Source organism: Oryctolagus cuniculus, chromosome 20 (genome assembly GCF_051225735.1).
Source record: "Oryctolagus cuniculus isolate XC-2025 breed Fujian yellow rabbit chromosome 20, ASM5122573v1, whole genome shotgun sequence".
Classification (NCBI taxonomy): Eukaryota; Metazoa; Chordata; class Mammalia; order Lagomorpha; family Leporidae; genus Oryctolagus; species Oryctolagus cuniculus.
The window spans coordinates 44,252,085-44,495,877 of NC_142886.1; the positions used below are offsets into that span (position 1 = coordinate 44,252,085).

General features: G+C 56.0%; 2 protein-coding genes and 2 long non-coding RNA genes across 19 annotated transcripts; 2 read left to right on the forward strand and 2 right to left on the reverse strand.

Moving 5' to 3' along the window:
- Positions 1 to 30,264: 30,264 nt before the first annotated feature.
- Positions 30,265 to 104,689, reverse strand: DICER1 (dicer 1, ribonuclease III). Of its 11 annotated transcripts, none has more exons than XM_089322470.1 (28): positions 104,322 to 104,460; positions 102,083 to 102,278; positions 79,593 to 79,712; positions 78,525 to 78,687; positions 77,596 to 77,726; positions 76,669 to 76,803; positions 76,096 to 76,256; positions 73,512 to 73,680; positions 71,312 to 71,784; positions 61,827 to 61,959; positions 59,661 to 59,903; positions 59,089 to 59,243; positions 58,288 to 58,420; positions 57,482 to 57,557; positions 56,073 to 56,212; positions 53,952 to 54,131; positions 53,200 to 53,413; positions 52,861 to 53,014; positions 51,788 to 51,970; positions 51,489 to 51,594; positions 50,671 to 50,846; positions 48,378 to 49,161; positions 44,238 to 44,393; positions 39,773 to 40,682; positions 37,061 to 37,329; positions 34,763 to 34,925; positions 34,599 to 34,674; positions 30,265 to 34,256 (listed from the first exon to the last, which is right to left on the reverse strand). In XM_089322470.1, exons 6-28 carry the CDS (start codon positions 76,792 to 76,794, stop codon positions 34,079 to 34,081), a joined length of 5,358 nt encoding a protein of 1,785 aa, XP_089178596.1. In that variant the 5' UTR covers positions 76,795 to 76,803; positions 77,596 to 77,726; positions 78,525 to 78,687; positions 79,593 to 79,712; positions 102,083 to 102,278; positions 104,322 to 104,460; the 3' UTR covers positions 30,265 to 34,078. The 11 variants fall into 11 exon arrangements, with proteins under 11 accessions (XP_089178596.1, XP_089178589.1, XP_089178595.1 ...); XM_089322463.1 differs by lacking the exon at positions 102,083 to 102,278 and adding an exon at positions 79,329 to 79,517 and having other exon boundaries at positions 79,693 to 79,712; positions 104,322 to 104,440; XM_089322469.1 differs by lacking the exon at positions 102,083 to 102,278 and having other exon boundaries at positions 104,322 to 104,652.
- Positions 104,690 to 104,810: 121 nt separating this feature from the next.
- Positions 104,811 to 106,772, forward strand: LOC103346054 (uncharacterized). The gene is made up of 3 exons (XR_011385030.2): positions 104,811 to 104,996; positions 105,402 to 105,598; positions 105,762 to 106,772. It is a non-coding gene; the product is annotated as an uncharacterized LOC103346054 (long non-coding RNA).
- An 11,491-nt stretch (positions 106,773 to 118,263) lies between these two features.
- On the reverse strand, positions 118,264 to 221,691 carry CLMN (calmin). 6 transcript variants are annotated; one of them, XM_070065583.2, is made up of 14 exons: positions 221,427 to 221,691; positions 158,991 to 159,052; positions 154,647 to 154,742; positions 152,207 to 152,290; positions 147,526 to 147,618; positions 145,324 to 145,514; positions 143,314 to 143,507; positions 142,470 to 142,552; positions 136,845 to 138,431; positions 133,751 to 133,947; positions 129,924 to 129,984; positions 129,210 to 129,280; positions 128,432 to 128,528; positions 118,264 to 126,941 (listed from the first exon to the last, which is right to left on the reverse strand). In XM_070065583.2, the coding sequence occupies exons 1-14, from the start codon at positions 221,506 to 221,508 to the stop codon at positions 126,777 to 126,779; spliced, it is 3,063 nt and encodes a 1,020-aa protein (XP_069921684.2). In that variant the 5' UTR covers positions 221,509 to 221,691; the 3' UTR covers positions 118,264 to 126,776. The 6 variants fall into 6 exon arrangements, 5 of the variants coding, with proteins under 5 accessions (XP_069921684.2, XP_089178601.1, XP_089178602.1 ...); XM_089322475.1 differs by lacking the exons at positions 128,432 to 128,528; positions 221,427 to 221,691 and adding exons at positions 168,143 to 168,310; positions 168,908 to 169,034 and having other exon boundaries at positions 118,264 to 126,945; XM_089322476.1 differs by lacking the exon at positions 128,432 to 128,528 and having other exon boundaries at positions 118,264 to 126,945; positions 129,916 to 129,984.
- An 18,375-nt stretch (positions 221,692 to 240,066) lies between these two features.
- Positions 240,067 to 241,536, forward strand: LOC149120161 (uncharacterized). The gene is made up of 2 exons (XR_016226654.1): positions 240,067 to 241,154; positions 241,332 to 241,536. It is a non-coding gene; the product is annotated as an uncharacterized LOC149120161 (long non-coding RNA).
- The last annotated feature ends 2,257 nt before the right edge of the window (positions 241,537 to 243,793 follow it).

Genomic DNA, 243,793 nt, shown 5'->3' on the forward strand with positions numbered 1-243,793 from the left:
TTTAACGGCCGCTCTCTTGGAGGGGGGAGGGGACCAACCCTCCACCACGCTAACCAGCCACGCGGAGGGGAGGTACATCCCAGTTTCACAGATGGGGAGGAGCGAGAAGAAGAGAACTTCAGTGAAGAAAGTATGGGAGCCCCCTGCCCCTGGAACCCACAAACTCATTATTTCCAGTCCCGTTCCCCGGGGGATGAGCTTTTGAAACCACCGGAGACCCACGTGGAGTGTGAACCACAAACCCTTGGCCTGAGAGGACTCTGAATCCCCGACAGCTTTCGCACCTGTGCCCTGCGCCCCCCTCCCCGACCCCCTGTGCTGCGCTGTCCCCTACAGCCACCCAGCACTGGCCGCATGCCCCTGGACAGGAAGACTCTTAAAGAAAGGAGGGGGAGGGGAGTCACGAGGCTGCGTGCAGCCCCCACACTGCGCAGGGCACGTGGCTGAGTGCAGAGGGGAAGTCACCTTTGCATCAGCCCCGAGTGGGACCGCACGCGTGTGGTCTCCCATTTGTCCTTGCAAAGGCTCCACTAGACGGCAACAACTGCACCCATTCTACTGATGAGAAAACAAAGGCTGGGCCAAGCTAAGTCACTTCACGCGGCGCAGCCAGAATCTGAGGCTCAGCCCCTCTCCCCAGGTCTGTCCCCACCCCTCTTGGGTTTCCTGTCCCATGGAGTCACATGAGCAGGTGTCACACAGCCCAGAGTCACATGAGCAGGTGTCAGACAACCATTGAGCCGGATGCACTCCAGCCCTGGGAACCAGCCCCGCCCCGGGACATGGCTCTCACGTGTCCCACCGGCTGGGTGGAAACCCCTCGGGTGCGCCCAATCTGTGCCCTGCCAGGCCACCACGGTCACAGGAGGCCACTAGGACTTCCCAACAAGCTCCTGGCTCCTGCCCTGCCCGACTGTGGTCCAGCCTGCACATGGCAGCCAGCTTGGTCCCTGCACAGCACAGGAAGTGCCAAACCTGCACGTAAAATGCTCCAGCGACTTCCCGTGTTCCTCCCCCCGGGACCTGCCTGATCGCACTGATCGGGGCCCCACACGGCTGCCTCCTGTCCCTTCTTCCAAGCAGGTGCTGCTGGCTGGCCTCGGAGCCCTCACACACACTGTTTCAGACCTGGAATACCGTCTCCCTCCCCCAGCCAGCGTCTCCCACCTTGTCCGTGTCCCCAAGGCTGCCACAATCAGTCCCAGTGCTCTCCTAAGCACTTTGGTAAATATCTGTGTCCCCTCCTAAGCCACCGGCTCTCAGATCCCTGGAATTAGGTCTGCTTAGTTCACTGCTACATTGTCCGTGCTATACACGGATGGCACCACATGGATGGGTGGAGCGAATGTGCAAACTAAGAACTGACCGACGGTGGCGTGGCTGTGCTGCCGACGCCAGGAGAAACGTGAAACAACTTGGGTGGGTCTCAAGGGCGCAACGCTGGGTGGAAACCCCAACCCCAGGGGCCACTGCTGTGTGATTCCATTTCTGGAGCGTTCTCGAAATGACCAAATTACAGACCGAGAGCAGATCAGTGGTTGTAGGGGTTGGGCACAGGGAGGGAGGCTGGGATTCGAAACAGGACCCATGAGGGAGTTCCTTTATCCCCACAGATGCACCGTGTCTTCCCCGTGGCGACAGTTTACGTGACTGTGTGCCTGGGATAAAATGTCACGGAACTGTACACAAAGACGGACACAAACCGCAGGCGCGTGTGTCAAAGCGGGCGAAACCGGAGCGCAGTCTGTGTCTGGTTAATTACAGTGTATCCAGCGAGCACTGCTCTGTTAGGGGGATGCTCCAGGCTTATGTAAGCTGCTGCTCTGGGCGGGGTAGGGGGCACAGCACCGCTCCGGGCTGTCCATGCCACTGCTTTGAGTCTGTAGTTATTTCAAATGAAGGAAGACGAGTCTGTGCCACCCCAGGCTCTGACTCCCAGTGCCCACTTTCCTTGGGTCCATCATAGTGACTTCTGCACCCTTCCCAGCCGGGGCACCTGCCCGCCCACGCCCCAGAGCCATGGACCAGCCTTGTGGCCACAGCCTCCGCTCCAGTGTGGCTGCCCACTGACACATTCATGTGTGGTACACACACCTGGCCCCTGGCTCTGCACCCCATCCCCAAGGAGAACCCGATGTGTGTCCGACAACATGAGGTGACACAAGAGAAAATCTTCACACCCCGAGCCTGGCACCCTGTGCTAGAATCTTGGCTGCCCTTGGAGAGGAGGTGGGGGTGGGGGGAAGCCATCCTGGCAGCCCCACCCCCCGCCTCTGGGGCTGAGGAATCTATAATTGAACTTTTGGGTCCCCAAGAGGCCACAGGCAGCAGCACACTGGTTCCAGTTAAGGCTGGAAGCTTTGGCAGCCATGGCTGTCTCCGAGCACAGAGAGACACGCCCGGCAGCTTGCGTGGGTTTGCGGCTCAGGGAGGAGAGGGCGCCCCTGGCTCGTGTCCACTCTGGAGTCTGGTGGGGAAAGCGAAATAAAGACTGCAGTCCCCGACCCGTGGCCACACAGCCCGCAGCCACTGCAATGAGGCTGCGTGGGCGCATTGTGGGCTTAACCCTTGGCTACACACTGTGTAGACGGTCTACACAAGCAAAGGGCCGGCAGAAAAACCAGGTCAGCCTGGTGAGGGGGCTGAGCCCTGCTGGACTGTCGGTGGGGGCCTGGTCTTAGCTCTGCCAGAGGGTCACTGCAGGACCCTGAGGAAGACCCTGTCTGCCCCAAGCCTCAGTTTCCCTGTCTCCAAGGTCCCTGACTTCCGAGGTCCTCGTCAGACCTCAGTGTGCGCCTGCGCCAGGGACACTTGCAGCAGTGATTGTCTGAGCTGTGGCTGTGCCGGATGCCACAGGGCGCTGAGCAGCCCCCCGCCTCTGCCCATGGAAAGCCACGAGCAACGCCCCTCCCTTCCCCACGGCCAGATAGCCCAACTGCATGGCAACATGGCCAAATGTCCCTTGCAGTAAAAATGTCCCTGCCCCGGGTTCGGGGACACCACATGAGCCAGCCACAACCCAGCTGGACACCTGTGAGAGCCGTCTAGAGCCCAGCCCATCGCTGCACCCTGGCTGCCCTGAGAACACCTGCCGTCCGGGCTGTGCCTCGCTGCTCCCTGCCCCTGCCCCCCCGTCCCGTTCACTAGAGGGTCCGGAGCTTCAAGGTCCCCGATCCTGCCCCCAGCCCTCACCTCTGCCCGTTCTCTCCTCAGTGCGTGGCCTCGGCTGACCCCTCGTGCGCTGTGAGTCAGCGAGGGAAGAGGCGGAACTCCTTAGGGGATGCACAGGGGTTCTGTGGGTGGCTCCGGGCCACCACAACAAGGCAGAGGACCATCCAACCCGCTGTAAGGAAAATCGAGTCAGGTTTTATAAAGAAATGGCAGAGGCCACAGAAAAGGAGCTTTCTTAGAGGCCGCCCCCTCCGCACAGGAGCCTCGGGGCAGGTGTTGCACTCCCGCGCCCAAGAGGTGAAGCCCAGAGTCCAGGCATCAAGAGATGCGGGCCCAGGACCAACCCAGGTCCGCCCTGCCCAAAGCCACACCCCCTCTCTGGCCCCGCCCCCGCATCGACAGAAAACCAGGCCCTCACCGGTGTCCCGCCCACGGGTCTGCATAGCCGAGCCCTGGCAGGGGGTCCGCAGCAGCAACCGGGTGCTGGACCTGTGGGCTGTGTCTCCGCGGCCGCCAGGAGCCAAGGCCTGGGCGCTGCCCGTGTTCCTGCCCGTCCAAGCTGTCCTCTCCCATCAGGACCCGGCCTCCGACGTACAAAACCCAGGCCCTGCCTCGGGCTGGTCTCAGGTTTCTGGAGCACAGTAAATCGGCGTGTTTTTATTTCTTCATCTGTAAACATCTCTCCATCTAATACGGTAACTGCTGTTTATACAGAGCTATAAAAACAGAGGTCAGAGCACAATAAGATTATAGTCTTACCCCGATACATGCAAGCCATAATAAAATAAAATCTTACAAACGATCCAGAGGCCGTTCAGGGCTTCTTGAGGAATTAATGTCTGTCGTATGTGCGGATTCTATTGGGGCATAGTATTTTCCACAGCTGTCAAGACCTGTTTAAAAGGCAATACCCTTCTGCTGGTATCTGACTTCGGCTGTGTAGACCGCGGGAGGGGCTGTGAATCCTGCCGTGTCTGACCCAGGGGTGTGTGCCCGCGTGGAGCTCACCACCAGCCGGCTGACCCGTCCTGGCAGCCCCGTGGCCCTGCTCCAGGCAGCGTAGGCTGGCGGTGACAAGAGCTTGGGCCCGGGAGGCCCGGGACATGGCCCAGGGGTCCCAGGATGGGCCATGTACCCCTAACATTGCAGGCGCAAGTCCTCACCCCCAGCCATTCAGGATATGGATGCCTCAGAGGCCAGGCCGAGAGGGTGGGCCCCGGGGTTCTAACAGCAGCGGTGGTGAGGACATTGGCGCACCCTGCGGGGGGAACCAGGGGAGGGCACAGGGAGCAAGCAGTGTCTCAGAGCCTAGGAGAGAGGCATCAGAAGGGGCCAGCCCTGGCGGCTGGGCTCTCAGATTGGCGTCCTCCAGAAGTAGAGGAGACAGGCGTCTGTCATGGATGCCGTCTCTCCCTCCAGGGATGGCGGCCCCAGCACCCAGGCGCGCAGGGGACATCGTGAGGTTTCTCGGCTCTATGCTTTGTGCTGGACACAGCAGGCATGCCAGGGGCTGTGACCACCTCTGCAGAGACACCCATTTGTCCTCGAAATCAGCACCATCTGCAGGAAGCTGCCTCCCGCAGGAGACACGGGCACAGGATGCCCTGGCTTGACCTTGAAGGTGAAACCACTGATCCGACTGTTCTCACTACCTCCAGTGACTGGCTCGTCCCGGGCCAGCTATGGCCAGCAAGGACTTGGAAACATCTCACACCCGCACAGACCTCTCCCTGCCCTCAAAGCACCCCAGCCCCACTCCCAACAGTCTTCCTGCGTGCCTGCCAGGCCCCGCCAACCCAGAATGGCCAGCTCCCAGCTCCCAGCCCCCTCCCGCCCTGCAGCCCCTCCCTGGAGTGCTTGTCATCACCTCAGAATTGTCGTATTCGATGGCCACACACCGCAGAGCCCCCTCAGCTCCTCTCTCTCTGGACACCCGCTCCTCTGGCCTATGTGTCCAGGGGCTGTCCGAGGGGCACCCGCGCTGATGGCAGCTGCCATCACTGCCACTGATGTAGAGCCCATCTCCTTCCAAGGCAGCCATGACAACTGGAGTGACAGTGACACGAAGCCCTGTGTGGAGGTGCCTGGAGCCCATTTACCCGTGTGACAGAACCCCTGCTCTCCCGAGAGCTTTCCATTTTCCATGGGTTTGTGGCCGTAGAACAAGGGTGACAGGATTTGTTCTTGTCTGCTCTGAGCTCCCAGCTACCGCCTCCGGCATCCATTGGGCTGCAGTATTTCCCTCAAGAGACCACATACCCTCGATGTCCCCCCCAAAGCCTGGGACTCCAGCAAACATCTGCTGACCAAGGCCGAGGCGCTAAAGGACAGCAGGGTCCCAGCCCGCAGCCGGGTCCCCACACCTGCTCAGCTCCGTTTTCCAGGGGCGATGCCAGGCCAGAAGGAGTCCCATGGGGTGGCCAGGAGGGGATGGAGCTTTAAAAAGATGGCAAGGTCAGGACTGGCGCCGTGGCTCACTTGGTTAATCCTCCACCTGCAGCGCTGGCATCCCATATGGATGGTGGTTCTAGTCCTGGTTGCTCCTCTTCCAGTCCAGCTCTCTGCTGTGGCCCAGGAGGGCAATGGAGGATAGCCCAAGTGCTTGGGCCCTGCACCTGCATGGGAGACCAGGAAGAAGCACCTGGCTCCTGGCTTCAGATTGGCGAAGCTCCAGCCGTGGAGGCCATTTAGGGGGTGAACCAATGGAAGGAAGACCTTTCGCTCTGTCTCTCACTGTCTGACTCTATCTGAAAAAAAAAAAAAAAAAAGAAAAAAAAAGACGGCAAGGTCATGACCTTCATGTCTGTGCATTGCAGGCGTTCGGCAAGAAATCCTGGTATTTTGGAGCTGGCATTCGGCACTGAAGTTAAGATACCACTCGGGGTGCCCACCTTCCATGGCAGAGTGCCTGGGTTCGAGTCCTAGCTTTGCTTCTGATTCCAGCTTCCTGCTAGAGCCATCGAGTGATGCCTCTGTTGGGCCCCTAACCACCACGTGGGAGACCAGGATGGAGCTCCTGGCTCCTGGCGTCAGCCTGGCCCAGACCCGGCTGTTGTGGGCACTTGAAAAGTGAGCCAACAGATGGATCCCCAGCCGACTATGTGTGTGTGTGTGTGTGTGTGTGTAGAGGTTCACTCTCATGAACTGGGTCACACGATTACAGAGGTGAGAGACCCCAAAATCTGCAGAAGAGGCCTGCAGTTGGGGACCCAGGAAGAGCTGAGACTCAAAACTTCCTGCTCCAAATTTTTGGTGCAAAAATTTGAAATTCATGCATTTTTTCATAGTATGCATTTTCTATGACATTTTTGACGGCTCTGGGGCAGCTCAGCCTTTTGTTCCGCTCAAGCCTTCAGTGGACCGGCGGTGGGTGGGGGGGCACTCGCAGTGGGGTGGGCCATTTGCTTTCATCAAAGCCCAGCTGTTTAAATATGCGTCTCCTACTAAGATCCCCTCCCACCAACATCCAGAATCACGTCTGACCACAAACAGGGCTGCAAGCGACTCGGAGCCACCTCTCGTGTCCAGGCTGCGCCCAGCCTTGAGGGGCAAGGGCCTGCATCCCTGGGGGAGGGGGCGTTGTCCCTGATCAGCAGACACCCGGGAAACACAGTGGGCAGCCACAGCATCAGCCGTGTGGCCCCGTCGGCGTCCCTGCCCCTGCAGCTCCATCTCCCTGAGCTCTGGGCTTCGTCCCCTTCCCTCCGCTCACCTTCCTGGCAGGCTGCCCTGCACCCAGGGAGTGCGTCTCACATGTTGTTGTTGTTGCTGTTACTGAGCTGTGCTTCCCCGGGGTGTGCGCCCCCAGCCCCCAGCCCCCAGCCCCCAGCCCCAGGGCCGCGCAGCAGACAGCAGCGTTTTGCCTGTGAAAACATTTTGGTGCAATGTTCTGACCCGCAAAAAATATTTTTACAGTGAAAATGCAGATCTAGCCCCGAGCTCTTCAGTCTCACTGGCTTGTTTGGCTCCTCGGGAAAATAAACAGAAGTAAACTTGTGGACAGCAAGGGATGGGATCCAATCAAACAAACGCGGCACTCGCCCCGCCCACCAGGGCAGCAGAGCCTCAGGCCCGGTCACATGGCCTGCAGAATTAATAGTGACTGCTCATCTCCCACCACCCCCCCAGGGAGGGCAGACGCGGAGCACAGCCAGGCCCCAGGGGCTTCCACCCCCTGCTCACTTCTCAGAGAGCCGGAGGGCACCTGCCCGAGATGCCACGGTTTTCACGTCACCCACTGAGCGCACCCGTGGTCCCTGGGAAGGCAGCCCCAGCCCTCACTTGTCCCAGGAGCAAGGCTTGGTTTGCAGAGGTCGCCTGGTGCACCCGGGTCCCCGCGCACTGGGGCCGGAGACTCAACCTCCTCCCCTCTCTCTGCTCTGGGGAAATCTTGTCCCCCAACTCCCATCTCCCAATCAATGTACTTCGTCCAGACAGGGCTGCAGAAGTAACAAACAAGGCAGGTCCCCTGCGGCAGCCTGGCGTCAAGCGGTAGCCACGGGCAGGCCAATAATGTCTGTGGTCCCCTGGGGTGCCCTGTACAACGCCAGGGCCACACAACAGAATACTACACAGAACGAAAAGAAACCAATCACCCAGGCCCACGCCAGCCTGGCTGCGTCTCGCACACACCGCTGGCGTGAAAGACGCCAGGCCTGCACACGCTGTCTGGGACGTTCAAGAGTGGAAGAAGCTGCTAGGGCAAGGGAGCTGCAGCGGCCACCCCTCGGGTGGCACAGGGGCTGGAAGGAGGAGCAAGGGAGCTCACCGGGGGCTGCAGGCACCTGCCCCGCTGGCCTGAGTGGGCATGACTGGAGTGTCTACAGAGGAAAAAGCCATCCAGCTGTGCCCCAAAGACTCACATCTGTTGACATGCAGGTGATGGGGAAAGGCCATGGAAAATGGGATTGAAAGAGGAGTTTAGGGGCTGGTGCTGTGGCATAGTGGGTAAAGCCGCCACCTGCAGTGCCAGCATCCGATACCGGCACCAGTTCAAGTCCCAGCTGCTCCACTGCTGATCCAGCTCCCTGCTAATGTGCCTAGGAAAGCAGTGGAGGATGGTCCAAGTCCTTGAGCCCCTGCACCCATGTGGGAGACCCAGAAAAGGCTCCAGGCTCCAGGCTCCTGGCTTCAGGTCGGCTCAGCTCGGGCCGTTGCAGCCATTTGGGGAGTGAACCAGCGGATGGAAAACTTTCTCTCTCTCTCTCTCTCAGCCTCTGCCTCTCTGTAACTCTGCCTTTCAAATAAATAAATACCTCTTTAAAACAAAAAGATTGTAAGAACCAAAAATCAGCATTTAAAAGAGAGAGAGAGAGAAGTTCATTCTGGAGCAAAAAGGTTGAAATCCATGCATATGGGGGGGCTTCAAAAATGCCATAGAAAATGCATACTATGAAAAATGCATGCATTTCAAATTTTTACACTAAAATAAAATGATGTCTTTTCATCCCACTTTCCACTAACTTTTCGAATTGCCCACACATAGGAAAACCAGGCCTCGTTGCAATTCACTGCACAGAAGCAAAACAATGACCCAAGGGCCCGAGTCTCCGAGCGCTGCAGCCCCTGGACGCTCTGACACTCCCTGCACTTACAGGCTGATGGACAGCTCGTGGGCGCCATGGTAACCTGCTTTCGTCCACTCAGCATCTCTAGGGCTCCATGGAGGGAGTTCAGAGCAGAAACAGGCCTGGTGGGGCAGGTGTTTCAGCAAAATCATTCTGGCACCGGTGAGGAAGGGGAGGTTGGAGGGGACTGGTCCGGGAGGGAGGCGAGCGGCTAACTCTGAGCGAACCTCCCCAGTTAGACAACGTAGAGTGGGGGCCGAGTGCTGCTCCTCCGCACGCGGAGGAGCCGCACCGGACCGGACGCTTGTTGTTCCCCTTTTTTACAAGTCCTTTCTATAGTAAAGTAAGAATAAGTAAACAGCAAACTCCCAAAGCAAGAATGAGTAGAGAGAAGTGAGAAAGAATGAAGCAACGAACTTCCCCGCGAACTCTCCAACGCACTCTCCAACCAACCCACACCACCATGCCGTCTCTCTCCTCCTATATAGTCCTCTCCACCAATCCGTGCTCTGCTACCCACACGCCGAGCGCGCCGCTCTCCTCCAATCAGGAGCGGCTCTTGCAGCTTGTCAAGTTGGTGAGAGGCAGCTGGGTAGAAGCTGTTTGCTCCTCTCCCAGCGCCACATTGTGGGAGAGCAGATGCATAGAATAAGTCTTAATTCCAGTAACTTAGTCTAGTCCGAGTTGCTCCCCACAGCCGAGTGCATCCACCGCTCACTGTCCCCCCAGAGTCCCGTGGGAAGCTGCCCTAGGCTGTGATTCGCCCCCGTGACGCTTGGTGAAGTCTACCCAGGGCAGAGGCACATGAGCCCCCTCACCTGAGTTCTCCCCAGCCAAAGGCCCCCAGGTGTGGGGACATGGATGGACCCAGCACGGAATCTTGGAGAAAAAGCTGGGCCTTGCTCAAGGCCATTGCTGCCAGGGGCTGGGGTGGTCGGTCCCCGTGCACAGGCAGGAAGCACAGTTCCCCTTGGGCACAAAACACCAACCCTGGGGCTTTCTTTTCTTTGCTTTCTTTTTTTTTTTTTCCTTTTTCTTTTTTTTTGACAGGCAGAGTGGACAGTAAGAGACAGACAGGGAGAAAGGTCTTCCTTTGCCGTTGGTTCACCCTCCAATGGCTGCTGCGGCTGGCGCACTGCGGCCGGCGCATTGGGATGATCCGAAGCCAGGAGCCAGGTGCTTCTCGCTGGACTGCAAGAGGGGCAACCGGGACAGAATCCGGCGCCCCAACCGGGACTAGAACCCGGTGTGCCGGCGCCGCAGGCGGAGGATTAGCCTAGTGAGCTGCAGCGCTGGCCCTTTGCTTTCTTTTTAAAAATTATTTATTTATTTGAAAGGCAGACTTACAGTGAGAGCTAGAGCTAGAGCTAGAGCTAGAGCGAGAGTGAGAGAGAGAGAGAGAGATCTTCCATCCTCTGGTTCACTCCCCAATGGCCACAGTGGTCACAGCTGGGCCAAGACGAAGCCAGGGCCTGGAACCCCATCCAGGTCTCCCACGTGGGTGCAGGGGCCCAAGCACTTAGGCCATCTTCTCTGCTTTCCCAGGTGCAGTAGCAGGGAGCCAGATGGGAAGCAGAGCAGCCAGGACACGAGCTGGTGCTCACAGGGGATGCTGGCCTCCCTGTCTCACGGGCAGGAAGCTGCCAGCCCTTCCCGGAGTCCCATCTGAGGCGCAGGTGCATGTTCTGGGCCCAGGGCGCTGACTGCCATTTCCATGTCCACCTGCTGCAGGGCGCTAGATTTGGGGACAGAAGGCCTCTGAGGCCAGCAAAGCCACCCCAAGGGGGCTCTCAGGCCCTGCTGCGAGTGAGGCTGAGCTGACGGCTCCGAGCAGCATACAGGTGGCCACGCCCAGGCGGCTCAGGGTGTGTGTGCAGGTCTGGAGCAGAGAGCCCTGGGGAGGGGTGCACGAGGGTGATGGCCACAGGCCCAAGGAGTGGACGGGTACACTTGGCTTGGGGGGGAAGGAGGGACTGCTGTAGCAGAGAACCCCCTCCACACGAATGGCCTAAAATGCAGTCATGGAGACGAAGGCCAAAGTCAAGGTGAGAGCAGGGCCGTGCTCTCCTTGAGGACTCGAGGGACAAAGCCCTCCTCCCTCTGTCTGTCCCCACACGGGCTTCTTGAGAGGACACAGCAGCTGGCCTCAGCACCCTCCTTTGTCCTGCACGACCTCTTCTCCCGTCTGCACCGACCCGACTTCCACATGAGGCCGCACTCCCACGGGCCTGGGGCTAGGGCTTCCGATAGATAGGGGGGAGCCCTAGCGAGGTGGCACCAGGAGCCCCCGCACGGCTGCGTCGGGCCCACAGCTCCGTCGAGCAGGGAGCCCCGTGCCTGTCCGCTGGGTCCATGCGCTGTAAACTGTTTGCAAGGCTTTAAATAAACACCACAGCCCTCTGAAGTCTGGGAGTCACCGCTCACCCCGGGGCTTTGGCAGTCGTCAGCAAACTCCACAGCCCCAGACCCTGAAAACAAACCCACGGGCAGAGCCACCCACAGAGGCCAGCCGGGCGGGCTTCCGCGGCGGCGGCGGCAGCGAGCCCGGGCACCGCGTCGGGGCCAGGCCAGCACAGGGGCGTGACCGTGGAGCCAGGGAGGGGCCTGCTCCTCTGGCAGCCCAGACACGGCCTGCAGAGCCCGGCCAGCCCTGTGTGGGGTCGTCCAGGGAAGACTTGGTCTCTCCACGTGGCCTGGCCTGGAACTCGCACTTCCCTTTCCTGTAATGCCAGCAGACAGACAGACAGCAGGGGCGGGCGCTGGGCGCACAGCCACAGTTGTCACCACAAGGGACGGGGACACTCCTGAAGGGGCGGAGCCCTGGAGCCACCCAGCACCCACCCTGTTCTGCACCACCCTCTCCTCCACCAGCCTGGGAGCCATGGCGTTGAAGCCCACCTCCCGACCCTGCAGCCACAGGCCCCTCTGGCCAGCGTGCAGGTGGGCAGAGGGAGGCGGGTGCTGTCTCTGGGAGCTGGGGGCTGAGCCTTGAAGCACGGAGGGCGTGGAGATATGAGCATGGCACCCAGAGCGCCTGCCAGCCTCAGGCTGCTCCTGCAATGCTGCGACCGTGGCATTCACCCCACGGTGCCCCCGTGTGGGAGTTCACATAAGGTATATTGACTTCTCCCCCTGCTAAGAATTGAACACAGCTGTTATTCTGAGAAAGACCTCTGGCACCCAGCTCCCCCAACAGAGCCAGGCCCCAGTTTGTGAAAGCCGGACATACCTTTCCTTGTTCGAGCCTCCTGTCCATCTCATGCATGGGGCATGTGTTATCCCCATTTCTCAGAGGAGAAAACTGAGGCCTAGGGAGTTAAACGACTTGCTCAGGCTGAAAAGGAGGTAGAGAGCACACGGGGCACCAAGCGGCTCCCCTGTGTCTCCTATTCAGACAAGCAGGAGGTGGGGCAGAGTCAGACTCACATTTAGAAACCGTTGGGATGACCATGCAGGGGCGGGGTCCGGGCAATGGAGGCAGAGCAGGAGAGCGGCAGGGGGTCTGTCCCACAAGGGGGTCACTGAGGCCTTGGGAGAACCCAGGCCAAGGGGCTGTGGCAGGGTGTTAGCTTCCTGAGCCTGCCGGGGCGGGAACACAATGGTTGCGCTCCAACGACTTCCTGGATCCCAGGGATGCCCGGATGCATGGCGTCTGCCCAGCGCCTGGCAGCTTGCAAAGTGCTTCTACGGGTGGGCCCACTGGACCCTGGTCAGAGGCAGGCAAGACCGGGTCCACCGCAGGCTGGAGCTCCGAGACCTCGGGGACGTCAGCCGTCCGGCGGAGAACTGAGCCCAGTGATTTCTCGGCTCTAATCCTGCTCAGCAGCTGGGCTCTTCTCTGGCTCCCCGCAGCTCTGTCTAGCGCTGGGGGCCAAACAGGGCAACTAATTGGTGTCCAGGGGTTAAGCACTTTCCCAGAGGCTGCTCCGCACCCCTCCCTCCGCCTCTCACACCCCTGAACACAAGGCGAGGAGCTTGCATGGGGCGTGAGAGCTGATTGGCTTTTGACAAATCCAGCCTGGCCTCTTCTTAGCACCTACTGGTCCCTGGGGGCTGGAAATCTGATATTCCACAGACCCTTGGTGGTGGTGGTGGGGGGGGCACTGAATTTGTGGAGTTAAATCCCCGGCCGGCAGAGGCCGGCTGGGTGGATGTGATTAACAGGCAAGGACTCCGCGAGGGGAGTCAGGTGCGCTGGCACTGGCAGGGCCCCGGCCGTTGAGCCACTTCCACCCCCGCGGGGGCGAGTCCTCACCCCCAGCCCAGGCCGGGCCGGAGGTTGCAGGCCGGGGCTCTGTAGACCCCCCACTGCCCTGTGCTTCCCCCGCTCCTCGGTGTCTACTGCCAACCTGCTCATTTCCTCCCAGCCCTGTTTTCTTTCTTTCCTACAAAATTTCCTCCATCCTTCCAAGCCTTTCTTTTTTTTTCCAAAGATTTATTTATTTATTTGAAAGTCAGAGTTGCAGAGAGAGAGACACACACAGAGAGAGAGAGAGGTCTTCCATCTGCTGGTTCACTCCCCAAATGGTCACCACGATGGGAGCTGGGCCAGGAGCCAGGAACTTCTACCTGGTCTCCCATGAGGGTGCAGGGGCCCAAACTCTTGGGCCATCTTCCACTGATTTCCTAGGCCATAGCAGAGAGCTGGACCAGAAGAGGAGCAGCTGGGACTTGAACTGGCACTCAAATGGGTTGCCGGCACTGCAGGCAGCTGCTTTACCCACTATGCCACAGTGCAGCTCCTCTAAGCCTTTCTTAACAGTCACAGAATCTCAGAGGGGGAAGCAAACTAAAGGGCTACCACCCTTTTTTTATAAATGAAGAAACTGAGGAGAGCTCACCCAAGGTCACACAGTAAGTTATGGTCATCACCACCATCTTCACCATCATAATTACCACCATCACCATCACCACCATCATCACCACCACCACCATCACCATCACCATCTTCACCACCACCATCTTCAGCATCCCCATCATCATCACCACCATCTTCACCATCACCACCATCATCACCACCACCATCACCACCATCACCACCATCACCACCATCATCACCACCACCATCTTCACCATCATCATCACCATCATCATCACCACCATCATCCCCACCACCACCATCACCATCGCCATCACTATCACCACCACCATCACCATCACCATCTTCACCACCACCATCTTCAGCATCCCCATCATCACCACCATCATCACCACCACCACCACCTCATCACCACCATCATCACCACCATCATAATCACCATCATCACCACCACCACCACCACCACCATCACCATCACCATCACCATCCCCACCACCACCATCTTCACCACCACCACCTCATCACCACCATCATCATCACCACCATCATCACCACCACTACCATCTTCACCACCAACATCTTCACCATCACCATCATCACTACCATCACCATCACCATAACCACCACCATCACCATCGCCATCACTATCACCACCACCATCACCATCACCACCATCTTCACCATCACCATCACCACCACCATCACCATCATCACCACCATCATCACCACCACCATCTTCACCATCATAATCACCATCATCAGCACCACCACCATCACCATCATCATCACCACCATCACCACCATCACCACCACCATCACCACCACCACCCCCATCACCACCATCACCACCATCATCAGCACCACCACCATCACCATCACCATCATCATCACCACCACCACCATCTTCACCATCACCATCATCACCACCATCACCATAACCACCACCATCACCACCGTCATCACCATCACTATCACCACCATCATCACCACCATCACCATCATCACCATCACCATCACCACCACCATCTTCACCATCACCACCACCATCACCATCACCACCACCATCACCATCACCACCATCATCACCACCATCACCATCACCACCATCACCATCACCACCACCACCACCACCATCATCATCACCATCCTCACCACCCTCATTGCCATCCCGATCACCACTGTCATACTCCACATCATCACCCTGGTCCCATTGTAGTCACCAGCGTCACCGTCATAACAACCATTTGCCTGTCTGTATACACTGTTTATGCAAATTAGTCCAAACTGGACTTAGGACACCCCCAGGTCTTGGGGCCCTGGATTCCTCCCACAGGGTCCTCCCTCCCCTCCCCCACAGGTCTCCCACTCTCCACTCCTCCCCTCCCCCCATCCAGGCCCACCTGCTATTCTGTCCTCCACTTCCTTCCCAGTTACTCCTCCTGTGATGTGCTGCTGCTCTCAAATCCCCTCTTGTCCTTACTTTTCCCTGTGCTCAGGGCACAAGCGAATCAAGGAACAAAACACGGAGTCAGGGCAGGAAGCAGGTGGCACACGGCCTAAGTGTACAGGTGCACAGGAGCCGGGCGTCGGGCACAACCCCTGCCTGCACCCCAGGCTCCCGCTTCAGAAAAAGGTCCGGGGGAGGCGGCAAGGCAGTGGCTGGCAGAGGTGCGGGCCCTGCCCAGCTCTCGCAGTCCACGTTCTCGCAGCCACTAACGGCCCGTCTGCACCTGTGCACCCCGCCGAGGGAGAGTGCTCAGCCCTGGCTTTCCCGACAGGCCCCGGCTTTGTCTGCACACCTCTCCCTGGCCCTCACCAGGCATCGCCAGCCTCGTGCTCGCTCGGGAGGCACCAGCCCTGATGTCCACGGGGACGGTCACATGCCAGTGCAGCCCTCCAGGCTGGTGCCTTGGTGGGTGAGCTCCTGACCCCGAACAGCCCAGCCCCTGCTCCACCTGTGCGCTCCCTGTGTGCCCTCCCCCCACTCTCCACGCTCCCAGCCCCCCGCAGTCTGAACCCCGGAAAGGCAGCTGCACGGGGCCAGCAAACACCTGTCCGTCCCCGCTTGTCTTTAGGAGGAGTCAGAAGCTCCCGGGACGCCAGGGTGAGTGACCCAGCCTGGCCCGAGTTACGCCTGGAGTGAACCTGACAGCCTGGCCTAGGCAGCCTTCCCCGCAGCCACGGAGCCCTGGGAGGAAAACGGCTGACAGTGATGCCATCGGGGCGGAGCCCCCGCTGCCGGCCACTCCCAGCCCAGCCTGGCGCTCTGGGCAGCGCCAGTGTTCACGGCTCCCGAGGAAGCCCCAAAATAAGCTGGGACAGGGACAGGGCCAAGAGCGGCGCCCCTTCCCCTCGGGTCGGGGGAGGGGGGCAGCGGAGCCCCTTCCCCTCTGGTCGGGGGAGTGGGCAGCATGCTTTTCTGCAAGGCACACTGCCTGCACGCTCCCCACGCGCCAGGCTCCCAGGCCAGCTCTGTGGGGAGAGGGAAGCCGAAGCCCAGAGCTGCGGGGTCGAAGGTCATCCAGACCTCTGTTGGACCCTAGATCCTGGATCGAGGTTCCAGTGGCACCAAGGATACCACCGAGACTCCAGCCCCACCCTGCCGGACTCCGAAATCTCCACGCCTTCTCCCCAGCCAGCCACTCATCTCGGCGCCACTGGGAACGGGCTCGGCCGTGTGCAGCTCATCCGAGGCCAGAGGGCCCGGAGGACAGAGGTGGAGCCCAGGCCTGTGTCCCCCGGAGCAAGGATGGAGCCAGGTGGGAGCCGCGGTGCCCAGCTGAGGACCCCAGCAAGGCAGGGGGCAGGGTGGAGGCCTGGAGGGAGGGGAGCTGGGCACGATTTGAGCAAAACTCCTGGCAGCTGCTGGGTACGGTGATGGGAGAGGCTGAATGGGCCGGAGGGAGGGGCAGGACCCGGGCAGGGGAGGGGCAGGGATGGCGAGAGGGCCACTGCGGAGAGACAAGGGGAAGCAGCCTGAACTTTCCAGAGAGGGGGAGCAGCCCGGGAAACCGTGGCCGCCCTCGGCGTGGGGCCCGCAGAAGGACTGGGTGGGCTTGGGATGAGCAGGCTGGAAACGCGGGCCCAGGAGGCACCCACACACCCGTCATCCACCCACTCCTTCCAGAATCTCCCCGAGCGGCCACTGGGCGTAGAGTCAAGCCATCTGAGACCCCTTCGTCCCACATCAGAGGAGAGCCTGGTGCACGCCCCCGCTCCACTCCCCATCCCCCTTCCTGCTCCTGCGCACGCTGGGACTTGAGTTCCACCACCCACACAGGAGACCCAGGTGGAGCTCCCTGCTCCAGGCTTCAGCCGGCCCAGCCTTGGCTGTTGTGGGCGTTTGGGGAGTGAACCAGCAGATACATGACCTCTCTGTCTCTCTGCCTTTCAAATAAAATGAAAATAAATAAGTTTTTTTAAATTCAAGAAATCCTCCCATTCCGGGCTCTGCAGCCAGGATTGCTTTTTTTCTTTTTCTTTTTCTTTTTTTTTTTTTTTTTTTTTTTATACAGATAGTTATACAATAAGAGAGAGAGACAGTGAGAAAGGTCTTCCTGCTGTTGGTTCACCCCCAAGATGGCCTCTACGGCCGGCGCGCTGTGCCGATCCGAAGCCAGGAGCCAGGTGCTTCCTCCTGGTCTCCCATGCGGGTGCAGGGCCCAAGCACTTGGGCCATCCTCCACTGCCCTCCCGGGCCACAGCAGAGAGCTGGACTGGAAGAGGAACAACCGGGACTAGAACCCGGCGCCCATATGGGATGCCGGTGCCACAGGCAGAGGATTAGCCAAGTGAGCCACAGAGCTAGCCCCCATTCTGTTTCTTAATCAGGATGGCTGTCTAACGGAGCTTGCGGGCTGTGCTGACCGCCGCAGGGAGACATCAGAGTGCACTCTCCTGCCTCTGAGAAGCGACCCCCACCCGCCCAGCTCACGGAGCTGCCAATCAAGAGTCTCTGGGGTCAGTGTCTCCAGCCTGCACTTTTGTTCATTCGACGACAAACTGTGACCTCCCTGGGCAATCCAGAAATGGACCTGACACAGAACCTGCCCGCCCCCCAGTCCCCACCCTGGGCTCCCAGGAATGTGAAGAATGGGACAGGCAACACGTGGTGGATGCCCCGTGGGCATGGCCAGTCCTGCCAAGAAGAGGAAACCAGGAGGACTTCCTAGAGGAGGTGCTACCTTGAGAGCTGCATGGGCACGGCTGAGAGCTGAAGCCACGGCAGCAGACGGAATTGCTCTTGGCAGGGTGAGGGGGCAGCTGCCCACGGTTCATAAATAACGGAGCCAGCCGATCCGACCCAAGATTGCCAACTGCACCGATCCCCCGGCAGCACCCCTCCTCGGCGGCATTCCCAGCACTATGGCATCCGGCGCTGGTACCCAGTCAGTGCCCAAGTCTGAGCTCTGCCTGGACCGCCCGCTCCCCCCGCGGAGCCCACCACTATCTCCCCTTGAGCTGTAGGGCCCCTGTGCATGGGCCCTGGCCTGCAAACTGCCCCCGGCTGGTGTCCCTAGTGAGGGCTGCATGGAGGAGGCGGTGTGATCTGGAGTCGGAATGCTCTGTCTGCAGCGAGGGCAGAGGGGGTGACCAGGACGGAGGAGGCGGCACGGGAGGACCGTGTGGGTGACGGTGAAGCCCCAAGAGTGGTGGCAGGGTGGGCTGTGGCGTTCTGGGTGCAGGATCAAGGGGGACTACTGCCCAGAGACAGCCCAAGGAGGCGCAGCCAGGCCCTGCTGGGCCCCAGCTCGGAGCCATCAGAGTCCCCTGGCCACCTGGCTGACTCCCTGCCCCTGCCCACTCCACCCAGCCGTCCCCGCACCAAGCAGCCTGCGGGCTGGGCCCGGCTCAGCTCTCCCCCCTCCTGGGCGCCAGGTCGGCGACCCTGTCAGCCATCAACTCCCCCCGCCCATTCATTCATTCACTGATCATTATCCTCCAACCCTTCCGACGCCCAGACAGGCCGTCCGTCCAATTCCGGCAAAACTAAACAGCGCGCTCCGGTCCTCCAGGGTGCGCCCCGAGCGTGCTGCGCTCTGCAAAATGTTTCTCCGGGCAGTGAAAAATTTCATCTTTTTTTTTTCCCCACCATCAAGACGTGTCAAACGTAATTTATGCCTGGACATAATTCATCACTAAAGATAAATATTGAAACCCAAGAGAGGGGGGAGACGGCTGCAGGATTTCCAGGGGCGGGGGCGGGTGGGTGGGAGAGGGGTCTCCCTCCTGATCCCACCGCTTGAAGGGGTGACAAAAACATAAACGAAACCAACGCAAAGTAGCTAAACTCCAGGTCTGGCCCTGGGCTGCTTCTAGCACTGCTGTGGAAATTCGCTTGCTTTTTCTTTTTCCTTTTTTTTTTTTTTACAGGCCTCTTTTGTGTCTGTCGAACAGTTCTTCTGTCTTGCAGAAACTCTCTGGCCGGAGAAGCCTTCAATTAAAGTCACCTGCTGCTCTTTGTCAACCGCGGAACTTGGCTGCTGTCAAAGAACGCAGAGCTCCTTAAGCCAATACAAGTCATTAAGGAGGAGGCGAATTAGAGATCGGACGTGGTGGACAGGAGCCATCCGTGATCAATTGATATCTTCCTCTGCCGGGGGGGGGGGGGGGGGCGGGGCCCCGGGGAGCCCCTCGCCATTGCCCGCCCCGTGCTGGGGCGGGGGGCAGGGGGGAGGCAGCCCTGGTTCCAATTAGGCCGGCCCTGGGCAGGTCTGAGGTTGCGCTGAAAGGCCATCAGTAGGCGAGCCCATTAATAACTCGCCGAAGCCCTGCGTATTGTAATTGTCAGGGTGCAATTTACAGTAACCCTCCAATGCGGGCGCTTAAATCGCGGCCGCTGATTGGAAATTCATACGCCCATTTGAAAGAGAAAAACACAAGATGCTTGGGTTAAAAGGCCAGAGCGTGCGAGTGTGTGTGCTGAGTGACAGACATTTTAGTACTAGCCTGGGACCATATTTTAAAAGGTCACTGAAAACTCTTGGCTTGGGCCCTTTGACAAACAATGAGCCTTCCATATATTTATTTGCCATCTCTTTGTTTTTACAGCAAGCAGAATAAATGAGTTAACTGACGTGGTGCGGGCCTGCACATTGTCAGCACAGGTTATAAGTCATTATTAAACTCCATCAAATCAAACCAACTCCGGTCAAGGCAATGAGACTAAAAGTTATTTGCATTCCTTCTGTCATAAAAAATCATATCCCCTTACTCAAGACTTTCGTTCCTTTATTAAATGCAGCCACGAGAGTATTCCAGGTCTGCTAATGTAAGCTCGGGAAACCTTCTCAGTGTAACTCAGGCTAACAGCTTAGACCCGGCCCACTAAAACGTCCCAGTTGAGCGTATCTGGGCACCCAATCAAGACATACATATTACTTTTAAATAAGATTAGCCTCTATATTTTGCTGCTTAAGTTAAAACTCTTCATGTCATTCTCTGCTTTTATATAAACTCCAGCATAATTCTGTTTTAGCAAAATACTTCAAGCAAATTAAAAACCTCAAGCCGAACGTGTCCCGAACAAAAACTTTCTTAATGGCATCGCAATGTGTTTGCTGACACTGAAACACTTTTAAATAAGATGGATTTCCCCTCGGCCGCCCTGCGTTTGTAATTACGCCCGTGCAGCGGGCGCCCGGCTCACAATGGCTGAAGCAGGGATCTGCGCTCCCAGCACTTGACCGAGAGCGCTCGGTGACCGCAGCATCTGTTTAAAAAATTGTCTTTCCCTGTCTCCACTCGGGTTCTGTATTAATTGTGGATTGGAGAGGGATCCGCAGGGAGCGGGGGGGGGGGGGCGCAGCTCGGAGCAGGCGGGGAGGGGACAGCCCACGTCCAGCCCACGTCCGCTGCGGGGCCCTCGCTGCCCATCACCGCCCTGCCGACCGGCCCTGAAGCACGCGTGGGAGGGACTGACCGGGCCACGCAGCCACGCCTAACCCCATGAAGACGCCCGGGCCGGGCCGGAGAGGGAAAAGCAGGCTCTAGGCAATTCACGACCGTCGGCTCAGCTCTGACCACAGAGCAAACACTGGGCCACGTGGTCTCCATTTTGACGTCCACATGGTGGGGTCGGGGGCATCTCCATGCAACGGCACAAGCCCAGCCTTGGGAATAACGCCTTATCTCATTCCTTTTATTCATATTTTTAAATGCATTTTATTTATTGGACAGTCAGAAAGACAGGAGAGAAACAGAGGTCTCCCAACTGCTGGGTCACTACCCAGATGTAGGCAACACCCAGAGCAGGGCTGGGCCAGGAACTCAATCCAGGTTTCCCTCGTGGGTGGCAGGAAACCCAGGACTTGGCCCGGACCCTGAAACCAGGAGCAGAACTGGGACTCAAACCCAGGCCCCTGATGACGGCGTTTGGGGGTCCCCAGAAGCAAAGCGGCTCACACACCTTGTTCTCTTTTTCTATTTTGAAGATTGACTGATTGATTTGAAAGTCAGAGTTACACAGAGAGAGAAGGAGAGGAGGGGAGAGAGAGAGAGAGAGAGAGAGAGAGAGGTCTTTCATCCACTGGTTCACTCCCCAGTTGGCCACAATGGCTGGAGCTGTGCCGATCCGAAGCCAGGAGCCAGGAGTCAGGAGCCAGGAGCCAGGCGCTTCTTCTGGGTCTCCCATACAGGTGCAGGGACCCAAGGACTTGGGCCATCTTCTACTGCTTTCCCAGGCCACAGCAGAGAGCTGGATGGGAAGTGGAGCAGCTGGGACTCGAACTGGTGGCCATATGGGATGCTGGCACTGCAGGCAGCGGGTTTACCCGTTAGGCCACAGTGCTGGCCCCTGCACCTTATTCTTTACCCAGGCCCTTCCTGCCAGCCTGGGGCACATAGCACTGGTGCCAGGGGCTTCCCAGCTCACTCCCAGATTCCCAGCACATGGTGTCCTTGAAGCTGCTGACACTGCTCACCGTCCCCCTTCTACGGCCAGCGGAAGTCACACTCACAGCGACGCAGCTCACATCCGTGGTGTGGCAGGCAGGTCCTGGTCGGCCCAAGATTCCTGCTGCACGGTCCGCACGCCTCGCACGATGCCCCACCCCCCGCACCGTGCGCCTGCGGGAGAGATCTGCAAATGTTATGGGCTGCCACAGCCGTGGCAATATTAGCCACAGGGCAAAGGTGAAGGAGTTTTCCAGGTGTAATTCAGGCCCCCAATCAGTCGACTTTGCGCCAGCGTGGGTGGGCCTGCCCTAAGCAGAGGGATGCTTTAAAAGCTACTCCTGGAGGGAGTAACTTGCGGCAGCAGGGACAAGCCAGCTGCCCCAGGTCCCCAGCTACAGGAATGTGGGAGAGCTCCCGTCCAGGGAGAGCTGAGCCGGGGACAGCGGCAGCGCAGCCTGGTCAGAGCCAGCCGCTCGCCCCACGGTCCGCGCTGGAGGATCACCGTGTGTTTTAAGCCATTCAATTTGTTCGGTTCGTCACACGGCAGCAGGAAATGAATGCACACGGCCAGTAATGAACTCGGGGTCCCCTGGCCGCTCTCCGAGTCGACCTGAACAGACAGCCGCACGGCCCCCGCATGGCCGCCGCACATGTACTCTGCCTGAATATATACAATCGGAACATTAAAAAAGCGCTTGACAGGCAGAGTGAGAGAGAGAAAGAGAGGGAGGGAGACAGAGCTGGATCTTCCATCCACTGACTCACTCCTCACACAGCCACAGTGGCTGGGGCTGGGCCAGGCCAAAGCCAGGAGCCTGGAACGCCATCCCGGTCTCCCATGTGGGTGCAGGGGCCCGAGCACGCGGGCGTCCTCCTGTGCCTCCTCAGGCGCATTGCAGGGAGCTGGATGGGAAGCCGAGCTCCAAGCTGAGGTGCCGGCGTCACAGGGGGCAGCCAGCGCGGCTCGCCGAGCCGAACACCTGCCCCCGAGGCCGACTTTCAGGCTTTTGTCATAGCATTTTCTTATCCTACGTACAGCCTCACGCACGCACACGCATGTAACGTGGACACATCTCTACTCAAACCTGCCTCTGCATTGGACTTCTTGCCTTAGCGAGAGCTTCCTTATTTTACAGACTACAGTGTTTTCTTTATCAAAGACCCCGTGCAGCAGCATCCTTGATGCCAAGATGAAATTTTCTTGTTAAGCCCATAAAAATGAGGACCTTATGAGGAAAGCCGCCCCTTTATAAACACCTGACTAAATATTTCATAAATGCAACACAGCAAATTCCTACGGTGGATTCAGTGGATTTACAACCATCAAACTATATTAAACTTACACTATCAAGATTTATCGCCTATTAAATGGAGTCTCGTTTTAGTAATATCTCGCATTTGATCCCTAAGGACCTCAAATACCTCCGACCCCTCCCCAGGGCGCCCCAGCGTATTTCATAACGAGGTCATCAAAACCCTCATTGTAGTGCTGCCGCTGCCACATGCGGGGATTAACTCACCTGTCAAGCCAGGGAGCCAGGGCTGGGACGGAAGGCAGAGGCTGCTTGCCAGAGTGCAGAAATGGTACCCAGAGCCAGACGGCGGAGAGAGCGCCCCCTGGGAACCACGGCCGCATAGCCGAGCGTCCTAACGGCTCTGGCCCAGGGTTTCTCTCACTCTCCTCCACCCGCTTCCTTCCTTTTCATTTTTACTTAGTTTCATTGTATTTGAAAGAGGGGGAGAGACAGATAGATGTTGCATCTGCCAGTTCTCTCCCCGAATGCCTGCAACAGCTGAGCCCAGAGCTCCACGCAGGACTTCACCCACTCCCTCGTGGGTGCCGCCGGCTGCCTCTCAGGGTGTGCGTTGGCCGGAAGCTGGACTGTCAGCGGGGCCGGTTTGAATGCAGCGCTGCGATCCCGGTGCGAGCATCCCGCTGTGCCAGTGACCGCCCCACACCCTGTGGTTTCCCAGCACCGGTGGTTTGGGCAGAGCCCACGGTGTTAACAGGAAGCTCAGGCTGACGCTAGGAGGCGAGGCTGGTCCCTCTGGCCACCTCAGCAGTGCACAGCCCAGCTGGGGACCTCCTCCTCCAGCAGTCGCCCCCCTGGGAAACGTCTTCAAAGGCAGATGCCCAGGTCTCAGCCCTGAGTTCCCAACTCCCTGTGACTTCGCTGATGTGAGTAAACCTCATTCGTGCTTGGAGGAACCCAGGCTCCAGGAGGGAAAAGGAAGTGCAGGTCGGGAAAACACAGGCTGTCCCTGAGCGTCTACGGGGATGTCACCAGCCCTGCAGATACCCTAACCCTGGGTAAAGCTGTGAGCTCACAGGGACGACTCACTGGCCCCACACTCCAGATGACTGCTCACAAATACCCAGGGATTTGTGACCGAGGCAATAACAGTACCGACCTTCTGGGAGCTCCCAGAGGCATCGTTTGAAGGATAATATAGGCTGTTGGAGAAACCAGATTGAATGGCCATGGCACTACCACGACAGTGAGGCCCTCCATAGGGAGCACTCCTACTCATCCCTCAAAACCCAGCTCAGTTTTCACCCCTTCTGAGATGTTCCCTTAATCCTCTGTCCGTCTCCGGTCCTTGTGGGCGGGGACAACGCCCTGAGATGCTTGGGTGCACGCAATCATCCTCACTGTAATAGGAGCCCTGAGTGAGGGAGGGGAGCATGATTTCCCGGGACGTCTTCAACATCTGGGCCCATGAAGCATCCACAGGGTGGGAATGGTATCTGTTCCCTTGAGGTGGGGAGGGGCGATGCTTGCTACAGGAAGCCTCCACGAACAGCATCGGTCTTTCCTATCTGCACGTGGCCACGCTGCCACAGCACCCAGCCCCCCAGAACCGCAGCAGTGGGTCTCCTTGGCCAAGGGTCGGCTCTCCATCCCGCTCCCACCCTCCTGGGCTGCCAACTTCCCAGCGAGTGACAGAGGGGTCTAGTGGACCGAATCCCACAGTCCCCACAGCGCCAGAAGGTTCCTGGCCCGCATGGATGCAGAACTGCTATTTGTGAATCAACGAAGTAACAGAGCATCAGCCAACGAGCAGCGGCACAGCCCTGGCCTCCAGGAATCTGCAGTCTAGAGCAGCCACGACGGAGACCTCAGCACTGTGCACTCACAGCTTAGGCCGTCCAGGCTCCCTGCAGCGGTCAAGGACCACCTGAGGCCCCTGACTTGGCAGGGGAGGGCAGTCCGGGGCGGCCCCAGGCGCCAGCTGGGGTTAAAATCAGACTATCCGGGGCGTGTCTGGGACTCAGCATTTCAGATGCCTAGAAATGCTCGGAGCGCTGGTCGCCAGCTCCTCCCCTTTGTCAACAAACGCGGCTTCTGTGAGCTTCCTTCTGGAAGTCGGGGTTTGCTATTTATAAACACAACCTCAGGCTGGAATTCTGGCTGGGAGGACTGATTCAGCCCTTTATTCCAAAATAGGCAGCAGGCACACCCAGCACCAAACACGGCCCCACGCGGGCCTGGAGGCTCACCAGAAGTTCCAGCACAAACACATTTGCCCATCGAAGCAACTCGGGTCCCGCGGTCCGTCCGCAGGTGAGCCCCCTGGCATGGGAAGCTCTCTCGGGGGCTACATCCATTTAACAGGCCCAAGTTCAAAGCTGCCTGCCTCCTCCATGGTCAGGTGACCCACCCTGGTCGGCTCCCTGCGCCCGGCTCGCCCCAGTCCCCAGAGGTCCCGCTAGGCAGCGGAAGGAAGACGAGGGGAAACGAGGATCTGCTGCTTCTAAAACCACCGGCTTTTGTTGCTGCAAAATAACTACCCGCTGATCGGCTGCGGCCTGTCCTAGCCCCAGAACCAGGGGAGCGCCTGCCCACAGCAGGTGCTTACTGGACATTTAAGTGGAGGATGAGCCGAGTTGCCTAGTAGGCAGAGCACAGAGGGGAAGGGTCGGCTACGAGGTCCGGTGTTTGTTCAAACCCCACCTCCAGGCGCACTGGACGCTGCCCTCTCTGCTCCGTTGGGCCCTCCCCTTCCTCCACCCCCCCCCCCCCCCCCCGCAGTACCACACCTCCTGGGAGTGCCGTATTGTTATTCCCACAATGTTTGTTTACTTATTTTCATTTTATTTCAAAGGCAAGGGTCAGAGACCAATAGCGAGAGATCTTCCATCTGCTGGTTCCCTCCCCGAATGCCAGCCTCCTATGAGCTGGGACCCCATCTGGGTCTCTCACCGGGCTGGCAGGGTCTCAAGCAGCTCCCAGGTAGCCGGGACTTGGATCCCGCACTTGGAGACAGGATGCGGGCGTCCTAAGCGGCACAGCCCCTGCCCCACACGCCTGCCCCTTAAACACTTCTGAAAACGCATTACAGGCGCTGCCACCCCCGCCACCCCTGCGGCCCTGGTCACCCGGCACTTGTGTGCCCAGGGGCCTGCGCCGCAGCCGCAGGTGGAAGAGCCGCTCAAGGCTCATACCGACTGCAGGCACGTGGCACGGGGGACGGGGGTCCGGCCTGCTTGGGCTCAGGGGACGAGAGGGCGGGAGGTATTGGGAAGGGGTCCCTGAGGACCTACTCAGGCCTGGAGTGCGATCAGCCTGGTGGCCCGGTGAGGGGACGCCCTGGGGGCTGTGGTGGGATGGGGGCGCTGGGTGAGTGGCGAATCAGGCCGGGTCGGTGCACACGGTGAGGCCGCCCTGGAGGCTGCAGAGCTGGGACTGCTGGGGTAGGGATGGGGGCAGTGCCCACCCTGTGAGGGAAGTGAACCTCACAAATCGTGCAGTCCCAGGCTGAGCATGGAACACCCACTTTGGGGGGTGGGGCCCACTCCGGGACTGCTGGTTGTGAGCCAAGTTTAGCCAGGACCACAGGGCCTAGACTCAGCCCCACCAGCCGGGCGCCAGTGACCCTTCCCTTCCACCCACCGTGGGGAGTCCACTGGTTGGCAAACATGGTCAGAAGGGGCTCCCAGCACCACGGAGACTGGGCTCACCAGCTGCCGAGACATCCTTGCCAGGGCCCGGCCTGAGGTGCGGAGCTCAGGACCCCACGTCCAAGAGCTGCTGGAAGGCCCGTGTGCCCGCCCATCTGCACGTGCTCCAGCCAAAGACCCTGGAAGTCCTGCCAGGAATCCTCTGTGATCGTTTAACCCGTGGCTGCCTAGAGGGCGCTGACCAGGACCCCCGCGTTGCTGCATGGCGTCCATCCAGACCCCTGGGATCTCACGTCTCGGGCACGGGGCGGGCGGGGGTGAGGTGCAGAGCCTCATCGTTCAAAAGCCTCCAGGGAAACAGGCACTGCTCCGTGCTACTGACAGCTCACAGGGGCGGGCATCCATCTGGCAGGGTGCCACGTCCCACACAGGGGGCCTGGGGTCAAGTCGGGACTCCGCCCCCAGCTCTGTGTACCTGCAGCAGGTGCTGGCCTGAGACGTTCGGTCCCCACCACCCACGTGGGAAGAGCAGGAGTGAGGTCCAGCTTCCGGCTTCTCCTGGCCCAGCTCTGCTCGCTGAGGGCTTTGGGGGAATAAGGCAATGCATGGGAGTTTTCTGTGTCTCCAATTAGTTCCTCAAAACGCTAGAAAAAATTTTTTCAAGCTACAAACAGCACTGCTTCACTGCCTGGTAACTTTCTCATTAGTTTCTCAGATCCACACACACCAACTACTGCCCCCCAGCCCCCAACCAAGGGGCACTGGGAGGCAGTTACCAAGACCAGGGGACACCCCTCCATCATGCACATGTGCGTGCGTGTGCATGTGTGCATGCGTGTACGTGCGTGTGTGTGTGTGCATGCGTGTGTGTGCGTGTGCATGTGTGCACACACACACGTGCTGACCTGAAGCCCCGGCATACTGAGTGGAAGACCACGATGACTCCTGGCAGTCCTGTCCCCGCGACCCCTACGGTAACCACCTGCCGCCAAGGAGGGTTCCTTTTCTCTGCAAAACTGACGGCCTCCAAGGACAGGAGGAGCAGTGCGAGGCTGCAGGCGTTGCCTGCGTTCTGCTGGGTCTGGTCGGGAGGGCTCCCAGGGGCGCACCTCACCGGGCTGGCCGGGCTGTGTCCCTCTCCCGCTGGGTAACAGAGCAGGGCTCCCAGCTCCGCCTCTCCTCCAGCGGAGGGGGGACTGCAGAATCGCTTCCTCCTCTGAGACGCAGTTGCTAGGGTTTCACAGAAAACAAAGAAATGCGTCCTGCCAGGCCTGCCCGTGTGGGCTACAGCTGCATTTTCTGCATAGCACAGAATACAAACTTTATTTACATTTCTCCACGCCTCTGCACGCGTGTTCTAACCCCACCTTCACTCGCCCAGGCCCCAGAGTGTGCCCGTAGGATGCTGCGAAGTGCTTCCACGGCAGGTGGACGCGGGGTCACGGCCAAGCACTCCCTCGGCTCCTCCTGGCCTCATCCCGCCCAGCTCCAAGAGGAGGGCTGCGGCAGCCACGGGCTTGGCCGCGTCCAGCACTGCACCCCACGTTCTACGCACACCCCCACCTGACCCCAGCACCACCTGGCTGCTCGCTCAGGTGGCTCAGTCTGAACCTCTGGTGCACACCCCTCCATAACCCATCAACCAGTAGGCGGCATAAAGGGTATCACGCTTGGTGCGCGCCGGGCACCCTTACGTATCCAGAAAAGCTTATGACAGGTCCACCGTCCTTACCTGAAATTCCTGAGGCCCGTGTGTGTGTGTGTAGCAACTCTGTACACATCCTGCAGACCGTGGGACGCCCGCAGCAGCCAGCAGGGCCCGCAGCAGACATTAAATGGCACAGGTGTTACGAACACGCCAGGTTTTGCTGTCAAGTAAGTTCCAGAAAAGCTGGCTTCTGGAGCACTGGGGGCTTCAGGAGGGGCAGCCCACGTGAGCGCCCTTCCACGCACACGAGGAAGTGCGTGAGGCCAGGGCCCTCACCTCCGCAACAGGTCAGCTGCGAGCAAAACGGAGCTCTGACGGGGAGCAGCCTAGCAAACCAGGGTGCCCCCACCCCCACCCGGGAACACAACGTGAATGTCCCAACAAAGCGACAGCTGGCTAAACAAACGCTGCCCAAACCAGGGAGCTTCAAACAGCTCCTGCAAAACTCAATTACAAGCTTATTTCGATGTAGAAAAAATTAAATCCATGCGTGTGGGGACGCCTTCAGAAGTTCACAGGAAACACAGGTTCTGAAGAAGTTATGTACGGATTTCAACAACCGGCACGGTCCGAGGGACAGCAAGGTAGGGTGGTGACAGGGAGGGCTGTCCCCTCTGAGGGTCAGAGAAGCAGCAGCAGGGCCAGCCGGGGTGGTGACGGGCAGCAGAGGCCACGTGGTGTCCCTCAGGGTGGTGGCAGTGGAAAGGGGACTGGGTTATGTCGAGGAGGCCGACCGGCCGACAGGACACAGGACACAAGGGAAGGACCATGGGGATGGCTACTACCAACCGCGCCGGCGGGGCGGTGTTGTGAAGACACCGGAAGCCCCGTGCACTGCCGCAGGAAACCTGAGACCCGTGCAGTCACTGTGGAAAGTGACGCGGTCGCCACACAACCCAGCACGTCCAGTTCTGGGCATGTAGACTGGACAGCGGTGCCGCGACAGAGCTGGAGGCCCGCGTCACCCACACGTACGGGCGGGGATGAGCAGATCAGCGAGCTGTGGTGGCCGCACCATCAGCCAGCCTCAAGCCAGCTCGGCCGCACACAGCGACCGGCAGGGGCCCTGAAGGCGCCGAGTAAAACAAGCCAGACGCAGAGAGGCACACACTACGTGGTGCCACCTGCAAGAGGTCCCAAACAAGGGTTCACTCCATCTGGCCAGAAAGGACAACGCGGTCAACAGGGACTCGGACGGGGGCGGGGGGGCTTTACTGTTCGGAGGGTATAATTTTGGGTTGGGATTAGGAAAAACTCCTGGGGCTGGAAGGCCGTACCACACCATGGATGTTTGCAGGGTCATTAACACTGTTAAACTGGCACCTTTCCTTGTGGATTTTGCCCCCAGGAGACACGGCCATTCTCGCCCCGCCTCGCAGACAGGTCAGCGCATGCGAGCATCCTCCGGCCCACCGGTGTCTGCAAGGCGGGGCTTCCACCCACAACTGGACCTGCACGCACAGATCCCCGCACCACCACCGGGTTCTCCCCACACACATCCTGACCTGCAGCCGCACGCCTGCCTAGCTGCATTCCTTACCGTGAGCCTGGGAGCGGCTGCTCAGCTGGCACGGTGCAGGAAGGAGCTCTGGCCCCGAGCGTGGCCCCAGCCGCTGCGCACACCCTGGGCGGCAACACCAACGCACGCAGTGGGCAGCAGGCACCCACCCACATTCCTCGGGGCTTAAATCCCTAGGCTCTCCCTCCTTTCCTGTACCGCGCAGAGGGAGGGGAGGGGAGGGATTAATTTGAACTTTCAAAGGAAAAGCAAAACTTCTCCTAAGAAGGCCCTGCTTACCGCCCTCTCCTCTCCTGCAGGCCAGCGACTCCTGCTGTGCCGTGCTGGGCCGAGCGGGAGAGCACGGGACTCTCTCGGCAGCACTGGAAGCTGAACCCGGGGGCCGCTCACTTCACAGCAATCACGTTTACGCGAGGAAGGAGTCAGCGGTCACAGAGGATCCTGCTCCTGGAGCCCCGCAGTCCCAGAGACGGAATTCCAGGAAAAGGCACCAGGATTCTTTCCGTCTTGAACACGACAGCTGTTACCTTCCAACTCCGCTCACAGGAGGACACGAGGCAGAACCAGACGTTCTCCTCGCAGCTCCGCGTTTTCCCACGACCTGCCAGGGACTCAGGGCTGCCCCGTGGCCCCTCTGAGCCGAGCCCCAGCTTGAAGCAAACAGAGGGGACGACACCGGAGTGAACAGATCATAACTTTATTGGAGATTTACTCGGCTACAGTTGTTACCAGAACAGACAAGTGCAGGGGCCCCTGCCCCACCGGCGCGGCCCGCCGTGACGGCCGCCCCCCGCCGCGGTGATGTGCTAGTGAGACTGGGTTTTCGTCACTTTCCTCCACTCTATTTACAGCAGAGAAGCCAGGACTTGCTTCCTGTTCGCCTACAGTCTGCTGCTGCAGTGAATTCTGAGCACACCTGCAACACTGCAATGGTCTGCAGTTGGGGTCCAAATAAAAACGACTAAACAACAGAACAGGTAACGATTAGAACCTATGTACAAGTTAGTTTCGAAAGATGCTTTGCACTGCTGGTAGAAAATACAACGGTCTCAACGCATATTCCCTACATATTGCTACTGGTGTCTCCAACAACCTTTAAAATCATTTTAATATTCTTGGTCTTAAACATATCTTTAAAACTTTCCATGTACAATATAAAATAAAGAAATTCATTTGGAAATAATTAAATTCCTGGAAAGTAATCAGTGGTTGGAAAAATATACCTATTTCAATGTAATTAGAATAACCACACAGGTAATAAGCACGGCCCGGTTCTCTCCCGCGGGCCGCGGAGGACACGGCCGGGGCTCCAGACGCAGTCAGACAAAGACACGAGGGCCTCCGTCTGCTGGCTTCGCTGCCCGGGAGCGCACCCGCTGCCGCTGCAGAGCCAGCGAGCAAGCTTTAAATCAGCCGGGCCTCAGCGGGGGCTTACTCTCGGGGTTCGCCAGCCGCCACCGGACTGCTGGGGGGATGACTCTGCTTACTGCGGAGCCCACGGAACCAAACCAAGCCTCTGGCTCTCTGAGGGCAAGCCCTGCTGAGGAAGTAGAATGCCAGTATTGTAAAGGATAATTACAGGAGTGTTAGAGGTTGTTCTAAACGCAATCACTTCACATAATGTAAAAGGAGAAAGGAAAGAAATACAACAAACATTTTTAAGAAACACAATTAGGAGTTAACAAGTCATTGCTACACTTTCACAAACAGTAAAAATGCCACAGACAAAAATGACCTATTAAGTTGTGCAAGTACACGACACATCGCAGGCATTATAATCATCTTTCTCAAATCCGGGAAATCAAACAGCAGCAAGGCCAAACTCTAATTCCTCCTCTCGGTTGAGCGTTTTTTCCTTGCAATGAGGTAAAGCCTGGTACCAAGTGCAATGCTTATGTGCGCGACATGAACGGAACTGCGGGGAAAGCCGCCCGGGCCGCAGCGCCCTCGGGTCTGCGGGAAGCGGGTTCTGTCCGCGCCGGGGAGGACGCGCGGAGCCCGTCCCACGCCACCTGCTGGCTCTCTCCTGGCCGGCACAGGGCTGCGAGGCGAGGTCACAGGGAGCGACTCTTGACTGACAGAGGCAAAGCGCCGCAGAGCTGGAGCGGGGACCCAGGGCCGCAACTGCAGCACAGAAGCGCAGGAGCGTCCACGCCCTCGCCCGCCTGACTCAGGCTCGATTTCCTAACTCAGTCACCCGGGGACCACAGCAAGCTTCAGACCGCGAGTCTCAGTACAACTCAGCTATTTTTCTCTGACAAGAAAATGAAATCAAGTTTGCTGTCGAAAAAACAGTTTGAATGGTAGCAGGAAATTTGAACCCCTGAGAACGTGTGACCTAATTATATCCAAGTCTGAACTTTTTAGTATTAACAAAAAATACTCTTCTTAAGATTACAAAATATATTGAGGCTTTTTTTCTCCTACTGGGGATTTTAACCGTGAAACAATATGACTTGGGTGCCAGGAGGCGAGAGTCCTGTCCTGCCGGGGTCAACGCAGCAGAAACAGTGCGAAGCCCTCGCTCCGGGCATCAGGTAGTTTAAAAGTTGTCCAGAGAGGAGTGACGGAAGTTACCCTCGATCTCCCTCAGAAAACTCGCATCCAGCCTTACAGGTCACTGGTACACTGTCAGAGCTACATCACTCAAGAACTGCTTGGTTTTAGCTTGCCAGGATCTTATATTAAGGTTTTCCAAAAAGGCAAATACACACCTAGGATTACAAATCAGAGTTATTTTAACATGAGCCACCTAAATTAATCTGCTACAAAACTCATGTCATAATCTACATTTCAGTTTAAGTTGAAGAGCAGAGACAACAAATAACTGTGGAGAAGCTAGCCCCCCGGCCCCGCCCAGGGCCCCCTTGCGAGCAGAGCTGTGCGCACCACCCCCGCCTCTCCGTGGGCCGGGAGCGCGCTACGCGGCGGGACACGAAGCATCACCTTCAGAGCCAGGATGGAAAATCCTCATGCGAGACAGCTCCGCTCCACTTTCTCACACTTCAAGCATAATTAACAGGCAAACTGCAGCAAACCTCTACTGGGATGTTGGCGGGAGCGCAAGACTGACCCACAGCTTTTAAAAAAGGTAAATTAAGAGGTATTATAGTTACAGTGCAAAAAAAATTAACATTTCAAGCATAATACATAAACATAGCACCAAACGGGGCAAACGCATGCAAAAGAAAAGAACTGAGGTATTTCCGTGAAGAGTGCCTACAATCCTAATTAAAGAAACTTAGGCCAATGCCTAAAAATGCAGGGTTTTTTTCCTTTCCAAAGATGGAAGCAATGAGCTAGCTGACCTAACTCAACGACCTAAATCACAGATGTACCAAACGTGGGGCAGCCGAGCGCGGACACGACGCTCTGCAGGCACAGACAGCCGGGCTCGGGGAGGTGCGAGGCGTGCAGCGTCCGCGCGGCACAGGCAGAAGTCGGGGTGAGAAGACGGGGGGAAGGTGCTGTCTCACTTCCTTAAACAAATAACCGATCCGCTATAAAATCTGCAGCATATTTGGGTGTGATATGTCTAAAGTGTTTTGTTAGCGCGACAGCCTGCAGGGCAAAGTTATTTGCCATAAACATTTCCATCCGTGGAACTACCTAGCGAGACTCGCAGTAAAACTGGGTGTTGAGCCAGAGATCATCTTTATCGTGAGGTTAAAAGAAAACCCACAGACTACATATTCTGGTTTTTAAAATATCTTCAGTACACGTATGACAGAAATCCTAGGATAAGCCTGTAGTAAGTCACACCTACAAGGGTAAGTTGCGTCACACAGACTCAACATCTAACGCAGAACAAGACGAGGGAATGTAAAAGAGTTTGCTCCAAAAAGATCAGAAATTAAAGAATAATATCCATGAAGGTTTTACTTTTAAGGCAAGAACCTTTCTGTTTTATTTTAATGCAAGACTACGGGGCGTCAGAAACCACAGGTGTGACCGACCACACGCCAGCCCAGTCCCCTGCCGCGGAGTGCCACAGTGACCGGCGGCGGCGGCCTCCCACGACACCGCAATGTGGACAGAGAAGTCGACCCTGGCTCACGGGCTCCCCTCCAAACCGCGCCGTGCTTTGGGGCTCAGCAGCCACGCGGGACTGGCACTCCTGGAGGACGCCACAGCAGTGAGCAACAGGGCCTTCGAGCGCTGCACAAAGCCGACAGGAACTAAACTCAAGGAACAGACAAACGATACACAGTCGGGAATCATCTCGAACACTTGCTAAATGTCATCTTTAAAGCACTCTTGTGATTTAAACAAAGCAGAAGTGAGGAAAAAAGATTGTGTTTGCGCAAAAAACTAAAACTACAATTAGTTCCAAAGTTTTTATACATTTGTTAAATGTTTTATTCTGTTATCTATCTGTTATCAAACACACTGTGAATTCTGCCTTCAGTTCATTCCACTCGATAGCAACTTAATACCGCCCTATTTAAATATTTCCCCCCTCCATTTTTAAAAAATTTTTTTTTTGTTTCGAATTTTAAAAACGGGCTTCACTGTTGGGAACCTGAGGTTGATTGGCCTTGAGGCTTCGCAGGGCGCGTCTCGCGGCGGCCGACTTGGCGATCCTGTAGCTGCGGCCCACGCCTTTAAACTTCCCTTTTCCCACCACTTCCACGGTCACTCTGACCTTCCCGTCGTACGTTCTCTCAGCCGGGCTGGAAAGAAAGCCAAACCGCTTGAACGACAAGTCCGAGTATTTGTTACTGCTGTCAGCCAGCGGTGAGCAGCTCTCTTAGGCCGAGCGTCACGCGCAGGCTGCCAGGACACAAGGAGTCGGCAGGACGGCTGGCGCGCACCGCCGCACCACCAGTGCAGCTGCCATTCAGCATCGCTCCATCAAATCACACGCCAGGAGCAGCCCAGCACCCTGCGCGCGGAAACTGCGCGACAGCGAGCCCCAGAACAAAGCATTAGTTTATGGTGTTTTTGAGAAGTTCTCCCTCCTTGTCAGGTAGCTTTTTTCCATGCACATTTCTCTCTCTCCTTTTTATTCTTACCTAAATTTGGCAGTTTCCGGTTCCATTTCAAGCAATTCTCGCACAGGCGAACGGGGCACATTTGCAGAAAACTTTTCTGTAATCAGAACCCAAGAATAACGTGAGTGACACCCTGGAGGTGGTGTCAGCGCCGAGCCTGCCCCTCGGGGAAAGAGAAGCCGTACCTATGAGAGGCCGCATCATCGGGTAGTACACCTGCCACACCACCTCCAGCGACATCCCACTGTCCATGTAAATGGCCCCGGCCAGCGACTCAAATATATCCCCCATGGCCTTCGGGACTTCAATGTCCTCCTCTTTCTCTTCATCCTCCTCAGATCTCCTAAGCTGTTACAGAGAGAAAAGTGACTTGTAATCAAAAGTCACGTTTCCAGGTGGCCACACGGCTGAGCTGCGTTCCTCGGGTCTGACTGTCATTACTCCCCAAAGGTAACCATGCCAATCAGCTATGGACCGCCTGCTATGCCGCATCGGCTCTTCTCAAGTGTTCTCTCTAAAAAAGAAAAATCCCCAAAGGTTACTTATAAATTAAAACAAAAACCATTTAACACAGAGCTAGACACAGTCAGTCAGTGCACACTGAAACCTGAAATCCACTCGTGAATACACAGAACAGCGCATTCCAGCCGGCCGTGCCCCGGCCGCTGACCGACGCGGTGCTGCTGGGCACGGAGTGCTTGGGATGTAAAATCTGGGCAGAGACATTGAATTTGGAAGATATTTTCCTACAGGCTCCCTTTCATTAAACCACTTAACACACGGTCACTGTTATGGAATGTGTGACACACAGTAGGTCCTCAAATCAATCAAAAGCCCTTTAAAAGTCCCCAAATCTTATGTGAAGCAATCCAACTTCCAGGAATGCACCTAAGAAGGTAACCAGACACATAAGCATGTTTCTCACAACCATGCTTGTTAACAGTTCTAACCCAAAACTACTTCACTACCCAGCCGTAAAGGACCTTTTTAAAAAGCAGCCATGCGTTGGCTAGCTTGCAGCCACTGAAAATCAAAAATGTCAGTCACTACATGGAAAGTCACCCACAATGCATTAAGTGAAGGAAGTTACAGTCCCGTCTGTGAATCACACAATTCCACGCTGCACTCAACACAGCGACGTCTGGCAGCAGACGCCTGTGTCCTCAAACATCACTGGCCACTCCTGAGGCAGCACAATGGAGCAACCTGGATTTTGTATTTGTATCTGTAGTTTTCAAAAATGCAAATTATCTGCGAAAGGAGTAACGAGAAAGGGAGAAAAGGAGAAAGGACTCGTGGCTACGCGCCGTTCAGCCGCGCTCAGGTCACGGAGTGCGTCTACAAGGCTGACTACCGGCAAACAAGACACTTGCTCCCGGGGCCGCGGTCTCGGCAGGAGGAGCCGCAGAGCTCGCCGAGGCCAGGCCTCTCCACAGCTGACCCGGAGCGCCGCGCAGAGAGGCGGGGGCGTCCCAAAGACTCACAGCGGGCTAGCGAGCTGCCCGCGGGACACGTGTCAGCGAACACAAAGGCAGGGGAATTCGGCAGAGAACCAGCCGAGTCAGGGCGCCTCACTGGCCGGCGAGCCCGTGGACTTCGGCTGACTCCTCCGACTACTACAGCAGGAGACCAGACGAACGGCAGGCCGCGGGCGCTGCACGTGGGCGCCCTCCGAGCCCACGCCCCTGCTGCCGCCAGCCCTTCACGCTTTGCACCGGCTGCACTTCAAACACCCAGACCCTCCTGCTCCTCACAGAAGGCCAAAGAAATTCACTACTCCCGAACACTGACTCGGCACAACTTAAAAAAATTAGGAAGGTACAGTTAAGAAACAATTAAAGGGGCTAGCAGTATTAAGAACCAATTCCTGGACGCCTAACAAGAAATCCAGAGAAACGAGCAAGTCGGCAGTGACAGTGCCCTCTGGGACAGAGCTATGAGACGAACGTCCCTGGGCATCAGAGGCTGGAAACAACGAAGCAATACCCAGCCAGTCCAGAAACATCCGAATCCGCTCCATCAGCAAAGAACCTCTGGCTGACCTCAGGACAGAAGCCTCCCAAATTCCAATGGTTAAAAAAGCCAGAAGTTTGGTATTTAAATGAGATTTCCCATTTCAAGAGAAGCAGGATGTGTATCTGTGATGCTCACCTGAGACATCAGCAATATTTCGGATCCATTTCAGCCACACTGGGCTTTCACCGCCAGAGTGGGGAGTTGAGCGACACTCTGGAGCCCGAGGACAGCCTGGGACACGGCAGGGAGCTGGAAACCCCGGCGCCCTCTCCAGCCGAGCGCTCCCAGGGCCTGGGTTAAAAGCCCCTGGAAGCCGCACTTCACTCACCGCTCGCCCCAGAGGACGCACAGCAGGCTGGGACGGAGCCCTCCGGGCACAGGGCACAGGCAGCCAGCCCCGCCGCGCCAGGCTCTGGAGGGCACGGTGCTGCCGACACCGAGTCCACAGGCTTTCAGACAGCGCTCACCTCCGAATCCATGCCCTGCATCTCATTCTTCTCCAGCTGGAACTGCACGAAGTCATCGATGACGTGGAAGAGCTCGGGGGACACCGCTTTGAAGTACTTGTGGTAGTCGTACTTTACGGCCAGCGACGCGAAGATGGTGTTGTTGACCAGCGCGGAGCGCAGGTCGGTGAGGACCCCCGGGGAGTGCTGCCGCGGGTCCTCGTAAAGGTGCTTGGTTATGAGGTAGTCCAGAATCGCGTCACCCAGGAACTCCAAGCGCTGGTAACAATCTGAGAGAGGACCAGAGGAGTCAAAGGCAGGGCCCCAGTCCACCCTTGGCACAGCCACAGCCTAGAAGGGTCTGACCCCTGAGCCCACGCGTGAGATTCTGACGCAGGACCATTTTCACATATATTCCTCAATGAGAAGACGCCAATGCAAAGCATGTTTCTCGTACGTAAAGTGGGATTATAAAACCTCAAGTGGCCAAAAGACTAACAGTCGCTAAGTATTAGAAAATAAAAGGAGGACCACTCGCAGCTGCCCTCTCACTGACCCCTGCTCCCGCAGCACCGCGCAGGCCCGGCAGGTGCGGGGCATCTCCACCGCACATCAGCCACCAGTGCAGCAGAGCCAGAGCTGCCCACGCCCTCCGCTCTGCTACACAGCACCTCTCCACGCAAGTGGTGACACGCCACGCCTCTCCACGCAAGTGGTGACACGCCACACCACTCCACGCAAGTGGTGACACGCCACGCCTCTCCACGCAAGTGGTGACAGGCCACGCCTCTCCACGCAAGTGGTGACACGCCACGCCTCTCCACGCAAGTGGTGACACGCCTCTCCACGCAAGTGGTGACACACCACGCCTCTCCACGCAAGTGGTGACAGGCCACGCCACTCCCGCTTTATGTGCATCGCACAGGATGACCTTCTCAACTGGCACAAGAAATGCTGAATTTGACCCAAACCAAGAGGCTGAGAGACAAGAGTGCGGGGGTGAGCAGATGTCGGCTGTCAAAATGTGGACAAAGAGCAATGCTCACCGACTCCTCTGTTTTCTCACAGCGATGAAAAGAATGCATTCAGTTGAGGAACTGAGGCAAGGACAGAGGGAGGCAGGTGCCCTGGTACCCAGCGAGCTCAGGACAGAGGGAGGGAGGTGCCCTGGTACCCACCGAGCTCAGGACAGAGGGAGGCAGGTGCCCTGTGTGCCCAGCGAGCTCAGGACAGAGGGAGGCAGGTGCCCTGTGCACCCAGCGGGCTCAGGACAGAGGGAGGCAGGTGCCCTGTGCACCCAGCGAGCTCAGGACAGAGGGAGGCAGGTGCCCTGGTACCCAGCGAGCTCAGGACAGAGGGAGGCAGGTGCCCTGTGCACCCAGCGGGCTCAGGACAGAGGGAGGCAGGTGCCCTGTGTGCCCAGCGAGCTAAGGACAGAGGGAAGGAGGTGCCCTGGTACCCAGCGAGCTCAGGACAGAGGGAGGGAGGTGCCCTGGTACCCAGCGAGCTCAGGACAGAGGGAGGCAGGTGCCCTGGTACCCAGCGAGCTCAGGACAGTGGGAGGCAGGTGCCCTGTGTGCCCAGCGAGCTCAGGACAGAGGGAGGCAGGTGCCCTGGTACCCAGCGAGCTCAGGACAGAGGGAGGGAGGTGCCCTGGTACCCAGCGAGCTCAGGACAGAGGGAGGCAGGTGCCCTGTGTGCCCAGCGAGCTCAGGACAGAGGGAGGCAGGTGCCCTGGTACCCAGCGAGCTCAGGACAGAGGGAGGCAGGTGCCCTGGTGCCCAGCGAGCTCAGGACAGAGGGAGGCAGGTGCCCTGTGTGCCCAGCGAGCTCAGGATAGAGGGAGGCAGGTGCCCTGTGTGCCCAGCGAGCTCAGGACAGAGGGAGGGAGGTGCCCTGGTACCCAGCGAGCTCAGGACAGAGGGAGGCAGGTGCCCTGGTGCCCAGCGAGCTCAGGACAGAGGGAGGCAGGTGCCCTGTGTGCCCAGCGAGCTCAGAGGCACAGCTGAGAAGTGAGACCCAGCATCATTTGTTCTCCAGAAAGAAAAGCAAGATTCCGTCCCATCAGTCCTTCTCAGCCAGAAAACAGCCGGCTTCTCACTTTCTGGGTTTGCACTTTGCAGAACATCTTATTACACAAACTATACACACTTGACACTTTGCTTTGGTATTCCGGATTCAAGCACTTACGGCTGTGATTCAGAAAACAAAATATAAACTTTAGCTTTTGGCTTTAAGAACGCACTCTCCCTCCTGCGCTAATGGACTGGGAGGCTGTTCAATAAAAGAGGAAGAAAACCAGATCACAGGGAGGAGTGGAAGGTAAAGCAGCCGGACCGGGAGCGACGAAGCGTTCCTGGGCGAGCTCCCTTTAATCTAGCCATCTTTAGATGTGAGGACTCCAGGGAGAACAGAGGATGTGCAGATACACCCAGACGACAAGTCAGTCAAGCCCCACAAGCAGCACTGAATACGATCAGCACGGGAAGAGCACCCCGACGCTCCGGGCGCAAATCCCTCTAACGATGTCCAGCGCAGCACGAGAGGCGACCGTGCTCCAAGTGGAGGGTCGGGAACAACGCTGGCTCCCCGGAGACGAGACAGACAGAGTGTTCCATCTCCTGCTGCCTCCCACACCGTGCCCACCACGCACCACGACTGCGCACAGACCCTTCTCTACCAGGGCTAAACCCTGCGCTCTCAGGGGCCCCGGGCGGCCCTGCGGCTCCTTACCAGTGATGGTGTTGTAGTGGTAGGAGGCGTGTGTAAAAGCCTGCAGCAGGTAAGCCTTATTCTGGAATCTGTAGTTGATTTTCTTTTCGAAATTCTCGAAACCCGATATAAGGTGAGTCAGCGTTTTATCTGCATCTGGATGGTCAAACATGCATCTCGGCGGGATCTTCAGACAGCCGTACTCCAGGTCTCTCGACGCCGAGGGGCCCCGGGAGCTGGCTCCTGCGGCTGTGGCGCCGCTCCCGGGCAGCTGCCTGTGTTGGCTGTTGAGGTTCTCCCGAGCGGGGCCCGTGGCCTTCTCCCGGTCGGCCCTTTTAATGACCGGGAGCACCTTCAGCCCCAGCGAGCACAGGAAGAGCTGAGCCGCCCTCTCGCCACAGCTGGTTAAGTAGCAGCCCAGCAGGGCTTCCACGCAGTCCGCGATGCTTTTGTCGGCGATGCACTGCTCGGTGTGCAAGTCGTAGGAAATGGACTGCTTCCCCGTGTCAGCACCACAGTTTTCTTCCGACGGATTCCAGAAGCCCACCACAAAGTCGTCCTCTTCGACAGCTTTGCTAGGATCCAGGTAGCACATGGCATCCCAAGAGCTGTAGTCAAAATCCTCGAAGTCCGAGGAGAACGGCCTGCTGCCTGAGGAGGGCTTCCTGGGCATTTTCCATTCGTACGCAGAGTCAGCGGTGGAAAAAGGAGAAAGAGAAATTTTCTTCACAAAAGCTCCTGATCCCATCAGCATGTTATCTATAAACTTGATGTGCTCCTGATCGTACTCCAGGAAATCGTCCTCGTAATCCGCGTCCTCCTTCGGAGCCCTCCACACCAAGTTCTCCTCCTCCTCTTCCTCCTCCTCCTCCTCCTCCTCCTCCTCGCAGTCCTCGTCCAGTTTGCCATTAGCCAACACGCAGTCTTTTGTCTGAAACGAGGGGAATGGGAAGGAGGGAGACATAGCTGCTGTTTTTAAAAGGGTTTGAAACTCAATAAAAGCAAGGGTTATGGATAATTTCAAATGACAACCACAAATACTAAAAGGCAACTTTAAAATCACGGCCATTTGTTTTCAATTAACATAAAATAAGTTATTTAATCATATAAACAAAGTAAAACAAGTTCTTTGAATGCTCGTTTTCTAAGTTATAAAATGACCTTTATCCAGAACGAAGCTTTAAGTTAAGGGTTCTGAACATGGAAATAAAGTTAAAACTCTATGTCCCAGCACAAAACGTGCCCGAGGCAGTCGCCCCCGGCAGGATGCACAGTGCAAGCACTCCCATGCGGTTCCAATGCGTCTCTGTCTCTGCAAGATTCTTAAAGACTGGGACATTCCAGATGTAGATAAAGCGTTATCTTTGCAATTAAGAGTACAACATAAAAACAGATAAAATTATTTAAAAATTCTAATCACTCTAAAAATGTACAATAGGGTTTTTAAATACAGTTTTTCACCCAGCTCAAAGTACATTAGCTACAACACAAAACTAAATCGCTTTGCTTAAAAAATAAAAGCAAATCACTGAACTAAGCTATGAATACAAGAAATTATATGCCTTTCCCCTCCACTCTGAGTTCCTGGAATCCGGGTAGAGATTACAGCATAACTGACAAAAATAGAAGAAAATGTAGGCTAACATGAAACAACAATCCAAGTGCTGTCGAAAGCTCTTTGCTAATCCCCATTTCTTTGGCTAAAGCTTATTTGTGAATGACAACCTTAATAATGGGCTGGATTTAGTAATGATGTAACTTGTTTGCAATGCTAGAAAGATGCAATAACAATAACAGCAAAAACAACAAAACAGAACAAAACTTTGTAGGGAAAGGCAAGAGGGCATGTTTTGATTTTGAGTGTGACAACTTTCCAGAGTATTATGACAAAAAGTTTTCAAACTGTTTAGCATTTTTTAAATACTCAAATCAAGAGAGATATAAACACTGTTATTTGTTCGAAAAGAAATAACAGCCGCGCAGCAAGCCTATATCTGTCAGCATGTATCTTTCATTCTTTTAAGCTAAAAAAAGCCTTTTCCAGAATAAGGAAGCACACCAAAGAAATTATAATGTTAGACCCCAAGGAAACATTTCTGTTAAAAACCTTAGACTTTTCCAAGGTAACAAGTGATGTTTTTGACTACTGTTTGGTTCCTAAGAAAAAAGCGGTCAAAATGCAATTTAAAATCAGATGGAACAATTAAAAAAAAGTTCATCTCCTGAGCAAGGTGCTGCCATGAACTAAAACTGGCAGAGCACAAACCCTAAAGGACTGGCTTCTGCACTCACAAATGAGCGGCAGGGGCAGGGGCAGGGGACTGCAGTGCCTCTGGCTCCACGTCTGCCCGCCGCGCCTTAGTCGGTGCCACCTCACAGAACACTTCCCGAGAGCGTGCCAGGACTGATCAAGAGAGCAAGTCGCCCTGCACCGTCCCAGGAGGCACGCAGGCACAGGAAAAACACGTGACAGACAGCACAACCTTGCTGTCTTCCTGCACAATGCAAGGGCCTATTTCATAAACACAGATTATTAAATGAAAACCTAAGCAGTATTTTTAACGTATCCCAAGAACCTAAGTGCCAAGATGTCAGAAAGGTTAGAGAAAATATGCACTTGGTATTCTATCTTAAAAAAAAAAAAAAATCAAACAACATGGTCACCTTTACACTACAATTTTTAAAAAAGAGCCAAGCAGATTATGAAACACTTTACAAAAAAAGGATGACTATTCTTGGAACGTTTTTCATAGAAATGGAGTGCTTCTTCTGAAGCTCAAACTCCACACATTTTCCTTAAGGCTCTACACATTTCTAAATTAACAACAAATGTAATTTGTCTGACCTAACTTGCATTAAATTATTCTCTTAAGGCTTTTCCAGAAAAGCCCCCTTCTGTCATAAGGAAACACTACATGAGTTTAAAAAGTTTCATCACTGAACAGGTGGCACTCGCTAGAGAGCCGCAGAGGGGACAAGGCAGGGAGAAGGCGCGCCCAAAGCCGGTAACTTTCTGGGCAGACACTACCACTACCAGCTCTGGCCTCCGCCGACCAGGTGACAATGAACCGTCCCCAACGGGGAACCCGCACTGCCCCAAAGACCGCAGCGCTGGACCGACTGCTTCCCCAGCCCAGGCCCTGCAAGGTGCCCTCTGGTGGCCTTGAGACAAGACGAAGCAGCTGTTGCTAGCATTCGGAGTCACTGCAAGTAAGTCACTGTAAGTCACTGCAAGATTTACATTATTTCCAGAAAATGCCAAGTTGTAAGTACGATGGCTTTAAGTTCACAAGAGGAAAAATAGTGCCAAGGAAATCCTGAGACGTTAAGAGCAAGATTTTATTGAAATCAGTGATTTCACAGACAGCCTGGAGATCTTCAGTCACAAAAGTCATTTCTCTAAACAGATCCCAGTCCACACTGTGATATGTGACCCTGTGAACTTTAATACTGTTTATGCAGCCCTGTAACATGTAACTCTGTAACATGTTAATCCCGTAACATGTAACACTGTAGCACGTTAACCCTGTAACATATAACCCTGTAACACATTAGCCCTGTAACATGTAACCCTGTAACACATTAACTCTGTAACATGTAACGCTGTAGCATGTTAACCCTGTAATATAGTAACCCTGTAATATGTAACTCTGTAACATGTTAATCCTGTAACATGTAACCCTGTAACACATTAGCCCTGTAACATGTAACCATGTAACACATTAACTCTGTAACATGTAACCCTGTAACACATTAACTCTGTAACATGTAACACTGTAGCATGTTAACCCTGTAATATAGTAACCCTGTAATATGTAACTTTGTAACATGCTAATCCTGTAACACGTTAACCCTATAACAAGTAACCCTGTAACATGTAACACTATAGCATGTTAACCTTGTAACATATAACCCTGTAACACATAACACTGTAACATATAACCCTGTAACATATAACCCTGTAACACGTAACTGTAACAGGTTAACCCTGTAACAGGTTAATCCTGTAACATGTAACCCTGCAAAATGTAACTGTAACATGTTAACCTTATAACACGTTAACCCTGTAATACATAACCCTATAACACATTAACCCTGCAACACGTTAACCCTGTAACACATCACCTTGTAACACGTCACCTCTGTAACACATTATCTCTGTGACGTGTATCCCTGTAACACGTTAACTCTGCGACATATAACACTGTCATATATAACAGTGGTGTGAAACAGTAAGGGGTTTCTCCTCCCCCCCCTTTTTTAGTCAAACATTACATATTCTGCTTTTGGAAAAGGAATGAAAATAGCAATCATCCTTCATCAGAATTAAAACACTACTTCTGATCCAATGAAAAGACAGTCTATTTAAAGGAATTCATATATCAAATATCAACTCTTAAAATAATATCAGGGAAAGAAAATGAAAAACAGAACAAAATCCTCTGGCTCATCAAAAAACAAATCTCTCCGGTGACCAACCACTTACCATTTCATCTTTGTCCCATTTATCTGTGTTACTTTTGTCTTGATTTACCACGTAGCCGGGAGGAAGCCAGTTCACGGGGGGGTCAAAGATGGACACCACCATGCGGCTGGGCAGCCCCTGCTTCTTCCCGAGGCGGTACAGGTTACAGTTGCTGACCTTAGGCAGAGAAGACCTGTGTGAGACTCAGCCCCAAACGAGCATGGTAGGAATCCACGCAGGCACACACATCCTCAGCTGAACAGACTTCCTCACGCCGGAACCGGTCACCAGCTCTAAGGGCTGTACAGTTTTTCTACCTTCATGACAATGAATGTTAAATTCCCACTCCACATGCCGGAATGTAGTTACGTATTCCTGAACACAAAATGCAGAGCACTTATGCATAGATTCCTTCTGACTGTATCAGAAGAAACAGTTGAGACAGTTGCAAAGTTTTGAAATTACAATCTCATAACGTAAAATGCAAAATGCTAATTGGGACTCTAGGGAATAGAAACCATATTAAACAACCAAGGTGTCACAACACGGTTCTCTGAGAGCCAAGGGGTGAGGAGGAGTGAACATCTGTTAGCACCAAACAGCTAAAACCATGTTATAGTCCTCAGATCCAGGCCACAGATGCGATGTCAGTGGCAACGTCCTCTCAAATGCTACTCCCCTGCTCTGGATGGCACTGGAAGGCATTTTGGTTCAGTCATTTCAAAACGGAGCCAAGTAACAAAGAACCGCTTAGTCACACCAACCCAACAGCTCTAGTTACTGCTTTGCCAAACACCTCGATCTCCTCCCTAATTTGCTCAAATCATTAGTCTAGCTTCTAAATTGAAAACGAGAGTTTAGAACTGCCAGCCTCACGGTCATTTTCTAAAAACCGGTGCTCCGTGCATAAGTTCTTCGTGAGCCCTTTCCCCGTGCGACTTGGCTGCCAGCCAGCCCCGAAGGCACAGGTCAGTAGGGGGAGGAGCGGCCCCTGCCAGCTGCACACAGGACAGTCACCGGTGCAAAAGGGCTCTCCGACACAGCTTGACCGTAGCAGCCTGACAGCTTGCAGGGGGAGCTGGGTACTAGGAGAACAAAGTATCTCAAAGGCCAGGAAGAGGGCACGTGCAACAGGGACTCGGGGGACGGAAATCGCAAACTGCAGACGCTACCCTCAATACGCTCATCTGACATCAGCGGGGCCTACCGAGTACTTGTGCATGGAGAAGAGAGAACCAGGCACTCCGATAAGAGGCAAAATTCTGCACAGACAGGCGCCCAGGCAAAGGAGGGAGAGCGCTCTGAGAGAATTAGCAGCCTCAGCCCCCGCACGGAGGGTGGGCTGAGCAGGGCCCGCCAGGCCAGCAGCACGGGGCTTGGCCCGTGGGGAGAGCATGCTAACAAGGCCTCGACACCAGGCTGAGGAGGGAGGGAGAGTTCCCCCGCTGGAAGTCAGCAGTCACAAGGGTTCTGAGAAGGTGAAGGAGGTTCTGTAAACCACGATCCTCTCCTTCTCTAACGGGTTTACTCGTTCCCATTCTCAGCCTTGGATACAGCTTCCTGCAATCGCCCCGTGAGTCCCATTCACTCTCAAAGCTTCTGTCCTCACTTTCCTGGAAAAGACTCCTCAAACCACTGCAAAGTACTAGGTTCCCAGTACCCTGAACATGTCACTGAACACTGCCCAGGGCGGCCCAGGAGGGGCAAACCTCAGCCCCACACCCACCTCTCACATTTCTGCCCTGGGCCCTGCACCCAACTTCTCAGCATCTGTGGCTCCCGACCATCCCCCCCGCCTCACCCTGCACGAGCGTGTGCAGGCGACATGCTCACTGCAGGCCTGGGGTCATGGGGCAGGACAAGACGCGGGCTGCTATGATGGTGGAGACCAAGGTTTCCCAAGCCGCATCATCTGAGCTGCACCCCAGAACTGTCACCCTTATTTGGATGTGACCTTGGGCATGCTAAACTCGGCTTCCTCATTGTCCTCATCTATAAAACGGGGATAAGGTGGGCACTTGCCCTAGCGATCGGCACACTCTTGTCCCAGAAGAGAGTACCTGGGTTTCATCCTGGGAAGCAGAGGTGCTGGCTCGAGACTGGGCTCCTGCTGCCCATGGGGGAAACCTGGACTGAGCTCAGGGCTCCTGGCTGTGGCTCCAACTGGGCCACTGCAAGCCCTTAAATAAATGATTTTTTCAAGAGTGGAAAAATTAAAACAGGGATCATATAAGTGTTTGCAAACCTTATGGAATTATGAGAATTAAATTAGATAATATACAAGTACATAAAAGACAACAGCAGTTAGTGCCTGGCAGGGTAGCTACCTTGTTTTATGTTACCCCAAATTACCACTCCTGAAACTGCTACTCAGCGCAGCCCCCCTCCCCCACAGCCTCCACTTTAGTTCCACCCCATTTTCTGCCTCCACTTTTGGAATGGTCTTGCTTTCCAATCCACACTACATTCTACTTCCAGGTAACCATTTTTTGTTTGTTTTAAGATTTATTTATTTGAAAGGCAGAGTAAGAGAGAGAGAGAGATCTCATCCATTCATTGGCTGATTCCCCAAATAGCCGAAATAGCCCGGGGCCAGGCTGAAGCCAGGAACTCCATCCAGGTCTTTCACCTGGGTGGCAGGAGCCCAGGTATTTGGGCCACCACCTGCTGCCTTCCCAGACACATTAGCAGGGAGCTGGAAGGAAAGCAGAGCAGCCAGGACCCCAACAGGAACTCTGACTGGGACGCGACACTGCAAGCAGCAGTTTAACAGGCTGCATCCCAATGCCGGACCCTAGCTCCAGAGTCTTTCAAGAGTACCCTAGTATTCAAGATAACTTGCAACCTCCTCAGCCTAGCACTCCAGGCCCTGCCTTTGCACTGAGCCCCGGCAGCTCTGCCTCCTGTTCACTTTGCTTATCTACGCCCCCTTGATTTGCAAGTGCTGCTCCCTCCTTCCAGTGCTCAAGATAAGCAGTTCCCTAAGCTGATATCAAGGAGGCTGCACTGCCTAGAGACCTGCCTCTGTCACCAGGTAAACATTTTGCACTAATTACTTTTCTTCCTTAAGTCTTTTAAGATTTCTTTATTTATTTGAGAGGCAGAGTTACAAACAGAGAGAGGAGGAGACAGAAAGAAAGGTCTTCCATCTGCTGGTTCACTCTCCAAACAGCTGCAATGGCCAGAGCTGTGCCGCTCTGAAGCCAGGAGCTTTTTTTGTCTCCCACATGGGTGCCGGGGTCTAAGCACTTGGGCCATCTTCTACTGTTTGCCCAGGCCATAGCAGAAGGCTGGATTGGCAGTGGTACAGCTGGACACAAACCAGGGCCCACGTGGGATGCCAGTGCTGCACTACCCCGCAGTGCCGGCCCCTCTGCTCAAGTCTGGATTCTATGCTAAGCTGAAGAAGGCAGAGGCCCACCATGTGGGTAAGAGGTTACGCAGGAGCGTATGCCTGTGCGGCTGCTCTACTTCCAATCCAGCTCCCTGCTAATGCACCTGGGAAAGCAGGCGCTGATCCAAGTCCTTGGGCCCCTGCACCCACATGGGAGACCCGGAAGAAGCTCCTGGCTCCTGGCATAGGCCTGGCCCAGCCCCACTCACTGTGGCTATTTGGGGCGTAAGCCAGTGGGTGGAATATCTGTCTCTCCCTCTCTCGGAGGCAGCATTACCTCTCCTTGGGGCTATCAGGCAATTACTCACTCAGAAGCCGAGTGTCACTGTCTACACTGCAGAGGAACCGAGCTGGGAGGTCTGTTACTCAGCCTTCCGACTCCCCAGGGACCGTGCCTCTCATCCACGTTTGCACATCTGGGAAGCCCGACAGCGCCCTCCTACACACAGAAGTCCAACCCAGCTCCGCACAGGACCAGCTCTCTGAATGACAGCACTGCCTATTTCTGTACAGCGTGGTCAGGAGCTGGAAGGGGCACAAACTCGCACCGACAGCGTGGCTGGAGGTGAATGTCCCCCGATGCATAGGGCACACGCCGACCAGCTGAGCCCCCACCCTGAGAACAGCCCGTGTAGAGTGGGTTCCCGTCCCTTCCAGGTGGATGGGTCCACCGCGCCATTCTCTGCAAGCACCGCCTTCCCACCTCCTCCAACTGCTTTCCGGCACGCTGGCCCACTGCCCGCGCACGACAAGAACCCTTCTCTCACCTTTTTGCTTCTCATATAGGAAAGGCGGCCCTCGTGAGCATCGGGGTAAGTGCAAAAGAGATAGGTGGTGATGGCGTGCTTCAGAAAGGAGTCCCCGAGCATCTCGAGCCGCTCCAGGTTAAACCCATCACTAGCATTGGACAGAGTCAAAGCCTGGAGAATCAGTCCAGGGTTGGGGCCGAGAGTTTTTGAGGAGTAGCCGACAGAAGGGCTCTGCTCGGAATCCGTGCTGCCCTGGAGGGCCCTGACCGTGTCCGTCGTACCGGGCGTGGCGGCCGCTGTGGGACTTCCAGCTGAGGTAGATCTGTTAGCATTTCCGTCAAGGTATTTACGACTCAGTAGGGTACATTCATCGCTGGGCTTGGGCTGGTTCTCATGACTCTGTAAATTCTGAATGGGATATGAGGTAGTTGGTTGTACAGGTATTTCCTGCTTGTAGTAATTCAGCTGATGTCCTTGGCAAAAGTCTCTGTCAGCGAACTCGTAACTGCCGTTGGCAAGACTCCGACTGTGGGAGAGACCATTGGCTGCCGCCGGGCCGGCCGGGCCCTCCCTCTGGGGCCTGCCCGGGGCCCCCGCGAGTGGCGTTCTGCAGCCCACAGACACCTGGTCGTGGTTTGCTGGAGAAGAGGTTCGGGTAGCACCTTGCTGCGCAGCATTTTCAGGGCCTGCCACTGTGCTGTGCTTACAGTGAAGCTCACCGCCCGCTGAGGAGGGGCCAGAGACTGAGATGAAGGATTTGCTGTCGATAGATTTTTTCCACCCGAAGTCCAAGTTAGGGTATCTGGAAAGGTATTTTTACAACTTTTCATTAGATCTTTCAAAAGGGCGAGGCTCAGAGCAGTAGGTAATTTGAAACAAAATAAAATAAAATGAAGATCCCGATACATATACGCATACTTCGGAAGCAAAATCAGTTTTCAAGCAAGAAGTTCTGTGCAACGTAAATTACAAAGAGGGACGTGGCTCCCCGCTGCTGTGACCCCTTGCCCAGGAACACGGCAGGCAGTTAAGAACAAGAGGCTGGAGGCAGCCTGCAGCACCTGGGGCCACACACTGCACAGCCTGGACGCTCGGGCCCTCAGTTAACTGCGCAGCACGGCAAGCGGCAGCTAACACAGGCTGCACCACAGCCTGCGTAATCTTCCTGTGTTACTTTCTGCATGGAAAATGGGGCTAACCCAATTCTGGCCTTACAGCACTATCCTAACAGTTAAACAAGCAAATTTAAGCATACTTCCAAAAGTCCATGGAAAACAGAATTGAAGGGTAAATTTTGGCACAAAAAATTTTAAAGTCCATGCATATGAGCGGGGGTGAGGGCCTTCAAAAAGTTCACGACAATCGTGTATATCATGAAAACATCACGCACAGGCACTCGTGTGGTGGCGCAGCAAGTTAAGCCACAGCTGTGGCGGCGGCATATTAGGGGGCCGGTTCGAGGCCTGGCTGCTCTGTTCTGATCCAGCTAAAGCGTCTGGGAAAGCAACGGCAGATGACCCGAGTACTTGGCCCTGCCACCTACTGGAGCTCCTGGTTCCCGGCTTTGGCTGGCCCACTGCAGCCACTTGAAGATCTCCCTGTCTCTCCTTCTCCCTCTCTATTTGCCTGCCTTTTAAATATATAGATACTAAAAGGAAAAGAAAAAACTATGCATGGATTCCAAATTTTTTTTGCATCACAATAAGCTCAGGTTTCAATTCTATTCTGCATGGACTCCCCGCGGTCGTGTAGGCTGCAGCAGTTATGCGGTGTCTGACACCACGCTGAGTTCTCAACACAGCTGTGATTACCGTTCCTGCAATCCGCAAAATCACCCAGCGCTGCCAACTGGCTGAACAGCATTAGCGAGTGACTAAATTCCAGTTTTTTTTAAGCAGGCAGACACTTTACCAACAAGAAGAAAATAACGAAGACAGACAAAATGCTGAAGCAACAGCTTGTTAAGATGTACTTGTTTTTCCCAAAGAGAAGAAAGCATTCTTACAGTGCCGGCCAGGGAGCCAGGGCTGTGTGAGCCTTGCTCCAGCCACGCCCCAGAGGAAGGAGGACAATCTCTGAGTGCAGAGGCTCAGTTCTCTCTTATTGGCCAAGAACACAGGGCCCAGTGACCCAAAACAGACTTCTCACTTAGGATTCAAAGGATGCCTTTATTTCATGTACTAGACAAACACACTCTCTTCTTAATCTTTGAAGCATTACTTTATATAAAATCAAAATTTTAACATGATCCTATTCGGTCACACACAGCAGTTCAAAACCCACATTCTTTCTGGCGCACAGGCAAACCTACCTGAAGTCCGCAGGAAGCGCTCGGACCCCCACGCCAGCATCACTGGCTGTCTGCGCTCGGAGCTCCTCTGCAGTCAAAAGGCAGTGAAGGCGATAGAGAATGCTGGGGAGACAAACTGCTTTTCTCCACAGCGATGCAGGGATGGGGTGGATAGCACAGAGCTCCGGGACCAGGATCTTCGGGCAAGGAAAAGGTGAACAGAGAAATGCTACACACACACATGCACGCACACACACACACGCACACGCACATATGCACACGCGCACACACACACACGCACACACACACACGCACACGCACCACACGTACACACATGCGCACGCAATGCACACGCACGCACACACACACGCACACACACACACGCACACGAATGAAAACAAGAACACTAAAAGCAATTTCCCTAGTGGGCAAAGCTAAAACTCATAAATGGGATCTATTCTAGGACTTACAAGGATGATCACGTGATATAATTATATCAGCGGGCCAAGTCTAAAAGCCAAACTCTCAGTCCATGCCAAAAACGACATTCAAGTAAAATCCAACACATAACTGATCAAACGAAACAAGACCTAAACCTGCAGGACGGGCAACTCCCAGGCCTCCCACGGACACATGACGGGCAACTCCCAGGCCTCCCACGGACACATGACGGGCAACTCCCAGGCCTCCCACGGACACATGATGGGCAACTCCCAGGCCTCCCACGGACACAGGACGGGCAACTCCCAGGCCTCCCAGGCGTTCAGGCGAGCTGGCACGTGAGCTCGAGCTTGTCTCCAGGAGGGGCGAGGCGGCCAGTCGAGGCGGCCAGTTCGTACCTGCTTGTTCTGCAGACTCTCCCACTTGGCTTTCCTCTTCTCAGCGCTGCTCAGAGGAAGAGCTTTCCCCTTCTGGTTCAAATGTCGAGGCGTCAAAAGATTGAGTCTACGAGATTTCAAAACAGCTCCATCAGACAGACGAGAATAAGCCCACTCTTCCAGCGGCTCTCCAACCTGCGTGGCCTCCAAATCCCCCTGGGGAGCTCACAGGACCCCGGGCTCAGGGGCTCTCCCGACTCCAGGGCCCCGCCAGGCGTGTGTGCAGGCCTCTGAGGCTCTCACACACACCGGAGCCTTACCGTGAAGATGTGTGGTCCACATCCAGCAGGGGCTGGTTGAGATTGGTCAGGTCAAGGTTGTACTTTGTTTTGTAATATTCTGCAAAAGTTTCATACTCAGGGGAAGGAAATTTACTGAGAGGGGTAAGGTCAGTGTACACATCAGCTACATAAAATCGATGAGGTTGATCAAAGTTGCGGTATCTGAAAAAGAAAGACAATCAGTTGCTTTTGGTTTACATCAACTTTTCTGCAAACCCAACTGTTCTTACTCTGGAAACACTAATCAGGATTGAGAGTTAAAAGGTTAAGAACACTAGTGAAGATTCCATCCTAAACTATGCATCTCAAGTATATTTAAGATAATAACTGCAGTTTTCAATCAAGGAAGAACTATTCTCCCCTACTACGTCTGTCCTAAGTGTCTATACTCTGATAATACACAAAAGCTAAATGGAGCATTTAAATACTACCACGCCGTATAGAACAGTACAGAAAACTTACAATACCCAAACAACTGAATAAAAATCTCTGAACATGAGTAACGCTGTACACGAAAGACTGTTATCATGCAGTGTACTGCTGTATGGATACACTACCGATAACAGTGCCCAGAAAAAGTCAAAGGAGGACTGATTACAGCCAATACTCTAATTCCATGAAAAGTTCCTGCATTTTACCTCCCAATAACTCCATTCCTAAATGTTTACAAATTGAGAAAGAAAAAAAGCATTCCTATTTACTATCTTCATTGAATTTAATAACATTTTTCCTTGCAGAATTTGAAGCAATGAAGATTACTATGACCAAATTCCACAGCAGGCTTTGGGAGTTCAGAGGACGGACACTGTAAGCAAGCCAGCAGGATCACTCAACGACCTGACCGTCACAAAGCAACATCTCTTTACCCACAGTTCCCATGCCTTCTCTTTGAAACAAGGACACAGAGAGCCCAGGCTCCGCAGGGAGGGAGCCCCAACCTTTCCAACAGCAGCTAACAGTGTGGAAACCACAGCCCACTGATACTCCCAAGTGAGAAGTGCATCCTCTCCAACCAAGCGTCCCCACTGTTTTCCCTTCTTTCAGATTCCTACCTTGGAATGATAACTGCATCTTGGTAATCTTCTAATTTAAAAACAAAGGGTGCTTCTTTTGAATACTTTGTACTGGGAATGCCTATGCGAGCTTCAGATTTCTCAATATCTTCCATGAATTTAAAGTCAATATCCAAAGTGCGGGAGTCATTAACTTGGATGAGAAAAAGACAATTTAGCTTGTTAAAATCTACGCAGAAACGAGATTCTCATTTAAACTACACACTCACATGTGTCTAAGCCAGTTGTCGAAGTAAGAGATTCTGAAGCACCCACAGCAAGCTCATTGCCAAACCACACTTCCAGTTTCTCACCGCTATCTGCCCAGGGCCTCCTTACCGACATTCAGAGGTAGGACACAGTAGGCTGAATCGGCGTCTGTAGGCTTGAATTCTAGCGCGGGTTTCTCAAGCCGAAGGATATGTGAGAAAATATACTGGTGCAGCCGTGTGATCAACTCAAGCATTTGCAGAGACAACGTGAAGCCAGACTTCTTCAGCTCGATGGATATGGTGACTTCTCCAGAGCGCGTGTACACGGGGAAGTGTGGAATCTTACAAAAGGGAAACAAAGCACCCCAGAGTGAGCAGGCCCTTCCCCCGGCACGGCGACTTCAGGAGGGAAGCAGCTTTCTGTCTGGGGACAGAAGTGCTGAGTGAACTCTTCTTTGAAAGGTGGAAAAACAGAGAGAGAGAGGTATCTTCCATCCACTGGTTCACTCCCCAAAGGCCCGCAACAGCCAGGGCTGGGCTAGGCCCAAGCTAGGAGCCCTGAACTCCACCCAGATCTCTCATGCAGGCGGCAGGGACCCAAATACTTGGGTCACCCTCTGCTGTTCCCCAGGACGCACGTTAGCAGGGAGCCGTCAGGACTCAATCCTGGGCGCAACGCGGGACGCGAGTGTTCCAAACAGAGGTTTACCCACCCCGCAACGCCTGCCCTGCCTTCAGCTTCAGATACTCTAACATGCTGAGGTAACAAAATACCGAGGTAACAACACACGCTGACTACTAGTTTTCTTTATCCCAGCCCCTACAGATTTTTTAAGAACACGCTTTTTTCCACATGCAGAGTCATTACTGAGCGCTCACCTGAGGTATGGGTTTGGCTGTCAGTATCCCAAAGCATCTTGTGGTATCTTCAGGGGGATAGAGCTTGCGCCGTCTGAAGTTCAGCTCATCAGGTAAAGGGGTAGTTAAAACCATTCCTATCACATATAGGTAGCAGGGCTGATCGGGTTTGGGATAACTATCCCTCAAACATTCTGGAATCTAAAATTGGAAAGACAGATTATGCATCATGTGCAAGTTTACTTACTTATTTTCCAGATGTTGGTAAGAAAACAAATGTATTCCTAGCCTTACTAAAAGCTGACAGACCCCCTAACTGCTTAACTCTTCTGGGGAAGTGAGTATGTCTGAGGACGTGGCAGCATGGTGGCCCAGGTGCACTATGTTACAATGCGCTGCTGACTGTACGGCTAACACCAACATTTTAGAAAACCATCAAACACGGCAGGTCTTCAATAAAAAGTACTACTCATTTGATCTATTTCTTCTGACTAGAAAAATATTTTCTTGGGCTTGGCATTGTGGCTAGGTGAGTTAAGCTGCCGCCTGTGGTGTCGGTATCCCATATGGGCACCAGTTTGAGTCCCGGCTGTCCCACTTCTGATCCAGCTTCCTGCTAATCTGTCTGGGAAAAGCAGCAGAAGGTGGCCCAAGTGTCTGGGCCCCTGCGACCCATGTGGGTGAGGTCCGAAAGAAGCTGTTGGCTCCTGGATTCTGGTCTTGGCCTGGTCCAGCCCCAGCTGTTGTGGTCATCTGTGGAGTGAACCAGCAGATGAAGATCTCTCTTGTATCTCCCTCTCTTTCAAATAAATAAATAAATAAATCTCTTTTTAAAAACTCTTTTTTCCTTTAGGTGTTGTAAGTATTTACTCCTTGTAGAGTATCAAAATAAACAGCAAAATTTTTTAAATTCCATATATTCCTATTGCCAAAGATAACCTTTATTAACATTTTGATATCCTGTACAAACTTGTAAGCAGTTTTCTATGTATAAATGCGTATAAACATATACACATTCATTTCTTTAAATATAAAACACACACAGACTGGTGTGTGTGTGTGCACGCTTTGATTTTTATCCCCAGGTACTAGAAGAGCATATTTTCGGGTCAGCAGGAATCAGTATCGTCATCCGGAACAGCCACCTTGGCTAACATGAGAGTGCACCGAAGCTAAATTACTCTCAGATGGTGCACAGCTTTCAGTACGAACGTAACTGCAGTTTCTGAGACTCGATGACAAGCAACTGCCACTGCAGTCCAAAGGCAGAGACGTGCAGGCCAGGAGGCAGTTACAGCGAGTCAATCAGACAACACACAAGGCACCGTCTCTGAAGAAGGACCGGGAAGCACTGTGGCCCTCGGAACCCCTCTCTGAGCGATGCTGTCCTGTGGAACTAGTCCAGCAGGAAAACAGGGAGCATTCCTGACCTCTGGAACTCGGCGTGATTTTGAATCTTGAAAACGCTCAGCTTTGTAAGAATTTTTGAAAAGTAAAAAGTAACTGAAACTATAAAAACAAAGGTACACAGCAAAATTTCCCTTTTGTTTGGTGTCTTTCCAACAAGTATTTGAGAAATCCCTAGTGCAGCCAAGCAGGCTCTAATGAGGAGTCAGATCAGACACGCTTCTGCGCGTGGTCCTGCCTGGTGGCCGGAGATCGGCCAGGCTCACGGGGCGGAAGTAGCTGGCTCTGCAGCCCACACGATGACCCTGACACTCACACGCCTCCCCTCCAGTGCCCCCGTCACCTCGAAAGCGTGCCTTTCCCTCATGCATTTTATCACAGGAATCCTGTTTTGTCCTGGCTCCAGTCGTAAGCAAAGCCAAGACTCATACCACCAAATGAATAAAACAAACATTCTCTCTGTGAATGGAACACACTCCTCAGTGGGATCTGATGGGTGAGCCCAAGGATACGTCCGAGAGGAAACAGAAGCAGCATCCGAAGCAGAAAGAGCACAGCGCACACGTGAAAGCAGAGGGAATGATCTGGGCAGCGGTGCGCCACGAGCCACGAGCCACGAGCCACGAGCCACGGCGGGCCCAGCCCAGTGCTGCGCGACGCCAGCCCCACGGGGGTTCCGACGGGAAGCAGCAGGGAGCAAGTGCAGCCTGCCCTGCAGTTCTAACCGATACTAACTGCTTTCGGGTAGCACTGCCTCCGCTTGGTGGAACCTGGTCTTCCTGGAACACTGGTTTCTTCTTCATCGTGTAAATCGAGCTCCTCCTCATACTTAACAGTCTCTTTCCCAACTGGCATCAAATGCTCATCCAGTTCACCTACAAAGTTTTAAAAGAGAATTAACACAATCGAGACTTCTGCTTTCTAACTAACTAGTAAACAATCTATTTTCTTAAATATTTATTTGCTTTCACTTACTTGAACAGGCAGACACAGAAAGATACCTTCTATCCACTGGTTCGCTTCCCACACACCTGCAACAGCCAGGGTTGGGCCAGGCTGAATTCAGGAGCCTGGAGCTCCACTCTGGGCCCAGGGTAAGTCCCAGGCCCACTCACCTGAGCTCCCAGGATGCGGTGGCAGGAAGTCAGATGGGAAGCAGAGCAGCCAGGGCTCTCTAAAGGGCCCTCTGATAGGGGGTGCAGGTGTGCGAGGGCTGGTTTAACCAGCAGTGCCAAAGCCTGCACCTGTAAATAATCTACAACAGTCAGGAAGTTAACTAAAGTGATGAACACTAAGGTATCTGCATCTTTAATAACATGAAAGTGACCATAGCTGCTACTCAGGCAAAATCCACTGTGCCATTCAGACTACAAATTCTATCCTAAGATTCAAAAATAAAAACATTTAAACAGGACAACATCACATATCCCTTCTGAATAAGCAGGCCATGGAAAATAAGTCGTGTGTGTGTGTGTGTGTGTGTGTTTTAAGTTTAATTTGTATATCAGCATAGACTGAGAGGGATTAAACCCTGGTTCATAACTCAGAGTTAAAAAAGACCTTCATGTAAAGGACACCAAGAATTGATAGTTGTTCGCAGTTAAGCTGCGGAACACAAGGAGCCTCCACGGCGCTGCAGGGTCTTCAAGTTCCATAACAGCATTCACATTCCCCAAAACACACCAAGAGCGGCAAGCTCAAGGCTCTACACAACGCTTAGAAACCTAGACGGGGCCGGCGCTATGGCGTACCGGGTAAAGCTGCCGCCTGCAGTGCCGGCATCCCATATGGGCAACGGTTTGAGTCCTGGCTGCTCCACTTCTGATCCAGCTCTCTGCTGTGGCCTGGGAAAGCAGTAGAAGATGGCCCAAGGTCTTTGGCCCCTGCATGCATGTGGGAGACCAGGAGGAAACTCCTGGCTCCTGGCTTCGGATCGGCGCAGCTCCAGCTGTTGCAGCCAATTGGGGAGCAAATCAGCAGATGGAAGACTTCTCTCTCTCCCTGCCTCTCCTTCTCTCTCTGTGTATCTCTTTCAAATAAATAAATACATCTTAAAAAAAAAAAACCTATACATTCCTTGATATGCTTTTTATAATGCATAAGCATTTTATTCTCATTTGCATATGTTTTTCAAACATCCTTACCAATTTTGTGCAGTTTTTCACAGCAAATGAGAGCTACAACTCTTTCAGCCAACCGTACACAACTCATTGGTGGACCCTGAAAATAACAAGAGACATTTCCATTTCATGTACGTGCAGCCGTGTTATCATTAGCACACAAAACCTGGACGAGAACTCTGCTTCAGTACCTTCGAAGTTCAATTCACCAGAACAAAGTTTATTTTAAAAAATGCCAGCAAGTTTTATAAAAAATCTTTATCTGAATATCTGAAAACTCCATCTTTAGAACCCCTCTGCTAATAAAAACTGTCATAACTAAGATTCTATTCATTCTGATCAATTTAAATATCAGTAACATTTCGAAACCCTCATTTTTACTAATACACAAACGTGCAATAAAAAACCAAAACAAAGACACACTAGGATGAAACTGTAACAAAGATTAACAGTATTGAGTGCTTTTTAGGTGCAACGGGAATTAGTGACGCTGGAATATCTGGAAATCAGTATTGGGACCGAGGACAGCATTACAAATGCAGATTCCTGAGTAAACAACAACAAGATAACTGGAGCCGCCCAACTTGAGCGAAGTGTGTGTCCCTGTAACTAGATCAGCCACAGCTGCATGACCCTCTCAAACACGGCTCTATAGCAGGGGCTGAACATGCAGACTGAACATGCGGCTGACCACAAACGTGCTCTAGAAATCTGCTTTTTAAAGCAGATTCTACAGCCACACTTACCTCGTGCATATCTTACAGAAGCTGAAAAAGAATCCATTAATGACACACTTTAAAAGGCACATTCATTTCTTCTTCTAAACTTACAACAATGGAGGCTCGCAGAGGTGAGTTAATTGGCAGATACAGAGTGGAATAAAAGGTACCATCAGGCAACTCTCGGGTCCTGCATTTAGGGGCCAGGTGAGTGAACGGATCACTTGGTAATCTGGCACAGTATCTGTGGGGAGAGAGATCCTGGGCTGAATCCACAGCGTGTACTGACACGCACGACCAAGCCTCGCACCCGTGCTGGCCCCTCCCCCCCTTGCCGGACTGGCATAGCCACAGGGAGCTGCCACCTCGCCGCTTCTCTCTTTGAATCACACAGAATGGTGCCATCAAACAGAACTTCCCGTGAACGGTCCCGGCTCTGCACTGTCTGCCAGGCACTCAATGGCTGCCGGGTGCCTGGAATCTGACGTGTGCAACCAGGGACCACGTTTTTATTTAAAGTGAACTTTGCCACATACATGAAGGATGGCACACAGAAACTATTCCGGATCTGTGAAGATAATTTAGTTCTTAGAAATGTCATTATGAGCTCAGCAAGTGTACATTAAAACATACTAAAAAATACAATAATCATAATCTCATGTAACTGCTAATGGAAAATTCAACGTTACCTAACATCTGTGGCATAAAACAGCGAAGTTCACGATTTAGAAAAGAAAAATTAATGAGCACAATAAAATTAAATGAAACCCAAGTAAAATGAGCACGTCTCCATTCTGTGAGCCCAAAGAGTGAAATGTAACTGCACAGTACTGTGCCTGCAGGCTGTGAACACCACCACGCCCCACCACGCCCCCGGGCTCGGGCTCGCCGCACGCAGACCCGGGCACCTACCTGTTGATGTGCCCGATGGCCGTGTTGATGGTGACCCGCGGGCCGCCGTCATCAGGCCTCAGCACATACGGAGGGAAAACGTCGTCGTCGTCCACGACAGGATCCACGTCAGTCTCCCCAGTGTCGACCGACGTGGAGCACTTGTTTCTCAGGATCTGGCGGTTCACAAACAGGCGTTACCGCGGGAACAAGCGTCTCCTCTGCCGGGCCAGGCGCCCGCTTCTGTAGCTCCAGAAAAGCTCTGGATGCAGAACACCCCCGTCTCCCACACTCTGCTGCGCCTGTCACGTCACCGCCCTCTGTGCCCCAGGTGGTCAGTGCACACCTCCGGGGCGCACTCCAGACACCCATCCTCGACAGCCCAGGCACCTTCCCCACCCCCACCCCACCCCCCGCTGCCGCACTGTGACCTTTCACATACGCACAGTGGCCTGCGGCTTTGCCTCCCTCTCAGCTCCTGACGTGGGCACACTGCACGCTCCTGCGGAAGCCACGCAGTCGCTGAAACTGCTCTATCTACTTCTAGGCACACAAATAATACCGAAGACGCCATATTACTTTTTTGAACTTACCTTTTCAATAGCTTTGTAAGTTTTAAGATCTTCTTCAAAACTTTTTATTTTGTCTGTATCTGCTAACATTATATAATTAGAGATTGGCGCCCTTGCCCTTCCTTTAGATTGAACATAGGATCGATACTCTGTAGGCAAATCAAATCGAACCACCAAGTTGCATTTTGGTATATCAACACCCTCTTCTACAATACTCGTTGCAATGAGCAGGTTGGTCTCATGCGCTCGAAATTTTCGAAGTACCTAGAAAACAAATCCACAAAAAAAGAGCAATTCTGAGAAACTTTCAAAGAAAATAATGCAGTAAAATTTAAAAAAAAAATCATGCTGTCCTTTCTAGTCATGATCAATCTTTGAAGCCAAGGTACAGAGATGACCGAATCACAGGAAACCTGCAGTGCGCAGACGCAGAAACGCTGAGTCACTGACAGCGGTGCTCACCTGCACGTGACCAGGGCATCGGAACACATTTCTAGGGGCCGGCACCGCGGCACAGCCGGTTGAGCCACGGCCTGCAGCACCAGCATCCCACACGGACACCAGTTCAAGTCCTGGCTGTTCCACTTCCCATCCAGTGCCCTGCTAATTAATGCACCTGGGAAGGCAGCAGAAGACAGTCCAAGTGCTGGGCCCCTGCACCTACATGGGAGACCTGGAAGAAGCTCCTGGCTCCTGTGCTGCCTTCTGTGGCCATCTGGAGAGTGAACCAGTGGATAGAAGATCTCCCCCTCTCTCTCTCTCCCTCTCTCCAATTCTGCCTTTCAAGTAAATAAATAAATCTAAAAGGAAAGAAAGAATGCCTTTCCGTGCTCCGGAGGCACCCCGTCACAAGCCAGGGAGCCTTACAGCTGCACGCTGGAGAGAGACGGGCTTCTTTACGTCAGGTGGATCTCCCCACTCAAGAGCCCAGATGAACTCACTTCTGGAGTTGTGCTGACCCTCTGTTCCTCCTCAGAGCTGTCTCATGTCTATGAGACTGGGCCAAGATTCCTCAAAAACATCAAATTTTATCACTAAACTCCCTAACTCATTTAGAACTCAAACCCAGGGCTGGCGCGGCGGCTCACTAGGCTAATCCTCCACCTGCGGTGCCAGCACACCAGGTTCTAGTCTCGGTCGGGGCGCCGGATTCTGTCCCGGTTGCTCCTCTTCCAGTCCAGCTCTCTGCTGTGGCCCGGGAAGGCAGTGGAGGATGGCCCAGGTGCTTGGGCCCTGCACCCCATGGGAGACCAGGAGAAGCACCTGGCTCCTGGCTTCGGATCAGTGCACACAGTGCGCTGGCCGTAGTGGCCATTTGGGAAGTGAACCAACGGAGGGAAGACCTTTCTCTCTTTCTCTCTCTCTCACTGTCTATAACTCTACCTGTCAAATAAATAAGTTTAAAAAAAAAAAAAAGAAAGAAAAAAACTCAAACCCACAGACAGGGCATTACTCATTTTTCTGGCACCTTGGGAAATTTTCGATTTAAGGAGTCAGAATTTATTAAAACATGGAAGTCACAGCTTTTTCACACCAGATTTAAAATCCTATCGCTGTCCAATTCGGGGTAAACTGAACAGTCACATAAGCCGGTTTTTAGAGGGTCCAATGTGTCACACTGGCTCCTGGATTCCCCCACCCCTGGAATATCATCAGAAAGCTGGGACTCAAATGCCTTCTAACTTTGAGTTAAACAATAAACTTTGAAAGGTTTTTGTTTCCGAGCAGTCGATGCCGGCTCTCTGCAGTACTGTGAATGGCACTGAGACCCTGGAAAGCGCGAGAAATACACACCACATCCCTAAAACAGCACAGATACCAAAACAGGGCTTAAGGGCAGAAAGAAAATCCTTCTAGGAGAGGGCTTGTCCCTTCAGGGTCCCACGGAATGAACAGGAGTTACTTCTACGTGCTATGTTCACCTGTGAAATGTGGTTATGTGACACCAACCCAACAAAGGAAAACGGATTAAGACAAAAAAAAGATCTGACAGACAGCTATTCGAATTCTGAGCACAGAAACCAGGCTACAGCTACCGCCCAGCAGACAGCTGGCCTGTGTACGAGTGAGTATCCGTAGCACGAAAGACAGAAAGCGCGGGAAACTATGAAGAAGGGGGGTTCTCAAGGGCACCCTGTCTGTGCACTCTGGAAATGGCGATCGTACAACCATCCTGATTTCAGTTACCTCTTCCTGTTTTCTGAATTCCGCTTCCATCTGTTTGTTCCGAGGCTGATTCTTTCCAATGCCATGTCCAGTTATAAAGTTGCTGCTGATATAAGCCAGCTCTGGGTCCTGTTTGCCTGCTTCCTTTATCAATCTAAGAAAATCACACACATTTGGAAGTTAAGAACAGCTGAGGGAAAGCAATTTAGACTTCTGTTTGTAAATTCTCCTTTACAGAAATACCTGCTCTACTTTGCCAACACACCTATCGTATTTTTTCCAACTAGCTTAAACAGAATCACTGCCACACTCACCACACAAACTCTGTGGACCAAGTTCTCATCACGCCAAACTCAGGCTGACAAATACTGACATGAGAGACGCTCACAGTATTTCCAACTTCTAACTGAGTGACGACAACTTATTAGAAACGTGGGCCAGCACCTGCTGCGGCAGGTTAAGCTCTCACTTGTGACACTGCAGGCCCATTTGAGTCCTGGTTCAAGTCCTGGCTGCTCTGTTTCTGATCCCACTGCCAAATAACAAGCCTGGGAGGCAGTAGATGATGGCACAAGTATTTGGGCCACTGCCACCCATACGAGAGACCGGAACAGAGTTCCTGGCTTCCGGCTTTGGCCTGGCCCAGCCCCAGCCATTGCAGCCATTTGGGGAGTGAACCAGCACATGGAAGATCTCTGCTTCTCTCCCTGTGTTGCACTGCCTTTAAAAAAAAAAAAAAAAAAGAATGAAAGATGGGAAGGGGGAGGGGGAGGGGAGGAAGGGAGGGAGGAAGGAACATGGCTCAGGATGGGACCAGACAGAGAAACCTGGGTCCTCACACATCCTGGCTTCTGGACGGAACTTGCAATGCAGCAGCTCAACACACTTCTCCTGACGCGTGCCCAGCATCCACGGTGGCCATGCCCCCTTCTCTACAGCCCTGGTTACAAGAACAAGGACCTGCAAAGAAGTCCGATCCCAAAGAAGAATGTCTACAGCAAAGGAGGCCTCACGCCCCGTGCGTAACGAACGGGTTCCGGCTGTGTGTGAACAAGAACGGCTCGTTCCTGTCATCTCACCCCAACACTTCCCTGGAAGCAGAGCTCTTTGAAAGCAACACCTCGTCACCTCAGTTCCCAGAACCTGCCTGGCCACTGCCCAGACTCCCACAAAGCAGACACCAGGCTGCAGCACCGCAGGCAGAGGATTCCCGCCCCATGCTGTCAGGAAGAGAAGTCTCCGAGCTGCCCACTTCCAGCCTGTTCCTCTCTCTTAACCCAGCTGGCCTTCTGGCCGAGAAATGGCAGAGCTACAGGACAGGATCACATTACATGGACAGCGAAGGTTAGCAGTCAGTGTGGCCATTACAGCCATTCTAGAAAATCTGCATTCAAAAACTCGGCACATGGGATAAATGGTTCCACACCTGACATAAACGACTCCATATGGTTCTTCTTAAGCCATACTACGTAGTATAAATTCCTAACAGAGAACTGCATTTTTAAGTCAAGCCATTCTTTTTGTTAAATACACGAAACAGACTAATATCAAAGAGCTGGAGGAAACCTTGAGTGGCCACTTAGGAGATGGCTGCCTCCCCATCAGCAGAACGCTGGCAGGTCTAGGTTAACTTGAGAGGCCGTCCTGCAGGTCAAGGACTCCAAACCTGCAGCATCAGAAACTTCTTTATTGGGCTCCAAGGTTTAATTACTATCATAAGTGTATGGTACCCATAATAGAAAACAGAACTGCATGCAAACAGCACTCTCAAAAGTCTGAAATAAGGAAAAATTACTTCAGATATAATACATACTTCCAAATTTTGGTTTATCAACCGGAAGGCATTACAGTAGCTTGCATATCAAGCCACTCCTAATTAGGCAGAGAATATATTTACTTTGCCAACATTATCACTCTGGCAGCCCTCAGCTGAGCAATGGGAATACTAACAGATTCACTTATTTTATTTTTTAAAGATTTATTCATTTATTTGAAAGTCAGAGTTACAGAGAGGCAGAGGCAGAGAGAGAGAAAGATCTTCCACCTGGTGTTTCACTCCCAGATGGCTGCAATGGCCAGAGCTGTGCCAATCCAAAGCCAGGAGCCAGGAGCTTCTTCCATGTGGGTGCAGGGACCCAAGGACTTGGGCCATCTTCTACTGCTTTCCCAGGCCATAGCAGAGAGCTGGATCAGAAATGGAGCAGCCGGGATTTGAACCAGCACTCATATGGATGCCAGTGCTGCATACTGGGGCTTTAACCCATGGTGCCACAGCACCGGCCCCCAGATTCACTTATTCTAAGGACAGCCACATGAAATTGGCAAGAGGCCACATGCACATTAACAGACAGCATCTCTGTGGGCAGCAGTTAAAAGCGACACACCCATGCTGATAGTTAGAGGCAGAAATGTCTCTCTGCTGGACCTCACATGAGCCGAGACACAACTAAGGGCTTCTCAGGATGGGCCAACCTCAGGAAATTTACAAGAGACTAACACCAATTGCCTAAAGATTCCATAGTCTCGCTGAATGGGGGAAACAGTCTTACTTGTTTGTTTATGTGTGCCCTGAGTTTAGGGAACTGACTGTCCACAGCAAGCCGTTTGATAGAGACGTTCAGCTGTCCTCTAGTGCAGAGCTTCTGACACCATCGCGCCAAAACCCAGCTTTCTGTTTTGTTTTTTGTTTTTGTTGTTTTTTTGTTTCCCTACTTTCCAATCTATTAGAAACCACTACTATGTGTAAGACTCTGGAATGAACTACCAAGGAGGCAGGTATCTGGCACACAGGTAAGGTGCTGCCTGGGACCCCGCACCCTGTATCAGAGTGCCCACGCTGTACCTGGGAGGCAGAAAGCAACGGCTCAAGGACTTAGGCCCCTGCCATGGATGTGGGAGACCCAGACTGAGTTCCTGGCTCCTGGCGTTAGCCTGGCCCAGTCCCGGCTGCGGCAAGCATTTGGGAAATGTACCAGCAGGATGGAAGATCTTTCTTTCAGATACTTTTTTTTTCAATGAGGCATTAATAACATGAAACTTAAAGAGCACTGGAATTCAAACACTGATTTTATTCTGTTCAGCAAACATACAGCTACTTCAACCTGTCAGAGGCGTTTCCAAAGGCTTGCACTTAATCCTCAGCAGAGGGAAGTCCTGCACCCAGGCCCCAGATGATATATATATATATTTTTTTTTTTTTTGACAGACAGAGTGGACAGTGAGAGAGAGAGACAGAGAGAAAGGTCTTCCTTTGCCGTTGGTTCACCCTCCAATAGCCTCCGCGGCTGGCGTGCTGCAGTCGGCGCACCGCGCCTATCCAAAGCCAGGAGCCAGGTGCTTCTCCTGGTCTCCCATGGGGTGCAGGGCCCAAGCACTTGGGCCATCCTCCACTGCACTCCCTGGCCACAGCAGAGAGCTGGCCTGGAAGAGGGGCAACCGGGACAGAATCCGGCGCCCCGACCAGGACTAGAACCCAGTGTGCCGGCACCGCTAGGCAGAGGATTAGCCTAGTGAGCCGCGGCGCCGGCCAGTATTTTGCTTATACATGAATGTACACAGCCTCCCTCGTTAGACTGGAAATAGGATAACCAAAAACAGGAACTATGTTTGTATAGTAAATTCAGAAAGCTAGATGTATTACTGAAAACCATAAAAAAAATTAAAAATATATACATGTCTTCTGGAATTTCTACCAGCTACTTCAAGTACATTATCAACAATATCTTTAATAGCATCCTTTCTACCTTGTACTTTCCGGTCAATGGGAGAAATTCAAATAAATCCCTGTGTGCCTGATCATAGCAAAAACCTAGCACCAACAATTCCAGGACAGGATAGAGGACAGCAGAACTGCACCCCCACAAATACAGGCATTAAGAACTGGCATCCACTGTGTACCAGGTGACACATCAGTCATTCAAATATGCATTTCCTCTCACCGATGGGCCAATAACAAAGCGAGGTATTATTATTGTTTTACAGATTAAAAAGACTCAGACTTCAAAAAATTTAGTAACTTTTACAAGATATGTACCTAAAAAGTTGAGTAAAAGTAAAAGGAACCGAGACTCCATGGCAAAATGGCGCAAATGGGTTGAGGCAGGGAAACACCGGGCCTGGGCACCCTGCAGTACCAGACAGCCGCAGTGCCCTCGAACACAGAGGGCGAGGGCTTGGCAAAGGATCTCGGGTGCTGATCTCAAAGTGGTCAACGTTGGAACAATGTGGTCAACAACACAGACACCCAGCACTGGGCTATAACCCTAGGCAAGGAAGATGAGCCTTTGCGGTACCGACACGTGGGCCAATGAGCACAGGCACAGGCACGGCCAGACAGGAGAGTCCCAAATGATGCAGGCAGACGCCGCTCTCGTGGGAGCACAGATGAACCCCTCCCAGGAGGGCCGGATTTGGAGACTTGCTCCCAGAGAATCACGTCAGAGAAGGGAAGAACAGAGCAAAGTGGCAACACCGTCTTAGCGTGCAGTGGAGCTTAGCGTCCCCAGGGATGCCTCCTGCTGGTCCCGAGCCCCTGACCTGGTAGGACGAGGGGCGTGTCAGCTCTGCGCATTCTTGCAACACCAACAACCCTGGTCTAGTTCTGAAAAGGATCAGGCAAACCCCAACAGAGGAGCATGCTGCAAACACTGTCCAGACCTCCTCCAGACTGATCAAAAGTGAGGCAGAGACACTGTTAGAGACCAGAGGAGCCTGGGGAGATGTGACAACAGGCGACCTCAGACTACCTTAGAATACAAAGAGGACGTGAACGGGAACATGGCAAAATGCAAAGCCGGTGCAGAGTTTAGTCAACAGTAACGCGCCAAGGTCGGTCCTTCTCACTGTGACGCTGGTGATGCTTACCAGTGGGCAAAACAGGTGAGGCAGTGCGGCAGCAGACACGGGGCTTCTCTGCACTGCCTTCCCGGTCTAAAATCATTCCAACAGCAGTGAACGGGGGAACCGGGAGGGCCGTGAGCCAGGCCTGTGCAGCGCTGGCATCACACTGTTAATAAGGTACATGGTGACAAGGCCACTAGACTTTTAGACTGAAAGCCTTTTTTCTGTCACTTGGTATCTGTGTAACTTCTCTGGGGTGGAATAACAAACTGAGCCCTGGTTTCTTCATTTGTCATATGGCAGGAACACCTCCCCTCCTCCCTCAGAGTGCTGGGAAAATCTTTAAGTACATGAAACAACACTGAACCCCTACGTAAGGTTTGTCAAAGGACAACTGCGCACCTAAGCCTGCGCACACTCCATCCACCACACAGGGCAGCTGTTCCGATTAGGAGGGTACACCACCACCAACAGCTTCACCACCACGTGACAACAGCTTCACCACCGCGTGACAACAGCTTCACCACCACACGACAACAGCTTCACCACCGCGTGACAACAGCTTCACCACCGCGTGACAACAGCTTCACCACCGCATGGCAACAGCTTCACCACTGCACAACAGCTTCACCACCACGTGACAACAGCTTCACCACCGCGTGACAACAGCTTCACCACCACGCGAAGACAGCTTCACCACCACCAACAGCTTCACCACCGCACAACAGCTTCACCACCGCGCGACAACAGCTTCACCACCACGTGACAACAGCTTCACCACCGCGTGACAACAGCTTCACCACCACACGACAACAGCTTCACCACCGCGTGACAACAGCTTCACCACCGCGTGACAACAGCTTCACCACCGCATGGCAACAGCTTCACCACTGCACAACAGCTTCACCACCGCGTGACAACAGCTTCACCACCACCAACAGCTTCACCACCGCGTGACAACAGCTTCACCACCGCGTGACAACAGCTTCACCACCACGCGACGACAGCTTCACCACCACCAACAGCTTCACCACCGCACAACAGCTTCACCACCATACAACAGCTTCACCACCGCACAACAGCTTCACCACCGCGCAACAACAGCTTCACCACCATGCGACAACAGCTTCACCACCGCGCGACAACAGCTTCACCACCGCGCGACAACAGCTTCACCACCGCACAACAGCTTCACCACCGCACAACAGCTTCACCACTGCACAACAGCTTCACCACCATACAACAGCTTCACCACCGCACAACAGCTTCACCACCACACGATGACAGCTTCACCACCGCGCGACAGCTTCACCACTGCACAACAGCTTCACCACCGTGTGACAACAGCTTCACCACCACGCGACAACAGCTTCACCACCACACAACAGCTTCACCACCGCGCGACAGCTTCACCACTGCACAACAGCTTCACCACCGCACGACAACAGCTTCACCACTCACAACAGCTTCACCACTGTACAACAGCTTCACCACCGCATGGCAACAGCTTCACCACCGCATAACAGCTTCACCACCACGCGACAACAGCTTCACCACCACGCGACAACAGCTTCACCACTGCACAACAACAGCTTCACCACCGCGCAACAACAGCTTCCACGCTCAGGAAATCCTCACTGAGGAAGGGGTTCCCCCCCATTAAACCGATGGAAGGAAAGAATCTGGATTTCAGGAAGTTTTCCTAAGCTTATTAAAAAGCTTACTGGAACAAGACCACGATTGTGCATTTAATTAGCTGCTCATAAAATCCGCCACAGCCGCTCTCGATCCAGCACACACACTAAATTCCAGCCACGTCGGATGAAAGTTGATCACAATTAATCTGATCCTTGAAGTCCATAGGAAGTCACTGATTGAGTCTGGATAAACCTTTTCAGGTTAACGTTCATTCCTGTACAGAAAACCACACATCTGCACATAAAATGCCTGCAGAAAACAGGGAAGAAGAAAATGAACCCCATTTCTCCTCTCCAAGCCCCACAAAGTTTGTTTAATGCTTCCACCCCCTGCTGGGGGCAGGGAGGAGCCCACAACCAGCCTGAGCTGGAAGGCTCAGTGCTCAGCTTTTCTGCCCCTCCAAAGCCTCTCTCGGCACCCAGGCAGCACTCCCTGGTCAGCTCCTCTCGTGCCCTGGCAGCCTTCCCGGGGGAGCACCGGGCTTTGGTGTCGAGACGCCCAGGAGCTCTCTGACTGGGGAAAGAACGGGCAACCAGGGTTAGGTTATTAGGATTCTAGAACTGCCTCTGCCGCAGACCAGCAATTTAACTCGGAGCAAATCGCTTCTCCTCCCTGAGGCACTTTCCGTGTTTTATAAGAGTAAGTGGGCTGGATTAGATAGTCAATGAGGTCCCTTTCCGACCCTAAACCTCTGCTTCAGTAACTCAGCCCCTCAAGTCCTCTCCCTCCTGCCCCTCAGCAGGGAAATGACCAGGCTGGAACTGCCAGATGGCTGCCCTCGAGCCCAACGGCTCGTTACTCAGAAAGGTTTTTAAAACCCCAAACATTCAGAAGCAGTTAAGAAAAAAATTCCAAATTACCTCAGGAAACAAAGCTTAATTTTCCCTCAGAGATCACTACTTGCAGAAAAGGCTCGTAGGAATCACTCTGGCCAATTAGTGGGTCTCACAGAAAAGGCGATTGTCCTAAGCACAAAACAAGGATTTTCACGGAAAATCACACATCTACTCGCAAACCAGGAGGACCCTCCGCCCCGCGAGCATCTGACACAAATCAGGCACGGCTCCGCGGCGGGCACTGCATCCAGGAGACAGAAGAGGGAAGGGTCAGAACCCACGACCGAAAATTCGAATGCGCCGTCACCCTCGCCTAGATCCTCGGAACTCTTCCCGACACTGTCAACCTGATTCAGAAAACGTCAGTGCGGAGTCTACAACGAACCCCAACTGCAAGTCCAGCTCCCCTCAGCGTTTCCACTGCGACTTGGAACATTGGTTGTGTTAGAAAACTAAGCTGTTTTTCCCCGGCTCTCACACCACAACACACACAGAGGACTCACGTGACGACTTCCCGCACCAGGGAGCAGCCGGGAGCTCCGAGCAGGGCGCCAGCTCAGAGTCCTCGACACCATCACCTCCAGACGGCGTCAGAGGCCCCAGGCTGAGGGCTCCACGCTCCAGACGCCAGCCACAGCCGCCCTCCCTGTGCTTCTGACCCAGCAGCCAAGTCAGGATTCCACAAGCCCACAGAACTCAGGGAAACGCGTACTTACGTGCACTAGTGTACTAGGAAGGATGCTACAAAGGACCCGGATGAGTAAGGGGAGAGAAGCACAAGGCAGGGGAGGGGGAGGGGCGCCCGCCACCCTCCAGACACCTCCACGTGTTCAGCTACCCAGAAGCTCTCAGAACTCTGTCTTTCTAGAGTTTTATGGAGGTTCCATTACACAGGCAGGAGTGACTAAGTCACTGACCGCTTGCAATCAGCTTAACTTTCAGCTCCTCCCCCCTCCCAGAAGTCAGGGGTGGGGCTCAAAGTTTCAACCCTCCAACCTTGTCTTTGAATATTCCAGGGATTTTCAATTATTTGTCAGAAAAGGGGTAAAAAGACCAATCACGTATTTCACAGTATCACCTTGAGGGAAAAAATCCCAACACATCACGGCCAGTGCAGAGGGCTAAGCCTCCTCCTGTACCCGACGCTCCACTTCCAATCCAGCTCCCTGATAATGCACCTGGGAAAGCAGCTGAAGATGTTCTGAACACTTGGGCCTCGCCACCCTTGTGGGAGACCTGGATGAAGCTTGGCTCCTGGCTCCAGCCTGGCCCAGCCAGGCCATTACAGGCATTTAGGGAGTGAACCAGCAGATGGAAGCTCGCTCTCTCTTTCTCTCTCTCTGACTCTGCCTTGCAAATAAATAAATACATCTTTAACAAAAAAAAGTCACAATACCAAACATAAAATACATGCTAACATGAGCAGAAGGCGAGCGCTCGATGTGCAAGTCCAACACAATGCCAGCACACGATCAACTGAGTCTAACAACTGAGTGCAAAATGAGTGCTATACTTATTGCAGCTTAATTTTTCTATACTTGTTCTCTATTTTAGATGAATTATAATGGATTAGCACCCTGTAAGATCTAAAGTTACAGGGCCAGTGCCTTGGAGCAGTAGGTTAATCCTCCGCCTGCGGCGCCAGCATCCCACGTGGACACAGGTTCTAGTCCCGGTTGCTCCTCTTCCAATCCAGCTCTCTGCTTGTGGCCTGGGAAAGTAGTAGAAGATGGCCCACGTGTTTGGACCCCTGCACCTGCGTGGGAGACCAGGAGGAAGCACCTGGCTTCTGGCTTCGGATCGGCGCAGCTCCGGCTGTTACAGCCATTTGGGGGGTGAACCAATGGACGGAAGACCTTTCTCTCTGTCTCTCCCTCTCATGGTCTGTAACTCTGCCTCTCAAATAAATAAATACAATCTTAAAAAAAAAAAAGACCTCAGTCACATCCAGCTCGCCTTTTAGGGAAGCTCTTGCGCTTGTGCCATCCTTCTGTTCACCCTGGCCGGCTTCCCACACCACTTAGGACACCACACAGCCCCTACTCAACCGCGCCGAAGCTATCAGGCTGGGTCACTTCACACACAAAAAGTGCCTTGTTCTAGAGGGGAAAAATGCTAATCTTCGAGATTTACCTGTTTAAGACAACTGCTGTGTATCTTCTTTCCACAAAAATAATTCCACATAAAATATTGGTAAATGGAGAAGGAAAATTTGTCTCTGGCTTCTCTTTCTCCTCAATTTCTTCATCTTCATCATCATCTTCGGAATCACTCCAAGACACATAATTGTCCTGATTCCTATTATTATACCACTCCACGCTCTCAAACTGCTGCCGCTCATATGGTTTATATTTGCGCAAGATTTCCAGCAGTTTCACTACTTTCGGGGTTACAAACTTCAGGTCCAGTGAGGCAGGTGAGAAGTGCTCTTCGCAGAGTGCGTGTATCTTCCTCAGGAAAGTGTCTGTAAACAGTAAGAACTTCCTGTGCAGCTCCTCTTGCTCGTGTTTGATGTATTTCTGTAATTCCCTTACCATCATGCCAGCGACTTTATCTGCACACCAAGGTCCCAGAACTACCAGCACCGCCCGACAGTCTGATAGGATCTACAAAAAGAGGAAAACACCAATCGTTAGAGAATAATCATGCAGCATTTTCGTATTAGGTTCAGCTGGGATTTAAGCTGTCCTCGGTCTACTCATTCAAAAGAAATCGCCCTACCAATACAGACACTGAGGTTGGCTCCCTGTGCTTGGGGGGGACACCCGTCTTTTCAAGCTCCACTACTGTATATATATGGGGAGGTGGGGCGCGGACCCACGTGCTGAGAGCTGAAAACCGTCTCTTTCCTTCCCAGCAAAAAAAAAATACAAATGTAAAAGGACAAGCGTAGGAAGCTATTCAAACTTAATTTTAAATCTCTGATTATTAGAACTACATCTTTGTCACTTACTACTGCCAAACTACATAAAGAATTATGGAGCAAAGAGATTTTACCATAGATTTCATCTTCGGAACAATTTCACTTTAGCCACTTTTATTCTTACTTGAAGAGCAAAACAATTTTCCTTGAACTTTAACTATGTACAACACCCCTGGTTTCATACATATTCCATTATGAGTATTAGGAGGAGAAAGACTATGGATGAACTGTGGCCAGTCCCTAGCCAGCACTGCCGGCTGAGGGTTCAGCCTGTTCTAGAACCACTGCACGACCGTCCTCTGCTGTCACTTCAAGGAAACCGCCAGGTCGGGGCTCCTCGACGTGACAGCCTCTCCCAATTCTGCTCCCAGAGCCTCCCACGATGCAGCATCTTACTGCTCTAGTCCAGAGCCAAAGGAGATCCACAGCGAGGCTAAACCAAGGCATGGCCACGGGTTGAATACGACCTCTGCAAACATTCAGCGGCTGAGAAACTGTTGCTCTAGGCAAAGTCACCAGGAGGGACATGACGATCACCACATGCTGACACTCAGAACTGGCTGCAAAGTCTGAGAGCAGTGGTTCTCCAGCTTGAATGTGCCAGGGTCAGGAGAGGGGCTGTCCTAACACAACTCATTCAAAACTTAAAATTCAGCTCTGGGAACGCCAGCCCAGAACTTTTTTTTTTTTTTTTTTTTGCAGGGTTAGAGACAGAGACCATCCACTGGTTCACTCCCCAAATGATTGCACTGGCCAATCTGAAGCCAGGATCTTCCTCAGGTCTCCCACGTGGGTGCAGGGGCCCAAGGAGTGGGGCCATCTTCTGCTGCATTCCCAGGTGCATTAGCAGGGAACCGGATTGGAAGTGGAGCAGCTGGGACTCGAACTGGTGCCTGTATGGGATGCCAGCACTGCAGACAGCCATGTAACCTGCTTATGTCAAGCGCCAAGCCCCCAGTCCAGAACTTGCAGCTGAGCAGGTCTAGGGTGGCATCCTAACAACTGGGAGACGGGTGCTGCTCCTGCTGCTGTGGCACCTGCTGCGCTGAGGGCTCTCTCCTCAGAGCTGTACCACTCGGGGACAGGCACTAGGAAACAGAAGAATCCGCTGTCCAAGGGTTCGAGCAGGAACTAAATCACCTGACCAAAAACCTGGACTCACCCTTCTACTTCAAGAGCCATGATGTGAATCCTAACTCTTAGATCATGGGGCTCGGTTTTTAATTACGTATCTGTCAGAGAAACTCAACCTAACAGGGTGTATTCATTGGAAAATGTCAAGGATTTAAAAAGATAAGGCCTTAAACTACAATGTACAGAAAATGGCCTCATGAGAAACATTTTTAGTTTAATATTAAAACTAAACAGACGTCTTATTACACTCAGCATACTTACTTTCTGTGTGCTCACCTGTTTAGAAATTAAAGTAGAATCTCTCTCTTTCGAATGTACAGATATATTACAGTCATTGATAAAGTTAAGTGCTTCTTCTAACTCCACCAGCAGTCGTTCATAGAGGCCGCTTCTGTCAGTGAATGGTCCACAGTCTACCACGATCTCACACGGCTGAGAAGTGGATCTTTAAGATCAGAAACAAAGGTTATCAATATCATAATGGTGAAAATAGCTTTAATTTAAAATTTCTTTTTTCAATAACAAAGGAAAGAGGACACTAGGACTATACGCCAAAATGTAAGCAGTGGGCTATGTCAGTATTGCTTCTCAATATCACTGAATTTCCCATGGAAACATAGCATTTTTGCAAACTAGTAAATTATTACTTAGAAGATATTTTCAAAAAGAGAGGTGAGAAGAAGAGAAAGACGAGGAGCAGGAGGCAAGCACCTGCTGCCTCCCACACCAGCAGGACCACACAGCCCCGGAAGGCCAGCCTCACCCCAGAGGACAGGAAGAAAAAGAAGGCTTGAAGGCACAAAGTGCTCTGTCCAAATAACACTCCAGGCTGCTCTCCTCAGAAGGCTGCCCCCGCTGAGCCCACTGCCTCCCCAACACCCTTGTTTCATTCTAAGAAAAACACTCAATGTTGGTTACTTCTGAGAAGCAGAAGCAGCGATGGCAGGATAATCACAGGGAAGTCTTACCAGTAAATTTATACTATCAGGGGTTTGTAGCGTTTGCAAATTCAATTTTATTTATTTTTTAAAAGATTTTATTTATTTATTTGAGAGGTAAAGTTACAGACAATGAGAGGGAGAGACAGAGAGAAAGGTCTTCCGTCCACTAGTTCACTCCCCAATTGGCTGCAACAGCTGGAGCCGTGCCAATCCGAAGCCAGGAGCCAGGAGCTTCTTCTGGTCTCCCACGTGGGTGCAGGGGCCCAAGGACCTGGGCCATCCTCCACTGCTTTCCCAGGCCAGAGCAGAGAGCTGGATTGGAAGAGGAGCAGCCAGGACCAGAACCAGTGCCTATATGGGATGCAGGCGCTGCAAGTGGAGGATTAACCAACCTACTGCGCCACAGCGCCGGCCCCTCATTTTTATTTTTAATGTGCTCTCATAAAGAAAATTTCCCCAACTTCCATTCATTTGATATAATTCTTTGGCTCTTAACATGCCTTTCATTACAAACAACAACCAGAGGGGCTAGTGCTGTGGCATCACAGATGAGTCACCGTCTACACCGCCAGCATTCCACATGGGCGGTGGTTCAGGTCCCACCTGTTCCACTTCCATCCAGCTCCCCATTAACATGTCTGGCAGGCAGCGGACAATGGTTCAAATGCTTGGGCCCCACCACCCTCATCTACGGAAGCTTCTGGCTTTGGACAGGCCCAGCTCTGGCGGTTGGTGCCATTTGGGGAGTAAACCGGAAGCTCTCTCTCTCTCACTCTCTGTGCCTCTATCTTTGTAACTCTGCCTTTCAAATAAATAAATATTAAAAAAAGACAACCAGAATGACACATAATACCCTAAAATTACATACTATGATTTTATTAAGAACACAGTAAAGACATATTTACAAACTATAATTTTCATTTTTCTTAAACCAGATGAGAATTTACACTTAACAAAAAAACCCACATTTGGAGAACTAGGAACACTTAAACCAATAGATTACTTATCAGTTATTATTTAGCTTCTACTTCTTAGTATATAGACAAGTAACCTAACTTAGGCCAGATCAAACCACAAGGACAGTCTTTCACTTCCAATCATAGACGCTGCTGGCTCAGGACGCGAGAGACTGCCTGTCTCCGTCACAAACCCTGCAGTGCCCATGGCCCCTGGATACTTGTTGGATATATCCAAAGGGTTACTTTCCTCTCCCTCTACAAAAAGAGCGCTTTCCCAAAACCTGCTGAACAACAAGCACACCACAAGCTGCCTCCCACGGGTCTGCACAACTGACCACCAGAGAGCTCATGGAACCACTGTCACCACCATCCCACAGAAGCGGGCAACTCAGTGACTCCCTCGAGGTCATGCAGTTTACAGCGAGACGCCCCTGACTCCACTCCACAGGCCGAGACCCCGTCTCCCAGTGTGTTCTACCTGCAGAACCACCACCTGGTCATCTTCGCCTTAGTGAGGCCGCATCTGATGCAGACACACGACTGCTTTGACGTAACTGAAACGATCTGTAAAGTATACTGCTGAACTCCCTAAACAAACTCGTGTTCTCCCAAGGCATCACAGGAGACAGTTAGGGCAGAACAACAAAGCACACACACAGCGAAGAACGCAGATTTACTGTCCAAGGCCCCAGTGCCCGGCAGCACAGCCAACAGGGAGAGGTGGCCCTTGAGCAACATCACCTCCCAAGGCAGCAGTCCTTCTGCCTGTTACTCCGGGAACAAGGTTAGAGTCTTGCCCTCACAGCCGACTGTGCACAGAAAGAGCTCCAAGTCTTGCACACTCCTTTTAACAACCGTTTCTTGACTTAAACGGTACTGCGGCAAAGTACTCCCGGAGATACTGAGGGTTTACCGTGGGTTGGAACACGCCTCAGAGCCGAGCCAGTCAGAAGCCCGTACCTGTCTAAGACCACCAGGTCAGTTGCAGTTTCAGCATTACTCTGAAGAATCTTCTCCAGCTTCTGAATCTTTTCCTCCAACTCCTCTGGATCACATTTCCCATTTAAAATGGAAGCAGTTAGTCCCAGAATGCGAGGGCATGATGGACAATTTTCACAGAGCTAACATAATAAAAATACTGACAGTAAAGACTTCATTTTGCAAGGCCATAACAAGAGAGACACCTCCATATTGTGACACCCCCAAACCAGCAACAAATGCACATCTGAAAAGGTTTGTGTAGTGGAAACGTGAGTTTACCAAGGACAGCATTACTGCAGCTTGCTTAAAAGGTCATCTTCCCAAAAAGGAACATTCGGATAAGCCACAAAACACAAACAGGGATCTTATGTATCTTATGATGTTTAAAATCTACTGTAGATTTACATGAACACTAATTTATTATTTATGCATTCATACACTGGAACCGTGTTCCCAATATCGGTAACTAATACTATTACTTCTAGTATCCTAGAAGAATCTGGTAGCAGTACTCTGGCCATGAATGAAGAGTGATACAGTCTAAAAAGTTACCTTCATAATTTCTCGATAGGGGTGGTCTAGGATTGCAAGATGACACTCATCAAACACCAAAAGGTTAATGTCTGACAGCGATAAGTAACCATTCTTCAGAACACTCAAGGCGACATAGCAAGTCATAATAAGAACCTAAAATAAAACGGACAGCAGTATAGAAATGTGCCATTCATCTGCCCGGATATACTTATACGGAATCGGATCATGAAGCCAATGTATTGTAGGTGAGAATTTAGAAATTCATTAGTCAAAATCAAAACAAAAATCCTAAAAGGAAAGAGTTTCATACAGTGGAACCAAGAAGCAACTTAGGAAAGCATGAGAAAAGGCCATGAGGAAAACATTTCTGATCATGGAAACCAGGTTTTATGACACATCAGGCTTTTAGGTTCCCACAGTCAAATTTCGACTGGTGAGACCTGTCAATGCAGTCAAGTCACAAAACAATTCCAACGGTCACCTGTTTTCCCACTGAACTGACAAGGTCTTCTGGAGAAAGACACACTAAGTGTTCTTTCTGCAGCCTTCCATTCTGTGGCCAGTGATGTGCTTTGTTAATGAGGACCTGCCCACTGTGCAAGACCTACTAGCAGGCTGTGGGCTGTTTAAGGCACTGCACTGTTACCCCAACACACAGAGGCCCTCACACGCCCTGGCTACTCGAAACACATGGAAGACCACCTCCATCAAAGACCTAAAGACTTCAACCAGGGACTGCTCCACTTTCAATATGGTCAAAGCAGGCCATAGACAAGTTAGGTTGTAAGGATCTTGCGTTTTTCAAGCAAGTAAATCCCACTGACAGGTGTCTTTTCTACAAGGTAAAAGCAACACAGATTAGTAATTTTTTGGTGGTCATCCTCTCAGACAGACAGATCAAGGACTTGTAGGATTTATAAAGTGAGATGTCTCTGCAAGCCTTACCTGGTGCTTAGCAAACTCTTGGTTCCATCTCTCTTTTGTCCAGGACGCGTTCACTTCTGGGTCTGAGTACTCCCCGACCTTGAGATCTGAATGAGTTCTGACGGCTGACACTTGCTGAGCAACCTGGTTTGCTGTGCACAAATATAATGCTCCACGTCAGTATGAGACACCTGATCTCAGTACCTCTCTGTGCTAATGAGTGAGACACTCACCGAAACTCTATCAGTGCATACTCTACCTGACCACCACACTTTTAAATAGCCAATTAAAAATCACAGGTTATAATCCAAAAAGCTCTTAGCGTCTCACCACCTCGCCTGCTGTCACTGCCCCAGAGAACCCTGCCCCCGCTCCCTCTCCTCGGGCTGTCCCTCCACGATGGAATGCAGCGGCCTCCAGGCCCAGCTCGCCAGCTCGCGTCGCTAGAACCAGGCCACGTCACCAAGAAAGAAGAGCGTCTCATAGAGAGTACGCAGCCACGCCGAGACCGTCTGACACAGGACGGTGACACGGTTCTCTCAGGACGCCATCAGTGAGCTCACAGTTCCCCTTTCTGATTTGACATGTAATCCCAGACATGCAACAATTATAACTTACTCTCCACAGGTGTTACAACAAAAGACTTAAATCTAGAAGTTTCCCATCTCCTAACCAAGCATCTTATGACATACTCTGGGATGTTCAAGTGTCAAAAACAAAAATAACGGTGACAGATGAGAGCATGATCCAAGAGTGAGCACTCACCAGAAATACAGTGTGAGGACATTTCAGTGTCAAGTAAGACAAAACAGAATTCCTGCTGGCACGGCCTCCGCAAGCACCTCTGCAAGCTCTCTTCACTTCCAAAATTCAGCTCAGCACCCAGAGATACTAAACATAGCGCTCACACACGAACCCTCGTCCAACTTGATAAGATGGGCTGTTCTTACCAGAGTTGACCAAGAACACCGTCCTCTTTCCATCTCTGTGGAAGTCCCCCCTGATCTGATAGGACAACTCTTTAGTGAGTAGCACTGCAATGAACGTCTTCCCTGAGCCAGTGTTTAAACACACGATGGTGTTACGATCCAGAGCTGCTTCGAGCAGTTCAACCTGGAAATGCAGCGGAAAGAAAGATTACACACTTCTCACCTGTGGACAAAATTTAGAAAACTGGATTTCGTTTTTAAATCGGGGAATTTCACTGTTTCTTAAAATTTTCCTCCAATAAATCTGCCAAACACAAGATCAAAAAACACCACACTGTCCACATCTTTCTATAAGAATAAGAGGAAAAAACACCAATTACATACAGCTATGCTGTAAATGCACATTGAGGTGGCATTTAAATGTCTGTGTGAGAGTTATTTTGCAAAGACTTCTCCAGAATACCATGAACGACTACAGTCACAGTAACCAAGGTTCTGCCAGCTCATGGTTGAGCATTTTTGAGCCAATCTCAATTCCTACCCAGCTCTTTAGGACAAGCACACTCACATGGATATTAAGGAATATCAAGGTTTTCAGAGGAAGGAAAAAAAATATGGGACTTCACAACTAGGACTCTCAAATCAACTACCCGGCAGATGTTAGAAGAGAAAAGGACTATCAAGAACAAAGTCTTGCTGATTGAGAAAATTAATCAGAAGGAGGAGGCTGGACAGGGTAAATGAGTTTTATAAGTTATGTCAACTATATGCTAATTTATTCCATTTTAGTGAAAAATGCTCCAGTATTAGTGTTCTCATTAGTACCTGATATTTTCTTGGCGTATAAATGTTATCATGAATTGCTTCTTGTTGCCATGGTAGTCCAAAGAAAGGACCCATTGGTGAGGAAGCAGGGGTCATGAGCTGCAGGCCTGCCATGCTGAGGGGTTGCAAAGCAGGGCTTTTCATTCATCCAGTGTTTCTTTCATTGCATTTTTGTTCTAGCACAGCTGACTACAAAAAGGAAAAAGAATACCATTACACAACCATGCAGGGGTAAAACAAAAGAAAGCAGGAAACCAGAGGAACCTCAGAGCATCATGCCCGGGGCCTTTCCAGACTCTTCCTACAGTCCTTTTAGCTTTGCCTGGGTCTAGGAGGATCAGGGTCAAAGCCAAGCCTTCTTTACCTGATGCGGCAGCTCCACACCTAGGAACACAAGTGTACAGAAATTAAGTACAGCAGTATTTGTTGCTATACTGCCACTTAAAAACAAGAAATAACTACACATCTGTTCATTAAAAAGCAAGCTAAACACTGTGTAGTTTAGCTATACAACGGAATACTTTGAATCCATTAAGAATAGAATACCTATACATGTACTCACATAGAACAGTGCCCGTAATATACCTTTAAAAGGAAATACGCACAGTATGGGACCCTGTTAATATATGTGTGCACAGGCTGCATATCCCTGACAGTCAGTGTGAAACGACTGGGACCAGAAGTGCTCCAGGTTTTGGAGTGTTGAGGATTTGGGGATATTTGCTTAGACTTTATCAGTTCACTGCCTCTAACTCAAAAATCAGAAATTCAAAATGTTCCCAAGTCTACAATGCGTTGAGATGCTCAAAAAGCTCTGGATTCTGGAACATTTCAGATGTTCAACCTGAATTCTGGATTTTCCGATTAATGATGCTCCATCTCTATATAAAATATATAAGTATATACATAAGTCTATCTCAAATGATCTTTGCGAATTCCGACGTTCTTATTGATACTTAATGACACAGTGTGTGGGAGGTATTTAGCACTGTGCTTGTACCCTAAGAAAAATTCAAATGCCAGCCAAAATTATCTCATTTCAGTAAAAGATCATGAACAATTACCAAAAAAAAGATAAAATAGCAGGAACACAGCTGTTTTTCTCAGTTGACAACTGATCACAATTGTATAGGTCACCAACTATTTCAACATGTATCTAGATAAAACAAAGCACAGAGTTCCATAACAGTTTTTTCATGGCTTCCTAGCACTCTCCTGTACTTCAATAAAGGTTTTCCCACAGATAAGTTCAACCACGTAAAATAAGTCTTGCTCCAGTTCCTAGCCTGCAGAGGGTCAGTGAATCCAAGCCCACCGTTGGCAGAGGTGCTCGTCCCTCGTACCATTTAAGTGTCCACTCCATCCCCTCTGAACTGCAGACTCAGCTCATCTCCTAACGTGCGCGGAACCACGGCCGTCTCTACCCAGCAGGAAGTCTCCAGTGTGGTCTGCTTTGTGCACAGTTTGGACAAAACCCAATTCTGGCTGCAGAGAGGACTTGAGCCAACAGGAGCCCCACCTGTAGTGCTACCTCCAATGCACGGTGCAGGCCACACTGCTGCAGGGGCCGGGGGCCTCAGCACAGAGGCATGGAGCAGAGCACACGGCCTTCTCACCCACCTTCTTGGAGGAAGGCCGCCAGCAAGGCGCAACAGCAGAAACCATCAAGCCACGGTTCTCCCTGGATCAAAGAGAGCCATGCTCCTCCTGAGAAATTACCTGTTCGCTCTGTTCGGGATCAAGGCCCCAACGGCCATTCCCTTCCCTTCCCCACCCCAACATCATCCTTCCTGGCTACTCAGGACTTCAGAATTTTCTCAACAGAGTTGCCGCAAAGCCCACGTGGAGATGTATTTCACTTAGCTTCCTCTACGAGGGCCTCCCGCTAAGATCTGCAGGCACTGGCACTGGCTACCATTCTCACGGTGCCACCATACTTCCACACGACGGCAAGCTGCTTGCTACGCAGGACTATTCACCCTCAGCCCTAGCCCTCACGTTTCACCACCTGCTGGGAGGCATCGGGGAATAAGCCTAACCCTGGTGGTGGGCAGAAGGAGCAAGCAGGCAGTGATGTACAAACCTGCTCCCCACCTCCAGAAGCCAGACACACCAGGCACCAGCAGCACCGTGCTCCCCATCTGTCATCTCCTTTCGTGTGGATAATCAAAGTAATAACTAGCAGCTCCAGAAAAGTCTAAAAATGAGAGCAACACTTTTTCTGAAAGGGGAGGAGGGGACTACATTCTTTCAAAATGTCAATATCATAAAACACAGAGAAAAACTGAAATTTCCAGATTAAAGAAGGCTACAAAGAAACCCAACAACTAAATGCAATTCCTGATCTCAGGCGTGACTCTGTAAGAGACGAGAACAAATGACACGCTTTTAAACTGAAACTGGCTCTGTGAAGGCACACAGCATGCTGCCTGCCACATACACCGTGACCTGATGGTCATGGTCAAATCATTCACATAGCCAACTCCTTACCTGTTCTCAGTGTGGTGAGAACACTTGAGATTACTCTCAGCACTAAACACAAGTGTACAATATAGTACCACCTTTAAGGCCTCATGCTGCACATTAGATCTAGAACTTACTCATCTACAAACAGCAGGGGCGGAGCCCCTGACCAACAGCTCCCCCTCCCCTCCCCCTGCCCCCAGTAACCACCACGCCACCCTCTGCCTGTATGAATCTGCTTACTCAGGCTATGTGTTTTGTTTGTTTGTTTGTTTTTTGACAGGCAGAGTGGATAGTGAGAGAGAGAGACAGAGAGAAAGGTCTTCCTTTGCCGTTGGTTCACCCTCCAATGGCCACCACGACTGGCACACTGCGGCCAGTGCACCACGCTGATCCGAAGGCAGGAGCCAGGTGCTTCTCCTGGTCTCCCATGGGGTGCAGGGCCCAAGCACTTGGGCCATCCTCCACTGCACTCCTGGGCCACAGCAGAGAGCTGGCCTGGAAGAGGGGCAACCGGGACAGAATCCGGCGCCCTGACCAGGACTAGAACCCAGTGTGCCGGCGCTGCTAGGTAGAGTATTAGCCTAGTGAGCCGCGGCGCCGGCCCGCAGGCTATGTTTTAAATTGCTGATTAAACTCCCTGCTTAACCACTGCACTGTGGTAAGAAAAGGATCTTTCTTCCTGGGCGTTATACAGTGAGTCCTAGGGAGAAAAGGCCATGGTGGAAGAAGCTCATCTGCAGAGTGTATATGCAGGTGCACAGTGTGTATAACCAACACAGCAAGCGGGCAAGACGGTGACGTACACAGTCTGTCCTGTTTGTACTCTTGCAGCAAAAATCTTCCTGCTCAACCACAGACGACTGTTTCCCTCCTTTATGTTCTCAGGGGGGCACGATGCCGGCTGACTCTGCTGTCTCTAATGTCCACACTGCACTCGTCCAAGCTTGCTGGGTCTCAGTCCAGAGCAGCTCACTGAAGCCACTAAGGCTCCAGTTTCTGAGCTTACTGTCTGCCATCTGCCAGTCACCCAGAGTAGCCCGTGGGCACACAACCCCCATTAGCAAAGGGAACTGGTTCATGCTAACCCAACAGCAAAGTTTAGCACTTTGATTGATGGCTGAGAGAAGAAACTCTGCTTCCCTCTGAACATAGCTAAGGAAATTATCAAGCCGACCTGCTGCTGAAATGACCCTACACCCACCCAAAGGCCTGGCCTTAGGATAAAAGCAGCGCTGCAGACAGCAGAAGTAAGGAAGTGGGCCCTACCTAAAACCCAGACTCACACTAGACTCTCTAACGACATGAGCCAATAAGTAAACCCCTACTGTCCAAGCCAGCTTGAGCTGAACTGTCTGACTGCTGAACAAAGGCAAACAAATGATCCTCTAAACCACCATGCCTTGCTTCTGGTAAAGGCCTAGGTACTTCTCACCACTTCGGCCTCCCGCATCCCACAGGGGAGTGCCCGAGTTGGGTCCCGGCTCCCCTCCCAGTACCCTGGGAGCAGCGGGTGATGATTCAACAGATCAAAAGATGGATCCCTGCTGTCTACACGGGAGACCCAGATGGAGTTCCTGGCTCTGGGCTTGGCCTAGCACCGGCTGGTGCAGGCATTTGAGAGTGAACCAGCAGATGGAAGCTCTGTCTCTGCCTTTCAAACAAAATGAAAAGATAAAATAAAAACGTATAAGCAAACAAAGAGGAGAAAAAGGAACCTAAACAGAACGGAGCGAACAGAAGGAAGTAAGAGAAGCGGCAGGGCCAGAGGAAGCAGAGAGGAGTCAGGATGCGCAGGGCCCAGGGAGCGCAGAGCTGTCTGCAGCCAGGAGGCCGCCAGCACCGCTCACATTCGGAGCCACCGCGGCGCGTTCCACCTAGAAGCCGCTGAGAACCGCTGCGACTCAGAAATCTCCTTATTCGTCTTGATGAGCTGTGTGTTTTTCCACTTTTTGGTGTCAGTAAATACTTTTAAAAACTGCCAAGAATCAAATACTTGTTTCAGAAACAATCAAACTGGGGAACATCTGGACAGTTTTCCCTCCTTAGTAAACCAAGGAGGGAAGAAATTCTGTTTGAAAACAAGAGGAAGACCACAAAGGAAGACGGCAGGCCAGGGAAGCCAGGCCAAGACCCCCAGAGGAGAACAAACCTCAGCTGGAATGCAGCCCCACCCCCACTGTTCCTCATGCACAGCCTCACCTCAAGACAGGAGCTCACCCCGCGCGACGACCCTGCACCCCCAAACCCACAGGTGAAGGGCTCCGCAGGGGAGCGGTAAGTTCACTCGCCTTCCACGCTGCTTCCTGGCATCCCGTCACAGCTCATTTTTTTTTCCCTCAGAAATCAAAGTTCTCCTAAATTTCCCCATCTCACGCACAACTTGGGCAAAGTTTGAAAAAAGGTTAGGTGGAGCTTTCCAAGGATCAACTTGGGAATAAATGTGAACAACAAGCAACAGTGAAACGGAAGGTACTCACTCGTCAGCATCCAGGCTCCAACTAAGCGAAGGCAGACCAACCGCACCATAAAAAGAATTCTCAGAGTGGACTAAGCAGAAGTGAGACGTGCAACCACCAAACATGAGGGCTCTTAGCTTTCACGAAGAACAATGTGCAAGAAAATAAAGCAAACTATCAGGGAATCTGCAGAAAAGAAACTGGATCTATTAAAATAGGAAACCAATCAAAGCCCACCCTCTGTGACATCTGGCCCCAGACGATGCCCTGCCCATCACTGCCTACCCTCTGCCACCCCACCCTCCCGCTCAGTTCACTCGCCCACTTAGAGCAGTGTCCCGTCTCTGCCTCACACCATTCCCCATCGACCTCCACGAAGATGAAGGCCCTAACCGACCATCTAAGTACTGAACCCTGCATTTTAATCTTACTGCTACACACTCAACTCAACTGCTCCAAATAATTATACTATACAGGCTTTGGGAATCCTGTCTAATCCATAGGCTAAAGTGTACTTCTGTCATGTTAAAAGAATTCTTACTCAGATCATTTATTTTAAATCTCTATTATCACTTAAATATGTTCAATTAGACTAGGATTTCCTTGAGCAACTGTTTGTCTTTTTTTTTAAGATTTTATTTATTTATTTGAGAGGTAGAATTACAGACAGAGGGAGAGACAGAGAGAGGTCTTTCATCTACTGGTTCACTCCCCAAACGGCCACAAAGGCTGCAGCTATGCAGATCCTGCGCCAGGAGCTCCCTCCCAGTCCCCGACACAGAGTCCCAAGCACATTCCATCCTCCACTGCCTTCCCAGGCCATAGCAGAGAGCTGGATCAGGAGAGGAGCAGCCGGAACTTAAACCAGCACCCATAGGGGATGCCGGCGTTGCAGACGGAAGCTTAGCCCACTACACCACAGCACCAGTCTGCAATTGTTAGTCTTACTCTTGCTTTATCACTCACTACACAGAGCCATGCCCAGGACACAGTAAACAACGCAAGTCTGTGGCATGAAAACAGTGTCCACCTGAGTGACATAAAGACCTTCCAACAGCTTCTATGTGCTTTCACAATTTACATGTTACATACACTCACACAACAGACCCCCCACACACACAGCCTACTCTCCCTGGACACACACTCCGCAGGAACAAGATGTGCGCCTTGTTCATGGTGCCTCTTAAACTTCCTACTCTAATGTTTCACATGTATGTCAGTAAACTTCTGATAAATATTTATGAGTCAGAGATTCATGGATGTTCACACGACAGTGGAACAACAGCACCATGGATAGTTGCAGATAATTTCCATTTGGTTTGGAAATGCACATCTAGCCCCTCCTACCAGCTCTGAAGGGCGGGTGCAGAGACAGGACTTACAAGGAAGTGGAGGACAGCAATTTAATCCTCCCAGTTACATTTCCCATAAGGTCATAATATTTAAGTTAATTTTCATTCATCTAATACACAGAGGCTGGCACTGATAATGTACTTTCTACTTAGGGAAATCGAATCCAAGATTCAAAAACTCAATGGGCAATCTAATAGCGTGCAAACAGAAATCCCTATAATTTTGCCAGTTTTTACTTTCTTCAGGATGTTTAAACTTGGCCATAACAAAAACCTCTGAATCTTTACTGGTAAGTAAACATTCTACAGTTTCATGGAGGAACAATCATTAACGGCTTTGGCACCGCCAAAAAATAACCCGATGTGATATGTATTTTACAACTACATATTTTAAACTTCTGTTCAAACAATTTATATTTGTGACACTGGAGAGGCTGTTTCATAACTTGTATCTATTACTAACTTAGAAATATCTAAGTAAAATACAAGCTCTCTTCCTCTCTCCACACAGTTTCGATCAATCACAGATTTCCCATTTCAATGTCTGAGGCCTCCGGGTTGCTCCTGTCTGAACTGCACTCTGACACTGTGAGAGCAGTTTATTGGAAAATCACAGCATGCGCAAGCTTCTGCTCTAAAAATAAATTCAAAAACAGCCACGTTTAAGATTCCTGTAAACTGAACATACACACACGTACAGAGAGACCTGTGACACGACAAGTGAATCAAAGGCCATTATTTGATTACATGAAACCTTAAACAAAGGACATTTGAGTTATTTTAGGGTACCAAGTCTTCTCCTAAAACAAAGAACAAGAGAAGGAGCTGCAACAGCAGCATGCCTAACTCCCAGAGATCTGGGGGCAACAAAACACTAGAGAGAAATTCAAGAAAAGATTTCAAAATGAATACAAGGAATTCAAACGAAGAAAATAAAATCCAAAGACAGCACTTTAGAGATTACAGAAAAATTAGAAATAATTATGTGTCCCTTCCTAGACCTGCATATTTGAGAAATAAAGGTGGTCACCAGAAGAGGCAGGTGGCTGAGACAGCAACACCCCCTGGCAGCCAGTCTTTCCCACGCGGATGAAACCGATGAGCACCTCCACTTTCCCAGAACACAGTTAAAAGCACAAGTTCAAAGAGCAGTAAAACCTACACCATCGACTCTCCTAGGGTGTGTTTACGAATAAAAGACTTCAAGAACACATTCAACAATGTTGAAAAGAAACTGGAATTTGGGTGGCTCTCCTACAAGAGACTGTCAGTCAAAGCTAAGACAGCACCGGCTGTTGCTACAGGAAAGCTGTAACCAGCACACGTGGATTCCGGCGGGCCTGCCACCACGCTGCGTGGATGCCCGGGGCTCACCCAAGGCCCCCACTCTCGCCAGCTGGGAGGAACCCAGGGGCTGTGGTCTCTGCACTTACTCTCGGGCTTTAGGACACTCCCAGAGAGGACACACTTCCTCATTTCATACAAATAAATGTGTTTTCCTAAGATGTAAACAAAGCAGAATGAGGCAACCTTAACACTACTTTAGAATATACATATTTACCATAAATGCTGATTCTAAGTCCTTTCAGCTTCCAAGTCTGTGTTAATTCATACCCTAGGTAACCTCAAAGCAACCAGAGAGAGTATTTCAGAAGAGACAACTCATTTGCTAACACCAACAATAAAAAATACGCTACTTGATAAAATTTTCATATGCAACTTAGAAGAGTAAGATCCCTCATAAAATGATCTGGGTGTCCATTAGGAGACAAGATGACCGTACACACCTGAAAGACCTGCCCTGTAAAAAATTACTATTATCTAACACAACTGGAGGGAGGGAGGGAGGTGGGGGGAGGGAGGGAGGGAGGGAAAGAAACAGACTTGCTAGTGCAACCCAATTAGACACAGGGAACAGTTCTCCACGTGAAACTGCCTCTCCCCCAGGGAATCCGCCTTGGAGACTACTGCGCCGACAGACACCACGGTACACGAGGACATTCCCAGCAGCACGCCTCCCATCTCCCAGCCAGGCAGCTTCTGTTTCCAAGGCCATCTCAGACTTCTCTGGCTTTTTAATTCCATTCAGTACCACGACCAGTGGTCAGATGCAAAGCCCACACGCTACAGGGCCTCGGTGTGACCCACGCTAGGTGGGTTCTCTGTCAACTCACCTCTTCTCTAGTAACACCACAACCAAGATCATGAGCTGCAACCCTTTAAAATTCAGTGTGACTCAGCTGTTACAAAATCATCGCTTAATTACCCGAATTATTTACCTAGACAATTCTATACAGATATTAGAATGACACCACGCCAAGTGCAACGGCAATTTATTTTATATTACACACAAAACCAATAAGTCACTTTCTAACTTTAAGTGATGACCATGACTTAAATTACAAGCTTACAAAATCCAGCTCATAGGTCCCTTTAAAATAACTGAAATATGGGGCTGGCATTCGGCATAGCAGTTAAGATGCCACTTGGAATGCCAGTACCCCATATCGGAATATCTGGTTTGAGTCCTGGTTCCACTTCCATTCCAGCTTCTGGCTAATGCTCACCCAGGGGCAGCAGATGACGGCCCAAGTACTTGGGTCCCTGCGGCCCACATGGAGGACCTGGATTGAGTTAAAATAAAAATAACTTTAAAAAATATTTATAAGGGGAGCCAGTGCTGTGGTGCAATAGGTTAAGCCTCTGCCTGCAGTGCCAGCAGCCCATATGGGCACTGGTTCTAGTCCCAGCTGCTCCTCTTCTGATCCAGCTCTCTGCTATGGCCTAGGAAAGCAGCAGAAGATGGCCCAGGAGCTTGGGACCCTGTATCCATGTGGGAGACCTGGAGGAAGCTCCTGGCTCCTGGCTTCAGACCTACACAGTTCTGGCTGTTGCAGCCATTTGGGGAGTGAAACAACAGATGAAAGACCTTTCTCTGTCTCTCCTTCTCATGGTAACTCTATCTCTCAAATCAACAAAATCTTTAAAAATAATATTTAAAAAGCAAAACATAAAGTAACTTTGAAATAGATGTGTGGCCGGCGCCGCGGCTCACTAGGCTAATCCTCCGCCTTGCGGCGCCGGCACACTGGGTTCTAGTCCCGGTCGGGGTGCCGGATTCTGTCCCGGTTGCCCCTCTTCCAGGCCAGCTGTCTGCTATGGCCAGGGAGTGCAGTGGAGGATGGCCCAAGTGCTTGGGCCCTGCACCCCATGGGAGACCAGGAGAAGCACCTGGCTCCTGGCTTTGGATCAGCGCGGTGCGCCAGCCGCAGCACGCCAGCCGCGGCGGCCATTGGAGGGTGAACCAACGGCAAAAAGGAAGACCTTTCTCTCTGTCTCTCTCACTGTCCACTCTGCTGTCAAAAAAAAAAAAAAAAGAAAAAAAGAAAAGAAAAGAAAAGAAAAAGATGTGCTACAAGCACTCAGGCCTGCGGACAAGCTTAACCCGCAGGAGTAGCTAAATGCATTAGAGAGGCTGCACCCCTGCAAAGCCTGGCGAGAGGCAGCCAACCCTGCCAGTCTGAAGCCTAAAGGCATCTAGAATGCCCCAGGGAGATTTCAACATTGGCAAAAGAAAACTTCCAACTCACCCATTTTATTTTGTGCCACAGAGTCTATTAGTTTTACTAATAGTATGTCCAGATTTCATCACTACTCTCATGAAGCCCAAAATGCTCAACTTCCAAAAGTCGCATGTAAACAAAAGGGGAAAACAGACATGACAGGAACACTGAACATTAAAACACCATCAGAAGAACTTTTATAAGCCCCAGCGGCTGGGGTGGGAGCTAACAAATGGAAAAGTTTGCTCTTTCTCTCTCTCTCTCTCTCTCCCTCTCTCTATAACTCTGCCTTTCAGATAAATAAATGAATGTTTATTCAACCCACTTAAGAGATGGGCCAAGGACCTAAATAGACATTTTTCAAAAGAGGAAATCCAAACGGCCAACAGACACATGAAAAACTGTTCAGGGAACTAGCCATCAGGGAAATGCAAATCAAAACCACAATGAGATTTCACCTCACCCTGGTTAGATTGGCTTACATACAGAAATCAACAAACAACAGATACTGGCAAGGATGTGGGGAAAAAGGGACACTAACCCACTGTTGGTGGGAATGCAAACTGGTAAAGCCACTATGGAAGACAGTGTGCCAATTCCTCAGAAACCTGAATATAGCCCTACCACATGACCCAGCCATCCCACTCCTTGGAATTTACCCAAAGGAAATTAAATTGGTAAATAAAAGAGATGTCTGCACCTCAATGTTTACTGCAGCTCAATTCACAATAGCTAGGACATGGAATCAACCTAAATGCCCATCAACAGAGACTGGATAAAGAAATTATGGGATATGTACTCTATAGAATACTACACAGCAGTAACAAAAAAAGACAGAAAGACAGAAAGACAGAAAGAGAGAGAGAGAGAGAGAGAGAGAGAGAGAGAGAGAGAAAGAAAGAAAGAAAGAAAGAAAGAAAGAAAGAAAGAAAGAAAGAAAGAGAAAGAAAGAAAGAAATCCAGTCATTTGCAACAAAATGGAGGAATCTGGAAAACATCATGCTGAGTGAAATCAGCCAGTCCCAAAGGGACAAATATCATATGTTCTCTGATCTGTGACGACTAACCGAGCACCTAAAAGGAAACCTGTAGAAGTGAAACGGACACTATGAGAAGCAATGACTTGATCAGCCCTTGTCCTGTCGAGGAACAACTTACTATTTTATTCCTTTTAGTATTTTTTTGTTCTACTTAATACCATTGGTTGAACTCTTTAATTAACACACAATTATTCTTAGATGCTTAAATTTAACTGAAAATTGATCCCCGTTAAATACAAGAGTGGGAATAAGAGAGGGAGGAGATGTACAGTTTGGCACACACTCACTTGGACTTACCCCTAATGGTAGAGCTAGAAATGTGCCAGGGGATTCCAAATCAATCTGATTAAGGTGGCATGTACCAATGCCATCTCACTAGTCAAAGGGATCAGTTTCAGTTCATAATTGATCATAATGATAGGATTAAGTGTCTAAGGGATCACATAAACAAGACTAGTATCTGCTAATAATAACTGATAAGAATTAAAAGGGAGAGAACGATCCAACATGGGAAGCAGGATACACAGCAGACTCATAGAATGGCAAATGCCCTAAACAGCACTCTGGCCTCAGAATCACCCCTTAAGGCATTCGGATCTGACTGAAGAGCCCATGAGAGTATTTCAGGCATGGAAAGCCATGACACTGTGAATAAAAAAAAAAAAAAATCATCTAAATGGAAGATCTCTGTGAGTGAGATCCCAGCAGAAAGAATGGGCCATCAAAGAAGGAGGTACCTTTCTCTGAAGGGAGGAGAGAACTTCCACTTTGATTATGACTTTGTCTAAATAAGGTCAGAGTTTGTGAGCTCAAGAGGCTTCCATAGCCTTGGCAGCTCATGACAAGAGCCTCGGGTGATTACTGACGTCATAAATAAGAGTGTCAATTGTTAAATCAACAACAGGAGTCACTGTGCACTTACTCCTCATGTAGGATTTCTGTCCTTAAAGTGTTGTACTATGGAATTAACGCTAAAACTAGTACTCAAACAGTACTTTATACTTTGTGTATCTGTGTGGGTGCAAACTGTTGAAATCTTTACTTAGTATATACTAAGTTGATCTTCTGTATATAAAGAGAATTGAAAATGAATCTTGATGAAGAATGGGATGGGAGAGGGAGCAGGAGAAGGGATGGTTGTGGGTGGGAGAGAAGTTATGGGGGAAAAAGCCACTATAATCCAAAAGTTGTACTTTTGAAATTTATATTTATTAAATAAAAGTTTTAAAAATGTTTATTTAAAAAATGGTGGTTTGGGGGCTGGTGCTGTAGCACAGTGGGTTAAGCTGCCACCTGCAACACAGGCACCCATGTAGGGTGCCTGTTTGAGTACCTGTTAATGCGCCTGGTAAAGCAGTGGAAGATGAACCAAGTGCTTACACCCACGTGGAGACCCAGATGAAGCTCCTGGCTCCTGGCTTCAGCCTGGCATTGCCCCAGCAATTGGGGCCACTTAGATGGAAGATCACTCTCTCTCCCTCTAATTCTGCTTTCCAAATAACAATAAATAAATCTTTTTAAAAATGGAGGTTTTAGAAACCACACCGCTGCCTCTACCTACAACCTAGTTTACAACTTTTTAACTCTTAGAACTGTAAGGCGTCTTTTAAAGAAAACCTAGAATATTTTACTACTTCTTCATCACAGAAAATACATTCTCATATACAGCAAAGCTGTGCAAAATTTCACACGCCATTTTTTGCCAGATTAGCCTGAGACACTTCCTCCTCCTGAAGGGGACAGGGACATATGTCATCCTGGCACACAGATGACTTTCAGCTGCAGGCAATTAAGAATGAACAGATCCAGGAGCAGCTCTCTGCCGGCCCCACCAGAACCAGGAAGAGGAGGACACCGCCCCCCCAACACCACCACACAGAGGAAGGTGGTGACAAAATGCACCTGCAAAAAACAGCCCTTACCAGATAGCCCTCACCTACTGTGGGCTCACTCCGCACATTTCCTAGCCACTGTCACACACTTTCTCAGCCCTTAGAAGCCCCGGCCTTGCTCTGTCACCCCACAACCTATCACTTTGTGTTGATACAGAAGCCTGAGTGCTTCTTTGGAATTCCACTTTTCTTTGAACCCTCAGTGCACGTGAAAGCACTGACGCCAACACTACTTGTAAACCTTTTCTCGCGTTAGGTCTGACTTCTCTGTTTCATTTGCAGACCACAGAAAAAGAATCTGAGAGAGTTAGGAAAAGTTTTTTCTTCTCTTACATTCCAAACTACCTAGTCATTATGAATTTACACTAAGATGGAAATCAAACAAATTAAATCACAAAATACAGCACATAATGTAAGCTTTCAATCCTCTAGCTCTCTTTCAAGGCAAAACAAACAAAACCTACGTGTTACTTATGGCCACATGGACATCACTGAAAACATTACTTCACAGAACTGCTTCTTAGGCAATGAACTGTTATGTATATAGACAAGAAATAATAAAATGGATACATTCTGAAAATGTAAAATATAAAGGTAGGAAGTGTCTAAAATATCTACTGTACATTTATTATGCACTTAGAATCAAGTATTAACATGTATAAAAATGAAAGACGAAGGTCAGGGTCAAGCCAAAGATTGAGTAACTAAAAAGAAAAAAAGATAATAATTTCAAGAATTTAAATACTGGTGTCCGGCCAAGCAGGCTAATTAACCACTCCCCTTTGGAAGTGGATTAAAGGCCTGGGGCACGGTGGCCCTTTTTCCTTTAGCACTGCACCCGCTTGCTGCCCCCGTGCCTTCGGGCCCCTGCCCCACGCTTTCTGGCCTGCATGCTCCTCCACGTGGCCGGCTCCTGGTACTCTGGCGTGAATCCAGGTTTCCCTCTCTTTTATGCATTTCTCCCACTGAATAAAAAACTTAAAATTAATTAATTAATTACTTTTTAAAAATACTGGTATCTTCAGATAGTTAAACACACAACAGAAATATTTACATTTTATTTTAATGGTCATCCCTGTCTAGTTAATTAAAAATCTTTGCACATGAAGTAAGCCTACAGCACTACTACAAAACAGCTCCACACAGAAATGCTCCCTGCACCATTATCATTTATGATAGCAAAGACATGCACCCTCCCCTGCAAATCTACAGCCTGACAACGAATAAGGGAATGGTTTGGTAAGCCATGGTGCGCTCTATAGAACGCAATTCAAATCAGCCAGTGAAAGTGATGATGGAAATTATAATGAATAAAATGCTTTATGTTATGGTATTTAAAAAAAAGCAGAACATTTTTCCTTACAGTAAGATCATGATTGTGTCTTTCGTCAAAAACTAGAGAAAGGAAAAGAAGAGAGGAGGTTGGGAGGAAGGGAGGAGAGAGGAAGGAAGAACAATTGACCCAACAACTGACGACAGGGTTACAAGCTTTCTTTTTCCTTCAAACTTCTCCCGTTTTACAATGTCCTTCAATGGTACATGTATTACTTTTAAAACTGGAAGCAAACTTCCAGACTGAGGATGATTTATGTGAAGATGCTAGTGCAGAGGTGTACAATTCTGTCTTAGGTAATAAAAAAATAAAAAAGCAAGAAATTCCTCTGCCCTTAAGCCTCTAACATGCTGAAACAGCCCAGAATCTATGATGAACAGCAAATTTACTCCCATTCTTTCCAGGTACTACTGTATGAACCAAGCAAAATTCTAGGTCTCTCTAAATCTGTAACATAGATATACTATGTTTAGACTTCAACATAATCATGCCTAAAATTAGTTTTGTCCACAATTAAAGCTGAACACAGATCAAATACCATTTTAGCAAACTTCACCCATCAAGAGCTCCATAGAAAAGGTGTCTCCAGGCTGCCAGCTAAGGCTTACTCACTTGGAGTACTTCTCAGAAAGACGGCACTCACAAACAGAACTGATACCTTCCCTCCCCTTCAGGTTACCTACAACAGTTACCCTGCAGTTCTGTTTCCATAGATGTGACAACCTAATGCACCACTAACTTTCAAGGTGAGTTCTAAGGTTAATTTTTTATTCAAATTTCAAATTTTTTTTTTTTTTTTGAGAGGCAGAGCTACAGAGAGAGACAAAAAGGTCTTCCATCTACTATCTACTAGTCTACTCCCCAAATGGTCCCAATGGCCAGAGTAGGGCCAATCTGACACAGAGCCTCCCCCTGTGTCTCCCACGCAGGTGCAGGGGCCCAAGCATGTGCCATCCTCTATTGCTTTCCCAGGCCATAGCAGAGAGCTGGATCAGGAGAGGAGCAGTGGGGACTTGAACTGGCACCTATATGGGATGCTGGTGCCTTTACCCACTATGGCACAGCGCTGGCCCCAATTTTCTCACTTTCTTCTTTTTTTCATCTATTTGAAGTGGAGGGAGAGACAGACAGACAAAAAGCAAGCATCTCCATCTACTGGTTCACTCCCCAAATGCCTACAACAGCCAGGCCAAGAGCTCTCAGAACTCCACCCAGGTCTCCCACATGGGTGGCAGGGATCCAAGCACTTGATTGTCATCCACTGCCTCCCACGGTGCACAGTACCAGGAAGCTCGACTGGGAGCCGAGCAGCAAGACTTGAATCAGCGCTCCAGTACGGAATGTGGTCATCCCAGGTGGCAGCTCAACCATTATACCACAATGCCTGCCCTGTACTGCACTCTTAGAACTTATTTCATTCATGACTATCCAAGATATTGAATTTAAGAAAAGTACATATCTCCCTACTCTTGGACAGAAGTACAAACTCAACTCATGTGTGAAAACAGAAAAATCCCTGGAATCCTCCTAATGTTGAGCAACAGAACAGCCAGAGGTTTACAGACTTTGTCCTGCAGTCTCTGAAAAAAAAGTTTATACACACACACACACACGTATGTGCATTCCTCCAGAGGCCTGTAATACGTCAAAGGAAACTTTTTTTTATAACATATTTCAAACAGAAAGTACTACCTGGCAATGCCTCATTTCATTTATTTTATTGAGGAAGGTCTGAAACTAAAATCCATATTATATAACCAAAAAGATTACTCTTCTTAAGATACTAATAGTAGCGTGCTCATTGTGGTGCAACAGGTTAAGTCACTGTTTGCAATGCTGGCATCCTATAATCGGAATATAGGTACAAGTCACTGCCAATGTACCTGGAAAAGCAGTGGACAATGGCCCAAGCGCTTGGGCCCCTGCCACCCACATGGGAGACCCAAGAAGCAGCTCCTAGATCCTGCCTGGCCCAGTGTCGGCTACTGCAGCCATCTGGGGAATGAACCAATGAACCAGGCATGGAAATTCTCTCTTTCCCTTCTTCTCTCCTTATTTCTTTCTTTCTCTCTTTCTCTCCCCTCCCCACTTTGCTCTTCAAATAAATACAATCTTAAAAAAAAAATTTAGAAATGTCAGCTTGCTTTAAGTCCAGTTCAATGTAGCTTCCATTCATACGCTACATTTAAATGCCAATGTAGACTGTCCTGTTATCCATTCATATAGTTCTATCAGCAAAATGCTGTACTGTCCTAAAAATACAATCATGTTTAGTCTAAGATTAATAAAGTTTGTCATATGAAACAGGAAAATATCAAGATTTTGAAATTGGGCTTTTCCTTTGTAATGTTTAGTTATAGAAAGTACATGACTCTCCATCAAAATGCAGTACCTTGGGACAGGGATTAAGGCACAGCGGGTTATGCCACAGCTTGGGATGCCCATATCCCACGTTGCGCTTCCAATCCAGTTCCCTGCCAGTGTGCCAGTTCTTGCCACCCATGTGGGCAACCCACATGGAGTTCCTGGCTCCTGGCTTGAACCTCGTCCAGCCACAGCTGTTGCAGCCATTTGGGGAGTGAATCAGAGAATGGAAGAGCCTTCTCTCTTTGTCACTCTGCCTTTCAAATATATATATATTTTTTAATGAGGATGGCAAGCATTTGACATAGTAGTTGAGACACCACCTGTGACACACATACCCTATATCAGTGCCTAAGCTCAAACTCCAACTCCACTTCAATTCCAGCTTCCTGCTAATGCAGAGCCCAGCAGGCACAGTTGATGGCTCAAGGACCTGGCTCCCTGCAACCACATGGGAGACCTGGATTGAGTTCCCAGTTCCCGGTATCAGCCTGGTCCAGCTCTGGCTGTTGTTGGCATTTAGGAAGTGAACCAATGAACAGGAATCTCCCTTTCTCTATCTCTTTCAAATAAAAGTTTTAAATTTTTTTTTTTAATAAGGGCCCTAATGCCAACAGATCAGGGCTTCACCCCCCAAAAAGTGAGGGTGCCCATCAGACCCTGTGCTCTTTGCTGCACTGTCCCTCTTTCATTGACGACCAGGGATGGAGCTATACCAGATGCACAGAAGATGAGAGCCTCCATTGTCCCGTCAAGGTCCTGCGGTCCACACAGGCAAAACCTGGCTGGAGCTAGTTCTCAGGCCTCACTTCCCAGGGTTTTCAACTTACATCTCCTGCTTAGAACTCCTCAGAACTCCATCATTTCCCTTCTTATGCTCACTACATACAAACCTTAATGCTCAATAAATGCGGTCTCTCCTTTCCGTGTCTCAAATGTAGCAGAATCTCCACTTGAAATGGAGGCGTCAGTTGCAGAAGCATTTCAAAGACCACTGACCGCAAGATGGCTTTGAGACCCAGTGCATCCACTCACTCTACTAGAAAACTTAAAAAGCCCAAGCAACACACCCTTAATCACGGCAAGTTAGTTAGACGTAAAGCCAAACTAGAACACAGGTTTCTAAATCATTTATTATGTTAACATTCCTCACTCAGTTCCATCAACCACATCTGCCTCCGTTATCCAGCATTATGCTGTTGTTCTTAAATTAACCAATACTCATCCTGTACATGTAGACATAGCCTGAACCAAATGTCTATGGGTGGGGTTTAGGACTCTGGACCACCTACAATTCTGTGTAAAATTATGAGTCTATTTATATGTGTATTCTCTGGGAATAAGAACTGTATCTTTTATCAAATCAAAAAAGTCTCCAGAAAATAAGAACCATTGGTCTACATCAAGTGCATATGAAACACATATAGAAAGCTTACCCTGTTTTTTTTTTTTTTTAAGATTTATTTTATTTATTTGAAAGAGTTACAGAGAGAGGTAGAGACAGAGAGAGAGGTCTTCCATCTGCTGGTTCACTCCCCAGATGGCTGCAATGGCCAGAGCTGAGCCGATCCGAAGCCAGGAGCCAGGAGCTTCTTCCGGGTCTCCCACATGGGTGCAGGAGCCCAAGGACTTGGGCCATCTTCCACTGCTTTCCACGCCATAGCAGAGAGCTGGATCAGAAGAGGAGCAGCCAGGACTAGAACCGGCACCTACAGAGGATGCCAGTGCTTCAGGCCAGGGCTTTAACCGCTGCGCCACAGTGCCAGCCTCTACCCTGGTTTTAAGTGTAGTTTTGAGGTTGATACATTCATTCATACACAATGGGTGAATAATGAAGAACAGTTACACAGACACAGTGCTTCTAGTACAGAGACCCACCTAAGGCAGCTGAACCAGTGTGGACAAGCTTCACAGAAAATACATCTGAAACAGCACTCTCAAAGCCCCCATATAACTCTAGATACACATTTCAATACTAGCACTTGTCCCCACCATGGCATAATCTAATCACATTATAAATACAGCAAAATGTCAAAGAAAAATAATAAAGGAAAAAACTTATAGGTAAAAAACTATAAATTTATGGGAAAATATCATCTAAGTTTTTCAAATGCCAATAACTGGGCTAAAGAGTTTAAGAAACTCTTTTTTCCCCCCGACCTCAAGAGGTAGAGGGGCCGGCACTGTGGCACAGTGGGTAGAGCCATATGGGCGCCGGTTCAAGACCCGGCTGCTTCACTTCCAATTCACAGCTCTCTGCTATGCCTGGGAAAGCAGAAGATGGCCCAAGTTATTGGGCCCCTGCACTCACATGGGAGACCTAGAAGAAGCTCCTGGCTCCTGGCTTCGCATTGCACAGCTCAGGCCATTGCGGCCATCTGGGGAGTGAACCAGTGGATGGAGGACCTCTCTAACTCTGATTTTCAAATAAATAAATAAATAAATCTTTAAAGAGAGAGAGAGAGAGAGAGAGAGAGAGATAGACACTACCATCACAATAGCTTACAGATGATAAATTGAGACCAGGGACACTCAGCCAGACACTGGAAGAACCATGATTTGAACCCTGGTCTCTCTGACACCGAACATTTGCTCAGAAACACCCCTACAATGCTGGGATAAAATGTTAACACTTGGTTTTGCAAAGGGGAAAAGGCTTAAATCACCCTAGTGGGCGCTTCCCATGAGGATGGCGGTGCAGCAGTATGTGCACAACGGACAGGCCTGGGCTCCACGTTAATCCTCACCGCCCAGGCTGCTACCCACAGATGGAAGACAAATCCTGAACTCAGAACACCCCAAGGCACTGTATCCCACAAGTCCACCATTGTCCTTCCTCCTGCGGAAGACCTGGCTCCTTATTCGGAGAACCTTGCTATCTTATTTCCAAGGGAAGCTTTTAAATTGAGATCTTTCTTTCATTATTCAAGTTCTTTAACGATGTTTTAAAATTCTGAATTGGTTGACTGACCTTATTTTCTAAGCCCCAAAAGGGTTTTCCTTTTTTTTTTTTTTTTTTTTTTTTTAATTTCTTGACAGGCAGAGTGGACAGTGAGAGAGAGAGACAGAGAGAAAGGTCTTCCTTTTGCCGTTGGTTCACCCTCCAATGGCCACCACAACTGGCGCGCTGCGACCAGCGCACCGCACTGATCCAATCGCAGGAGCCAGGTACTTATCCTGAATTTTTGTCACTTAAAACGACCACAACAATCCGGGTTAACCTGCCTTCAGCAATGAAAACTGTCTAGATGCCAACAAAGTTGCAATTTTGTAGCAATTTTCTTCCTCCGTACTTCCCTTAGTCTACAATGTTTCTATACTCATAATCCTACCCAGCTCCCTAACCACAAAAGCAGTGGGCTTGGTCCCAAAGTCTTAACAGTAACGACCTTTTTTTAAAGCCTCACACACAAACATCATTCCCCACAAAACGGTGAGCTTCTAAACACCAAAGCCATCACAGGGGGAGAGGTTTCACTGGTGCAGGTCAAGATGCTCACGCCCCACATCTGGACACCTGTGTTCACCTCCTGACAACCCAGCAGGTGACGCACAAGGGGAACCTGGACTGCATTCCCGGCTCCAGGTGGGCCTCAGCCCAGCCTCAGCCACTGCAGTCATTTGGAGAGTGAATCCGAGGGCAGGGGGTGGGGAGTGGGAGCCCTCTGTTTCTCTGCCTCTCAAATATTTTTTTATAAAAGTATAATTTATTCACTCTATAAATCAAAGCACTTCCTATATGGCCATCAACAGCCATGAAGCATGAAATCTTTAGTATTCTATAAACCTTAACAAAACCAAGACCATTTAATGTCATTACAAGCCTCAAAAATCAAATCCCGAAGGCCAGACTTAGGCCTGTCATGTGTTTTTGTTCGCATTATCACTGACTGACCTACTTGAGCAGAGAGAGCTCCCATCCACTGGTTCACTCCCTAAGAGCCCGCAGCAGCTGGGAGGAAAAGGGAGAGTCTGGAACTCCACCAGGGTCTTCGAAACTCGGGCCAGAACCGATCCTGGGAGCCGACAGCCATCACAGCTGCCTCCCAGGGTCTGCATCAGCAGGGAGCTGGAGTCAAGAGGTGGGTGCAGGTATGGAACCCTGGTGCTCCAACACTAGGACAAACACCTGCCCACGCCTGTCTTGTTTTGTGTCTAGTAAGTCTTACTGACGTCCTCGGACAATGCACTGTGTGGCATTTTCTTAGTCACAATTTTTTCTACTTAAAATGTATAGTAACTACACACATTAAGGTACCAACATTTCTTGACTTCTAAATAAATGTGTAAGTCATTTTGTGCTGAATTTTTTGAAAGATGTAGTTATTTATTTGAAAGGCAGGATAATATAGAGGGGCAGAGAGGGAAAAAGAGACAGACAGACATACGTACACACAGAGAGAGGACGAGGTCTTCCATCTGCTGGTTCAGTCTCCACATGGCTGCAACACCAAAGGCTAGGCCAGACTGAAGCCAGGAGCCAAGAATTCCATCTGGGTCTCCCACAAAGGTACAGAAGCCCAAGCACTTGGGCCATCTTTCCCAGGAGCATTAGCTGGGAGCTGGATCAGAAGTGGAACAGCCAGGTCTTGAACTGGTGCATTGCAGGTGGCAACTTTACCCACTGCGCCACTACACCAGCCCCTCAAAACTTATTTTAACAAAGGCTTTCTAACATGACTGAAAATCTCAACTCCACCAGCTATGGCTCAAAAATAATGCTCTTCTCTCTGAATTCATTCATTTATCCAGTGTACATCACCATACAAGCAGTCCCACTGTTTAGGTGAACACTCATTCCTGAAGACTGGCGGCAAATCACCGTTTGGAAACCCTGACCGCCTATACTGTCTGGAAGAGTCCACTCCGGATACTGCCGTGTGGCGGCTGACACAGCCTGAATAAGCCAAGTGACCCTGAGGGACGCCACCTGTAGTGAACAAACCAGAGCAGGTCTCACCCGCGTTACTCAAGCTTCCCCATCACACCTGAGGCTTTCCTTTGTCTGAAATGGCATGTGAGTCCTGTGTAAAACGTGAAACACTCTGCCCATGTACTGTTAATGCTATTCCATGTATAAACCCAAACGATTATTCTTCATACAACAATCTGCCTCTCCTGATTAACTGGTTTACTTCCTTTCATTCATCAACGTCAACTATAATTAGTCCTATTTCCTCTTTCACTTTGACAAACTAAAAGGAGAAGCAGCCAACTGCAGTTACCTGCAGGCTCAGTCATCCCTGTGCTCACTGTCGGTCCTCTCCTTCATGATCTACTCCTACCAAGCCCGTCATCCTCAAAGTCCCACTGAACACCTTTCCAGTATTATAAGAGCACTCAAGTCCTCTCTCAAAGGCAGCAGACTACAAGGTGCCATCTCTGCACAGAATGTACCCAGCCCAGAGTCCACAGCAGCAATCAGTGAGAACTGAAAACCAGCCTTCTGCATGCGAAGCATTTGGTAAACATCAAGAATCTGAAAACAAGCACTAGAAGGTCCAAACCCCACAGGCTACGGCAGTAAATACCAAGGAAATCACACACGTCCCAAGTGCACGAGAGAGAAATACTCCAAAGCAGTCCATGGCGAGAGCTGGCGCAACACACATGCATCCACTGGGCTTGCAGGCTCAGCTACGCTCTGAAGGCCCACACAGCACAGCACAAGGCAAACAAAACACGTCACTCGGCTCCCACTTTCTGTTTACACAAGTTAAACTCAGACCTTCCCAGTGTCTTCACACGCTTCACGTGTGATCAAACGAATTCAGCTAAATTCACTGCAAGACGCAGGGACAGGAACCAAGAGCCTAAGAATGAGTGGAGCCCAGCCCGGGCCTCCAGGCGACAAGTCTATAACCGACACGGAGGAACTGGTGCAGGAAGTCGTCACTGTGTGGGAGAGCCAGAGAGAAGCTCCCACTGCAAGAAACCCTGGCTCCAGTGTTCTGCTGCGCAAGAAACAATCGGCCCACTTCCAGGTGTGTCCCCCCCAAAAAAGGGGAGCAGAGACTCTGACGGGCCGGACCCACCCGCGCTCCGGGTAGTATTCACAGGAGTCCAAAGACGGGCGAAGACCCAAGTGGCCCCCAACAGGTGAACAAGTACACACAGAACACGGTGCCAACTTAGGGCCAGGTTGCGTCCTGATGAACCCATCACAACACAAAGATCCTGAGTTGAAAATACACTTAACACTTGCTCCACCGTGTGATCGCGGGGCTGACTGGCAGCTTTGCTCACTGCCACTGCCCGGAAAAGACCAGAGTTCAGATTTCCACGTACGGTTCTCCAGACTGTGTGCTGCTTTCGCACTGCGGTCCCGCTGAGAAATCCTGACCTGGGGCCATCGATACGGACGACGGAATCACTCAGCTGAGAGAGGAAATTCTGACGACACCGCGCTGAGTGAAACAAGCCGGCCACAAAAAGGCAAACACTGCATGATTCCACGAACACGAGGCTTCCAGACAGTCACCTCCTAGAGACAGAAAGCAGAACGGCTTGCCTGAGCATGGAGGAGAGGGTGGAACGATGAGGAGCTGTCTAAGGGGGCAGAGTCCCAGGCGAGGAATAAGAAGGTCTGGAGATGAATGGTGGTCACAGATGCAACACAACTGTGAGTGTGCCTAATACCGCTGACAGGTGCATTTAAAAGCGGTTCCTATGGTACATTTCCTCATGTAAGAATCCAAACAAAAACAAAAAACTAGAGGTCACCTGAACATTCATGACCAAACAGAGCTTCACTCATCCCACAGTATGAACCAAGGACTTCCTAGGCGGCAGGCGGACTGTTCCCCTAACATCTACTTGGAACAGCAGTGCAATGCAGAGAGTGTGCAAGCAAAGACTGAAATCAACCATCACTCAGCTCTGGCTCTGCCACTCTGAGACGCACAGCTTGGGGCAGCCATCACAGAGTCTGGGTTCCTGGCCTGTACCACAAGAACACAGAGTGTGTCGGGGTGCTAAGGAAGCACTTGCTCCCCTGCCACGGGTGAGTGGAAACGCGACTCCCCACCTTAGGGTCACGGTGAGACAACGGCTATGAAGCATCACCATGCCAGGGAGCAGCAGAGAGTAAAGTCTCCGGGTGCGGTAAGTCACCCCCGCTGAGGCGGGCGGGCACCACCCCACCAGTGCCCCCACGAGCAGCCCCACGAAGCACTAGGCCACACAACACTGCAGGAAATGTCTTCTAAAATGGAAACAGCAGGGCCCAGCAACAGCACATCAGCCTTGCTACACAACTCACACACGGATGGCGAGGGCTGCAGGAGCAGGAGCCTAACCTCACACAGAGGAAACACTGCTAAAATAATCGCAGGAAAAGGTCTTGTCTTCTCAGATCAGAACTATCTGTCCTTAAAAGGATTTTCGTGCCATTATCTTTGTTATCCTGGTTGCAGCGACTGCACTAAAAGCAATCTTCGGCGCATCTGATCCACAGTTTTATCAAATATGCCCTGAAATGAAGTTTTCAGACTCATATGCTCATCTGGACGCGACATCTGCATGTCGTGAGTTACACAGGCCACAGGTGGCTTAGAAAAAGACTGCGATCTAAGTCAGTTCTCAAAGATATTTATACATTAAAACTACGGATGGCTAAGAGGCTCCTGCAGAACCTCTTCAACTATCAAGTGCGTGGTTAGGATGGCTATTTCCGTTCCCAGCGTTGGATGTCTGTGGCAGTGATTTTCACTCTCGTTCACCTTTGTCAACCACATCTTTAAAAACTGTCTCCCAAGCCGCTGAGCCCCTGAGCTCGGCCCTCCCTCCCCCGGGGCTGCGTGTGAACACTGCGGGAGCCACAGGCTCAGAGCTCAGCGAGGCTTCTTCATCAGGTCAGGTGTTTCACCTGCCGGTCCAGAGACCCCTCGCCGTGCCTGTCAGTGACACATCCCCGGCGGCCGGGACCACCTTCCGCAACCCAGGTGGTCAGCACGGCCCGGCTGGCCAAGTCACCTCAGCCAGACACGGGTTCCCCCAAATCGGAAACCGGCTCCTTCCCAGGGGCCGCGCATCTTGGCGCCAAGAACAGCTAAGGCCAGGAGCAGCGGATCTGGTCACCTGCCAGCAGGCAGGCAGGGTCCCCCGAGGGAGCCCCCCGGGGCCAGCGTAGGGCCCCGGGCTGCACGCGCCCCGACCGCCGCGCTGTCCGCACCCCCTTCGGGCGCCGAGCGGGACCTGTCAAAAGCCCCGCGCCCCGAGGCGCTGGGCGCGAGCACGGAGGACCGGGCCAACTCGGCGTGGGGAGGCCCCGCGTGCCCTCCTGCGCCTCCCAAGCCCACCCGGGAGGAGGAGGGGGCGGCTCCGGGGTCGGGGCCGAGGGGCCGCGCCGCCCCGGCCCGCCAGGCCGCGCCGCCCGCCAGCGCCGGCCCCCGCGGCCCGGCCAGGCCCCGACGCGCGGCGCGGGCCCAGGGCGCCCACGCGGGCCTCCGCGCGGAGGCGGGAGCGCGGCCGGGCGGAGCCGCTCCCCGCCCCGGACACAAAGCGGCGCCGCGGGAGCCCGCCTCACCTGCAGCACGGGGCGCCGCGGGCCTTCGAGAACCATCGGAGCCCGCTCCGGCGCGCGCGTCACAGCCCAGGCCTCCCGGTGCCGCCCGGCGCCGCCGCCGCCGCCGCCATTTCCTCCCGCTCGCCGTCGCCTCGTCCCCGCTGTCAGGTTACTCCATTCACCTGGGCCTGCAGCAGCCTGCGCCGCGCCGCGCCTCCTCCGCGACCCCTCCCGCCGGCGCCTGCGGAGACTGCGCAGCGCCCGGCTCGCCCGCAGCCCGCGCACGGCCCGCGGCGACGGCGCACAGCCGCTTGAAGAATCCCACCCGCGGCCGCGCCGCGCCTCCTCGCCCCCACGCTCCGCTCGCCCCGCGGCGGCCTGAGAGCGGGCCTCTGATTGGACAGAGCGCCGCGGTGAAAGGTTAATCGCGGCTCCGCAGCCACTCAGCAGCAGGGAGACAAAACGGGCGCGGGCCGGGCGGCCGAGGCGCTGTTTGCGGCCCGGAGTCGGGGCCCGCGGGAGCCCGCGCGCTGCGGGGCCGTGGGGCCGTGGAGCCGTGGGGCCGGGTCGCGCTGCCGCCGGCCCCGACTCCGGAGCCCGCCCGCCTCCGTCGCTGCTCCGCCGGCCCCGACCGCGGCCGCGACTGTTTTGGGGCCTGGCCCGGTGGTGGGGTCCGGCCCCCGCCGTCTGAGGGAGGTAAATCGCACACGCACCCCCACGCGGGGAGGAGCGGACCGCGGTCCCCACGTTTGCTCGTCGCTGGGGGGTTTAGACAGCAGCACCCTGGCTTTGCGGAAAATCGCGCGGGCATCTCCTCGCGAGGACGCGGCCGATGGGCCGGTTCCCTCCGGGGAGGGGTGACAGCGCCCAGCGATGGTGCGTGGTGGCGGGTCCTGGTGCCCCGTGCCCACCCCCCAGAATAACAGCCGGCTCGCTGAGAGCTGCACCGGTTCCAGCTGGAACCAGTGCTCACACCCGATGAGACAGCGACGCATTTTCAGCGTCCTGCGTGGGTGCTCCGGCACCCCGATCCTTACGTGGGCTCTGAGATGGGCGGGTGCCGTCCTTGCTCTCCGTTTTTAAAATAAAAAATGACTTTAGCAAGGGAGCCGCCGCCACAGTGAACGCCTGAGGTGCGCACCCGAGGAGGCTGCTGTGCGCAGATCCGACTCCCCCGGGAGATTTCACGCGCACCTGGAGCCTTCGTGGAAAGATGAGGAAGTGGGCAGGACGCGCCTGGCAGACCTACCTCGGCCCGGATGTCGCCGGTGGCGTGGGGAGGATTCGGTGGCGAGAAGGTGGAATCTCCGTGTGCCGGGAGGCACTGGGGCGCTGGCAGTGGGAATGTGTGGGCAGGCAAACTTTTCAGCGCGGGTGGGATTGTGCTGTCCGCCCACGATCTGTCAGCCTCTCCATCGGCAACCTGGTTTTCATTAATTTTTATCTTTTTTTTTTTAACAGAAAGAAGATCTTCCGTCTGCTGGTCACTCCCAAAATGGCCACAAGGGCCAGAACTGGGCCTGTCTGAAAGCAAGGAGTCAGGCGTCCCACGTGGGTGCAGGGGCCCAAACCTGAGCCATCTTCCACTGCTTTCCCAGGCACACTAGCAGGGAGCTGGATCAGAAGTGGAGCAGCCGGGACTCGAACCAGCACCCATGTGGGATGCCAGTGCCACAGGCAGGGCGCCAGCCACTTGGGCCGCCGCCTTCTGCGTTCCCCAGGCTCCATCCAGAGCAGAGCAGCGAAGCAGCCGGACTCAGCCGGCGCTCGCGTGGGACGCCTGCATCGCAGGTGTCAGCTGACTCCGTGGCACCACAGCGCTGGGCCCCTGGATTCAGAATTGCTGTGCGTGCACAAGCCAGGACAGCTCTGTTGTCCCTGGGTGTCTCCCTCACAGTGACGCCTGCGTGCATACGCATTCCCACACCTTGCTTTTTTGCCCTCGTGTATCCAGGGCATGAGTCTATAACTATTTTTTGTTGTTGTTGTTGACAGGCAGAGTGGATAGTGAGAGACAGACAGAGAGAAAGGTCTTCCTTTTGCCGTTGGTTCACCCTCCAATGGCCGCCACGGCTGGCGTGCTGTGGCCGGCACACCGCGCTGATCCAAAGCCAGGAGCCAGGTGCTTCTCCTGGTCTCCCATGGGGTGCAGGGCCCAAGCACTTGGGCCATCCTCCACTGCCCTCCCGGGCCACAGCAGAGAGCTGGCCTGGAAGAGGGGCAACCGGGACAGAATCCGGCGCCCCGACCGGGACTAGAACCCGGTGTGCCGGCGCCGCTAGGTGGAGGATTAGCCTAGTGAGCCGTGGCGCCGGCATGAGTCTATAACTGTTTACAGTGCTCATCATACATTTTCCACCTCACATACATAGTGTTTTATGGCAGGGTGATAGCATAATTTACCAACACTCTGTTAGTGAGCACTTAGATTTGTAGTCTTTTTCAATTAAACATTGATCCATTTGGAATGGACTGAGTATATGGTGTGAGGCGTGGTTCCAAATTAATTTTTTTTTTTTCGGATGCTGTGCAGTTGCCTGTTTGTTGACCATTTGTTGAATATTCCCTTTGGGACTTGATCTGTTCCAGTGGTCTGTTCATGTTCCAATTTCTGGTTTGCTTTAAATCTGGAGAACAAGTCTTTTTTAAAAAAATTATTTATTCATTTGAAAGGCAGAGTTACAGAGCAATCAGGGAGGTCTTCCATATTCTGGGTCACTCCCCAAATGGCAACAGTGACCGGGGTTGGGCCAGATCAAAGCCAGGGACCAGGAGCTTCCTTTGGGTCTCCCATGTGGATGGCAGGGGCCCAGAGACCTGGGCTGCCATCTGCTGCTTTGACAGGCGCATTAGTGGGGAGCTGGATGGGAAGTGGAGCAGCTGGGATTGGAACCTGCACCCATAGGGGATGCCAGAGCTGCAGGGGGTGACTTAACCTGCTACGCCACAGCAGCGGCCCAGATACAAAGTCTTGTAAAGGAGAATACCTCACGCTGCATCGCTGTTTCAGCCCACGTTCAGCAACGTGCAGTGCCATGTGGCACGCGTTTCCTGTGGGCTTTTATTTTCTCATGAAATGGGAAGAAGAGGAAACTCTTCCTCAGAATAGAATGCACTCATCATTTTAAAAGAAAAGGAAATTAGAAGGTCACCACCTGGCAGTCAGCAGACAAGAAAGGTCAATGTTTGCTGAATCTAGTGAGTGAAAGTTGTATCAGGAATGAGACACTTGTGTAGGTTCAAAGCATCTCTCCATGAAGCTTATTTTTAAAAATGAGAACTTTACAAAGGAAAAATCCAGAGATACCATCTTGCTGAAGTCATCGAAGTCCCGTAAGGGGCCCAGTGCTGTGGTGTAGCAGGTAAAGCCGCTGCCTACAGTACCGGCATCCCATATGGGTGCCAGTTCAAGTCCTGGTTGCTCCACTTCCCATCCAGCTCTCTGCTGTGGCCTGGGAAAGCAGTAGAAGATGGCCCACGTGCTTGGGCCTCTGCACCTGCGTGGGAGACCCAGAAGAAGCTCCTGGCTCCTGGCTTTGCATTGGCTCAGCTCTGGCTGTTGCAACCATTTGGGGAGTGAACCTGTGGATAGAAGAAGATTCTCTCTCTCTCTCTCTCTCTCTCTCCCCCTCTCTCCCTCCCTCCCTCCCTCCCTCCCCCTCTCCCCCTCCCCCTCCCCCTCTCCCTCTCCCTCTCCCTCTCCCTCTCCCTCTTCCTCTCTCCCTCCCTCTTTCCCCCTCCCTCTTTTTCTCCCTCTGCCTTTCTGTAACTCTTTCAAATAAATAAATAAACCTGGTCCTGTGAGGGACCATGTTTCATTTGAAAAAGCAGTATAATCGCCATTGATACGGCATCGGCATCCCAGGAGTGTCTTCACCACTGAACCAAATGCCCACGCCTGCCACGGCGTCAGCACAGTTCAACAGAATGACGGCGTTGAAAGCCGACTTGAAGCCCCCTATTCTTCCTTCACCCTTTACTGCCCTTCGCCAGCCCCTCTGTTTCCAGACGTGGTTTCTCTCAGTGCCCAGCCCCAGCCTTTGTCCCATGGAATTCTCTCGCCTCCTCCCACGCAGTGTGAGCCCAACGTGGAGTGAGGCAGCTTCCCGGCTGCACCCTGTGCAGGGCTGTCTGGGAGGGCTGGAGACGCCCTAAGTATCAGTTGGCTCGGAGCTGCCAGAACAACATGCCACAGCTGAGGGCAGCTCACACCGTAGGAATCGTACAGTTCTCACGGTTTTCAGTTCTGCAGACGTGAAGTTCAAAATCAAGGTGTCGGCAGGCTTGGCTTCTTCCGAGGCCTCTCTCCTCAGCTTGCAGATGGCTTTTTATCTGTGCTCATGCACCCTGGTGTCTCTGCATCCCGACATCCTCTTACAGGACACGAACCTCATCGTGCAGGGCCGGCCCTGACAGCCTCATGTCAACATGGTGGTCTCTAAGGGCCCTGTCTCCAAACACAAGCACATTCGGGGTTAGGGCCTTAAGGTGTGAATTTTGCAGGGACACGTTTCAGCCCGTGACACTGAGGTCTCAGGAGACATGTAACTGACCCAGCAGATGGCATCCAGGCTGGACCCTGGAGGTCACCGTCCAGGCACAGCCCTCACCCACGCCCAGCAGTTCCGCAGGAAAACAAAGTCTTGGGTGTGAGTTCCCTGAAACGTCCTTAACATCAAGACTTCGCTCTTTCCGTTCCATAACCCACGTTGCTTCTATCAGTTTTTCTGATATGATTCCATATCAGGGTTCTGCTGCTCAGAATCTAACTGCCATCAGGTTTGGTAGTGTAGCTTTCAACGCCTGCTACAACCCGGCACATCTGGGCTTCCGGCCCCTGGCCGCGCTGTTGCAGTCTCTGCAGAGACGCTGGTAAATGCAGTTGTCCCACGAGGATTTTGCTGGGGAGCCGCCTCCTCTGCAGGACAAATCACTTCACCACCCCGCCCGCCGCCTTCCTTGCAAAGAGAAATCAGGCCCCGCCCTGGAGTGTTGTTTTTTGCTTTTTTTTGTTTTTGTTTTTGGACAGGCAGAGTGGACAGTGAGAGAGAGAGACAGAGAGAAAGGTCTTCCTTTTGCCGTTGGTTCACCCTCCAGTGGACGCCGCACCGCACTGATCCGATGGCAGGAGCCAGGTGCTTCTCCTGGTCTCCTATGAGGTGCAGGGCCCAAGCACTTGGGCCATCCTCCACTGCACTCCCTGGCCACAGCGGACAGCTGGCCTGGAAGAGGGGCAACCGGGACAGAATCCGGCACCCCGACCGGGACTAGAACCCGGTGTGCCGGCGCCGCAAGGCGGAGGATTAGCCTAGTGAGCCGCGGCGCCGGCATCGCCCTAGAGTTCTTGCAGCAACGCCCCTGCTGCTCGTGCCGACACCGCACGCGGCCACTCTTCTCTCTGCCTCCCCACGCTCTCCCATCCCTGCCACACCACTAGGCAGGGCCCATCAGAGGCACAAAAGGTGGTGTTCGTGCCTTCCTTATCTTGTAGCTCCAAAGTCCAGCACGTGGTGGGGGGGGAACCTAGCTTCTGGTGTGAGTCCATTTAACCAATGGATGTTGTCTCATCAGGCCACACGCAGAAGGGGCCCTCCTCCATCTGGAGTTTAACTTGAAATACTTCCTTTATTTTTTTTTAAAGATTTATGAATGTATGTATGTGAAAGAGTTTAGAGAGAGAAGGAGGGCCGGAGAGAGAGATCTTGCATCCATGGGGTCACTCCCCAGAAGCCAGGAGCTGCATCTAGGTCTCCCATGGGAGTGGCAGGAGCCAAAACACTTGGGTAATCTTCCACTGTTTTTCTCAGGCTGTTAGCTGGGAGTTGGATTGGAAGTGGAACAGCCAGGACTTGAACCGGTGTCCATATGGTATGCTAGCATTGCAGATGGCGGCTTTACCTGCTGTGCCACAATGCCGGCCCTGAAATCCTTTCATGTCACTTTCAAGGCAGATCACACAGCGCACTAACTCCCACTGGGACGGCCGCGTTTCACAGACAAAGCCTAGGGAGGCTATTTTAGTTTGCCCAAGTTGAGATGGCTAGGACATGGAACTGCTGAGTTTCCAATACAGACCCGCTGGGGTTCCAGAATACAGCAAGCTCCCAGAGGCGGACTGAGCATCTGCAGTGGGCCTGGGACCCTGCAGATGGGTGAGGGCCCCGGTGACTCTGCTGGGGACCCTGCAGATGGGTAAGGGCCACGTGGTTCCGCTGGGAACCCTGTAGATGGGTGAGGGCCCCGGTGACTCTGCTGGGGACCCTGCAGATGGGTGAGGGCCCCGGTGACTCTGCTGGGGACCCTGCAGATAGGTGAGGGCCCCGTGGTTCTGCTGGGGGCCCTGCAGATGGGTGAGGGCCCCGTGATTCTGCTGGGGGCCCTGCAGATGGGCGAGGGCCCTGGTGACTCTGCTGGGGACCCTGCAGATGGGTGAGGGCCCCGGTGACTCTGCTGGGGACCCTGCAGATGGGTGAGGGCCCCGTGGTTCCACTGGGGACCCTGCAGATGGGTGAGGGCCCCACGGTTCTGCTGGGGACCCTGCAGATGGGTGAGGGCCCGTGGTTCCACTGGGGACCCCAGTAGGAGAAGCCCTTTCTCCTGCCCCTAGTGTGCTCCTGCCACCCCTAAGGAGTCCAGGCAGACAGTCTCATTGTGAACCAGACCCGGAGCCCACAACCACTGCTGCACGGGGCCATGTTCATCCTCACCTGAACCCCCGTGTGCAGGCCCCGTGTGCCTGCGCACGTCCTGTCTGAGCCGCTGGAATTCTCGCGATGCCGCGGTGTTGCTCAGCGGTCTCCTCATTGGTGAGGTCTGCCACCAAGGCCTCCCTGCCCCCGAGCTTGCTCCCCCCGGCTCCCTGTCTGCCCCCGAGCTTGCTCCCCCGGCCGAAAGCGCTGCTCCCTGTCTGCTCCCGAGCTCGCTGCTTGTTCTCACACCTCCATCACAAGGCGCGCCTTTCACTGAGCGGAGCGCCCCGAGGGTGGTGTCAGAACGTGGCCTCAGGCCTGCTGGGCACAGCTGCTGGAAATGAGTGACCTGCTCCATTAGGGCGCTCTCCCCTCTGCCCGTGCCTTTTCTTGCCATGCAGGCCAGCCCGGGCCAAGTGGAAGCACCGTTGCCCACCCCTCCCCCACATCTGATTTCCCTGCTCACCTCTCCAGCTCTTTCCAGAGTCTTCCCCACACCCACTGACTTTCATCCTGCTCCAGTGGCTGTGGCCTTCGGTAAACAAGGCCTGAAGATGCCAGTCCTGAGGCACCCAAGGGCAGTGGGTGCGCCCTTGAGGGCAGCAGCAGCCCCAGGTTCATCACCTTTGTGCCCCTAAGAGCCAAGCAAAAGGCTCTGAGCACGTCCCTCACAGAACTCCCGAATTCGTTATGAAAATAAATCCACAAAGAGAAAGCCAAGGGGAGATCAAATTCAAAGCATCTACAGTAGATGGAGCTATGGATCCCACGGTGCTCCACGCCACATCTCGTGCGTCATGTGAGATCAGTCACGTTTGGGTCATTACTGTTCGGTTCGGACGTTTTGTTTCGGTGGATGAAAAGCCCATGGCACTCAGTGGCCCTGCCTTGCCTTGTTGGCTTCAATTACTAAACAGTATAAAAGAGTTGCCCTGAAAATCGCCCTGTGATTAAGAACAACTGATACGAGGAGGAGCAGACATGATTAAAACCAGAGCTGCAGAGAACTCAGCCAGATCCTGAGGGCTGCAGTGTGCAGAGGCCCAAAGGATGCTTCCATCCCAGTGAGCAGCGGCTCACAAAGGAGAGCCCAGCCCCGCTGGGAAACGAAGACAAAAAAAAAAGAGGGATTGTTTTATAAACGTGTGTCTAACATGTAGTTCGTAAAGTAACCAAAAAGTGATAATGCCTAAATCCAGTGAGGTTTTGTTAAAACCGTTACATTGATACTAGAAATACTGGACAACTGGATCAGAAACAAACACAAAAAATTCCATTTTTTGCATTAGTGAATATATTCCTGCTTTGGCTAGAAATCACCCAAAAGGACAAAGTAAATTCGTGGTATTGTTTATGGTAGTAATTCTTTAATCAGAGTAAAACATTGAAATAAGCTAGGGAGCAAATCTTAAGTGACTAAACAAAATGTGACATTAGAATGCTGAGTCGATCAACAATCCCTAAGTTATGTATGCAGACTTTAAAAGGGGCAAGCTGGGCCAAAGTCCTGCCTGTAACCTCTATAGAGTCTTCGAGTAGGCTTTGTAAACATTGTCCGTAAATGCAAACAAGGGCGGACGTACACAGAAAAATTTTAATGGTTTATGCGTTAATTTTCTCCTTTTAAATATTTTTATAGCTTAAAACATCTCCTTTACTTTTAATTAGTTGAAAGGCACTAAGAGATAGATGGAGACAGAGAGAGAGAGAGAGAGAGAGAGAGAGATTCTCTATCCATTGGTTCACTCCCCAAATGCCTGCAACAGCCAGGTCTGGGTCAGGCTGAACCCAGGAGCCAGGAACTCGATTCTGGTCTTCCATGTGGCTGGCAGGAACCCACGTACTGCACCCACTGCACCCCACAGTCTGCATTAGCAGGAAGCCGGAATTGGAAGCGGAGCCGGGACTCCAACCCAGGCCCTCTGATGTGGGATGCAGGTGTCCCAGTGTGACCTAACTGCTGCTCCACAGACCCACTCACCCACTGCCGAACTTCAATGTCATTGGCCAGAACTTGGTCACATGGCCACACTGCCCTACAAGGGAGGCTGGGAAGTAGAGTCTACCAGGAGACTAGTGCTGAGTTAAACATCTAAAACAGACTACGTCATTGTAATAGGGTGTTTACCCCTTCTCATAATGGAAAATGTCAGCATATGAAAATGTATCTGGGGCTCAGCACTGTAGCACCGCAGACTAAGCCGCCACTTGCAACCCAGCATCCCGTATAGGAGTTTGAGTCCCAGCTGCTCTGCTTCCAATCCGGCTTCCTGCTAATGCTCCTGGGAGGCACCATATGATGACCCAAGTCCTTGGGCCTCTGCCTTCCATGTGGAAGACCCTGAGGGAGTTCCTGGCCCTAGCTTTGGGCCCCAGGGCTTGGGCCATCTTCTGCTGCTTTCCAGGCCATAGCAGAGAGATGGATAGGAAGTGGAGCAGCCAGGACTCTAATCAGCGCCCCTGTGGGATGCTAGCACTGCTGGCGGCAGCTTTACTTGCTACGCCACAGCATCGGCCCCCATTCAATATTAAAATGTATCCATTTGTTTATGCATCCATACGAAGGACCCTCAAAAGTTCATGGAAAGTGTGAATTATGAAAAAACCATGCACAGATTTCAAAATTTTTGCACCAAAATAATACTGTTAATTTCTTATTAATTTTTAAAAATGATTTGGCTATTTGGAGAGTCAGAGAGACAGACAGAGCTCCCATTTGCTAGTTCACTCCCAAGACACCATGAGATCAAACCTAGGAACGGGGAACTCAATCCATGTCTCATCCCTGGGGAGCAGGAACCCAATTGTTTAAGCCATCATCTGCTGCCAGCCAGAGCCTGCATTGGCAGGAAGCTGGAGGCCGGGGGCTGGAGGCAGGGATGGAACCCTGATGAGGGGCTTGAGTGTCTTAACAGCTAAGCCAAATGCAGCCGGCGCCGCGGCTCAGTAGGCTAATCCTCCGCTAATCCTCCACCTTACGGCAACGGCACACCGGGTTCTAGTCCTGGTCGGGGCGCCGGATTCTGTCCCGGTTGCCCCTCTTCCAGGCCAGCTCTCTGCTGTGGCCAGGGAGTGCAGTGGAGGATGGCCCAAGTGCTTGGGCTCTGCACCCCATGGGAGACCAGGAGAAGCACCTGGCTCCTGGCTTCGGATCAGCGCGGTACGCCGGCCGTGGCGGCCATTGGAGGGTGAACCAACGGCAAAGGAAGACCTTTCTCTCTGTCTCTCTCTCTCACTGTCCACTCTGCCTGTCAAAACAAAAACAAAACACTAGCTAAGCCAAATGCCCACTCCCTCTGCTGTGGGGAGGTAGGGAGACAGGGAGAGGAGCAGAAGTCTGACAGCTCCGGGTGACCCCCGCCCACCCCCCACCCCCAACAGCAGTGCCAGCAGCTGATTGACAGCTCCAGGCGACAGCTCCCTTCCTGCGCACCACCCAGGCCCGCCTTCCACTGAGCACCAAGCCCACCTCCCTTTCCATGTAGCAGAAATTGCACGGTCCCTGGTGTTGGGAACTTAAGAGCCAGTGCTAGCTGGAAATAGCGAATATGAATGTAGGATGTGTCCTGCCCCTCCCCCAGCCCCAAGATCTTCAGGGCACCATAATGTCGTTGTAAGAAAATTACCATGCGGGCACTCCTGCTTGTGTCACGGACCTGACGTCAGGACACTTCAGTATTTCCAAAACTGGCAAGGAAGCAGGCAGTGCCGGAGCCCTGCCCCAAACCCTGCCCCCTTCTGAATATTCATTTGGGCTCCACCCCAACATCACCCCCTGCAACTCCGGATGGAACAAAGGGAGGGCCTAAGCTTGTTTGGGGGCTTGTCCCTTGTTGGGTTTTTCTTGTTTGGGACCTTTTTGTGTTTTGGCTATTTGTCCATGCATCTCTCTCTCTCTCTCTCTCTCTCTCTCTCTATTTGAAAGGCAGAGTTAGAGAGAAAGGGGGAGAAAGAGGTCTTCCATCTGCTGGTTCACTCCCCAAATGGTCACAATGACTGGGGCTGGGCCAAGCAGAAGCCAGGCACCTGGAGCTCCATCCAGGTCTCCCTCGTGAGTGGCGGGGCCCCGAGCACCTGGGCCAGCCTCCTCTGCCTCCCCAGGTGCATTAGCAGGGAGCTGGACTGGACGTGGAGCAGCCAGGAGCCAGGACATGAACCGGCTGGCATCACAGGCAGCAGCTTAACCTGTGGTGACTTGACCCACTGAGCCACAACACTGGCCCCTCTCTCTCCTCCCCACCCCAGCCAGCCTCGTAACACTAATGAAGGCACCTTCCCTTCCCTTCTCACATTTTAACTGACAAAACCCAACCTCATAGTGTCCTGTGAACATTGTTTGCAGAAGAACTTAGGAGCCTGCGGAAAGGAGGGACTTGCAATGGCAGCGCTCACACCCAGCTAAGGGGAAGCAGGCACCTGCAGACGCGCCCTGGATTCCCGGGACACAGCAGCACCAGAACAAAGCCCGAAAAACTGCTTGATTGTCAACGGGCTGGGCTTCGGCTCCGTCTCTCCACCTGCGGCTCCTCCTTCTTCCCTTAAAAAGCTCCTTTTGCTGACTTGCTGGGCGCAAACAGCACATTTTTGGATCCAGAGATCGGTCTTTCCCCAAGACTGCAGGCTTCTTGAAATCAACTCTTTCCTGCTCCCTGTGCTCACCTCCGGTGCAGTGGCCGTGAGCGGTGCACAGCAGGGCCTGGCACTTTGTCCCGGAACAGCCTGGCTTACTTCTTGCTTGGCTCTCAGTCAGTCCTGCTCTCCTGTGCGCCGTTACGCCTCCAGATTGAATGCTCACATGTGTGCAGGGAAGCCACGCCCATCAGTCCAAGACACGGGCTCAGAAAGTGAACACAGCACACGCACACATGAGCGTGGGTGGCCCCACACAGAGAGACCTCAGGAGTGGGCCAGTTGGCCTGAAAGGAGGAGGGGCACCTCCCAGCCGTGATGGGGCAGAGGTGCAGCTGTTGGCCTCTCTTATGGCTCCAGGCGTGGAGCCACGTGGGAATTATATGGCATCTCCACAGGTTCCACGTGGAGCTCAACATTCGCATTTTCATGGAGTCCCCCTCCAGGTCCTGCATGAAGCAGGTGCACCCCTGGACGGGGCATTTTGATTGACAAGTAGGAGGATAGAATTACATGGGGGCTTGCCGTGACTTCCAGCCTATCCCACGTGGGGCTCTCACTGTGACCTCTCTGTCACAGTGGAGGGAATTCAGGCTTGGGACAGCTGAGCCTTTGCCTCCAGCCCCTAAAGACCTGAGCACGCATGGGTCAGGGTGGCAGAGGAGGCCCTGGTGCAGCCCTGCCCTGTGGCAGGGTGTGGCCTCAGACCAGCACCCTGGAGGCCATGCTCCCTGGGGGTGTCTGCAAGCCCCATCCAGGCAGCCAGAGTCCGCGCCCCAAGTCACATTCTCCTGGGGGCTCCCAGTGGGCACACAGAAGGCCAACAGGTGGGCCAGGAAATTTCTGGTGACTCCAGGTTCCCGCTCTCCCACCCTGGCCTGCACCATGGCCAGCTCTGTCCTGCATGGTGGACATGGGCTCTTCACTCATCCCCAGCACCTAGTCTTACCATGGCAGCCAGGCTTAACCTGGTAAAATGTCCATCAACACATGCTCCACACCCCTCCCCCCTCAGTGGATCCCAGGTCACTCAGGGTAAAGGTCACTGTCCTCACCACATCTTGCAAGGCCCTACCTGACCAGCCCCTTCTGTGTCCACAAAGTCTTCCATTACCTGCCTTGCTGGGCTTTCACCAAACCTGCCTCAGGGCCTTTGCACTTGCTGCTCCCTTTGCTTAGAAAATTTTTCCAACATGGACGATTCATTCCTGCAGCTCTTCCTGGTCTATCCAAATGCCACCCCCCCACCCCGACCCGCCCTGAGAGACCTCTCCTGACCCCTCTGTTAGCGCCGTGGCACCTCCCAGCCACCCCCAATCCAACCTTCTCTCCCCACTGTCTCACTACTCTAGTCTCTATCTGAGATACTACATCTTCTACTGGCTCCCATCCCTCCCCCACCAGAACGCAAGCCCAAGGACTCTGTGATGGGCTTACTGCCATATTCTGAGCAAGCAGAACAGTGCCCGGGCCCTAGCACCCGTGCAGCAAACATCACCCGCTACCTGCTGTTTGCTCTCCCTCCTTCCCTCACCCTGCAGCCCGTGGGTCGCGCCCCCTCTGCCCCTAAATGGTACAGGATCAGGCTGTTTTCTGGGGATCACAGGCTCCTCCAGGACTTCGATCACAGAACCAGTGAGAGACAGACTCTGCATTCACACCCAGGCTGTGGAACTCCAGTGCCCTAAAGCTGCCACCATGACTCCACCAGCTCTCTGTAGCCACTGCCTCCGTACCCACAGACTTAACCTACTATGGACTGAGAATCCTCGGGGGAAAATGGGCTTGTGCTGAGCATATAGACATTTTTCTTCATTGTCATTCCCTACATAATACAGTACAGCAACTATCTACACATAGTACTTCCATGTATTGGATATTATAAAAAACCTGACATGACCCTAATGTGCAGAGGATGTGTGTAGGTTTTATGCAAATATTATGCTTTTTTAAAGCTTTTTTTTTTTTTAATTTGAAAGGCAGAGTGACAGAGAGAGATCTCCCATTTGCTGGTTCACTCCCCAAATGGCTGCAAATGGGGCTGGGCCAGGCTGAAGCCAGGAGCCAGGAACTCCATCTGGGTCTCCTACATGGGTGGTAGGGGTCCAAGCACTTGGGCCGTCTTCCACTGCTTTCCCAGGCGCATTCATAGGGAGCTGGGCTAGAAGAGCAGCTGGGACTAGAACCGGCGCTCCAGTATGGGATGCCGGCACCCAATGATGGCCCTGGTACTACGCGATTTTGTGCAAGGCACTTGAGCACCCATGGATTTGGGGTCCCGGAGCCAATGCCTCATGGAAACTGAGGCGTGATGTTCTACTGTGACTCCTTCTTGGAGCTTCACACACAAATGCTCAAGGCCAAGTTAACAGGAGGAGGGTCTTCATAAAGTTCACGGGAAATACGCACCGTCAAAAAAGCTATGCATTGATTTCAAAATATTTCCCACCTCCATAGACTTATCTTCTAACTTCATTCCCACCACCTTTTGAAGTGCCTCTGCACAGTCTTCCAAGGGCACCTTCCCTACAGTCTCCGCAGACCTAAGGACAGCTGGCTTCCCCTTGACCTTGGCACAGGGTACCTGCTGGACCATTGCTAGTTAGCAAGAGCACAGACATCAATGAAGTAAGGGTCACCAACGAGACGGTCAATTCAAGGAATTTATATTCAAAAATCTCCTGAAGAAGACATATAATTTTACAAGATCATTCGTCATAGCACCAAACCCAATATTCCTTAATAGAAAACAGTCAAATAACAAATACTCCAGCTAATTTCCCACCAGTATAAATTATGCAAATAGCCATTTATATCTTAATTTACAATAATCAATAAATAAGAGTACACATTCATACAATAATGTTTTACAAAGTCCCCCCCCTTTTTTTTTTTTTACAAAGTTGCTTCTAAGCATCTACTAAACAGACAAAATAATCCTTGTACTACAAAATAACATCTCACTTTTCCCCTCAACAGTTCTCCTGGAGCTCTCAGTAAAAAGTCTGACAGTTAAGCCCTGCCGTGACATCACAGTAACATTAATACATATGTTCAATGTATCCGGGAGCCCAGCACAAATAAGACATCGGTCACCCTGCAACGCGATGGGCTCTGACACACTCGCGACTGCAGGCTTCGTAACGCGCCCCCACGGCGCAGAGCGGGGAACAGCCATTCCCTGTCTTGCTGCTGCTCTTCGGCCAGTATCAGCCGATGCGAGTGACGCAGGCTCCCTGATCCGGTCCACGCTCAACAGCAAAGGGCAGTGTCCTCGTCAGCACAGCTCCCCGCAGGCGCCGCTCCCACCTTCAGGGCACCGTCCACAGACACGCCAGCCTCGGCTGACGCTACTGCCACGCGGACAGCTGTGACTCCCATCTTGGCTGATGGGCGTATTTCAAGCCTGTGCTCGTGGATGGGGAAGAGTCTAGTCGTTCACAGCTATGTACTCCAGCAGCTGAACTTCCGAATCTAAAAGAAATTCCCTGGGAGTTGAGTCAACCTCAGACGCTAACTTGAGACAAACTCCACCCTGGAGCCCCGAGAGGCAGATCTCCCAGGTTCTACTCCAACCTGCATCCCCCACCGTGAACGGCCAGTTTTCCCAACTCTTCCCAAAGGCACCTTTCTCATACATAGCAGAGATGCAAAGCTCTAAGTCCTGGAGCTCGCTTACATATAGAAGGGCACTCATTTTAATAGGCCACTCAAGGAAACACAAAAATAAACGTGCTAACCTTTGGATTGTTAAACCTAGAGAGGTCTTTTTAAACGGCAACTACAGGTGAGCAGAGCGCAGATGCGGGTGTTCCTGATCCCCAGGCCGGTGCGGTCCCGCTCCCCACGGCACAGGCACTCCCAGAGCTCCCGCAGCCAGTGTCTCAGCGCTCGCGTGACCTTGGGAATGCCACATCTCCTGGGGTCTGCTCCCATGGCAGGAGCTCACACAGAATACGCTCCTCTGGAGCCTAGTGGGGCTCAAAGAGGTGGCTACTGCAAGTGGGATAAGCACGTCCCGTGAGGGGCCAGTGCTGTGCACAGCAGGTTAAGCCACCGACTGTGACTCCGGCATCCCATGTGGGCATCAGTTCAAGTCCCAGCTGCTCCACTTCCAATCCAGCTTCCTGCTAAGGCACCCGGAAAAGCAGCGGAAGATGGCCCAAGTGCCTGGGCCCCTGCACCGACACGGGAGACGCAGATGAAGCTCCTGATTCTTGGCTTTGGCCTGGCCCAGCCCTGGCATTTGGGGAGTGAACCAGCAGACAGGTGAGCTCTCTCTCTGCCTCTCCTCTCTCTCTAAATCTAGCTTTCAAATAAATGCAAAAAATCAGTTTTTAAAAAATCCAGTGAATTTTCTATTCTTTGGTACCAATGCAAAAATCACAATTTTTAAACTTAAAACAAAGGAAAAATAATGATCCCTGTATCAGAGACCAACCAGGGATGTCTTCATCCATACAATTCAATCTCCATTCGCATATATACAAATTTCTAAATATTTATTTATGTATTTCAAATGCAGAGAGGGGGGTGGGGCAGACAGAATGTCATGTGCTGGTTCAGCTCCCAAAACCGGTAACAGCCAGGGAACCAGGGCTGGGCCGGGCCGGAACCAGGAGCCTGGAACTCAGTCTGGATCTCCATGTGAGTGGCAGGGCCTCCACTACTGAGCCTGCCAGGGCGCACCGGCAGGGAGCCGGACGGGAGGCAGCGCTGGGGCCCAAACCCAGGCACTGCAATGTGGGAGGCAGGGCGCCGGGTGGTGACGTAACTGCTTTCCAAATTCCTCCCCACGCCCACCCCTCCCCTCCCCGCAATTCAACCACGCTCTGCCCAGGCATGCTCCGCTCTGCTTTGAAGGAGAAAGCCCATTTCCTACTCTGAGAAGCAAGTGCTGGAGGAGGCTAGAGGAACCGCTGCGAGCGGGACACAGCCAGCTGAAGTCCCTGAAGAACCCTCTTTCATTTTAGACGCTGCGATTTTGCTGCGCCGGGATCTTTGGAAGCAGCCACCTTGGCTGCAAAGTCACAACCATTGGCTCACACATGGCTGGGATTTCCCTAGTCCTTTCGATGTGAGTAGGAAGGGCAGCCTGCTGTAGCTAGGATGCGGGGCGGGGCGCCAACAGGTGCAGGGGACGTCGAGGTGACAAGTAAACCTTATTTTCCCACCCACAACTTGCCAACTGAGCCAAAGTCTCCAAGAACCAGCATTTCACTAGGGCACAGCTGTTTCCTGAGCATGAAGCTGAGAGTGAAAATCAATGTTTGAAAATCAGTCTCCGCGTTCCGTTCCCGCTTCTGCCACTCGCCAGCTCCGAGCTACAACCTCGCTGCTCTCCCATCCTGTGCTTGGGTTTCCTCCCTGAAGTTAACACCTCCCATGACCATGGGAAGGTTCAAGTGTGTCCATGAGTATACGGTGGCTTAAACGTCCTCTGGCGAAAGGCAAGTGTTTCAAGTTCAGACAGGGCGGCTGGCAGGAAGGTGTGGGACTGGGGAAGCCATGATACACTGAACGCTGGGAAGAGATGCGGTCATCGCCCGGGGAGGTGGGGCGTGGAGAGTGAGGGCTCCTACGAAGCCTGCAAGCTCACTGTAGGCTGGCAAGGAAGGCCCGATCATTAAACAGGTGTATGCTGAGTGTGTGCCCTGCACAGGAGCTCAGGTGGAAGCCACCAACATGCCCACTGCCGCCCCCAAATCCAGCGACAGAGCAGGGATCCAAAACCAGATCTGGCTGACCCCAACCTGCCCTCTCCCCCAGTGCCAGGACGCCTCCCGAAGAGCTTAAAAAACAAAAACAAGGCAATGGTTCATCTAAGGAAACCCTCGCAGGCAGCAGCTACTTGGCGTCCGAGTGTCAGCAGGGTCTCAGGACCACGGCTTGCTGAGTTGCTGTGTCTCTTTAAAAACAACTCGGCCAAACAGCACAGAATACTGGTTGTCTTTTTTCCCACGGGGGGGAGTATTTTCGGCACGCTGCTGCCACGACCTTGGCTAGAGACAACTGCTCGCTGCTGGGTTTCTCTCAAGGCTCTCTGCACACGTGCTAAGCATCCTCACGGCCCGCAGGGCGGCAGGTCCAGAATACTCAGCTCAGGGAGGCTGGCGGCCTCTGGCAAGTCCAGGTCTCTGTTCTGCACCCCACACCCGACCAGGCACATCCCGGGCCCCGTCCCGCACACACCAATGCAGTAATGACAAGGCCCAAAGGCTACCATGGGGCCCTTAAAGGTCAGAACAAGGAGAGCCGGGTGCTGGGGGGGGGGCACGAAGACTCACAGGGGGAGTGGGAGAGTCTGCTTGCACCTCGGGCCACCTGCACGACTGCTCGCCCTGAGCTCACCTGTCTGCTCTGCTGACTTGCTCCTCAGGAGATGCCCATGAGAGGCGCCGCCCACACCAACTGACGTCACGGGCAACCCGTGGCCGCCCCTGGCTTCAACCGCCCAACCCAGGTCCAGGACCTGGAGGTCAGAGCAGCCCTCGCCAGCGGGCTGGGCCGGGAGAACAACTCACGATGCAGGGGCGGCTTCCCCAGATGCGGTGTCAAACGAGGACCACAGCTGGGCTCCGGCGTCCTGGCAAGAGCGTCTCTGGGGAGGCTGTGAGCAGCCGTGGTGGCCGGAAGCTCCGGCACAGCCCACTTCTGGGACTCCAGAGGAAGACAGGTGAGCGGCGCAGAGCGGGTCCCTGGGGAAGGGGGCTCTAGCAGAAAAGAAAAAGAAGCCACGCCTCCTCCAAACTCCACTGCTGCTCCTGGAGCCTCTCCCGAGGTTTAAGCAAAAGGGTGCAAGAGTTCACGGCGCAGCTGCCCTCCCGGACAAACAGAGAAAGAGGACAGACAGGCAAAAGCAGCCACGACCGACGCGGACGTGTGGGGAGGCACGTGCTCCATTAGCTCCGGGGTGCTCTGGGTCCTTGGCGAGTGGGGGAGGGAGGGTGCACGCAGAGTTCAGCAGCAGCCGCTGGAGGCTGTCACGTTGGAGATGTACTTGGGAATGAGTACGGCCCACCCGAGGCCGCCAGCCAGCGGAGCGTGAGTCACCCCCCTTCCTGAGCTCCCGCCTCTCATGCCTTAGAGGCTGGGGACCCTCACACCCTCCCCAGGGCTCTCAAATCATCAGTGACTCACGGAGACCCACTGTGCAGGCTGCTCCAATGCTTCTGACCCTGCCACCAAGCAGCAGGCAGGCACTGCAGGGGGCAGGGTCCCCATGCTGAACACACACGACCGGGCACGGTACTTCTTGTCCCAGGCCCTGGGGGGAGCCCCTCTCCCATGACCAGGCAGCCCACGACAATCCTGTAGTCGCAACGAGGGCAAGACACAAACTTCCAGAAGGAAATGCCGGCCATGTTCCAAGCATCAGCCAACAGAGAACCCAAACCGTTGCTTCGTCGGCAAACTCGTTTCCTAAATGAAGTGAGGGTAGCAAAGAAAGCCCCAGAAGCCATGTGGCTGCCCCAGACTGAGTGTCATGGGAGGCAGAAGATCCAGGAGGGTTTACCTGGTGCAGGAGGCAAAGCTGTGGCGCCTGCCTGGAGGAGGGGCAGAGGTGGCCTCTGCGGGTCAAGTCTGTGCTCATGGGTGGTTTCTGCCCAGTGGCTGCCGATTTTGAAATTTCCCAAGGGTGTGCTATGGCTGCTGCAGCCCCTGTGTATGTCCTTCTTTGCCAGGTGGGAGAACAGTGGAAATAGCTCTAAAAAAAAAATGGGTTCCAGAGAAAAAACCTGCAAATACTGACACCTAGTAGGGTTCCCTAGTAGTGAGTCCAGGTGCCCGCCTGCTGGCCTTAGAGCAAAGGCCACAGCTGACACACAGAGCGCCCACTCGGCTTCTTGCTGCCTGGCTCTTTTTTTTTTTTTTTTTTTTTTGACAGGCAGAGTGGACAGTGAGAGAGAGACAGAGAGAGAAAGGTCTTCCTTTGCCGCTGGTTCACCCTCCAATGGCCACCGCTGCAGCCGGCGCACCGCGCTGATCCTGGCAGGAGCCAGGAGCCAGGTGCTTTTCCTGGTCTCCCATGGGGTGCAGGGCCCAAGCACCTGGGCCATCCTCCACTGCACTCCCTGGCCATAGCAGAGAGCTGGCCTGGAAGAGGGGCAACCGGGACAGAATCCGGCGCCCCAACCGGGACTAGAACCCGGTGTGCCGGCGCCGCAAGGTGGAGGATTAGCCTATTGAGCCACGGCGCCGGCTGCTGTCTGGCTCTTAACTGGAACAGCGCTACGGCATGAGCAGATGTCCCAGCAAAACCTGGGACATGAGACTGAGCCCACCCAGAGAACGGCGACTCTAAGAAAAAAAGGCGCAGCAGGGAGCGGCACCGTGCGTGCCCCAAACACACGCACATCCATAGAGAGACACGGGAGCTGCACAGGACACTGGGTAACAAAGCAAGGAGCAACCACAACGTCTCACCATCAAAATCAAATCGGACATTCCTCCTAGGGAAGATAAAGCGGGACATTCTTCGGGGAAAGCGGACCAGGAACATAAAGAGATGAGAAGCAGAAAAGATACAAATATAAAAGGATCCGCTTAGGAGGTTCCACACTGGAACAGCAGGCAGTCCAGAGAGAAAGAACGTAGCTACGAGTAAGACACCTGCCAGGGAAGTCAGCCCAAGGCGCAGCAGCACCGGACCCGCACCAAGGCAGCGCAGGCAACTCCAAGGAGGAGACTGGGAGCGCTGCCAGGGAGAGAGGGGCAGCTCAGCCCCTGCCGAGGCCCAGGGACCAGGACAGTGGGGGCGGGGCGCCACCTTGCACTCAGAACTCTATGCTCAGCCACTCGTGGGTAAGGGCACAAGGAAGACAGGAGCTCACATGAGGATGGCTTTTTTAGACTTTTGAGACTGAGACTTAGGCTGCAAAAATTTGAATACTTAACTTGCAATCCTGCACTCCCTTTCTTCAGGTCACTAAAAAGTCATGGAGGGGGGAGGGCATCACACACGCTCCTCAGACGCCCGCAGTGCTGTCCACACCGCACCCTAGGGAGATCTCCCAGTTACCGTGCCGCAGCCACACTCAGGGTGCCGGCAGGGCTCAAAGGCTCATGACCGCGACAGCAAGTCAGCCGATGTTTCCACAGGCAGTTTAACAGGAGAGGGTGAGCTCATCATGTAAAAGTGCAAAGCAACAGCTAAGAGTCCAACGTTGTAGCCTCCAGGGAACCAGAGAAAAGCCTCACCTGCAGAGGGGTGGCCTGTCCCCTAGCCTCCCGCATCCAGCCTCACCCAAGTCAGCACAGACTCAAATGAGATGTCTGCCCTTCAAAAAAAAAAAAAAAATCAGTTTAGTGCCAGCCCGATCCTAAGGACTTCCAGGCACAGCGCCAGCGGATGTTCTCAGCAATGTTGCAAGTTGTCGATGGAGATTTTTCTGAATGGGGTCTGGACACATAACAGGAGATGATTCACTCTCGGGTCAGCTCCTCCCCAGCTCATCAAACAGCTAACGTAGGCAGGGATCCAGCGGTGCCAGGGTTTGCAAGGATCACACACGCACTCGTGACCATCTGCACCTCTGAGCCTCCCACAACACCAGGGGCTCATCAATTAGCTCCTTTTCTCTCAGCCTCTGGGATGGACTCACTCCAAGCTCCCAACAGCTCATGGCCAGGGGACGGCCATTCTCTCGGCGAGGGCAAGCCGAGGGCTGGACCACATTCAGGATTGGTGGCGAGGCCAGATTGGGCTGTCATCCATGCAGACAGGCCCTCCTGCTGGGATTCTGCAGACTTGAAACCTGCTCCTTGGCGTGAGCGAGGCCCTGTGATTCCTGGAGTGAGAACACTAGCGGCTTGTGGGTGACAAGGCCGGCCGGGCTGTTCCAGAGGGAACAGGCGCTGAGGTTGAAGGCGAACACTACCTCTTCATGGGCAGAATACAGGAGCAAAACTAAGGTTGACAGCTGGCCTACGATGTTAGGATGTGCTAAATGAGGACGTTTTATCCAGCCATTTTATCTTTGTTTCAGATATTGGTGCGTGGGTGGAAGTTATCTACCAGAGGTGGCAGCCCCAGCCGGTGTGCTCCTTCAAGTTTGTCCCTTGTGGGCGGTGTTGTTGGCCAACCTGCTCTGCCACCGGAGCTGGATTAAACAAGCTGCCCCCAGAGGCCTCTCCTAACAGTGCACCATCTTACCAGGGGGGCCTACCACGTGCTTCCTGGGAGGTGGGGGCAGGGAGCAGCACACGGTCTCCACTGACCTGAGTTTTGGCAAGAAAAAGAGGATAGGGAACCAAGGCCATGGAAAGTGCCAGCGGGGGGTGGGCTTCCCTCCTCGCACGGCCCACCTGCCCTGTTCACTCCCGGCGCTTTCCCAGAAGGCGTCTTTGAGAAACCCATTGCAACCAAGCACCAAGGACGTCCACGCCACGAGGCAGATGCACACAGCAGCGACCCCAACATCAGCGTCCAACATCAGCCCCGCCCCTCTCTAGTCCTCCTCCAGGTTCTTCCCTGTGGGACCCTGAGAACGAGACAGGAGTCTCAGGAGCAGTCACCGAGGCTGAGGGGTGGGAGGGGGGTCTCAGGGCCCACCCCACCCAGAGCTCTGCTTTCAATGCCACGTCTAGACTGACCCCCAGATGGAAAAGAGTTGAAAATCCCCGCTGTTTCCAATCCAATCAACACAAGAGTGAATTCCAAGTGCACCCCACCACCCCGAAACCAGGGTGCGCAAAGTGGACCGTGGCTGTGACATCGCCTTCTCCGGCTTCCTCGGTTTTACCATTCCCTGGTCGTGCTTGTCCAGCGATCACCAGGTGGCAACAGGCGCCAGGGCCCCACAGCTCCACTCACACACCATCCTGGAGGACGGGTTGGCAGGTCTCCCACAAGCAGGGGCTCAGCCTGGGACCCCCCATCCGAGAGCCCCTTAAAAACCTGCATTTGCGATGAGCTAACATCTGGGTTTGGGCTCCATCTTAGTAAGGATGGTTACTCTCCGACCAAGCCGGGCAAACCCACCTGCGCAGTTCTGGGCACACAGTCCAGGAGAAAAGCATGCTCAGGTCTCGCCAAAGGACAAGGAAACAGGAACCCGCAGCAACAACAGGGGGAGGCAGGACCCCGCCCAGACCCCGAGATATAAAAGACCCCTCCCCTGCTCAGGGTCCTGTCTCTTTATTTTCCAGACACACTTCAGAGTCTGTTGACATCCAGCTGTGGGAAGAGCAGCAGACAGTAAACCAGGAGCCACAGGAAGAGGATGAAATACACCAGGTCCGGCTGCTGCACCAGCTGCGTCAGGGAGTCGCTGTGCGGGCTGTGCGTCCCCGGCGCCGCGGCTTCGCCCGAGTTGTCGGCCTTCCTGCAGGACACACCGCAGAGGACGGCAGTTACAAGCGGGTCCCCGGAGGGCAGACTCCACCCAGCACCACCCGTCCCCCGCCTGCCGTGTGGACCCCAGGCAGGGGGCTGGCTGCCCAGGAAGCCCCAACACTAGGAGGGGCTGTTAGCCCCACTCTACAGATGGGCAAGTCGAGACTCAAGGGTGGAGGCTCCACAGAGCTGGCACCTGGGCCGGGGTGTAGCACCACGTGGACGCGGGGGACCCTGGGAGTCATCTGAAGGAACAGGGCTCCCCCGTGACACACGCTGTCAAAAAAGCCGGCTCAGGCAAATGAACCAAGGCAGGCCCCACCCCCACCCCACCCAGCTAGGCTCTGGCTCCGTCATCTTTGCAGTCACAACTAGACTCCATCTGGTCAGCTTTAGCTTCCTTCTGTAATTTTGCAGGCAGCTCGGTGGTGGACAGCAGCCGCAGACCCAAACTTCCACAGAGGAAAGGGGCAGTGGCCCGGAGCTGCCCGGAGGGTCCTTCAGTGGTGCGTGATGCGGATTGGGGGGAGTTCAGACCACATCCCTCCAGCTACCCCGAGAAGCGGGGCAGGCATCAAACATTCGCAGCCAGCAGCACACCCAGTGCTGCTCAGGCAGACGACGGCCGGCTGACTGCGCTGCCTTCTCTTTCTTTAAACTGTCTACACAGCGCCAGCATCCCATACGGGCTGGTTGGAGTCCCAGCTGCTCCACTTCCCATCCAGCTCCCTGCTAATGCACCAGGGACGGCAGTGGAGGACAGCTCACATAGTTGGGCCCCTGCATCCACGTGGGAGACCTGGAACAAGCTCCCGGCTCCCGGCTTCCGTCTGGCCCAGCCCTGGCTGCTTGGCCATTTGGGATGGAAGATTTCTCTCTGTGTCTCTCCCTCTCTCTCTGTAATTCTGCCTTTGAAATAAAATACATCTTTCCAAAAGATTATCAATGTAAATAAGTGTAAAGGACATGTATTTTTTATTCCCAAGGCAATAAATGCTTGGTGTTGAAAGCGTGGCCAGCGCACCTGCACCTGTCAACCTTGCAGGCTCGACCTCCCCCGGCCCCGTCCCACACAGCCAGAGCTGCAGCCTCCCTGTGAGCCTGTGCGGCCCTGCTGCCAACCAGTGCGTACATTTCCATCCTGGGGCGGGACAGTGAGGGTCAGCTCCCCTCTGTTTGTCGGACTGTGGGGAGGAGGCTGGCGGTCCGAGGACCACACTCCCAGGGGCTGGGCACTACTCAGAGGCAGCGTTCTGGTGCCCATCATGTAAGCCCCTCCCCAGGCCCGTTGGAATCCACAGGAAAACAAAACCCAGACGGCCGCCGCGTGTGACGCCGTGGCTGGAGCGGGGACGAGGCGAGCTCAGAGCGGCCGGGTCGGGCGCGCGCCCTGGGTCTCCCGGGCTCTGACGGGCAGCCCTACTGCAATGGGCCTTAGAGAAGAGGGCTGCTAGAAGCCCGACGGGAAGAAATACTTTCATGGACATCCTGGCTTGCTTGCACTCCCTCTTCAGATCGGCTCTGATGCCATAAAACTGTAAAATCAGCTCAGTGAGCCTCTCAGTATTGTACCTGTAGTGGTGACAGAACAAACACGGTGGTCAGGGCACAGCAGGCTACGGCCTCAGCAAGCCCGCTCCCGCCTCTCCGGGCTCTGTGGGCACACTGCACATCCGGCCGGGGCCGGGGCCGGGGCCGGGGCTGGGACCGGGGCGCGGGAACTAAGCTGCCGCCTGTGACGCCAGCATCCCACGTCCCGCTGCCAGTTCAAGTCCCTCAGCCAGCTCCTGGGAAGGCTGTGGGTGAGGGCCCAGGTCTTTGGACAGCCCCGCCCAGGTGAGAGACCAGGATGGAGTTCCTGAACTCTGGTTTCAGACTGGCGCAGCCCGGGTTATTATAGCTATTTGGGGAGTGAACCAGTAGACAGAGGATCTGTCCCTCTCTCTCTCTCTCTCTCTCTCTAATAAATCAATAAACCTTAAAGAAAAGGATGCTGCACTGCGTAAATGCGGCTGTGGGCCCCTAACCCTGAACCGCTCAGGCTGAGTCATTTCCCCAACCTTGCCTGCCCATCACTGTTCATTAACATCCACTTCTCCCTCCCACGCTCACTGAATGCACCCTCCTGCCTCCTGGAGCAGCTACTAGTTCTTGCACAAGCCCAGAGTATCAACAAAGCACAGGCGGGGAGCAGCCGCCCCCGGGGGAAATCCAGCTGCGTAATCAAGAGCACGGAGGAGTAGCGCCACCCACCTGGTTAGTATTCGGTGTCTCCTGTCATCCAGATCAGCTGCGTTCCTCGAGTGAACATAGCTAAAATGATCCTACAGTGAAATTCATAAACAAAACCCCGCAACCCAATTAGTAAAGATGAAATCTCTGAAACAGAAAATAAGATGATTTTTTTTAAACACACAAAGCCAAGCGAGCCACGCTTTCCTCAATACTGCAGACGTCTACTTCCAAAATCACAGCGCTAAATCTAAATGGACAGCTCCCCGCCCCCACCCTCCCCGCCGCCCCGCCCTCTCCTGATGCCCCTCCCACCACCTACAGCCTGCCTGGCGGGCGCTGCTGGGGGTCCCAGCGCCCCAGGGACTCAGCCCCTGTGTGCGTGGAGCGGACCCCAGGGCTGAAGTCGCGCCTCTCTGTGAACAGGATCTGCCTGGGTCTGTGTGCGGGCGCTGGGCCGGGGGCGGGGTGGGGGAGCGGTGGTGTCTTGGATGCACTTTTTTTTTTATAACAAAGAGGCCTTTAAAATCATCACTTTATTTACATCCCTTATTGCCCAAACTGGACATCCGATTGGACTGTGCTTAACGACAAGGTTTCAATGTGTTTGTCTTCTATCCAAAAGTATAGCTGGAGCAGGTCAGTACCCTCAAAGCTCTGGGCTGGGAGGAGGAAGGGCAGAGAGGAACGGGTTAGCAGGGGCGGTGTGCGAGGAGAAGAAACTCACATACTAACCGATTCCAAAGACCTATTAGTATGTGGCCGCAGGTAAATGCTGGAGTCACTGTGGCTAGTCCTGCAAAACAAGCAGAGGATTTGAGTCGGTGCCACCTGGGGCTACCTCAGGCTCAGGCGCGTGAGAACCCCCACCCCCAGACCCCTGCATGGAGACCAAAACGAGAGCGTTCCGCCACAGGCCGCCATGGGCCACCGTGGGCCACCGTGCGCCTACTGCACGGGGCCTAGAGATGAACACCGGGCCTCGCATGAGGCACAGCAACGTCAGAAGTTTAATCAGAAGGAAGCTGCACATCCTTCAAACCCACAGGACCTCGGGCGGGCAGGCCCCTCACTTCTAGGCACCCTGAGGTCTCGGGACTGGCGAGAGGGCCGCCACAAGTTAAAATCAGACCTGGGCCGAGACCCGGAACCAGAGCCGCTTGCCAGGGCTCCTGCTCTCCGCTCGTGAGCTCTTGGATGTGGCCTGCCTGCCTTCCACACACACGAGCTCATTTGCTGACCACAGCCTGCATCACGCCTCCGTCCCCCGACCAGAGCTGGCTGGCCCAGGACGGAGGCTCCTGGCTGACTTGTTGGCAATGCTGGCCAAGTGCTTGTATCTCTGATTGGTTTTTCTCATCTGTGAAATGGGTCGCCATTCCCGCCCTCCCTGCTCACAGAGCTGATGGGATGGAAAGGGGAGAGCAGCAGGCCCCGCTTCGCTGTCCAGCAGAACGAGGTGTTGGACGCCGATGTATGGGGCACGGGGAAGTCATTTCTGTCTGCTCCAGGCAGGCCCACACTGGGGCATCCTGGGATCCAGGAAGAAGGCATCTGACCAAGAGTTTACCCCCAGGGAATGCACCAGCAACAGCTCCGGTGTTCCTGCCCACTGCTGACCCCCTCTCCCAGCTCTCCCCTCGCAATGGGCACGTGGCCAGCTGACGGTTACTGTGCACCTTCTGTGTGCCAAGAGCTGTGCTAGGCTTAGGGAACTCCAGTCCCGGCTCCCAAAACTCTGCTACTTTTTCCTGGCTGCTTCTCCAGCCCAGAAACAAGCCAAATGCACCTGCGAAGACAGAAGAGAGCCTGGAGCCTGGGAGCCAGCGGAGTGCAGTAAGTCAGCCACCTGCACCTGCACCCCTGTCCCCACAGGTGTGTCAGGTTTTGCTAACAAGTGCCTCCTCACCAGGAGGGGAGGACGCTTCTTTGCGGTGGCTTTGTTTTACAGAACCCTCAGTATGGCTTCGCATCTGGAACTCATTCAGCAAATCTATCAAGAGCCTCTGTGTGCAGGCCAGGAGCTGGGGGACCTGTCTCCTGCCCCCCAGGAACCAACAGCAGACTGGGGAAGCCTGAGCTTCACTCATTCACTTACTCCCCCACCCAACGAATCTCTCCTGAATGCCAACTGCAAGGCAGGTGCTGTGCTGGTGAACTCTGCACACACAGCCCCTGCCATCCAGGGCGGGGGCGGGGGTGGGGGTGGGGGCAGAGACAGCTAGCAAACACCAATGATCTGAGCGCCTACAGCTTTAGTAAGTGCTATGAGGTACAACGGAGGCAGCTACAAAGCGGGATGCAAAATAGCCTGGGAGAATCCAAGAAGGCTGCTTGGAAGAGGTGGAAGTGGAGCTGAAACCCCAGAGGACAGAGAGGACACGAGCCAAGAGCAGGCAGGGGACAGCGTTCCAGACAGAGGGGAAGCCCCCAAATGTGGAGGAGCTTGGGGAGGAGAGGAGGGAGATGAGGCACTTAAGTGACTGAGCTGAGGAGCGGGGGCCCAGTGCCAGGGTGGATGAAGACAAGGCTGAGAGACGGAGACTGCGTGGGCTCTGGGTGGCAGGTGTCTCTCCTAGACCAAGGGAAGCCACGGGGAGTGACCAGATGGAGGCAGAGCCGGAACAAAACCTCCTGCACTTGGGAAGAGGGGTTCCATGTCCTCACTGTGGGCTGGGGCTGACCTCTGGGAAGCACCATTTTCTGGGGCGCCAAGGGGTTGCTGGGCCAGGCTGAGCATCCCTCATCCCCACACCCCAAGTCCAAAGGGCTCAAAAACCGGCCACTTCCCAGCACGGACATTCCGGAAGTGCGGGACCACACAGAACTGGGGAATTTAGGATTCCTGGATCCGGGATGTTCACCAAGTACAGTCTGTGCAAATATTCCCAAACCTGAAGCGCTCTGGAATCGGAGACCTTTCTGCTCCCGGGGACTGGGGGCTGCACGGCCTGCACCCCTACACGGGAGCGAGCAGGGGCGTGGCTCCAGGGCTCACTCTTTCCCCTTCAGGAGCGCGCCTCAGTGCTGCTGTGGCTTCCACCTGGGCTACGAGGTTCCGGGAGAGCTTCGCGGCGTCTGTGCCGGGCGCGTGAGTGCTGCTGGCCGGGGCAAAGATCCGAGGAAGCCATCTGCGGGGCCCCTTCCCGGGACACCAAAGGACACCAAAGGACGTGGCTTTTCCCGCTTCCCCATCTTTTGCCTTCTCCCCTTTGTCTCATCTTCACCAGCACCAGCCGGTGCTTTGAAACGAAGCCAGGCTGAGATCTCAATACACGTGCACAACTTGGGATGTTCCAGCCAGGGACCCTGGCGCCTGCAGGACACTGGTCTGCCCATCCTCACCCCAGCGGCTCCCCGCGCTGCCCCCCCCCACACCGGCTGAGGAGCCGCGGGCCCGGCGGTCTGCCCTCGTCCCTTCCACCTGCAGACATTGCCCCTCCACAAGCCCCCTTATCTCTCGACGCTCGGCTCAGAGGCCACCCGGGGCCTCTCTTCACCTGCTCCCAAGGGCCTAAATGTGAAGCCCCAGGCCCTCTCCAGCCCCCCAGTCCTTGCAGGACAGATGGGGACATCTTGCTTCCTTGGAGCAAAGACCCTGCCTGAATGTTCTTTGAGCCGCCACGCTCTCTCCCAAGTCCCCAGGCCTAACAGACTGCGTGGCTGACGGAGACCTGGGCGGTCCTTCGAATGTCATGGTGATGAGAGCCCCGGGCCACTGCGTTCCCAGCAGGGCCTGGTTGCATGTGTGTGTGCCGAGCAGTCACGTGTAGGGGCGAGGATGCGGGCCCAGGCAGCCGTGGGCCCAGCTGGCGGCGGCCTTCCTCACCATCCCGACTCAGCCCCCCCACAGCCCAGGTGCAGTATCAAAGCAGGCAAAGACGGAAACCCAGGCCCCTGCGGGCCCTCCTCTGGCTCTCCCTGTCTGGGCACCTCACAGCTTACCCTCGAGTTACCGGCCTTCGCACACCACGCAGGCCACCAGGGGCCTGGACTATGGGGTCAGACCTCGCTCTGCTGGTCCCTGGACGGGGAGGTCCTGGGGCGGTGCCATGGCCCTGACCCCTCTGGTCCAGCTGCCTTTGGGCGAGATCGAGAATCAGGGAGTGAGGATGAAGAGGCGGAACGTAGCGAGGGCTGGCGACCCAGGACCACCAGAGCTCATCGTCCTCCCTCTCTTCCTGGGGACCAACTTGTGGGAGAAGCCGGGACACTCAGGTTCACGTCCAGCTTCCATGCAGTGGGGATGAAGGTCCCCTCGGGCTGCAAGCTGGAAGTCTGTGAGATGACCCCACGGGCGGTTCTCTGCGTGCCAGGGGACGGCGGGCGGACAGCGCCCCCGCCCCACGTACCCACTGCAGCTGTGCAGACAGGGCAAGTTCACGCCCTCCCTGGCTCACTCCTGTGAGCAGGTGCGGGCGGGGCAAGCTGGGCGCAGACAAAGAGGATTTCTGTGGGACCCTGGGCAGTGGCGCCCCCGCCCCCATCAGAGCCAACCCCGCAGAGGGCATGAGGGCAGAGGGCATGCATCAGCCCCGCCTCTGTAGCGAGAAGCCACGTACCTGGACGGGACTCTGCGGTCTCCGGGGTCATCGTCCAGGTCATCCGAGGATCGCACAGCCCCAGCCGCCACGAACAATGAGCTTTCTACGTGGTCCACGTGCTTCCGTTTCTCCTTCTTTTTACTGCTGATCGATTCTTCCACTACCTTTGCTTCTAAGGGGTTTGCTACAGGTTCCAAGCTTGGGGATTCCTGGGACTGCAAGACAAAGCAGCCACCTGCAAGTCAGTATTCCAACGGGAGACGCCCACACGGCCTCAGCTCCAGCCCAGCCATTCTGTCCCCTGCAGATCCCGTCCAGCTCAGCCTTCCTGGCAGGGAAACTGCTGCTCCCTGGGCAGAATTCAAACGGCGGCGTAAAAACTGTGAGAGCTTTAGAATCAGGATGAGCCGGTTCCGAGTTATGTGACCTTGAGCAACTGGTGCTATCTCTTTGAGCCTCAGTTTCTTTGTCTATCAAATGGGTACAATTACTACCGACCACTTCCTCCAGGGTGCAGTCGTGGCCCATGGGTCTGGAGAGCACCACACAGACAAGGATGATTTGTAGGAGGACACGGTCACTGTGCCTTGGCCAAGGCAGATCATGGCGCCCTCTCCCCAGCTTTTCTCTAGTAGGGAAGAATCCTTGCTGCCTGCCCCAGGTACCTAGAAACCACCAGCAGTGCCCTTTGGGGAAACCCAGAGCTGCCTCAGTGGGGGTGGAAGAACCTGCTGAACAGGTGTCAGAGTGAAAGCAGGGAGGGCCAGGCACAGGCAGAGCAAAGCCCAGGCAGGAACTCAAGCCTGCGCCCCTCCCCCATCATCAAGCAAGATTCACCTTTTCTGAAAGGGCCAATGAGGAGACCTTTTTAGAAAAAAAATATGAGAAACACTTGCGGTTTTCAAGTCCCTCCAACTGGGAAACTAATTTTCCTTTTTTTAAAGGAGGGCCAGGAGTCAGAGAAATGCCCCTTTCTGTCTCCCCCTGGACATCACCTGCTCTCAGGAGCCAAGTGCAAGGTCGGTGAGGGGGAGGGGACGATGCTGACCGCACAGGTGAGCACCAGGGGCCATGGACAAGGGCCGAGTGGTGCCGGCGCGACGCTCTCCCTCCCATCTGGCTGGGGAACGCGAGGCCCAGTGGTGGAGGTACACGGCTGTCTGCCCGAGCTCTGGCCGAGAGGATTCCGTTCGCCGTCTCCTGCCTCGAGCCACCTGTCCGTGTGCAGGCGCTCCAGCCACGTGTGCCAACTACTGGACACAGGGCATGGAAGAACGATGGCCACGTCTGCGAGTCCATCGGTCGTGTCAGGGACCCAGAGAGGCAGGGGTGTGACTCGGGCTCCCTCCCCACACGCGCTCCGTCCTCTTTCCTGTTTCTGGCCCATAAGCAAGGGACCGTGGCCCCGTCCTGCACCCCTCCCCGGTGAGGACAGCAAAGGCTCATCTCACGGAAGGACGCCTCTACCCTGCCGGCTTTTTAGGGTCTCTCCAGGAAGAAGAGCAGGCAGGGGAGAAGTCGACTTGCAGCCTGTGGGTGGGGTAGGGTGGGGGGCAGGGACCAGTTCCTCTTGTGGGGGTTGGGAGGTGGCAGGTGGGCCCCAGCGGAGCCACCCGGCCCTCCTCTCCCTCAGTCCCACATGAGAACAGGCAGCAGCTGCCCTGCCCTTGCAGCCACCGGTCCTGCCAGGTGTGCTCTCGGGCTTGAGAATTCTGCTCCTCTGCTGCCCCGGGCAGCTCCTCCCCTGGTCGGGACAGAGCCACGCCAATCCCGAGTGTCCTGCGGCCCCTCCCGGGGTGAGGCTTTCTCCTCCCTCCCATGAACCTGCAAGCTCCCCGTGACCTTGGCCTTCCACTGCTACAGCCAGAGCTGTGCCTGTACCTCTGGGCTCCACTTACCTTGCACCCCCAAACCAGCCTACAACACGCCTCTCACCCCTGCAGTGGCAGGCCCTGTGCTGAGATCTAGGGTCCAAAATCACAATGACACTCTCTCCCCTGGGAGTGAAAAACAAAAGCACTTGAGGGTTCACCTGTCAAAAATATGATTGGCTATAGGTGAGGGAGCAGCAGTTCCGCCTGGGAGGAGCTGGGAAGGCTCCCGGGAGGAGGTGTCTGCTTTGAGCTCTGCAGAGTGAAGAATGGATTCCCAAGTAAAGGGTGGGGAAGGGCGTTCCAGGTGGCAGGACCAGCCCAGTTTAACTACAGGCATGGGACAAGTGTGGGGTTTCTGGGAGCCAGGGAGGAGGGGGCTTGGAGGGAGCAGGACACAGAGGGGTGGGCAGCCAGGTCAGAGGGAGGAAGAATCTAGAAGATCATGCTTAGGAATCAGACTCCACCTGCAGCCTGGAGAAGGGCGGTGGTCGGATGGGGCCTGTGTCTGGGGAGCAGCCATCTCTCTGTGGGCTGGACTGGGTGAGCAGCCGAGTCACCCAAGGGGCCACACCCAGGTTCTGTCCAGAGCTGTGCCCAGCAGGTGCACAGCCCGTGTGGTTTGGGATCCACCCCCTGGATTCCAGGGGCTGCAATGGGAGAGCTGGGTAACCAGGCATGGGCAGGAAAGCCCACTTCTCCTCACCTCTCTCCCTCCTCCCCGCTCCCTGCTGGCAGCAGCCTTGGGCCCCTTACATCTGCTCTCTTCTCACTCCTGGAGCTGCTGGGCATGGGGAAAGGAGCAGACAGACAAGCGTGTGGCCCACTGCCCAGGCTCAGAGTGAGCGTCAGCAGGGCGCTGGGATGGGAAGCTGGAGGCAGGCGTGGGCCTCAGGCACTTTGGAGTGGGCCGTGGCCATTCTGAGCAGCGCCTTACCTGCCAGGCCAGACCCCCGGGCCCGGTGACTGCTTTGAAAATCATTACTGCCCTTCCCCTGCTGGGTCCTTACACACGACCTTGCCTGGCCCTCACGCAGCCCTGTGACCAGGGCAGGAAGCACTGAGGCCAGGGAGGGGCCCAAGGCACGAGGTTTCAGCTGGTGCTGAGCCTGCCCTGGACGAGGCTCCAGGGGACGCTTCCTGAGTCCTGCCCCCTGGGATGCCCGTGAGTGAAGCGGCCACCCCATGCTCCTGGGGGAGAAGCACAGAACCGCCCTGGTCCCCCAACCTCCCACCAGTACCTGCGGGCTCTCCACAGGGTCACTCTCTTCAGTCTGCCTCGGCTGGCGGTCCTCGCGGGGGTCTGGAGGGGCAGGATCTGAAGCCGGGGTGGCAGCCTTGTTGGGAGCCGGCTCCAGGTCGCTGGCCCCCGGGAGGCCCTCGCCTGGCCCTGAGAAGCTGCAGCTGCTCCAGGAGGCGTCGGCCTCCTCCCGGGGGTGCGAACAGCCCCCCTCCTGCTCGCCCAGATCCGTCTCCTCCATCTTCAAGTCCTCCGTGCCCTCCACGTACGCCTCCAACACCGCGGCCAGGGGCACCTCGTAGTGCGGGTAGTAGAAGAGGTCGTGCGGAATGACCGAGACCTTGGACAGCGGTGGCGAGGGTGTGAAGTCCACGCCGTCTTTGCCGGGACTCCCGAGCCTCTCCAGGCTGACGCTGCTGCTGGTGGGGTTGGAAGGAAGCTCCCCGCCAGGCCCCTGCAGGCCTTCGCCTTCCTCCTCCTCCCCCTCCCCACGGCTGCGGCGACGGCGGCAGGTGGATTTCCTCTTGGCCTTTTCGTACACCTCTGGCTTTCTCTCCGCTGTCTCTTCCAGTGCCGCGTCACTGGGAAGTTCATGTTCGCTGGATTCCACCTGGCATTCCGAGGACTCCTGCTTTTTGTGGGCGGACTTGGCGCTCCTTTTACCTACAAAGTTTTCATCCTGATCCTCAAAGCCCTCGTCCTCAGCAGGTGTCTCCTCACGAGGGGAAGGGACCTCGCCGACAGCTCGGCTGGTGGAAGCAAAATCTACCAGGTTGTTGCTAAACTTCGAGGCTTTTAACGGTATGCTGTCGAAACACTCGTCTTTGTCCATAGCCTCCACGGTCAGCAGCTTCACCTTGACCTCCAAGGAGCTGGCCATCAGGGTGTCTTCTGCGGGGGGTGGAGGAGGGTGACTTTCTTCTCTGTGACTGGCTGGGCTCTCCTCAGCGCCATCACAGGGAGAGGGAGGCTGGGAGCTGCTGAGGGGCCCGGCAGCCGCAGGGACACCCCCGGGGACCCCGTTGGGGGCTGCCTCGGGGGTCTTGGCGACTTCGCGCTGCAGCTCCTTGTCCTCTGCGGCGTCAGCTGCCGGCCCCTGTCCGACCTGCGCCGTCCGCGGGCTCCCTTCGAAGCGCAGGTCTTGAGTGTAGAAGGGGTCCTTGCTGCAGGAGGCGTCCTTGTACACGTCGGCCTCGAAGTGGACGGTTTTCTTGATGGGCAGTGAGTTGGACCTGCGGCCGTCCTTCCTGGTGGCTAAGATGGAAGACTCCAGGGGCGGCTCGCCGGTGCTGCCCGTCTTCCCCGGGCTGCCCTGGAGGACCTGGTCGATGATCTGGTGCATGAAGTCGGAGGAGCTGTCGGACAGGGCGCGGCTGCTGCTCAGGCACATGCCCTGCACGCTCTCGGGCGAGTCGCAGACGAAGACTTTGGCAGGTGGCGGGTGGCTGGTGTCGTGGCTCACGGAGTAGGCGCACTCCCCGTTTTCCGTCACCAGCAGGATTTTGCTCTCCTGTTCCGAAGGGGTTTCTTTGATGCGGACAAAGGTGGATTCGACGGGGATCTCTTTATCTGATTCCATGAAGTCCTCCTGCAGAGAAACACGGGACAGTGTGACTTTAGCAGAGTGTCCAGCGCAGCCTGTGCCTCAGAACACACGTGAGGCAGAGAAAGGCACGCGGGACGGACATGGGGGCAGAGGACTCTGCGGACATGGGGAGGCATCGGCGAAATGGAAACATGAAACATGAGGGCCCGTCAACACGGTTGTGGAAAAATCAAGTTAAAAGATACGTTCATTTTGGGGCCGGCGCTGTAGCGCAGTGGGTTAACATCCAGTGCTGACATCCCCTATGGGCGCCGGCTCGAGACCCCGCTGCTCCACTTCCTATCCAGCTCTCTGCTATGGCCTGGGAAGGCAGTGGAAGATGACCCAGGTCCTTGGGCCCCTGCACCTACTTGGGAGACCCAGAAGAAGCTCCTGGCTCCTGGCTTCAGATCAGCACGGCTCTGGCCATTGCAGCCATCTGGGGAGTGAACCATCTGATGGAAGACCTCTCTCTCTCTCTCCCTCTCCCTCCCTCTCCCTCTGCCTCTCCCTCTGCTTCTCCTCTCTCTGTGTAACTCTTTCAAATAAATAAATAAATAAATCTTTTTTTAAAAAAGATACATTCATTCTGATGCAAAAGATCTTGAGATCCATGGTAGTATTTTCCAGGATATATACATTTTTCATGAACTTTTGGGTTTTATTTTTAAAGATTTATTTATCCAAAAGGCAGAGGGACAGAGGAGAGCGAGCGAGCTGGTTCACTCCCCAGACGGCTGCATCAGCCAGGGCTGGATCAGGCCAAAGCCAGGAGCCCAGAGCTCCACTGAGTCTCCCACATGGACACTGGGCCTCCGTCGAAGGCCTTTCCAGGCACGTCAGCCGGGAGCTCCTCCAAAGCGAGCTCTCAGGACTCGAGCCGCACTCCAATACGGGAGGCTGGTGTTGGGGGCGGCGGGAGCTTAACTGGCTGCCCCGCAACGCCACCCTTGTGAACTGTGTGAAGACTCCTTGTACACATGGACTTCAACATTTTTTTGCACCAAAATACACATTCAGTTCCAATTTTCAAGAGCTTTTGGAATTACCTTCATACCATTTTTAAAAAAGATTTATTTGAAAGTCAGTTACAGAGAGAGAGAAGGAGAGACACGAGAGATCCTCCATCTGCTGGTTCACTCCTCAGATGCCCACAACGGCCAGGGCTGAGCCAGGAGATTCATCTGGGCCTCCCACGTGGGTAGCAGGGGCCCAGACTTTTGGGTCACCCTCTGCTCCATTAGCAGGGAGCTGGACTGGAAGTGGCGCAGCTGGGACACAAACCCTTGCCCGTAGGGACGCCAGCGTCGCCGGCGTTGTCCTTACTGCCGCACCGCAACACTGGCCCCGATGGGAGGCTTTAAAAACCACAGCAGCAAAGAGGTCTCAGGAAGCTGGCTCTGGGCAGGAGGAGCCTTTCCATGACAGAGACTCAGCTGATCCGTGCCTGTGGGCCGGGCCGGGCCACGCCAGGAGAACAGCCATCACCTTGTAATAAGCTGAGACCAGCCACAGCTTTCCTGCTTGCGTGGGCTGCCGTGAGAGCCTGAAGCTGAAAGTGCTCCTAACCATACCCATCCCCCATGCTGCTTCTCCACACAGTTCCCCACAGCCGTGCAGGGCTCAGCTGAGGGCAGGGCTGAAAAGCACCGAAGGACCTTGGTGGTACGGCGTGGGTGCCTGCCTTCAGATGCACTGGGAATGACCTTGGTGGTACCGTGTGGGTGCCTGCCTTCAGATGCAAGACTGACCCCCTGCTCCAAACAGCAGAAACCAGAGAGCCGAGACTCAGTAAGAGCACAGCACAGCTCCCGTCCACTCCTGAAGTGACCACAATGAGCAGCCCCCCTCCTCGGTGCTTGTCTGAGGCAGGACCACATGTTCTAAGGCACAAACAACTCACTGAGCTCAATCTCTACTGTGATTCTGCACGCCAGGCCTGACAGAGTGAATTCAAATGTGAAGCATCAGGGGAACGGAACCCCACATCAAGAGAGGAAGCAGTCGGTAAAGCGGCCCCAGGGCTGGAATCCGCAAAGGCGCTAGAACAAGCAGTAGCCAACCCCTAGGAGACGCGGGCAGTGCTTCCGGCTGAAGGACAGGTGATCGCTAGAGAAGCCTGGATCAGTGTCCACATGGTAAATATACGGCTACCAGAAAAGACCATTTCAAAGCTTTATAAAAAAGAGTCTTCTGACTGTCTAAAGCAAAAATAATAAAGTTGAGGGGATTAAAATATATGACAAACTTCATTAACACAAAATGATCCAGTCATCGGGAAAATACAACCCTAAACACCTATGCACTTAACAGCCCAGCACAGCATGTGCAAAGCAAAACCAGAACTAAGAGGAGCAACACATCCACAGATCCAAATCACAGTTGGATATTTAAAAATATTTCTCTCCTCTGCTAACTGATAGAGCAGAACAATCACTTATCAATCAACCAGCCTACAGGCCATTAGGATCCCAGTGACAGGCTGGCAGACATTACGGAGTGGCAATCTTCGGCTGCACAAGACACACCCTTGTCAAGGGCATGTGACACATTTACCGGAGAACCCGTATGCGGGACCACACAGCGAGGCAGACACGTGCCCGTGGCCAGGGCTCTGCAGGCTCACAGGTGCTCCTTCGGCTGAACTGCGCAGGGCCAGCTCCCTGGGAGTCCCGCATGTGGGGAGCGCTGATCTGCATTCCCTTAGGGACGTGAGTGGCTCACGCCTACAGAGTAAGCGTCAGGGCTAATTAAAAGCCCCAGTGCCCCGCGTTTCGGAATTCAGCAAGGGGTCAGGGCAACTGAATTGCAGAGGAATTGCCAACCAGCACCACGTCAACTCTTGTGCCCCACACAGCCCTGGGGACTTCGTGTACACACTCACCCTTCACACGGCCCTGAAACAGGAAATGTGTGTGAGAACATCTGTACCAGGTGTCAGAGAGGTTAAGAAACCAGCCTGAGCTCACACAGCAGAACCCAAGTTCCAGCCTAAGCATTCCTGCTTCCAAAGCCCCCGGGGCAGCGTCGGGTAGTATACAGACAGACAGGAAACACATACACAGATCAGTACCAGCGGGAACCCAAGCACCAGAACCCTGCCTGGATCTCCTATACAAAGTGGATCCCAGATCCCAGCTGTCCGTTGTAGGGGCCTAAAAGCTTGAACTTCGGAATCATAGATGCTGGGGCCAATCCTGGCTCTGCACTTGGCATCTGTGTGACCCTGGGGAGGTTTCTGAGCCTCTCTGAGCCGGCAAAGCCTCATGGGTAACAGGAGGCCGATGACGCTGAGCCACCCTGCACTGCTTGGGGACAACCTGAGCAGCCTCCAGCTAAAACAGCTGCTCTGATGAGCACACACTCAGGACACCTGAAATGATCATGCATCTGCTGACCCCTGACCGCTCTCCCCATTACAGCAAGGCGTCCAAGGCCAAGAACCCGCATCCCCGAGACAGCACCAGGTGTGCACACATCACAGATGCAAGCGATAAATGAGGGCGTTGTTTGCGTCGCTGCTGTCATCAGCGTGAGCTCCAGGCTGCGCCCAGGCAGGGCGGGAGATGCACCACGGCAACCTCTCCAAGGTCTCATGCGGCTCCAAAAATGTCTGTCGCCAAGCACAGTCTGAGATGCTGAAGACAAGAAGTCTTACCCACGAACACTCGCTCTCCTGGAGCATTTTAAACACTCCGCTGAAACCTGAGAGCCTGCTATGGCGTCCCACCCACCGGCACCTAAGGAACAAATAGCAGACACACAGGGCAGCGTGCACCTGTTCCGACCATGGTAGAGTCTGGTACGGAAGAGCCCGTGAGAGGCGGGACTGTCTACGTTTCCGCCCCCACCCCCCACCCTGCTTTGAGTTCATACGCTACGTAGAATGCCGACGCAAAGACGTGGCAAGGCGACGTTTGGGGACTGGAGCTCTGTTTGACCCTCACGGCTGTCGCCCCACACAGCCAGGGCCCTGCTTCCTCCAACAGCCAGCGGAGGAAACGCACGTCTCTGAATGAAAGGTAAAGAAAACAAACATACGACTTCCAGCTCCGGGAAACGTTCCAGAAACTGGGCCACGTAAGTCACGATGGACTGCTCATCCGGCGGGTCGACCATGATGTCTGTGAAGAGAGGCACAGGCGTTAGGGGCACCCGGGCGGGGTGAGCTTCCAAGGCAGCAGGGGCTTCATGAGCATGGAGCCCACAGAACACCAAGGGTTTCCTCTGTGTTCTCCACGTGAGGAGCGCACGGCGGAGAGAGGACCGGGCACGTGGGACGGAGGAGCTGTTCCCACGGCACCTCGCTCCCTACACTCTGTCCCTCCTTCCTGGCTGGTTCAGTCCCGTCCACTGGGAAGAGCCAGCCCCCGGCTGGGCCCACCAGTGAGTACCGGGAACCAGGAGCCCCACACCCTGTGCAGGGAGTCCCACGCGAGCCCACCCCACGTGGAAAGCAGCTGGACAGAGAGCCGAGCACCCACACTGTCATTCTGCTCTCTTCGCCACAGTGTTACTTATAAAAGGGACTCTTCCAGGCGCACCCAGGGACTACCGAGTAAACGCCAGTAAATGCCAGGTGGAGCAGCCTATATAGGCATCTGCCTAAGAATTATAGCAACAGATAAAATTCCTATGCTGTATTATAATGTTAAGTAACCATAGTAAGAGACCATTAGATTGACGTTGAAGAAAACCAATGATGTAAGGATATAGTTAGCTGTACAGAAAACATGGGAAACACACATGATCTGAGGACGGGAATCTGACAGAGAGAAAAACCCTGCATTAGAGTCCCCTGTGTGCCCCCAGTTCCCTATCTGGAACAGCAGGTGCGCGCTTGCGGTAGAACTTCTCTCAAAGACTGGGCGAGCAGGGCAGCTACCTTCGGGGTCCAGCAGCCTGGGGATGCGCAGGGCCTCGTGTGCGATGCTGAACGCCTTCTCCAGGTTTGCCCGAGCGGAGTCCTCCAGCGCCTGCTTCATGTCCACCAGGCTGGGGTCGATGGCCTTGATGATGGCCAGGAAAGCCATGCCGCTCCTCCAGCTGCCCGCGAAGTCCTGCACCGCCACGCCATACCTGAGGGGCAGCAGAGGCGCACGGCGTGCGTTAGAACCGGGTTCATGGCACGTGTTAGAACCGGGTTCATGGCACGAGGTCCAAATGCAGCCGCCTCACCGGCCTCCACACAGGGCTGGGTGCCGCTGACCGGGCCAAGCACAGACGCTCCAGCCCCTGAGCCTTCCCAGTCCCACTTCCCGACAGAGGGAAGGGAGGGCACCATGCATGCAGCAAATCAGACCTGTGTTTCCAGACACCAGGGGGCCTTAGAAGTTACGCAGAAAATGTGTACTATGAAAAAACTTCCCAGATTTCCACATTTTTACCCCAAAACAACACCTTTTCATTCCATTTTCCATGACCTTTTTGAAGTTCCATCGTATAAAGGGGCGATTATCCACACGTTTTTTCTTAAAGATCTGCTTATTTGAAAGGCAGAGCTACGGAAATAGAGACAGAGGTCTTCCACCCATTGGTTCACCTCCCAAATGGCCACAACAGCCAGGATCGAGCCAGGCCGAAGCCAGGAACCTGAAACTCCATCCAGGTCTCCCATGTGGGCCGCAGGGGCCCAAGCACTTGGGTCATCTTCTGTTGCCTTCCCAGGAGCATTAGCAGGGAGCCGGATCAGAAGTGGAGCAGCCAGGACTCAAACTGGAGCTAACAGGTGAACCAGAGGATGGTACATCTCTCTCTCCCTCTCTCCCTCTCTCCTCTCCTCTCCTCCCCTCTCCCCTCCCCTCCCCTCCCCTCCCTCCCTCTCCTTCTCTCTCTCTCTCTCTGTAGCTCTTTCAAATAAATAAATAGGTACACCTTACAAAACAAAAGCACTCCAGCAGGCACAGGGCCCACCCAACAGAGGGCTGGAACTCAGCTCCAGTTTTGCTGTCTCGTGCTGGGAAGACGAACCTCCAGCAGGTCCCAGGATGACTGGGCTTTAAGTGAGGGCAGACTCTGCCACACACCTGGAAGCTGACAAACGGTGTACGGTAGTCGTGCCCAGGCGGCACGGTCATGTCGGCGATGGATGAACTCCATGAAAGGCCCTCTGCTCTGCATTCAAATGCTCTCTGCAGCTTTCTGCAGACGTGTGGGTGGGTGGGTGGGTGGGTGCATGTGTGTGCATGTGTGTGCGTGTGTGTGACAATGGCGACTGCAGTATGCCCAGCTCCGAGAGCCTGCATGAAAACACAGACCCATGTGTCGCTCCCCGTCTTCGTGGAGGAACGACACAGGACCCTGCGCTGTTCTTTGGTCTGCTCGGCCCTCCCCAGGTTTGCTGCTGGTTCTTCCCGGGTTGGCTACCGACCCTTCCACCTCCGTGGAAGGGCGGTTCCCCCTGCCACTTTCCCCACTTCTGCGGGGGAGCAGCACACCGCCGGCCGGCTCTCTCGGGGGCTGCACAGGTGTTCCTTCAGATAGATGTTCCCCTTAGATGTTCCTGGTGCATGTTGTCTCTCTCCTCCTTTATAGTCCTCTTCCACCAATCCCAACTCTGCTACCCACACGCCGAGCACGCTGCTCTCCTCCAATCAGGAGCAGGTCCTACAGTTTATTGGTTGAGCTGGAGGCAGCTGTGTAGAAGCTGTTTCTCCCTTCTCAGCGCCATATTGTGGGAGAGCAGATGCATAGAATAAGTCTTAATTCCAGTAACTTAGTCTAGTCCGAGTTGCTCCCCACACCCATGCGTGCTGGGTGCCTTCAACAACGCCCGCTCCCTTTTCTCTGCCACCCCCAGGCTGGAGAGCACCCCCACCCCACCCTCACCCCCCAACCCCCGGGCCTGAGACAGCAGGGAATGCGGGCTGGGGCCGGGGTGGGGGCTGCCGCTCACTTCCGGGTCTTCCTCTGCACCCAGGCCAGCAGGGTCTTGATGGCTTTCCTCTGGTCTTTCACGGACGTCGCCACGCTCCTCTCCGTGGTGGGTGTGGGGGGGAAGGAGGAGTCGGAATCCGTGCTCCCGGAGCCAGGCGACAGGCTGGAGGATGCGGAGTTCCTGCTGAGGTTGCCCGTGAGCTCCTTGATCTGCAAGGAAAGCCAGGGCTGAGCCCGGTGCCGCTCTGGCCCTCCCCACAGCAGTCCCTGGTCTGACCGGGCCACGTGCACCCCAGGCGGGGGGACCGGAAGTCCTCCTCCCAGGGAGAAGCCCTTGCTGATGGCAGCGTCAGGGACAGGGCTGGCCTGGGGCTGGCCTGAGTGCCTGGTGCCGCCTGTGGTGCCCAGCTACGGCGCAGACCGCCTCCTCCCGGAGTAGCCCCAGCTCCGGCCAGCGGTGGCTCACGTGACTTCCTGGCCCCTCCTCCTGCCCCCTTCCCTCTGTGCGGTGAGGATTCTAGAATGCATCACGCTCCTTCAAACCCCACTGCCTCTGCTCATCCCGATCCCGCTGCCGCCTGCCTCCATCCTTGAACCCCTACTGGAGGGGCGCTTGTGAGAAGCGCAGAAGCCCAGGGCCCACCCCAGGCCTGCCTGCGGGACCAGAGCCTGCATTTCAGCACCCCTCCGGGCAACTTCCGTGTGGGAAGTTTGAGCGGCACTGGTGGTGGCACACTCCTACTCATCCCTCAACACCCAGCTGTGGGACCACTTCCCCCAGGAGCCCTTCCCCACTCCCCCGCCCCACCTAAGGGTACTGTCTTCTGGGAGCTCACACCCTGACCATGGCCTGCACCACAGAGTGCTTCAACATGGGACTGACTCGCCTGAGATCCCAGAGGGTCACGAGGGTGGGGCCTGTGGCACGGCAAAGAATCTGGGTAGAAAATGAATGCAAATCTGTGGATTTAAGGTGGCAGAGTCAGGATGTGTCCCCAGTTCATGTGCCGGAAACATCATCGGCAAATCCATCTGCATTTGGCATTTGGTGGGGGGGGGGGCTCTGGCGGGCAGAGTCGGATGCGGCCACGGGGGTGGGGCCCGTGTGACGGCAGTGGTGGCTCCGTCAGAAGCAGAGACGGACATGACCTGGTGCACTGTCTGTCTCGCCGTGTGCTGCCCTCTGCCAAGCTGGGACCCAGCGCAGGGCCCTCACTGGATACCAGCACTGTGCTCAGGCCTTCCAGCCTCCGGAACCACGAGGCCCTGTTCTTCCCAGATCTCGAGCATTCTGCTATAGCAACCAACAGACTACGGCAAAGGCCTTCACTGTTAAGATGTCCTCAAGACATTTCCGGCTTCTCTGGGGAAGTTCATTAACAGGCAGCAGAACCTGAAGTGCACACAGAACCCAGCGCAGGGGACAGAGGGCTTGCACACCTGGCTCCTCCTGGAGCTCACCCCGCATTAGGTGTCCATTTCACAGACGTGAAAGCTGAGGCTCATAGAGGACCCCTCTGAGTTCACGGCTCAGCCACTATGGGATCCGCGGCCTCAGATCTCTGGGCTAGTGCCCCTTGCATGCTAGTGTGGAGCCCAGAGTCCCGGCAACCAGCCCTGCATGGACCTGAATTTTCACTCTCAGGAAGACAATTAAAGAAGGAACCACAACTTTCTACCTCACAAGAGGGTGGGTTTCAGAGGACGATGTTGGCTCGTCCCTCCTGGTCGGAGACACGGACTGGGGCGTGTGCTCCAAGTCAGAACCCAGCCACGGTGCGGCCCCTCGTCCGCCGAACCCGCGTTTCCAAGTCTGGCTGAGGCTGCCAGGGTGGAATGTGGCAGCCGTGCCCAGCGCACCTTCCTCCTCCAGGGGCGTCTTGAATCCGCTCCCTGCACTGCTGTCAGGAGAGGAACTCTACCAAGTTCAAGTTCTGGCCGGAAATATTGCCCCAATTGAGAACAAAATCTTATTTAACTCCTCAGGTCTTAGGGGGAGGATCTTTCCTTCTAGAGAACACAGCTCCCTCCGCTTGGAAAGCCCCAGGGACTCAAGTGGTTTGGCAGCCAAATTCCCACGGTTCTTTTTCCCAGAACAGAACAGATCCAGTGTGCCGGGAACCGAGCGTCACTGTGGCCCAGCACCCGGACCCCCTGCCCTCTGCGTGCGACGAGCAGGCTCTGCCTCCTGCCCGTGCATGCACGGAGCAAACGATTTTACCTGGAAGAAGAGGATGATGTTCCATATCAGCCCGAGAACCAGAGATGGGTTGCCGTCCGCTATTTCTGCTGCGTCGATGCTAACCAGTTTGACCTGGAAAGAGGCAAGGCATGCACTTAAAGAGCAGCTTCCGGGGACTGGCACGCGGTTCTGCCCCGCGCCCTCACCAGCCTGTTGCTCAGGCTCATCCTGTGCCATCCGGCAGCACGCAAGGCCACCTCCCAGGGACCCCCGCCAGCAAGAATGCACTTCCCACAGGCAGGCCATGTATCCTCACAAGGATCCTAACTACCGCTACGGGCTAGGTGGACCGGAGAGGGTAATGTCACACAGGAGAGCCACACCGCTACAAAGTGTCAGCCTCCTTTCCAAGGAGCTTGTGCATGTCCAGGGAGGCTGTATGGAGGCAACAGTAACACCATGGACCCCAGATTTCACACATCCCTGGGACAAGCAGGGGCTGTGGATGGTACCTGCATGGCTGCAGAAAGTGCGCTAGGACAAGTCGGAAAAGATCCCACTGATGGCCCCAGTGTGGAAGCCCTTGGGGAATGCCCTACCTGGGGCATGCAAATGATCCCCCACACTACCGAATCAGAGACTCTGGGGGCGGGGCCCAGCCATCGGGTGGGGGCAGCACAGCCCTTGGCCAGGCTCTGGCCCTGCCAAGGAAAACCCAGGAGCAGAGACCAGAAAGGGCTGGGCAGCAAACATAGTAGCCACAGCGGCTTCAGATCAGCCCTCGACGGAGGTAAGAGCCGACCTTCGGGGGAAGACAGGAGAAGCAAGGTGAGCCAGGGTAGGTTTCCACGTCCACATGGCAAAATTCTGCCCCAGAGACTCGGGAGAGAGAAACCAAGAGGGTGCCTCACCCTGAAACCCCCCTCCCTCCCCCTGCCTCTCCTCTCTCCTCCCCCTCGTGGCTCCTGGAGCGGGGGTCTGACCTGACCTCTCCGGCAGGGCTGGCGACACCACTGCTCCCCGTGGCCTGCTCCTCGGAGCAGACATCTAGGTGAGGTCTGTTTCGCCAGCAGATGCCAAGAATCTAATTCAGACGGCACAGGCCCGTGACAGGCGGGTCGGTGGCCAGGCAGGATGCGGGCAGTGCTGCGACGGACACGTCCGCTCACATTCAGGCCTGACATCCTGTCCTCATTCGTCACGAGCACGCGTCCTATATGACCAGTCACGTGCGGGACCCGGCCCACTGTCTCCCGCACCCATGGACTGACAGCTCCCTCCTCTGTCTCATGGTTTACAGCACACATCCTGGTCTGTGGCCATCAAAGCAGTCAACCTGGTGACCGGCTCCAGGGAGTCAGGTGGCGAGCGACAGATGTAGCTCTCGGAAGTTCTGCAGCAAGAGCGTGGAGGGCTGTCTCGCAGGGTTACCCTGCGGCACTGCAACAGGGCGCACGGGCTGAGCCGGGAGCACCGGGCCCCTGGGGACTGAAACAGTCTCCTGCCAGGAGGTGGGAGAATCCAGCCCAGGAAAGCTGCTGACTGCGCGTGGTCCCAGGCCGCCAGCCGCGCTCTCCCCTTCAGCGGGGCACCCAAAGCTCCCCAGCCAGGCTTCAGGGACAGCGCCCGCCCCTGCACCCGCTCTGGGCTGGCACTTCTAGGGCAGCAAGTCAAGGCCTGGTGAGTGACAATGACCGTGATGCTCCTGGCTTCTCCTGACTCCATGCTCCTCACAGGCCAGCTCCTGTGACGTGCATAACACACCCATTGCATAGATGAGGAAGCTGAGGCTCAGAGAGGTGGGATGAATTCTAGAGGTCCCTGCATGTGGGGCAGCCCGTCTCTGACCCAAGAGCCAATGCTATGCTTCGTGCTGTGTGGGGTTGCGTGCGACAGAGAGGTCTCAGGTTGGCTGTGGCAGGCAGGACTGGGCTGCTCATCCGTTCCATGCACAGCTTAGCTCAGCAGAACCGCTGTGGCCTGTCCTCCCTGGAGCTGGGCCTGCAGGCTCAGGAAGGCACCCACAAGGCCCTTTGTGTTCTGGGAGTGAGACAGACACTGCATCTGCAATGCCAGCCTTCACCCGTCTCCCTCCCCTGCGCTCCTCTTCCCTCTCTGCCCGTCACCTGTCCTACCGCCTGGTAAATGGAGCCGCACAGGCGTACCGCTGATGCTACACGCCGCACTCGGGACGCCTCCCGATGGTTAAGAGAAGATAAACGGAGCAGGGAGGAGCCCTTCATGTGGATGAGACGGCTTGTGCGGGAAGTTTGGGAAATACTGGGAATGGGTTACAGAATGCCAGGCCCTCCAAGCCATGGCCACACGCTTCCCCAGTGCCACACCTGGGCACAGGCTGGTCCACCCGGCTGCGCTGGGCTTGCTGTGTGCTTTCACCTGCAAGATCACGGCTCCTCCCTATGCACCTGCTGTGGCCTGCAGCACACTGACCGTGGCAGGGGCAGGGGCGTCTCTTCCCCCCCCAACCTGAGCATCTCAAAGGCACAGAAGTGTTTCTGATGCAGCTGTTTGTCCCTAGCTCTGAGCACAGCTCCAGGGCCATGGAAGACAGTAAACATGATCCAAGGGACTCCTGGGAGCAAACCCATGACAGACCTGGGCAACACTGCGGACCGACACGGGGGAGACTTCTTCCTCCACGTCGGACTCATGGCTGCAGGCAGCCAGTGGAGCAGGGGAGGCTTCTGGGTGAATGAGGTGGCAGCAAGAGGAACCAGTATCCTGGGTCAAGGGTCCCGCCCACGTTACCGCAGACGCTGCCAAGAGCCACGGGGAACGTCCAGTCCCGGAGCAGCGGGCGTGAGCACCGCCCAGCGCGTGGCTGTCGCAGGGGAGCTGGAGCCAAGGGAGCCCCGCAGGGCCCACGTGGCGATACATTCACTCCTCCGTGACTACCGGCCCCCAAGCCAGCCCGGGCTCGTTCACATCACGTCTGTTTTACAGATGCAGAAAGCGAGGCTCAGGGAGGCCAGGCTGTTTTCTCGCAGCTCCTGGAAGCGAGTGGGGAGGCCAGGACTGCAAACATCGATGAACGTGCAATGAGACACGCTTCCTTCATAGGCAGCTTTACCGAGACGGAGCGGACACTGCATCCAATCCACCGTCTCACGTACACAAGGCCACGCAGTGAGCGCATTCACACAGACGCACCTCAGCACAGCCGCCTTTGCAACATCTCCACCGGCTCCAGAGGAGAGCCTGCCCCTTTCATCTACGAGCTCTACTCCCCCATCTCCCAGCCCCAGCCAGCGCCACATCTCCTGGCTGTCTTTCCAGATGGTCCCGTCCGGGACGCCTCCCTCGCATGGACTCAGGCAACCAGGGCTCCTCTGTGTCTCCTTTCCCTGCGCATGAGGTTCCCATGGTTTATTACGGTGTGGCCGGTATCGGCTTCATGCTTTTGTTGCTTTTAAAGGTTTACTTATTTATTTGAAAGTCAGAGTTAGAGAGAGAGAGGGACAGAGATCTTTCATCTGCTGGTTCACTCCCTAGATGGCTGCAATGGCTGAGGCTGGGCCAGGCCAACGCCAGGAGCCAGGAGCTCCTTCCAGGTCTCCCTCGTGGGTGGCAGGGGCCCAAGCACTTCCACTGCTCTCCCCAGGTGCATCCGCAGGGAGCCGGATCAGAAGTGAAGCAGCCAGGACTGGAACCGGTGGCTTTACCTGTTATATCACAATGCCAGCCCCTTCACTGTTTTACCACCCAAAACAGAATGCAGTATGGAGAGACCACCACGGGGCATGCATTTGTCCGTGACAGACATTTGGGCTGTTTGCACCTTTCCGCCATGACAGACAGTGCTGCTCTGAACTGTGATGTGCTGTGTGGCTGTCACCCCAGGACCCTCCCCTCATGGGGAGGCAGAGCCCCCTGTGTCCCCCAAAGGCTTCCGGCCCCACCATCTCATCCAGGACTGGGAAATCTGAACACGCAGTGGTGGCAGAGGAAGAGGGGAGGGCTGCCCGGAGGCGGGGCGAGGGGAGGGGCTGCCCGGAGGCCACTTGTGGTGGTCCTGGCGCCTGGCACCCCTGGGTTCCATCTGCGCCTGAGTGTCCAATCTTTCAAGTCATCACATGAGCTCAGTACCCTTCCAGCAGCTCCCCTCTCTGTTTCGATGAGCCAAGGCCAGCTCTGTGCCTGGCCACAAACAGCCCCACGCGGATCGCCCTGCACGATGCTTAACTGTACGAGCCGGTGCTGGGCAAGTGCCAGGCGAGCTGGCGCTGGTCACCCAGACTGACCGCTGAAAGCCAGTGCAAGGGGAGCCCTGAAATGCAGCCCTCGTGGGCCTCCCCGCAGAGTTCCACATGCAGGGAAGGCTCGCTTCAGTCTAGCAAGCACAGCAGAGAGGGAGGACCCCATCATTTTCCTCCTGGCTCTCTTCACCCCCCGTGAGCTCTCCCGTGTTCTAAGCTCCATGAGACCGTGGCCCACTCTGACACGTGTATTGCAAACTTACTTAAAGGGGCAAAGAGTGAACACCCCAGTTCAGTTCTACAGATCTGAGGACCAGGACGGGCCACGGGACTTCCGCCCTGAGGGACCTGAGGAGTGGGCTGTGCAGACAGGCAAGGTCCCTGATGCACTGAGATGCCCGTTCCATGCAAGCTGACGCCCCCTTCCCTGCTTCTCTCCAGACCAGCACCCATCAAACCCTGCCCTCCACGTCGCAGGCAGGCGTCGGGGAACGAGGACTTACATTGCTGTCTTCCAAAAACTTCAGTGCTTTTGCGATGTTGTTCAACCGGAAAATACGATGCGATGAGGATTTGTACTCGTGCAGCTGTGGAGCAGAGCAGGAGACCAGCCAGTCAGCGCAGCAGGCCCTGCTTCGCGCTCTGCACCTTTCTCGTGTGAATCTCAAGAGCAAGACCCAGGCTCGTGGCTGAAGCCCCCCGGACTGCACGCAGTGCAGGTGTGGCTCAGGGCACCCCTGTGGCAGCAGAGTGAGTCCGCCGCGCTGACAGCACCTGCGCTGCTGCAGGGGGACGCTGCGGGGGCAACGAGGGACCGATCGGTCCAGTTCCTCTCGCTGGCCCTGCCCGCAGCTTGTTGGGCTCCTCTCTGCTCCAGAACCCTCGGTGACGTGTTGTTCTCACTGAACCGCTACAGGGAGCGGAGCACGAGCCGTCTGCATCACCGCACAGCTGCTAAATCGCCCTGCTAGGGCCCTGCCCCGTGGCGGTAGATGTTTCTACTCTCTGGCCAGGAACTATGTGGACAGTTATCTCAGGTCCGGGGGAGAGGGAGGGGGAGGGGGAGGGGGAGGGGAAGGAGAGGGAGAGGGGGAGGGGGAGAGGGACAAGGGAGAGGGATGAAGGAGAGGGAGGGAGAGGGAGGGGGGGAGGGGAGGGAGAGGGAGAGGGAGACGGGGAGAGGGACAAGGGAGAGGGATGAAGGAGAGGGAGGGAGAGGGAGAGGGAAGGGGGGAGGGGGAGGGAGAGGGGGGAGGGGAGGGAGAGGGAGAGGGAGAGGGGGAGAGGGACAAGGGAGAGGGATGAAGGAGAGGGAGGGAGAGGGAGAGGGAGAGGGGGAGAGGGACAAGGGAGAGGGGAGGGAGAGGGAAGGGGGAAGGGAGAGGGGGAGGGGAGGGAGAGGGGGGAGGCAGAGCAGGAGGGAGAGGGAGAGAGAAAGAGAGGTACCTGCCTACAGAAGCCAAACTCCTGACAATGGCAGATCTGCACAAGGACACCACCAAAGTCTCGTGGAACAATGGAATGGACAGGTATACTTATTTTGATGGAAAAAAATCTTGAAATCTATGCATGGCTTCTCCCACAACGAGCATTTCCCACAAGCTTTCTGAACCCCGTCCTGTGCCGGGAGACTCCTGGAGCTCCGCTATCCTGATTGGGAACGCAGTGATGGCCCTAGAGGGTGGAGGTGTGGGTGTCCGTGTGGCAGGGAAGGAGCTGTCAGGCCACGGAGGACGAGCTCGCTGTGGCCGGTGCCCTGGCCACGAGGTGGGGCCCCCGTGTCACTGGGTGCACAGCGCCAGAACACACCCTTCCAGGCAGCCTTCTGGGGGCCGACCACGCTGCTGGCCCAGCACAAGGCCTGTTAGGAAACCAAATGCAATCTTTGCAGCGAAGAGTCGGGCCTGCAGGAGGAGTTCTCGCGTGACCCCGCACAGCCAGCTCCCAATGCGGCCGATGGCAGCTCCTATTTTGCTATGGGGAAAGCAAAGCTGGCAGGGGCTAAGGGGTGTGACAGGACCCCGGCCACATGACACCGGCGACTACCAGCAGGGGCTCGGGGCTTTAAACAGTGAGAAACAGGGCTGGGCCGGTCCGTGCTGGCTGAGCTGCGGTTGGCCGAGTGTGGCCTCGTTCCCGTCTCTGCATGTGGACACGATGGGTCACCAAGGCTAACTCAAACACTGGACTCTGGAGCAGCTTTCTCAGCTCAGCGCCACTGCTGCTTGGACTGGACCGGTCTGCTCCCTTGAGAGCATTTGGCGATGTTGGGGAGATTTCTGGTTACCACACCAGGGGCTGCTTATCTGCATTTCCCGGTTGGATGCCAAACATCCCTGCAATGCACAGGGCAGTGCCCCCAGCCAAGAACTGTCCCACCCCCAATGCCAACAGGGCCAAGGCCAGCCAACCCTGCTCCACGTGGAGAGGAGGAAAAGCACCCATCCGCATGGAGCAGACACGTGCAATGTGGGGAGGGCTGGCTGACGGCCACTGGGGCCCAGATGTCCACAGCAGCTGGCTCGGTTCACCAGCGGTCACACTGGGAAGAACAGCCTGGAAGCCGGCAGCTCAGGTTTTAGTCCTAGGATGACATAATTTGACTGGTTGAGAGATCTTTCTCTTCGATGTCTCTGATTCTCAGCTCTGAGCCCAGTCACCATGATGGCTGGCTAAGCTCTATTCTTCTAGTTCTACTTTTTAGCCTTTATAGGCTCACAGAAAACACTGGGCATTTATTTCTTTGCTTTTTAAAAAAGATACAGCTTAGCCACACGTGATGACATCACTCAGTCACTGGTAAAGGACAGTTGCCCTCGAAAGCTTCGTGGTGTAGGACTGGGTCCATCCAGGCATGTGCACCCACGTGCACCTGCACCGAAACCTCCAGCGGTGTCGTCCCTGGCCTCATTCTGCTTCCCGGCCCCTCTGGGAGACACCTACCAGACTTCGCCCAGACAGGACCTCCAGCAAAGCCATGAGGATTTTGCCATCTTGTATATCCAGGAACAGATCTTTAACTTCTAGAGGCGGGTCACACTGTGCAGGGGGAGAGAGCAGCCGATTAGTGCCCGGTGCAATTCACGAACGGAGACGCCGTGTCAGGACTTCCACACCTCCTGATCCAGCTGGAGGCAGCGAAGCCCTCCAAGGCGGGTAGCACACCTGTGCCTGGGAGCAGCTACCTGGGCAGCAGGTGCACGCCCCTCGGCAGGTGAACCGTGGAGGGGAGTCAGCCATGGGGGCTGGGTGATAAGTGAGCTCAGGAGGCCTCTCTGACCTGAAATCCCAGACCCCAAGACAGTGGAGGCCTGCACTCATGCTTACAAGCAGAAAGAAACGGCTTGGCCGCGGAACAAAACAATCCTACCAGGGCTTACACAGAATTACCGAGGGCAAGGCCTTCACTTCAGATCCAGGGACCGTGGGGCTCAAAGAGGCCGAGGGACAGTCCCACTGCTGGGCCATGCGGCTCCCTGGTTCTGTCCTGTTCCCGCGGCAGGTCACACACAGACCCAGGGCACGGCGGCACGGCCGTGGCTCTTCCACCCTGGCCCTTGCGCTGGACGTCGGCAGGGTTCCCCTGCACTGCTTCAGCGCCTGCACCGGCGCCTGCCCTCCCGGGGGTCTGTTGGGCTCAACAAGCTTGGTACCAACTCCCCTGACGCAGCACAGTGGTCACAGCTCGGACAGAAACCTGGGGTCCAGACGCAGGGTCCAGCAACCTGCACTCTTCTAAAAAAATTGTATGTATCTAATTTACTTGAAAGCAAGAGAGAGAGAGGTAGAAAGGGAGGAGAGAGAGGGAATAGAGATCTTCCATCCTCTGGTCCACTCCCCAGATGGCTGCCACAACCAGGGCGGGGCCAGGCCAAAGCCAGGAGCCTGGAACTCGGACCAGGTCTCCCACACGGGTGGCAGGGACCTAACGCACAAAGCCATCACGCGTTGCCTTGGCAGAGGCTGGACTGGAAGCCGAGCAGCAGGGCCGCGAACGCAGACACTGGGACATGGGCGGGGGCCCTCCAGGCTGCCTCCTAACTGGCCTCCCAAATGCCCATCCCTAGAACCTGCGTTCTCCTTAAAGCCCATCCCAGTGTCACGCTCTCGTCTACCTCTCGGTGTCGCGGCTGTGGCAAGACTGATGCTCTTGGTTTGGGTGGGTGCTCTCTGCTACCGGGTGTGACACAGGGCTACAGGTGCCCGGGGGCCACTGCGCCTGTGGTGGCTGTAACCAGCCAGAGGCCCAAGGGCCAAGGACACCTTGCAAGCAAGGGGACTGTGGCCAGCCACCTTGTCCCCAGAAAAAGCCCACTTCCTGGGCAGCTTGGAGGTTGTGTGTGCTATTTCGTTGTTAAGGAAGGTGGCATGTCCTTGTGCACAAGCGAGTGCAAGCACAGGGCGAGCCCACGGGGCTTCGAGCCGGGCCATGGCGACTCCGAACTCAAAGGTGACTCCTTTTCCTCGCCAGCTGCCCAGAGTCCCTTCCTGGCTAAGCACAGCAGCATCGGGTTACCGCGGGGCCCCAACAAAACACCCCTGATAAATGGACTAACAAACTTCCCACTTAGCAGCGCTGACCGTGGCCGGGCCTGACGTGTGAGCTAAGGCCGAAGAATAATTTCCACTGACAGTTCCTGTAAGAGCCGCCGCACAGCATCAAACAGGGCGGGCTTGGCCGGAGGCCACGCTGCCAGCCCAGCCGGCCGGGGAGACGTTGAACGGGCTCCAGTGCAAACAGGCAGCCGCTCTGCGGGCCTCACGACACCGGCCGGGCCAAGCACATGGCACCCCCAGGGCCTGCCTCGTGATCTAACTCCTTGGGTAAATGGAGGAATTTTTCCAGGAGCCTGAGACTCCGTAAATATTTCTGACAGCCTTCAAATTGCAGCTAAGCCCCGTTCACCGAGGAGTTCCTGGCTTTCCTGGACATGAAAGGTTGTTCTTGAAAGTCTCAAGGTTGGAGACACGGCTGTTAATTCTGCTCTGGCTGTTGGGCCTGGGTGCCAGCTGCCGTCTGATTTAGCTGCCGAGGTGGGGCGCTACCTGCCTGCCCCTCCAAAAGCGGGCACGCACATGGCCCAGGAGAAAGGCGTGCTCCGGTCGTCCGGGGCGGCCGGCGGGTGCGGGAGCATCCGCCAGTGACCCTCTACAGCTCTGCTTTGGTTTCTTAATTGAAAAACGAAAGACTGCGTCCCGGCCGTCTGCTCCCCGGCAGGAAGTTCCAGCACACATCAGGCGCTGATTTAGGAGTTCAGGGAACCCAGGTTTGGGGACTGGCTTGCTTCTTTTCTTTCTTTCTTCTTCTTCTTTTTTTTTTTTTTTGGTCCAAAAATAACACTTCACTTTATGAGCATTGCTGAAAATGCACCAATAGTCAGAACGACTGCCCGGCGATTTACAGCAGCCTGAGCATGATGGACGGCAGGCAGGGCGGACGTGGGCAGGCAGTGGCCATCTGGGCCATCCTGCAGCCAGGGCACTGGGGCGAGGTGCCTGCTTGGAGACACTGCAGGCCCACGGGCGACGGCGTCAATCACCTTTGGGCCAAGAGCTCCCTCCCTGACAGCCGCCTGTATCTTCTCTGCTTGGCAATCCTGCAACGATTGCTTCTGAAAGACGAAGGCCTCTGTGGTCTCTCCCAGAGGAGAGGGAGGAGCAAACACACACAGCAAAACCCACGGCAGCGGGACGGCTGCCTGGCTTAGCGGTGAAAACGCCCGTGCCCTCCATCAGCGTCCTGGGTTCAAGTCCTGCCTCCAGCTTCGTGCTAACGCGATGCTCAAGTACTAAGTGAGCAGGTCCCTGCCACCGTGAGGGGCGCCGGCTGCAGGTCGGCCCCTGCTGGCCCTGGACGCCATCTGCGGAGTGAACCAGCAGGCGAGGCGCTCGTCTCAAAAACAAAACACCAAACAACAACCGCAAAAGTCAGAGCACGGACACGAGGTACTCCCAGCTTCCAAAAGAACTCAGACTACCGGCTGGGGACAGCTGGAGACGCACAGCGGTGCAGAGGAGGAAGAGGCCAAGAGGAAAAGCGAATCCTGACGAGTCAGCTTTCTTAAAAAGAGCAAAGCCACCTCCGGTCCCCCAGCCCGGGCCACGCAGGGCTCTGCCCACCCCCCTGGCCACCCCAGAGCCGTCGTCCTCACAGGCCCGCCCCTCGTCTGCAGCCTCTGCTCCTGTCCCTTTTGGGTCCCTGTCCAGCTGCTTCCAGGTCCTGGAGTCCACGTGAGCAGCTTGCGGCCCAATGCAGCCCCAAAGAGCTGGGCCAAGGGACGTAAGGAAGGGAGGAAGAGAGGAGGGAGGAGGGAGGAGGGAGGAGGGGAGGAAGGGTGGGAGGGAGGAAGGGAGGAGGGAGGTAGGGAGGAGGGAAGAAGGGAGGAAGTGTGGGTGGGAGGGAGGGAGGGAGGGAGGGAGGGAGGAGGGTGGGAGGGAGGAAGGGAGGAGGGAGGAGGGAGGAAGGGTGGGAGGGAGGAAGGGAGGGGGGAGGAAGGGAGGGGGGAGGAAGGGAGGAGGGTGGGAGGGAGGAAGGGAGGAAGGGAGGAGGGAGGGAGGGAGGAGGGTGGGAGGGAGGAAGAGAGGAAGGGAGGAGGGAGGAGGGAGGAGGGAGGAAGGAAGAAGGGTGGGAGGGAGGAGGGAGGAAGGGAGGAAGTGAGGCGGGAGGGAGGGAAGAAGGGTGGGAGGGAGGAAGGGAGGGGGGAGGAAGGGAGGAAGGTTGGGAGGGAGGAAGGGAGGAGGGAGGAAGGAGAAGGGAGGGAGGAAAGAGGAGGGAGGAAGAGAGGAAGGGAGGAAGGGTGGGAGGGAGGAAGGGAGGAGGGAGGGACAGAGGAGGGAGGGATGGAGGAAGGAGGAGGGAGGAAGGGAGGAGGGAGGAGGGAGGAGGGAGGAAGGAGGAAGGGAGGAGGGAGGAAGGGAGGAAGGAGGAAGGGAGGAAGGGTGGGAGGAAGGAGGAGGGAGGGAGGGAGGAGGATGGGAGGGAGGAGGGAGGAGGGTGGGAGGAAGGAAGGGTGGGGCAGCAGGCTGACCGCACAGGAGAAGCGCAGGGAAGCCACACGAGGTCTCAGGCCCCTGTTCCAGCCCTCGGGCAGGAGCGGGGTCACCAGCGAAGATGAAGGGACACATGGACCTGGGAGACCCCGACACACCAACAGCCACAGGGCTGACTCAAAGATGTCCCGAGGGCTCCTCTGAATCCACCAACACCCACAGTGGCTCCTGGCGGAGAGCGGGAGCGAGGACCGCGGCCCACTCGGCGCGCAGGGCCCCAGGCCCGGGCCCACTCACCTTCTCCAGGTGCAGGTTCATCCACCGCGTGAAGGTCCTCTTCTGCACATCCTCCCTCTCCACTGCAATCGAAGCAGCGCTGTTAGCGGGGGACCACCGCGCGGTCTCGCCTCCCTCACAGGGCGGACGGGGCCCCGAGGCCCCCATCATGGGCTCGGCCAGGGCTCGTGGGCGCCACGCACGCATCCCACACGGCCTCGCATTGTGGGCACCACGCACGCATCCCACACGGCCTCGCATTGTGGGTGTCACACACACCTCCCACACGGCCTCGCATCGTGGACGCCACGCACACTCCCACACGGCCTCGCATCATGGGCGCCACACACACCTCCCACACGGCCTCGCATTGTGGGTGTCACACATGCCTCCCACACGGCCTCGCATCGTGGACGCCACGCACACTCCCACACGGCCTTGCATTGTGGGTGTCACACACGCCTCCCACATGGCCTCGCATTGTGGGTGTCACACACACGTCCCACACGGCCTCCTGTCGTGGGCGCCACACACACTCCCACACGGCCTCGCATCGTGGGCACCACACAGGTCCCACATGGCCTTGCATTTGGCCATCGGGCTCCCCAAGTCAGGGCACGTGGGTACCCAACAAGAACAGAAACAAACCCCATAAGGCAGCGGAACTTCAGAGCCAGCCACCGGTATCGAGAGGGCCAGCAGGGGGCCGGGGCACCAGGGCACCAGGGAAGCGGGGGTGGGAGGGCGTCCGTGACTTGGGATTGTGGTGGGGGAAGGAATCTGGCACCCCTGACACCTCCCACCTCCATGGGCTGGGCCAGTCGCCGGCCCCTGGGTCTGACCCATACCAGGGGGAACAGTCGCCGGCCCCTGGGTCTGACCCATACGTGGGAGAACAGACGCCTACACTCCAGGCTGCATTAGAAGCCCAAGATCCAGGCTCAACACCGTCCTGGCACAGTGGCTGCCAGTGTGGTTCTCTTTCTGGCTATGATTTTTCAGAGTTTTATTTTATTTGAAAGGCAGAGTTACAGAGAGAGAGAGAGAGAGAGAGAGAGAGAAATCTGCCATCCACTGGTTAACTCCCCAATGGCTGCAATGGCCAGGGTTGGGCCAGGCCAAAACCAGGAGCCAGGAGCTTCCTCCAGGTCTCCCACATGGGTACAGGGGCCCAAGCACCTGGACCATCCTCTGCTGCCTTCCGAGCACATTACCAGGGAGCTGGAGTGGAAGTGGAGCAACCAGGACTTGAACCAGCACCTATATGGGATGTTGGCACTGTAGAGAGTGGCTTAACCCTCTGTGCCACAGTGCCAGCCCTGGAAGTTCTGGGTTTGAATCCCAGCTGTTCTGGTTACAGCAAAGGTGCCTGCAATTGTAGTAACAGTGATTTTTTAAAAACAGTCTACTGAGCGCTATCTGTGTGGCAGGCACAGAGCTAGGCACTTCACACGTGCAGTAGCTCATTTAATCTATACTGAACAGAAACCATTTGAGATTGAGATGGGGGGGGAGGAGGGAGAGATCGAGAGAGCGAGGGAGGGAGGGAGAGAAGGAGAGAGAGAAAAAGAGAGGGAGAGAGAAAGGGAGGGAGAGAGAAAAAGAGAGAGGGAGAGAGGGAGAGAGGAAGAAAGAGAGAGGGAGGGAGAGAGAGAAAGAGAGAGGGAGAGAGGAAGAAAGAGAGAGGGAGAGAGAAAGAGAAAGAGAGGGAGGGAGGGAGGGAGGGAGGGAGGGAGAAAGGGAGAGAAGGAGAGGGAGAGAGAGAGAGGGAAAGAGAGAGGGAGAAAGAGAGGGAGAGAGAGGGAGAGAGGGGGAGAGAGAGAAAGGGAGGGAGAGAGGGAGAGAAGGAGAGGGAGAGAGGGAGAGAGAGAGGGAGAGAGGGAGAGAGGGGGGAGGGATGGATGGAGAGAGAGGGAGGGAGGGAGGGAGAGAGAGGGAGAGAAGGAGAGGGAGAGAGAAAGGGAGGGAGGGAGGGAGAGAGAGAGAGGCAGGGGGAGGGGGAGGGAGAGGGAGAGAGGGAGAGAGAATGAGAGAGGGAGAGAGAGAGAGGGAGGGAGGGAGAGAGAGAGAAGGAGAAAGAGGAAGAGAGAGGGAGAGCGAGGGAGAGAGAGAGAGGGAGAGAGAGGGGGGAGGGATGGAGGGAGAGAGAGAGAGGGAAGGAGGGAGGGAGAGAGAGAGAGGGAGAGAAGGAGAGGGAGAGAAGGAGAGGGAGAGAGAGAGGGAGAGAGGGAGAGAGGGAGAGGGAGAGGGAGAGGGAGAGGGAGAGGGAGAGGGAGAGGGAGAGGGAGAGGGAGAGGGAGAGAGGGAGAGGGAGAGAGGATCTTCCTGTCGACTGCTTCGCTCCCCAGACGCCAGGGCTGGGCCGCGGGAACACGATGGCCCCTGATGTGCAGCAGGCAGATGCCACATTTGCCCGTGGTGCCCCGGTTAGGAAGGTTATCATTTCCGACTTACAGAGGAAGACACTGAGGGGCAAACAGTTATTAAGCCGCCGAGCAGGGAGTCTGGGCTCTGACTTTTCCCACCCCTCCTCAGCTCCGGGGCCTTGGCTGTCTTGCAGCCCTCGGGGACCCAGTGTCGGGGCTGGGTGCACAGTGCACGGGCAGCGGCAGCGGCCTCCTGGGCTCCGAGCTGCCACGCCTCTCTGGAAGCCGCCTTGAAGTGTCTGAGCCAGACCACTCCTACATTACGAAGCCCTGGATTTCAGCATCTTGGAAGAACACAACACATGTGTCTCAAAACATTTCACATTTCTTTAGCAATAAGAACATGACAGCCAATTTATCTCCTGGGGGAGAGGGCGGGCGATGCTTTTCTGTCCCGACTGTGGGCTTTTGTCTCCCCCCCCCACCCCCCAGCCCGGTTATTAGGCAGATAGTGGCGCCCGTAAATCAAATTTTAATATTGTGCCTTTCAATCTTTTTAATTGAAGAGCCAGCAGACAGTAATTATGCATAGACCAGCGTTTCCCTCCTCCTCCTCCTCCTCCTCGGACAGGTAGGTGTGAGGATGAAAGACCAAATTCCAGGAAAGGGCTTCATGGCTGGGGAGGGGCGAGAACGAGGAAAAGGCGTGGATACAAATGAGGTGGGAGCGAGGCTGAGCCGCATGACGCACAGTCTCCCCGAGGGCTGCATGGCCACTGCCCAGGCCCACTTCTGCCCAGGCAGCTCCCGTCGTCTGGGGGGTCCCACAGGTTAGTGACCACGCCCCTGCTGACGGCCACAATGGCAGCTTCTAGGTTTTCACCGTTAGGAGCCATGCAGCCACAGGCACCGCTGGCAAACACCCTGGTCCCCAGCCCTGCACGGACGACGGACGGATGCAGCCCCCACCAAGCGCAGCGGCTCAGAGAGGAACTGCCGGGTCTCAGTGGTAGGCACATTTAAAAGTTTAATAGCTACTTCCAAACTGCCCTCCCCAAAGGCTGCCTCACCTTATACTTTCACCCCACCTGTCTTTAAACAAGTTTATGGGGACTGTAAAGTATTTACACACACGGTCCAACACGCAGGCTGGCTCCTCCAGATGGCTTCAGGAAGCGCACAGCAAACCCTCTGCAACAGAAGTGCACTTAAGCACAAGTCTGCAGGAACCTGGGTCAGCCTGCTGGTTTAACTGCACTTGAGGGCATAAAAGAGGTGGCTGGCTGTGGGGCTGCACGCGAACCCTCCCTCCCTCCCTCCCTCCATATATCCATCCATTCTCCTACTCATCTACCTATGGACTCACCCACCCGTCCTCCCGCTCAACCATCCAACCATCTACCCACTTAACCACCCATCATACCACCCAACTACCCACCCACCCACCTAGTCTCTTACACCACCCACCCTCCCACCCACCCTTCCATCCACCCATGTTCCCACCCACCTATCCGTTCACCCACTTTCCCATCCACCCGACCATCTTCCCCGTTGATGCTTAGGCAGCTATTACTATATGCTGGGCATGATGCCAGGCTCTGTGGGCAAAATCAGCAACGTAGAATTAAGCATTCACAGAATCTGCACTCCAGGAATTCACAGCCAAGTAGGAGAGAGAAACCCAGCCGTCAGAAGGCACACGTACGAGGGGAAATGCTAGGGCTGCCAGAGATGGGAGCAGATGGGGCTCTCCGGCAGGGCCCTAAGAGGACTGCATGGCGGCGGTGGACACGGAGAGGCCCCAGAAGGCAAGGACTCTCACCTGCCCAGGTTCAGAGCCATCCTCTGGGCAGCTTCGCATCCAGCCAGCCAAGGTCACAGTGGGTGAACCTGAGCACAAATCAGCTGTGACAGCAGAGCGGATGCATGAGAGGCACGAGGTGCCAGGGGCCCGTGAGGCTAATCACAAATAGCAGACCAGTCCCAAAGTGAGGGGGGGACAGGAGACCATAGATCCTGGATCTGCAACTGGGACACATCACTCAACACACAGGATACAGTGAGAGCGAGCGAGAGAGTGAGAGCGAGCGAGCAAGAACTCGAGGCCGCCCCAGAACACCCACTCCAGGGCCCGCCCCACCAGCCCCGGGATCTGGGGCGAGCTCACAGCTTTCAAAATAGCCATGGCTCAGTCTTCCCTGCGGGGAGCGAGGCCGGCCGTGCCTCTCCCACAGGAATGCTGCAGAGACTAAATGAGGTCACCCCAAAAGACACCCCCAAAGCTGCTCCCTCCAGGCCCGTTTCGCCTGGACTTGGGGATTCCGTCTGGTGTCTGGACACGGAGGTCTGCCGCTCTCTCATGGCCGTCTCCATTTCAAATCACCCACCCCCAGCCTGCAGACCCCGGCTCCTCGGGCCTGCCAAGACTCCATAAACTTTATATAGTTTCCATAAATCCAACGGCCCCTTTTTTCCTATCACGTTGTAAAGGTGTAGGAAACCATTTCTCGGGAAGGGTCTGGCCTTCTTGTGGAGTGTTTGTGGGGCCCAGTGTGGGTTACTGGACAATAGAGCAATAACTGCACCGTAAAATCGCCATCCCCCAGCTCTGCCTGGTTGGCCAGGGGGCCCAAGGGCTGGGCGGCGAGGAAGAGGAGGAGTTCATGGGGCCAGACTCCAGGGACCCAGGCAGAAAGGAGAGGAGGCACAGCCTCTTGGCTCCAGCCACCAGCCCCAATTCCCATGTGTGGCTCCAGCCCTGGCTTTGCCAAGAACAGATCATTTGGAAATGGGAGTCGGGCCGCTCCTCCCTTCTCCAGCTGTCGGCGGCCAGCCCGGGGCCCAGGAGCCACGGACAGAGGGATACTGGCTCTGGGACGGAAAACAGACCAGGCGGTACTTGGAGCCTTTTGTCCCTGTCCCCACAACTCCCCCCAAACTACCTCCTACATTCAATTTCCTCTGCCATGTTCTGGCTCTTGCTCCTCCTATACGCTTGTTATAAAAAAGTGAAAACATTACAGAAAAGCATAGGAAAAATACCTAAAATCTTGGGAAATGTTATGACTTCCAGAGAGAAAACCCCTCCCACGCACCCACAATTTCAGTGTCATTGGTAAGCACCTCGTCTTCAGTGGGGCCCACAGTTCCCTGACATCAACGCTGACGTCAGCAGGCCCTGTCCTGGACTCCAGCCGAGGCTGACCGCCCCCTACTCCAAGAGGCCGGGGCCCGGGAGTCTGCATCCCACCAGCTCGGTGGTGGATGACGGGACTACCACCGTCGGCGGGGTGGGGGGGTACAGTTAGCAGCATTTCTTGGGCTTCTTAGGGCACAGCAGAGAATGCTAATGGGCACATCAGGCCATCAGCCTGGCGATCTGGAGCATACACCCCCTCCCCTGTGGTCCCATTCGGGCCCCCCCCCATGCCACAGACAAGAGTTTCAGTAAACAAGATGCCTGGGCCAGCACCCCACTCCGACGGACCATGGAGAAGGCCAGTTCTGCTTCCTGGGGCTCGGTTTCCCCACCTCAACGATAGGGATCACAGGATGCACTGTGACAGCCCTGCCCTCGGCACACCCCGCTGGGGGCTGCGGACAGGGGGTGACAAAGCGGGAGGGGGAGAGGCCGTCAGGACAAGGGTAAAGCACCCAGAGACACCCAAGCGCCAACACCCACAGCTGTTGCTGCTCTTGTCCATCCAGCGGACAAGGCACGGACTTCTCTGTGGTCATGCTTTGCCCGGGGCTAGGAAAGAGACCAGGTCTGTGCACAGATGCTGAGGCATAAAAGCCGCCCAGAAGTGGACTCCTGGGTTCCGAGTCTTCAAGACCCCTGCACACAGCCCACCTCTACCCGTGCACCTGCGGCAGGGGACCTGGGTCCGGGATCAGGGCAGCAGGGCAGGCGGCTCCCTCCTGGTTCGTGCACCAGCACCGGGACGGCATGGGCAGCTGTGGCTGGTGGGCTCTCCTGGTCACCTGTGTGTGTGTGTGTGTGTCCCCTCCCCTCACTGTCAGGAGTGTGTGTGTGTGTGTGTGTGTGCGCGGGCGTCCCCTCCCCTCACTGTCCGGAAGGGCAAGGTCAGCAGGGGGCGCACTTGTCAACCATTCCTCCCGCAGTGAGGCCCGGCTCCCAGGCTCCAGGCCCAGCTCCTCTCTGCACACAACCATCTCTGCACCAGGCGACGACCACAGACCCAGTGACGGTGACAGTACCTGTGAATCCTCTGAGGCTCCCTGGCCCTCAGATCTCTGGCCTCACCTTCTCTCCAAGGGGCCGCCTGAGAGGCCCACATACACTTCCCTGTCCTGCTGAGTGACCCCGGACGCCTGGAGAACTCGCTCCCCCACCACCGGGTGAATCTCCATGGCTGCGAGCCCCTCTCTTTGGAAGGTCCCCCAGGCTCCCGACAGCCATGCGGCCTCCCCCCAGCGGCCCAGGCAGGTCCCCGGAGCTGCAGACTCTGGCGGGGCAGACACACGGGCACAGCGAGGTGGCCTGCCCAGCGGCCCCCAGACCATACCATAGCACCCACTGCCCCACGGGTGGCACCGGAGCCTGTCCCCGGCTGCCACCCCAACCCCCTCCCCAGCCCCATCCCCGTGCTGCCGGCTCCCAGGGAGCGCCCCCACTCCACGCCCTACTACCCCCCCATCTTTCAACACCTCCCAGAAACACAACCTCATTACACGGCCCCATGCTGGCTCACTTGAGAAATAAAACTCAGAAACAAATTAAACGGCAATTTCGTTTTAAACAGGAGAGGGGCCGGCCTCAGGAATACCAGGCCAGCGTCCCTGGGTTCCGCCTCCCGGGGGCCACTTCCCCCAGCGGCTTTGGCGGAATTAAAGTCCCGGCCTCGGCGTGGCTCTCGCCAGCGGTGATTCTGCGTTTCATTTCCTTTGTTTTTCCTCCCCGATGTTTGCTCTGCCCCAGTCCCTTTTATCGAGCCTTTGGTAATAAAACGCAAAACCCTCTGTGGGACTCCGGCCCACGGAGCAGGAGCAGAGCGTGTGGGGAAGGGGAGGCCTCGCACCCTCCCCAGGGCCTCTCCACTGCCCACCCTGCCCACGTGCAGGCCGCGACGTGCCCGCGGGCATCAAGGGGCGGGGCGGGGAACCTGCTGGAACCGGAGCAAACCGGTGGTCTCCCAAAATACGCGCCCACGGAGACTCAAATAAAACTGCCAAGCTCCCTCTAACTGGGGACTTAGATCCAATTCTCTCACAGGTGCCAGAGGCCGCCAATTAACATACCACGTCCCGCCTCACCCCAGCCCTGCTTCTCGTTGGCTCCAGAACCATAACCCAGGGCTCCAAAGAGCTAGTCCCAATTACTCACCAAATTAAGTTTTAAGCTGCCTACGTGTGTGTGTGTGTGTGTGCGCACGTACAGAGAGCTGGTGCCTGCGACTAAAATAAAAAAAATAAACCCGCTCCGGCTTTTCCTGAGAGTGATTCTGTCTAACCTCAGTGCTAAACCTCACCCTACCGTGATTTACGGCAGGTGACGCCAGCCAGCCATAAAAGCCCGAGCTTAGGAAAAGGGATTTGAACACGCGCCCAGATGGGCAGGCCAGGGGGACAGAGCCAAGGGGGCCGGGGCGCCACGGGGCGCTGCATGCATGGCTCACACGCTCGTCTCATTAGCAGGCACCGGCCGCTGCACCCATCATAAATAAAAAGACACGGACCTTGTCCTCACGGGGCCCCTGTGCCAGGTTTGAAAAGAAAGCGCGGAGGGAGGGAGGGAAGAGAAAGGAGGGGGGAGATGGAAACTTCTTCCCCTGCCCATTGCACGAGGACTCACCTGCCGGGCGGGCCCTGACACTAACCTCCAAACTGTTCAGAGAGAGAGAGGTTTTTGCGAACATATTCTGGCTCCTGCACTCTAACCTGCAGTCTAGAGATTGGTGCAGCTTCCTTTAACCTAAGCCCCCTCCATGTGAAACACGCCAGGCTCGTTCCTAGAACCCTGCCTTGGGGACACTGGGACGTCCGTGAACGCGGGGCGGGGTCTGTGCTGGGTCCTCAGGGCCGGTGAAGACTACCAGGGGTTTGGCAAACCCGGCTTCCTCCCCGCCTTGGGCACACCGGCCCAACTTCATTTCCCAGCCTCCCCCACGGGCGGGTGGGGTCACATGACTGGGTCCCAGCCAATGGAAGGTAGGAGGGCTTGAGGAATGCCACTTCCGGAACAGCCCCCCAGTGGCCACCACACCACCCGCCAAGGGTCCTGAGCCTCCCAGCAGGAGGGCCACAGGTGGGCTGCTGAGTGACGGATTCCCACGGGGCCCAGCCATGGTCACTCTGCGTGGCTGTTCCACCACCTGTCACTTGTGGGAAGGAAGCCCCAGTCTGTGGGGAGCAGGAAGGAAGACACAAGGAGCTGAGGCCGGGACGTCTCCTAGACATGGCAAGGATGGCCTTTGCTGGGTGGGGGAAGTGGCTGGCCCAGCCACTGGTGGCACAGCTGAGCACGGCGTCCACCCAGCCTCGCCCGGCACCTCGCCGCGCCAGCTGGATGCCTCCAAAGCAAACGTCTTGGCGAAGGCCCTTTGTGAAAACTTGCTTCGCGCTCGGGTTAGCGCCATGGTAGAACCAAGGCTGACCTGCTGGGCTGGCCTCTATGAACAGAGCTTAGCTCGACCTCCCACGCTCAGCTATTTTTAAAAAGGAGATTAAAAACACACAACCCCCCATAAATGACCTAGACTTGCATTTTTAAGCACATCTGTCTTTAATAAAACGTGACACTCACCCTTCAAACACCAGTGTTTTTGCATACACGCAAAGACCTACCCGCAAAGACCAATCGGCAGCAGGAGCCTCGAGAACTGGGGTGACCAGCTGGCCCGGTCTGCCCAGGGCTGCAGGCACTTTGGGTGCACAGGATGCAAAGTCCTAGGCAAATCGGGAAGAGCTGGTCGCCTTAGCTGGTAGCAGGGACTGTATCCAGGAGAGCAGGCCCTGGAGGGCAGCAGAACAAATCCACGTGGGAGACAAGGATGGAGAAAGGCAAGGGGTTAATATTTACTGTGAATAAAAGCAAATCCCCATGTACAACTTCGAGCCACCAGCAAAAGTGACACCTGCGTGAATTTAAATCCCCTCCCCAGGCGGCGGCGGGAGGGACTGGAAACTGTGATGGGGAAAGGCGACAGGTGTCAAATTCTCCTCCAACATTTCATGTCAATTAGCACAAGAAGCTCACGCCAGGGGACAGAGCTGTGCCAAGGTGACAACCACCGATGCTTCCCACACCATGGTTCCTTGTGAGATGCACTCGTTTGCAAGCAGGCAACCCTCTGCACACACAAACCACCCAAACATACACACTCGCGTGAGCCCACGCATACCCACAGGCACACTCGGGCACACACGTGCACCTGCACGCCGCACCGCAATCTCCTGGGGGAGATTTAGTCACCAGGGTTACTGGGGGAGGCGGGGTATCATTACAGAGTCCGCCTTACGCCATAACCACAGTAGTCTGGACTTGAGGAATGCGCTTTGAGGTCAAGGTTAGACTTCTGTCACGGGTAGAAAAACCCTGCAGAATCGCACCTTCTAGTTTGGTAATCTTAAAAACCCATTTGGACGAGACCTGTGACTCTCAAGCCCGGCTTCACGTGACAGTCACCTGGGGAGACCTTAAACCGAGAGGAGCCTGGGCTCCACTCCAGCCTAATGGAGTCTGAGCACAGGGGTGGGTGCAGGGCCAGGTGTCTGCGTTTTAAAAGCTCCCAGATGACTCCGTTAGTGACCCCGGGCCGGGAACCCCTGTTCAAGGCCAAGGGCTGCCAATTTCTCTCTGGCAGGGGCCACGCGGTAGATGTCTTCAGATTTCTCAGAGCACCGGTCTCCGTGGTGACTGGTCGACTCTGCCCTTGCAGTGCAGGAGCCGCGCCAACACGGGCAGGGCCGCGCTCTGATAGAATTGTACTGATGGGGCTGGCACTGTGGGTAATGGGCTAAGCCTCCACCCGCAATGCCAGCATCCCATGTGGGCGCAGGTACAAATCTCGTCTGCTCCACTTCCAATTCAGCTCCCTGTTAATGCGCCCGGGAAAGCAGCAGAGGATGGCCCGAGTCCTTGGGCCCCTGCACCCATGTAAGAGACCTGGAGGAAGATCCTGGCTTCAGCCTGGCCCAGTCCTGGCCATTGCTGCCACTGGGGAGTGAACCAGCAGATGGAAGATCTCTCTCTCTCTCTCTCCCTCCCTCCCTCTCTATCTTTCAAATAAATAAAATAAAACATTATTTATCGGATCAAGCAGTGGGGCTATAGTCTCTGAGTCTGAGCTCTGACTTAAACAGCATTCCAGGTCCTCCCAGGGACCGTACCGCTCCCGCCTCAACTTGGGAAATTCAGCTTCAGGCGTGGGGAGGACGCATGTGTTTGCATTCTGTCTCCTGCTGAGAGAAAATCAGAGCAAGGGGGATGGGGGGCAGCAGGTGTGTGGGGAAGGAGCAGCAGAGAATCATGGGAGCTCCACGCCTGCACATCACAGAAACCCGCTCGGATCTCCTCCTCTCACCATCAAAGCCTGCAGGAAAATCGCACCTGGGCAGCCAGGCTTTTCCACAACCTGCGCCTTTGGTCTCCTTCTTCCACAACTGCCTTTTTCCAAACGAAATCATCACCCACCCACTCCGTGCCACTGAAACCTCCCCTTTGTCTGCCGCAGCCCCGGCCCCCGCCTGGGACCTGCCGTCCCCGTCTTCCGGGAGGTTTACACGGAAGCAGGCGACACCTCTCCGTGGGTCAGGTAACGAGCGCGACAGCCACCACCTCTGCCAAGGGACTCAGAGTCAGTCTGCTCATCAGAGCGCTGGGTGAGCCGGTTTTCCGACCGGCAAGACCTGACGCAGCATTCTGAGGGTGGCTTCCCATCCGGGGTCCACTGGGGTTCCTTCTGGGGTGCGGTGTGCAGTACCTGCCCCAGGACACATCCGCGTGGGGCAGCTCTGGTGTCTGGATGTGTCAAGCTGAACCCCAAAACCCGCTGGCTCCTAAGGGTGGGTGGGTCCTGGCTGTACCCACTGGGCTTTCCCACCACCCGGAAACACTTTTCTACAGGATGCTGAGTGCGGTGCGGGGGCGGGCAGTGAGCCTTCCACCGTGAGTTCCTTCAAATCCGAACATCTCAGAGGAAAACCAAACACAGCGGGCCAGTCCACGCCGCACACTTCTCCCGGCAGGCTCTGGTCAGCGTTTCCCTGCTGCTCTTGAACCCCTCCTCGTGCGCCGGGACAGCTGTTCTTCGGCAGATTGCTAGGGGCGACTTTTACGCGAACAGGAAGCTGTGCCGTGCGCAGGTAGTGAAGACACACAGCGTGCCCGCGGAAGAGCCGCAGATCAGCGGGGCTCGAACCGGAGGTGGGGGCTGCCGCAGGGGCTCGGGCTCCCCAGCTCGGGGCCACAGGAGTCCCTGTCTGCTTGGCTCCAGGGAACTCCTTCTGGGACCTGATGGCCCGACGACAGGAGTGGGTGAGGCCGTGGCCCCCCGCACCTGTATGTTAATGTCTCCCAAACGTCGATTTTCTCGAAAGTATTCCCTTAGCTTATTGTTTCTTGCTTTATTTTATAGAAAAAGTCTCGGAAATGTTTTAGCCCAAGAATATGGAGCAATTAATAAGTGAACAAACGACCACATGAGTGAGGGAACCGAAAAGTACACAGAGGGTCTTGTACATCCTTGAACCTCAACCCCTCCAGGGCCCAGGTTCTGGGGGAGGGGGGAGCAGATGGACAGATGAATGGATGTCTCAGGCCTGAACCGAGACAGCCTGGAGAAAGGCGCCTAGGAGTCAGTAGGCCCAGCACAGTGGGCAAGCAGCTTCTGAACACTCGTCCCTGGCCACACAGCTCACTACGGCCCTACAAGTGTGACCAAAGGCCCATATGGTGCTGGTCAGGGCCCTGAGCCACTGTGGGGGCGCTTCTCCCAGACCAGCATCTTCTGGGCCCAGGTTCAGGTACTGCATGGACGAGCACCCCCGCCCACAGCAGCCAAGGCCACGCCTGGCCCAGGCTCCAGCATCTTGGCACTCGCTTCAGTGAACAGCCAAGCAAGTTTTGGGGAGAAAGGATGCGTCGTGCCACGTGGCAGCGCCGAGCGCGACACAATCCATGACTCCAGAGTCCTTGGCCGGCTGCCTCCCCCTGTGAAGCTGTGTGCATTTTGGGCTCCCACGGTGCCCCACACGGTGCATAGCTCTCTTTCCTCCGAGGTGGTCACCCTGGGAACAGGTGCTCCCGACGCGGCGTACAGCCTGTCAGCGCTCTGCAGGCACCACCTCTATGGTTGTTCCCCCTCCCCGACTTGCCGCTGGTCCACACGGTAAAAGCAGCGGATCCCGGGGCCCAGGACGTGGTTGGGATGGAGGCTGGGCCCCAGTCCTCCCCTTGGGAATTCAGACGGCACCCTTTCCAGCTTCCGTCTGGATAGAGGACAGGTGGGCTGGAGCACCAAGAGAGCGATGAGGGAGGAAGAGAGAGGCGGAGATGAGCCACACGGAGGGGGAGAAGGAGTGGGCGGGCAGAGGCAACCCTGCTCTGGCCTGTGCCCACGCCACACCCTCCCCCGCACTCTTAAAAGTAAATTCAGGCCGGCGCCGCGGCTCACTAGGCTAATCCTCCGCCTAGCGGCGCCGGCACACCGGGTTCTAGTCCCGGTCGGGGCGCCGGATTCTGTCCCGGTTGCCCCTCTTCCAGGCCAGCCCTCTGCTGTGGCCAGGGAGTGCAGTGGAGGATGGCCCAGGTGCTTGGGCCCTGCACCCCATGGGAGACCAGGAAAAGCACCTGGCTCCTGGCTCCTGCCATCGGATCAGCGCGGTGCGCCGGCCGCAGCGCGCCGGCCGCGGCGGCCATTGGAGGGTGAACCAACGGCAAAAGGAAGACCTTTCTCTCTGTCTCTCTCTCTCACTGTCCACTCTGCCTGTCAAAAAAAAAAAAAAAAAAAAAGTAAATTCAGGCCAGCACCACAGCTCACTAGGCTAATCCTCCGCCTTGTGGCGCTGGCACACCGGGTTCTAGTCCCGGTTGGAGTGCCGGATTCTGTCCCGGTTGCCTCTCTTCCAGGCCAGCTCTCTGCTGTGGCCTGGGAAGGCAGTGGAGGATGGCCCAGGTGCTTGGGCCCTGCACCCCATGGGAGACCAGGATAAGCACCTGGCTCCTGCCATTGGATCAGCGCGGTGCACCGGCTGCAGCGCACCAGCAGCGGTGGCCATTGGAGGGTGAACCAACAGCAAAGGAAGACCTTTCTCTCTGTCTCTCTCTCTCACTGTCCACTCTGCCTGTGAAAGAAAAGAAAAGAGAAAGAAAAGAAAAGAGAAAGAAAAGAGAAAAGAGAAAGAGAAAGAGAAAAGAGAAAGAGAAAAGAGAAAGAGAAAAGAGAAAGAGAAAAGAGAAAGAAAAGAGAAAGAAAAGAGAAAGAAAGAAAAAGTAAATTCAACTTTTCCAAGCAACCGCGCTCTCGTGGGTTTCCGTTGCTTACGAGTAAGTCCACCCTAGCCAATCTCTTGAACAAGCAAACTTCAAGTGAAAAAGCAGGGAAGAGAGGAAAGGAGACTCACAGGGGCTTAAGAGGTGCATTGAGGGGCCGGTGCTGTGGCGGGAGGGGTTAAAGCCTTGGCCTGAGGCGCAGGCGTCCCATATGGGCGCCGGTTCTAGTCCCAGCTGCTCTTCTTCCCATCCAGCTCTCTGCTATAACCTGGGAAAGCAGCAAAAGATGGCCCAAGTCCTTGGGCCCTGCACCTGTGTGGGAGACTTGGAAAAACTCCTGGCTCCTGGCTTCGGATCAGCACAGCTCCGGCCGTTGTGGCCATCTGGGGAGTAAACCAGCGGATGGAAGACCTCTCTCTCTCTCTCTCTAATTCTATTTTTCAAATAAATCTTAAAAAAAAAAAAAGAAAAAGAGACACATCATCCCTGGCCAATGCACTGCCCTTGACCCCAAAGAGCTGTTAAAAACCCTACAAGTCCTCTGAAAGTCTGACAGTATAACCAAACGAAGTGCTGAGAAACATGAAAATGCCAACATGAGAGCAAGAAGAACTGAGGAATTTAAATAAATCAGTGAGCTTTCAAAGCAGCCCCAAAGTGGCTTCTGCTCCTCATCGCACAGCTGAGGCAGGGCCAGGTGAGGTCACCCCTGGGCAAGTCGCAGAGCCAGGTCTTCCAGGCCTGGCCACAGAGCCCCCTGCCCCCGCCAGCACACACCGCCCGCTGACCTTGCTGCTGATGTCACCCACAGCGCAGACTCCCAGGAACCCAAGCCCAGAAGTCCTTAGCAGAGTGAGGCCTCCGCCCCTGCAGGCTGCCTGCCCCCTGTGCCAGGACGCACGCACAGGTGCGTTACCGGCCCTCAGCTCTCCCCCCACCCCCCCCCGCCCGGCCCCAGTCCAGACTTCTGCAGGGGAAGAATCCCACCCCGCAGTCCACGAGCTGCAAAAGGGCTTCCCGGGGCAAGCGGGCCTGGAGGGGTAGGACCAGAGGAGCGGACTCTTTGCTTTTTATTATCAGCTTGCCTGTGGTTTTTTCAACCATGTGCATATATTTGATAGAAATTTTAAGTTGCATTGAAAAAGATAATTACTGTGTACTCAACCCTCTGCAAGGGTTGCAATTCTTTGTCCTCAGTCCCACGGAGGGAATGGTTACATATGTCATATCTGAAAAAGATTTCCTGCTGACAAAACCGATAGATAATAGCTCTTCGCTCCAGGAAAAGGCGGAAAATGCGACAGAACGGTACAAGGTGACAGGGGCTGGATCACACCAGGGGACATCTTCCCTTCCTTTCACGTATCAATTTCTTTTCTTTCTTTTTCTTTTTTCTTTCTTTCTTTTTTTTTTTTTTTTTTTTTTTTTGACAGGCAGAGTGGACAGTGAGAGAGAGACAGACAGACAGAAAGGTCTTCCTTTGCCGTTGGTTCACCCCACAATGGCCGCTGTGGCCGGCGCACTGCGCTGATCTGAAGGCAGGAGCCAGGTGCTTATCCTGGTCTCCCATGGGGTACAGGGCCCAAGCACTTGGGCCATCCTCCACTGCACTCCCGGGCCACAGCAGAGAGCTGGCCTGGAAGAGGGGCAACCGGGACAGAATCCGGCGCCCCGACTGGGACTAGAACCCGGTGTGCCGGCGCCGCAGGTGGAGGATTAACCTATTGAGCAGCGGCGCTGGCCTGTATCAATTTCTTACAACGTAGTGTTGTCTGCTGGGCCTTGCTCATTGCCACCCAGGTCTTCTGTCGCTTTTCCTGAATGCCGGCTGTTACAGCCTGGATCCTTTTGTTTGTTTTCTAAAATTCATTTATTTATTTGAAAGGCAGAGTCACAGAGAGGGATCTTCACAACAGCCAGGGCTGGGCCAGACCAAAGCCAGGAACTTCTCTGGGTCTCCCACGTGGGTGCAGGGGCCCAGGCACTTGAGCCGTCCTCCACTGCCTTCCCAGGCGCATTAGCAAGGAGCTGGATTGGAAGTGGAGCAGCCAGGACTCAAACGGATGCTGGTGTTACAGGTGGCGGCCTAACCCACTGAGCCACAGTGCTGGCCCTTCTGGCTCCTTCTTCTAGTTTATTTATTAGAAAGGGAGAGTTACAGAGAGGCAGAGGCAGAGAGAGAGCGAGAGAGAGAGAGAGAGAGAGAGAGGTCTTCCATCCCCTGGGTCACTCCCCAAACAGCCATAACAGCCAGGGCTGGGCTGATTTGAAGCCAGGAGTCAGGAGCTTCCTCCGGTTTCCCAAGCGGGTGCAGGGGCCCAAGGACTTAGGCCATCCTCTATTGCCTTCCTAGGCCATAGCAGAGCTGGATTGGAAGTGGAGCAGCTGGGACTTGAACCAGCGCCCACATGGGATGCTGGCACTGCAGGTGGCAGCTTTACCTGCTGTGCCTCAGTGCCGGCCCCCTGACTCCTTCTTAGTCACTGGACATTAGCCCTGCTAAGGGGGGCAGAGAACCTGTCTTTGAGTTTAGAAGCACAGGATGGGCCGGCGCTGTGGCGCAACAGGTTAAGCCGCAGCCTGCAGTGCCAGCATTCCAGACAGATGCCTGTTTGAATCCCAGCTGCTCCACTTCTGATCCAGCTCCCTGCTCATGCACCTGGGAAAGCAGCAGAAGATGGGCCAAGTGCTTGGGACCCTGTACCTCTGTAGGAGTCCTGGAAAAACTCCTGGCTCCTGCCCAACCCTGGCCATTGCAGCCATATGAGGAGTGAACTAGTGGGTGGAAGATCTCTCTCTCTTTTTCTGTATCTGCCTTTCAAATAAATAAATAAATCTTTTTGTTTAAGAAAAAAGGGAGCACAGGAAGCATACACTCGACCCCAAGGGGGAACCGGCCTGGTCTTTCCTGCTCCTGGACACTGCCAGGCGCCTCCCCCACATCCACTTCCCCTCCCTCTACCTAACAGAATGCATCTGGAGTCGGCAACTTTCCTAGTCTAAAGGCATGTCCCAGCATGCCTTGCAGCTGGCCGCGGCTACTTGACCACGCTTGGCCATGAAGTAGAAGTGATGTCAGGGAGAGGGCTCCGCGGGGCCGTGAGCACACCGGCCTGTGCCGCTCCCGCTCCTGCCCCTCCATGGCCCCTGCCTTCCTGAGAAACAGCTGTGAGGCTGGACGAGGCAACAGCCAGGGCTGGGCACTGCAGAGAGGAGGCCGCCCCTCCAGGAGCGCCCCGTCAGCTTTCCATCATACGCAATGGATAAGTCCTCTCAGAAGAAGCCCCGGGAAGCTGGGTTTTTGTCACTCGCAGCTGAACACAGCCCTGGCACAACAAACAGCCTCCAACCACATCCCTACTGCTGGATACCTGCACTTGTCCCGCCTTCTCCTTGCTGCTACGGACACTTCACAACTAGGTGTTCTTATGCATAAACGCCTGGGGACCCTTGCATGTCTAAAGCACTTTGCAATCTGCAAAACCCACCTCCGCTCTCTCAGGAAGCCAGGGTGGCCCAGGGGCCAAGCTCCAGGCAGCAGGCTCTCCGGGCAGGGGTCTCCACCCTCTTCCACGCTTCCCCGTCTCATTTCTGCTCAAAAACCCAGGCAACTTCAGCAGCTCCTGGCTGCTGGGCCAAAAGCAGGCAATAATGGCACATCCTGGAGAGCGACAGGTCTGTCCTCCAGCATCTAAAACCCCGAAGATCAGGTCTATGGGGGGTCACCCTGTTAAGCCAGGGAGGCCGTCTACAAACTCAGGGCGCACAGAACAAACGGACACAAGAACTGCAGGAGACAAGGCACCTGCTTGGGGCTCGCAGAAACATGGTGGGGGGGGGCGGACAGAAGCCTCCGGACACAGACAGTGAGTCAGGTGCTTGTCTGGGGGAGCGCGGTGGTGCAGGACAGGCAGAGGAAAGGTGGCAGGGAGCAGGAGATCTTGAAAAGGCATTAGGAGACGGCTGGTTCTTAACGACAGCACAGGAAATCTGCTCCAGGGACCGCGGGGCCGGGCCAGCGCCTCCTGGAACCTCCAGATTTCCGGAGTGCACTTTTTATTTCCCATGCGGTATGGCATATGCATTTGGCGTCTGCACTCAGTGACCGTGTATGTGTGGGCGTGTGTGTGCATGTGTGTGCACGTACATGTGTCCGTGCGTGTGTGTGCATGCGTGTGCACGCACATGTGCCTGTGCGTGTGTGTGTTGGGGGTAGGTGGTGAAGGGCCAAAGACAACGCCCATCTTCTCAGTTCTCAGCTGCCAATGGGAACGCTGCCTCCCACCAGCCTGAAAAGGCCTCGGCCCCCGCACTTGACATTCAGGCTGTGGATGGAGTCCAGTCGCCCGCGGGGGCCGTGAAGCCCATGTGCTCACTGGCCAGCCCTGTAAACCTGAGATGCCACAAAAGGCACTGGCCTCCTAGCCAAGGGGCCCCTGCACTTCTCTACAGCACACATGTCCCCGACTGGTCCGATCCCGAATGTCTTCGATTTTACACGCGCTCATGTGTCACAGAAGGCGGAGAGGAGCTGGCGCCAGTCCTCAAAGCTCATCTGAGACCCTGGACCTCCACGAGAGGACGTCACAACGTCTGCGGAAAATCGGAGTGAAAGCAAGGAGGCTGTTTCGCTGCAATCTTTTTCATACTACACAGAAAATACACTTCCTGAAAAAACATACAGGACTCAAATCTCTGCACGAGAATAAATTCTTAATTCTATTTCTCCACTAGCTTTTGGAAGTCTCCTCGTGTGTACTAGGTTCTGTGTAGTGCACAAGGCACCTGTGACATGGGTACCAGTGTCTGTTTCGCAGATGGGGAAACCAAGGCCGTGAGGGGGAAGGGGATCGGCGGACAGGCTCACGCCAGGGAGAAATGAGAGAGGGCAGCGCTGTGGCCGGACCGGCTCTGACCGCGCCGGGGGCTCTGGGGGTGACCGCCCCGCCCGCCCAGCTCACACACTTCTCTCCTAAGCAGCAGCTGGGACGCGGGGGCCCAGGGCTGCTCCGAGACACATTCCTTCACTTTCGCTTAGTCTCCGTGCCCGGGGCCAGGGGCTGCACCCAGGCCTGGGGTCCTCCCGCAGAGGACGGGGATTAGCCAGGCAAAGCCTCACTTGATTGGAAAATAACTTCCCGCCAGGCTGCTTTCTGGCTCCGAGCCTCTTCCTTCCAGCTCTGCCGGAGTCTGGCCCCAGGATCGGCGCCCTCGGGGTGGTCCTTCCTCCTCCCGGAGACCGGAAATTACCAAAGGAACACCGGGGGTGCTGAGCAGGCCCCCTGATGGACGGCAACTAATTAATGTTTTCAGAAAGTTTAAAGACCCAAGCAGCCAAGTGCGAGGCTCAAGGCTCCGGAGCCAAGACCCCAGGCGGGCTCCGGGAGGGTGGGCGTGCCTCGGCCCCTCGGTGGCCGCGCCTGCGCACTGGGGAGTAGGCGTCCACGGCATCTCTGGGTGTGTTCAGCGTACTGCTGGCTAAGCACTTGGAACCTGACCCGTGTATGGCAGCGAGTGGAGACGGGATGGCCGCTGGGGCCCTGGGCCACCTCGAGGACACTGGCCGGAGCTGTCCCTGTTGGTTTCTGGGAGGGTGTCCAGGTCGTATCTGATGGGAGTTCTGTTCGTGGTGGCTTCCCAGGGGACAGATGATAGTGCGGGGCGGGGTGTGTCGCACACTCAACAGTCAGTCCATCGCGCAAGCCTGCCTGTGATGAAGTCCCAACAAAATCCTGCCTGAGCTTCCCTAGTGGGCAGCGCCCCGAGGAAACTCACACGTCCATGATGTTCGGGGTGGGGGCTTCTCGGTGGAACCCTCCCGCCTCTGCCCTGCGCATCTCCAGCTGTGGCCACCTGGAGTCTGCAGTCCCTCCCTGTAATAGTGTAACTGTGAACCACACCTTGTGGGTGGTTCTCACAGAACGACCGTGCAGGGGGCACTCACGGGGCCCCCTGAACTCACTGCTGGTCCTCACCCTGGGCCGTCCTGGCTGTGCGCCCACGGTGAACCCAGTGACCCAAGCTGGAAAGCAAAAGCACACAGAGGGAGGCGGTCTACGCCTGCAGTAAGTAGAGTGCTCTTCAGACAAGAGCTCCTGGGTGCCTCTGTTTACAAATCTGTAAAATGGGACCCAAAGTGCTAGCGTCTCCAGGTTGTGACCTGCCTTAGGTTTCCCAGCCAGGGTGCAAGAGCATGGGATTTGCACACAGTCCACTCTACCTCCCGGGGGCTGACGTCAGCTATGGGGTGAGACAGAACCCACCCCAGAAGGTCTCATTCAATGGAAAACACCATTTTAAACGTCTTAATCATCTCAATAATAAATGTGGATCGAGTCTCACCAGCACGCAGGGAGGTGTGGGACGATGTCACCCAGCGCTGCCTGGGCCCGTCCTAAGAATGCCCTGGGTGCTCACTCACAACGCCGCTTCCAGTCCCGGGCCTGCCCGACAGGACCCAGGCTCCAATCAGAGTGCAAGTGCGGCTGCCTCAGCCCTGCTGTCAAGATGGGAGGGGCCGGAGCGGGCCCAGCTCAGCTCACGGCCCTCATTCCTAAGTGCACAACGTAGGGGTGGCCACAGCTGCCCGCTCCCACCGGGGTACGGGAGGATGACGGGCCCAGCACCACGACCCGGGGCCCCCGCCAGCCCCGACGGCCAGCGGGTGCAGCCACTCTGCCGCAACCTGCAGCGCCTGTTAGAAATGCAGCCGACAGAGCAGAGGAAGGTGAGCCCCACGCCAGCGTGGCACCTGCCGACGCACAGCTCATCCTCGAGAAACACCTGAGGCACACAGGAAGCTGCACGCGTGCACACACACACACGCACACACACACACACACGCACACCTACAGCGACCCTGCTGGGCACTGCATGTGCAACAATGCACACTCATCCCCATGTGACGTCATGTGTCGGGGCTAACCCTGCTCCCAAAACCGGATGTTGAAGCCCTAATCCCCAATGCCTTAATGTGACTGTGCCTGCAGACAGGGCATTTGAAGAGGTGACTAAGCTAGACTGGGGTCTTTTATGGGGGGCTCCAGGCCGGTCCACTTGGCTTTCTAAGGAGGGGCAACCAGGATAGACAGCGAGACCAGGCATGTGGGGGCACGGAGAGAAGACGCAGCAAAGGGGCAGCCACCTACGAGCCAAGGAGAGCGAGGCCTCCGGGACACCCACCCTGCGGGCACCCTGGCCTCACACCTCTGGCTGCAGGACTGGGAAAATACACGAGGTCATCAAACACGTGCACTAGGGAGAAAAGGATGCATGGGTTTCAAACATGTTCTGCACCCACACGAACTCGTGCCTCCACTTCCCAGGAACTTTCTACAGTGAACCTCCCTGTGTACTGAGTCACCCGCGCTGCGGTTCTTCGCAGAAGGACCCGGAACCTTCCTCCGACGTAGGCTGGGCCTGCCTCCCCCACTCCACAGGGACCACGGCCACGCCCCCTCCCCGAGCCAGCTTCGCGGCCGCACTATCGCAGTGCTTACAGGTTTCTGAACACGGGACAGATTAAAACCGTGCTGTGCTGTGATTTTTACTGGGTTCCGTCTCTTCTAAACTGTTCATTACTGGGCTGGAAGGGTCACACCAACTCCACTTCCCCTCCTTTGAGTTTCTGGTATTAGGTGGCGATTCTTAGGAACACACACTTTATGTCACAGCGCCTGGTGGTGTGGCGCAATGGATCAAGTCCCGCCTTTGAGGTCAGTTTACCCTAACAGCATGGCTTCCAGTCCCGGCTGCTCCACTTCCCACCCAGCTTCCTGCTAATGCACCTGGGAAAGCTGCAGATGATGGCCCAAGTGCTTAGGTTCCTGCTGCCCTCTTGGGAGACCCTCTCTCTCCTTAACTCAAAAAATAAATAAATCTTTCAAATAAATAAAGCTTAAAAAAGGACAGTTCGGGCCAGCTGCCACCATGGCTCACTAGGCTAATCCCCCACCTGCGGTGCCTGTACCCCGGGTTCTAGTCCCAGTTGGGGCACCGGATTCTCTTCCGGTTGCTCCTCTTCCAGTCCAGCTCTCGGCCCTGGCCCGGGAAGGCAGTGGAGGATGGCCCAAGTGCTTGGGCCCTGCACCCCATGGGAGACCTGGAGGAGGCATCTGGCTCCTGGCTTCGGATCAGCGCAGCACACTGGCCGTAGCGGCCATTGGAGGGTGAACCAACGGCAAAAGGAAGACCTTTCTCTCTCTCTCTCTCTCTCTAACTCTGCCCGTAAAAAAAAAAAAAAAGAAGAAGAAGACAGTCCTATTTAAAGCACTTCATGTAAAGCCATCCCTTTAATGCCCAGTCTTCCAGCCCTAAGAGGCAGATGGGATTCTGACCTCCGCTTCACAAACGAGGACAGCGGGGCACAGAGGCAGGAGGCTCACCTACAGCCACGCAGCTGGAGGCAGGCAGAACCGCAAGGCGAGCCCGGGGGCTCCACTGCTGGCACACGGGGAGGCTATGCGGGTGGGGGCACAGGAAGCAACGGCCCCCACTCTCCTCCCTGTGGCACCCTGCAAGTGAGGCCCCCCACTCGCTTCTGGGCGCCCAGTCCGGGAGGGCTTCCCAGTGCCCCTGGCAGCACGTGAAACTGATTTCATTCCCTGAAGAGCAGGAGCTGCGGGGCTCCGCAGACGTTGCGTGGGGTGGAGCTCTCCCTACGGCGGATCTTGGCTGAGGACGTCGTGGCTGAGTCAGCGATGACTGCAGGGCTTAACACCTGGATCCACGCGAACGCCTCGCTGAGAACACGTCCTGACACGCCCTGCTGCCACCTGTGTGGCGCAGGCCCCCCAGGGCACAACCCACCTGCCGCTGGCCCACGACACAGCGTCAGCCACGTGCTGGCCGAGCATTCGGTCTGGCCCTCTTTCCAACACGCACTCAGGGTGCAATCAGGCAAAGCACTTAGATCACCAGACAGAGGACTGGGCGGCTCCCGGCTAGAAGCCCCTTCGTTCATTCATTTAAAAATAAGCCCGGGGCCGCCGCCTGCAGTGGCAGCATCCCATGTGGGCGCTGATTTGAGTCCCGGCTGCTCCACTTCTGGTCCAGCTCTCTGCTGTGGCCTGGGAAAGCAGTAGAAGGTGGCCCAAGTCCTTGGGTCCCTGTGCCCACATGAGAGACCCAGAGGAAGCTCCTGGCTCCTGGCTCCGGATCAGCTCAGCTCTGGCCTTTGCAGCCAGCTGGAGAGTGAACCAGCGGATGGAAGACCTCTCTGCCTCTCCTCTCTCTCTGTGTAACTCCAACTTTCAAATAAATAAATAATCTTAAAAAAAAAAAAAAAAGCCCAAACAGTGCACAGGACACATCCCGTGTGTCTGTGCTTGGTGCAGGAGAGAAACCACCAAACACAGAGGCCTGGTTCACACCCTGGGAAACACATGGGAAGACCAGGGTGCCAGGAGAGGGCTCTCTGTGGGAGGGGCCGTGCAGGAGCCCAAGACCTTCCTGGGTGGGGAGAGGGGTCACAGCAGGAGCCTGAAGGCCCAGTGGGATGTTAGCAGGTAGAGGAGAGAGGCCGTTCTCCGCAGAAGAGAGAGAGCAAAGGCTGGGAGGCTAATGATGGAAGGCTTGTGCCACGGTTTAGACGTGGTGTGAGTGTCTCCCAAAGGCTCACGGGCTGGAAGCTGGGTGCCCGGTGTAGCAGCAGCAACGTGCAGGAACTTGAAGGGTTGGGGCGCACCCTTGGAAGGGATTAACGTAGTTCTCACAGGACTGCGTTAGTTTGCTCCGGAGTGGGCCCGGCCGCTCCCCAGTCTCTCTCTCATGGGCTCCGGCTGTGTGATGCCACCACCAAGAGGCCCTCCACCGACACTGATGCCAGCACCGAGCTGCTGAACCTCCAGAACTGGGCGCAAACCTGCTTCCTCCATAAAGGGCCCACTCTCGGGTATCTCGACATAGCAGCACAAGACCGGCTAGGACCACGTATTCTGAGACCCACCAAGCCGAGGTTCCTTGGCAGGGGAGGGAGAGGAAGTGCGTCTGGTTCCCCGAGAGCCCCTCAAAGAGCCAGCACCCAGGGGAGGGGCGGCCTCCAGCACAGGGGTGCCCCCGGTCCTCACAAGGAGGGCGAGAGCGCAGTGGGAAACGCCTCTGAGCAAACAGGGTGTGCAGGCGGCACGGCGCACCTGGGCGTGTGTCCACATGCATGTGCAGTACTGTGTACATGTGGTAAGCAGTGTGTGCTGTGTACACACGCAAACGTACGTGTAACGTGCCGAGGTGTACATACATGTATGGGTAGGGTGCACACACATGAGCTGTGTATGGCATTATGTATGCGGTGCAGACATATGCAGATGTCCGTGTAATGTGTGGAGCTGTGTGTACAGTCATGTGTCGTGCTGTGTACATGTGCTATGTAGTATGTGTGTACACATGCACATGTACATGAACCGTGTAGAGGTGTATATACATGGATTGTGATGTACACGCACATGTGACATATGTGGTATGTATGAAAGGTGTATATGGTGGGAAGTATGTAGCGCCTGTAAGATGGGTGTGTGCTGTGTAGTGTGTAGGCTCTATGTAAGGTATGTGTGGTGTGTTGTGCACATGGGGGTTGTGTGGGTGGTATCTGTGAGGGAGGTATACACAGGGGGTATGTCTGTGCTATGTGGTGTATGTGTTATACATGTAGGTGGTGTGCAGGTATGTGGGGTGCTTGTGGGTGGGTGTGCATGTGGTGGTGTGGTGTACAGGTATGTGGGGTGCATGTGAGTATGTGGGGTCCATGTGTGTGGTGTATGGTATATGTGGGTACGTGTGTGTGTGGTATATGGTATACGCGGGGTGCATGTGTGTGTGTGTGGTGTATGGTATGTGGGTGCACATGTGTGTGTGTGGTGTATGGCCCATGTGGGGTACACACATGTGTGTATGGTGTATGGTATGTGGGTGCACATGTGTGGTGTGCATGTGGCATATGGTATGTGAGTGCATGTGTGTGTGTGGTGTATGGTATATGTGGGGTGCATGTGTGTGTGTGGATGTATGGCATATGTGGGTACATGTGTTTGTGTGTGGTATGCAGGGTGCATGTGGGTATGTGTGTGGTGTATGATATATGCGGAGTGTGTGTGTGTGGTATATGGTATGTGAGGTGCATGTATGTGTGTGTGGTATGCAGGTATAGAGGGTGTATGTGTATGTGTGCGTGGTGTATGGTATATGTAAGGTACACATGTGTGTGGTGTATGGCATATGTGGGGTACATGTGTGTGCATGTGGTGTATTATATGTGGTGTGCATTGTGTGGTGTATGATATATGTGGGGTACACACGTTTGTGTGTGTGGTATGGCCCATATGGGGTACATGCATCTGTGTGTGTGGTGTATGGTATGTGGGTGCACGTGTGTGTGTGTGGTGTATGGTATGTGGGTACACGTGTGTGGTGTGTGTGTGTGGTGTATGGTATGTGGGTGCACGTGTGTGGTGTGTGTGTGTGTGGTGTATGGTATATGGGTGCACGTGTGTGGTGTGTGGTGTATGGTATGTGGGTGCACATGTGTGGTGTGTGTGTGTGTGTGGTGTATGGTATGTGGGTGCACGTGTGTGTGTGTGTGTGTGGTGTATGGTATGTGGGTGCACGTGTGTGGTGTGTGTGTGTGTGTGGTGTATGGTATATGTGGGGTGCATGTGTGTGTGTGGATGTATGGCATATGTGGGTACATGTGTTTGTGTGTGGTATGCAGGGTGCATGTGGGTATGTGTGTGGTGTATGATATATGCGGAGTGTGTGTGTGTGGTATATGGTATGTGAGGTGCATGTATGTGTGTGTGGTATGCAGGTATAGAGGGTGTATGTGTATGTGTGCGTGGTGTATGGTATATGTAGGGTACACATGTGTGTGGTGTATGGCATATGTGGGGTACATGTGTGTGCATGTGGTGTATTATATGTGGTGTGCATTGTGTGGTGTATGATATATGTGGGGTACACACGTTTGTGTGTGTGGTATGGCCCATATGGGGTACATGCATCTGTGTGTGTGGTGTATGGTATGTGGGTGCACGTGTGTGTGTGTGTGGTGTATGGTATGTGGGTGCACGTGTGTATGTGTGTGTGTGGTATATGGCCTATGTGGGTCATGCGGGGAGAGCCTGGGGTCAGTGCTAAGCGTGGCCAGCAGGCGGGGAGAGGAGAACCTGGCCCAGCAGCAGCACAGAGGTGGCCCCCTTTTGCCCGGGACAGCGCAGCGCCAGGTGAGCTCACAGAGCCGAGCTGTGGAGCTTTGCTCCGCACACCGGGCATGACCTCAGGGGACACAGAGGAGGACATGCGGGGACAGAGCTCGTGGGTACGGCGCATGTACTTCCAAGGACACGGCGGACGCCCCACCCAGCTCTGCCCCGCCCCTCCTGGGACTTCCAGAAAGGCCAGGGAGGAAGTGGGGGAGCTGCATTCCCACAGAGCTGCTGGGGGCCGCCAGGACGCCTGCTCCGCCTGCTGCAGGCCTGGCGGGTGGGGGAGGGGTGGGAAAGGAGCCTGCGCACAGGCGCCCTGGCTCCCTCCTCCCGGGGGAGTCCCGCTGGCCAGCGCAGGGCGGATACCTGTTCCCAGCCAGGAGCAGCTGCTGGGGAGTCCATTAAGGACTAAAATCCATCCCGTCCACACTCGGAGCCCCTCCCAGCACCCCTCGGACACGGAGCCCTCAGCCCCGGCCCCGCCAGCCCGTCCAGCTGCACCTGCTGTCCCCTCCCCACCCGATCCTGGCGCGACCCCCTCGGCTGCTGCGCACTCGCAGCTCCTCCTGCACAAGCTGTCCGTGCTGCCTGGCGCATCCGCCTCCACCTCCGTCTCAGATTCCCTGGACGCCTGCCCAGCTCTGCCGGGGACAGGGAGGGGCTCCTCCTCTCTGCTCCCCACTATGGCAGCAGCCAGAGCCCTGCGCCATGCCAGCTTCCTCCTCATGCCTGCTGCCCACCCGTGGGTGTCCGGCACACAGCAGGTGTTCAGTGATCCTGGCGTGCCACTCATTCATTCCGTTCTGCATTTATCTGCTCACTAAAAGAATGGAGGCTACATGCAAATCAGGCTAAGGATTCAAACGTGGCATCACACTGCCCGATGTGTGCACACTGCCAGACCCCAAGCAGCTCAACGTTCGGTCACTCAAGAAGAGAGGCGTGGGCAGGGTGACCACAGTTGTACCTTGCAGTCCATGTCATGGGTCAGGTCAGTGCTAAGCACTATCATATTGTGCAGCAAGACAGGGTGGGGGAAAACCCTTGGGGGCTGGAGTGACCATGGGAGGCTTCCTGGAAGAGGAGGCTTTGAGTCAGATGTTGAGTGACTACAAGCCCATCGTCCAGACGTAATCCAGTGGATTCTCACTATTTGCAGTAGTTACACCGTATAAAGTCGTCATGAATGCAGAATGAGGCATTACGGAGCCACTGATCCCAGAGGAAACTCAGGCTTAGGTTCCCGCTAACCTCTGGGGCGTGTGTGCGTGTGCGTGTGTGTGTGTAAATTTTCATTCCACTTTCTTATGAGGCAGACAGAAAGAAATCTATTTGCTAGTTCACTCTCCAATGCAATATCCAGGGTTGGGCCAGACCAAAAGCAGGAGCCTGGCCTCACTCTGGGTCTCCCGTGTGCGTGGCACGGCCCCAGGCACTTGTTGCCTGTTGCCTCCCAGGGTGTGCGCTGGCAGGGAGCTAGAAGTGGAGGCAGAGCCGGGACTAAGCCAGGCACTCCAACGTGGTAGGCAGGATCCCTGCGCCAAGCCCACCCACCCGCCTGTCACCATGTTTCTGTAAGTGGCTGCTCCGCGCCTTGTTTTATGTGTGTCTGTTTACACGCCCCCTGCTGGATATACGTACTTGACCCATGAACTCTGGCCCCACTGCTGACCACACTGTGAACGGTCCCTGAGCACAGCTCACCTGACACACATTTTCTCCCTGAGTCACATCACAGCCCTTTTGTACTTCAGCAGGAGATTTTAAACAGCAAAACCACCAAGAACAAACGCACACAGACTCAAAACACCGTGCACGGCTGAGACGCCGAGCCTGTCCTGGGAGAGCTGAGAGAGGGAGGCAGAAGCAGGGTCCTGCCTGAGCTCGCGCACGCCAGCGGACTCGGTTTCCTTGCCGCTCTGTGCGCGTCCACGAGGGACCTCGCAGGTGCCCTGCAGATTGGTGCCGGAGTCACAAACGGTGCGGGGAGCTGGCAGGCCGGCCCACGAGGAACCCGGGAGTGAGGAGGGTGGACGGCAGCTCACGGCAGGTGCCGCCTGGTGCTCGAAGTCTGACGTCTTGCGGGACCTGGGCTTGTGTCAGGGTGGGATGGCTCCTCCAAGTCCTAGCCCATCTTAAGCTGCAGGAATGCTGGACCCCTCGGTCAGCCCTCCCCAGACAACCCAGAGACCCCCGTCACCCAGTCCCTGGAAGTCATCCCCAGCTTCTTGCTGCCCTGGCTGCCCCAAGATTCCAAGTGGACCCCAAGAAGGAACGGATCCAGACAGCCTGCACGTGGCCCCTCTCCCGGATGCCTTCTCTGGGAATCTCCGCTCCGAGCGGCCACTTGGCTCTGGGCTCAGGAGAGCTGGCACCAAACGCCTGGATGGCAGGCGCTGGGGCCGGGCCAGGATCCCCGCCTGTGCTCCCAGGCCTCCCTCCAGCGGAGACTCCGCTTGGCACGCGTCTCCCCACATCGCGCAGGGAGTAAGCAACCAGCAAAAGCCACCACCTGTGCAGATGCGCAAAAGCGGCCTCAGAGCTGGGCTCTGGGGGCTCGGCCCAAGCTGATGCTTTCCCAAAGCCCTGGCCCCACCCGTGGCGAACCCAACTTTTGTCCTGGCTATGAAAACTCAGCTTTCCCCTGAATGTTCTGCTCAGCACGAGAGCAGCCTCCCGCCATGGAAGGCAAGCAAAATAAACACGCTTCCAACGTGAAGAAGGCAGCTCAGCCGGCCACGGCCTGAAAAAACCACCCGGGTCAGGCGTCAGCCAGGAGACCCCAGCAAGGGGGGCGCCATTTCTCCAGAGCTGTGGAGAAGCCCACCCCGGCAGGCTGGGCCCCAGGGCCTCAGAGACAGTGTCTTACCCCTGCTGGGGAACTTCGGGGCTTGGGGAGGGGCAGGGGCCATGCTCAAGGTCACAGCGCTTGTCCTTCTGGGAGGCACAGTGAGAGCAGGGCTGGGCCGCAGAGGCCGGCTCAGCACCACGCGCGGCACATGCTATTCCTGGCCTCAGCCTGCAGCGCCCACGCCAACGGCCCAGGGGACTCGGCTGCCAGGGGCCAGGAGCGCAGTTAGCCCACGTGATCCAGACGCTGAAGTGAGGGCGGGGGCAGCCATGGGGACTGGAAGCCCCTGCCCCCTTCACTGCCACCAGAATTCCTGGGGCTAAGCCCCAAGATGCACTTGGACGTGAACGCACAGTGAATGGGGACATGCCCGGGGCAGGGTGGGGGTGGGGGAGAGAAAGAGAGAGACAGGCTTTGGGAGCCCAGAGCAGCTGCAAGAGGAGTGGGGTGCTGGGGAGAAGAAGGGGGACCCAGTGGATGCCCCCTATACCCCGGGCTTCCGTTCCAAGGGGAAAAGGGAGAGCTGTGGTGTCTGCCTCGTGGGGTGGTGGTGAATGTGGCGTGAGTTAGCACCAGCGAGAAGCAGACAGTGCCATCTTCATCATCACCATCACCTCCACACCAGACCCTAGACCCCAAGTCCAGAGCAAATGCCACTATGCCTGCCCAATCTCCACACACCTGAGCCTTATTTTAATGAGCCCGCCCTGCACCCAGCCTGGCCATTTCAGGGCCAGGCCTGGATTCCAGCCCTCCTTGTTCACTCCGCAGCTCTACAACCCTGGCCCAGTCCTACAAAAGGCCATGTCTTTACCTTGGGGACATTCGCAAAACCACCATGCACTCTGACTATCTGGTCTCGGGGCCGGCGCTGTGGCATAGCCGGTAAAGCCACCGCCTGCAGCACCAGTATCCCATATGGGCGCTGTTCGAATCCCGGCTGCTTCACTTCCAATCCAGCTCCCTGCTGTGGCCTGGGAAAGCAGTGGAAGGTGGCCCATGTGCTTGGGTCCCTGACACCCACGTGGGAGACCCAGCAGAAGCTCCTGGCTCCCGGCTTCTGGCTTCAGATCGACCCAGCCCCAGCCCGTGCAGCCATTTGGGGAGTGAGCCAGCAAATGGAAGATTCTCTCTCTGTGTGTGTCCCTGGAAAATGCAGGATCCAAGGCTCATATCCAGGCTTCCCTGTGTCCGTGAACGTCACAGGACGGCAGCCAGCTCCGTGAACCTGTGTGCTTGGGACAAACGCAGCGTGATGGCTAACACCACGCATCAACCTGCTGGGTGACCAGCACCTGGAGGTTGAGTCCACTCTTCAGACACAGTTAACACTGCCCTCGGCTGTCTTTGAGTGAAGCAGGCGCCTTCCCCCCCCCCCCCCCAGGACGCGGGCTGCCCAGCCCATCAGTTAAGGCCTTAACAGAACAAAACCAGTCCCTGTCCTCCTGCGGGCAAGCAGGAATCCTGCCAGCGGCAGAGTGGACTCTTCCCTGCATCTTCCGCCGGCTGCCTGGCCTGGAAGGCCCCACCACTGCGCATGCGTGATTCTCTCTCGCCATACGTGTATATATATGCGCACACACACACACACACACACACCCAGAGGAGGCTGACTCATCCGTACAGGTGTGGCTGTGGCACGTGCGGGCAGCGCGCAGGGGAGGAGAGAGGCTGCACCTGTGACGCAGACCTTCCACCCCCGCTCAGTCGCCTGCCACAGCCCCAGCCGGCTCCTTTTCGCTTCCGGGTGAATGGCATTCCGAGCTGGCTGGGATCAGAAGGGACAGAGCATTCTTTTCGTGCTCGGACAGAGCCCTGGTGCAGGCCGTAGAAGGAGGAAGGGCCTCCCTGTGACCTTCTCCAACCCTGAGCAGAAAAAATGCTGATTTAATGAGCCTGAGTTTGAATGTAATCAGATTTTCTCTATGGCAACAGCTCCATGACACAACCCCTCGGGCTGCTGCAAGCAATGACCAGCGTCTCCTGGTGAAACTGGACATTTCACACGCAGGGCCCTGGAGAAGCCGCCAGCCACCCAGGAGACCCCACAGCCTGGCCCAGGACGGTCACACCGGGTCCCCAGCTGTCGCCCAGAGCCAAGTAGGAGGAAGCAGGCAGAGCTGCGGCCTGGGGTTTGAGCTGCTCCGATAAAAGCGCATCTCCCCTTAGATGGGTGGACCTACTTTAAAGGGGCCAGATGGCACGACCCCAGGCAGAGAGGCCCAGACCCAGCCGGAGTCTGCGATGAAGGTCCAGCTGCTCTGTGCTCCTACGCTGACTTTCAGGTCTTCAAAGGCTTGTCTCTGGTGACAAGCAAGGAGAGGTGACACCCTTGACCATGGCCCACAAGCTCTGGCAACCTGAAGGCCCAGGTGCCCACCTGGCTCCCTCAAGAATCCACAAGGTTCACGCTCACCCTGCATGGGGTGGAGACGCTCTGGGGAGGTCACCGCACCTGCCAGCCACAAGCCGAGGCAGGGGCAGGAGACCGGGTTCCAGCCAACAGAATGACAGCGGGGGGTGGGGGGACGGGTCTGTCGCTCTCCTTTCAAATAAACAAATCTGTAAAAATAAAATTTAGACATTTTAAAATTTATTTATTTGTAAGGCAGAGTTACAGAGAGAGAGAGAAAGAGAGAGAGAGAGAGAGAGAGAGAATGAGAGAACTCCTCCATCTCCTGGTTCACTCCCCAAATGCCCATAACAGCCAGTGCTGAGCCAGGCTGAGCCAGGAGCCAGGAACAGCATCCTGGCCTCCCAGCTGGGTTAGCAGGGAGCCCCAAATCCACCGCCTCCCAGAGACACGTTAGCAGGAAGCTGGATCAGATGCAGAGTAGCTGGGACCCGAACCCATCACTGCGCTGTGGGATACAGGCATCCCAAAAGGGGACTTAACCCACGGCTGCACAGCACCCACTGCCATTCGCTCTGAGTTCACCAAACAACCGGGTTCTAGCACTAGATGCTGAAGAACCAGGCAGGCCCGGGCCCTGCCCGCGGGGAGCTCACAGTCTCGTGGGAGAGAAGGGAGATCAAACCCAAACTGATCAATGAGCGGTATCCACAAGCTGTTCACAGAGCTCCCGACTGAAAACGCCAGGGCTGAGGCACGAAGCCTCCCGGGCCCCTTTGTGTTCATGCTGTCTTTGGACAGGCAAATGCTCGCACGCTTCTGCGTACAACAAGCAAAACAAAGACAGGTGCCTCCCCCCCACAGCCCCACTTCTCTCCAGCCAGCCCGTCTCCCTCTCCCCAAGCCACCGGCTGGCAGTGGTTTGTGCGAGACTTCGCAGAAGTGTTCTGACTTCTCCAGTCAAGGGCACACGCTGCATGCACACATCCACACAGTTCAGCCCTGCAGGACTGGAGTGGGGGGAGAGAGAACATTCCAGAAAGAGGCCCCAGCAGGTGAAAAGCTCCAGAGGACGGGTCAGAAGGCTCCGAGGAGGCAGGAGGAGAGCTAGGGGAGGCCCCTGTCCCCCAGAGGCCAGGCCTGGGGTTGGTCAGTGGACGGGCACCCCCTCCCGCCCTGCCTCAGGCATACATCCGGGAGAGCTCGCTGGGTCCTCACCCCTGCCCTGCAGGACCCTGCCTCAGGGGCCAGGCCCTGGCCTTGTCTGGGACCAGGGGGGAGGCACTGATCAGGCTGTAACTGGGAGCCGCACATGCCAGCTTCTGTCACCAGACAGGGCCAGGCACCCCAATCTGCGGCCAGCTCACCCCCGGATAAATGATGCCCCCAGCGCAAGGAGCCGTGGTCTGGAAAGACAGGCCCAGCGATGTTTGTGATGGATCTGAGGCGATCAACACCCAGCCTGCAGCCGCACAGCACAAGGCTGTGTCCAGGGGCTCCGGCCGCCCTGAGCGCCTTAACTGGCCGCCGCGGATAATGTGAGTGGGGGTCTGATCCAGGCTTCTATGAACCTGCGCTCTTCCCTCGCCACAGCCTCCACTCAGACCACACACCTTGAGTCAGTAACAGCAGCAGCCGTCGCAATGTCTTAGACCCTTACTGTGTGCTGGAGCCAGTCCTTATAGGAAACCGTGGCCCAGGACCCCTGTGAACCTTACAAAGACCCTGTCCCATCTGCTCAGTCCTGGGTAACAGTGCAGATGTCTGAGTGTGACCCTCTCACCTCGTCACAGCTGAACACAGGCCAGATCCTTCACGCACGAGGCTTGTGAGGTATTTTACATCTATTTTTTGTTTATTTTCATTTTATTTCAAAGGCAGAGGCACAGAAAGAGAATCCCATCTGCTGGTTCACTCCCCAAACGCCCTCATCAGTCAGGGTTGGGCCAGGCCAACCGAGGAGCCTGGGACTCATGCGGGTCCCTCACGTGGCTGGCAGGGACCCGAGTCCTTGGGCCAACACCTGCTGCCTCTCCGGATGCACACGAGCAGAAAACTGGCATCGGGAGCAGCGGAGCCAGGATGGAACCTGGGCACTCCCACACGGGATGCGGCACTCCCACACGGATGCGGCACTCCCACACGGGATGCGGCACTCCCACACGGGATGCTGGCACTCCCACACGGGATGCGGGCACTGCAACACGGGATGCGGCACTCCCACACGGGATGCGGCACTCCCACACGGGATGCGGGCACTGCAACACGGGATGCAGGCACTCCCACACGGGATGCGGGCACTCCGACACGGGATGCGGGCACTCCCACACGGGATGCGGGCACTCCGACACGGGATGCGGGCACTCCCACACGGGATGCGGGCACTCCCACACGGGATGCAGGCACTCCCACACGGGATGCGGCACTCCGACACGGTTTGCGGGCACTCCCACACGGGATGCGGCACTCCCACACGGGATGCAGGCACTCCCACACGAGATGCGGCACTCCCACACGGGATGCGGCACTCCCACACGGGATGCAGGCACTCCCACATGGGATGCGGCACTCCCACACGGGATGCGGGCACTGCAACACAGGATGTGGGCCCTCCCACACGGATGCAGGCACGCCGAGCGCCAACCTCTGCTGCACCTTGCAACACTCACAAGCCGAGTCAGGTTTTCACAGCCTCTGTGCTGTAACTCGGGCTCTGGCTCACCAGCCGGCTTCCTGCCTCCCTCTACTGCCTTGTAATATTTCCCTCTGCTAGAACCTTCCTCGCCCGCATCCACGGTCCAGCCCCCTGGACCCACCCACTCGGTCCGGCCTGCTCTGGCCCGGCTCTCTGCACACCTGCCCTCCCCCTCCTGTGCTCTGCTGCGAGATGCCTGCTGGCTCTGGTCCCCATCCCGCCCTGCAGTGCGGGACCGCACCTTTTAGACTACGTGGCACCCAGTGCCATGGAGTCAGCCGGTGTTTTTACTACCCCAGCCCACGATCCCAGGCTCAGGCCTGTGATTAGCCACCATCGTGTAATCTTGTGGCCAAGCAGCAAACACAGCCCTCGGGGAGCCGCCCGCCTCGGCCCAGCCGCAGCTGCCCTGCGTCACCTCCCTTCAAGCTCCTGGGCACCCGGCCCTGGCCAAGGGATGGGAGGGAGGCCTCTGCGGTCACACCCAGGACACTGCCGCCCTCAACCCTGCGTGACTCCCTAACAGACACCCGAGTACATCTCGCATGGCTATCCTAACGTGGTCATGCGTGACTATCCTAACGTGGTCACGCATGACTTCGACATTCGAAATCCGTGGCTGTCAACCTGGATGAGGAGACCCCCGAGGACAACCAGCAGCTCCTGGAGACACTTCTGGCCGCCCCAGTTGGGGCAGGGGGTGCGACGCCACTGACACGTGCTGAGTGAACTCCCGGCTGGGCTCCCCTCCGCCAACGCCAACCACAGCCCCGCGACAGAGGATTATCCCGTCCCAAATACGCACGGGGCAGGGGTGATTCCAACAGAGCGGTTAGGGACACATCTGTGTCAGGCCCTGGTGGAACACAGGTGGCAGACCTGTGTGATTACACAGAGATGGCACACGCCGAGCCGTGTGGAACGCGTCACACACAGATGGTCCCCCACTTACGACTTACGATTTCTCTACCTGGCGCACTCGGTAGACACCAGAACTTAAATTCCTGATCTGGACCTCTCCCTAGACAGGCACAGTGTGGTCCGGTGACCCCATGGTGAGGAGGGTGTCACCGAGCTCAGGTGCTCAGGAGCGCAGGCATCGACTTCCGATACTCTCATCTCAACAGGTGCAGCCGGACACGACCCCGCTGTAAGTGAAGGGGCACACCGTCTCAGGGCGACCCTTCCGTGTCCCTGTGTCCAGCTCCGCCCCACAGATGCCTGCAGTGTTGCGTCCATGCAGTAATTAGAGGGAGCCTGTTAGGGGAGCTGGCGGGACAGAGGCGACATTCAGTGCCGCAGCAGAGTTCCGTGAGCCAGCCGGGTGAGGTCAGCACCTGGTCCTTCCAAACGCTTCAAGAATCCCCAACCCAATCCTCTGCCTGCGGCACCGGCACACCAGGTTCTAGTCCCAGTCGGGGCGCCGGATTCTGTCCCGGTTGCCCCTCTTCCAGTCCAGCTCTCTGCTGTGGCCCGGGAGTGCAGTGGAGGATGGCCCAAGTGCTTGGGCCCTGCACCCCATGGGAGACCAGGAGAAGCACCTGACTCCTGGCTTCGGATTGGCGCAGCATGCTGGCCGCAGAGCACCGGCCGTAGTGGCCACTTGGCGGGTGAACCAACAGAAAGGAAGACCTTTCTCTCTGTCTCTCTCTCACACTGTCCACTCTGCCTGTCAAAAAAAAAAAATCTTCCCTTACAGCATCTTTCATCAAGAGACTTGGGAGACAGAAGGAGCAGCCCATGATGGCAACATGCAACCTGCAGCAGGCATCGCTAATCAACCACAGCACTCCCCCACCCACCCTGGACAGAACCCCAAGATCCTTCTGCCCTGAGCACTCCAGGCAGCCCCTGACAATGGATCCATGCAGGCCACTGACAGCCTGCGGCGCTCTCTGACCTTGGGGGGGGGGGGGGGCAGCGTGCAGACGAAGCAAGCATGGGCATCCAACGTCAGGCTGAGAGACTTCCTCCTCCAGCTATTTGATGATGTTAAGGAATTATTTTTTTTTTTTAAAGATTTACTTATTTATTTGAAAGGCAGAATTACAGACAGGGTAGGAGAGAGAGAAAGAGAGAGAGAGGTCTTCCATCTGCTGGTTCATTCCCTAGTTGGCCACAATGGCCAGAGCTGGGCCAATACAAAGCCAGGACGTGCAGGGTTCTGAGCACTTGGGCCATCTTCCACTGCTTTCCCAGGCCACAGCAGAGAGCTGGATTGGAAGTGGAGCAGCTGGAACTCCAACCAGCTCCCATATGGGATGCCGGCACCGCAGGCGGTGGCTCTACCCACTATGCCACAGCACCCGCCCCAAGGAATTACTTTTGTTTTAAGTGTGATCATGCTTATTTTCTAAAAAAGAATTATTTGAAAGGCAGAGCAATGGCACTCAGGAGAGAGGGGAGAGATTTTCCATCTACTGGTGCACTCCCCAAATGTCATAGCCAGCGAGGCCCGGCAGAAGCCCAGAACCCCAACAGAGTCTCCCCTCACGGGTGGCTGGAACCTACAGTGTCTTAGCAGGAAGCTGGATTGGAAGCGTGAGGTAGCTGGGACTCGAACCAGCATTTCAGTATGGGAGGCTGGCGAGCCAAGTGGCGGCTCAACCCACAGCACCACAGCACCTGCCACCCCGCCCCCTCACCCCTGCGGTCACGTTCATGAACGCCTCCATCTTTCACAGACACATACTAAAACAGGTGGGTGAAATGCTTCAGTGTCTGGAATGGACCTCCAAATCCTAAGTCCTAAGCGGTGGTGTGGGAAGAAGGCACGGCCACGCGATGGGATATTATTCAGCCATAAACAGCAACAAAGCACCGACAAGTTCTACAACACAGGCGGCCCCCGGACACATCAGAGTGAGGCTGAGGCAAATCCCTATTTCCTGAGAGGCAAACCTGTTAACACTCCACCAAGGGGCCAGCGTTGGAGTGCATGGGGTCAAGTCACGCCTGATGCCAGCATCCAGGACCGGAGTACCGGTTTGCATCCCAGCTGCTCAGTTCTGATCCAGCTTCCTGCCCACGTGCCTGGAAAGGTGGCGGAAGATGGCCCAAGGTTTTGAGCTCCTGCTACGGAGACCCAGCCACAGCGCCAGGTCCCAGTTTCGGCGTGGTCCAGTGCTGCAGGCATTTGAGGAGGGAACCAGCAGATGGAAGAGCTCCCCACCCCACCCCCATCTCTGTGCCTTGCCAATGAAATCAAGAAATCTTTTCTTAAAAGACTCCGTCAAAGCCAAAAGCCCAGGTGGCTGCCACAGGCCCTGTCCTCCACGGCTCCCTTGTCACAGCGCACGAGGCAGCCAGCCGCCCCGCCCCCACACGAGGCACAGCACCCAGCCCCTGCAGGGGGGAAACCCAGCCACAGAAGCCTCTGGAAATCCAGAGCGAAGTTCCCCTCCTTTGGGGGATGCCTTTCGGGGATGCCATCTTTACAACGCGACCCTCACGACAAAGACTCCTTAGCCCTCGCGTCACAGACGAGAGGCCCCCCGAGCCGAGGCTGTCTCTCCCACCCTCTGCAGTTCACAAAGCTTCCCCAGTAAAACGGATCAGAGCGCTTAGCCCTCGCGGTGACGGCCCGGGGTGGCCCTGTGCGCTCCGTCTCTGCTGACTGCACCTGTCACCTTGTCACCCTGTGCAGCTGCCCCAAAGACAGCCGATCCTAGTCCCCAGCACCTGCAGAGGCCACTTCCATGCGCCAGAAGCAACTTTGCAAAGGAGCTGAAGTCAACCCTGGGTCGTCTGGGCGGCCAGAGAGGCAACGCTAGGGGTTCTGGCGGAGGGAGACAGCTGAGACGCCTGCTGGCTCTGGGGAAGGAGAGAGAGAGGGAGAGAGGGAGGAAGGGAGGGGCCGCCAGCCAAGGAATGCAGGCGGCTGGAGGTGAGGAGGCAGACTCTCTCCTCCAGAGGCTTCCAGAGAGGAGCAGCTGGGCTGCCACCTGGGTTTAGGCCGGGGGCGGGCGGGGAGGGGACTGCATCCAATTTCAGATCCACCAAACTCCCAGAGTGTGTGTGTGTGTGTGTGTGTGTGTGCGTGTGTGTGCGCACGCATGCACACGTGTTGTATTTTTTAAAAGTACTTATTTATTTGGAAGTCAGAGAAACACTTCTCACCCCAAGTGGCCACCGTGGCTGGGCCAGGCCCAAGCCAAGCCATAGCCAAGAGCCAGGAACTCCATCCAGGTCTCACGTGTGCATCGCAGGAGCCCTGGTGAGCCTCCGCGGGATGCTGGAAGTGGGGACTCAAATCCAGGCCCTCGGGCATCTCAGGAGGGGTCTTACGGCGTCGCCAAATGCCTGCCCCCACCTGCGCATGTCTCCACGCTCACTCGGCGACGATTCGCTGCAGCAGCCACGGGAAACTCACACAGCTCCCTGTGGTGCCGTGAGCCACTGACGCCAACAGCTTCCTCTCCTGTGCACCTGCCATCCCTACTCTGGTCCCCCGCATGCAGCAGGTGCCCCGCCCACGCTGGCTCCATGAAGGACAGCAGCACAGGGCGAGCGAGCAGGGGAGTGGGGACGCTCAGGACGGGACACGCACGTGGTCCTCAGGTCACACAGAACCTGGGAGCTCCTAACCCCTCCCAGGCTCCGCCCTGACCTGACCAAACTCCCCTGTCCAGGTCTTAATCTCTGCCTCCCCCAGAGAACCAGAACAATGAAAAAATAAACCACCTTGGGAACAGGTGTAGCCACGACAGCGTCCCTGGTTGCCCGGGACAACATTTGCCTCCCAAGCCGAGCCCAGGCGCAGGGCTTTCTGTCTGTCTGGGGCTGGGTGCCCCTCCCCCCGGAAACCACCTGTTCTACGGGAGCCACTCAGCCAGGCAGGGGCCCTGGAAACAGATGCCTCCGCCCCCGCGGATCTGCCTGCCCACAGCTCCCGCCCTTCCCAGAGCTGACTAACAACTGGAACTTCGTGCGGCTGTGCCGGGAAATAAATAAATAACCCACAGCCCAGACGCCCGCCTCCTCCTGGGGCCGGCACTGGCCAGAGCTCGCCTCTAGCCTCTCCCCTCCCCGGGGGCTCCTGCTGATCACTGTTACAAATAAACAGCAGCCAGGTGCAGGGTGGTGCAGGGCGGTGCAGGGCGGTGCAAACCTCGCTGGAGAATGACAAGCGCGGCCAGAAAGCAACCTGGACCCACGTGAGCCGGAGCCCCCGGGAGGAGCTCCCACGGCCTGCGACCCAGTATCAGCTCAGCCTAGAGACGTGTCCTCAAAGAGCTCCCGAAACGGGGACAAGGGCGAGCCCGCAAGGAGGCTGGGACGGAACAGGGCGGGGAGCCGGGCAGACCTGCACGATGGCTTGGAAGGAGAGCGCGTGGCCGTGGGAGTGGGGGTTACACGCTTGAAACACGGGCAAAGGCAAAAGCAGGCTCCACTTCTGTATGTGATCAGCTGACACAGCCCACGGCGTGCCCACTGTGTGCCGAGCATCAGGCGAGGGCTCTGTGTGGATTCCCATGACCCGTTTAGCCTTCTTGCAAGCTTGTAGCTTTATACCCATTTCATTGATGCAGGCACTGAGGCATGGACAGAACTCAGTAGGTGGCTCAAGTTCACCAGGGTGGTCGGTTCCCCATAAATTTCTGTCTTTCACACGCCATACCATTTATGTTAAAACTCTCGCCAAAACTTTTTCAAGGGAAAAAGCCTGAAAAGAAAATGCATGAACGCTGTAGGAGACCTGGCATCTGGCTTTAAATGGGCGCAGCTCCGGCTGATGCGGGCATCTGGGAGTGAACCAGCAGACGGAAGACCTCTCTCTCTCTCTGCCTCTCCTCTCTCTGCGTAACTCTGACTTTCAAGTAAAATAAATAAATCTTTTAAATAAAAACACGTGAAAACACTAACGCCCATCATTTCCGGGTGGTGCCGTTTGGAATGACTTTATTTTCTCCTTCCTACGTTGGGTATTTTCTCTATTTTAGACAGCGGACATGTTCTACTTTTAAAACCAGAAGCTACACTATTTTTGAAAGTCTCCTGAGATTTCATAGCCTCTTCTAGAACGGTTTAAAATAACGACAACACAAACACACACCAGCCACAAGGGCGGCTCCGCCTCCCGGGACCCCCATACCTGCCCCTGCACCCAGACTCCAGGCTCCTGGCCCCCAGGAGGTGGCAGTTAAAGCCTTGCTCCGTGCCACATTGATTTTTCCCTCCTGTAGACAATGCCCTTGACTTTAAGTAGCTTCAGTCCAAGGCCCGGCACAACTCCTCCCCTGGGCACTCTCCAGTGCCTTCACCGCCCTGCGGCAGGTGCAGAGGAGGCGGGGACAGGGCGCTTCAACCCTGGTGAAAACATCGGCTCCCCAGGGAGCCAGGACTTGCTGGGAGCTGCAGAGACATCAGGCGGGATTATCAGAGACCAGCTCGGGGCTGGTGGGACAGCGCTCGGGAGGGCAGGCAGGGAACGCACAGGACACCCCCGTGGCGTGCGACAGGAGGCCCTGGGCTGCCCCTGCAGGGCAAGGCTAATTCAATCCCAGCACAGCCAAGCAACGTGAACCTGCTACCGAGTAGCAAGGAAAAGAGACACCGGAGGCAGAGGAGCTTCAAGCCCGCACCCAGCCCTTCCCAGCCACAGAACGAAGCCCCCACAGCCGGGAGAAACACAGGAACTCACAAACACCCCCCAGTCCCACCCCTCCCCTCCCATCTTCCTCCTGACTTCTCCATGTCCCTCTGAGCCCTCACCCAGGCAGTCGCCTGCTCTAGTCCTCAGGTTCTGTCTCCAAGGCCAGCAGGTGGGAGGAGGCAGCAGGGCCCCGGGGCTAGCCAGCAGGTGCACTGCCCCGCCCACAGCCCGCTCTGCTTTGGGAAATGAGAAAATAAAGCCATGGCGACCACAGACACCCTGGCTGAGCTGCCTAGCGAGGCTGAGAACGGGGTCCGGGCTGCAGAGACCAGGCCGGGGTCTGCTCGGCACGGGAGGAGGAAGCCGTCTCGCCCACTCCCTCCCGGCTCGCTCTCCCTCAGCATCCCGGGGGGCCAGCCGCACCCCCTGGCTGAGGAGGTGCAGCGAAGAAGGGGTGAGGGAGGGGTCTGGCTGGAGGCGGCCCCCAACCCCAGGGCCTCCCTGCCCCAGACAGCGCGGAGGTGCCGTCAACCCGCCACGGAACAAAACGCGGCTGGGGAGGAGCTCCAGTCACCAAGCATTTGCTAAGCACCTACTATGCGCCGAGCACTGCCAGGGGGATCGGAAGTGACCTTGGACTGGGCCTCGTCAGATGCATAGGAGTTTTCTGGCCTGAAAAAATAAATCACCCAGGAGAGGCGCACCGGGACCAGGGCCAGGGTCCTCGTGCGGCCCCATGAGTGACGCACCCCGAGTGAGTGCCACGGCCGCTCAGGGCCGCCGCCCGGCTGGGCCCCTCCACCTCGGCAGCCCCTCTGCTTTGCTCCTGCTCCTCAGAGAGGCTCCCTGGCCACAAACAGCGTCCTCCACGTCCTCCAGGCATGTCCACTTGTCGCTACAACAACCACGAACACTGTCACAGCACGATTATCTTATGGTCGGCAGAGGTCTCCCGGGGCCAACAGCAAGGCTCCCTCTGTTTCAAGGCGGGGATATCTTCTTCCTCCTGAAGCTTCTAGAAGGCACCCACAATCCTTGGCTTCCCTCCGGCTTCGAAGCCAGCCATGGCCAGCTGAGACTTTCTAAGCAGCGTGTGACTGCCTGGGTGGGCTGGGACCACCTGCCCCTCCCCGGGCCCTTAATCAACCTGCAGGGTCCCCTTTGCCGGGACGGGCCACTGCCACAAGTCCCAAAGTTGGGACGCGCACAAGTGTGAGGAGCAGCAGCCGCGTCGCATGTACCCGGGCCCCTCGCCCTGCACGCTCTGACCCCTTCCCTGTCTCTGCTTCCCTCCACACACCTGCAGCTGTTGAGGGGCTGTGCACCTGTTCATGACCACCGCACCCCACTAGGACCTGAAGGTCCAAGCGAGCCAGGCTCGGGCTGTCCTCCCGCCGCCGTGTTCCCAGCACCTGCAGCCATGTCCGGTGCACAGCAGGTGCACAACACAGACGCGCTGAGAGACAGGGAGGCCCACGTGGCGGGCAGGCCTACAGGCCTGCAGCCCTGGGAGCGAGCCAGGGCGCTTGCCCAGCTCCCCCCCCAGGCAGGTCACGGCCACCAAACCCGACCTCCACATGGGGCTGATCAGATCCAACGCTAGCAATCAATCAGAATACACAGCAAAGGAGATCCTACAGGTGAGGAAAGAGGCCGAGGGGAGGGGAGGGAGGGGAGGGGAAGAGAGAGAGGGGAGAGGGGAGGGGAGGGGAGGCCCGGCAGCCTTCCGTCAAACACTGAACCCTGAAAGCAGATTACTGTGAAACTGACGCAGTTGATCCCGGCTTGCAATGGGTGGCTCCCAACAAGCTCACTGCAAGTGAAAAACGCACGCCACGCACCTGACCCACCAGGCCGCCGGGCCCAGGGCACAGCAGGGGCAGAGGCGTCGAGACTCCAAGTCCAGCGGCCACGGACCACGGATGCTACGTCGGGAAACCCCAGGCCGCGCTGAGTGCGGAGAGGCCGGCTCCTGTGCGATGCGAGCTGCTCACGGGGCTCGACCGATTCCATCTGCATCTTCCAGGTCACAAGGGAGACCCCAAACTCGAGTGGGGTGGACGCGCGTGAGGACGGCAGGATGGGGGCGGCGTGTGGCAGACCGTCTGAATCCCGCCCACGCGCCGGGCAGAGTGCTGGGGGCTCATTTTGGGAACCACAACCTCGGCCGTTTCTCCTATTGGTAAAAACCCAACGTCTCGTTTGGGAGTACACACGGCGCAAAGAGGGAAAGCACAGACACACAGCAGTCCACCAGGCGGCGTGAGCCAGGGCCACGGGGGCTGTCCACGCAGCAAGGCACTCCTGCCCCTCGCGGGGCTGGCAGAGGAGCGGGGACCCGGGGGGAGAGTCCAGTGTGCCGGCCACCCCACCACGCTCATTGCTGACCACTCGGCGTGGTCGCCTGCTCGGCTGCAGGGTGGGGAGCCTGCTCCAGGCCCCAGGTGGAGGGCGCCGCAGGCCGTCACGTCCCCAGGGGCTCCTCGGCCAGGCACACGCCCAGGCTGTGTGCAGAGGCAGCCGCTGCCCGTGGGTTCCGGGTCCGTCGTACGTGAAGTCTGTCCAGTGTTTTCAACACAGGGAAAAAACAAAACGGAACTCGGAGACCCACCCAGCTGGCAAGTGGAGGAGCCACTTCCATGCCCTGCCCAGGACGCTCCCCAGGGACGTGGCTGTGCTGACGAGGACCCCAGAGCCCGTGGGAAATGGGACAGTCTGCCCCGCTCGGCCTCAGCCAGGCTGTGTCCAGTGGGCGTGCCCCTTCCCACTGCCCTGCCCTCGTGTGCACAGGCCCGGCCCCGCACTGCCTGGACCCTGGCTTCTCCGTGGCACGAACCCCTCCCAGGGTTAACCGTGGGGCAGGCCTGGGTCGCGGGGCCCTCCAGGGCGTGTCCTCTCATCACGGTGTCCTCCGCGGTGCCCGCTCAGCCGGGACACGAGGAACCATTACTGGAAACACGGCTCAAGGGACCCACGTGGGCGCCGCTGTGGCTGTGCACACACCCTGTCGCGTCATAGCAGGCCCGAGAGGAACGAGGGACTGCGCTCATTTCACAGACGGGAAAACCGAGACCCAGAAGGCGTCAGAGGCCAGTCTAAGGCCCTGCTGTGAAGACACAGGAAACAGGAATCGTAGTGCAGACTGTCAGCGCCTCCTCCGCCCATCAAGATAAAGCTGTATTCTCAGTTTCCTACCCTCCTTGGAGTTAACTAAAACCATGTGACTAACTCTGGCCAATGAGATGTAAGCAAAATGCCACGCGGCAGTCCCTTGCAACTTCTAACAGAACTGGCGTCCGTGCTGGGACCCTTCTTCCCTCATCTTGCTGCTGTCTGAACACTATGATAATGGCGGGAGCTCTGGCAGTCCTTTAGGACCATGAGGTCAAGAGTGAGTCCAGGGCAACGGCAGTGTAAGGAGCTGGACACAGCCTGGGTCCTTGCAGGTTTTACCAGTGCACAGCCGCCAAGCCAGCCTCGGAAGCCCTGCGAGAAATGCACTTCTGTCTACAGGGGTTATCTTGGGTTTTCTCTCACAGCCAACCCTAAGGAGCGGCAGGCAGAGTCCGGCCCAGGTCTGAGTGACTCCAGGGCCCCCCTTCACCAGGGACCCCAGAGGCAGAGAAAGCAAAGGCAGCGCCGCAGGGGTGCGCCCAGAGGCCAGGGGCAGGGGTGCGGCCTCGGCCTTCCCCGGCTCTCCCCGCGGGTCTCACTTTACCAGGCCTGGAAGAAGTCTGTAAAGGCTGGTTTACAGGCCGATCTATGCCCGCGGCTCAGTAGGGCTCCCGGGTTTTATGGGGAAGGGGTTTCAAAGGTCGGCTCAGAAAGCGCTCGCTTGCGACCATTCCATCATGGGGCACAGACCACAAAGGCCGCCTCGCGTGCTGCGGTTCCACTGGGACTGGGATAAGAAGATTCCCTGCTCGTTAAAGTCAGACTTCCGGGGCTGGAGACGCGGCGTGGACGCGGCCTAATGAGTTATACCACCACCTGCCACGCTGGCATCTCATGGCGCTGGTTCCAGTCCCGGCTCCACTCCCACATGGCTCCCTGCTAACACACCTGGGAAGGCAGCAGAAGGTGGCCCAGCCCTGGGGCCCTGCACCCCCGTGGGAGGCCCACACGCAGTTCCAGGCTCCTGGCTTGGGCCTGGTCCAGCCCCAGCTGTTGTGACCATTCAGGGAGCGAACCAGCGGGTGGGAGCGCGCTCTCCCCCCCCCCCACTGTCTCTCTCCCCCTTTCTCCCTTCCCCCTTCCTCTCTCTCTCCTCTCTCTCTCTCCCTCCCTCCCTCTCTCTCCGTCTCTCTCCCTCTCTCTCCGTCTCTCTCCCTCTCTCTCTCCCTCTCTCTCCTTCTCTCTCCGTCTCTCTCCCTCTCTCCCTCTCTCGCCCTCTCTCCCTCCCTCTCTCTCCCTCCCTCTCTCTCTCTCCCCCTCTCTCTCTCTCCCCCTCTCTCTCTCTCCCCCTCTCTCCCTCCCTCTCTCTCCCTCTCTCTCTCTCTCTCCCCCTCTCTCTCCCTCCCTCTCTGCCTCACTCCGTCTCTCTCCGTCTCTCTCTCCCTCTCTCTCCCTCTCTCCCTCTCTCTCCCTCTCTCGCTCTCTCTCCCTCTCTCCCTCTCTCTCCCTCTCCGTCTCTCTCCCTCTCTCTCACTCTCTCGCTCTCTCTCCCTCTCTCCCTCCCTCTCTGTCTAACTCCGTCTCTCTCCGTCTCTCTCTCACTCTCTCGCTCTCTCTCCCTCTCTCCCTCTCTCTCCCTCTCTCTCTCCCTCTCCGTCTCTCTCCCTCTCTCTCTCCCTTTCCCTCTCTCGCTCTCTCTCCCTCTCTCACTCCCCCCTTCTCCCTCCCCCACCCCTCTGTGACTCCACAATCCACAGAGCTTCTTGTGAAGTCCCTGAGATGCACCTGCACCGTGGGTACCCGCGGCCCCTGGCCGGGCAGTGCCCCACAGCAGGTGCACACCAGATCTGTCTGTCTGTCTGTCAGGCAGGAAGTTAGACATCAGCCTGTGTGTGTGGGAGTGGGGTGGGGGAGGAGCTATGGATCACAGAGCATCTGCCAAAGCTCACCTGAAGCAGCCGAGGATTTTACACTACCAGGCCCCCAATAACTTAACCCTGGTAACTTTCCAGGGGTCTCAGCCCTCCCCCCAGCGCAAGCCCCCAGGAGAATCCTCTACTCAGCACCTGACAGCACTGGGCAGGCGCCGGGGGAACCTCTGCCCAGTCCGACAGCACGGAGTAGGGAGACCCTGACTCACACACAGCAACCCTGTGTCCTGGAGGAGGAGGGGCAGGAGGGGAAACCGTGGGAAGAACCAGACCCCTTCCCCGTATAAGCCCCCGTCTGAGTGCAGACTGCAGCTCAGCTCCGGCTCTGCGGAGCCGCCCGCCCGGCCTGCCAGGTGCATGCTCTGCGTTCAGCCACGGAACCTTGCTGCCCCCACTCTGAGTGCCCGGGAGCTCGCTCTCGGATTCTGTCCCCTCGTTCCAACGGATGTCCGACCCCATTAAACCTTGCTGACCACTGCTCTCTGTCTCACGCCTGAATTCTTGCTTGTGCGAAGACAAGACCCCACCCACCCATCACCGCTACCACGTCCACCAGCTGAACGGTGTCCAGTTTTCAGCTGTTGTCAACAAGGCACCAGGATAGGAACCGCATTGAGAAACGCATCCACATGGGCAGGCGACGTGGCCTCCAGACAGCACTCGCACTGCCCACCCCTCCCCTTCCATAACCAGCGGGGGCTCCTGCCTCCTTCAAGGCGCCCAGAGCTAGCCGGCCTCGTCCGTCCATCCCACGTCACGCGGCCCACTGCGCTGTGGCTGGGATGGCCACAGGGTTAGAGCAGCCCGCCTCATCCGTCACACATCACATGGCACATGGCACACCCACTCGCTGTGGCTGGGACGGCCGCGGGGTCAGGGCCCTGCTCTGTGCCTGGTCTCTGACACCGCGCACCGGAAGCTCCCCTCCCGGAACGGCTGCTCCTCTCGCTGGACGAAGCAGAGCCTGCAACAGCGTCCCTCCCTTGGTGCTGCTCGGTCAGAGCCCTGTCCACGGGGGGGGGGGGGGGGGGGGGCAGACTCGCGAGCCCGCAGGGAGCTGCAAGGCACAGTCCCCCCCCCCCCCCCCCCCCGTGCACAGTCCCAGCTGCAGGAGTTGTTGCGAGCACTGGCTAAGACCTCCCCAATTCCCAGAGGGTAAGACCATCCCCGCCCCCAGCCCTTTTCCCTAGTGACAGAGTCAAGGCCCAGCTGTGTGACTGCTGCTCCCCAACACTGGGCTGGGCTGCCCCACGCACTCCTCTGCCCTCTCTGGGCTCAGCAGGCCTCAGCTCCCAGCACAGTCCATGAGGGCCCACCCCAAGACCCCAGGGCCTGTCCAGCCACTTCCGGAAAGGAGACGAGCAGTCCGGACTGGCGGAAGGCCCCGCAGCCTCCTCCCACACCCTCCCGGCCCAGCGCCTCATCCATCCCCAGGCCTGGGCCGGAGCCCGGGGGCGCCCCCTCCTCCCTCTGCACACACTGGATCAGCGGAACTGGACAGAGGGGAGGCGAAGCGGACGCACACGCTGAGGTCATCTCCTGGCAGCTGCCGGAGCAGGAGGCTGCAGCTGGGCTAAGGGCAGGCCCCAAGAGGAGACCTCAGGCCCCTGTGTGGACAAGAGGCTCCAGAAACTTAATGGGAGCTGTGTTCTCCAAGCCTCAGTTTCTCTGTCTGGCAAATGAGGGTGTTACCACGCAGCTGTCTCCCAGGATGGCCCTGATAGCACTGGGAGGAGCAGCAGCCAGGGGCCGGGCGAGGCTCACTGCGCAGCCTCTGTGTGTGGTCACTCTGGGGACGCTGGGGGGCAGACCCTCAGAGCCTGCGGAGTCCGAACGGGGCGGGGGATGGGGGCTCACTCATCTGCCAGGTGACTCCCTGGCACCCAACACTGGCTTCTCGCCCTCCACACTGCAGACACGCGGAGTGGGTTACCCTCAGGTGGAGGCCGTCCTGTGCAGGCCGGCACTGAGCAGCCTCCCTGGCCTCTGCCCACAACCCTGCAGTCGCAGTGGCCAAAACTTGTCCCCAGTCTTTGCCAAATGTCCCCGGAAGTCTGAGAGCCACTGAGGTCCAAGCAGCAGGCAGAAGCCCTGGCCTGGGCTCGCAGGAACCATCGTGAGCTGCGGGGGACACCAGGCTCACTAGGGAACAGGGAGGGGGGCCCCCATACTCCCCACCATGGCACCGGCTTCCTGAGGCGCACACAAAGGTCCCCGGGCAGCAGGAGGCCGAGCCAGGACTGTTGATTTCCCACCCTGGGCACACCTGAAGCTCAGGCAGCCATGGTGTCACCTGCCCACGGTGGGGGGAGGAGATGGCGCCATGGTCACTGCTGCCCTTCATCTGTGTCCGGGCTGCCCACCCCACCCCTGCTAGCACTGGCCCCATGGCTCGGGATTTTCCACACAAGCATCAACGGAAAGGAGCTTGGGGGACCCAGGCACCACCCCCAAAAGGAGAGGAATGGCAGCTGAAGCTGCAACACTGCCAAGGTGGACCAGGAGCTAGAAACCATTCGACCTGCTTCCAGGGTCCTCTCCAGGAGGGTACTGGAGAGGTACCCACAGTGAGGTGGCTCTGCAGCGAGATCTCGATACAGTCGTGCTATACGGAAGCGGGAAAGTGGCCACTCACCTCCCACCAGGCAGAGGATTAACCAAACCCAGGCCTGGAGGCCGGAGTCGGCTAAGACCAGACCCTGCCAGCAAAGGGCTCACCCCTGGTGACGGAGGTGGACAGGCCACAGCCGTGTGAAAAAGTGACATGCGCTGAGCCAGAGCTAAGGGCACAGGGCCCGAGAAGGGCCAGTCCACAGCGGAAGTCACAGGACAGGCCACAGCCAGCAAGGACTCCGGCCAGTGGGAACCCAAGTGTGCAAAGCAGGTGCTCTGAGACCAGTGGGAACGACACCAAAGTAAGGGTGCTGACCCCACAATGCGCTCACGCGACTTCAGAACCACAGGAAGACAGAAACAGTAACTGTCATGGATTAACCCCGTGGGGAAGTCCACGTGGGTTAGACCACTGCCCACACGTTGTCAGAGGCTGGCTGCGGCCCCCAGCAAGTACAGTGAGGCAGCAGGCCCTCAACACCCACGTGGGAGACCTGGATGGAGTTCTAGGGCCCTGGCTCCAGCCTGGCCCGGACGCAGCCACGGTGGCCATTTGGGGACTGCACCAGGAGACAGGAGCTCGCTGTGTGTGTGTGTGTGTGTGTGTGTGTATGTGTGTGTGTGTCTCCCTCTCTCTGTAACTCTGTCTTTCAAATAAATAGACTGCTTTATCAGTGAGTGAGAGAGAGAGAGAGATCCATCCATCCATCCCCTGGGTCCACACCGAAAAAACTGGGGTCAGGCAGGGGTGACCAGGGCCTCGTGCCTGTCACACACACTCAGTGCCGGTGGAAAGACCAGTATGTGTTCGTGCAAAGAGCCCAGGCTTCTGAGTGACAGCGATCGCGGGCAACCTGAGCCTGTCCCTAACAAGCTGTGTGACTGTGCACCTTGCACTTAACCTCTCTGAGCCTCAATTCTCCATCTGAGAAATGCAAGCAGTTGCCCCACTCGCACAGTTGTGAGGATCCAAGAGAAAACACTCCGCAGGGTTCTCGGCACACAGTAGGTGCTGGATAAGCGATGGTGGCAGGAGGTAAATGCATGGCCACGAGCGCCAGCGTCCTCACCTCGTTCAACGTTATACTCAGCCCCAACCCAGAAAAATGATGCTTGAAGGAGCAGCCCCTCCCATCGGGGGCTGACCTGCCTGGACCGGGATGGGACAAGGACACAGGGGGATGGGAGAGCACACAACCGCCAGGCAGCAGAACCACGACGCCCCGCTGCACCCCAGAACACACAGAGGAGTAAAGCAAAGGTGAGCCCCACTGCACAGGCCAGCCTCAGAGCCAGCCCAGAGCAGCAGAGGCTGGGAGCCGTCTCCAGAGTGCAAACCGCAGGCCTCTGGGTCTCTCTGAACACGGGCGGGAGCCCTTGTCTCTGGCTTCTCTGGGAGGGGGAAGCCCAGCCCCTCTGCCTCCAGCTCTGAAGCTGGGCCGGGCTCAGGACGCTGCGGATCCGTGCTCCGGAGATGACCCAACCACTACCGTGAGCTCCGACAGCTCAAGTCCACGGACACGGGTCCGGGGCCTGACCCCAGCCCCCCTCAGCCTCACTCTGCAGAGAAAACTCCCCTGCCCCTTCCTTCCTCTCCCTGCAGCTGACCACGCCCACTTCTCTGCCCCGCCTCCCATGGCCCCCCCGGTCAGACACCCCACAGTAGTCTGTCAGCACGGTCTCCCCAGGGCGGGGCCCCTGACTCCCCGCCGTGGCGCGGACACGCGGTCTGCTTCCCTCCCGTCTCTATGCCGGGGCCTGCGACCAAGCACGCAACAGGTGTGTGCGGGAAGTTGGGGCTGCAGAGCGCTCCAGCGCCAGAGGAGCTGGGCTTGGCGGGACTTGGAAGCAGGAGGACTGTGGCGCCTGCACCTGGACACATGAGGTCATTTTCCACGGAGCCATCCCCCAGGGTCACGCGTTCTTGCGTCACGGTTGGCTTCCTCCCACAACTGGAGCACCCACGGTTACAATGGCCACAATTCACAGAACAACTATTACATCAACCAATGATTGTCCGTGAGCCTCCAGGCCGGGGCTCCGTGTCAAAGACTCTTTTGAGTGAGGGGCACACGCAGTTGCACAACTGTTGCTGTGGACTGGAGTGGAGTCAGCTCCTCCCCTTTCATCTGTGTGTGTACCACCCACCAGCTCTCAAATGGGCGGGACCGCCCCCTGGTAGAAAGGGGCATGTTTTGATTGACACATGATTGGCATGTTGTGGACTCAACTGAGGCTGTTAAGCCTCCTGCCACACGTGGGACATCCCATTCACAGAAGACCTCCCGCTGCAGGAACCAGAGCCACCCCAACACTCAGGCACTGAACACCCTGCTGAGGCCGTGTCCCCGGGGGGTGGTGACAGGACAAAGGTGACATCATTATTAAAGAAGACCTCCAACCCCCTTCCCCAGCCCCTTTCCTAACATTCCAGAATCTTCTTGCCCTGTACCTCCCCGCCCACCTGCCAATCTCCATCTCTCTGAGTCCCGCCCCCTGACACATACACCTTCCTGGGTCCACAGCCCCGAGCACCCCTCCCACCTCGGGCCAGACAGCTCCCTCCCTGCGTGTCAGCTGCTGCCGCGTGGGCTCCACAGCCCAATGCCCAGTGCAGACTCCAGGTCTGACGGGACGTGGCCCCGCCCCAACACTGACCAAGCCACCGATGTGCTGCCTGCTTCACCTGCCCCCCGCCCCGACCCCCACCCCCCACCACCGCCCAACCACGGTACCAGAAAGCTCCTCTTTGACTCCACAGCAAGGAGAGAAACACCGGCGACCTCACGGAGCCCTCCCAACAGCCCTAGGAAGCCATCGCTGCTACCGGACCACGTTCCGGGCGCCTGCCACTGGCACCAGGAAGGACGCATCATCTGGCTCAAGTCCTGCAGCCAAAATCCAGGTCCAGGCCTGGTCTCAGACGCCTCCCCCACCCCACCCGAGGCAGCTGTCCATTCTGATCAACCACGTTCAGCCCAAGGGCTGTGGAATTCAAAGGCACAGGTTCGGAGGCACTGTGGGCACAGGCCATAATCTGCCCTTTACCCAGAGGTCTCTGCAGTGCCCCTCTCTCCGCATTGGCTGAGCTCTCCAACCCCAGGAGATCCAGACGCGGGCAGCAGGGAGAGCCATTCATCTCCCCGGGAAGAACAGCGTAACTTTAAAAGCCGGGCACCAGCTGAGGCTCCCGCGTCGGCCTGTGGCTTCAGGCTAGGGAAGGGTTTCCTCACAGCCAGCAGGACTCCCAGAGCAGACGGGTGGAACAGAGCTACCCCTCCCCCCGGTGCCGACCCACCCAGGCGAGCAGAGGCCGCGGCTACAGCAGCAGCAGTGCGCGATGGTCAGCGCCGGGCGGCACACGAACCCCCTGCCACGCTCAGAGGCGCTCAGCCCAGGGGTGGGAGGCCAGAGCCCCAGGGAGCACCTCGGAGGAGAGTTCACGGGAGGAAGTCCCTCGGCCCCCGCAGCTGCACCCTGCCCAGGCCCCTCGCCCCGGGACCAGGGGCCCAGCTGCAGGTGAAACAAATCGTGTGGCTGGGAAAATGGGCATCAGGTGGGAGCCACACGCCTGCCCACCCGGCCATCGCTGCATCTCCAAAGTCAAGTGACGGGGGCGCCCGCAGGCCAGCTTCCTACCTGGCTGCCCCCAGACGCAGGGAAAGCATGGGCTCCCCACTGCCGCCCCTCCCAGCCCCACTGAACGCCAGAGGAAGGAGACTCGGGCATTTAGAAAACCAGCGGTGATGGCGAGAACATTCTGGAGAGAGGGAGGGTGGAAAGTGCGCAGCAGGGGAGACCGCAGTTTCCGTAGCAAACTCGAGAACCCTGCACCCCAAGAGGCAAAGGGGACAGACGGACGCCGGGCCAGCTCGGAGCCCAGCAGCGCCGGGGTCTGGGATGCGAGGGGACAGGTGTCTCGGACAGCGCTGGGCAGGGATGCAGAAGGGTCCTCGCCCTGCCCAGTGCCTCCCCTCCCCCACCAGCAGGCCCCCCCACCAAGGGTCTGTTCTCTAAAGAGGGTACACAGCAGGTGCCCATTGCCGTGAAGACTAAGTGGGTTTCTGTGTGCTGGATACAGAGGACCCCCCCCCAAACACCCCCCAAGCTCTCTTCCTTCTCGCAGCTCCCAGGCCCCCGCTCTCCACCCCCCGCAGCCTGGCCTCTCTCTAAGACTCATTATCTTAAAGGCAGTGTGACAGAGAAAGAAGCAGCTCATCCTCCATGCACGACAGCCGCGGCTGGGCCAGGTGGAAGGCAGGAGCCAGGAACTCCGTCCCGGCCCCCCGTGTGGATGGCAGGGGCTTGAGCAAGAGGGCCATCTTCTGCTGCCCTCCCAGGCGCACAGCGCTCTGATACACCATGCTGGCATCGCAAGTGGCGGCTGAACCCGCTGCACTATGGCATGGACGCCAGCCACCTGCTCTCCAGCCTCCGATGGGGCACTGTTAAGACTCTGCCACGGAGGAAAGACCTCCAGGTACTGCATAGGGGTTCCCGAGAGAGCAGCCAGCAGGGCGCCTGCAGGAGAAGCTTCTAGGGTCAGGCAGCCCCGCCACACGTGCTCAGAGCTAGCACACTCTTAGACGTGAGAAGACACGCAAGGACTTGATCTAGCCAAGGAAAGAAGTCTCCAACACAAAGCTCCAAGGCAGGGCCGCAGCTCTGCGGAGTGGGGAAGCAGGCCCCCACCATGCCGAGCGCACCGGCCACGGCGCCAGGTCCTCTCCGTCCAGCCGCTCACGCGGTCCTGGCTGAACCCACCTTGTTCTTCCCCTTCTACCAGGAAGGCGTCTGAGAGCGGAGAGGGTGAGTAGAGCGTCCCAAGCCAGCACACACGAGTGAGCGGCAGAGCAGGGATTCCAACCCGGAGACGCGGCCCCCGCTCCCAAGCCGCCTCTGCAAACCCAGCCCAGCCCTCGCCGCCCCCCGCCGCTGGCCCTGCGCGGTCACGAAAAGAGTGGGCTCCACCAGGGAGGATGAAAGAGCACTTGCAAATTAAAAATGCAACAGATTGAAACACGGAATAGAAAATCAGTGACATCTCCCAGACAGCAGAGCCGAACCCAAAAGGGACACGAGCTAGACGAGATAAGGAAACTGGAGGATTAGGCCAGGACGACGAACACGACATCTAGCAGCTCTACAAGGTCAGAGAAATCCAAAGCGCAGAAATCATCGTCGGATAATCCAGAAGTCCCCAGGGCTGACGGGTGCCCAGAGATGGACGGCCTCCCTCAGGCCTTGGGATAAGGGACAGAGAGGCCAGCACAAGGCCGGGGACCAGCAGTCACCAGGGGCCCTGGGCCACCAGCGACGACAGACCTAGAGCTGACCATGTGCTCCTCTAAGATGGCAGAGGGTCAGGAGCAGGGGGACGTCACTCACACCGCACACACCCTCTGGGGAGCGGCACTTGTCTGCTCGCTGTGGGCTTCCAGCGTCTGATGGAATGCAAGCCGAGTCAGCAAGCGCGCGTGGCCACCGATGCCAGGATGCTCTCTCGCTCCCTAAGCAGACTTCAATATTCCACATCGAGTACAAGACCTTTTACCAAGAAAACCGGGGCGGGGGCCGGGCTAGCAGCATGCCCTCACTTCATCTGTCTCAGCTCCAAGAGAACAGGACGGGGTGGGTGTGTAGCCTAGTGGTTAGACACTCCCACGTTGGAGCCCGTGGGTGCCACTCCCCAGCCCCAGCTCCTGACTCCAGCTTCCTGCAAACACAAACCCTGGGAACCAGTGGTGATGGCCCAAGTAGCTGGGTCCTTACCACCCATGTAGGAGACCAGGATTGGGCTTCCAGCTCCCAGCTGCAGCCCTGGCCCAGCCATGACTATTATGGGCATTTGGGGAGCAGAACCAGTGAATGGGACCGTGCATGTCTCTCTCCCTCTCTCTCTCTCTCTCTTTCTGCCTCTCAAATAAATACAATTTTTAACAAATTTAAAAAGAAAAAAGGGCACGCCGAGGGGTGGAGCAGAGACGTCACCGCGGCCAGAGCCGGGTATGAACCTGGAAGATGCCATGATGTGACCCTCTCTGTGCCCGGGCCACCGCACGCTGACTGGGAGCGTGACTGCCGACAGTCTCTGCTGCCCGTCATCTGCCCCTTGTGACCAGAACCCTGGCCCCACACTCAGCTCAGGTCCTGTCACCACCCCAGGCCTCCACCAAACTCACAGATGGAGAGGCCAGCACTGTGGCATGGTAGGGGAAGCCTCCACCTGCAGCACCACATCCCATATGGGCACCAGCTCGTGTTCCGGCTCCTCTTCCTATCCAGCTCTCTGCTTAGGGCCTGGGAAAGCACTGGAAGAAGGCCCAGGTGCTTGGACCCCTGCACCCGCGTGGGACACCCAGAAGGAGCTCCTGGCTCCTGGCCTCAGATGGGTCTGGCTCCGGCCGTTGTGACCATTTGGGGAGTGAACCAGCAGGTGGAAAACCTCTCCCTCGCTATCTGTAGCTCTACCTCTCAAATAAATAAAAATTTAAAAAAAGCCAGGATGCAAACATCTCCCTGCTGTGTCTCTTCTGGGGCAGAGACGAGACGGGGCAGCCACTGTTGGTCACGCCTGCGTGGGGCTCCTCTGGCTGCCGCGGCGGGCTCAACCCCACACGTGTGTACTATCTCGCAGATCTGGCGGTCAGAGGTCTCCAGTGGATCTCACGGGCTAAAATCGGGGTTACGGGAAGGGCTGCGTTCCTTCTGGAGTCACGGCGGGGGAATCCGCGGCCTCCCTTTTGCAGCTCCCGAAGGCCGCCGGCACCCCCTGGCTGGGCCTGTGGCCCCTCGCGCTGCAGCATCCCTCTGCCCTCTGCTTCTGCCACCCCACACCTTCTCGCTGTGGCCCGCCTGCCTCCCTCCCCCGAGGAAGCGCCTGAGCACCTGGGCGCACGTGGCTGACGCAGCTGCATCGGCCCCGCCCCTCCTGACCCAGGTTTTGGGGATTGGGGTGTGGACATCCTTGCCGGGGGTGGGGCGGGGGGAGAGGAGAGTATGCAGCCTGCCGTCTCCCCCGCCCCACGTCAGGGATGGGCAAGGCAAAGACGCACACGCCTGGCTCAGGTGCCCCCCAAGGTGTGCTGGGAGGGCTGCAGCGAGGCAGACGCTGTGAATTCCACCAAGGATGGGGCTCTGCGGGAGGGCCCACGCGGGCACAGGTGCAGGGATGAGAAAGGATGCGGCCTTCGGGGGTGCCACTGGGGCCCGGCTCTTCCAGGAAGAGCAGCACAGGTTGGGTAGGGGGCTTCTTCCAGAGATGGGGAGACGGACGTGGGGCTGCCGGGGAAGCGCTGGAGGCAGGGCAAGAATGGAGGAACGCGCCACAGCAGGTGAGCGTGGAAAGGCCGAGATGAGCTAAGCCAGGGCCAGGGCTGACGGACACAGGGCCAGGACGGGAGGGGCCACCTGGGGGTTCAAGTTCCTTTGCCACCAAATGGGCAGGTCACTCCAAGCCCCAGTTCTCAGCTCTGAAGTACAAGCCATGCCCATGCTAGAGGACTTAAATAGTTTAAAAGAGGAGCTGGATATAAATACGAAGGCTCCTGCTGCTCGGAGGACGCCCTGGGAGAGGGGAGCAGGAGCGGGGTGACGTCATCCGTCATCGGAGCCCTAAGGGACCTTCCATTTGACCCTGGCTCTGCAGGAGCTGACGGTCCTGCTGGTCGACCCCAGAGGACTCCAGGCTCCTGCAAACTCCCCACATTCTCCTCGGGGTGGGTTTCCTCACCCAGGGCGTCCCGGACTATGATTTCCAAGCAGCAGATGTCAGTGCCCAAGCAAGGAAAAACAAGAGGGAGGGTCGGCTGCAAGTGCTCCCTGGGGGCCCCCTCACGCACCCCCAACCCTGGCTTCATCCTCCCAGGAGCTCCCTGAGTTTCCCAGGGACACACACACCCGCCATCGCCTGCTCCCTGACCCCACAGCTCACATATCCTGCCTTGCTCTTCTGATTTTGCCTTATTTTCATTTTATTTGATGTGTGGAGAGACAGACACACACAGAGAAATCTTCCAGCTGCCAGTTCACTTCCCAAATGCTTGCAACAGCCGAGGCTGGGCCAGTCTGAAGCCAGGAGCCCAGCACTCAGTCTGGGTCTCCCACGTGGCAGGCAGGGACCTCACTCACACCTTGAGCCATCACCTGCTGCCTCCCAGGACTGCGACTCGGGCACCGCTGTGGGAGGCGGGTGTCCTGAGCGGCGTGCTGACCACTGCACCAAGTGCCTGCCCGCCCTGCCTGTTTACAGATTTACCCCAGCCCACTCTGGTGCTCTCACCCTTGCCCCTCCCCCCGACTCCCGCCCTACCCCCTTCAGCATCCTCTGTTGTTGCGCAACCTCCCGGGGTGTCCTTTTCACGCCTCATTCCCGGCTCCCAGCATTTCAGGGGGACCCAGTGCGTGTTACTTGACCGGCTTCCCGTGACCGGGCCCACTGCCAGTGCAGACACAGAAAGTGCCCAGGCACGCCGGCGGCCCTTGGTCACACACACACACAGGCATTCCCTACTGCTGTGTCACCACGAGCATCCGCTACAGGTTACGAGCCCTAGGTTTACAAACCCTGTCCTCCTCCAGGAAGTCGTCCAGGCTGCCACATGCAGACCCAACAGGTGCAGCTGTGTTCCAATAAAACTTTATTTGCAAACATAAGCAGTGGGCCAGATATGGCCCGCGCACCATGGTTTGTGAATCTCCACTCTGACAAAAAAAAAAAAAAAAGAAGAAGACATGGCAGCAAGGAGGAAAAGTGTCAATCGTTATGGGCACACTTGGGATTTCTGATGCTGCCTCTGATTCCTTCTGTGACTGACACAATCTACCACTGTTAAAAAAAAAAAAAGGAGAGAGAGGCACAGAAAAAAGGTTTCTATGGGAACAGGGAGTTCACTTTAAATGGTTCAGCCACTAAAAAGACAATTACTTTATTTTTCTCTCTTCCGCTCAGATGCAGAGCAGCCTGCTGGCTGGGCAGGAGGACTTTGCCCAGAGGCTCAGCCGTTCCAGTCAAAAATTAAACACCAGTGTGCCCCACGGGCCAGGGCTGCTCAGGGAATCTGGGCCTCCTGGCCGTGGGTGCTCCACGCCCCCAGCAGGCTCCACGGCCAGCAGGCAGCAGCGGGTGACAAGACCTCCTCTCACGGCGGCCGCATGGCTGGGTGGAGGGCTTCTGGCTCCAAGATGGTTTCCATCTGACCGGCCCCTGGGCACTCCCAAGCCTGGGGGGGATCAGGAACCCCCATGTGCCCTGACACTGGTGCTGGCCACCAAACCGCCCTGGGCACGGCTGTTCCACCTCGCTCGACAACCAAAGGCGAACCCAGAATGTGGGCTCTGATGGCAAAGCTGAGAACTGCAGGCTTTCTGCCAGGGCCTCTGATGGAAGCGATTTCCCACATTTGACAGTGGACAGATACAGGAAAGTGACCGGCGACAGTCCCACCCTGGCCACCCAGCACACGGGTGCAGGCAGCTTGAGGCCGGGCCGGGCCCACCACCCCTTACACCACCTTCCCAGGGGCTGAGCTGCAGATAATCCAACCCTCTCACTACGCAAGAGGGGAAACTGAGAGACGGCCAGGGAGAGGGATTCCGCCAGACCCCACAGCCAGTCGGCACCGACCCCCGGATCCGGGCTCCGGCCTTGGCCTCCTGGGCTTAACCATGGCTTCCCCATGAGCACAAGGCCCCGCACGGCAACCTCCGCAGCTAGGGAGGGCGCGGGCACCGGGACTCTTCGGCCTGCAATCCAGAGTTAATGCAAAGCCAGACCCCAGCCAGAGCCAGAAAAACCCAATCAGCGTAAGGATTCACGCACGAGGACCCGCGCTCAGCCCCAGGCCCGTGGCCATGCCCGCAGGCAGTCAGTCCTGGAGGACAGGAAGCCTAACGTAGGGTCCTGCCTCACCTGTCCCGCCCATGACAGCAGCCACAGGGGCACACCCATCCCAGTGCTGGAGACAGAGGAAGATAAGGAAGAGAGCTGGGGAGATAAGGAGCCGGGGAGTGGAGGCCCTGGCCAGCCAGCGTGGCACCCCAAGCCAGACCCAGCGGCCTCAGCTTCATCCAGGGCCACCAACCTGTTTCTCGCCGTGCACCTGTGGGGCCATAACACTGTGAGTCCTAGGACAGGTGAGGCTGCCCAGGTGGCCAATCCTGCCCCCCCCCACTGCCCAGGCGCGGACACTGTGCTGCCGGCCACAGGGGTGCGTGCGGGTGGCCGGCTGGACTACGGGAGTGCAGCAAGCACCAGAGTTGGGAAGAAGTCACTGTAGTGTCTGAGCAAGCAGGGCAGGGCCTGGGGGTGGGTCTGAGCCCATGGGATGAGAGAGGGCAGTGGGGGCCGGGGGGCAAGGGCTAACCGGAACAGGAGCCCATCTCAGGCTGCCCTGTGAATCCAGGCCATGCCACAGGGCACAGGGGAGAAGCGACACAGCTGAGTGTCTGTCCAGCCTTCAAGGTGCAGGTGCAAGGCCCCCTCCTCTGAGAGGCTGTGGCCGCTCCCAGCTCAGAAGCCAGGGCATGCGACTCTGAGCAGGTGCGACGGGACCTGGGCTGCTCTCACCTGGGTTCCCATCCCAGAGCCACTGACGAGTCACGTGACCTTGGGCAAATCACGACTGAGGGTGAGAAAGCCACCTAGGGCCTGGGGGCAGTGAAGGACCAGCCCCTGCCCCTGCCCCTGCCCCAGCCTGACGCTCCCTGGCCAGCTTCACCTCGAACCTGGTGCCACATCCACGCCGAGCCACTCTGGAGCAATGGGGTGAGAAATGACAGCATCGAGGCCCCAAAGCACCAGGATGACGGGAGTCGGCCCGAAAGGGGACGCCCCTCTGCACCACCAAGATCAGAAAACCCGAGCCCGGCCTGCGGCTCCTGAGGCTGCCTGCGACAGGCTCACGCTCCCGAGGGCAGAAGCCAGAGCCAGCCCTGCCAGATGCTACGGCGTGGCACGCTTGCGCAACTGACCAGAGAGGAGCTGCAGGGCCCGGGGGTGGTGGGGGCTTCCGATGTGAACGGGAGCATCCGCCTCCTGCATGCTGGCCCCACAGGCCTCGCCGCCCAACACAAAGTGGTCCCGGCGCCAGTGGAAAACTCAGCCACACCCTGAGGCCAAGAGGGAGGGGCGCATTCGGAGTAGCCTTGTCATCAACACTCTGGGGCCCTCACCACCCACAGCCCACGGAGAAGGAAGGCACGGCCGTGTTAACCAGCCACCTCCGGCCTCACTTCCACTCCACACGGCCCCAAAGAAGAGGGGACAGCAGGCTGCAGTGGTCTCCATCCTGTTCCATTTTCTCTTCTCCAAAAAGGTCAACCCCATTCCCTTGCAAAGGACCCCAGGAGGGGACACACGTGGTCCCTGCACAGAGGGTCTATCAGGGAGCCCCTGGTTCACATACATCTTCATGACCCACGAGTGTGCGCACACCTGCCAGGGCTCCGACCCCGGAAATGGAAGGGCAGGCCTCCTGGGAGAGGCGAGCCTCCTGCACAGCTAGCCATAGCCTGCTGACCTCCAAAGACAGTTCAGGGCGTCCCCATTCCAGCATCCCCCGGGAGACCATCACATCACATCACAGCTGCGTGGATTCCAGAATCCCACGGTCCAGGGCGACAGGCGAAGTCTCGGAAGTGCACCGGGCAGAGGCGACATTCCTCCACGTCAAACATGCAGATCTACAGAAAGACTATGGCTGCCCCATCCTTCCCCAAGGCCCAACACCCACAGGACTTAACCTCAGGCCACCCCTCCCAACTGACCTCACACCAGGCCCGCAGAAGAGCCCAAGCGTTGGGGGAAAGGAAGCCAGGCTGCCCGCACACAGAGCCAGCATCCTCCCGGATCCCAGCGATTAGACTGCTGAAATCCCACTGTCCCCGGGCTCGCATCACCACGACAGCCGCGGCTACCTGCTGGCAGCAAGCCCAAGGCTCCCAGCACAGCGCCCGGCCTGGACTCCTCCTGTCTCCCTGCCTGCCACCCACACCGGGTTCACAGGAACTGGGTCCCTGCTGGTGGCCAAGCACGTCCGGCTGGCTCACATCTACCAGCTGGTTCCAGCAGATGCCCTGAGCCCAGCGTGGGGCGCCTCCTGGACTTGACCCTTGGGTCGGAACTTCCTGAGTAGCACAGAAGCAAGGAGCAAAAGTGTCTGTTAAGCAGTTGGACACGAAGCAGGGAAAGCAAGGGAAAAACCAAGAGCAAACAGATTCCCGGCCCCAAGTCCACTCCAGCCTCTCCCAGCTCAGGAGCTCCACAGAGCTAGCATCCCCTGGGGACAAGAACAGCTCTGTCCACTCACTGAAGCCCCCACCTGCCGACAACCCAAGGGCCCCAGCCTGGAGGGACAGATGGGCCCAGTGGCCACACGCAGGAGTCACACTCAGCAGCAGTGCCCGACACAGGCACGAGCAGGGGCTGACCAAGGAGGCCCGGCTCCGAGAGGGCGATTCCATTTAACACCACGTCCTAGCGGCAAACCAGTCCTGGTAAACCAAGCTGACAATAGTTACCTTGGTGATGGTGGGGGGGCGGGCGGACGTCATTGACGGGGAAGGAAAACGAGGGAACCTCATAGGGTCCTAAATTTCTCTGTATTTTCATCTGGTGCTGGTTCCACCCATATGTAAAAATGCGTTGAGCCTATGTGTAAGATTAATGTACATCACACGTGTGTGTGCACACACACACAAATAAATTTAAAAGTGCCTGTTTTAATGACAAAGCCTACCGATGCGTAAAGGGTAACTGGCCATTTGCCTAAAGGTGAGGACGGTTCCCTGGGAGTGAGGGGGAAAAGCCCACCCAGTGAGCGCCTACCCGAAGTGTCCCCATTCTGTGCCACCTTCCCCCACCTGCTGAGTGTGCTCCACCACAGTCCCTCTGTGCCCTTGGAGCTGACCCCGAGGAATGCGGGAGGAACTCGGGGCACCAGGCATTGCCTCGGATGTGCTAACATATTAACCACCCGGTGACTGCCCAGGACACACACAGGCACACACCCTGACAGCCCAAACCAGTGCCTTCTCAGCAAGACTACCGTCCGCCCCCCAGGAGGATGCCAGCTCTTCTTGGACAACAGGACCCGGGGCGTTTGGCTTAGCATCAAAAGGGCTCCTTGGCAGCGTCCCAGCTCCATCTCCACCTTGGACACCAATCACCAATCACACAGGAGAGCTGGGAGGAGCCCAGAGCAAGCCACCGCCAGGACCCACCCCCTGGCCCCCCTCCGACTCGGGTCACCTCTGCCTGCACTGCCCTTGCCCAACCTAGGGGCGGAGCAGGTCCACGTGGGCTCCCAGGAAACACTCTATCATTAGGTTTAAATCTGACTGCTCCGCCACTCCCCAGCCTGCACCCCAATCACCGGGGCTCCCAGAGCGCCCACAGTAAAGTCACTGCACCTGCTGGGGGCGGAGCCCGGGGCCGACACCGCCCACCCAGCCACGCCCCACGGACGGTGCAGTCAGTCTCTAGAAACCCACGCCCGCAGGGAAGCAGCTAAAGGAACTTCACCTGCACAGCGTGGGCGGGAGCGGCCGGAAGTGGAAATGGGTCCACTTTTCTACGAAGCCCACGCGTGAAAGGGCAGTGGGCAGATTGCCGCGAAGAGTAGCTGGCCCTTGGGGGCTGGGGCTGGGGGCCACTACGCGGGATTGCTTTCCTGCAGGGAACTCCGTGTCTTCTCGGTTTCCACACTGAACCAACTCTTGGGGCAGGCACACTCCGTCTCCGAGACGGCCACCCCTCGGCAGCAGCTCCCGCCCCGCTGTCCCGCGCCCAGGCAGGACGGGGGTCCTCCCTGCCCCTCTTCCCATGTGCGAGTCGCGCGCTCACAGGCCAGGGGCAGCTCCCCGAGGGCCGTGGTCGGCCGCTCCCGCCCATCCGCGCCCCTGGCCCCTGGCGTCCCCCGCTCGCCCCCCGCCCCGGCCCAGGCGCCGCCCCCATTCAATCCCCCCTCCCCTGGAAGGGGCTTAGGCAGTGCGCAGACTCACGCGCTCACAAACTCGCAGACACACGAGCACAAACTCGGGCGCGCACACGGGGAGCCGCGCGCTCTCCGCCCCCGCTGACCCGGGCTACCGCCCCCGGGCGCCCAAGAACAAACTTCTCCGAAGTCGCCACGGGGGCTGCGGGCGCGAAGGGGGCCGTCCCCACGCGGCGGCTGTGGCCCGGCCGGCCGCCCCGGCCCCCGGCGCCGTCCGCAGCCCGCTGTGGGGGCGGCCCAGGTCCCGCGCCCGCGGCCGGGCGTCCCTTCCCCGGAGGGCCCGGCCACCTTACCTTGCAGGTTCTGGACTCGGATGTCGCTGATGTGCCCGATGAGCTCCTCGCGCTGGAACCAGTCCCATTCCTGCGCAGCCATGAAGCGCGCGAGGCCGGAGCGCCGGCGGGCGCGGGCGGCCGGCGGGCTACGGGCGGCGGGCGGGCGGCGCGCACCGGCGAGGGCGCCGCGGAGCCGGGGCCGCGGAGGCGGGGCGGTGGCGCGGTCGGGGCCGCCCCCGCCGCGGGCGGACAGCAGGCGGGCGCGGGGCGGCGGGTGCGGGGCGCCCGGCTCGCGCGCACTCCCCCAGCCGGGGGCGGGGGCCCCGGGGCGAGGGGCGGGGCGGGGCGGGGAGGGAGGCTGGGCGCGGGCCGCTTTCTCTTTTTTTTTTTTTTTCCGGGGTGTTGCGGGGGGGTGGGATTGTTGGGTCGCCAGGGGACGGTGATGAGGCGCGGGGTCCGGGCCCCCCCAGATTGTGATGTCTCAGAGGGCGGTGGGTCCCGTGACGCAGCCAGGGCCGGGGGAGACTGCGGGTCCCGGTCCCTCCCCTCGGCGCCTGGGCGCCTCCCTCCGGTCCCTGGCGTGACCTGTCCTACCCCCCACCCCCATCCCCTGCCTCCGAGCCCAGCTCACCTTTGACCCCAGGGGCCGCTTGGGAAGGAAGGGGACCCTTGAGGGGAGAGAGTGACTAGTGTGGAATTGGGAGTCCCCAGAGTAGAGGCGGTGGGGAGAAGGCCCTCCTGCCGGGGTCTGGTTATTGGGATCTGTCCAGTGGTGTGACCCCCGCTTTTGGGGAGGAGGGAGGAGCAGCCCTGTCCCCAGGACCTGCGGCGCTGGTGGGGTCCGGGGCCCCTGAGTCTCCTAGGCCTCCTCCCCTCCCCATTTCTTTCACTTTCCAGAATTCCTGGATCTTATCACGTTCGGGGCCTCTGCATGTCCTCTTGGTTTTACACAGCAGTGGTCAAATTTGTCCAAAGCTTAGGAACGACTTTTGTCCCGGTTTAGTGGTCTTTTTCAGGATACCTAAGGCTGCGTAGAAAATGGCTTTAAAGATGAAGCATTCCAAAAGGGGAAAAAAAAAAAAAGAGGGGGCGGGGCTTGCTGACCTTTCACACACAGAGGCCTGAGTTCACAGCACTGAATACCAGACAGGAGGCACAGACCCTGGCCTTGGACGCAGGGCCCCCAGGAGAGCAACCCCACGCTCTGGTCATCTGCCTCCCACCAATAAAGCAGGAGAATTGCAGACCAAGGGGAGCTCCCGAGAGGAGGAAGTCCGCTCAGGGTGAGGGCCTGGGGGAGGGGGCACAGCCCAGCTCTCCAAGGGCTGGTCTTGGAGTGGAGCCTGAAATGGGAGAGGAGCCCGGACCAGGACCAAAGCTTGGGCTGGGGTCCCTGCAGACAGGGGTGGCGGCCTCCCAAGGGCTCCTGGGTGCCTGAGCCAGAGCCCCCAGGGGCAGAGGAGGGAGCCGCCTGGCTCTGGCTTTGATTCCTGATCATGTGGTCATTTCACCCCCCAGGGAGCGGGGGTGGTAGCAGCCAGGCCCCACCTCCCGCTGCCCCATCTGCTGGCCATCGCCTGACTTTTACACTTTGTTTATTTTCTGTAGTTGCTGTGGGGCGAAGTTGGGCTGAAATCATTTTCTTTACAAAGAGCCAAGGGGGGGGGGGGCACGGTGGCATAGCCGGTAAAGCTACGGTGGCATAGCCGGTAAAGCTGCCACCTGCAGCACTGGCATCCCGAATGGGCGCCGGCTCCTGTCGCACCTGCTTCACTTCTGGTCCTGCTTCCTGCTAATGGCCTGGGAAAAGCAGCTGAATACATTCAAGAGCTTGGGCCCCTGCGCCCATGTGGGAGACCCAGATAAAGCTCCTGGCCTCAGCCCCGCCCAGTCTCCGCCTTTGTGGCGTCTGGGGAGTGACCCACAGGATGGAAGATCTCTCAATCTCCCTCTGTCTCTCTCTCTCTCTCTCTGTCTCTCTCTCCATCTATCTCTAACTCTGACTTTCAAATAAATAAATCAACCTTTAAACAATAACTTCCAGGAGAAGCAGCTGCCCCTGTGTGGAGCCAGGCGCTGGGACACCGGCTTTGGGCTGGGTGTGGTGTGGGTGTTCACCACCGAGATAGGCAGTTGTCAGGATACCAAGATGGCTCCCTGCCATTTCGGGGACACTGCCCAGGTAGTAACAGCGCCCCGGCAGTGAGGGGCTGAGTGCACCATTGTTTGAGCGCCGGCTGTGGACCAGACGTTGGCCCCTTGGCCTGAAGAAGTTTGCATCAAGGTGGACAGAATTTTCAGTGGTTTTCAGGCCTAAATAAAGGTATCTGAATAGTCATCGGACAAATGTGTCAACATCTGCCCGCCCCCTGTGCTTCCCTGGGCTCCTCCGTGGACACAGGGACATCTGTGGTTGGTCCTAGGCCATGTCCTTTCCTGCCAGTCCTGTGCTTAGTTTGACACACAGTGCTGGGCTGCTGCAGGCCCTGGCCACCCCTGGTGCTGCGGCTTGGATGCATTTGTCCCCCAGACGCGCCTGTCTCGGAGGCGTGGTGCCCGGCAGGGCCTCGGCCATGAGGTTTCACTGGAGCGCTGGGAGCTGGTGCTGTCTTGGGCTCTGGTTGTGCTTGTCAGAGTGAGCGGCTATACAGACAGCAGAATCGCTCCCCCCCCACTCTCCGGGCCCCAGTGTCCTGTGTGAGCGCCCCTTGCTGCACAGCGCCCCCCAGATGTGAGATGCAGCCCCCTAAACTGTGAGCTAAATAAACCTCTTCTTCCTAGTTGCCCAAACTCAGGCATTTTGCTACAGTAGCAGAAATGGGAGTGCCGCGTGCTGAACTCCAGGCTTTTGTTCTGTGTGTTTCCCGGAAACGCCTGCTCCCGCCATCACCATCTCTACAGGGCTGCTGCTTCGCCCCCTTCTCCTGGAGCACTCGGGCCCAGCCGAGCGCCTGCCGCGCCACTCCCATGGGCCTCACTACAATCGCACGCTGCCCCTCCCCCTGCTGGCCGGACCCACCTCCCCTCCCACCTGCATCTGCAGAGCTGTGGGGTGCTTGAGAACAGGCCTGTGTCTTTTTTTTTTTTAAGAATTATTTATTTACTTGAGAGGTAGAGCAACAGACAGAGAGGGAGAGACAGAGAGGTCTTCCATCTGCTGGTTCACTCCCCACATGGCCACAATGGTCGGAGCTGGGCCAGGCTGAAGCCAGGAGCCAGGAGCTTCTTCTGGGTCTCCCACACAGGTGCAGGGGCCCAAGCACTTGGGCCATCTTTTACTGCCTTCCCAGGCCATAGCAGAGAGCTGGATTAGAAGTAGAGCAGCCGGGACTTGAACCAGCGCCCATTTGGGATGCCAGTGCCACAGGCAAATGCCCAACTTACTATGCCACAGCACAGGCCTCCAAGCCTGTGTCTTATGCCTGGGCACTTAGCACAGTGCCTGGCACTGAGAGAGGGCTCAGTATAGAACAAATGGATGAACAACACGACTCCCACTGAGTCTGGTACTCACAAAGCAAAGGGGGCCAAAAAGACAGGCAGCTGACCCCCGTGTCCTGGGCCCAAATAAACATCTAGGGAGGAGATTTAAAAATGCACGTTGAGAATGAAGAAAATACCAAGATAGGCTCTGCCGGTCCCCGGGCACGCACTGCCTTGGCATTCTGCCGGAGAGAGTTCTGGAATTTGGAATTCTGGCTGAGGGGGAGGGAGGTGCATGTGGCTTCCACGGGTGTCTGTCCTCCTGCGTGAATGAGCAGCGATTTTTCTTCTGCATGGTTTTGGGGGAGGAGACTCACTCTGGCTGAAGGCTTGGCTTCCCGGGAGTTTCCAGAAAATAATTTTCTAGAAGTTGCACAGTGCTGCTCGAAGCCTTGTCTTTGTTGGAAACAGTCCTGCTGAGCACAAGAGTCTCTGACTCGGAGTCAGAGAGCCGCAGAGAAGCCCGGCTGGAACGGCGAGGTCCCTCCCTCGGACACCCCTGGCCCCGCTGTCTCCCTGCCCGGCTTCGGGGCGCGGGCGGGTCCAGGCAGGAAACCCAGGCAGGGCTTCGCGTCTCTGCAGCCCTGGCCTGCTTTGGGAAAGATGAGGAACACAGACAGAACCCCAGTGCACCCTCCCTGACGCTGCCAGGAGACGCGTGCGTGCGGTGGGAGTTTGGCCAGAGGATGCTGACCTCCGTGGTCGCGAGGCCGTGGCTGCTGCCCGGTCTTCAGCGACTCCCTGAGGCCAAAGAGGCATGGATCGTTTGTGGGTGGGGTTTCAGGGTGCCGGGTCAAGGTCACAGAGCAGACACGCCTGTCTCAGACATGACCCGACAAGGGCATGGGCCATGGACCAGACCGCCTCTGTCTGACACTGCGATGTGGTGTTAGTCGTGTCTACAGAATGTTTCCAAGGTCAGAGCTCCAGGAGGTGGGACTTGGTATAGCGATGAAGACACTGCATGGGATACCTGCAACCTGTGTTGGAGTGCCTGGGTTCGAATCCTGCCTCCACTTCTGCTTCCAGCTTCCCACTAATACGCCCTCCAGGAGGCCACAGGGGCAGGCTCAGGTGTCTGGGTCCCTGCTGCCCAGGTTGAGTTCTGGGCTCCCAGCTTTGGCCTGGCCCAGCCCCGGTTATTTGCAGGAATATGGAGAGTGAACCAGTAGGCGGAAGTATCTGTCTCTGTCTTTCTGTCTGTGTCTCTCTGCCTTTCAAGTAAAATGCCGTGGCTCACTTGGTTAACCCTCCGCTTGCGGGGCCAGCATCCCATAAGGGCACCGGGTTCTGTCCCGGTTGCCCCTAATCCAGTCCAGCTCTCTGCTGTGGCCCGGGAGTGCAGTGGAGGATGGCCCAAGTGCTTGGGCCCTGCACCCACATTGGAGACCTGGAGGGAGCACCTGGCTCCTGGCTTCGGATCGGCGCAGCATGCCAGCTGCAGTGGCCATTTGGGGAGTGAACCAACGGAAGGAAGACCTTTCTCTCTCTATCTCTCTCTCACTGTCTGTAACTCTACCTGTAAAAAAAAAGAGAGAGAGAGAACAAATTCACAAATGATTGTTCTTCGAATAGAGCCAGAGTCTCCCGGGCAGAGACCCTGCATTATGATGTCACCAGGCTGCACTGTAGCATAAAGACCCTGGCCTCACTTACTCACTCAACAAACACTGAATGCCCGCCCCTGGCCTCATGCTGCACTAGGTAGGACCTGGCTCCCAGGGATGTGGAGTGTGGCGTGTGCATCTTATCCTGAGGGCAGCAAGGAGACCTGGGGCACTCAGGGCTCAGGTTGTCCCTGTCTAGTTTTCACACGAAAAAGGGATCAGAGGTGTGATTCAGGATGTCAGGCAGCCTCGATGTGCTCGGGGATGCAGGTGAGAGCTGGTGGCGGCAGCAGCCGCCCTGGAAGTGGATTCTCCAGCTGTGCGTGTGGTTTTATTTTTGAGATGTATGTATTCATCTGAAAAGCAGAGTGAGAGAGAGAGAGAGAGAGAGAGAGAGAGAGAGAGCTTCATTCATTGGGTCACTCCCCAAAGGGCTGCAATGGCCAGAGCTGGCTGAGCCTGGCTGAAACCAGGAGACTGGACTTCTCTTGGAGTCTCCCGCAGGGCGGCAGGGCCACCTTCTGCCGCTTTCTCAGGCGCATCAGCAGGGAGCTGCGTCGGGAGCGGAGCAGCCGGGCTCCGACCGGTGCTCGTAGAGGATCCGGCGCTGCAGGCGGTGGCTGGGCCCGCGGCACCGCGATGCCAGCCCCTCCCCGCTGCTGACACAGTGGGACTGACCAGGCCTGGCGGCCGGCTAAGGGATTCGGCGGCACCTGTCCGTGTCCTTTTGCTTCCCGCACTTCTCTGTGTCACACTCACTTGACTGCAAACCCCTCACGAAAGCCTTGCAGGCAGGGCTGCCCAGTGCCGTGGTGCAGGCTGGACACATAGTAGGTGTTCGTAAGCATTAGTTGTGTGCAGGAATAAACCATTTTTGAAAACATTATTTAAAGGCAAAGTTGCGGCCAGCGCTGCGGCTCAATAGGCTAATCTTCCACCTAGCGGCGCCGGCACACCGGATTCTGTCCCGGTTGCCCCTCTTCCAGGCCAGCTCTCTGCTGTGGCCCGGGAGTGCAGTGGAGGATGGCCCAAGTGCTTGGGCCCTGCACCCCATGGGAGACCAGGAGAAGCACCTGGCTCCTGCCTTTGGATCAGCGCGGTGCGCCGGCCCTAGCGGCCATTGGAGGGTGAACCAACGGAAAAAAGGAAGACCTTTCTCTCTGTCTCTCTCTCTCACTGTCCACTCTGCCTGTCAAAAAATAAAAATTTTTTAAAAAAAGGCAAAGTTGCAAAGAGAGAGAGGGAGATACACACACACACACACACAGAATCTTCCTTCTGTTGGTTCACTCCCCAGATGGCCTCAATGGCCAGAGCCGGGCCAAGTCAAAGCCAGGAGCCAGGAGCCTCCTCTGGATGTCCCACATGGGTGGCAGGGGCTCAGACAGTTGGGCCACCTGCTGCTGCTCTTTCCCAGGCCATCAGCAGGGAGCTGGATCAGAAGTGGAGCAGCCAGGACACAAACCAATGCCCACACAGGGTACTGGGGTCGCAGGCAGTGACTTTACCTGCTATGCCACAATGCTGGCCACGTGGAATAAACATTTTATACCCAAACTTCACCAAGCACCGGCTGCTAATCTGAGTGCTCCCTGAACCCCACCCAGGCTTCTCGAGGAAGAAGGCGTCAGCCAGCCGCTCTGCTGGGTTTCTCCTGGTGAGCGCTCCCTACCCGTCGCCTGCTTCCTGCAGGAACACTGGGGAACGGGACGTGAAGAATGCCAGGCCGGGGGTGGGGAGGGTAGAGAGGGGTCCTTAGTTAGAATCCAGGCTCAAGCCAAAGAAGAGACAATGTGCGGTGTGCGGTGTCCTGGATGTGTGTGGAGGTCCTGACCCTGCTTTGGCGTCTCACCAGCTGTGTGCCCTCAAGCAAGCTCTTAACCCCTCTGGGCCTCTGTGCTCTCACTGGGAAAATGGAAGCCACGTCCCTGTCTGGCGGGGGTGCTGAGATCAAAGGTAGGCATTCAGGGAGAGGTGCTTCAGGGAGAGGGAATTCGGTAGATTCAGAGCAGTGAGCATTTCCGTGCTGCAGAGTGAACCAGTTCAAGCAAAGCTGCCCCTGAACTCGGGAGCTCACCCAGAATGCACAAAATGAATGCGTTCTTGAGGTTTGATTAATTTTTTTTGTATGTGGAGGTGTTGGTAGGTGGTTAAAAAAATATTGCTTCCCTAGGTAGACAGCACCGGATGCCCCAATTTCCACAAATAAAACTTCGTTTCTCCCAGGTCTGGGTAGTCAAAGGCCGCTTCCCTGGAGACAGCTCGGCTGATTTTTTCTTTGCAGACTTTAGAGCACGGGTTAGAGAGTGAACCTTCCTGACAAATAAACTGATAAGCTTTCCCTGTGCGTGATGCCAGCCCTCTAAGGATGGGGCGGGGGGGGGGGGCAAGGAAACCCCCAGGAGGTGTTTGCAAAGCATACAGCGGTGTTTGCAACGTGGATGCCCCCAGGAAGGGCCGAAGCGTGGTGCAAAGAAAACCCCAGGCGAGGGCCTTGAGCCAAAGTCAGGAGCTTTATCCGGGGCTGCCTCACAGGTGCAGGGGCCCACGCACTTGGAACATCTTCCACTGCTCTCCCAAGTGCATTAGCAGGGAGCTGGATCAGAAGTGGAGCAGCCGGGACTAGAACCAGCACCCACACGGATGCTGGCGCCACAGGCATTGGCTCAATCCTCTGCGCCACGACGCTAGCACCTGGTGTCTGCAGGTTTACTGTGCATGTGTCTGACGGCACCACCGGCATTTGCTAAGGACTCCTGCTCCCCAGGGGTTGCATCTGGCGCCCATGTTCTCTCATGTGAGTCCAACAACTCTTCAAAGGGGGCAGCGTCATCGCCCCCACTCTATGAATGAGGAAACTCGGGACAGGAGGGTGCAGTCATGTCCCCAGGTCCCCCGAGCCAGAGGCCAGGCAAGAGGAGCTCAGCCCCACTGAGGCAGCCTGCCCCCACCGGTCTTTCTGCCCCTCCTCGTGACTTTGACCTTTCTGAACCAGTCCAGGGTGCTGAGTGGAGCAGTCGAGTTAAAGATTCACGTAGGAGCGATGGGCTCAGCGCAGACTGGCCTCAGGAAAACAAGACCACTGGGGGCGGGGCCTGTTGGCCCTACAAGGTTGGGAGCAGAAAGGCTATCCCTGGTCCCCTGCAGTTCCTTAGGGAGCCTGGTGCCGGGGGCGTGTCCACGTCTGAGCCCTGGGCTCCCAGCAGCCGCGCAGCCCGGGCATGGACGTGCTGCAAACGCACAGTCACGCTTCCGACCTGCCGTGTCCGGAGAAATGTGCCCTCAGTGAGGTCATCCCTGTGCAAACATCACAGGCTGCCCGTACACAGACGAGGCCAGCCACGGGGTCGCGAGGGGATCAGCGCCGGCCACGGTTGTGCACGTCTCTCGTTGACCGACTTGACATCACGCGTCCGCTGGCTGTGTGTCGTGTGTGTTCAGATGAGTGTTAGCGTGTGAGTCCCACAGGGGAAATGGGAAAGCCTTTATCCAGGGCAACAACCTCTCTCTCTCTCTCTCTCTCTCTCACTCTCACTCTCACTCTCACTCTCACTCTCACTCTCCCCCCTCCCGCCCCGGCCAGCAGCAGCTCCTGTTGTCTGTGTTGTCCGATCAAGTGCATCCTTGCCAGCTGGGGTACAAAGATGGCGTCTGTCAACCCTTCCTCCCCACACTGGCGCCGAGCTCGTCCCTGGAAGGGGCGGCACCGGTTTCCCTTCCCTGGAGTCGGGCTGCTCTTCGTGCCTGGCTTGAAGACGGAATGTGGCTGCTGTGACGCTCTGCGGCCTCTGGGGCTTGGCTGCTTCTGGCCGACTCTTCCGTGTGCTGGTTCACTCCCCAGTTGGTCAGAACGGCCAGGCCAAAGCCTGGAACTCCATCAGGGTCTCCCACGTGGGGGCCAGGGTGCAGCACTGGGCCATCTTCCACTGCTCTGCCAAGTGCACTAGCAGCGAGCAGGATGGGAATCAGAGAAGCTGGCACTCGGCTTGGCGCTTTGATCTGAGATGCTGGCGACACAGCCAGCGGCTTAACCCCCTGAGCCACAACACAAGCCCTGAGTCTGCTCTTCTGTGCAGTGCGGCTCCTGCTGAGGTCACGGCAAGCACCAGTCCTTAGGCCGCAGGTGAACCGTGAACTGCAGCCCCGTCTAAGGGAAGCAGATTACATGACAGTCACGGACACGCGGCAAAGCCTTCCCGTGGGCTGGGCCGCGTGCCGTGCGTGCCCACTCCTTCCGTGTAACCTGACTTGCACTCCCTAATCGTATTCCCCTGGGCTGTTGGAAGTGGGCACAGAGATAGGGCCGAGAGGGCAGGAAGGGCAGGATATGACGGCAGGGACGCTGGCTCCGATCCAGGGTCCCTGGGTCCTCTCCCTCGCTATGACCTGGAAGCCCGTCCCTTCCTGAGGAGGGGGCTCACCTCTCCCCTAAGCAAGGCAGCCTGTGGGAGACGTGGCGCCCCTACCCATGGGGCACCGCCTGAGAAGCCGCAGCCTCCAGGGGGCCCCTCAGCAGCAGCCTTCCATCTGCTACACCAGAGGTCAGAACCCGGGTCCCCCAGCTCCGGTGAGGACTGCTCATGCCCCAGCTCTCTCCACCCGCAAGACCCCACCCCCTCCACAAGAGGGAGGCTGGTGCCCCTTCCTCCCCGGAGGCATTGCACCTGGCGACTGCCGAATCCCAGCCGTCAGTCAGTGCTGCGTCCCAGCACCGCCCCTTCCTGGCAGGGAGCGTGCCTCTGTTGCCTGCGGAGATCCTTGTTCTCGACTTCTCCCGGGCTGCCGAGAAGAGAGGCTGCACCGCACAGGACAAGGCGGGCAGCAGACGCCAGGTGACTGCCTGGCCACACAGAGACCCAGGGGTGGGGTCATCTGCAGGGGGAGGGAGCCTTGCGCTGGAAGGGACCCAGGGCAGGCAGAGGAAACCGTGGGCGGGAGCCGAGCCGCAGAGGCGGCAGTGAGAGGAGAGGGCTTGGGGGAGAGGCAGCAGCCTGGACGTTCCCGATCAGCCCCTGCCAAAGAATTCCCTCCGTCTGTGCAGGGCTTTTTCCCCCTTCCCTCTTCTCTCTCTCTCTCTCTCTCTCTCTCTCTCTCTCTCCCCTGCCTCCGGCCTCCTTCACTAATGTCTCTTAGTGATGCCTAAGTGGCAGCCAATGCCCTGGGCAGTGTGGACAACCTGTCCCTTCCTGCGTGGTGACACAGGAGCCAGTGGGCGATAACAATGGGGTAAACACCGTGCAGAGACTTCTGGGTGGGGGCAGGGCAGGCCCGGTGGATGGTTTACAAGGCGTGACCATAAAACTACTTCCGGCCGCAGGGAGAATGTGCTTCTTCACCTCCCAAGTCTGGGCTTGGCCATGGACCGGCTTGGGCCAACAGGCGATTGCAAATGCGCCTGCAGAGGCTTGTCCCCTTCTGCGGCATGTGGCATTCTGGGACCACGCTGTGAAGAGCCTCAGCTGGCCTGCAGGGGGGCCACGTGGAGCAGAACTGAGGTGCCCTAGCAACAGCGTGCTGGCTGCCCACGTGACGCCGCACGCGCTCCCCAGCCCAGCAGGTGCAGGGGCGCCAGCCACGGCCTGCTTCCTGGCAGCATCAGCTGGCAAGGGGGATTGGCGGGAGCCCTGCCCGTCCAGCAGGAGGACTGGGCCTCCATCTGCCTGTCCAACTCCTGTTTGCTTTTGCAACTTGTAATTTGCATGCACTTGGCCATTTGCAATGCAAGTCTGTGCGGTTGCTGAAAATGTTTAAAATCCTGAATAACACAAGAAGGGAGTTTGGGGTGGGGAGGAACCGGGGGGTTATTATATTTCCCAGACTTTTTAGGTGGGCCCCAGTTCCAGGAAAATCTGCCGCCCCTCCCCTGACCCACAGCCGCCCACAACCCTTGGGATGTCTGTGACAGGAGGACCCAGGCCCCGTGCAGCGGCGGCAGTTGGCCACTGGGTAGCAAAGTCTGGCTCTCCCCCTCCCCCCGCCCTCAGCGTGATCTGGGGAGACAGGGATGCAGACAGGCTGAGAAAGGGGGCCTTTCCCGGCCCTGCCCTGTGGCCAAACTTCGGTGACAGCTCTCCGCCAAAATTGATGTTCCCTCTAATCAGCAGTGATTGGCGGATCGTCTCCTAAATGCTGCTAACCGCAGGGCAGGGTCCCGGGTGAGGAGGCAGGGCCCCTGCTAATTCCCCGGCACAGCTGAGGAGGGTTCCTGGCAGCCTCGACCTGAGGTTGCCTGACAAGCATCTGGAAACCAAGAATTCCTCCACCGTGCCTGCAATTTCCCTTTGATACTCCATGGCCGCCAGCCCCCAGGACCATTATCGTTTAAGAAAAGCAGAAGTTAAATTCTCATACCTGTCCCGAGAGCGAGGGGGAGGCCACATTCCAGCATCTGCTGCCTTGCTGGCCCCCAGAGGACCCGAGAGAAGCCAGGGAGCAGGCTCTCAGAGGAACAGGGCAGGGCCACGGAGTGCACGGAAGGGCGCCACACGAGGCCCCCACGCACGGCCCTGGAACAGTGGCTGCCATCCAGAGCCCAGCTGGGGCCCGTGGCGCCTGCTACTGTGGCACAGCTTAGCTTTGCTAAGGCCCAGGTCTCAAGGGGCAGAGGGGTGGCCACAGAGCAAAGGTTTCTGTGCCCACCCCATGCCTCACAACACATCCAGGCCTTGGCCTGTTCCACCTGCACGGCCCTGTACCGGCGTAATATCATGCCACGCCCTGCGTGTGCCTTGGGCCAGGCCCTAACATTCAATCCCGATCTGTACCAGGTTCCTATCAGATGGACATCACTGTCCCCATTTCTCAGGTGAGAAAACTGAGCCTGCAGAAAGCAGGTGTTGATTTATCCTGCCCAACATTGATCCCTACTCCTCCTGATTTCTTTCGGGGCAGCTGCCTCCTCTGCCCTCGGACGGACCGGCTGGGGTCCACCTCCGCTAGCCAAAGGCTGAGTTTAGGGTCCAGCTCAGCTCGTCAAATATTCAGTCACAATCCCTGGACTTTTCTGTCTGAAGTTTGGAGGTGAAGGCACTCAAAATGGCTGGGGCCGGTGCCATGGCTCACTAGGCTAATCCTCCGCCTGAGGTACCAGCACCCCTGGTTCTAGTCCCAGTCGGAGCGCTGGATTCTGTCCCGGTTGCCCCTCTTCCAGGCCAGCTCTCTGCTGTGGCCCGGGAGGGCAGTGGAGGATGGCCCAAGTGCTTGGGCCCTGTACCCCATGGGAGACCAGGAGGGAGCACCTGCCTCCTGGCTTCGGATCAGCACAGCGCACCGGCTGTAGTGGCCATTAGGGGAGTGAACCAACAGAAGGAAGACCTTTCTCTCTGTCTCTCTCTCACTGTCTAACTCTGCCTGTTGAAAAAAAAAAAAAAAGGCTGGAAATGGCCCCCAGGAGGAGGGCAGCGAGGTCTGGGGAGGGGAGAGACCCTCTGGCACGCTCCTGCTGCCGGATTCCTCCCCTGCCGCACCCCCACCCCAAGCAGCTTGTGGAGTCTGGCCCTTCACATTCTTCTCAGTCCTGAGGTCTCTGAGGCCTGCTCCCCCCCTCCCACACAAGTGAGCCAATTGCTGTCGCTTGCGACCCCCAAACTCTGACTCCCCCAGGGTTACCCTGGGGGCAGTAGCAGAGGGTCCCACCACAGGAGGCTCTCAGGCCAGTGCTCTTCCCACCATGCCACGGGGCTGGCCTCAGGCCGGCCCTGCCCTGGGGAGAGCCCTCTGGGGGGTGGGGGCAGCATCAGCAAGGGCCCAGCTGTGGTGGAGCCAGCATGGAGGCCGATGTGCAGGAGCAGAGCTTTGGGGGCGCCGATGGGGCGGACGCCAGAGGCCCTGTGTGGCCTTGCACCCTCTTTATTTTTTTCAATGTGAAAAACTGTTTACATTTTTGCAAGTAAAGCATACAGCTTTAATGATTGCAATCATTATGTGCCGTTCGTATGACACAGGACGTAAAATCAACTTTACAGGTCACACGTTGCATCCATGTGAAGAAGTGACAGGTGCATGACAGGTGCTCCCACGTCAACAAGCCCCCAGGCCTGGCTAGGAAAACTGACCTGTGGGCACCACGAACTCCACTTGGCATCTGACCTCATATGGAAATCTGTCCAAGTCACCTTAGACACCGAGCTAGCCCAGTAGTTTGCAACAGTGTGTGTACATGAGGGCGGCACTGGGTGTAGCAGGAGCATCCCAGTTGGCGCCGGTTCGAGTCCCGACTGCTCCACTTCCCATCCAGCTCCCTGCTAACCTGGGAAAGCAGCAGATGATGATCCAAGTCCTTGGGCTCCTGCACCCACATGGGAGACCCAGAAGAAGCTCCTGGCTCCTGGCTTTAGACTGGCTCATCTCTGACCGTTGTGGCCATTTGGGGAGTGAACCAGTGGATGAAAGACCTCTCTCTCTCTCTCTCTCTCTCTCTCTGTGTGTGTAATTCTGCTTTTCAAATAAATTTAAAAAGAAAAAAGAGTCCGTGTACGCAACTGGCCAAGCACACACACACCCCAGATTTTGTGCCGGCTGGGGTGTATTTTAAGGAAAACAGAACTGGGGCAGTAACTTGCAGCGTGCCAGGCACCTTCGTGGAAGCCGTGGCTTTAAGTACGCAGGGTGGAAAGCCGAGTGAGTCAGAGCTTTAGGACATGAAATAAAAGAAGTCTGAGAAGCTGAAATACACATTTCATGGAATTGGAAAAATGCGTATGGGACAGAAAGGTAGGAGTGTGGGTTTTCTGAACGTCACACATTGAGGAGCTCAAAACCAGATGCTGCACACCTCCCTTGCCACGCGTGGGTCAGGGCAAAAGCGAGGTGGGGCCCTGGCCAGGCTGAGCGGCGCTTCGTCTCTGGACCCCTCGCACTGTCTATAACCCAAGTCTCTTCTGGCCGCAGTTCATCCCAGCCCCTGACAAAGGTGCCACATGGAGCCATGACGTTCTGTGAGGGGCCGACTCCCCCACGCCTTTCAGGGGTCCCCTGCCTCCACCCCTAGCTAGTGGAGTAACCTTGTCCTTGGGCTGTAGTGGACTAGATGGGGGTTATGGTAAGAGAGCAGGCTGCCGGCTTGCCAAGTTCAGGTTCATGTTCTTACCCTTTTTGCTTAATTCACTTACTCTGTGACCTGGGACAATTAGAATGTGTCTCGCTTTGTTAATCCACAGAATGGGTTCAACACCACATATCCCATGGATCAGGCTGCTAATGAAACACATTGTGTCCAAGAATTGGTTTCCTGGCCACCCTCCCTGGCAAGTCCGTGAACAGGCTGTGGGCCGGCAGCTCCGGGCGCACCTGCCGACGGGAGAGCAGTTCCTGCCGCCGACCCACTCCACAGCAGCCCTTTTCCTTGCCCGTGTCCTCCTGGGGAATCTTAAAAATTCTAGTAACGTGCTGAGCCTCGCCTGCAGTGCCGGCATCCCATGTGGGCGCCAGTTCAAGTCCCGGCTGCTCCACTTCCAACGCAGCTCTCTGCTGTGGCCTGGGAAAGCAGTAGAAGATGGCCCAAGTCCTTGGGCCCCTGCACCCACATGGGAGACCCGGAAGAAGCTCCTGGCTCCTGGCTTTGGATCGGCGCAGCTCCGGTCATTGCAACCATTTGGAGAGTGAACCAACCGACAGAAAACCTTTCTGTCTCTCCCTCTCATTGTCTGTAACTCTACCTCTCAAATAAATAAATAAAATATTTTTAAAAAGATTGTGCATAGCTCACCTTCTCAGATCCTCTGCCGCCATCGGCAGCCACGTGACCCAGTTTTGACCAATGAGAGGAGAGAAACGTGGCCCCTGGAGGCTTCTGGGAAATACTTGTCTCCGTGGAAAGGCTGCGGGCTGGGAGTGAAGCCCCTTCTTCCTGCCTGTGGATGTTGTGTGAAAACACCTCGCGCAGAGCCAGGGCCGGGGAGGGCCGTCCACGGCGCCCTGCCCTCCGCAGGGTCCATGCTCCGCCCTCTGTGTCTTACGTTCTCAGTAATTTTCTCTCTGAATTTGTGTCTTACAGTGAAGTCGGCCACTTGTGTGGGGTGGTCTTGGCTGCCTGCCCCCCACCTCCTAGCCCTCCAGGGCCTCCCCATCTCCCCCTGCCCCTGCCTCTGCCCCCTGAGCACTGTCAGCCTCCAGCCTGGCTGGGACTTGGCGCTAACGAGGGTGGGGCATGGGGCAAGCAGCCCACCTGGAGCTGCGGGCTCTATGGGCCATGCAGCGGGTGACTTCAGGGAGAGAAGCCCCGATACCTGCTGGGCCCGAGTGCGGGTTGGGACAGAGTTTCTGGCCTGTGGGGAGAGGAGGAGGACTTTCCATCCTGGCCCAGGCACAGCGGGTCAGCCCAGGGGCCGGCAGGAGGCGGCAAGGGGCTGGCAGCCAGCACACCCCGTCACAGGGTGGGCGCCCGGGCCCCTGTGTGCTCTCCTGCGGAAGCAATGGCACAAACTCGCAAAATGCCACGGCAGGTCAAGGCAGAAACTGTGGAACGGAGGAGAGAGATCTCTCGTGTCCTTTTGTCCGCTTTCTAAACCTGGAGCTGTGTGTTTGCCAGGCCCGGGGCCCACAGGCCCAAGGGAGAATGGCAGCAAGGAGCTCTGTCTTTCAGGGAACAGAAGGAGATGGTGTCCTGGGTCTGTAGAGCGGTTAAACCAACTCTGCCGGGGGCCTCCTGCAGATCCGCTGCTGGCCAAGGTGTTGTGATGGCCACGGTTGAAGGCACTGTCAACTGCACACAAATTCCTTGCAGCCCAAGGCCCCCCGGCACAAAGCCACACTGTGTCTTGTTCACTGGGTGCACCCCCGTGCCAGCAGCGGGAGGGGGCCTCTCGGGGAGGGCCCGTCTCCAGTGGTGCTGAGCCACGGGCAGCAGCCATAATTGCCAGGCTCATGTCCCACACCATCTCGTACGGTTCTGATGTCAGCCCCGTTTTCTTTGCCTTCCGCAAGTAGGATGTGAGGCTCGGGCCACCAGCTCCTAGGTGTCAGAGCCAGGGTTAGAGCCACAATGTTATTCAAGTTCTTGGAGGGATTTCTACCCCCCCTTCCTGCCCCCGACACGCTCCTTCCTGTGTCCCTGGCATCAGCTGGGACTCTCATCCGCCCCCTGTGCTGTCCTGGCGTTCGCTGCACATCTGCCTCCTGCCTCCGACCCTCTGCCTCCAGGCACCGCGGGGACAAAGCAGGGAGCAGGCTTCAGAGGCCTGCAGCAGAGCCCTGGAGCTTGGCCCAGGTGCTGCTTCCTGCTGCTGTCCCCTGCCGTCACCCTCGCCCTCGCCAGGTGAATCCTCCTGGGGGACACTGCTCACACCCGTGCCCTCGGAGGGTGGCGCTCTGTGCCCGCCTCTCCAGCACGCCGCTGTGAGAGATCAAGCCTGTGCCGGGCTCACTCTCCCTCCATGGGCACTGCTCCGAGCCCCCACTTTCTGTGTTGTCTGAGAACGCTCCCAGCATGCCCTCTGCTTGTCTCTGCACCGGAGTCCAAGTCAGGGAGGTGTGGCCCCTCGGAATTCTGGGCCTGCACCAGCCCTGCCTGGCCGGCTCTCCCACCCTCTGTCGGCGACGCACCTCTGCAGCGGTGGGGGACGCTGGGCAGCCCCCCATGGTAATAGCCATAACTGCAGCCAATTTTCCATAATTGGTGGCATTTGCCAGGGAATTCCTGCCTGTCGCAGCCGCTCCTCGGTGCTGCCTTTGATCTCTACCAGTCTCCAGGAGGCACAAAATACCGTTGTCATCTTCAATTACGCCAAGGGACACAGTGGCCTTGACCCTGCCACTAGACATCCCCAGCCTACAAGAGGCAGCAACAGCCATGGAGCATGGCTGGGCCACGGGCAAGGGGAGGCCCCTGGCTCCTTCCTGGGGGCTGGGGCTTCCTATGCCTCAGAGCTGAGGGCTAGGGAAAGCACGCACGTGCGGGCAGATACTAATGCCCAGAGGTTGCCAGGCCCCTGTGCTCAGCACATCTCTTCCCTAGCCCGTCCAGCAACTCCTCTGCAGGATAGACTGTGTCCATTTTATGGAGCAAGAAACTGAGGCTCAGGAGAAAGCCCCAGCCAGTGGACAGCGGGCAGAGGCGGGACCCAGGCTTGCCTGACATACGCAGAGTCTCTCCCACTGCCCATTGCCCTGGCTCTGCAGGGCAGGTATGAGCCCCACCCTTCCCTGCAGGCTCCTTGTGGACAGAACTGGACTGCTTCCTAGTCCCTGTGAGTGCGGAGCTGGGGACTGTGTCAGATTCCGCCTTCCATTGTCGAGTTCAGGGGTCAGCTCTTGGTCCTCTTCTTTTTCTGTGACCCTCCCGGGCGATCCGGTCACCCGTTATCCACACACAGTCTCCTGGACGTCTCACAGGAGTCTCAGACTCAACATATCCCGGGCCCTCCAACCCAGCTCCCACACTCCTCCGCCGTGCACCTGGTCCGCCTGTCTCCGTGTTTGGGTGCTCTGCCCTCACGGTTACTCTGGCCCCACACCTTGGGGTCATGCTCGTCTCTATTTCTTTGATGTTCCACCTGCAACCCACTGGGGCATCCTGTTAGTCCACAGCCCCAGGCTTTCTCCCACCTGCCCCCAGCACCTGTGCCGCGGGGGTGATGGTGTCAGCCTCCCCCACCTGCCCGGCTCCCCTGCTGCACGGAGGCCCGGCCGAGCAGCCAGTGGGCCCTGCACGGAGGCCCAGCCGAGCAGCCAGCGGGCCCCGCTAACAATGCGGTGCTGCGGCTTTTCTGCTCCAACCTCCATCGGCTCCTCCACCATCTCTCCACGGGGAGAGTCCCTGAGGTCACGGACATGGCGTCTGTCCTCTGTGAAGGGGACTGCTGTGGTCAGTGGGATGATACAGGCCCACAGCACGGCCATGCAGGCACTGGGCAGGGGAATTCGTCGAATTAGGGGGTGAGGAAGGCTGCCAGAAGGAGGTGTCATTGACATTAAGCTTTGGCGCCTGAGTCCGTTGCGGTGTCTCGAGTCGTGCCGTAGCAGTGCCCGTGTCCCCGCGTGCTGGCAGGGGTGTCGCTGGCAGGGTGATCATGGGGGCCGACCCCACCAGAGACCCCAGGCCAGGGGTGAAGCACGTCCACACTCGCACACCCAGCAGGTTGCACTGTTAATAGGACACAGCCTGGAACTCGGCCCCTGGTTGCCCAACGCGGGGACGCTTCTGTCCCAGAGGTCCCGGAGCAGCTGTGCAGACGGGGAGGCAGGGGCGGCAGCACAGGGGCAGTTACTGGCAGAACCACGAGCCCCACACCCACTTCTTCCTCCTGCGCCGGCACAGGAGCCAAAGGTGCAGCGCGCGTCTGGTATTGGTCTGAACTAAGGGCGGGCCCGTCTGGCCACTCAACGCCCAGGCCAGTGGAGTTCAACTCCACCCTGTCCCCACTTCCTGGGCCCAGGTCGCCTGCGCCAGGCGCAGTGACCTCATTCCTTCCTCACACAGTGCTGCCCGGAGGGCTCTGTCATCCCGGCTTTCCCCACTCGGAGCGGGAGCCGCAGCCAGCTAGGAACAGGGCCCTAGTGCTGCTGGCAGCCCCTCCCCCAGGGCCCAGGCTGGGAGAGGAGCGGAGCCCAGGGCGTTTCTGCCCTGAGCTGCCAGGCACCTGTCCCTCAGCGCTCACCTGAGCCCCTCGTGCCCCGGGCTGGGGACCTGCCCCTCCCCCACCGCGCTCCTGGCTGGGTAGCTCTGGGCACAAGCCCAGAGAGACCTTTGTCCTGCCGTCTGGAAAGTTACCCGACAAGAAACGAAACTTTCTGCAAGTCTCTTGTCCTCTTGCCAGAGGCTGCTTGCGCCTAACCGTGCCCACGGCTGGGCAGCTTCCTCGTGGGGGGCCGAGGGGAATTCTCCCCCTCTCTTCCGTCTATGTCGGCTCCCTGCCAGTTCTGCCTACCTTGTTAATAGCTATGTTCCTTTATAGCCATGCGACACCTGCTTTTACAGGGGTTTCTCTTCCTCCTTCCTTTAAGCATTCCAAGAAGAGGCTGGGATGTGAAGCCGCAAGGCCAAGGCTGTCCACCCACCCACCTGGGACCTAGAAAACTTCACAGGTGGCAGGTCAGGTTCAAGGTGACGCTTCCGCAGACCCGACGTCCAGACCCAGAAATGCACGGGAGAATCAGTGTGCTGGCCCTGTGGCTCCCCCCGTCTCCAGGAGCTGCCCCCAGCCCTGGGCGCACGGGGACTGGCGTTGGCATGGGAGGGACGGGGTACAGGTCACAGCTCTGCCAGTTTCCTGGCACAGCTCCTTACCCGTCCTCGGTAAGCGCTGGTGACAATGGTGTCTACCAGGTAAGGTCTCGGGCGGACCGGTGCCGTAAGACCCACAAAGGGCCCACTTAACACAGACAGGGACACACACGGTTGTCACTCTGCCCGTCTGTGGGCTGTGTTCAGACTCCAGTAAGAAAGGACATGTGGGTGGTGCCAGGTCTGCTCTGTTTCCTGCCTGGGGCATTTGCCCTTGCGGGAGCCCTGGAGAGGGAACCAGGAAGGGACACAGAGAACAGAAGCCTTCCTGGAGGTGCACAGAGCTCACAGTTGTCACCAGGATGGTGCTGTCTTCCCAGGGGCTGGCAGGGCGGCCGTGGACTCCGCACGTTCCTTTCTGCTTTTTTTTTTTTTTTCTTTCCACAGCTGAATGGCTTGCTGCTCTCTCTGTGTTTCTCTGCCGGCCTCGCCTTGGTAAGTTGGGGAAAAGGAGTCGCTCTCTCCTTGTGCTGCAAACGTGCGGGCGGGGATGAGGGAGATGATGGAGAGCCTTCTTCACTCAGCAGATTCTGAGTGAGTAGAAGCTGGGGTTTGAATGCGGCCCCCAAAAGTTCCCGTGTTGGGAACGTGATCCCCAAATTCCTCTACCAGTAATATGTGGAGGTGAGACCTTCTCATGTAAGAGCATCAGTGGCTTCATGAGAAGAGAAGAGACCCGAGCTGCAGGCGCTGCGCTGACTGCCCGGGGGGTGCCCTCCCACGTGTGACGGTGCAGCAAGGCCCTCGCCCACCACTGCCCCTGGGCTTCCCCGCCTCTCGACCCGTGAGCCAATCAACTTCTGTTCTTTACAAATTACCTGCTCTCAGGTATGTTTTTAAAAGACGTATGTATGCATTTGAAAGGCAGAGAGACAGAGAGGGAGAGACAGAAAGAGAGACCTCCCATCCGCCGGTTCACTCCCCAGATGCCAGCAACAGCCAGCCCCAGGCCACGTGGAAGCCAGGAGCCAGGAATTCCATCTGAGTCTCCCACGTGGGCAGAGGGGCCTAAGCACTTGGGCCAACGTTTGCTGCTTTCCCAGGCACATTAGCAGGGAGCTGGGTTGGAAGCGAAGCAGCTGGGAGTCAAGCCAGTGCTCCAACATGGGATGCGGGTGCCCCGCGGGCCCTCGGGTGTTTTGTTGTAGCGACGGAACACGGACTGTGACACCTGCTGGCGAGCAGCAGCCGCCGTGTGCGGTGCGGAGGTAAGGGAGGGTCACGAGGAAGCCCCTGCCCTGACCGGGCTGCAGCAGCTCGAGGAAGCTGAGTAAGCACACAGTCCCAAGTGCAGCAGCAGGAAATGCGACCAAGCAGTGTGGGGGAGGGGCAGCACAGCAGATCAGGCCGCGGGGAAAAGGCATGGCTACCAGGAGCAAGCCAGCCTCACGCATCCTCTGGCTGCCCGCCTGGCCCCGGGGTCGCTCTCCCGCAGGTGCCAGGCCATGTGCTGTCTGCCAAGCATCGGAGCCAAGCAGAAGCCGCGGCCGTGGTCTTGAATGTCCAGAGCTGTGAACTGCCAAGCCTCTTTTCCTCTTTCACACACACACACACACACACACACACGTATACATGCATACACACATACATACACACATAAACCTGTACATATGCACACATCCATACACACACATACACAAGCATACACACACCTACACACACATGCATATACATGCACATGGACACACACACCTTCCTCCCCTCTGTGGTTTACTTTGATGGAGTTCTTAGTCTTACTGTAACTCAATTTATTTTTCAAAGATTATTTATTTGAAAGGCAGAGTTACACACAGAGAGAGAGAGAGAGAGAGAAACAGAGAGAGACAAGAGAAAGAAAGAGAGGTCTTCCATCACTGGTCCACACCTCAAATGGCTGTAACAGCCACAGTTGAGCCCAACTGAAGTCAGGAGCCTGGAGCTCTATCTGGGTCTCCCAGGTGGGTGACAGGAGCCCAAGCACTTGGTCCATCCTCCACTGCTTTCCTAGACACGTTAGCAGGGAGCTGGATCAGACGTGGAGCAGCCGGTATCTAAGTGGAATTGAACCCAGTACCCTGCTGTGAGACACTGCTAGGCATCGTAAATGCCCACCTGCAATCCAAAGACCAGTCGTCTTCTTCACGCTCAGTGCCTTCTGTTTTCAGTTATACAATCTTTACCTACACAAGGTCATAAAGATACTCTCCTGTGCTTTCTTCTAGAAGTTTTATTGTTTTATTTCCAGCGTTTAAGGACTTGCGTAGAGAATGTTTAGTGAACTCATGCAAATCAGTGGGAAAAAGACAGGGGAGGTGAGAGGAGGAGGAACGGATGGAAAGTGGAGCAGCTCCGCCAAGGGGGGAGACGCGGTCTCCACATCAGTGCCGAGCGGGCTGACCGCAGCCAGTGCCAACGGATCACGGACTCCGGAACAGCCAAGGAAAACGCTTCAGTGTCTCAGCACAGAGAGGGAGAGCGAATACGGGGTGGAAGCTAACCATTGCACACGCTCTGTGCGTCCTCGCAAGATCACCCTGCATCCCGGACATTCTCATTTGTCAGCTATAAACAACCACAGCAGAAATGTTTCTGAAAAGATCCACAAACCAGGGTTTGCGGTGAGTGAGTTGTTAAGAAGGATTTCCGCAGAGCTGCCCACCACTGCTCATCAAAGAGAAGCAGATCCGCGCTATGGGCTCCCCGACTGCACATCCGCCAGCGAGGTGAAAAGGAAGCAAAGCAGGGGCCGGCGCTGCGGCACAGGTGGTTAAAGCCCTGGCCTGAAGTGCCGGCATCCCATATGGGCGCCAGTTCTAGTCCCGGCTGTTCCTCTTCCAATCCAGCTCTCTCCCATGGCCTGGGAAAGCAGTGGAGGATGGCCCAAGTGCTTGGGCCCCTGCACCCATGGGAAGACCCAGAGGAAGCTCCTGGCTCCTGGCTTCGGATCGGCACAGCTCTGGCTATTGCGGCCATCTGGGAGTGAACCAGCGGATGGAAGACCTCTCTCTCTGTCTCTACGTCTCTCTGTAACTCTTTCAAATAAAATAAATCTTTAACAACAAGAAAAAATGAAGCAAAGCAGAGAGCAGCAGCGG

Bases quoted from the DNA above. Each gene is read 5' to 3' on its own strand.
- CLMN (XM_070065583.2), bottom strand. From the start codon at position 221,508: ATGGCTGCGCAGGAATGGGACTGGTTCCAGCGCGAGGAGCTCATCGGG. The intron at 152,291-154,646 runs GTAGGTGTCTCC...TCTGCTCCACAG, and splicing joins TCCTGTCTGGGCGAAGTCTG to CTGCACGAGTACAAATCCTC. The intron at 138,432-142,469 runs GTATGTTTGTTT...GTTTCTCTGCAG, and splicing joins GTTTCCCGGAGCTGGAAGTC to GAGGACTTCATGGAATCAGA.
- DICER1 (XM_089322467.1), bottom strand. From the start codon at position 79,472: ATGAAAAGCCCTGCTTTGCAACCCCTCAGCATGGCAGGCCTGCAGCTC. The intron at 57,558-58,287 runs GTAAGTTTAGAA...TGTTATTTTCAG, and splicing joins CTCTGCGAGCCTCCATTGTT to GGTCCACCAATGAGTTGTGT. The intron at 49,162-50,670 runs GTAGGTTTGCCT...ATACCTTTCCAG, and splicing joins GCGCTTCCTGCGGACTTCAG to ATACCCTAACTTGGACTTCG.